At 40.5% G+C, this 288,358-nt stretch overlaps 4 protein-coding genes and 1 pseudogene across 15 annotated transcripts; 1 reads left to right on the forward strand and 4 right to left on the reverse strand.

Moving 5' to 3' along the window:
• Positions 1-20,601: 20,601 nt before the first annotated feature.
• On the reverse strand, positions 20,602-34,128 carry CFAP298 (cilia and flagella associated protein 298). Of its 2 annotated transcripts, XM_036851690.1 has the most exons (7): positions 33,461-34,128; positions 31,026-31,193; positions 29,136-29,203; positions 23,894-24,052; positions 22,045-22,176; positions 21,216-21,311; positions 20,602-20,916 (listed from the first exon to the last, which is right to left on the reverse strand). In XM_036851690.1, exons 1-7 carry the CDS (start codon positions 33,597-33,599, stop codon positions 20,806-20,808), a joined length of 873 nt encoding a protein of 290 aa, XP_036707585.1. In that variant the 5' UTR covers positions 33,600-34,128; the 3' UTR covers positions 20,602-20,805. The 2 variants fall into 2 exon arrangements, with proteins under 2 accessions (XP_036707585.1, XP_036707586.1); XM_036851691.1 differs by lacking the exons at positions 29,136-29,203; positions 33,461-34,128 and having other exon boundaries at positions 31,026-31,103.
• Positions 34,129-38,640: 4,512 nt separating this feature from the next.
• Positions 38,641-124,573, reverse strand: SYNJ1 (synaptojanin 1). Of its 8 annotated transcripts, none has more exons than XM_036850112.1 (33): positions 124,326-124,443; positions 123,270-123,415; positions 101,851-101,937; positions 99,335-99,602; positions 96,047-96,272; positions 95,199-95,282; positions 90,333-90,394; positions 88,750-88,846; positions 87,431-87,600; positions 86,577-86,658; positions 83,651-83,803; positions 80,913-81,069; positions 78,606-78,629; positions 75,925-76,116; positions 73,908-73,992; positions 69,626-69,766; positions 67,948-68,140; positions 67,539-67,697; positions 66,499-66,655; positions 65,767-65,884; positions 65,452-65,667; positions 62,495-62,573; positions 58,950-59,112; positions 55,170-55,379; positions 53,681-53,824; positions 53,089-53,127; positions 51,305-51,352; positions 49,983-50,021; positions 49,781-49,851; positions 48,020-48,128; positions 47,538-47,755; positions 44,121-44,144; positions 41,566-41,648 (listed from the first exon to the last, which is right to left on the reverse strand). In XM_036850112.1, exons 2-32 carry the CDS (start codon positions 123,391-123,393, stop codon positions 44,124-44,126), a joined length of 3,936 nt encoding a protein of 1,311 aa, XP_036706007.1. In that variant the 5' UTR covers positions 123,394-123,415; positions 124,326-124,443; the 3' UTR covers positions 41,566-41,648; positions 44,121-44,123. The 8 variants fall into 8 exon arrangements, with proteins under 8 accessions (XP_036706001.1, XP_036706002.1, XP_036706007.1 ...); XM_036850111.1 differs by having other exon boundaries at positions 44,121-44,141; positions 80,913-81,078; XM_036850108.1 differs by having other exon boundaries at positions 80,913-81,078.
• An 8,239-nt stretch (positions 124,574-132,812) lies between these two features.
• Positions 132,813-166,577, reverse strand: PAXBP1 (PAX3 and PAX7 binding protein 1). Of its 2 annotated transcripts, none has more exons than XM_036850186.1 (18): positions 166,090-166,577; positions 164,517-164,645; positions 159,802-159,954; positions 158,034-158,255; positions 157,404-157,507; positions 156,276-156,493; positions 155,578-155,767; positions 151,869-151,992; positions 148,351-148,450; positions 148,148-148,263; positions 146,071-146,270; positions 144,446-144,590; positions 143,635-143,756; positions 142,728-142,804; positions 142,287-142,353; positions 138,639-138,785; positions 136,830-136,984; positions 132,813-134,007 (listed from the first exon to the last, which is right to left on the reverse strand). In XM_036850186.1, the coding sequence occupies exons 1-18, from the start codon at positions 166,430-166,432 to the stop codon at positions 133,890-133,892; spliced, it is 2,730 nt and encodes a 909-aa protein (XP_036706081.1). In that variant the 5' UTR covers positions 166,433-166,577; the 3' UTR covers positions 132,813-133,889. The 2 variants fall into 2 exon arrangements, with proteins under 2 accessions (XP_036706081.1, XP_036706080.1); XM_036850185.1 differs by having other exon boundaries at positions 159,802-159,978.
• A 12,737-nt stretch (positions 166,578-179,314) lies between these two features.
• On the reverse strand, positions 179,315-201,516 carry C4H21orf62 (chromosome 4 C21orf62 homolog). Of its 3 annotated transcripts, none has more exons than XM_036849566.1 (2): positions 201,441-201,516; positions 179,315-182,785 (listed from the first exon to the last, which is right to left on the reverse strand). In XM_036849566.1, the coding sequence occupies exon 2, from the start codon at positions 182,724-182,726 to the stop codon at positions 182,067-182,069; it is 660 nt and encodes a 219-aa protein (XP_036705461.1). In that variant the 5' UTR covers positions 182,727-182,785; positions 201,441-201,516; the 3' UTR covers positions 179,315-182,066. The 3 variants fall into 3 exon arrangements, with proteins under 3 accessions (XP_036705461.1, XP_036705463.1, XP_036705460.1); XM_036849568.1 differs by lacking the exon at positions 201,441-201,516 and adding an exon at positions 183,079-183,141; XM_036849565.1 differs by lacking the exon at positions 201,441-201,516 and adding an exon at positions 182,989-183,135.
• A 51,101-nt stretch (positions 201,517-252,617) lies between these two features.
• On the forward strand, positions 252,618-253,579 carry LOC118894754 (annotated as a pseudogene).
• The last annotated feature ends 34,779 nt before the right edge of the window (positions 253,580-288,358 follow it).

Raw genomic sequence — 288,358 nt, forward strand, 5'->3', positions numbered from 1 at the left:
AGTGGTACCACCAAGCTCCTTCCCTAGGAACTCCACTCAGCATCTCGGCACCAAGCCGCCAGAGCTTTGAACTGTCTGAGCATCTGTGCTCAATTTACTTTGTGCATTCATTAACAAGATGTGTCCTAAGGTAATTGCTTCTTTACTTTATGCCAGTTCGGCTTACGGAAGATTTCATAGCAATGCTCTACTTTTGGATAGTGGGGGGAAACCTGTATCTGAGCGAAATCTTATATGTGTCCTTAGAGAGGCAGAGGGAGATTTGGTACAGACAGAAGAGAAGAAGGCACACACAGAAAGAAGGTGATGTGAAGACAGAAGAAGAAACTGGGATGCTGGCAGCCACGAGAAGCCAGAAGAGGCAAGGAAGGACTTGTCTTCAGAGAGTGTGGACCAGCTGACACCTTGATTTTGGCTCAGTGACACCAGTTTTGGACTTTATCTCCTAAATGTGAGATAATAAATTTCTGTTGTTTAAGCCACCAAGTTTGTGGTAATTTATAGCAGCCACAAGAAACAAATACAATAAATATATCCTCAAAACGTAAATCTACACACATTTGTGACTCTATCTGTAGGAAAATTGCTAGAAGTGGAATTACGAGGTAAAAGGATAAGTATACTTTAAAATTTGATAGATATTTACCAAAATGCCCTTCAGCAGGGTGGTCCTAATTTCAGCTCCTGCCAGCTATAAACAAGAATGCCTATCCCCCACTTGGGGCGACTCCCCATCCCCCACCTGGTCTCACGCATGCACATTTCACCAACAGGTGAAGCCTGTAAATCTAGCTCTGGCTGTCGGAATGTGAACAGAAGTGATGTGTGCATCCAGGGGAAGTGAGAAGAGGGTGTGCATTCTCCACTTTCTCTTTTCCTCTCCACCAGCTAGAAGTCAATTTCAAGGCCCTGGGAAATGGTAGAGCCCACATGGTGGAAGGAATCCATCAATGAGTCACTGAACCACCAAGTGGAAAAATACTGTCCACCAACTAGAAACATCCACACGGGACTATTACAGAAGCAAAAAATGCCTTTCTATTGTATTAAGACTCTGAAATGTTGGCTTTTGTCACATTACCCTAATACGCCATGATACTATTTTTTTTTCTTTTTTTTTTTTTTTTATTTAATTAATTAATTTTTTTATTTTTGGCTGTGTTGGGTCTTCGTTTCTGTGTGAGGGCTTTCTCTAGTTGCGGCAAGCGGGGGCCACTCTTCATCACGGTGCGCGGGCCTCTCACTATCGCGGCCTCTTTTGTTGCGGAGAACAGGCTCCAGACGCGCAGGCTCAGTAATTGTGGCTCACGGGCCTAGTTGCTCCGCGGCATGTGGGATCTTCCCACACCAGGGCTCGAACCCGTGTCCCCTGCATTGGCAGGCAGATTCTCAACCACTGCACCACCAGGGAAGCCCCATGATACTATTTTTTAAATAAAAACACCAGATCCCCTTTTCTGAGGACTCACTTGGGAAGTGTTGGTCACATATGTCAAGGTTAAGAATGACATTAGCTGCTGGGACTTCTCTGGTGGCATAGTGGTTAAGAATCCTCCTGCCAATGCAGGGGACACGGGTTCGATCCTTGGTCCAAGAAGATGCCACATGCCGCGGAGCAACTAAGCCCGTGTGCCACGACTGCTGAGCCTACACTCTGGAGCCCGCGAGCCACAACTACTGAGCCTGTGTGCCACACTACTGAAGCCTGTGTGCCACAACAAGAGAAGCCACTGCAATGAGAAGCCTGCACACCCCAACGAAGAGTAGCCCCCGCTCGCCTCAACTAGAGAAAGCCCGTGCGCAGCGACGAAGACCCAACACAGCCATAAATAAATAAATAAATGACATTAGCTGCTCTTTATTCTTTATCATGATGAGAAAGTATCCTTCATTTCATGGATTACCAATTGCCTTCCAATTCGGGGGACGCGGTTTCAATCCCTGGTCGGGGAACTAAGATCCCACATGCGGCAGGGCAACTAAGCCCACACGCCACAACTAGAGAGAAGCCCATGCGCTATGACAAAAGACCCTGAGTGCCGCAACTAAGACCCAATGCAGCCAAATAAATAAATATTAAAAAAAAAAAAGTAAACAGAAAATGCAAATTAAAACATTTCGGTAGATGAAAATTCTTCCCCTAAAACCAACTACAAAGCACAAGACTCATTCGGACAAATAACAAAAAGAAAACCTAGAATCAGATAGTCAAAAAATAAAAACAGAAATGGAAGGAAAAATTTAAAAAAAATTTTTTTTTCATTTGAGGAAGCAAAAAAGAGAAGAGATGCTTCCGACACCAAATTCGTTGTGCGGACAGAGAGGATTTGTTTTAAGATGGGGACCATTACGTAATTATAGATTAATGGGATGGACGATGCTGTAGGGAGTATGGTGATGTGGAGGAGAGAGGGGCGTCGGCCAGAGCTGTGTCCTGGGCGGGGGACAAGGCCCTGGCCTTGGCGGGAGCCCGGACAGTTTGTCCACGGAAATGGGGACAGATGCCAGGTGGAGGCGAAGGGGTGGCAGGAGCGTGTGGACCGTCTCTCTGATAGGGGCTTCTGTCTTCTCTGTGAATTAGGAGGCAAGAGAGGATGGGAGGAGGGCAGAGATCTGGCGAGAGAGGAGACGTGACATGGGTGCCTAAGGGGAGAATCTAAGGACCAGGGGTGCCCTCCCTATGACCATGACCGTGGTGTTCTCTCCATCACGCTGTGCTGGAATGTTGTTTTTAACAGCGGTTGGGGTTTTGCCAAACAAAGTTCCCAAGGGAGAGGGCCGAGTGTGGGAGCTGACTGGGCCTGCTGGGGGGGTTTAAAGGCGCCCTGAGGTCTGTGAGGGGGGGTTCAGATGCAGGGGCGGTGAAGGGGCAGCAAACAGAGCTGTACAAATACCCCGAGGGGCTGAAGAAGTGTCAGAGGCAGGGTTTTGAGGGAGGAGAGAGGATTATGATCTAGAACAGCCAGGAGGACATCGACCCACACCCATCTGGGAATCGGGGGATTGGGGAGAAACTGGTCCCCACTTCACAGGGTGCACAGAGAGCGGTCCTCAGGGGAGAGTCAGGCTTTCGATGCGACAGAGAGAAGGAGACACTGAAGGGGAGGTTGCGCATAGGAGGGATTTTCGTGGATGTACCACAGGCTCTCCAGAGCCAAATGGTAGGGGTCGGGATGAGAGACCCAGGAGTCTTGGGCTTCTTGGGACCATCAAAAACGGGAATAAAGGGCATGATGGGACCAGCCAGAATGGTCCCCAAGCAGATCACAGGGGCCTGGGACCCTCTACATTCCAGTGAAGTTCCTCACTCAACAACTTCCTATTAAAATTTGCCCTGTGGCGGACACCATGAGAGAACCCCAGCTGGACCAAAACTTGACAGACTTCTTTCCTGGGGAGGCTATGTCCGAAGATTGAGGCCGTGATATGCTGGGTCCGTCACCTCCCTCGATCCAGGAGAACTCAATTATCACTTGGTTCTGGAGGGTTTGACTGTCCTCAAATCGCATCTCCTGAAACTATGAACAGTAACTGAAAATTCTGGGACTCTTTCTCTGTGCCATGTTAAGTGTTTTTACAGGGAGTATTTCATTTAGTCTTCATAACAGCCCTATGAACTTAGGTGTATCATTACTCCCATTTTACAGGTGACGACACTGAGGCAGACAAAGGTAAAGTAACTTGTTTAGATTTCAGAGCCAGCAAGAGGTGGTGTCAGGATTTGAACATGAGCCTGTGATCTTCACCCAAGCTGCTCTGCCTGCTACCAGCACAGGCAAGCACCAAAAAAGCCTAAACTGACACATGTCTGCAGAAGAGGGGCGATGCTCAATTGCCCCAACTCTGGAGATGAAAAGATTTTTCTTTCAATTCAGAAGTTACTCCCCATCCTCCCCCCATAGTCACCCACTCAGTGATCAGCTCTCATTGTTTCTACCTCTCTCAGTTAAATGGCCAAATGGTGCTTGCAATGGTGACTTACCATTTCAAAACTGCCGGCAGAAAATGCTCAGTAGAGGAAAAAGAGAAGTTGCCAGATTAGATGTTGATTCAGGAGCAATGAGCGATTCCCACGTTTGTCTGTCTGACAGTCGGGCGCTGAACCATCTGGCTCGGGTCTTCTTTTGAGTGTGGAACTAGGGAAGACTCTTTGAAGTGTTCCTCTGTTTTCCTCTGGCAGGCATGTGCCCTTCAGTCTTTCAACACTCCAGCACAAAGCATTGGCTCAGTGCATCTCGATTTTCCACAGCCTGAGGCAACTTCATCAATTCTGGCTCTGGTTTCTCTTTTTTTTTTTTTTTAATTTATTTATTTAATTTATGTATTATTTTTGGCTGTCTTGGATCTTCGTTGCTGTGCGTGGGCCCTCTCTAGATGCAGCAAGCGGCGCTTCTCTTGTTGCGGAGCATGGGGTCTAGACGCACAGGCTTCAGCAGTTGTGGCACGCGTGCTCAGTAGTTGTGGCGCACAGGCTCAGTTGCTGCGAGGCATGTGGGATCTTCCCGGACCAGGGCTTGAACCCGTGTCCCCTGCATTGGCAGGCGGATTCTTAACCACTGCGCCACCAGGGAAGCCCCTCTGGTTTCTCTTGTTTACATTGTTAAGCACTGCAGGAATGGGGCCACCATGAGGTAAGAGGAAGATGGAGATGGGTTGTGTAGCTATACCAATTAGATTGGGTTCATCTGCAAGTAACCTAATCCTGAAAACAGTGACTTAACCTGTAGAGAAGAACACACATAGACCTTCCTGCGTGGTACGGTGGCCCATGGTGTTACAGATCCAGGCTCCTTCTACCTCGTTGCTCTGCCACACGTGGCTTTCTTTTCCAAGGTCATCTCATAGTCGAATATGATTGCTGGAGCTCCAGCCATTACCACTGCATTCCAGGTGACAGAAAAGAGAAGAAGAGGAAGAAATCACTTTTAAAGAGATGTTCCACTATTACCTCCACCCCTTCGCTTTAATTTCTCTCTCCAAAGTTTTCTTCTATGGCTACCTCTAGATGTGAAGAATATTGGGGGATGTAGTGTTTTAGCTGGCAGCACTGTGTCCAGCTTTAAAAAAAAAAAAGTGTTCTTTTGCTAAGAGAAAAGGAAAGAATTGCAACTGGGAGGCAAATGTCTGGCTTTGTTATAGTTACTCTGCTGTATTATAAGGAAGAAGATCAAGGCCATGGGTTCAGGAAGAACTAGGAGACATACATGTGTCTGGTGCTGGGATCTGTGGACAAGCTATGCTGGGTAAGCATATGCAAGCAAAGTGCCCAGAGGTGGTGGGTCTAAGGGTGATTTCTGCCTCCCCCAGAGCAGCCGGAAGGTGGGAGGCACAGGGAGGTGCTATTTAAACGGTAAAAAGAAGATGTTAAATTTGTCTCCTGGCCAATTCAACAGGGGTCCACTCTAGTTCATTGTGCCAGGGATGGGGGCCCAGCACTATGGGATCCCTGTCTGTCTCTCTTTATTCTGACACCCAGCTAATCACTGCAGGATCCTTGACAATGTCACAGAAAGTCGAGTTCAGGACTCGGCCCATCTCTCATGAGTTCAGACCAGTTATTACAAGTGTCCATGCATAGCCCAGCTTCCCCAGGCTCAGTAAGCCACCCATGTAGGAGGAGTCTCAGCTGGGTCAGGTTCAGGGCCCCTACTGGCCCAGATGTTGCCTCTGTGACAATTAAAAAAAATAAGAAAAAGGTGCTCTCTCTGGGGAGATGCAGCTCCATGCTCAATCTCAGCACCCACACAGCCAGGACCATTTGTGCTGTGTACCACCTGAACAGCTGTGAACGGCAGCCCTGATAAAGAGGATATAAACTAGGGGCTGGCATCACGTTTTCTGGTCACCCAAACAACCATTACTGATTATTTCCCAAGTGTGAGGAGTACCTTGTACTCCTGCCCCATTGATGTGGGCCCTCCCTCCGCCCTGCCAAGCTGGAGAGGATAGAGCAAAGCAGTGAAGAACATAGGTTCAGATTTAGATAAACCTGCAGTCAAATCCTGGCTTCCCACTTATGAGTTGGGCGATCTTGGGCAGCATGACGACCCTCTTGAGACTCAGTTTCCTTGTCTCTAAAGAGAATCATAACACCTATCTCAGAATTCTTATGAAAGTTCAGGGAGAGATAACCTATGCGGTTTAGTTAGAATTAGGCTCAGCTTTGAGAAGCAGAAAAACCCAAGAGAGTAATGGCTTAAAAAAATACCAGTTTCTTTTCTCCCCCTACTCAAGACGGCAGGTACATCCATCTCCAAGATGTGACTCCCTTCTCAAGGTCAGGTTATGGTCCATGGTGTTGGAGTTCCAGGGACAAATAACCTGCACATTCCAGCTCGCTGGAAAGAGAGGGGTGGGCAGGTGAGAAGGTACATGTCTCAGAAGTCACACACAGAGTTTCTGTTTGTAACCCAGAAATCACAAGGTTATGCTTCAGTGGGAAGCTGGGAAATGTAGATTTTATTTGGGAGGGTCCTGCTACCAGCTGAATATTGGGGTTTCAATTATTAAAGAAGTAGAGGAGATAGTGGGGGACCGCTACAGCCTCTGCTGTGGTGCGTGAAGCACTTAGCGCAGAATCTCGAACATTCTTTGGACAGATCTCCATCTCATACCCAATAATCAGAATAGTGAGGATTTCTTGAGCTCCATCGCAGAAGAGTGAGACTGGCACGACCAGGGCGTCTGCTCTTGTCTCGTCTCATTATACATGAAGGGAGGCTTCATGGAGGAGGGGGTCATTGAGCGGGTCCCTGAAGTATAGGTAGAAGTTGCTCAGGTAGAAGTGTGTCGGGAAGAGGGTCTTCTGGGGGTGAGGGAGCAACTGGAGTTGAGGGGCGGACACCAGAGATGCGAGCCTCTTAGGGGAATGTGTTAGGTCAGGATCCCTAGAAGCAGAACCTGAGATGGGGATTCCTGTTCAAGAGATTCATTAAGGGCGGGCTGTCGGAGGGGAGGGGGGGAAGGGGAATGGAGCAGAGGAAGAGAGCCCAGCAGGGCTGTGGATTCAGCCTGCCCCACTGGAGCCCTGCAGCGAAGCGCGTTCACAGGAGTGGTCCACAGTCGGTCGTGGGCGTGGGGAACTTGGTGGGGAGAGAGGCCAACTTCCCCATCAAGGTGGCTCCTGATTGGCAGAGAGCAGGTCCCCAGGGAATGGGGTGGTGGTGGGAATTTAGCAGCCAAACTCACAGCAATGGGGGGATGGGCGCATCAACCCAGTTAAGCAAATGGTGGGGGAGGGAGGTGTGCTCAGCAGTGACCATCACAGGGAAGGATGGGCAGTTCCATTCAGCTGGAATGTGGGGACCCAGAAGGGAATGATGGTGATCCCTGTGTCACCGGGGGTGGGGAAACACGAACGGCCAACTGGGCCCAGATCGTGACGCCAGCCAGTCGCGGGATGGGTTTTAAGCACCAACAGTGACCCATTCTAGCGGTTTTTCCTGCTTGAATGAGGAGTTTGAACTGAACTGTGAAGTCAAAGGGGAGCCTTAGAGGGGTGACCCCAACGAGTGAGGGGCTTGTGGTGGGATTCAGACAAAATCAGAGCAGAGAGAAATTAGAGGCGGTGGTCCAATTCAGAGACCATAAAACACTATATGCCCCCAGTCACCTTCTTGATCACCCCAAACCAAATCATATTTAGTATAGTTTCCAGTGATTGATGTGCTTTATTTTAATTCTTTAAACATTGGTATCTTAATGACTGTAGATCTATAGTGAGCATAATATTTGATTAAAAAGAGTATCCTGAGACTTCTGCTACTGGCCAAAATGGAGAACAGAGACTAGATTTACCCTCCCACCTGCAACAATCAAACACTTTAAAAAGTATGTGAAACAACGTTGTCAAGACACTGGACATGAGGCAAGGAGGGGCAGTTCTCGCCCCACTCACTGCCTTGGGGGCAGCGTAGGGCGGGGCAGCCCCGGGGGCAGGGGGGTGGGCAGTGGCTCACCTGAGCTGAAGGCATGGAGCTGAGCATGCAGGGACACCAAGGTGGCCAGGGTCCCCGGGACAGAGTGTCGGGGAGGAGAGGGGTGCACAGGGAGACAGAACCCAGGGGTGAGCAGAGGCCCCTCGAGAAGGCGGCTGAGAGCTCATCACATGTGCTTGTGAGGGAACCACTCGAGGCTGGGGTAGGGGGGTGGGTAAAACAGGCAAGGCCTAGCAGAAGCTGCACCCCGAGCCCTCCAAGGAGCAGAGATGCCTGTTCCACCAGCGAGACCGGAAAACCTCGCAATTCTCGGGACAGCTGGCCAGGCACTCAGAGAGTCTCGCTTCAGAGGTGACTTTTGGAGATTCTGCCCCACGTGTGACGTGCCTGTCCCGGTTACCCCCGTGGGCCTGCTTTATGATGACCTCCCCGCACCCAGCCAAGCTCCAGCACTCTGGGAAGCACTTGGTTCCCCAAAGCCGAGGACCCGGGGCCGCTGAGAACCAGCCCATTCCTCTGACTTCACTTGGCCACCACACGTTCCTGTTGGGAGTCTGCTTGGTCTCCAGCTATTGAAACTCTTTCTCACGATGGCAAAATCTTGAGCTCACATGTAACTGGGCTGTGTCTGTATCCAAGGAAGTGCTATATTTCCCACAGCTTTATATAAACTTCCTTTTACTGAAACAGCCCGAACGCATCTGGGTTCACAAGCTGTGAACCTTTCTTTGAGATTCTAAACTTAGCAGCCTTTTTTCCCCCTCTGCTCCCCAAATATGGGTTCAGATAGAGCATACACTCTGGGAATCCAAAGGTCCAGTCGCTGCACCCCACAGCCTCGTGACCGGGGTGGGGTGCGTGGGGACCGGGCAGTGGGGCAGGGGTCAGATAGTGATGTGGGGAAGAACTGCCAAGAAGGGCCACGCCCGGAGGCAGGGGCCGGCGTCCGCGTGCTTCCTGTGCATCCTGTATCGAGGGGAGAAGCGGCGCCTTCAGAGCTGGGCAGAGGCAGGTAGCCCACCTGAGGCCGAGTTGCACACCAGGATCTCAGCCACGCCCCCAGGCATGAGCAGTTCTCTAAACTGCCTGTACTTGCCTATATTTTTGTGTTATCCTCTGACTGTTAAAACATCGGTTGCATTATTATTTGGGGGTAGTGAAGGCAGAAGATCAGGAGACAACTGCTGCTGAAAAGACAGCTTGTTACTCACAGTTCCTAAGAGGAGGGGGCACACCGCCCCGTGCAGGGCCACACGGGGAAGCACGAGGGTCGGTCAGGAGATGGAGGGAGTGCAGGGGAAACGTGAACAGAGCCTTTACTGTGGTTTAACTGGAAGGAATGGGCTAGGCAGGGTAAGCAGGCTTGAGACTGGCTAGTTTGAATAATTCCAGCACGCTCTGGAGGGTAGGGCTGTCTGGTACCTAGCCCTGGGTGATTAGGGCAGGGAGATAAGTGGCCTTGAGTGTGAGCGTCCTGTGAGAGCTCAGTAAAGGAGGTCACTGGGGTGGGCTCTGGATGGATTGGTTTGTATACAAGACGTGTGCTCCCAGGTGAGCTGTTTGCTGTCTCTAGGAATCAGCTAACCCTGGGAGGGGCAGTCCCTCCAGGGCCAGCAAAGGCCCAAAGTCAAAGCATCAGAAACACATGGAGATGCCAGATCTCAATTTTGACCAGGACAGACTTGGATCAAGTAGTTGGACCCTGAGATGCTCAGCCAGTTGGCTGCCCAGCCTTGTCATTTTCCTTTCCTTGGTCTTGCAGTAATGCAATCCTACATTTTACACATTTGATGTTTTTGGACCTCACATGTTGAATTCATGGCTAAGTTTTATATCATCACCACTATTCATTTGTCTTGCTTCAAACAAATTATCTCAATTAATCCTTCAACAACCCTGAGGTTAGGTACGGCAGATATGAGTAGTTAACTATCTAATATTCACTTTCCCTTTCTTCCTTACTAGCAGAACTCCAATTTTGTTCAAGGTAGCAATGACCCTGGCTAAAACACTGACCACTTCATACTCCTTAATAGCTAACATTGTTGAAACAACCAGTTCTAGCCAATGTGATATAAAGGAAAGAGGCCCTAGGAACCTCTTCAGGAGGGAGCAGACACAAGTGGCATCCACATTGCAGCTTCTTGCCTCTTGCCCCTCCCCTGTCCTCCTGCCTAATATAAAAGTTGGGTGCTTAGAGGCATGAGAGCCAGCTTCCAAGCATGAAGAAGAAAGCTTCAAGCCATGGATAATGGAGCAGGAAGCCAGAAGGAGCCTGGGTCTTCAGCTGCCCCAACCCTGAACTGTCTGCCTCTGGATTGGTTGGTTTGTATACAAGAGGTGTGCTCCCAGGTGAGCTGTTTGCTGTCTCTAGAAATCAGCTAACCCTGGGAGGGGCAGTCCCTCCAGGGCCAGCAAAGGCCCAAAGTCAAAGCATCAGAAACACATGGAGATGCCAGATCTCAATTTTGACCAGGACAGACTTGGATCAAGTAGTTGTATCCTGAGAAAAATGTAACCTCTATTTGGCTAAGTTACTGTGATTATGTCTCTGGTACACGCAGCCAACTGTAGTCCTAATGGATGAAATAGGCAATGTTATTATTCCCTTTTATAGAGGAGGAGACTGAAGCATATAATGTTAATAAAATTATCCAAAGCCTGGTGGCTCTGAAATGACAGAGTCTCTATGGACTGAACTGTGTCCTCCCAGAACTCATATGGTGAAGCCCTAACCCTCAGCGTCTTAGAATGTGACTGCATTTGGAGACAAGGTTAAATGAGGTCATTGTTGTGTGCCAGTCTCAGCCTGCTAATAACCAATGTTGTGGCTGGACAAGCTCTTGTGGTTATTATGATTGCAAGACACAATCATAATCTTTTTTTTTTTTTTCCTCCAAACATATTTTCTTTATTTCCTCCAGAGAACAGGCTTCAGTCCTCCGGTCCTTGTAAACATTTAACACAATCAGTGTGAGATCAAACTGCAATAACCATCAGGAAACTCTGAAAAAAAATATGTATTACTTACAGGACCCGGAAATTACATGGCACACCTGGGGTCACACCACGAGATTCTGGGTAGAGAGTGCGTGAGCACAGGCCCGGGGTTCTCCTTTTATAGGGGTGAGGGTGGGGGCCTAGGGTTTCATGGGCTCACTACTGCCGAGTTCAAAACATAAGAGCAGGAATTTAAAGGAAGGGAAAAGAAAAAACAAGTGGCCCAAAGTCGTCAGTTATTGAAGTCAATCAAGATCTCTAAAACAAAGGAGCCTTAGTGGGGGAAGGTGGCCTGGCTCTTTAACTAGTCCTGTGGCTGGCAATGTGTTTATTCAATCAAAGCTTAAATCTGGCACTTGCATTACAAAAAAGAGAAAACCTAGTTTTCAGGGCTTACACCACAGTCATAAGGGTGAGGCCCTAATCCAATAGCACTCGTGTCCTTATAGGAAGAGGAAGAGACGTGAGGGGTGTGCACACACAGCGGAAAGACCATGAGGACACAGAGAGAAGGTGGCCACGTGCAAGCCCAGCACAGAGGCCTCGGAAGACACCAAACCTGCCAGCTTGATATTGGACTGTGGGTCTTTGTTTCCTCCTCAACTGCTTGCACATTTGCGGTCAACCCTGCTTCCTTGTCTGACCTGAGCTCCTCCACCTCACCCTCCATACTCAGCCTCCCCAGAGAGAGGGGCCTCCAGAGCACCCCCGTGGAACCTCGTCCTTGTCATGTTTTGGAAGAATGTCTAAGAGCATGATGAAGTGTGGCAGGATGCAAATCATCTGTACAGTGTGGTTTGTGGTTTACAGCCAGAGTCAACTGGGAGTTGAATTTTGTCAAATGCCTTGTAGGCATCTATGGACATGATCATATGATTTTCGTCCTCGCTCCGTTAATATGATAGATTTCCTAATATTAAACCATCCTTGCAATTCTGGAATAAATCGCACTGGGTTGTGAAACATCATATTGAATGCATTTTTGGATTCAATTTCTTTATATTTTTATTTTAAAAATTTGCCTTGGGACTTCCCTGGTGGTCCAGTGGTTAAGAATCCACTTGCAATGCAGGGGATGCCGGTTCAATCCCTGGTTGGGGAACTAAGATCCCACATACCATGGGGCAACTAAGCCCACGTGCCGCAACTACTGAACCCGCGAGCCACAGCTACAGAGCCCATGCGCTCTGGAGTCTGCGTGCCACCACCAGAAAGAAGCCAATGCACCGCAACAAAAAGCCCACACCCCGCAATGAAAGATCCCGCATGCCACAACTTAGACCTGATGCAGCCAATAAATAAATAAATAAATAAAATTTGCCTTAATATTTATTATTGATATAGGACTGTCTTTGTCAGTTGTGATAGTAATATTATATTAGCTTCATAAAAGTAACTTAGAAGCTTACATTCTTTTTCTATGCTCTGTAAAGGTTTATGCAAATTTGCAATTAATTGGTCTTTAAAGTTTTCATACCTTGGTGATTCTGTATGTGTGAATTTAGAGTTTTCTGTTTTCTATAGAAGTTGTCTGTGTACATATTCTATCTCTACTTGGGTTGATTTTGGTGCATTTAATTTTCCTAAAAATTTATCCATTTCATCTGTTTTCAAATTTATTTGCCTAAACAAGTACAAAATATTATCTTAATTTAAAAAATTCTTCTGTTCGGTTATTTTTGCCATTTCTTTTTTCTTTTTTCTTTGCTGCACCGCACAGTATGCAGGATCCTAGTTCCCGGACGAGGGATCAAACCTGTGCCCACCCCCCGCCTCACGCCCACGCCCCTCCCCCGCAGCGGAAGCGAGGAATCTTAACTGCTGGACCGACAGGGAAGTCCCTCTTGTCATTCTTACATTGTGTGTTTGTGGTTTTCCTTTTCTAAATTATGCCAGCTAATGGTGTTCCAATTTTGTTGATTTTTCAAACTACCACTTTTTTGACTTATTAGCTACACTCTTTTACAACTCATTAAATTTCTGGTTTGAACTTCATTAATTCCTTCCTTCTGGTTTCTTTTGTTTACTCTGTTGCTCCTTTACTAGTTCCTTACTTAGATGTGTAATTGATTTATTTTCATTTTTATGGTTTCTGGTATTTAATTCTGTATATTTTTCTAGATTCTGTTTTAGTAGAATCCCATAAATTCTGTAATGTTCTTCTTTCATTATAATTACTTTCTACGAATTATGCAACTTTGTTTTGAAAAATCTTCTTTCTCCCAAGAGTAGCTTAATAGTATGCGTTTAATTTACAGGATGAGGGCCTTTCGGTGGTTTTGATGTTAATTTCTAGTTGTTTTTGTTTTTGTTTTTTGCACTGTGATCAGACAATGCTCTTTGTATTTGTATATTTCAGGAAATTTAAAATTTTTCTTTGTGAGTCTTCTATGTGCAAATCTGTTAGATGCAGTGAAAGTTACAGATGAAGTGAAATGACGTCTGGAAGTTTCTTTGAAGGACCTGAGTAGGGGGGCATTGGGAGGATGGAGGAAACAAGATTAGCAAAACATTGATCACTTATGAAGTTGAGTGGTTGTGTACTTGGGGGGTTAGCTTAATTTTTATTTTTTGTACTTTCATGATAAATTTCAATTTTCATGATAAAAAAAGTAAACACCCTCTCCCTGGAGGGCGGTATTAGAATTATTTTAATTTTCCTTCTTTACTCTTTCCCTCTTTTTCCCCCAAATTTTAAAAACTAAGCACATATTATTTTTAGAGTTAAACAGGCATTATAAAAAGTAAAGAAAACCTGATAATTGGGTTCTGATTGGAAGCCACTCTGGGTTCCCTGGGCCTTGGCTGGTAGGGCTTCCCCTCACCAGGAGCTATGACAGGTAACCGGAAGTGGCCACTTGACCTCAGAGAGGGACAGTGCAGAGATGTGAGGTGGGTGAGGTGGCCTTAGGAAGACAGGACCAGATTTCAGCCAGAGTGAGGAAAGCTCTAAAGGAACAATTGTCCTGCAGCATATCTGACACTGTTGGGTCAAAGGAGGGTCCAGGCCCCCAAACTGTCTCCAGGGGAAGGGTGCCTCATCCCCCTTTTGGAAGATACATCCCTGGGTTGAGGGTAGGGTGGGTGTCTACACACCTCAGCTCCACATACGCAGCAGGAAGCTTCCCAGAGACATTTCTCTTCTATCTGAAAATGTTCTACGAATATTTGGTGAATTTTTTATTTGGTAGCAGTTCTACAGCCCTTTGGAGAAACACAGGCCTGGGGGAGGCCTCCAGGAACAAAAAGAACCTGTGTGCCCCATTGCAAGCGGTGCTGGGTGGAACAGATCCATTATAAATGTTTGTCCCTAAAATGTTTTCACTAAAAAAATGTAGATGATCGATTACATACGGTGCGCTCTGTGTGATGACCGAACTTCCCGCGCTCTGCCGAAGACCCCTCTCCGAAAGTGAAAGTCTGATCCTGTCATTGCTTCCCCAGTCACAAAAGCTGTAAGGCTGACTTTCACGGAGGACTTTCCCCAGGCCGAAAATTGGGTGGTGACAGAGGCACACACGGTAGGTTGTAAACAGAGCGCTATCCCCAAACTGCATCCTGTACCAGGAAAGTCCACATCCAGCCACAGCGTGTGGGAGCAGGAGCGTCTTCCAGCCAAAACCAGAGCGCCCGGCGGAGGGTGGTGACTGTGGAACCTTACCACTGACGCCGAGGCGCAGACTGGCAAAGAATTAACCTCCCCCCTCCCCCGCCTTGCCCGACTCTGGCCCCATCGCCCCTTTCGATAATCAATGAGCAAAAAGGCAAAGCAGCTCTTGAATTAAGATGGGAGTGCTGTCTGTTCACTCCACATCTGCCTCACCTTCTTTAGAAAGGTCGGGGGAAGTGTCAGAATACTTGCTTTTTCGGGGAAAGAGTCAAAATCTAGTAAAACAGCGTCTCTGCCGCCAAGAGCTCACAGTCCGTTCAGGGGACAGACATGAAAATAAAGACTGAGTTACACAGCTTAAATCCATTCTCTAGCAGGTCTGTGTCTTTATTCCCGTCTTACCACTAGGTTCTTCATGACCTTTTTTTTTTTTTTTTTTCCTTAGATTCCATATATATGTGTTAGCATACTGTATTTGTTTTTCTCTTTCTGACTTACTTGGCATGGACATATATACACTACCAAACGTAAAATAGATAGCTAGTGGGAAGCAACCGCATAGCACAGGGAGATCAGCTGGGTGCTTTGTGACCACCTAGAGGGGTGGGATAGGGAGGGTGGGAGGGAGGGAGATGCAAGAGGGAAGAGATATGGGAACATATGTATATGTATAACTGATTCACTTTGTTATAAAGTAGAAACTAACACACCATTGTAAAGCAATTATACTCCAATAAAGATGTTAAAAAAAAAATACTGAGTTACAAGTCGCTCAGAGGGATAGATTCTAACCATGGTAGTCCGTTCTGAAGCATTATAGGAAACGTATTGCTTTGAGAAAAAGAAAAATGCCCAATTCCTCGGTCTTAATTGTTTCAACAAGCATGGGATGTCCACACACTCCGAAATTCTCTCTCTCTCCCTTTCTTTCTCTGTTTTTAACAAATTGCTATTTTAGGCCAGGTAATGTTTCCTTTTTCCTCCATCTCAGCTCAGGGTGAATTTTCTAATACAGACAGCTTCAGTTGAACTTTATTAGATTAAATTATACTTGCTAACAGTCAATTTGTGACATTTATTTTCTAGACATGTGCACCAATTTTTGACTTCCTTTAGTGTAAAGCTACTAAAATCCTATATTCAATAACTTAAATCAGATTTACCTCCCAGGGAAAAATCAACAGCTGTGCCACTGGAAAACTCTCTCCTCAGTTCAATGCTAAGTTACCTCTAGAAATGCCAAGCGTTTTCAGACCTGAAAATAGTTGCAAGAAAATGTGGACACCTGTTCACATGAGCTGAGCTCCTTTTGTGAAGGTCTAAGAGTTAAACTCAGAGCAGCTCTCAGTTTGGGGGTTCTGATTTGCATATTAATGCCCTTAGTCGTTTTATCTCCATCTCTTTTATTTTACAATAAGTGATTTAGTTACAACACAGGATTCTGATAGCAGGAGCCACTCCCCACCTCCACAAGGCTTGTGGGATCCTAGTTCCCCGACCAGGGGAGTCCTAACCACTGGACCACCAGGGAATTCCCAGTAGGAGCTTTGAGTGCATCTTGTATTTTGCTGACTTACCAGTGAAACATACAGTTGCTCTGAGCTTATGGGACCTGGTCCAGCGCAATGCAAACAGAGAGGCGAAATGAGAAATGAGAACGGAAGGATAATGCTGCTATTATACCTGCCTACTTTGTCTGGGGGTGGGGCTGGGGGAGGCGAGAGTAAGCAGGCAGGGAGGAGGGGACAGAGGAGACCCGTGGGCATTTATTGCCCTGTAGTCCCGTCACCCACTCGTAGGCGGGGTTTGTCTTGTTTCAAAACGATGCGACAGGGACTTCCCTGGCGGCGCAGTGGAGAAGACTCCGCGCTCCCAGTGCAGGAGGCCCAGGTTTGATCCCCGGTCAGGGAACTAGATCCCACCTGCATGCCGCAACTAAGAGTTTGCATGCCACAACCGAGGAGCCTGAGTGCCGCAACTAAGGAGCTGGTGAGCCGCAACTAAGGAGCCCGCCTGCTGCAACTAAGACCTGGCACAACCAAATAAATAAATAAATATTAAACAACAACAAAAACAACAACAAAAAATGATGTGACAGGTGAAGGGGCAGAATGAAGGCGCAGGTACCATCCTCACCTTCATTAGCCCTGTGCTGAGGCCACCAGGGCACCTGCAGTACGATGGCCTCTCTCAACAAGCCGAGGAAAAGCAACAGAACACGTTGGGTACCTTGGGCGGATGTACCAAGCGCACTGGGGTGGGGTCAGGGGAACGGCAGGGACACAGCTGTGGTCTTGGGGCTGCCGAGCAGGGCTGCCACCCAACACAGACGGTTGTAGGATCAGGGATTTAGGTGACAAAACTGCAAACAGAGTTGCTGGCACTTCCCATTCTGCATTTCATGACGATGCTGGAATCCTGTCCCATGGCTGGAACAGCAAGACAGCTGTGGCTGTCGTTTTCTTGGTCTGAATGCTGCGAGTTCAATCTATTCAAAGTAATGATAGCCTGGGACTTGGCCTGTGGGAATCTGTTCAGCCAATAACCTCTGAATCCATGCTAGTGTGGCCCAGAATCCTACGGCAAAGTGTCCTACGACCCGCGTGTGCTGGGCCTGAGAGCAGGTTGGGGTCCCTTCTCCAGCTGGGACACAACCCCAGACTCTTTTCATCGCTCTGGGCAGTGCTTTCAGAGTCAAGCCAAGTGTCTATTTGCTTAAAGCATCTCATGGGTGGGCTCACACAGCTTTCCCCCTTTTCAGCGGTTGGTGAACCGAAGCAGTCTTAGGACCCGTAATCCCATCACTATCGGCCTCAGACTAAGTAAAATAATCAAAGGCTGCCGTGTGCCCACCCTGGAGAGAGCACTCCTGCTTGGGGTCCTTCACAGGGGTGTGCTCCGTGGACGCTCCCTCCCCGATGTTCCCTAGCACGTGGTTTAGCATCTACACGAGGTATACATGGAAACTTACCGTACAGTTCGTGGCAGATTCTGGGGCAAGCAGGTGGGCTTTTAGATGCTTCACCTTGGGCAAAAGAACCTTTCTGGGCTTTGGCTTCCTTATTGGTGAAATGATAACACTAGCTTCTTCCTGATTTGGCTGTCGAGAGGTTGTAAATGAGAAAATACACGTAAAGCACCTGGCACGTTGGTAGCTGGGAAACAGCTCCGTACTCTGACATCCAGTATTGAACTTTTCTTGGGAACCAATGACATCTCTCCTGGCACTCTCTCTGGGGCCAGTGGACTTGGAGGAACAGAGTGATGACCCCTGGGATCTTGTGACGAAGGGTGGGCAGTGGAGGTGGTTTCCTGAGGCTTCATGGAGAACTGCTCAAGGCCACCATGCCCTCAGCTTGTGGCGGCTGATTTCAAGCCTGACGGCACAGTCTTCGCAGAGCGGTTGCCAAGGAACAAAGTAATCCTGTGACAGAAATACTGCCCGGGGTTTCGGTTTGCCGGTGGAAAGGGTTTCGGGTGGTGACAAGTTTTATTACGAGCATTCCTGGTCTCCCTGAAACAACCGTGTGAGAAGACAAGTTATGCAGGACAAAACCGCAGACCCAGCCTGCCAACAGACGACATGCACTGCGTTTCCTTGATGTTGATCCACAGATGTATGGGATTAAAAAAAAAAAAGTCACACCAAGCCCAAGCCTGCAAACGTAAGCTGATCCATTGCCTGCCATTTGGCAAGATGACTCTTGCTGGTAAGTTGATTTCTCGGGAAGTCCTGGGAGTGGCCCTTGGCTCTACCCTCACTAGCCAGGCGACCACGGATGAGCCAGGCCACCCATCTGAGGTCACCACCACCTTCCTCAGGGGGTGGATGCGAAGTGAATCAACCCACATTAGCACAGAGTCGCCCGGGGACTGCCTGCCCCCCTTCCTTATAGACAGACGGCCGTGAAGGGGCAGCTCCCGTACTGCCCTTCTAAGGAGCCGCTATGTCCGAACGGATAGAGCTCAGGGGTTATGAGGATAGGACTGTGCGTTTTACTTGATTATTCAATAAAGGGCTGTAGTGTGATGTTAGTAACGTAGTGATTTCTGTACTCAAAAGCCGGTGGCCCTGGGCTTCCCTGGTGGCGCAGTGGTTGAGAATCTGTCTGCTAATGCAGGGGACACGGGTTCGAACCCTGGTCTGGGAAGATCCCACATGCCGCGGAGCAACTCGGCCCGTGAGCCACAACTACTGAGCCTGCGCGTCTGGAGCCTGTGCTCCGCAACAAGAGAGGCTGCGATAATGAGAGGCCCGCGCACCGCGATGAAGAGTGGCCCCCGCTTGCCGCAACTAGAGAAAGCCCTTGCACAGAAACGAAGACCCAACATAGCAATCAATCAATAAATCTAAAAAAAAAAAAAAGCCAGTGGCCCTTTGGTTAACAATTTCCGGTGATTATGCGAAGCAACAGAGTAACCGTCATGGCCACAGAAAGCATTGAAATCCCACTGAGTCAAGAAGAATTCCTAATGATACGGAAATAGTGATTCTTAAGCAGATCTACTGCGATCATGCGGCTTACCGTCTTCTGCAAGTCCAGTATGGCCGTCATGCAGGCACATAAACTATGCACTGACAAGAGCAGGTGCTCCTCACATAAAATCACAGGGTCTCATTGCAAACTTTGTACCATCCAAGGACAGAAGCTTTCCACAGAGACATTTAAAATTATAACGAAAAAAAATAAAATCACAATGAAAGTTACACCTGAAACTAATATAATAACTCTACTTCGCTAAAAATAAGAATGAAAGTCAAAAAGAAAACAGATGCAAACTTGATTTTACAAAATTTGACAATCAAAAGAGTAAGGCACAATCAAGACGTATAGTCGGTTACAAGCCACTTTAGAAAAATGCCGTTTTGAGGACAGCAGAAATGTTAGTAGGTAGTCAGTGCAGGGGCCCTAAGTAACTTGGAGATTGCGGGGCGATGAGGACAGGCTGCAGAAGGTTCTGGGAGAAGAACCTGTGCAGGATGCTCTCCAGGGGGACTAGTTTCTGCCAGGAGCCAAGGCCTCTGGCTTGAGGTGAGGGCACTCTGAGGGGGTCTCGCTGATGTGTGAAGGGCTGGGGGAGACGTGGACGGTCCTCACCCTCCACAGTGGAATCGGGTCTGGGAACCCAGGGTCCCGGCCCCGCCCCCAGCCCCATCCCTGGTGGGTGAGGAGAAGTGGGCACAGGGGGACCAGGGCAGGGAGCGTCCTTGTCACTTCACTTTTCCTCAGAGTGAGCGTGATGCGTTTCCTCCAACTAGGGGAAGAGTCTTCTACAGACCAAATGTAGCTGGACGAGACGTCTAGGCCACTTCTGGCTGCACAATCTGAGATGTACTTGAGCTGCTGAAACGTCAGCATTTGCAGAGATGATGAGTTGGAGAATTTAAAATCAAAGATGTCCTAGAAAACCAGTCAGGACGACAGGTGAGCCAGTGTGTCCTGTGGCCAGATGGCCACCGAGCCAACAACGTTTGCACCTGTCAGCCTCGGTACCGACCTCAGCAGGACAAGAGCTGCAGGCTCTTGTGAGCCCACGGGGAGAACCATCGGTTACCAGGATCTGCATTCGTTTTCAGGAAAAGCCCAGAAACTACACAAGAATTTGTCCAGTTTCAAGGTTAGTCTAGTTTGGCCACCCAAGTTCCATCACAGGTGCAGCCTTTACACCTGGAAGACAAGACCAGCCAGGTCTCAGCCAGGGGGTGAACTTCACCTTTGAAGCTGGGAGACACAAGGCTACAGTTAGACCCCCTGTCAGTCTCTGAAACAAGATTGAGAATTGGGCCTCTGACAGTTCCACAGGGAGGGCCCAGGAAAAATGCGGGTAAGGAAGTGACGGGCGGCCTCTAGTGGCCACGGACGGCCAACTTGCACAGCAGATCCCTGGGAGAAAAGGTACTTTCAACCTCCTGCAATACAACAGCTGTTATGAGAATATAAAATAAAGCAATCAGGAAGAAAAAAATGTTTGTAACTATATCTTCCGTATTTTGCCAAAGAAAAACCTCAGATTAGTAGATAGTCGTCCTGAAATAAAAATAGTTTAGGCGGATTCTTTTGAGGATGTATTTATTAAGCTCTACAACCTTGAATAACTTTTATTTTAAAAATTCAAACTGAAAAAACAACTAGGAAAACCAGAAATTTCAACAACTTTCAAAGAGAGCTGTGGGTGTCCTTTTTACTTATTATTATGATTATTTTGCCAAAAGAAAGGTGAGCTAATATTTTAGAAAGCTTCATCAACTGGTGAACTTCATCTTGGTCTCCACTTTATGTCTTTTACTCCATGAAAATGTCTTTTCAAAGCAGTGTTATCTGCCCACGGAGAATTTAAACAGGAATCGTCGTCATTTTCTTCCAATTTCTGGACATAAACGTGTTTTGCTCAGGAAGGCATTTCAGGAAAGCGTTCTGCAGAACCCACGACCGACCTCCTCGCTCCCCACCTCCCCAGAAGCAGGACGCCTCCAGACTCTAAGGCAGGGGGACACTGGGCAGGGTGCCCGCAGCCCTGGCGAGGCTGAAGCTCAGGAGGTGCCCTCACCACATCCTGCAGAACCCACCGCCCCCCGAGCTGCCCCCGTGCCCAGAGTGAGGCATGGGGGTGAGCGGGTGAACGCCCCAGGCGCCAGCTCTGCTGAGAAGCCGTCAGTCACTCGGTACCTTGAGCTCCTCTTGTCTTCTGTGATAATAGAGCATCAGCTGTTTCTGCTCCTCACTGCTAATGATGGGTTCTCGCGCTGGAGCTCCCTGCCCCCTCTGAAAAGACGGGGGGGGGGGGGGACGGCAAATTGCGGATTAAGGCGTTCTTATAAGGACAACCCGGGAAGTTACAGCTCACGTCTTACAACTGCCTTTGCCGACTGCTAAAGATAAACAGGTCATGCATTCCTGATCATCCACAGCGAATCACGAGGGCAGTCTCGCTCTGGCCCTGGGCCCTCCCAGTGGAGGCTGGGTGGTGCCGTGTTGGTCACAGCCATTCCCAAGTCAGCCACTGCAGGTCCAGTGAGGGAGGGGTAGGGATAATCGTGGGGGGGACCCTGTTGCCCCAAAACTATGGAGAGATGATTTAGGAGAGAGCACAGAACAAAGCAGCCTGCAGGTATACGGCTCCACACGAAGTCCTTACAGGTCTCCAGCCCTCCGCCTCATTCACAGACTATCAGCACTCAGAAAAACTTGAGATCAGTGCTCTGGGCTGTATTTTTCATTTCAAGAAACATTTTTAGTTACTTGTAAGCCCCATTTTTAAAGTTGAAATGAACGCAGCATACTCTCCTTTCCCCCCCAGTTAAAACAAACTCCAGATACTGTCAATCGATCCATATTTCCTTCATGTTTTTGTTGCTCCATAAAGAGGACAGTTTGACTTTAAGCCCGGACCGGCAGGATTAAAGTGTCTGCACAAGAGTTTAAATCTTTCAGCTTTAATGTAAACTTTTATCAGTTTGCCAGTAAGTAAAAAATAGTGACATGTTACAGTACTTACCCGCTGAATCTTGACGATAATTTTGGTTTTTTCATTCTTCCCCACGTAGTCCGAAAGCTTCTTTGTTCGTCTTAGCTCCTTCGCTGCCCACCACAATTGTGCCTCTGATTCTGTGATGACACTGAGTGCTGCCTGGGGTCACGGTAAGAACCAGCTTTAAGGGAGTCAGGACACGGCCAAGGGTGTGGCCCGGCCCTGGGGGCACGGAGGCTGGCCAATGCCCCTCCCAGCATCGGAAGTGGGACAGGCTTCCCGCACCCTGCCCTCCCCTGCCCTCCCCCACGGGCAGCACTAACCCCCCCTACTCAAAGCCCTCACTCATTTCAGCACCTTCCCTGTTAGTTTCAACTCATGCCCTGACTCAGGTAACTTCTGGGAAGTGGCGGGCATCCTATCTCATTTGCACCCTCATCCATGATATAAGGTCCGTCTTAGATGGATTTTTAGGTTACTGCCAGGGAAGAATACGGGGATCCTGCTGGGTGTTTAAATACAAAAGCCTCTGACTTACGATGGTTCGATCAATGACTTTTTGACTATATGATGGTGTGAAAGTGATACGCATTCAGTAGAAACCACACTTTAAATTTTGAATTTTGATCTCTTCTCGGCCTTGTGATGTAGAGTATGAGACTTTCTCGTGATGCTGGGCAGCGGCAGTAACTTGTGATCGCCACAGTAATCAACCAATACAACTGTCTGTACCAGAAAACAGTTCTGTTTTTCACTTTCAGTACAGTATTCAATAAATCACACTATTATAAAATAGGCTTTGTGTTAGATGATTTTGCCCAACTGTTGGCTAATGTAAGTGTTCTGAGCACGTTTCAGGTGGGCTCGGCTAAGCTATGATACTCGGTAGGTTAAATGTATTAAATGCATTTTCAACTTATAATATTTTCAACTTACGCTGGGTTTGTTGGGACATAACCCCATCATAAATTGAGGAAGAGCTGTATAGGTATAATGGGGCTGTTCGTTTGCTTCTGCATATCCTGCCTATTTAAGATGGCTCAGAGAAAAAGATACTGTCCCATAGGATAAGGAATGAAAAAATGAGAAATGAGAAAATGAGAAAAACAAAGGAAAGTGGAACATAAAGCTAAGAAAATAATAAGGAGCAAGAGGTAAGGCTAGGGACTTACCTGGTGGCGCAGTGGTTAAGAATCCGCCTGCCAATGCAGGGGACATGGGTTCGAGCCCTGGTCCGGGAAGCTCCCACGTGCCGCGGAGCAACTAGCCCGTGTGCCACAACTACTAAGCCTGCGCTCTAGAGCCTGCAAGCCACAACTACTGAAGCCCGCGTGCCTAGAGCCTGTGCTCCACAACAAGAGAAGCCACTGCAGTGAGAAGCCCGCGCACCGCGACAAAGAGTAGCCCCTGCTCGACACAACTAGAGAAAGCCCATGCGCAGCAATGAACACCCAACGCAGCCAAGAATGAATGAATGAATAAATAAATAAATAAATAAATGTATTGGGGCGGGGGGGGAAGAGATAAAGCTAGAACACAAAATTCCATGCAAAGGGACCAATATGTTTGGGTAGAAACAGGCACAAATTAGGGTTTTGGCTTCCCAGTGGTCAAAGAAAATGGGAATGTTTTCAGTGCCTCCCTTGTCTCTTGCCACCCCTGTGCGTGTGGGCCAAGCCCTCAACCAGGAGCACGTCCTCGGGGTCCTCCCCTGAATTCACAACTCTGCTCTGAAGCCTAGTCTAGCAAGACGGAAAGCTGTGTACGAAGCAACAAACTATATCAGCAGAGAAAGGTCAAATCTGAGGGGCTTCTGCTGTTTGGGGGCTGGGGGAGGGAATGAACTCACCTGGAAGAAACCCCAAGAGCCACATACCTGACTCCCCGACAGATCTTCTTTATTTTCAAATTCCATCCGGATAGGATCGTATGGCGGCAACCCCATGGGATAAACAATCATCACTGCACCTCGAAGCTGGTCCAAGGCGTCTTTCACCATCTCCATGGTAACGCAGACATTGGCTTCCACGTGTTTCTGAAAATGATCACAGGCACTGTTGTCTACGATGCGGCTAATCAATTCAACAAATATCAATCACGTTCTTGTACAAGACCCGTGCCAGATACTGCCAGAGCAACGGAAAGAATCAGATGGTGCTCGCTACCAAAGTGACTACAGTCTATTTCTGGGGCTGAGCCATGGCCACCACGACCTAGGTTATAAAGCAGGATATGAGCGGCACCAAGAGGGGTGAAGTGCAGAGGACACTCTGGGGGGAGGAATCCCGGTCCAGCGGTACAGATGCGAGAGGGCATCAGGAAACAGGGCAGAGGGGACGGCATCTCAGGGAACAGAGTGCTTCAGGACAAGCAGCAGCAAAGAAAAGCAGGTAACAGCTCGCAGCCCACGCAGCTCGGGGAAGGGAAGACACTGCTGGCCGGCCAGGCTGGAGCCTGCTTTGGGATGGCCGTGAACGCCGGGCTGAGGAGTTAGCAGTGACAGCGAGTGGCTTCTCTGGGAAGAAGCGGTGACGCTGCGAGACTCATCCTGCAGTGGCTGTAGAACGGACCCAGGCGGGGGGAGACTGGTAGCAGGCTCTGGAGAGTGCAGAGAAAGGTGTGACGTAATCAAGAGTGTATCTGGTCTTTGTCCCCTGTTCCTGGTGCAGAGCTTCAAAAACCCTTGGCATTTCCTGAGTGACAGGGTTGTCATTATTCGTAACCAGCACCCTTTGACCAGACCTGGGTTCATGCTGACAAGGTGATCCCTGTGAACCCTTGGATAGTTTGGGGAGGGGTGGCCTCCCCAGGAAGCCCAAGCTGGGACTAGCAGGTTGGAGCTTTCAGATGCATCCCCCCGCCCCCGCATCCCCACCATCACCACCTCTGGAGAAGGAAGGGGACTGGAGAGGAGCTCAGTCACGTGGCCAATGATTTAACCAATCAGGTCCACACAATGAAACCCTGATAAAAATTCTGGACGTTGAAGCTCAGCGGAGCTCCTGGGTGGAGACCACACTGAAGGTGTGTACCCGGGAAAGTGAGTGCCCGGGGTCCATGGAGGAGGGGAGGTCGCGGAGGTTCTGCACCCCCTGCCCCTGGCCCTAACTTTGCTCTATGGGTCTCTCCCACCCGGCGGTTTCTGAGTTGTATGCTTTATAACAAAACAGGAAACACAGCACTTGCAGCGTGTTCAGTGCATCATTCAAGCAAATTACTGAACCTGAAGGGGGGTGGTGGGAACCTCCAAATCTGCAGCCAAGTCAGACAGAGTGCAGGTCACCTGGTGCCTGAAGCCGGGCAAGCCTGGCTGGGGACCTCATCCTTTAGCTTGCGGGGTCCGTGCCAGCTCTGGGTAGTTAGGGTCAGAGCTGAGGTGCAGGCCCCCCAGCTGGTGTCTGAACACAAAGGCTATCAGGGGAGCCTTAAATAAAGTGGTGACCATGGAAATGAAGAGAGGGGTTGGATTTAAGATGCATCTTAAATCCAGGGGAGTGGACGGTACAGGACCAGACTTAAGGCATACGGGTGACAGAGAGGAAGTGACGAAGGTGACACTGAGCCTGGATAACCGAGACAGCAGTGGCTCTTAGTAGAAATGGAAAGTCTGCAGGAAGTGCTTCCTCTTGGGTAAAGAACACAGGGCAGAGGAATCAATGAGCTCGGGTCTAGAAAACTTGAGTTTGAAGTGCTGGTTGGACTTTCAGGTAGAACCTTCTAGAAAGCAGCTGGAAACTCAGGTTGCAAGTAAAGGAAGATGCTGGGGTAGAGGACAGAGATTTGAGAGTTATCTGTGGAGAGTGGAATCTGTATTTGGCAGAGAAGATAAAATGCCAAGGAAGAAAGAGCAGAAAGAAAAGAGAAGCGAGTCAGGATAAAGTACTTTGAGAAACACCAAATTTCAGAGGCAAGAGCCAGAGAAAACAGCAGCCAGGAACCAGGAGGGAACCAGGACGGAGGAGGCTCATGGATGTGGTTGAAAGACAGAGAGGGGTCCAGCAGTCCGACAGGAGAAGCCCCTGGATTTGCAGGAGGGGCGTCACTGGGGGCCCTGAGGTGGCCATTTCTGTGGCGGAAGAAAACAGAGGCCAGGTTCTGAGAAACCCAGGAGGGTCTGGCCTGAGGATCTGGGGGGCCTCTCCTTCGGGAAAGCTGCTGGGGGTGGGAAGATGGGGGAGGCGAGTGTCGGGGGCGCAGGTGGAAGGTTAAGCTGCAGAGGATTGATTTCAGGCCAAGGAAGGAGGCCCGAGTGTGCTTACATAGTAGATGCTGCCACGGGACGGGAGAGACTAAAGGCATTATTCCTCCTGGGTCTCTAGAAGCGGGGATGTAGCCAAGCTGGAGTGGGAGAGCCCAGGGGCAAGAGACACTGGTCAGAGTTTCGAGGGAAGAACGAGAGAGATGCAGGAAGAGACAGTTTGCAGGGCGGACAGAAAACCGAGGGCTTGTGCCAGACGGCCTCGACCTCACTGCCAAAGCAGGAGGCAAAGCTGCCCACGGAGACGGTGAGAGGGCAGGAGCCCAAAGAGAGGAAGAGTCTGAGACAGGCTCGGGGGAGGGCCAGCGGGCCCACAGTCCCCATGAGGTCAGAGCTTGCTCAGCACAGGAGCACAGGCCACGCAGAGACCCAGAGCCGGGAAGAGGCCGCATCGGGCCCCGCTGGGCTGGGCGGCAAGGTAGGGGAGAGGGCTATCGGGAACCCTCGGCACGCTGACAAGGGGCTGGGGGGCAAGGGAGGGGGCAGGGAAGGATGGATGATCCTGCACCACGAGGGCAACATGAGGGCCCACATCTGAGACGGAGCCGCTCTGAGTAACTGTGAGTTATAACCTGACCGAGCTGTAGGCAAGTGACACGGAAGGGAGGTGAAAATCCTTGCTTCCGAGGAAATGCAGGCGTCCTGTGACCTGGTACAACACGGACCATCAGCGTGGATGCCCAAGTCCCGGGGGGCCAGGGGGCCAGGCAGCACCCGTGGCCTGAAGCTGATGCACCCCAGGGAGGAAGGCAGAATGCCCTGGAGGCCCAGATTTAAACTCTCTAAACCTACGTTCTCATCTGTAAGATGGAGGTAATATTCCTGCCTTACCTACTCCCAGGGCGGCTTATGAAATTGTTTCCAAGTCATAAATCCGCATAAAATAAATCAGGCCTTCCCATGAGGGGCACATGCCGTAGATACAGTGTGAAGATCTACCGGATCCGGGGTCACCGGAGGGAAGCTGTCCCACTCAGAGGGCTCCACCCCCCACTACCAATATACGCAGAAAGGGGGCGCCACGGGGTCATTTTCTACAAAAACTCCACCAATGTCAAGGGCGGGGATTCCCCACCAGATGCCACGGTTGGGTGACAGAACCTCACGGTGCGGCCTCAGGACGACAGAGATTCCCCGCTGTCCGGGTCTCCCACTCACAGCAGAGGGTGGGTCCCAGGAAGAGGGGCAGCATGGACACCATCATCCCACCCCAAGGAGCCCCAGTTTCCATATTCCACCGTCTTCCACTCTCCCCCTGAGGAACCTGAGCGATGGAGGCGGAGTCCCAGGCCCAGGGCCAAGGGACTGGTCACAGTGGGGCTGCTGGGACCTGAACCCTTCCTTCCCTGCTTGCCCAGTGGGTTCTGACCCACAGGGCTAAGTGCCCCCCGCAGGGCAGGGTCTAGGGAGGCGAGAGCGACGCCAGCTGCATTTTGGAAGCAGCGTGGAAGGGCCCCGGGTGAGAAGTGAGGCCTGGCCACCCAAGAGCTCTGCAATTTTGGGCAAATCGCTGCAGCAAAGCGACTGGAGCCCCTGGGAAACCCCTCTCTCTCAACTATGACATGACTATATAAAAATACACACAGGCAAAGGGAAGAAGTGATACAGATGAATAGGAAGGATATCCACAGAAGCAAGAGCGGGGTCCAGGCCACTGTTCTCCTAACGTGCTCCGAGACGTGCCCGTTTGACTAGACGTTACTAGCTATTATCTATCCTTCTAAAAAAAGGTTCTGCAGTCAAATGCGTTTTGCAAACATTGGATCGAACCGAAGCCTTCCTTGTAGGCTTTCCCAGAGCCTTTCCTATATTAACAGGCAGAAGGGCAGCCTTTCCTGAAGCACTTAAAGGAGTAGTTAAGAGCTTGAAGAATTTGGGAGATGTTGGTTTAGAAATGACAGTTACGCCCAGTGCATTGAGAGGAACGGAAGAAAAAGCAATTATCAAGTGAGAAGGCCTGCAGTGGCGGGCAGGAGCAACTAGTATCAGCAACGCATAAATAACAGCGACTGAAAAAAACTTTCAATTCTTGAAAAATCCTTAAATCATTCTCCTCCAGACTCACAGTATATGCATGTCAATGGTATGTTTCTCCTTCAATGAAATACTTTTTGTGTTAATACTTAAGACAATTACAAAAAGCTAATTCGTAATAAACACATGCTGTGTCAGTCAGGTATCTGTAGATCCAGCGTGTGGTTACAATGTTCGCATCTCCCCATTCCACTTTCATTAGTTCTTAAGGGATACAAACTACAGCACATAAAATAGACAAGCAATAAGGATTTACTGTATAGCACAGGAACTTATATTTAATATCTTGTAATAACCTCAAATAGAATATAATCAGAAAAAACCACAACTGAATCACTATGCGGTGCACCTGACACTAACACAATATTGTAAATCAACTATACTTCAACTAAAAAAAAAAAGTTAAGGAAACAAAATCATATATGCATCAATTCATATTTGAACCACAATTACACAAGCCAATAACCATTTCTGTCAGACCTGAAAGAACTGGGAGGATTGAGGACAACTGTCACAATTATGAAAAGGAAAAGCTAGGGCCCACCCCAAACATGCTTGTTTCCCTTGCCTCTGGAAGGCGGAAGGAACGAAGGAGGGAGGGAGGGAGGGAGAGAGAAAGAGAGAGAGAGAAAGCTCAATGAGAGAGAGAGAGAAGAAAAGAAAAGAAAGAAAGAAAGAAAGAAAGAAAGAAAGAAAGAAAGAAAGAAAGAAAGAAAGAAAGAAAGAAAGAAAGAAAGAGAAAGAAGGAAAGAGAGAAAAGGAAAGAGAGAGAGGGAGAGGGAGGGGGGAAAGGAAAGGAACGAAAGGCTTCATTTAAAAAGCTAACCTTAGATATTATTGCTTTGGCTTCTTCTATAGTCTTCTTTAAAACTTGCTTCATCTTTTCATTTGGAGCTATAAAAATAAAAAAGGGAAGGGGGAGAGAGACAGCCATCTTTAAAACTCTTCTTAAACATCTTAATCCCTTCTGTCTGAGTCAGGGAGGAAGTGAGATGAGAGAAAGTACAAGAATGGAATTCAGCTGAGGGATACAGGAAAGCTGGCTGTAAGAAATTAGGTAGAAATCTTTCAAACTTCATATTCTTAATAAATAACATAGCCATTGAAAATACTAGAAATATAAAACTGTATTAAAATAAAAGTGATTAAGACTATCTTGGTTTAAAGATGAATAATGAACTGGTAAAAATAAACTGTTAACTGTTCTTACAAGTACCATTATTTTTTTCATTGATGCAATTCCTCCTAAAAAGCAAAAGATCTCTCCAAATTGAGAATGGCTTTAGGTATGAAAAGATGTGGAAGACAACCAACTATTTTCTAGGTTAAAATTCAAAAGAAATAATACTAGGGCTTCCCTGGTGGCGCAGTGGTTGAGAATCTGCCTGCCAGTGCAGGGGACACGGGTTCGAGCCCTGGTCTGGGAGGATCCCACATGCCGCGGAGCAACTGGGCCTGTGAGCCACAATTACTGAGCCTGCGCGTCTGGAGCCTGTGCTCCGCAACGAGAGGCCACGATAGTGAGAGGCCCGCGCACCACGATGAAGAGTGGCCCCCGCTTGCTGCAACTAGAGAAAGCCCTCGCACAGAAAGGAAGACCCAACACAGCCATAAATAAATAAACAAATAAAAAAAAAAAATTAAAAAAAAAAAAAAAGAAATAATACTAGAAATTCCTATTATCTTCAATGCTAAAAAAAAAATTTCTGAGCATGCAAAGGCCTTAATAGGGACACTTTATTTCTTTTGCTCCTAATAGTGTTTTAAGGGCATAGTAAATACTTAGGTGTTTGTTAACTGATCAATTATAGTCTTTTATCTTATTTTTTTTTAAAGAATCCATGATAAACTTTATTTATTTATTTATTTATTTATTTATTTATTTATTTGGCTGCATTGGGTCTTCGTTGCTGCGCATGGGCTTTCTCTAGTTGCAGCGAGTTCGGTCTTCTCTTCGTTGTGGCTCGCGGGCTCTAGAGCACAGGCTCAGTAGTTGTGGCGCACGGGCTTAGTTGCTCCGTGGCATGTGGGATCTTCCCGGACCAGGACTCGAACTTGTGTCCCCTGCATTGGCAGGCGGACTGGTAACCACTGTGTCACCAGGGAAGTCCCAATTATAGTCTTTTAAATGGAGTTTTTTATGCAGGTTAAAAGGGATAAGAAGCTATCAAATGGGTTATCATCCCTTTTTCCTTCCAATTCCACACAAACAACCATATACTAAAACAAGAGGAATTTCTTCAGTGTTCTCGCATGTCCTAAGCTGCTTTGTACAAAAGAGAGGCATGTCCTCAATTCGAGTGGAGACTGTTGGGCTGACATTTATTTCCTCCTTCCACACAGAATCTCTAAATAAACCCTGATCTGCAAACTGTAACAAAACACACCCTTCAATACATTATCAATGATTATCCCCTCAAACTATTAGGTCGAACCACATGAAAATGCTGATTTTCAATCACTTGTTGCCTACAAAAATGGTAATTTCTTATGGTTCATCTATCACATTTAAAAGCTAGCTGCAACTTAGAGCAAGAAGACAGATGCCTTCTTTTCCACCTAATTCATTCTGGATTAGTGTTTTACAAGTAGTTATATGGTGCAGTATTTTATAAGTTTGTATATAAATACTGAGGTCAATTTTTTAACTTAAAGAACTGCTTTCGTACTTATTGCTATACTCAGGCATGCAGAGAGAAGAAAAATGCTGCATTACCTTGTCCATTCCTTCGTCCAATATCATCCTTTTTAAATACTGAACCCGCACTGGGGACACACTTTTCACCCCATTCATCCTTTAATTTCAAATCTTCAATCTGGTCATCAGTCAGTCCTTGCATATTGGGAGGGAGAAATACGCCATGTTCTGCTAATTCTTCCATTTCTTAAAAACAAGAGAAAGTTAGACAATACGTACGGTGGTCATCATCGTAACACCTTACACCTCATTGGAATGTGAGCTCCCTAGTGGTCGGGCGTCTTGCCCATTGGCTATTTTATTTAACAAACCCTTTGATGCCACTTGCTATGTGCCCGACCTGTCCTTGACCTCTGACAAATGCTCACCAATCTGTCCTAGGTCAACCGGAGCAGACAGTCTGGGTGCTTACCCACCGTTCACAGGCTACAGGTTCTGTGCTCTAACCCTCTGTGCTATGTTATACTTCCCGGCACTCAGGAGGCACAAATTCAAATTCACTGACGGTCTGAATACACATCCACATAGGGCGTTATGGTTTTCCAAGCACGTTCACATAACTTATCTCATTTAATTTAACCTTGAGAGGTAGGCCAGACCGTTATCAACATCCCCATCTTCCCTAATTTGCAGCTGTATCACCTGAGGCTTGCTCTGGTCACACTTCAACTACTGTATGTATATAAAACTTTATATAAATACTTTATAAAGGATTTATGTACATCTGATCATTGGGGAGGATATAAGGCAGCTCATGCCCTTCCACAGTGGCAGAGACAAGACCTTGATTTTCTAGTATCATGTTCACTATTCAAATGTATGCTTTATATTTTTCCTATTCCATATACATTCATCCCAAAACGAATCCACATTTCAGCCTTGCAAAACTGTCTTTCTTTCTTTCTTCTCTTTCCTTCTCTCTCTCTCTCTCCCTTCTTTCTTTCACATGAAAGAGGTACGTGGAGCTAAGTCTTCCCATAGCACTGTGTGAAGACACCAGGTGGCCTATAATAATACAATACTATGGAACAAATGGTGGAACTTAATGGACTATTTATGGGATACTTATTGTCTCTCTCCCCAGCAGACTGTAAGTATCTGGGGGTCAAGGAGCTGGTCTCATTCATCCCTGTCTTCGGTGGGTATAGCACTGGGGCCTGCCTGAACCACGGCTGATAACAAGGACTGTAGATTAAATGAATGGGTTTTTTTTTTTTTTTTTGGCCACGCCGCATGGCATATAGGATCTTAGTTCCCCCACCAGGGATCAAACCCTCACCCATTTCATTGGAAGCGCAGAATCTTAACCACTGGACCACCATGGAAGTCCCAAATGAATGGGTTTTAAGTTCACTAACATGCCTGAACAATCAGCACCACATTTCAATGGATAATTTCATAGAAAAAGAAGTTGAGGCCCTTTTCTCCCCAAATGCTTTCATTTTAAAATAACACTTAATCGAGCTTGTTTTGGAGTCAGTAAATTTTACTAAGAAACTATACGTATGACCCATAAAGGTAGAAACCATGACCCTTAAGGAGTTCTCCATGGTACAAAAATCACGCGGTATAATTATAGACACAATCACACCCTAGACCACACCTGGAGTAGCATCCTGTCAAGTACTACGCTGCCTAATGTGGCAGTGACTAGCTGCACGTGGCTACTTGGATTTAAGTTGAAATGAAATAAAAAACGCAGTTTCTTGGTGGTGCTCAACGGCCCCCTGTGCTTAGTGGATACCTTACTGGACAGCACAACCTGGGAACATTTTCCATCGCGGTGGAAAGCTCCCTTGGACGGCACTGCTCCAGAGTGTCGAGAGGACGGTGACCAAAACACTGTAACAAGAGAATCAGGCTTTGCTTCCTGGAGAAGGGAGCACCAAGAGAGGCAAGAACACCGAGGCTCTCTCACTGTTTCTCACCTCTGAAGGCCATCCCAAAGGTGGGGGGCCCACCACCGGAAACTGCTCTACCTCCAAAGTCTCAAAATAGGAAATTCACTTTGAAAAAACGGCCCAGTTGTCGTGCCACCTCTCACACTTGTTGAAATCCACTACACCTGCTCTTGGGCCCAAGCTTCCGGCTCCCTTCTGTGCCTCTTGCGTCCTCTGTACAGGGTCTATTTCGGTTTGCTCACAGCGTCCCAATCCCGGCTCCCAGACCCTGGGGTGCGCCCTCCCCGCCGGCTCCGGGAGCCTCTCCTCGCGGTCCGCCAGCTCTTGAAGCATCTCTGGCGAACCCCGCTGTCCCACTTCAAGCCCGGCTGCCGCATATCTTTGCAAATCTTCGCAAACTTGACCCTCGGCCCCGGCCTGCCCGAGAAAGCCTCGTGGGTCCCGCCCAACTTCGTCCCAGATGGCCCGGTTTCTTCTTCCCTTCCGGGGCCCTCGCGGTCCGGGCCCCCACCCCAACCCAGCCGGCAAACTCGCCGCGCCGCCGGGCCGCACCTGAGCAGACGCGCTGCACCTTGAGCCGCGCATTGTAGACCCGGGCCACCTGCACCGTGAGCTCCTCCAGCTCCGTGCTCCCCGGCGCCTGCAGCAGGAACTGGCTCTCGTCGCCCCGCTTCACGTGCAGCAGAACCATGGTGGCTCCGGAGGTCCCGCCGAGGCGGCGAGAAGGTTCGGGATGAACGGCGAACAGCGACGACCGACCGACTAACTGCCGCTGGGAGGCGGAAACCCGGGCCTCCGGGCCTCGCGTTGCTGGGGGAACTGCACTCGCTCCCGGAAGTGGCTGTTGCCAGGAGCAACAAAGAAACAGTCTGAGGGCCGCCGCTCAAGGTCAGACCCCGAGGCTGGGGAAGCTATGGTGCGCGGAGACCCCGCCCTCCACTCCCGGGAGCAGGTGCTGCCGAGCAACGATCCACACAGTCCGGGGGGCCTCCGGGGCCCGCCCGCACCCGCCGAGCCGGATTCGCCGAGCCCTGCTCCCGGAAGTGGCTGTCGTCGGGGCAACCCTCAAACAGACCAGCCGGCGGAGTGGAGCGCTGGCCGCCCAGTCGGCTCGCCTGGGGCCCAAGATTCCACCCAGGGAGATGGGTGGGTGGGAAAGAGGTTGCTAGGTCGGGAATGGGTGGGGTGGTGGGAACCCCCAGGTGCCCAGCCCCGCAGCAGTCCCCCCACCGCAGCTCCGAGCCTCCGTAGCCTTTCCACCGCCCCCAGTCTCCACTTCCGGAAACTCCTCCCGCTGCTTCGGGTCTGGAGCGCTCAGAAGAGGCTGTCTCGGATCGCTGATCCCCGGTGTCTGCTGTCTCTGCTCCGGTTTTCAGCACTGAGGGGTCAGGGAAAGTGTCCGTCCTCCTTCGTGGGGGCTGATTCGAATTCGCCTCTCTAGAGTGGCTCGAGCGGCTGCTGCCGTAGCGACCCTCCCCAAACTATCCAGCAACTCACTGCCCAACAAATTCTTATTAAAGGCAATCGGGTTCGGCGCTTTCTTCCGGGCGGCGGTGACATGGAGGCAGATTCAGGGTCACTGCTCTCATGGAGCTTATATTCAGTGTAAGTGACAAAGAAAAAACAAAAATACACGGATAAGGCAAATTCAAATAGATATAAAAACAGAACAGGGTGACTGGCTTTTTAGATTGGATGGTCAAGGAATGCCTTAAGCCTTCAGGCATTCCTTGGGTAACATTTGTACTGAGGCCTTGATAACGAGGCGCTAGCAAAGCTAAAATAGCGCAAGGCCCCTACCCCTGGTTATCTCCTTGGAAGGGCCGTTGCCGAATGCAAATTGAATATTACAAGCACCTGCCACTCTGTGTACCTGAAACTTTGCCTCCCTCCACTGAAACCGTATCCTGAAGTTCCGGGGCAGAGTGGAGAAAGTGTGTGACTGTAGGCCTTGGAAATGCCCAAAGCCAATCCAGAGCCTCATGTGAAGACCGTTAGACTGACACTGGATAGAAGCAGATGGCGCCCAGGGAGAGATGTGTTTTCATCTCTAGTACTGTTGCGGCAGGGTTCACCCAAGCCCTGGAACATGCAGTACTGGTCAGATTGGCAAATGTCTCTCTTCCTCAGAGGAAGAAAGTGGCCTATTGTGGTCACTTAGTTCCTGACTGCTGGCTGTAAGATCATCCCCCTGTTTCTCCTGAATCCAACTGCGTATCCATCAAGCCAACTCCTGCTTAAAAACTTGGTTTATAGTATAGCCTTCTAGGTAGAGAGAACCATTTATCCACACACTCATGTACTACAGGGTTTCTGGGTATAATTTTTAATAATATAAAATGAATGAAAAGTATAGAAAACCCATGTTTGTACTGGCCACTCAGTTTTGCTTAAATATGTAGTTATTAACTACATATCTGTTGGAAAATCTGCCAGATTGTCACAGATCGAGCCCTTACACCATCTTTAATCTTTGTCACCACTGATATTTGCCTTTGTAGTCCTCTTAACTTTACTCTTTCGTTGCATTCCTTTCAGTGTTCTCTTTAGGTCTTTTTCTTCTCATACAGGCCATGTCTTACAAATTCTGTGTGTAGCTTTTTCTCAGTGTGGTGTTTTTTGTTTTTTTTTAAATAAATTTACTTACTTATTTTTGGCTGCGTTGGGTCTTCGTTGCTGCGCACAGGCTTTCTCTAGTTGTGGCAAGCGGGGGCTACTCTTCATTGCGGTGCTCGGGCTTCTCATTGCAGTGGCTTCTCTTGCTGTGGAGCACGGGCTCTAGGTGCGTGGGCTTTGGTAGTTGTGACACGCGGGCTCAGTAGTTGTGGTGAGCGGGCTCTAGAGCACAGGCTCAGTAGTTGTGGCGCACGGGCTTTGCTGCTCTGCGGCATGTGGGATCTTCCCGGACCAGGGCTCGAACCCATGTCCCCTGCATTGGCAGGTGGATTCTTAACCACCGTGCCACCAGGAAAGCCCTCTCAGTGTGGTTTAAGTGATCGTAAATCATGCCAAAGCCTGTTGTCTTGTCACCACCCAAGTGGGTTCTGAATTTGAAGACAAAGATGACATCTGGGTGGTCTTGTGTACTTTAGCTTATTGTCTCAATATTTTAGGTACTGTTGCCTTTCTAGGGTAAAGGGCATCTTATGACCATTTGTATCTGCTGAAGCACTGCATTAGTGATGAACACTCTGGTACAGATAACTAATGGGCCATTCATGATGGCTGCTAGATATCAGGCAGCCAGGGAGGAAAAGAGCACATTTTTACTGTATTGAAAAAAAAACATGTTTTGCACGTTTTAAATTTTATGTAACTAATGTCATACTGTATTATTTTGTACCTTGCTTTATGGCTCCATAATGAGATTTACTAATATTTCATTCACTTCACTGCTGTATAGTATTCCACTATGAATATGTCACTCTATTCCCCTCTTGATGGTTAGTTTCTTTCTAGTTTTCACCATTACAAACAATGCACATCCTGTTCCACATGTCCTAGAGTTTCTCTCCAAGTCTAATTGGTTGTGATAGAATATATGAACTTTGCTGGATGTTGCTAAATTGCTCTCTAGAACTGATGTGCCAGTTTGCCCTCTCGCCAACAGTGTATGAGTTCCCATATTTCCACATGTTCGCTAAATCTTGATGTGGTCAGACTTACTTTTCTAACATTAATAAATTGGCATTTTGATTTATACATGAGTTTGTGAGTTTGGTTTTCCTGTGTCAATCACTCATGCTGTAAATGTGGACCTGCGGGGCTCAGGATCTGGCTATGGATTATGTGGAGAGGCTGAAAAGATAAGCTACAGACAGGGAGATATATTTGCAAACCACATATCCAACAGAGGTGGAGTATCTAGCGTACAAAAAGAACCCTCAAAACACGATAGTAAAAAAGCAATCTATTTAGAAAATGCACAAAAGACACAAATAGATATTTCACTAAAGAAGATGTTAGATGGCAAATATCACATGAAAATATGTTCACTACCATTAGCTATTAGGGAAACACAAAGCCACAATGAAATATTTACTACCAAAATGGCTAAAGTAAAAAATAGTAACAACAGCAAATGCAGGCACGGATGTGGAAAAACTGGATCACTCATAAATTGCTGATGGGAATGTTAAATGGTACAGTCATTCTGGAAGACAATTTGGCAGTTAAAAAAAATCCAAGCATGCAACCACCCTACGACCCAGCAATTGCACTCCTGGGCATTTATCCCAGAGAAATGAAAACTTCTGTGCACATAAAAACCTGAGATGAAGGTTCACAGCAGCTTCATTTATAATAGCCCCAAACTGGAACAACCCAGATGTCCTTCAGTGGGTGGGGAAATGGTTAACCCAACTGTGGTACATCCATAACATGGAATACTATTGATACACAGCAATAAAAAGGAACAAACTATTGATACATGCAATCCAGATGAATCTCCAGAGAATTATGCTGAGTAAAAAAGTCAATCCCGGGGCTTCCCTGGTGGCGCAGTGGTTGAGAATCTGCCTGCTAATGCAGGGGACACGGGTTCGAGCCCTGGTCTGGGAAGATCCCACATGCCGTGGAGCAACTAAGCCCGTGCAGCACAACTACTGAGCCTGCGCGTCTGGAGCCTGTGCTCCGCAACAAGAGAGGCCGCGATAGTGAGAGGCCCGCGCACCGCGATGAAGAATGGCCCTCGCTTGCCGCAACTAGAGGAAGCCCTCGCACAGAAAGACCCAACACAGCCAAAAATAAATAAATAAATAAATAGAAATTAAAAAAAAAAAAAAAAAAACAAAGCAATGAGCAAGCATCCTTGAGTATATGTATTTATTAAAAAAAAAAAAAAGTCAATCCCAAACGGTTCCACATGATTCCATTTCCCTAACACTCTTGAAGTAGCAAAACTGTAGAAATGGAGAATAGGTTCGTGGTTGCCAGAAGTTAAGGACACAGGAGAGGGGCATGGGATGGGAGGGAAGCGGGAAAAGGGCAACATGAAGGATCTTTGTGGTGATGGGAAGGTCTTGTGTCAATGTGAATGTCCTGGTTGTAGTATTGTACTATAGTTTTGCAAAATGTTGCCACTGAAGGAAACTGGGTAAAAGGTAGTTTCCCAGTTTTGGGAAACTGGGATCTCTCTGTATTATTTCTTATAACTGCATACAAATTTACCTTAAAATAAAAAGTTTTTACAAAGCCTATTATTCTGTATCTGTAACTTCTTAGTCAGAGGTTAATGAACATAACTGAACTATTTAAGAATCAAGGTTATTGTTTTAAATGGCAATCTGAAAAAAGGCAATACTCACAGGAACTACTGGCCTCGGTCTCTTACTTTGGGTCTTTTAAGGCAGTCTCTTCTTTTGCCTGGCTCCTCGTGCACCTGTTTCCCTTCTGCGCCTCCCCCTGACCCCCCAGGCTGTTTCTCTCGCTCTGGGTTAGAAAAATCATCATTCAGGCTTCACGTGTTACTTTCGAGCCAACAAGATTTTGCATGAGGGCCTCTCTTGCAGAATAAGTGCATGGCTTCTTAATGATGATTAGTAATCTCAGAATAGCATTCTTCTTACTTTTAGCCGAAATATTACATAGAGAAGTGAAATGGATGAAAATAAGATCTTGAATCAAAATACCCAATTATACAACGAGAATTAATCCCCAAATGTCACCAAACCCGTATATATAAAGTTCAAGGAAAATGGCTGAGAAAAATTCCTCCCTTTTGAGCAAAGTAGTCAATATGGTAAAGACAGGTATATTTATTTCATATGAGAGCACATTTCACAGGATATGTACAGAGTGTTTACATACCACTGACTTTAATACTGTACTTCTATAAAGTATATAGTTATAAATACTGTATGCCACATAAGCAATAAAATTCTTACATATAAACAGCAATCTACTATAGAGAACGAAGAATTCACAAAGAGATCCTTAGTGTCTAGTTTCTGCTCTGCTTTTAACAGAACTGGTAAATATTTTAATAATACACAGAATAGTGGCTAGTTATTTGCAGCATACCTTTAACTTTCATAACTTTGTGCACTTTTTCAGCAACTTGCCAAGTAGAATTTCCTGATAAAGGCTGAGCTGCTAGATGATATGTATATTTTAGACAGTAGTTTATATTCAATAGGAAACATTGCTCACAGAACTGCAATCTGCACTAGTGAAGTTCATAATGAATTATTTTGCTAATGGAGAGCAAATATTGAATACTATATATATTAATCACATAGATGTTAAAGCCACAGATTCAACAAGTTAATTCACATTTTGAAGCACACTGCTTATAGTAATACTGCTGTTTAAAATATACTATTGCTGAAATGATTAGAACCCCCCCCCAAAAAGCGCAATATAAAACTCACGAGTTATTTCTAACAGCAAATCCTGGCTGTTAGTAGAGACAGGGTTACTTTTATAAACATAGTATTCTGATAACATTTGAGTATTTAGAAAAGTGCTTTTTTCCTAACAGATTTGCTTTATGCGGTTAAGTGCGATGCAGTTTGCTGTGCTTTTACATTTTACGTATTCTTAGCCAGGAACTCTTTTTTTTTCTGATATTCCGCTAATGCACATCTTTAAAGGTTAAATGCGGACAACGGAATTTAGGTCGATATATACAACTCTTTGTATAAAAGGAACGTTAATATAATGGGTAAAAGTAATCTTAAACTGACAACAAAACAACTATTGCTCAAGTTTTCTGATTAGGATTACTCAATGGTATCAAAATACTACATTCTGTATACATTCTGTGTACGTCTTCATAAAATTAAAGCAGGATCAGCTGCATATTGGCAGTGCAGGAGACGAAATCCACAGCTAATTTGAGGTGTAGCCTCTACACACGTAAAGCAGCATCACAGATGTGTCGTGTAGTTCGTGAGAGGGAGAGAACACACAAGGAGTAGATCCCAGTTCCCCCCCCGGGCGGCACCTGCGGCCGCTCACCACTTCCAGAGCGGAGGCGGCAAGAGAAGCGCGCGAGGGCCGTGGGCAGCGGACGCCTTCGTGTACGTTGAGCTCTAACGCTTCTCACTGAGCTCAGTGGCACGTGCTTTCCCGACTTCCTGGGCCAGTGTGCTTTTTTGAAAGGGCCGGGGGTGTCTGCCCACGTGACCGACTGTAACCACACACTACGCCGCTTCCGGCTGCAAGAAGCTCCTCCCCCGGAAAAGCCGGCGGACCTGCTAGAGTGGCAAGTAACAAGGGTGTGCGCGGTGTGCGTGTCAGACGGGGGTGGGTGTGGAACGGTGGTCGATAGTGGTTCCCTAGTGAGATCATTCTAGTTTTAGAAAGAAAAGTAATGAAATGTCCAGATTTCATTTTCAGCCATCCTTTAGATAATGAAATATTGAAAGAAGAACTATGTTCTAATTTTTAGGTAAAAATGTGGTCTGATTTAGAATTTAAATTATGTGTTTTACAAATATGTAAGTGTATATATTTGTGTGTGTGTGTATACACATTTTTTTTTTCTTTAAGCAATGTCTTTCTAAATTCTGTTTCAGTATAAGTTTGACAGATCTTTGGTAAATACTTATAAATACCAATTTTTAACAAGTACAAAAGGGGCTGGCAGTAGCGTCAGCTAGAAGTTGTCTGGGCTTTTTGAGGTTCTGTAAAGGAGACTGACAAAGAATTTCTGAATGAGGACTATTTTCTAAAGTAGTTTCGAGCACTTTTTATGGCTTCTACTCTCTCGTATTTATCCAAACAGAAACACACCAAAATTCCAGTTAATAATGGGAAAGATTTTTCCTTATTTCCAATACACACATATTCCAACTTTGTACACATTAAATAGTGGTATTTCATGACAACATCAGTGCACTTAACAATTACTTATTGCACATAATGAATAACGAATGCCCAATTCTTTTGGCTCTACCCTGCCAAAATTAAAAAAACAACTGCTTTCTACTGTAGAACATTATCTTTCTGTGAAGTCTAGCGTGGGTGATGCCTTAGAGGCCAAGGCTGTGAAAGGGTCTGCTGGAGGGGTGGTGCCAGGTGGGAGCAGAGGGGCAGGAGGCGGAGGTGGTCTTCTTGCTGGCAACACACAGAAAGAGACACTGGTACCTCTATTCCAGTCATCACTAAAGGTCACCTTGGAGCCAGAAGACGAACTCGGCTGATCACCCAGTAGGTCTGGACAAGTGGACCTTGACTTTCCTGTCACACCAAAGTCCTCTTCTTCCTCGAAGGTTACCCATCCTTTTGGGTTGCTGCTTTTTAATGTAGGTGGGCCCTGTGGATCAAAACTGTCCTCAAAGCCACCCAGTGAAGATGAAGGCTTGCTGCTGTTCTGTCCAGGAGGCTTCGGAGAAGGGAAAGGACTCTGAGCAACGGGCTCTTCTTTGGAGAACCACGAAGTGGCCTCTGATGCTTGAGATTCAGCTCTAAAGGGGTTTCTGGGAGCGGCAGTCCTGTCGGTGAAAGGATTTGTGCTGCTCGAGCTCTCAATGAACGGGTTTGGAGAACATCGCGTGTTTTCCTGGGATTTACTCCGGGCTGGAATTGGAGGCATTGTCGGCATGCAGCTTACAGAACTCAAAGTATTCATGTTACTTGGGGTTGCAGAAGGCAATGAAATCAACCCCTTTGGGTCTGGGGTTTGAACAGACGGCTGAGCCTTTGATACAGCAAGCAGGTTCAATGACAGGTCTTCAAATGGGTCAGTCTTTAATGGCGAGTCCAGACTGATGGCGGAGACTCCGTTTGTTTTTACCTGGAGAAGAGAGAGAGCACTGAATAATCAACCAAAAAGCAATATATTTACTTTGAATACCCCCTATTCTTCCTGTCTCAATTATTCTTCGTTTTGGGGGTGGGGGTGGGGGTGGGGAAGTATACAAATTTAGAAAATAAAGAGCAGCTTTGTGTGGCTTGTTACTCCGGTGGTTTCAGTAAGATAACACAGCTAAAATATTATTTTTTAAAAACTCCCTACTAAATAAATAAGTCCCTTTATTAAACAGAGCTTATCTTATCCATGCAAGTATTGATATGGTAAGATGGAGAACTGTAGAGAATTAGCAGATGAGTTTTGCTCATGCCCAGTTCTATCAGATGTTCACACAAACTGAAGAAATCCATCTTTAGAACTTATGCGAAATCTCTATAAATAAACTTCCCGCACCCATCTATGATGATGATGTGGTTTCACTGTTCTTTTAAATATATTTTCATTGAGATTTAGATATGGAAATTCAACTTTATGGATGAAAATTAATTTTATTAGTATATTTGTATTCCTCAGCTGAAGACAACACATCTTTTCCTTTTCTACTTGGATAAATAAATTTCCAAGGCATTCTTTGCTTTTTAATGTAAGTTCTCCTTTGCAGGATAAACTCTGTGAATAACGTGACAATATTCCTTAACTGACCTTCCTTCATCTTGTAAAAATGTTCCAAAACAGATACGTTTGTTAACAATCAAATGCAATGATTGTTTAAAACGGGGTGGAGGGGGGAGTCCCATTTTCTATTTGGTGTATTCATTCTTAAACTAAAATGAACCTGTGCCCAGGGGGTGCACAGTCCTCTCTACGTGACACAGTTGGCTGTGAACTGTTACTGGCAGGAGGAGGGGTTGGAATTACTTCACAGTCATGAAAAATCTGCCCTGTGTGCCTACTTCACAAAGAAGCCGGCTGGAGCGGAGCACGGCTGTGGGACTGAGCACGGCCAACTTTCCCTACGGGAAACAGAACTGGGGGGGCCTGGCCTTATGAGAAAGTTGGCTCATCAGGAACTTCATTCTAATAATTTTTAAAAACCTACATAATTATTAAAACTAGGTAGATGGCTTGGATACTTATGCCAAATTAAAGGTGAGAAAACAAACCTTTGGGTTGAAAAGGACAGGGGAGGGAGACTTTTAGCTCAAGACTTGCAATGTAACAAAACAGAGCACGACCCAAAATGAATTTAGATCGTTGTTAAAGCAAGTAACTAAACATTCATGAAATATGTTGAAAAAAAAGAGCAGCAGTCCCAATAAAATGTAACTGCATCTTATGAAACAGTAACTTGGTGCTTAAGAATAGGGAAGGCTGTTCATTTGCAAAAGGAAACAGTGTGGATAACTTCATAAATGAATCACTCTCTAGTATCTGTTTTATTCAGCTGATCTAGAACATACTTTATAATTTAGTAAACGAATATGTTTTTCTTTAAACTTAATGTGGCAATAAATTTGTACAGAATTGAAGAGTAAACATGTCACGGATTCTAAACTGTATTCTAAGTGTATTAAAGTACTTGAGAGACAAATTTATCACAGACATCATAAAATTACAATTAGCTCTACATTACCAATAATGTCTGGATTATTTATGGTTCATATAACAAAACAGAAGTATTTGATTGGGCCTGGGCCCCAATTCTCCCATGGTAGATAAAAGAGTCCACGACATAGACATTATAGGTAAGAAGTTTATGCTTTGCACAGCTTAGAATAGCAGGCCCTTGCCAAATAAATTCTATACATTTAAATATCTTTATTTTCATATATTAAAATTTTTTCTTTCAAAATAAGTTAAAGGGTAATTTGATAGGAACAGGATCATTTTGCCCAATCAGACTTGAAATTATAATGAGAGCCACACCATCATTCATTACATTAGAATTAATTTATATATATCTAAGCAGGATTTGTGATGACTTGACATTAATGATGATGGTATTTTTACAGAGAAGGGTGTTGGAAAGGCCCTTAAACAATCCTGCTATGTTAACTTTCATCTTTGTAAATCATCAATTCTTCCTTACGAAAAAGAATCGTGCTACTAAAATTATTTTTTTTAATTTCCCAAAAGAAATCTAAGAAAAAAAATTGAATTTTGTATTTATGTAATTATGCCATTGTTAAAACCAAGAACCAATTTGGTTTTGCCAAATACACTTCTATATACCTAAAGCTTACCTTCTTGAAGTTAAACTTCTTAGTCTTGTTAATTTTTGTAAAAAAAAAAGCAAAAAAAATGGGAAAGCATTAGCAAGAACTAAAATGGTTCCTAAAAATTCAAAATACTAAGAAAAAAAGCAGGTTTTATGGTATGATAATAGAATTTATTAATGTGGACAGGTGGTTTTTAAAATGAGTGAAAATTTAGATGTATGAAGCAAAAGATTCATACATCTAATGTGCTAAGACAGATGAAAAGCACATATAAGATTGAGAAATAATCCAATACCTGTTACCCTGATGGTTGCTCCTGCTTTGAGAAAGGGAACACAGACATCAAAGGAAAGAGTTAGGAGGACAATCGGAGACCAACCAACAACCCTAACAATTCAGCCTTCAAAATTCTTTTATTTCTATATTATATACAAAATCCAAGAGCAGTGCTATTTGCAGGTCATAGCATAAGATCAAGAGACAATCCCAATTTCTTCTGTCATTTTGAATGAAAAATGTATTGTTGAATTAGCGTTCAAACTTTAATTTTGTCTGAGGTTGATTACTAACTAGTTCAAAGTGGCTATTCCAAAAATAATATTCCAAATAGGGTTTGGAAGCTCTAAAATATTTTCAGCAGCCTGTTATGGATGAAATGTTTGTGTCACCCCCCCACCCCAAATTCATATGTTGAAAGCCCTAACCCGCAAAGTGATGGTCTTTGGAGATGGGGCCTTTGGGAGGTAACTGGCGTTAGATGAGGTCATGGGAGTGGGGCCCTCACGATGGAATTAGCACCCTTAGGCGGAGACACACCAGAGGGCTTGCTCTTTTTCTCCTCGTGCAAGCACCGAGGAAAGGCCACGTGAGCACACAGCAAGAAGGCAGCTGTCTGCAAGCTAGGAAAACAGCCCAGAACCCAAACCACGGTGGCATCTTGATCTCGGACTTCCAGCCTCCAGAACTGTGAGAAAACAGATTTCTACTGTCTGAGCCACCCAGTTTATGGTATTTTGTTATGGCAGCCCAAGAAGAGTAGGACACAGCCTTAAGATAGTCTGTGGGTTTATCATCATTAGAGAAAATGTACAAAATGGCATCACTTGGCAAAAAAGTGAAAAATGGTATTTAACAAATGGTCAGGATCCAGGCTTGTTCTATATTACTCAGGTTTTCTGAAGGGTGATACTAGCGTTAATTCACTTCATAATTTATGAGCTGGAAGGTACAACAAGGTAAGAAACTGGATCCTCTTTTTGTTGTTTAAAAATGAAATCATAATCTTTTCATAATATAGAAGTACTTTTAAAAATTACAGTATTCTCAAGGAACAGTTTGAGCAAATCTTCCCCAATATTTAAAGCTCACCTTATTTTAAAATACCAAAACTCACTTTGACAATTTAGAGAGACACCATTCTAAAATATATTAAGTATTACTACAGTTTCCTGCCTACGAAACATGAGACTCCTGAATTTAATGCTTTCCTGATGATCTTGATGTATCAGCTTTGGCACAGGATAGGAAATAGGAATGGGTTTATACTAAGATACACAGGGATGGTATTCAATTGATCCAGAATGCTGAGATCTTCTACTTGGTCTCTTCCCTCACTGTCAGCTATCACGTTAATAGTATAGCCATGATGCTATTATTTTACTTCTCACTGGATTCCTGACTTCTGGTTTTTAGCTGATAATCAGATGACTAGGATGTTGGAAGTCAGATAGGTGAGGCATTTTCACATTTTGTAAAGGATATATAACGTGTTGTATAATCATATGAATTAGAAGAATCTTTTCTATATGGAATTATAGAATCAAAGGACACTTAAATAGTAATAAAAAGTAAAGCTGGGTCATGTGTGTTTTTATGTTTTAAATACCTTGTAGATTTTTGGCAGAACTGATAAAGACTTGTAAAAATTACTAAGTGTTCAATTCTAAGACTATTTCATATTATTACCAAAATATCAAATGTCATATTTTACTATCTCATCCTTTTCAACTTATAGCCACTGCAGAAGATTTTTAAAATTTTAAATGTCTGTTATTTTTTGAATAGGTATTATTCTTATGGTTCAAAGTTCAAAAGGCACAAAAGGTAAAATACTTCCCTTTCTTTCCAGCCCCTCAGCGTTCTAAGCTCCAAGGAGGAAACTAACCACTTTGTGATCCTTCACAAAGACAGTCTACACATGAACAAGACCCCACTCCCCCAAAAGAAAAGTGTGTCTGTGTATATAATGTGCAGAGGAATTTGGTATCAGTGACTGAGGCAAAAAGAAGGTTTAAAACAAACATCTTTCATAGTTTTGATGAACAGAATACAAGAGTCAAGAACACAATCTACTGAGCCACACACAAACCATGGGCTTGCTGTCTGTCACCAAATTACCACACCCATTCCAATGAAAATCAGAAAGCAAAACAAGTTGAAAAATGACCTAAGAAAATGATATATGGCAGTCTTTGGAATATTCATCCTGTAGTATTTCTGTGTCATAAGATGACTTTCTACTGAGAACTGCAATCTTACTTGAAGTGTGTTCTTTCTGAAGTTGTTCAGAGTACCATACCTACTTTCAATACTGAAAACATTTATAGAGTTTTAGGAATCAGGGTTCACTTTTACTATGAAATTCATGATCACTTTCTGTCCTAAAACAGTAATACAAAGCTCTAAGATACAGCTACTTTGAAAGTTTCTTGCCCTCCAATTACATTAAAAAAAAAAAATACAATAGTACACCTCACAAGGAAATGAGAAGAAAAATTCATGATGCACTAAAAGCCGATTGGCAGAGAGAAAATAATGGATATTTATTGTTGGAAGGATTTCTACAATTATTATACATCTTCAGCATCCTCAACAGTGCAATGGCACTGTTTTCTGTGTGACAGTCATGAGATAACATTATTTTGATGGTTTTTACTTTGGTGAATAAGTCTGCTGCTGCACGCCCAAAACTTCTAAACTGATCCAGTAGTGTCTGAAACTGTTAGAGATCCCTGAGGAAGCCCAGTGCCGGCTCCACCACAGAAAAGAGCTAGCTGTGTGGCATCAGGAGGAATAAGAGGATTACGGGAAATTAACTCTACTGCCAATGGTCAGGACTGATCTGACTGCCTCTCTCTCCAGGAAGTAAAAGCCAAAACTAATTTATTAACTGTGAGCAATAATAAAATAAATTATTATTGTCCATCCTAATTCATTAACTATCCAAAGTAAATTATGCATAAAAAAACCAGAAAGTCACCAACACTTTAAACATTAACAAGATAAAACAGCCTGGGAGCTGCTTGGAATTCCTTAAAGATCCCTAATCTAGGGTCACTCTCTGAGAACCCTTGATCCAGGCCACAGGTTAGACAAACAGACAGAAACCCCAAACCTCAAACAGCCAAACACCCCAAACCTCAAACAGCCAAACCATGCATCTGTTGTGTGACTGGTTTGAGATATCCAATGACATTCGCCTGCTGAAGTCATATCTGAACATGCGATTACTACCAAAAGACAAACATTTTTTAAAAGTGAATCTCATATTTGTTTATCTCTTAAGCTAATAATGAAAATAAGTATGTTCAAAGACTATACCAAAGGCATCAAATATACCTCAATAAAAAAAGAAAAACAAAACAAAACAGAAAATAAGCCAAAACCCTCACAGAAGCGTCCAGATGATCTTCCGCCGGCTGGCAGGACTTACCTGCGGCTGCACTGAAGGTTCAGAAGGCAAGCTGTGGGACGACCTGCTCCGAGGCGGCGGCTGCGGGACGGCTTCGAGGCTGGGCTGCGGGGCAGACTGAGGCATAGGTGTGGCCACCGGGACACGAGGCTCCCGCGTCTGCTGAACCGGCGGGGCCAGAGAAGGCTGCACAGGAGGGGCGGCCTGAGGCTTCAGTGGTTCAGGAAGAAGAGCTGGCCCTAAAAAAAGTCACTTCCAGATGTTAGGTGTTTTCTAGAAAACCACTTTTTATCCTTCCTTTAGTGAAGTGAACGAGATTCTAGTCCCTGTCCCGCCCAGCCCTGGCCCCAAGCAGCCTCATTTCTTGTGGCATGAGGAAAGACAGGAGGCTATCCCAATGTGAGTAAGCTGTAAAAAGCGAGACGCTGCAGAAAGGGAAAAAAAAGAGAAGGAAAAAGGGAAAGAATACAGAATGGCACTGCTGTTTCTAATACAGGGCCTACCTTTCAGTACTTCTGACGGTTTGCTTTGGCTTTCAGGAGTCAGTCTCCCAGCAGACACCCGAGCATGGCTCTGGGGGGCGCTGATCACTCCGGCACGGGGTGGAATAATCTAAAAATGGGAAACGTAACCGTTGAGATATTTACTTATTTTCAACAGATAAGATTTGGTGAAAATATTTGCTTTTGCATCTCATCTCATTTCCTCAGCCTCTTGTCATTTTAATGGCTCTCTATTTATAGCCACATCGTCATAAGTTTTAAAGATCTTCCTTTTTATTTTCCACTATTTACTATGTGCCAGGCGCTGTGTTAATTAAGCACTGTGTAGGCATTTCCATTTCGTTGTCCACATGGCCCTCAGAGGTAGGTATTCTTTTATCATCTCTATTATAAATGAAGATGAAGAAATGTATACAACTTTCCCAAAGCCACAGAGCTAGAAAGTAGAGCCAGGAGCCAGACTCAGGTCTGACCGGCTGCAGGGCCGTGCTCTTCATCCCGTGCAATGCTGCCTTCATGGGCGACGGGGATGGTCTTACAGGTCATGAGGACGTGGAGAGGGACATACACTGTGTAACTAAGCGGCTTATGAAAAACCATGCCGAGGTCTTTTTTTTTAAACACAGATGTAAAACCTCTTGAGTGGCTTACTCGATATGCTAAAATAAATACACTGGAAGACACACTGGTGAAAAATGTCTTTTCTATTTTCACACGTTTGCTGAAGACTTTAAGCCCCCAATACTCCTTATTGTAAGCAAAAGTTATGAATGTTATCTCACAAAATTCTGCCTTTCCTTCCCTATTCTTACAGTATTAAATAGAGAAAGTACTTTGTGGGAAGTGGTAGAATCGATGGATAGCAATTTCCCCTTCTTTGGAAAAAAGGAGAGTGGGTAATGGCTATCTTTAGGTATATTCCACAGACATTTTACTTTGGAGTGTGATATTATATATAGAAAAAGGCCTTTAGGTTGGATGTTAAATAGAAAGCTACAAGAGAAAGAATGAAGTATTTCTATCTTATAAATCTTCTGAGGATTTCTTAGAAATTACAAGTAGTTTCATTAGCGGAAGTTTCTCAATTTCCAGTTACAGTAACAGTTCCCACTTCTTACTCTTCAGCTGGAGGCCTCGCAACAGCCTCCACTAGACTGATCCTGGTTTCTGTTTTCTTTCTTTCTTTCTTTCTTTTTTCCTTTAAGTTACTTGTTCTATCCCAGAGAAAATTTTCACTTGGGTGAATAAGAGGATAATTCTGTGTATAAGAGAACACTGATAAACACGCAGAAAACCACAGATTCACAACACAGGGAAAGGCACTGCAATGCCATCTGCTCTCCTGCCTTTAACACCTTTAGAACCAGTTTTAGTTGACCGACTCTCATAAATGGGTTTTCTGAAATCTAGTTTTAAAATCCTTCTGATTGAAGAATTACTCAGATAATATAAAAAGTTGTCCCCAAACATCACTTCCTCATATACAGATTCTAAGATATTTATGTAGCGACTGTAATTACTTAATTGTATCACTTTTATTCAAATAAGGAAGTATGTTTAGTTACTTTTGAAGAGGATGTTAAAATACTCTTAGTGTTGAAAGGTACCTTGGAGAGCGTCAAGTGCAATTTCCCCATTTTAGAGTTGAGGAAACTGGGGCCTTAACGGGCCCCATGATTTCTTCAAGGTAACACATTTCATTAGCAGCAAATTGGGACCTAGAACCTAGACCTCCTGGCTCCCAGGCGAGGTGCTGCCTACCGGTCTGGCTGTACCGTATCCAGCAGGTCCTGGGCCTGTGAGTCCTGTTTGAGGTGAAGGCTGGCTGCGTCCTGGAGCAAAGACATCGCACCATGTATTTCAGTTTTTTTAAAAAAGAAAGAAACAAGAAACCATGTACTTATACCCCAAGTGTCTATTCACGGTCCAGTTTTAAGGTTAAGCTGAATTCAAGTGTTTTTACCTATATTATCTTTCCGTGTCGCTCCAGGGCTTTTGGGTGCTTTGAAGCAGGAAGGAAAAAAAAAATTAGTCATGAGTAAACAATCAAGCCATATTGCATAACACTGGCTGGCTGTTCTGTTTCATTACCAGCAGAAATGGGGGCATGAGATGGAAACAAAAGTACTTTGCTTTAGATAATGATGAAGGGTATTATCAGCTCTGAAGGAAATATCCCCAAAAAGAGAAAAATTAGGATACTGAGAGTGACATTCATGGGAGCCAGCTTAGCACTTGGTCTGATACCTCATTCAAAAGGTCACTTTTAAGGTGACTTTCCCAACAGAGCTCTCTCCTGTGAACCTTGAAAACACATGGTCAGCTTAGGGGGATGGTCACAAGATGCAGCCCCACTGTTTCCCAGAGCTTGGTGGACAGACAGCTCCGGAGCAAACAGACAGCACTACATTTTCCGGGTCACGCAAGAGGCGCCTAATGGCACTGTTTCAGGGCTTCACGCTGTAGATGTCATTATGGATAAAGGAATCCCACGATGGGATCTTTGGGATTTCTATAGCAAAATCCTATGATGAAGGTAGAAGACTGGCACATCTTATTACCAAATATCTGCCTCATGCAAGACAATATTAAACCACGGCTCAAACTCATTAGAAAGGTAGCAAAAGGATGAAATGAAATAAACTACTTTTGGGGCAAAAGGAGTAGGGGACACTATTGAGGCCTGCATCTCATATTTATTCTTTTTGAAAGGAAATTCAAGTGTGATTGTTGTATGTAATCCATCAGCTTTTTAAGAACTATAATCTTAATGAATGGCTTCTAGTTTTTATAGCCTTTTAAGCAAATTTAGTTCAGCATCATTATACATTAAAACATTTCTGTTATCTGAAACCATCCAAAAAATACTATATTCTTGGACCTGAATTAATAAGGTTTAATTACAATTATTAATTTTTAAAACTCCAGAGTTAGTATAGTACATTTCTAAACATTTGACTTATTCTGAAGAGAATTTTGAAGGCATTCTTCTTAAAATAACGTTGTACAATAATTTCACATCCAAAGGATATATGAAATATATACAAAACAGAGTTCAAAACAACATGAGAATTGTGGGGAAATTAAATGGACATCCATTAGAAACTATATACAACACAGAATGGAAAGAGAAAAAAAATACAAAATTACAAGGTATACAAAAGGATGGGAGGGGGAGTTTACAGTTGGACCAAGAAAAGATTTGGTATGCCTTTAAACACTGGAGGGGCTGACATTTAGAAATAAGACGAGAGATCCATTTCTATGATGCAAAAGTCTTGTTACCTTCCATCTCTCGCCTAGCTACCCCAGGACTGGGAGGGGCTCCAGTACCTTTTTAGAGAAAGAACAGAAGCTGTATATTGTTCAGGGCCCGTAGCACAGAATGAAAGGCAGGCAAACAAAACAATTTCTGAGCTAAGCTTACTTTTACAAAAAAGTTCTTTCACTGTTTTAAATTTCTTCAAAGATATCAATACAAACCAAAGTGACTTTAGATGCCTGGCCCAAACCTGAGTCTGGCCCTTTCCACAGTTAGAATGAAAGAGAAGGACAGTTTGCTTTTTATATCTGACATTACTAGCAGTAGGGAATTGAAAAATATGTGTAATGAAAGCCTTTGCTTTATGATCATCTCATTCTTTATATTCAGTGTTAAATCACTAATAAAAGCTCCAATATTTGCCAGTCAAAAAGGAAAAAAAATCTTAAGGTTCCAATTTCATATGAAATCTCTATGAGACTATATTAGTCTCTGATAAGTTAGTTTTTGATAAATTATTTAAAAAAAAAAACCTAAAAGTACTGTAATTACTTTCTCTCAGCTTATTGCCTTCAAGCAGTTATTGGTTTATAGGGTTAAAAAAATACACTGCAAACATTGTCTACAAAAGAATTGTGAAGAGAAGCGATTTTTAAAAATTAAACCAGATTTCTAAGTAAGCCACTGAGTTGCTAACGTGTATAACTTTTCACAAATTTATTTAACTTATTTTCTACAGATTGTTTTCCTAATTAAAGGAGAAAATAAATAAAAGTCTATTATGAAACTATAAATAAAAGCACAAGTTTGAAACCGGAAAAATTAATGTTTTCTGTAAGTCAATGGAAAAGTTATACTCCAGCAGTATCTTGCAGAAGCCGCAGTGCTGAAATAACTTTGCTACCCTTATTATACAAAGTCATTAAAATCTACACACAGCAAAGTCAATCTGTAACAACACACGAGTCGGTCCGCAATGTCCTTAGGCAGCTAGAGTAGAAAGAGACCAACTGCATGTGTATAGTGAGCCTTAATGATATTAAAACCGGATTTGTAAAAGCTCTTCTGTGGGACTGAAATATCTTGCCTCAGCCTTTCCTGAGAATTAGATTAAATAAGCTTGTCAAATGTATACCTCCAACTACGCTCTGTGAGTTTTCATGTAAACCAAGTAAACTACACTTTTAACAAAAAGTGACCCATGTGTTAGTAAGAATTTCTTTATTGAAATATATAAAAGAAAATTGTTCTTACATTTTAAAAATGAGGCATGAATGTTATGACAAGTTATGATAAAGCCATGCAAAATGAAAGCTATATTTCAGATAATTATTTTAACTTTAAATTGCATTTCTAGGACACTTTGCTAATCCACAGGCTACTGGCAAGGGAATGTACTAGAGCTCTAATACAATCTAATATAAAATCAAATACTTGGGAAACATTCTATATTCATTGTGCCTGAATCACTCTTCAAAGTAGTATGATTTGGGGGAATTAAATCTTTGTAACCAAATTGACTGTATTTATTAAGAAAAAGTATATCAGGCCTTGATGAGTAATTCACCTCTGACTATCTGGAAAATGGAAGCTCTTGTTAATTCTATTCACTAATAAAACCAAGCTCTAATCTTTTACTTAACAGGAATATAATGGAAGTTTGGAGCTATTTTTAACTTGGCATATAAATGTCATTCATTTTGACTTTTATCAAACAAACCTAAAATGTCTTTCAGTTATAGGAATCAAACTCCAAAAAAAATTAATGAACCAAGATCCATACATTACAACAAATATAAATGGTTACCTCCAAATTCTTTTCTAGCAGGTGCAGGACTCCTAGCCCCTTATGGTTCATAAGAGAATGTGCAGCAGAAAGGAAACGACATTAAATAAAGAATTGAAATGTCAAAGATTTACTGTAGTATTCCTGATGTCAAATATCATGTAGAAACCACATATTCATGTCTTGGTGCTATAAAAAAGCTATTATGTAATGCAAATGCTTCTAAATAGAAACATTATACTTATTTTAAAAGAACATTTAAACAAATATATAAAACTTTATAGTAAATAAGTATATGTATGTTCTTCAGTTCTAATCATGCATTTTATAGAAATCAGTACAACCCCATTAGCAAAAACAAAACAAACCCTTCTTTCACACTTGTAAAAGGTCAGCTCTGAAAACATGATACAGGAATCTAGTTGAGAAACAATAATTTTCCCTGTTCTGTCACACCCACCACGGTTTTTTAGAGAAAAACTGAGGAAATAGCACCAGTGATAGAAAAACAGTAAAATCTAGAAGTTAGAAGTTCGAAACATGCAAAACATTTTTAAACAGAGTGGAGGGAGATTTTAAATCGAGCAAAAATGGAAATAAAATGGTTTGTTACCTGCAGGTGGAGGCGGTCTTTGTGGGGGGGCTGGACGCGCAGGAGGAGCAACCGGGCGGGGAGGGGGAGGTCGCTTGGGTTCCAGGGGCTGGGAAGAATCTTTCTGCTGCAGTTGTGTTGCTAGCAGAGTGTCAACAGGAGAACCTACCGAAAAAGTACCTGAGGTAAGAGGATCACGTTCCAAGTGGATGTGAGCACAAAGGTACTTTCTATATGCGTATGATAAATTATTTTGCTAATTTTCTAAATCTGGACTACAGTGTAATGACACACATTTCTGGTATCAATAACATAAGCAGTTCTGCTACTACATTACCCTCTGGTACCATGAGAGCAATCAGGCTAGCTCTCTGTGGACTTCTTACCCAGGCCCCAGGTGCTGAAGGAGATTTATCGAGCGGCCCTATTAAGACAGCACAAAGGGGGCTTCCCTGGTGGCGCAGTGGTTAAGAATCCGCCTGCCAATGCAGGGGACACGGGTTCGAGCCCTGGTCCAGGAAGATCCCATGTGCTGCAGAGCAACTAAGCCCGTGTGCCACAACTACTGAGCCTGTGCTCTAGGGCCCACGAGCCACAACTACCGAGCCCACGAGCCGCAACTACCAAGCCCACGTGCCACAAATACCGAAGCCCGCGTGTCTAGAGCCTGTGCTCCACAACAAAAGAAGCCACCGCAATGAAAAGCCCGCGCACCGCCAAGAAGAATAGCCCCTGCTCGCTGCAACTAGAGTAAGCCCGTGTGCAACAACGAAGACCCAATGCAGCCAAAAAAAAATAAAAAAGAGAGAAAGTGGTTATATTATTTTAAAAAAAAAGATGGCATGAAGTATTGTGTGAGTTAAGTCATTTGCAGTCTGCTGGCCAATAGAGAGAAGAAAAAGAAAAGGGTGTCTCTTCTCTCTGTACCCTGGCTTATCTTGAATTTACTGAATAAAGCCAGTCCTCTAAGAGTAGCATGGGCGAGTTAGAGAAGTTTATGAAATGGAAGGTATTTTCTGAAGACATTGGTTAGCATGGAACAGTGACTAAACCATGTAACGTAACAACCTCCAGAGACAAATCTTCCAACTTTGGAGGAGTCATGACTATTAAGTTGAATTCAGAAAATCTGTCTTGTCTCTTTCTGCCTCATATTATAATTTAGGTAATGTACAGATAGATAGTTAAGCCTGAATAGTTATGGGCTTTGACTATAACGATAAAAAACCATCAATGATAAGACACGGACAAGCCTGGCCACAAAGAAAAAGAACTAAGAAAAATTCTCGTCTAGTGCCAGTGATGAGTGTCCTTTCCATCTAGGGCTTACCATCTGCGAAGTCTCCTCTTTTGCATGCACAGAAAACATGCTACACTTTAGCCTATGGATATGAAAGTTAAAACAAAAATGGGTCTCCAAAGGAGAGGTAAAGGCATCAGAGGTTTAACCATCTAAAATCAAATGCATCAGCCAGGGAAAGTCATACAAAACTTTAGGTAAGATACACACTTTGTGAAGCTGGGTGCCCAGGTGTTCTTGATGGAGCTCGACTTGGTCTCACGGGAAGGGAAGGCACAGGCCCCTCCGATATGGTGGGTGACTGGCAGGGACTGGTCCGGGGTGAGGAACTCGGGGAAGCGCCAAGGCCAGAACTGGAAGATGGCTGGAGATGCTGAGGAAGGATTTCCTCTACCTCAGCACTGTAGTCATCAACATCACCTGAGAAAGTGCAAGGTCAGCCAAGTTACCACCATGTTACCTTTCTCAGAGATTTTTTTTTTCACCAATCTAGGCTTTAAGGGGTTATATACATAAAATAAACACGTTTAACATTATGACACTGCAAACATATATAGGTTAAGCATGTGGGCATATATAAAAATTTTATACGTATAAAGGTAGAATTAGCGCAAACGCTCTTATAGGAAATGTAATTGAAGACAGTCTTCTGTTTCAGAGCAACAGGAGGCCAGTGGTGACTTCACACCTGGAGCTGGGTTGACTCCATAGCTTTCAATATTCCACTGAGCAGCTGTCTCAGTGCTGGCTGACTTGGAAGCTTAATGCTCTCCCTCCAAACCTTCCTTCTCGCCAATGGAACTGCCCGCTCCCCAGTGCCCTCAACTCAGGTCCTGCCCTTGCAGTAGACAGGCTCTCACGCAGTCACACACCTTCCCCAGAAGTCTCCTCACTACTCTGTCCCCTGTACTCCCCCAACCTGACATACACACAACAGGGGGAAGTTGGTTCTCCCCTGAGATCTCCTCACCTCCTCCTTCCTTAGGGTTGGAAAGTGGGGTCAGGGTGCCCCTTGCAACCCAATTCCAACTGCAGAACTTCAATCTTCCAACCCTGAACAAAAAGGCCTATTTCTTTGAGGCTGTGCTGTCAGGAATTTATGTAGCACCCTCAAGCCCCGCTTGCTGCCATAATCTCCAACCTCCATCCTTCTGGTCTCTTGAACCCCATTCATCGAGGACTAAGGAGAGAGCAAGCTGGTAAGTTGGGTCCTACCATCCTTCTGGGCGACATGGAAGTCCATGTGGTCAGCCCATCAACAACCTGATGTCTTGTCCCTGCTGACGCTCTCCTCCACTCCTGACGCATATGCCCCTTGGAACTGCAGTACCTCTGCAGCAGGGAACTCAGAACACTGCACTCTGACCACCACTCCCCAGACTTTCACCCTCGCCCTCAGTTACTCTGTCCTCTTTTGACTTCACCAGGATCCAGGCCTTTGATTTTGCGTCTCTGCAACTGTCTTCACATCCTCCGGTTCCTCACCTCGGCCGTTCCCCTCCTGCACTGCTCTTCCATCGCGCCTGCATCAAGTCCGCCGTCCAACCTCTCCATAACTGCGCGCCTGGGCTGCTGGGGGCTGCGGCCAGGGACAACCACGTGGCCCCGAGGACTGAAGCCATGTGGACTCTGTGGTTTTCAGCCTCATCTGGGCTCCCGGGGCTGCCTGGTAATTCCACAATTTCCTGGCTGGCTCTCCCTCTGACCCCTTCTCAGGAGCTTTATCTTGAACCTTCTCGATTCTCCTGAAACCATGAGTTGCCCCACTCCTTAAACTTCACAGAGAAAAGGGAAGTCTTAAGATGGGACCCCGTCTCTTCAACAACCTGGCCCCCAGCTGGAGCCTAACCACGTGGTTGGCACTCAGGTATCTGTGGATGGAAACAGTGGGGTTCTGCCCAGCCCCGTCTTCCCAGGGACCGTGCTCTGCCGCTCATTCTGCCCTGCCCCTCCCCAGTGGCGTCAGCCCTTTCCATCAGCACTAAGTGTTCCCAAGCGTCCCCATTTCCAAATAACACTCCCTGGAGCAGCTGCCTTCCCCTCTCTTTCCCCCGCCTTAGCCAAACGTCTGTAAAGAGTTGCCTACAGACACTCTCTGCACGTCTTCGCCTTGCATCCACACCCCGATTTACCACCATCTGGCTTCTTCACTCGACTGAAATCACTCTCCTGAATGTCACCGACAGCTTCCTCCCCTGGGACTAAACCCAAAGGGCAGGCTGCGGTGCTCACTTCTCCTTCTTGCCACAGACCACTCTCCCTTGTTATCTTTTCTTTCCTTGATTTTTAAGCTGCTATATTCTCCTGGCTCTTTGACATTTCTGGTTCTTTCTTCTCATTTTCCTTTTATGGGCAGCCTTCTTCTGCCTGTCCTTGAAGTCTGCATTTCTGTTTGATCCCAGGACCAGTCCTCTCCCGTCTCTATCTCATCCTCCTGGCCAAGCTAATAAAAACGCATGGCCTTAGACTGTCATCAGAGCTGCCTGGTGGGCCCAGAGCTCTCTGCTGAGCGCCAGGCCCACACACCCACAGCCTACATCTGGGCCTGATGGACCCTACAGACACCTCAGACTCAACATATTCAAAACCAAATCCACCTCCCATCCCCACCCACTCCTCCTGCACAAGCATACTTGCATCGTCTACTTAGATCCTTTTTGTCCCCTGAGGTCTCTGCACATTCCTTCTTCCTGGTTCACGCCTTTCTATCCTCTTTAATCTATAGACTCTTAATTTCAGTTTCTCTGGGAGAACTCTCCCGACTTCCCAACTCTAGGTCAGGCAGCTGCCCCATGAACTACTGCAGCATCGTTCACTAGTGCATTGGTGTCACGTGATTACAATTGCCTGCTTACTTGTTTGTAACACCAACTGAGCTGCGAGTATGGGGAGAGCAAGGATGACATCTGTTGAATTTCCAACACCTAGCATGTACCTGGCACATGAAAGGTACTACATAAACGTGTGGACCAAGTAAACAAATGAACAGTGAAATGTGAAAATGAGATGATCTTCTGAGGTGTTCAACTCTTAAATGCATTATCTAGACATACAGGGTATCACAATATGATGCACTGTCATTTTATAAACTAAGGTATGCATTTTAATGGAAAATATGCTAAAATAATATAGCAGATATATAGCATTAAAAAGCAAATGCATTTCTTAATCACATTTAAGGAAATTACTATATCGAGATAATCTGTCCCGAACTCCAAACTTGAAATGATTACATTTATATGGCTGGGTTCAGTTACAAATGCATGTGTTCCTAGCCACTTTGAGAATCTTTTAAAATCACTTTGAAATATATCCTCTTTTGAACAGACTTGTGGTTGCCAAGGGGGAGGGGGGTGGAGGAGGGATGGATTGGGAGTTTGGGATTAGCAGATGCAAACTATTATATGTCGAATGGATAAACAACAAGGTCCTACTGTAAAGCACAGGGAACTATATTCAATATCGTGATAAACCATAATGGAAAAGAATATGAAAAAGAATGTATGTATGTATATATATGTGTGTGTGTGTGTGTGTGTGTGTGTGTATAACTGAATCATTGCTGTACAGTAGAAATTAATACAACACTGTAAGTCAACTATACTTCAATAAATTTTAAAAAAAGAAAGCAATATATCTTCTTTTGTAGTAATTATTTTGAACTCATTTCGGCACATTGAGCTTCTACTCTTCTACCTTAACTACAATTAGTGGGACCAAACCACACACCAAAAATACCACTTTGTGCTCTTACGACACAAGGACATAAACTAACATTTGTAAAGGTCTTGACCTTTGCATGGCAGAATGGCAAATACATTTAAGTCTGGGTACAAGCAAAAGACACACGATACGATGCAAAACAAAATCTCATTAATATTGCTCTCAGTGTTACAAGAAGGAAGAGAAGGATAAACTTGGAGACTGAGACTTTACTGATGGGAAGGAAACATCCTGAAGGACAGCAGTAAATGTGTTCAACAAGCAGACCTTCCATGTCGAAGTCGGCCGCGACCTCCGCGTCTTCACCCAGCAGGGTGGAGCTTGTTGAGGACGGCAAGGGGACGCTGATTTTCTCTAAACTCATTTCTTCTTCCAAAGTTTTGATCCAGTCTGGACTCTTTAAAGTAATAGTTATAGTCCGACCCAATAACTAGTTGAGTAAAAGAGATATAAAATAAAAATTCATTGCATGAAAATTCACTATCTCGGAATAAAGTGCCTGCCTCAGTCATACTACAGCAACAGTATAGGCTTAATTCAGCTAGACTCGATTCAACATAATCATTTCACACAGACTGTATTTTTAACTGATTTTTTGTTTTGTTTTGTTTTGGTTTGGGTTTTGGTTTGGTTTGGGTTTCGGTTTTGAGTTTTGGGGGGTTTTTTTTGGCCGCTCCACACGGCTGGCGGGATCTTAGTTCCCTGACCAGGGATGGAACCCGGACCCCCTGCAGTGGAAGCGCGGAGTCCTAACCTGGGAATTCCCTTAACTAGTTTCAAATGTCCCCAATCCTCCCTTTAAAAGCCTGTGTTGCTAAATCTCAGGTCTTCTTTCTTAGGATGCACACAGATTTAAGTTTCCTTTGCTGCAGTTAAGTATCTTTCCCTGGCCAGATATAAATTCACTGACAACTCCACTACATAATTTTATACTTCCTATGATTTTGATTCACAGATTAAATAATTGTTCCTACATGAGACAACTAAAGAAAGGACAGTAGAAAATCCTTAAAATACTTTCCCTGTTCATTTGGACCTTCCTAACTTGGTATAATGGTCTTGAAAGGTGCTATACTGTCAAAGTAGTTTCAGCATTTCAAATGTCAGAAGAATATTGAGAGAATTGAAGACCATTTTAAATCTTCAACAAAAGTTAATCATTCTGAAAACACAAAGACTGGTATCTGTGAAACTGGCACCCTGCCTTTCCTATAAATCTGAGAAGCTTTTAGACAAAAGTGTAATCTAAAACAACCAACATATTATAATCAAGTTCCACTGTCCTGTGGATGTATTAAAAAAAATACTTTCCTTACGTGCTACTGACATTAGAGTTCTTTGAAGGCACAGGCTGGGGAGGTTGAAAGCTGCTGGCCTCAACAGCACAGCCGTGTTTAATAGGAATTTAGTGTCCACCCTGAGCTTTGAAGTCAGAGTCCTAAGAATTAATAATTCGTTACGCACTTATTAGACCAAATCAATTAAATTTCAGAACTTGGCAACAGGCTTCATATGCCATTTGTTACTTTTTAAAGTCAACAGCATTCTTTATATATTCACCAAAGAATACCAACAAGTATTCTTAAGCCTCAGTCACTATAATGGCCATTTAAGAGGCACTTCATCAAGAATATCCACTTGGCAGAGATCAGAGCCAAATGAAAAGAAAGAAATTTAGACGACAGAAAAGAAAACGCTCAAGAAGGTCATCCTTTAGGTTTGCCCTGCTTACGCTATATACTTTTTCCAGATTCTCCTCTGGATTGGAAGTGTTCCTATTGATCTACTTGCGTCTAGAAGATTTCGGGCTGAAACAGTGGTACTAACAAAGATAGACTAGAGGTTTGGAAATGTCTAACCTTCAAAAGGATAAATCAAACATTATTATGCACTTTCCAAAAACATTATTTTTTCAGAATTTTGAAAACCTTTTAAGGGAGCTAAGGGCGGGTCCTTTCTAAGAGAGCGTAACATACATGACTAGACTTGAGGGTGAGGAACAGAGCTGAAAAGAAGGGAGGAAAACACCAAACAAGGCGAATTATCAGGGGAAAGACAAAAGAAATATTCAGAAAGGGAATAAGAGCTGACAAAGAATGCCAAATTGAGAGCCGCTCTTAAATATTTACAGCACCATGGGAGAAGGAAGGACTTTTTAAGATATCAAAGGTAGAACTAAATTTAAAGAGCAGTAATTTCCATATGGTGAAGACACAACAAAGTCATAAGGCAAACTGGGAAGAATATCTGCAGCATATTATGAAAAGGGATTAACATCAAGGGAGCTTCAAAAGATGAATGAATACCCCAGGGGAAAAATGAGCTAAGGTCACAGACAGCTCGCCAGAGAAGTACAAAATGACCAATAAATGAAAAGAGCTAGCAATCAAAATCTTAACACAGAAGTGACATACTACTTCTAGTTTTTCAGACTGTCAAAGTTAAGAAACATCCAACACTGATTAGAATGTTGGATATTAGGTAATCGGAGGCATAATACAACTAGATACATTCCTTCTGAAGAGCAGTTAGCCAACAAGTATCAACATTTAATATGTTAGTATCTTTGTCGTAGCAAATTTACATTTAAGAATTTATCCTAAGGAATAATAGGATAAGCATGCAAAGTTAGAGTGTACACAGGGGTTCCCTGGAATGTTGGTTTTAGTAATTAAAAGTTGGAAATAACCTAGATGTCTATTAATAGGAGTTTGGTTAAATAAATTTATGTATTTATCCACATAATAAAATTAATGCAGTCATTAAAAATGACATATTCGTTCATATAGAAAGATGTCCATGATATCTATATCTCATTTTTGTTAATATATATGTACATGTATATGTAATCCCATTTGTTTTAATATATATATATGCGTATGTGAAGGTTTAGGACCACAAGTGGTCTTTATTATTTCTTCATACTTTTCTGTGTTTCTTAATTTACTTTTGCATGAGTGTATTACTAATGCATTTGGGAAAAACAAGCAAAACCCTACAAAATCTATTTCAAAAGCAATATACACATGGAAATCTTTTTCTCCAAGGAAGTGGAAGTTATGTAACAGAAGAGGAAGCTCAGGTAAATCTTTACCGCATTGCCTGCTGTTGGAGAAATTAGGCCTGGATTTTAGTCCATCCTATCTAGTGACCATATACTTAGATATATAGGATTTGTCTAAAAGCATTCAGAAAAAACTAATAGACAGAGCACTTTACAGGAGTAAAACTATTCCAGGACATTGATGTAAGTTTCCCCCAATCAATGACATTTCAAATTGCAGGTTAGGAATATCTCCACTAATTACAAATTTCTAAAATGCCTCAATGGGATGGATTTGTTATCTATGGGAATTATTTTACCTACGCTTGAAAAAGGGACCTGGGTACCACACTCCAAGCCAATAAAACAAGTTCCTTGGAATAATGAGCACATTCCTCCTTTGTTTTCTTGTAAACAAAGCATTTCCTTCCATTTGCTAGAAATCTTTTCTACTATATAGATGAGCCAGAATATCTATTCCAATTAAAAATTTTAAAGTTTTATATAAGAAAATATAGTAAAATAAAATTTGGTAGTAAACATGTTTTCTTCTTAGTCTATATCAATGATTAACATCTCTAGGGAGGGACCAAAATTATCCTAAATTAGTCTGAAATCTAGTCTAAATGATAAATATTAAAGCACAACACTAGGTCTTTTATCCTCCTGAACTGGAAATCCATTTAGATAATTTGCTGCATGTCTCTAAAAATAAAATCTTCAGACACTTAATTACAGAATGGTTTAGACTCAACAAATGCTACCTTACCTCTTTACCATTCAGGCTCAGAACACTCAAGGCAGAGCTTCCCTCCAAAAATGTAACCCACATTTTATCTTCTACAAATCTTTAAGGAAGGGAAAAACAAACAATAAAAAAAACATAATTAATACCTAAGGTATAACTAGCCCCATGACTAGTCCAATGATTATTGATTAACAAGGGCTTATAGAGGCCAGGAAGTAAAAATGTAAGAGCGAGAGCAGCAGGGCCAGCGGTGACCTGGAGAGGGCACTCTTTCCCTAAAAGCATTCAAATTCAAATTTCTTTCAAATACTCTGTTAATAAAACAGCCTGCCAGAAGAAATGGACCGTTGGACCTCCAATTGTGACCCCTGATAATCCAATCCTTCATCTCATGGACAAGGAGAAAAAGGGCCAGAGGTGAAGTGGCTTGTTCAAAGTGACCCTATGAGAATAAAATACAGGGCTAGGACCCAAGTCTCCTGACCCTGTAGTCCAGTATTATGTATTTTCACTGTCTCAGTGACTTTCCTGAAGCAAATTCCCTTTGACCAAGAAAGAAGACAGGGAGTTGTCACAAAAAAAAAAAAAAAAAAAAAAAAAAAAAAATTGGTATCAGTCAATCAATCAGACTGGCCCCAAGGAGCCTTAGATTATGGTCCTTGTTTTTATTCAATGACAGCCATTTAACTCTCTTGAGACTTCAAAGGCCTGTGCTATAATTCTAAGTTTATAGTTTTGAAATAAGAAATCCCCAAAAGGAAAAATAAAAAGGACACTGGAACAAGCTCTGAAGGAGATGGTCACTGATACGTAATAATGTTATCATGAAAAAAAAAAACAAATTATAACATTATCAGTCTTATTTACAGAAACAATTTTACCAGTTGAACTACTCCCAACTGTATAAATCAAGTTCAGAAATCCTTGCAGATTTTTCAGATGAGAGACAGTAAAACATGTACATGCGTACATACCCACATACACACAAAACATAGGTAAGAGACTCAATTTCTTTGGCATAAAGTTACTAAATTGCAGGATGCTGTCATTTGAAAGACACAGGGACATCATTCCTACCTAAAGACTATGAAGGGGATCTTTTTCAAATCGTTGGCAATGGACCAGATCCGTCCTCCAAAGGTTTTAATCACTATCAAAAGGCTGCATTTACGCTGCACCACTCTCCCCCACGCCAAACCCTATTTGTTCTCTGACAGTGGTACCAAAGTGTTTGTGGCCATGTGGCAGGGCTAATTTCTTGGTCCTATCCTTACCTGGCAATGTGCCCCCTATACATTTTGAACTTTAACAAGAGATTCTGGTTCTGATATCCATGGATTTATGTAGGACCTTTTAGAAGCTATATTTTCTTCCTTTTTTTCACTCACGAGGATAAAAGCTTCTAGACTTTTCCCCCAATTGATATAAGTATCTAAATTTGCCCCATCTACATTTCCAGGGGCTCTCGTACTTACATATAAAGACTTCACTCATTCCCTAATGGTTGCCTCATTCCAGAGCAAAAGGTGATGATCCGTTTAGCCTACCAGTGACAGTAGTCCTGTCCTTGTTTGCTTTCATCGTCTGCTTTTTCTACTCTAACTTGGTTGTCTAAGGTGTAACAACCAGAATATTCCAGGTGAGGAGGCACGGCACGGGTTTATAATGCTAGGATAATGCCTTGTTTTGTTACCAATGCTTTTTCCAATGATAAGAAGCATTTTGGGGAAAGTTTTCAGCTCTAATTTAACACCAAGTTCTTTAGAGACCAGGATAAAGGCAGACAGGTCCTTTTCCTGCATCAGTCTTCCGTCCCTTATGCACACTCTGGGTTCTGTCCAGCCCAGTGCAGTATTTGAACTTGCTCAAGAGGACACTTATCTGCCACTGTGCTGCCCACTCACGCAGTCCGTGTGACGCTCCCGGTGGTTTGGCATTTCTGCGCTTGGCAAAGCTTCCTGTCATCTGGAGATTTCACCATGTACTTGCTAGAGTCTTAAGATCTCTAGACACTTTTTGTTTCATTTTAAACCTCTGGGGTAGATCTTTGTCAAACGATTTCAGGTTAAGTCTAAACACAATTTCCTCTTATTTGCCCATTTACTCTCAGAAAGGAGAGTAAGGTTTCCCAGGCATGCTTCTCACTCCGGAAGAAACTATCCCATCTTCATTCTGTGGAGTATTCTGTTTAGCATCTAGGAAAGCCATTACACACATGCTGATCTTGACTAGATTCCAAACAGGAATTGGGTCTTCCATTTGTCCTCTGCTCTGCCACAGCACCTAATATAGAGATTTGCCCACTAAATAGCTATAAAACATCCCTAAATAAACAGATGAACACCACAGAAAGGAATTTGATAGTACCTCTTCCCTATGGAATTCAATACATGTTATTCAGTCTCTCAAGATTGCTGGGCATTTGGAATAGACCGTTTTTTTAAACCACACAAGAGGCATCTGGTTCTGCAAAAGGCAGATGGTTAAGTCAGTGATGGAAACCAAGACGGGAAAGAATGACTCCTGACTATTCACCTGGCAGGGCTGCTCCTCCACCAGATGGAAATTAAACGACTTAAAATTACAGAAAACATCAAATTTCTTAAACTGAGGGCAGAAAAGTCACTCCGCTTTACTCCTATCACTCCTTAAAAAAATGAAATAGCAATCACATGTTCATTCTTCCGTAGGGCTTACATGTTATAGCGTATAGGAATCTTGACAGAACACATCTAAACATGTACCTATTCTTGTCAATTGTTCATATAAATTTTTACTACTCAACTTTAAACTTTCTAAGTAGCAAGTCCAGTTTCAAAACCTATGAGCTCTTTGAATAATATTTCTATAGTATGATTCGCCTTTAGTTCGGAAATACAAATACTCATATGCTATTCAAATACTAAATAAAGTGATTTCTAACACAGAAAATATTTACAAATCATGAGCTGCTTTTGGACAATAAATATTTTACTTACCTTATGAGTATAACTTCACCAAAATTTGTAAACTGTTGCAGAAGTTCATCAATCAAAGCATCATCGAAAAAATTATTTTCTGGTAGAGAACTTTTGATTGAGACCAACACCGTACCATCTGGTGGACCCTGAACGGCAATTACTTCTTTATAAATGCTTTGCCTCTCTTCAGCTTCCACTTCAAATATATCGATATCAATCAGGGCAACGACAGGCCTTAGGCATAAAGGAAGGAAGATGTGTTAGGAACGTTTAAGGAAGGATGCATTTCAAATAAATTTCAAGCACGATTAGGAATACAGAGACTGTTTAAACCTATGGTCAGAAGTCTTCAGCTCGGCCCTTCCGTAGTGCAGCAAAGTGCCAGGAGTCCACGTGTAGAGGATTTTGCTTCCATCTTGAAAACTAGCATTTAGGAGATCTAAATCTTCAGCTGCAGTCAGAATAAAACAAAACATAAGAGAAGCCACCTGAGCACGACCGATCATGTGGAGCTCCTTCATTTCACTGGCTTCAGTTGTCTGAGGCTGCGAAGCCAGACACACTTGCTAACAGGCAGGAAGCCTAGACACCGTTAAGTTAAAAAGGTTTCTTGGTGAGGTTATCATGTTATGCTTTACTTAGTTAAAATTAAGATGAGCCTTTACTCTGAGGCTACTTAAAGGCCTGTGACCAGATAGTGTTTCAAAAATAATCGAACAGACAAGTAGCAGTTCAAAATATCTGCAAACCACTTGAGTTATTCAAATTAGAAATCTTAATTAGCATTCAGTTGACAATTCCGTAAAAATGTTTCCCTGCTTCTCTTTGTATGACACTACATCACTGAAAGAAAATAGATTGAAAAATTAAAGTATTACAAGCAGGTCTGAGAATTTTTTTTAAGTTTTATATTTAAATTGAATTTATTTTATTCTAGATAACCTGTGTTGAAAAAAAAAAAGTAGTCCTCCTCGCCTTATTTGATATTTATATCATCCCCTTCTTCCTTGTAAAATTTGCACTAGCTCATTTAAATGAAGAAGTCCATTTCCCAACTTTCCCAACCTGATCTATCAAAAGGCCATTTCCTTCTTCTCCAGAGGACACGGTCTGTCCATGCAGGGGTGCGGCACTTTTCACTGGTGTCGTAGTCATCAGAAAACAAATCATATTTATATGTTGGAGCAAAGGTTACTTTTCCTTCTAAAAATCCTCTAAAAATCTAAAATAAACATACATAAAGTAAGTTATTCGAAAAGGCAAAAACGTTCTGTTTTCATTCAGGCAGCCATGCATTAAATGTCTATTATGCGCTGGAGACTCATGAAATCTATGTGCCTCTGATGAACACTTCTAACTGAATGGAACAGAGCTTAAGAAAAAATAACCCAAGACGTGGGCTTTATCATGCCACTTGCTTGACATTTGATTAAGCAAAGTACAAAAACGTGAACAATGGAATTCCACCAGACTTTTGAGCTACATGACACATTTAGAACTGTATGGGATTTTGGAAATCAAATAGTTTGATGTCTTATTCTCAAATGAGGAATTGGGGCCTAAGAAGGTTACATGGTATCCATCAGAATTTAAGTCTGATGACCAGAAAGATACCATATCAAGTGCCTTCAATCACCTCTTCTTAAAAAAATTTTTTCTAAATAAATTCTTCCAACTTTTGTGGTCACAAGTTTTTAGAATTAAGTCTCAAAAAGGCAGATGATATGAGAAACAACAACATCAAAATAAAGCAATCTTAAAGCCATAGGATCTTAAAGCCAAAAAGCTCTAGCCCTGACAAGTAAGATTCTAAATTCAGTATTACTGAAAGAAAAAATGCATATTCTTCTACTTGAAAGTGAATCTATGGAGACACAATGTATTTTTCCTCCTGTAAATTATTATGAGTTTTCATTTCCTTTTCTTTTTTTAAAAGAGAAGGCAATTTTCTATCTGTTAAACTACAGATATATATTTACTAAGTATAAAGAGACTCCAAGAGGTTAAAAAAAAAAAAAAAAAAAAAGTAACACTTTAAGGAGAGTATGTTTTCATAATCAAAGGTCCCCTTCTTCCCAATGCAAGTATCTTAAGTATGTATCTACCTGTCCAGCATTTTTCTGGTTGATAAGCTGATCTCCTGCTATAAGAGAATCCCAATTTTGCTGTCTTATGAGCTCTTTCACTTCTTCATTAGGAAGATCGATTCGGTAGTTGAAATCACCACACCAAAATACGTAGTCATGGGAGAACAGCATCCTTCCCTGGAAGCAAAGAGAGAGAATTTTGAACAATCAATTAAAAAAATGTTTTACAACTTTTTCTTTGCCTCACCCCTGCCATGCCCAATTTATTTAACCCCACAGTAATTACACATGAAGTACCTAATATTTAGGTGAACACTGCTGACATTTCTAGGAACTATCTTAAATTTTCAAAAACTGATATAGAATTTGGGGTAAACTGAAACACATTTCAAAGCTTCCTCTTCAAAAACAAGCAGCAAGAATTTACCATTGGAAAACTCAACTTCCGTGCTATTTCCACAAAATCTTCATTTCGTTCTTTGACTTGCGATTGTCCTGCAGCAAAGTGGCTGCAGACGAAGCAGAGGCTTGTGGTGTGGAACAGCATTCGTATTGCGACCGCTCCCTTATTTCCAGTTGCACCTCCCATTCCAGTCTTCACAGTATCAACTGCAACATCCCTTTAAAAGGAAGAATTCTAAATCAAAGATCAGAAATTCCAATAGTTCCATGTGCATAAGAAAATAGGAATGCCTGTTACATAATTATAACATTACACATTGTGGGGCACTTAGAGGGCAAGCCTGTGAAAGAGTACAGTGAAACTATTAGTGATTCTTTACTCAAGAACACATTTAAATAGAGTTACCATATGATCCAGGGATCCCACTCCTGGGCATATATTGGGAGAAAACTATAATTCTAAAAGACACATGCACCCCAATGTTCATTGCAGCACTATTTACAATAGTCAAGATATGGAAGCAACCTAAATGTCCATCCACAGATGAATGGATAAAGAAGATGTGGTACAGGGACTTCCCTGGTGGCGCAGTGGTTAAGAATCCGCCTGCCAATGCAGGGGACACGGGTTCGAGACCTGGTCCAGGAAGATCTCACATGCCGCAGAGCAACTAAGCCTGTATGCCACAACTACTGAGCCTGCGTGCCACAACTACTGAAGCCCATGCACCTGTGCTCCGCAACAAGAGAAGCCACCACAATGAGAAGCCCGTGCACCGCAACAAAGACCCAATGCAGCCATAAATAAATAAATAAATAAATAAATAAATTTTAAATAAATAAATTTAAATCTTCAGAAAAGTTTTAAAAAAAAGAGTAAGTACTACTTTATAAACAAAAAAAAAAAAAGAAAAGAAGATGTGGTATATATGTATACAATGGAATACTACTCAGCCACAAAAAAGAATGAAATAATGCCATTTGCGGCAACATGAATAGACCTAGAGATTGTCATACTAAGTGAAAGAAGTCAGAGAAAGACAAATACCATATCACTTATAAGCAAATGAACTTATTTACAAAACAGAAATAGACCCACAGACACAGAACACAAATTTATGGTCACCAAAGGAGAAGGGGGGTAGTGGGAGGGATAAATTAAGAGTCTGGGATTAACATATACACACTACTATATATAAAATAAATAACTAATAAGGGCCTAGTGTATAGCACAGGGAGCTCTACTCAATACTCTGTAATGGCCTATATGGGAAAAGAAGCTAAAAAAGAGTGGATATATGTATATATGTATAACTGATTCACTTTTCTGTACACCTGAAACTAACACAACATTGCAAATTATACCCCAATAAAAATTTTTTTTAATAATAAAATAAAATAAAACATAACCAACAAGGACCTACTGTATAGTACAGGAGACTATACTCAATATTTTATAACAACCTATTAGGGAAAAGAATCTGTAAAAGAATAGATATATATACAAATGTATAACTGAATCACTTTACTGTACACCTGAAACTAACACAACATTGTAAATCAACTATATTTCAATTAAAAAAAAAAAGCACATTTAAAAACAAGAACCATGAACAAGTGTTTCTCTGAAGCCACAAACACGCCAGGCCTTTTTATTATCTGATGTTAGGAAGTAGCCTTAGGAGAGAGATCTGTTTACTGACCTGATGAACGGAGCATGCTGTGGTCTGATAAAAACAAATAGACAGACGCCCACCAACTGCTCGGAGGCTAGCAGCACATACTTGTTGTCTCTGGAGATGGTCTTCTGAAGTTCCACGGCCCAGAGCTTCTGATTTGTTGTGCTACCAGAAAATATTAAAAAGGGAATCTTCAAAAAGATGGTGACAGTAATATAGCCTGTTTTATAAGACAGTTGTCAATTATACCTTTATATGCCCACATTTAATAAAACTATGACATCACGAAATCCACACCAACAGTGAAGTCTTTATGCAGGCTGGGCTTTTTTGTTTGTTTCCTTTAAAAAGGAAAACCCAAAATTTAGCCAAAAGAACGCCCACACTTCAAAGTCTATCCTATTACTCCCTTACAAAGAAAATATGAGCTTACTGATTAAATGAGTGCTCACCATGTGAGTAATCTCAAGCTTGTACACTTTATTTTTTCCTTAGTATTCACTGGGATAACAGAGAAGAACATGCTTCCAGATACATTCCCCGCCACCTTTTCTTATTTTTATGGGTTATAATATCTTTAAAAAAACTTATTATGGAAAATTTTAAACATCCACAAAAAAGAGATAATCATAAAATAAACCACCATATACCCATTATCCAGCTTCAACAATTATCAACATTTTGCCAATCATTCTTCTTCCATACCCCCTCCCCTTTTTTTAAACCTGGAATATTTTAACCCAAATCTGAGACATAGGCCATTTCACCCAGAAACACTTTGGTATGCACCTCTAATGCAACAGGACATTTTCATTTTTGCGTAGTCACAATGCTGTTATCACACTCAAATATTAACGATTCCTTAATATCATCTAATACTCAGTTCATATTTAAATTTCCCTAATTATCTAAAAAAAACTCTTCTTACAGTTGGTTTCTTTAAAACAGGGTCCAAATAAGGTCCACACATTGCATTTGCTTGTCTCTTAATCTCTATTAATCTTTAGCAGTCTCTCAGCTCACCCGACCCTCTTTTTAACGCTATTGATTTTTTAAGAAGCTGGGCTATTTGTCTGTAAAATGTTTAACAGTCTGGATTTGTCTGATGTGTCTTCATGGTACCTTGTCCCTCTGTCAGGTTTGTTTTAAACTGGTTACTCTAGAAGCTTGATTGAGAAACATTCAATTTTATTGATTTGTTTTGGCAAAAATAACCTCACAGGTGGTATAGTCACCCTTGCATCATAGCAGGAACTAATCTCTGTGATATTACACCTGATAGGCTGTTAGGACCGTGACAATTGACTCGTTGTAATAAAAAGTTCCTCCACTGATCCTTCTTCTAAGGTTTTAACATCGACTGATGATCATTGCCTAGATCCATTATTTCATTAGGGGTTACAACATGTTGGCTTCATAATTTCAGCATTGCATGGGCATTTGTAATAAGTTGGAATTCTTCTATAAACAACTTCTCTCTTATCAACTATTCAGTTACTCTGAAACACAGTTTGTATAAAGAAGGTAGCAAAAATGCTGGAGTCTTTCTCTTTATACATTTTCAGAGTATTGAGTTTGTGCCCAAGAACCTCCAATGGCGAGCAAAAACAGTCTTCTCGTAGTTCCAGGTCATACAAACGATAAACGGTAAGCCAGAATACGACCTCACATCCACACATCTAATCTATCTAACACTATGCCATACTGCCTCCAAAATACAAATTCAGAGCACGGATTCCCTACTAACCCCACCACTAAGACTTGGATTCTGAAAACAGAACGACAGCTTTCATCCCTTTCTTCAGCTCTCTCAATGAACCCTGATCACTCCATTCCAAACCACACACACCTCCCCACCTCCACATGCCCGATCCCCTGACCTCTATCTATCTACTTTCGGTTGCCCTTACCGTCTTCTAACATGCTATATAACTTACTTATTCGAGTTGTTTATTGTCTGTCTCCTCCACTAGAAAAGAAGGTCCACACAGGTAGGGATATTTGTCTGTTTTATTCATTGATGTATCTTTAGCACTTAGGGTAGGTGCTCTGTAGATATTGGTTAAATATATGAATGAATAATCACCATTTTCATTAAAGAATAATTTGATTAATCTCTACTTAGACCAACAACTGAACAATGTGTTTGGTACTGGGAGCCCTAAGAATATGTTCTAAGACCTGAATCTGTATTTTCAGGGAAGAGTCAAACAGCAAAATGAATGAAGTCGGAATTCTTCTCTACTTCCCTGTATAAACTGTTGTTCACTTTAGCTAAGAAGAAAGTTGTCATTTTCAAGACTGATGACTATACCATACTATTTCAGCCCATAATTTTATTCTGAAAATCTTTTTTAAAAAGTCACAAAAGAGGACTTTCCTGGGGGCACAGTGGGTTAAGAATCCGCCTGCCAATGCAGGGGACACGGGTTCGAGCCCTGGTCTGGGAAGATCCCACATGCCGTGGAGCAACTAGGCCCGTGCACCACAACTACTGAGACTGCGCTCTATAGCCCGCGAGCCACAACTACTGAAGCCTGCACGCCTAGAGCCCGTGCTCCGCAACAAGAGAAGCCACCGTGATGAGAAGCCCACGCACCGCAACAAAGAGTAGCCCCCGCTCGCCGCAACTAGAGGAAAGCCCGTGCTCAGCAACAAAGACCCAACGCAGCCAAAAATAAAATAAATAAATAAAGTTAAAAAAAGAAAAAGATTCTTTAAAAAAAAAAAAAAGTCACAAAAGATGGGCAACTACTCAACTTTTAAAGCAAGCATCATTTCTTAAAATACAACACTTAAGCTTTCAATTTCACTAAAATAATCTGTATTTGTAATAACACTTCAGAACATCAGTTCTCTGCTTGGTCGGGGAACATCCCTGGGGATCCCTAAAACCCATGAGGTCGAAACTGTCTCCCTACTATCGCTAAGAGATTGTCTTTTTCACTGTATTGACATTTGCATGATGGTGCAAAAACAATAAGTAGAAGTGCTGATGTCTTAGCAGGAATCCAGGCACCAAACTGTACTAGTATTCCTTATAATCTTTACCCCCATGAGCTCACAGTTTAAAAAAATGCCATTTCACCTAAGAATATCCTGATGAAGCAGTAAACATTATTAATTCTGTCAAAGCTCAATCCTTGAGTCCCATCTTTATAGTATTCTGTGTGATGAATGGGCAATACACATCAAGCACTTCTGCTGCATACTGAATGCATACACCATGGTTGTTTCAGAGAAAAGCACCTGATAGTTTCAGTTCAGAGTTGAAATGCCCCTTTTTTCATAGAATATAAGAAAGAACGAGTGACAGACTATGGTTATTCAGATTTAGATTATTTGGCAAACAGTTTTTCAGCCAAGTCTGTGTTTTCAAGGGAAAAAAAACGAGCATCTCTTTCCAATGATAAAATTTATGTTTTCAAGCAAAAATGAGAATCTTGATAAACCTGTATCTGCTACTCTGATCTTGACAGCTTCCACATACTTGAAGAATTTGCTGATGAGTGATGAAATTAACCAATATAATGTTTAATATTGTATAATGAAATGTGTCAAAATTTGGAAGATCTACATAACTCAGTGAACTAATATGTTCCAAATGACCAACACATGATGTTTCAAAATCATGCAAGGGTAAAAGATAGACCAATGTTTTAATATAATTGAGCACAAAAAGGTCATCGCTATGGTTTCAGATTCCACACTGCAACTAACCTTAGGGAAACTATTTGTTAAGTGGTATCAGAGAAGAAATGATCTGAAAAGGCTATTAAGATATTTTGGTTTCCAGCTACATATTTATGTGATGTTCTTCATATAATTCAACCAAAACAACATATTGCAACAGACTAATGCAGAAGTAGATGTGAGAATACAGCCGTCTTAAGCCAGATTCTAAAGACATTTGCAAAACTATCAATGCCATCCTTCTCAGTAAATTTTTGTTTTGGAAAATAGCTACTTTTCAGGAAGAAAATGTGTTATTTATGTTAACACATAATGAGTTTATTATCATTCTTATTTTAAAATGAATTAAATGTTTTAAATTTTTCATTTTTAATTTCTAATGTGATACAAAGCAAGAGATAAAACTCACATAAATAAAAGTTCTTTAAGATTTTCAATATATTTAAGAGTGTAGAAAGACCTGAAACCAAAAAGTTTGAGAACTGCTATTTTATAGTTTAAAAAGCATCTTCACATATATTCTCTCAATCTATCCTTGTAACAAGTACTTAGTTATCTGCTCCCCATGTCCATCAACTAGAAAGTTTCCCTGTGTGTTACCTGGCTGGCTTACCTTGCATTCACAATGTTTCCAGCATTCAACTCTACCATTTCCTCAAAACCAATGGCAAATATATCAGTTGGTTTACTTCTTTTATCTACAATGAAGCATCCAGGAGAGACTTTTATGAGATGGCCTTAGTTAGATGGCAACTCCCCTTACCCCCTCAACACAAATAAGATCAACGTCAGACCTCATAAAAGTCCATTTTTGTGTTTCAAGTTTAACCAAATTCAAATTAAAGGCAAAACCCCCTGAGGGGGACAAAATTACATTCCATTTAGTTTCTATTTAGGTGATCTAAGTTTGCCTATCTAAGACTGTTATTCTTGAAGATCCTTAAGTCCTTTCAGAAATCATTTTGAAAGAATTCTTGCTAAAGTTTGTACCATGGAGAGCAGAGAAACAAGCCGCTTCTCAAAGGCTAAAGTGACTCAAAATGGAGAGGGAAAGAAATTTTTCAGAAAGGGTACAAATAATAAAGTGGTTGAGTAACAGTCTCAAATTAGAGGGAACAGTTGAGAGGGATTTTTTACACTTAAATTTGAAGATTCCTAAGTGGAAGCAGTCTAGGAAAATGAGAAGAGTCAGGGGCTCAGACTAACCCCTCTGTTCTAGCCATTAGCTCTCTCATAGCTGACAAGACCAAAAGAGAACAGAGCTGCTTTAGATAAGCAACCCCAGGGTACTTTGGGTGTCCCAAGCATTCAGAAATGAGGATAAATAGCTAGAGAAAGAACTTATAAATACTATGAACAAATACTGAGAAAAAAAAAATTTATTGACTGCTATTATGTGCAAGCCTTATAGACAAATCTTCTCATTAACTACACAAACACCTTATGAGACAGATTATATTTGCCTTTTATTTAAAGACAGGAAACTGAAGCTTTGGAGAACCTAAGCAACTTGCCCAAGTTCACAAATAAAATGCAGTGGCCCAACTGTGGAACCAAACTGCCTGAGTTCAAATCCTGGCTGTGTCACTACTAGCTGAATGACCTTGGGCAGGTCACTTCTCTTACTGTGTCTCAGTTTCTCATCTGTGAAATTGGAATAATAATAGTGACGGTGTATTAGGTCTGTTATAAGGATTAAATGAATAGATGTAAAGTAGTTAGAATTGTAGTATTAGCTGTTATTTTATTATTGTTATTATTACTACTACAACAACAGTTTCAAGTTAGGTTCAATGTAAATGAAAAGGGGCACTTTAATAAAAGTTTACGAAAAAAAAAAAAAGTTTAGGGAAATTCCCAGGGTTTAAGGTGTGCCTGATTAAAGACAACTAAAAAAGGAAAATCTGCATCTCACAGTATTTCCTATGTACATCACCTTCATAAATAACACTTGGTAAATGTGTACCATTTGAAAAAGGAATTAAAGTTGACTAGAACAAAGAAGGCCTCAAATCCATGATTCTAGTTAAAATCTTAATACAAGCATCCTCAGCTTAATGTTTGGTTCTGGCTATTAAGAGCTTGGTGGCAGAGTACCCAACTGGATGACAAGTCTTTACAAGGATGAAATCAGTGCTGGTTAGTATAAAGGGCCAACGAACGTCAAAACAAGTCTTGTAAAACTGCTCATGATCCACCCTATTTCTTATCTTGGCAAATAAAGGACTGTATTTGAAAAATAGAACATATTAAATTTGAAAAATTATCAATCATAAAATAAGCTTGCTTTGTATCAGTCTAAAGAATAAAAACGGAACTAGTTTTTCTTATACGTGTAGTTACCTTAAAGATATCAATTTATGTATGGATCCAATTTCCTGAGACTCAAATAACAAAGAAAAGGATTTTTTATTTTACCATGTTTTCTTATGAAGTAGTAGATAAAGGTCTAGGAATACAAAAGACCTAAGATTTGAACAGATTTGATCTATAAGAATGTTGGTCTTCAAATGTATAAATCCCAGTTTCTTTTAAAAGGTAACGCATACTGTGAAGTGCCACATTTGTTTTCTGGATTAATAAATCACAGTCAGGGTTAATTAATTAAATCTGTATTATAAAAAGCCAACCTTGAAACTCCTGGATGCCAGCTAACTTGGGTGCATCGAGAAGCCAGTCAGTGAGGGTCTGATTCTTAAAAGCTATGCTGCGAAACTGCTTCCCGCCATTCACGTTCCAGGTGCCCACACATACTCGAATTTTCTTGGGCTTTGAATACTTGTAGAAATTCTCACACATGCTCTTTAAAACTTTAGAAGATGCTAATCGAGAACAAAACACAACAGAATTTTGGCTGCATTTAACCATTTACAAAAAAAAAAAATTGATTTTCATGACTGAGAAATGATGGCTGGAAAGTACAATTACCATCGTCAGCACAAAGAAGCATCAGATACATGCATAAGCACAAAAAAGACAGCCTTGAACACAGAGCCCAGCACAATACAATTAACCAACACAACTTTTAAAAAATCATACATTAAGTACAATAGCCCAAGTAAAAAAACTATTACAAAATTAATGCAGCAACAAAAAACATGCAGAACAAACAGTTCTGTTTCACTGAAATGGTACACTATTTTATGAAATACAAAAGCAGAGACTGCACATTTTTAGGAATATAGCAACTGACTTTCATACAGCTTTCATTCGGAGGCTAGTAAAAATATGTTATTTCTCCCCAAACAAAAACATTCAAGAACCATTACATTTAGGATTCTAGATACTGACAGGTGGTTTGATGAATAATGGCTCCCTGACAAAAACACAAATCATGGACACTAATGAGAGGATGGAGATGAAGCCATGACTAAACGCCCCCCAGCTCAGAGGAGACACCAAGTCCTTACAAACATTCTGCAAGGCCCCAAACAACCTGCCCCGCCTTTCTGCCCTCACCTGCCACCCCATCCCTGTTCTCTCACTGCTCAGCCACTGGACCCTCGCAAGAACGGAAGCTCCACGAGGGCAGAAATGTTGGTCTAATATCCCTAGTGACTAGAAGAGCGCCTGGTACATAGTAAGTGCTCAGTAAGTAATGGTTAAATGAATAAATGTTCAATATATTTTGAATCCTCAATCCTTTCCCCGCCTATTTTTTTGACTTCCGCCTATCCTTCTTCCTCCTAAACCATGCTTCATTTAGGTTAAGTCAAATCCTTGGCACTTAAATTAACAGAGCCTTAACAGGACTTCAGTCTAAAGACAGAGAATATGCCCTTAATGGGCGGTTAACTGGCAAGAGGAAAGGGAAATCACAATGGTGCTCACCTTTCACCACAGGATCTTATTTTATTATGATATTAATTATTATTGTTGTATTCCAAGGTACATACAGCAAGCAGTCTTGTGAGAGAACGAGTGAAAGAGGCAAATAACTTTTTCGGATTAGAGTGAAAATAGTTTGACCTGTGAATCCCATGAAAGGACTGCTGATTTAGATGACAAGCACGTCCCCACTGTTCCCAGGGGTAGACGTGCACATTGCTAGCCCTCTTGCTATTTGATTTGATTACTCATATAGAGGTGTCCGGTGATAATGAAAGCAGATTGTTTGTTCTGGCCTGTTGGTATGGTTAACTGAAAGCCTGCTGAACCTGGATAAAGAATAATTCTCTATTACTACAGATTATCACTGGTCTAATTGAAGTCATTGCCATTGTTACTGCTATGAAAACAGCTTCTACAATCCTTTCTACATCAAAACCCAAGTTCTATAATGATTTAACAGCTTAAAATATCCAGCAAGACAAATAATGAATTGTGTGAACAAAAACATGTTGCCACGTTGGGTGAGCTACTAAAGTCTGTTTACAAATGGAATAAAAAGTTTACAAAAAATTCCTAGTTTATTCTTAACTGGTTGGCACCTTAATGTGCAGAAAGAAATGAGTCTATGTTCAAACAGATGTCCATCCCTAAATACCATACCATTTCAGAAAATGGATATCATGACATAACTCAAAAATATATCCAAGTGCTCTCTTCCTCCATCCTTCTCAAAAAAATTGCCAATAGTTTCTCAAAACACTCAGAACAATAACTAAGTGAAACAAATCTTAAGGGATATCAAATCTTAAGTGAAAGTCTTTTTCAGCTAAATTTCTGGCAAGAGTTTAGCTTTTGCTCATTTCGCCACAGATTCAAGTTTAAAGACAAGATCATAAACCTTGTCCACAGAATGAAGGCGTGAGATTCCTAAGAATAGGAAAGGCAAGAAAAATAACGACCTTTAGGTCTCACACACTTAACTCTTCTAAGTTTGTTAGCAATCTTAATGCTTTTTAAAAGATTTCAGATCATATTTTAGTACACTAAATGCCTTTTAAAATATTATGTGTGAGAAGCACCGTTGAGTAGTCATAAATATCACAGTACTCGGGCATTAATCCAAAAGAGTCACACCTGGGTTTTGTCCAGTAGCCTATAAAGAGTAAGATATAACACTAATAATGTTTGTTCAATGAAATATAAAAGTAAAATTAAAACTAGATGACCTCTATTTAATTGGAATTAAGCATTTGCTACAGGAATACAAAGAGCAGTGCATATTTCCTTCTAAATGAAATACTTAGTTTTCTCAAACTTAAAATTTTTTTCTCAGATTAAAACAAGGTATCAATTTATCATGTTAGATTCAGAGGGCAAAATAAAGTTTCCATTTATTTGCGGCTTTATTTATATACAACATCAACTTTTTAAAAAAATAGAGAAGTTGCTTTTATTTACAGATTGATTTTCTATACTGTACCTGACTGTAATGTCTGTTCAGAAACTATGGATGCATCAAGAAGAAAACAAAGAATCATTAGTAAAACAGCAAGTTACAGCTGAAGTCTAGAATGTTATGACAAAACATTCTCAGACGGCCTCATTTCTTTCTTTTGATTTAGTTTGATGAGTCAATTTTTTTCTGATGGCTGTAGGACACCAAAGATAAAAATAAATGACAATGACTGATGCAAACCTTCTGCATCTAAGAAAAATCCTATGGGGACTCAGTGATGTCCAGAGTTTCACAATCAGAAGGTTGTAGCTTTCCAGGCTACTCCCATACGTAAGTCTATGTGTGTCCACGTGCATATGCTTGTGAGGGAGAATATGAACCTGAAAACCTAAGAGGCTGGAGGACTTTGAAATACTGAAGATACTGCCCTAACATACACCTTGTAGTATTCCTTCTGGGACTCACCAGTTGATAAGTACAATCAGTTCAGTTATAACAAAACATGTACATTCCAGCAAAATCACCATGCTAGGCAAAATGGTGCAAATTCCCACAGGCACAGGGCTTATGGCAAAAATGGGGTTCGGGCACAACATTCAAACACTTCGTCAATGACGTGCCAAGAAAGATAGGAACCTAATATAAAAACGGTAGCAGAACTTTACGCATGTTAAATGGTTAAGGAATGTACGAATACGTCTAAAATATGGCACTTCATTTTGACAAAGACCTGAGGTTTCCTCATAGAAATGCGCAGCAGGAGGCCTGTGCTTGTGAGTAATTGTGAATCCTGGGAGGAGGGGTCTCTGCAATTGGACGGTAAGTTGTAACACCAGATATGGATGGATCTGGCTCATCATACGTCTGGTGAACGGAGGGAGAGAGATGTCTCAGGTGTACGCACATGTGTATGTGTGTTGTGTATATTTCTACCCAACTCAGTTCTGCTGGGTGCAGCTTTCTGCATTTCCCTAGCATTACTACCAGTGAAATCATGCATAAACTACTGCAGAATTGGCATTATACTCAAAATGTCCCCTGATATAGCATCCATGTTGGAACAAAATTCCCATTCTCAGAATAAGCATTAGAGCAGAACTGACTGTACTTTTTTTAAGGGTATATTTTTCATATAGTAAAATGTGCAGGAAACCAAAAAAACTGATGATCAAGTCTGGGAATTACTCAGGTCCCTCACTTCTCTTTCCTTCAATGGCTTACTTTCAGTTGTTGCTGATAAATGCCTCCGTATCAAAGTAGGCACAGGTGGAAAGAGGTGATAAGACGCAAATCAGTCAGCGCCTACTGCTGGAAGCCAGGAAGAAAGCCTGACGTTAAAAGCAGTAGCTAAGATCAGATTCTGGTTTTCAGAGCTTTAGTAGACTTCAGTCCCCAGCCTACTCACAGATCCCTGAGGAGCTGACTGTAATTAACTACCTTCAGCACCATGCAGAATTCTGAAAGAATCCATGATAACGTACTTGACCAAGTAATGATCCAAGAGTACATTATTTGATGAAGAACAATTTCTCCTACTTGAACAGGGAAAATTGAAAGATTTGGTTTGGGGGGGGGTGGGTAACAGAAGAAATAAAAATGTTCAGAGTGCTACAGTGTTAAAATAGAAAAAAATATGAAATTAAGGAAGTCTATTAAGTTCTACAATGTATATTGAGTTTTCCCACGATACTGCTTAATATACGCTCACTGATATGAGCTCAAATTCTTTTGATTTTAATGAAAGACACAGTGAAAGATAAACAGCCATTCTGAAAGCCATATATTTATGTCAAATATTAAAATTGGGAATGATAGTGTCCAATAATAAGCAACGTTTTAAAATTATTAATATGATTTAATGCTCATTCAAACAATAGCATTTCAAAGGTAGGACCAAGTTATAGAAACTTTTGGGGTGGTGATTAGCAAAATAACTAACAAAGGTATTGTTTTTTTCAATAAAGCAATGTTTTCTACTTAACTATTGAATACTCTACTGAAAGTACTAGCTGAATATTTTATGAATTCCTGCCTTATATAAAGTTAGCAATACTTAAACCATTTCCCTCCTCAATCATAATCTATAAAAGAAAACATGCATGGGCCTCAGTTTTAGCTTAATAATTCCACTAATGATATAGACATTTTAGGAGAGATAAACTTCCTTTGGAGAATGCAATTTTAGAAAATTACATGGATAGAAATTCCTTCCAAAACTATTTTAATCAACTCAAGCTAAAAAGTATTTATGTAAATAAGTTTACATTCACCTCTTGGACTTTTAGAAGGAATATAAACAATATAAGTAAAATATAAAGTAAGTACGCATACCACGCAAACTTCCAGTAGTTAAAAGGGCTCGAGCTTTGTCAGCTAAATCACTATTTAAAGTATTTCCCAGTAGCAAAACATCAATGGCCTCTTGCTTGGAGCTGTCAAAGAAGTTATTCTGAATTGTTCTACTAACAGAACGAGCACCATCTTTTAACTTTCCAGCCTGTTGGGGAAAAAAGCATGGACTTTTCATTCTAAATTGTTTTTATTCAATAGGTATTCTTAAACTTTAAATAAGTTTTATATGACTTTACTGTAATAAAAAGGACCTAATTATTCTATTTGAATATCAAACCATCACATTAAAATGCCTCAAGATGTCACTGTTTCTTTTCCTCTTTTGGATAACAGCTCTGCACAAAGAGACAGAAGAAGCTCTGTGCCACAACTGCATCCACTAATGATATCTAGAGCCTTAAAAGTTTAAAATTGTTTACTATAAAGGAAATAAACTGAAATGTACTTATTCAAGACAAGGAAATTACTTCTTACATAGTAACTTTTAGACTTGGGGATGGATGGGATAGGTGGGGAGAAGCAGGGGAGATAAAGGAGGATACACTGCACTTGCATGTTCTCAGAAAAACTTCGAAGTACTCTAATAGTAGAAAAATAAAATTGAAATTGCTCCCAATAACTTATATTAGTTAAAACTAAAATTGAATATGAGAACGAAGGTCTAGTCTGTAACATGTAAACTACAGTTTGTATATTTTAGGTCACTTTGCCTATGTAAATATAAGTAATAAAAATAAATATATGCCAATTCCTACAGTGAGAGAGCCGATTATAACTTCTAATGAACATATATTTTACTTAGGTGTGTTAGCTACCATAAAGATATTTTAATCTTACAGATTTTGATGATTGTTTAAAAAAAAAAACAAACTCTTGCCTTTTAGAAAAAGAACTTTAGTTTGCAATATGTAATTTTTATTCCTTAAATAACAGGAATTTGAGGCTTAAAATGTTATTTCCTTCCATAAAACATATGCAAATGACATTATTTGAAAAGAGACTCACCATTCACATTATCAGGCAATTAATCAAAAGGAACCCAGAGAAAGGAAAAGAAAGAGCAGTTCAGATGTTAGATTTCAGTTAAATTTAGACTAGAATATTTAATACATAAAATTTCATATCTATTTTGTTAGAGATAAAAGACCGTTGAAAATATATGTAACCTCTGTACATAGATAGTCAACTACAGAAACAAAAAGGCAGAACATAAAAGAATATTTTAAGCAATAGTTGTAGAGAATCAGGTTTAAAAGCAAGAATTATGTTCTTTATTCAAAAGGAATACATGAAAGTTTAAGAGTCTCAGGTTTTCAAAAATAGGGACCATTTAAGAAGTAAATATTTGTAAATGTCAATACAAATTACTTCTGTGAGTTGAACAAAAGGAACTTTTGCAAGTAAGGCCAATACCTCTGAACAGAGGCATGACACTTTATGAGACACAGAAAAGGAGGAAGATTTGGAAATTAAAAGACTTTGTGATGATGAACTTCAGCTGCTATATTGAAGCGGCTAAATAAGAAACTATAAAAGTGGTTAATGTCCCTGTTTCTATTTCTGGGATAATTTGAGAAATTGTAGGGATTTAGAATATTAATAAATTCAATGGAGGCCAGGAGCCATAAAAGGTCAATATTTAAGTATATAAAATAATGAAAAATGTCTCAAGTATGCACCCAAAGTCCCTCAGTAAGGCCCAAACACTAAAGGAGAAAGTAGTCTGTAGATAAAAGTAATGATGAGGCACAGACTTATAATTACGTCCATATTTCACACTTCCTTTGCACATTTTGATAGCCTCCTTTTCAAGGTAAGAAAAGAAAAAGAATAAAAACTTAAGCCCTAATAGCATTCGGTTCACAGTGGGTGTGGCATAAATTGCCCATTGATTTATTGGTCCATCCACCATTTATCACACATCTATCCAACAGAATGCACTGTGTCAAGTGCTGGGGAAACAAAGTCAAATGAGACAAGACTCTTTATTGGGAAGACTGTGATTTGGGGGGGGAGGGGAGATTTTGTTTTGTTGTTTTACTTTTTTAAATTTTTTATAAAAAATTTTTTGGCCGCGCCACACAGCAAGCATGTGGGATCTTAGCTCCCCAACCAGGGATCAAACCCATGCCCCCGGCACTGGAAGTGTGGAATCTTAACCACTGGGCCGCCAGGGAAGTCTCTGATTTTTTTTTTAAAGAAAAACATATTTGGGGGAATTCCCTAGCGGTCCAGTGGTTAGGACTCCGTGCTTCCACTGCAGGGGCCTGGGTTCAATCCCTAGACCAGGAAACCAAGATCCTGCATGCCGTGCTGCGCGGCCACATACACACACACACACACACACACACAACCAAAGGTTTAAAAAAAACATATTTTTAATCAAAATAATATGAAAAGTAAAATAGATATTATGCAGGTGAAAAATCATTTAAAAAAAGGTGAGGAACACATATCTAAGCCTAGTGGATTATCACTAAACAACCGAGTATGTCATATGTACATGTCCCTCAAACCTAGGGGAATAACTATCCGTTCAGTCATTAGTATCCACTATAGAAGGAAGTGTTAAAGAGGCCATAAAAGCATGACAAAGCAGAATTCTAAAACAGATATCTTATAAAAACCAAACTATTAATTTAAAAAAGAGTCCATTTAAAGCTTTACTAAAGAAGGAAAAAGGATCTTTTATAATGTTACGATAGATCTAGATCTACCTTAGCCTTTCCTTCAAGAGCTCCAGTTCCTGCATAAATCTTACTGATTGAATCACCATTCACAGACCACATTGATCGAAAAACTTCTTGAAAGCGAGTCACCAGCTGAGGCTTTTCAGCTAAGCCGAGAGCTTCCAATTGTTTAGTTAGCATCTAAAATAGCAAAAGAGAAACTTTTGTAAGTATATTAATACATTCATTATGATGTGACTTTTTAAGAACTACCAGAATCAAACCAAAAATTTACGGATACAGGACTTTGTGGGTCTGGATTCTGAAAACACAGGTTTACTATTTCCCATCATGTCAATTTCTAAAGTAAATATCACGTCAATGAAACCTACAAGTAACTCAGTATTCCCTTGCAGTAATAAGAACTTCTTTCTGGTTAAATGATATTAAGCTTATCAAAATGTCCCTATGGGGAATTCCCTGGCGGTCCAGTGATTAGGACTCCCCGCTTTCACTGCCGAGGGCCCAGGTTCAACCCCTGGTTGGGGAACTAAGTTCCCACAAGCTGCGCAGCCAAAAAAAAGGAAAAAAATGTCCCTATAAATCAGACTAGTTTATCTTGTTCACCTAAAAGAACAATACACAACAGCACGCATTGGAGCAGAGAAATATATCAATATTTACCTAGTTTATTTAAATATATGTAGAAATAACTAAGTTTCTTTAAATTTTGGATTTGGTTCTACACATTTGGGTAATTAAGGTCAGGAGATTGTGAGAAAAGTTGAGCTGCTCTTGAATTGTTATCAAAATTTTAAAAGTAAGTCATATCTCTGAATAAAGTCACGACAGCTTCTAATGTATAAAATTCTTATCAGTAAAGCATATAAGGGAGAACTAGGGGGAACACAGCATGCAAGGAATGCAAGGATCTTTGGGCTCCCACGGTTCCTTCATCACAGTGGAAGTGTTTAGAGAAGTTATTGGTCTTTACTATGAATGACTCTTAGCCTTGAAGTCTGGCAAAGGCAAAGCAACGTATAATCCTTATCCAGTCTCTTTCTCTTATTTGGAATCTAGTCGATGCCTTGCATTTTCACTTAACTCCTTCCCATTTGTGTTTTCTTTTATCTTGTCTATAAGTGGACATTATCCATAACTATAGAGGGATCAAACATTAAAATAATATACAGGGCTTCCCTGGTGGTGCAGGGGTTGAGAATCTGCCTGCCAATGCAGGGGATATGGGTTCGAGCCCTGGTCTGGGAAGATCCCACATGCCGCGGAGCAACTAGGCCCGTGAGCCACAACTACTGAGCCTGCACGTCTGGAGCCTGTGCTCCGCAACAAGAGAGGCTGCGATAGTGAGAGGCCCGCGCACCGCGATGAAGAGTGGCCCCCACTTGCCACAACTAGAGAAAGCCCTCACACAGAAACGAAAACCCAACACAGCAATAAATAAATAAATAAATAATTCCCATTTAAAAAACAAAAACAAAAACAAACAAAAAAACCACATAGTTTCCTTTAAAAAAAAAAAATAATAATAATATACAAAACCCTATACTGGGTTTATCTGATTGCCTAGAGACCTACACCAGGGCTATTCTTTGCTGGCATGGAGTATTAACAAAATCAGCCTCCGGCATCTCCTTTATCATTTATACCTCCTTCTTCAAGGAACTGGGCAAAAGTGGTCTTCACTACAAGTAGTTTGGTTTTGCCTACATTAGCAGTATATTTTGTAACCAGTCAACCAACTGCTATACTAGGGAGTATTCTCACACCTAACAACAAACGGTGGGTAGTCAGCTAAGTCAGATTCTAACACTTGTTCTACTTTTAATGAAGATGTTCAAGTATTTCACTAACCTTACTCTCAGAATCTAACTAAATGTTTTTAGCCACTTCAGAACAGAACTTAAAACAAACCTGAGCCGTGTGATAAACTCCATCCCTATGACCAAATGCCTGCTTTTACTTATTTCTGTTGTTATTTTCTAAGTAAACCTCAAGGACAGATTTCAAAAAAGGCAAAGCAGTAAAATTTATTTAGTTACATGAAAAATACATTTTTGTAGTAGACAATTCTATACACTGTACTTTCATTTCGAGATAGAAAGACCCTCAGTTGCAGAGTAACTAATTAACCAATATTCTGGCCAAATGTAAGATCATTTGTTAGAGGAAATAAGAACCTGTTACTTCCTATTCCTGTTTTTCATAGTATTTGAGAACTATGCTAAGTTCCTATGGAACTAAATGAAGACCCACAATAGCCATATGAACCTAAGTGCTGCATAATAGGCAAGACTTAGAAATCTCAGCATTGCTACACAGTTTGTCAAATAGTTGAGATTATGCCTAAATTAGACTGAATTTGATAGATAAATAGTAAAGGAAAAAACTTGTAAACAGAGACTTTGTTACAGAAGTTGGCTCTCATTCACTTTCCTTCTAACAATGACATTTTCATCTGATCCTGTTTTTTGTAACTACTGATTTGAAAATGCCATGTAAATGGCACTGGATCAGACTCTGTCAAAAATATAATCCTATAGGGTTGTACATGTGAAAACAGATCCTCCCCCATTCCAAAAAGACTTTTAAAAGACAACACAGAGAATAAAGGCCAAATATATACATGTATCTCTTTTCTTTATCCAAAAGACAGGCAGAAGAGGCAATTACTGGAATAGTATAAATAGCAGGGTTTTTTTTTTAAGGGAAAGTTAAGGAACAATAGAGGGAAACAGACGCTATCTAAAGAAAGTATTTAGAACAGATAAAGGAAACATTTAAATGAAAAGGGATGTTGCCCCCTCCCCCAAAGAAAAAGACTAGAAGACAAGTAAAGAATGCCTTTAGCATAACTTCATTTTGTGAGAAGTAATTAATGAGAAACATAAATATTACAAAAGCACTGGAAAAGGCATTTGATACAAGTTGCATAGACGTATTTTATTCTTTTTACCTCTAAGCCAAGGAATGCCTGCACACTATTTGTTCTATCAAGACAATCCAAGCAGTTTGTTCGAACTGTACCACTCTGGCATCTGTAACAAATTCAGTGAAATTAAACAGATAGTTTAAAACAAAAATAACAAACCTAAAACAAACTGAGAAAAATTAAGCTGATTAAAGTGAAGCATCTACTTTCTCCCCCCAACTTTCTAGTGTAACAGTTCTCAAACATACAAAAAAGATGAAAGAATTTTACAGTGAACATCCATATACCCACCATCCAGGTTCTACAACTGTTAACATTCTGCCATACATTCTTTTTTTTTTAGATTTGCAAGATAGATTTTATTATCTCCATTCAATTTGTTGAAAATGCAAAAGACTTTAGAAAGTCACAAGGAATTACATTGAATTGTTTTCTTGTCACCTGACTTTTGGGAACATAGAGAAAGGGAAAAGTTGAGTACTCTATTCAGATGCCCCTGAGGCCAAGAAATATTAAGACATTAATTTTAAGAGAGAAATGGAATAGCCTCAGAGATAGCAGCATGAGATCTGGAGCCAGATAAATCAAGCTCTACCATTTCCTAGTTATGTGACCTGGGGCAGATGATAGCTTTATGCCTCCACTTCCTCAAATGTGAATGGAGATAATAATAGAACTGATCTCTACGATCGTTATTATACTTGTAAAGACTAAGTGTACTGCTTGACCCATGGTATGTGCCCAGTAATGTAAGCTATTACTAGAAAGAAAGCAAAACAAGCTTAAAATCAAGTATAATAAAGGAAGGTATTTTATTTAATTAAATAAAATTATAGCAAAGTCCCAATTTAAAGAAAAGAGAAACAGAGCAGTCAAACCTTTGAACTTCACTTCCATTGAAATAAAAAAATCCATAATCCAGAAACTTCTGGACTTGAGGTTTAAGAACACTATGTAATTTTTCTGCCTTTCCTCCTTTAACCATTTGATGATAGTCAAAATTCACCATCTGGATATCAGTTGCATGTTCAGAAGCTTTCAAATGACTCTGAAAATAAAGGGCAAATATTCATTTAAATGTTAACTAAATATGATCTTATCAATATACTGTTATAAATGGAACTTTACATTTTAAATGAAAATCTCAGCAGGTCCTTGAAATCTTACTAATCTCACAAAGCTTTCATTGCCACTGGCAGTAAAATGGAAAATTACTTGCTGATATCTTATGGCATCTTTTTCCTAAAACCTCATATACTATCCCAGAGAGATTGGGTATGACATGATTAATATCAGGGAACTTAAATAACATTCCCATCTGGTTTAGAAAATGAAAAATGATTTCCAACCACCAGCGTTTCATTTTTTACCATAAAAATATAATGACTGTTTATATCTATTACAGAATCTCAAAATAAAACAGCTTATTTTTTAAGACAAAGCCCATCAAAAATTGAAAAATTCATTTTTTTATACCTTCATTCAATATATACAAACGTTTCAAAAGTTTACCATAAAAAGTCATTCTCTAAAGTATAAGTTGTTTATTAACAATATTAAAACAAAATAGCCAAATAATTAATTTTGGACTTCATTAGCTTAAACTTTAGAAAATGTTTTCTAACCATTTTGTTTAAGTTTATAATCTTATGTAACACTATAATTTATATCAATTCAAACTCAATAAACATTTATGAAAAATATTTTTCCTTAGAAGTCAGACATTTCTTTAGGTTCTTATTTAATGAAAATTCTCAAATTTTCTCTCATCAGTACAAGAAGTCTTTTGTGTACACAAATGCATTATTCAACATTTCATAGGTTTAAAACAGTAACTATGGTTTCTAGGAAATAGGCAAGACGATGTACAGATGAAGGAAGAAACTGCCTGTTATCTTTATGCCAGTGACAGACGAGCATTTTTTAGGGGGAGGGTATCCTTCTGCTTCTCTACAACATAAATAAGCAGATTAGAAAACAGGGTCAATTGCCTTGAAAGCTTTCCATAATCCCAATTTCAGCAAGATTACCCTAAACTGTTGCCTAATTTCCCCAAAGAATGAATGGTTCCAACAAGTACCCAATCTTTTTCTAGGAAGTAATTTACTTCCTGGAAGAATTTGATTATTATATTATTTAAAAATACCATTCTAGGTGTCCATGGGCCAGAACAGAAGAAAAACATGATCGTACTTACCTGGAAAGCCTTACTTAGCATATGTTCCCCTTCCTTAGATCCAAGCAAATTTACTATTATTTGTTTACCATATAAATTCTTAAGTGTTCTAAAATGCCTATTAAAGAAAGAAAGGAAATAAACATATGTCAAATGACAAGCCAAAAACTTTTTTCAATCAACAGGAACCCATTATTAAACAGGACCCACACGGCAGTATTTTATTCTTTCTTTTTTTTTTTTTTTGTCTGTGCCTTGTGGCATGTGGGATCTTAGTTCCCCCACCAGGGATCGAATCCAAGCCCCCTGCAGTGGAAGCGCAGAGTCTTAACCACTGGACCACCAGGGAAGCCCCTAAACTCACAGAATTGGCAAAACTGGATACAAATCCATTCCACATGGTCTCAAGACTCTGAATTTATAAAAACTCAGTTAATGCAATTTCCTCTCTGACTTAAGCTCCCACCTATGCTAGAGCTGTTGGAATCATCCAGATCCCTCTCCACCCTGAGGCTGAAGCTAGACAGGCATGGAAAACACGAGCCACCCAGCTTGGCTGGGAAGGCAGCAAGGGCAGAGGGCCTAGGGCTGCACCTCACACATGAGGACATCACACGCTCTGTGAGTATTCAGAGAGGCCTCCTTAATAGCTCTAGCCTTAAGAAAAAGAGACCCCAAATATAAGCCTTTATTTGCTCCAGCTTCTAACCATTCCAGAAGCTAGAGAGCAATGCTGTCCAAAGGAAATGTAATATGAGCCACAGATAGAATTTAAAATTTACTAGAAGGCATATTAAAAAAGTAAAACTCAAAAGAGGAAATTAATTTACATACATTTTATTTAACCCAGTACAGCTAAAATATCATTTCTACATGTAATTGATATATAAAACAAATATCAATAAAGTATTTTGCATTTTTTTTGCACTAAGTCTCAAATCCAGTATATATTATATACCTACAGCACATCTCAATCTGGACTAGTCAATTTCAAACGCTCAAGAGTTACATGTGGCTAGTAGCTACCGTACTGGACAGCGCACTGGTAAGAGGTAGTTTTAAGGCCCAGACAACAAGACCCACACACCTAGTGCTACCACCCCTAGAATTCATAACAGTAAGTGTCACTGTTCTCCAGTTAAATTAGGAGTCAAGAAGAAATTTTCCTTAGAGCCAAAAAAGCTGAAATGAATCAGTAAATACAATTACAACTAGTCTCACTGCTTAGCAACATCAAAACCTACAGCACTGGGGCTTCCCTGGTGGCGCAGTGGTTGAGAATCTGCCTGCCAATGCAGGGGACACGGGTTCGAGCCCTGGTCTGGGAAGATCCCACATGCCACGGAGCAACTGGGCCCGTGAGCCACAATTACTGAGCCTGCGCGTCTGGAGCCTGTGCTCCGCAACAAGAGAGGCCGCGATGGTGAGAGGCCCGCGCACCGCAATGAAGAGTGGTCCCCACTTGCCACAACTAGAGAAAGCCCTCGCACAGAAACGAAGACTCAACACAGTCATAAATAAATAAATAAATAAATAAATAAAGGAACGTGAATTTCTTAAAAAAAAAAAAACCTACAGCACTATGTAAAAATAATCAGTCTTACCTGTCAAAAGCAGGTGCATTGGCTTCAAACCCCCTTGACATACGAACACGATGAGATCCCACCTAAGATAAGAAAAATATGTTTAATCATACCAAAAGCCAACATGTAGACAAAAGAAATATTGTTTACAGTATGTAACAATGCATTTGCTAAACACCCAGTAGTGAGCTGAGTGATTGCCATTCATGATATTCTTTAAAAAACAAGTTCTAGGAGGTTCTCATCCCTTTTATTTTTTAAAACACAACCTCACAAAAAAAGAACTAGAAGTTAGACCACTATGAAAACACTTGTAAACTAACAAGAATTTTTATTTATGTAAGATATTTTTAAGAGTGCTTTCACATACATTACCTTGTTTTAAGCTCAAACTACGTGCCATTTATATGTCAACCGATATTGCCATTTGGGCAATAAAAAACCAAATACAGCCAAGTGAATAAACTTGTCCTCTCAGGGCAACAGCATTCATTTCAAAAAATATTCGCATGACAATTCAGGCCTCCTTACCAAAATTCCTACTCTTCCGGGCTGCCGACAAGTGCAATGTCTACATATTCTTTTCTTCTCTGTTATGCTGAATACTCTATTCACTCCTCCCTCACCCAAAGATCCTACAAATTAAAAATATTGTTCCTGGAAAAACAGACTTTCCAAGTCAATCTCTCAGGCACACAACTATAGTAACAGCACATTCTGCAGAATCAGAAAATCTGGGTTAAGAGAATTAAACAAGATGGAAAATAACTACCGATTGTGTTTTGTTAAAGTTTTTCTTTTCTCCTATAGGAAAGCGACAGAGAGATGAGGCAGAACTGAGAAAGGTATAACAGATGCCAAGAAGATATACAGCAGTGAGACCAGATTCTTTCCCTGAATTTCACTTTTAAACATTTCCCTGAGACTTTGGGATCAAAGTTCCCCAGAATTCGTTCTTGCTAATCTGTGAACAAAGTGACTTTAAAGGCGGCATGGGAGAAGGGTTGCCAAATCAGTCATGCAGCTGGACAAATAAAACTAGAAAATAAGCACTAATATGCCCATCCAAGTTCAAAACTGAATTAACAGTATTATCATTCACTCAGCATTACCCCTCCTGATCTGATGAGACAACTGAATGACTGTCCTGAGAAATCAGTGGATTCTCTCTTTAGTGCTTTTTATTCTTAGTAAGAAATTGATTAGCCAAATGTCACATCTATATTCCATTTCATTTTCTAGTGCTTAATAGACTGTATAAAATCTTAAATTTTGAAAGATGTGTGCTCCAGGACTTTAAGCATTTTAGGCAGCAGAAAACTTTCTCTTTGGAGTCCTCTCCGGTAATTGCCTATAACTCTATAAAAGTTCAAGACTTGGCATTTTGTTTATTCATTAACATTTATCTTGCACAGTACTCTCAACTGTTAAGAAGGTGTAAAAAATACAAGTTTTCTCATGTTTTTTAGGTAACGGCTGTCGTTGTTCCCTGCTGTCTGCTCCCCAACACATATACACAATTAGCTACACATCATAACACTTACAGCAATCTGTTGGGTTAGACTAGACTAGGTTTTATTACTCAATGTTAAAAAAAATTCTATAATAAAAAAGTTATGTCAATGGTGATAAAAGTTTTAAGGCTTTAAATAACCATAAATTTACCCAATTAAAAAAAAAAGTTACATCAAAGATATTTTTAGAAAACCATTTCATTGGGCGGTATGGAACATCATCTTCTGACAATAGTATTGCTTCGTGTTCACATACTTCTGAAACTTCAATTCAACCAAAAATTCAATGTGCCACACCACGCCAGGCATAGATCTCATGATGCTGACCATCTTTTAAGACTAATATAGGCTATAATATAATGTAATGATATAGTATCAGAGGAACACTACAAATTATAAATGCTAAATACCTTCAAAAAAAGGAAATCATAAGTGAAATGAGTGAGTTGCCAGCACTTGAAATATCACCCTCACCTGAGCAGCACCTTATGACAACTCTTATGATGCCTCAAACTAACTGATACTGATATTTATCTTTTCCATAAAAGGCGTCTCCCCAGATTGCAAGCTCTCTCTGAAGCATCACTACAGTCTTTGAATTTCTCATAGGATACAAGGCTATATACACCTAATGTGTACAGAATAATACACGTTTAGAAGAACTCAAGGATTTCATGAAGAGATCAGTGTGGAGGAGTGACTGGAATCCATTCCACGAGATCTGAGTCGGCTACTGAAGGACAACAAACCTTCGTTTGGGGAGCAGAGGATTCTTGCTGGAAGTAGCCAGGCATGAAGCCGGATAAGTCGAGGAAGGCAGAACGTGAAGAAACGGGTGCCTAGATCTGATGAGTGTAGTAGATCAAAAGTGGTACGAATGGCCAGAAAGCTGGGAGGAGACCAGTTAGAAAACTGTGAGAATCTTCCAGGCAAGAAGGAATTATGAAGACCTTAACTGAGAGGACAGGAGTGGGAATGAAAAGAAAGAGAAAGTCCCAAGACCTAGGAGAAAGCTGGGGCTAAGCGTCACGGGGCTGCCTTACTGGCTCAGGACTGGCCGCTGGAGCAGGCAGGGCTGGATACGCCGCAAGGGCAGCACGAAAGGATCCAGTACAACACGAGTTCTCTAATTTGAGTGGTTAAACTAACCACTCAAATTAAAAGGCAGATTCCTGGCCCCACTCCAAAAGATTCTATTTTTGAATCTTTTCAAAAAGATTCAAGTTGATTCAAGTTGAATCTTTCGAAAAGATTCAAGTGAAGTTGAGGCCATGAATCTGCATTTTAAAATCACTTCCAAAGATTCCTTTAAAATATTTTAAGAACCTGAGAGGAATTATTCATGGAGGAAAAGAGGTAGAACAAGGGACAACGGCCTGAGGATTCTCTGTCCGTGACTTGTGAAGTGCGACATCTCACTAGGCAACACTAACTTCAAGGATCCCCCAAAATAAATCCCAGTCCCGAGAACACACAGGACACCTAACGACCATTTACAGCCACCCTAAGTCAAAAGTCCTTATTTGTCTTCTATGAGAAGATGAACTTGGGGTCTTGATATTTTTATTTTTTTAAATCAATATCTATTATTTTCATTCCTCTATTACCTACTCTTTTAGAATGGTGGGGAAATGATAAAAGATACTCATGAAACGAATCCATCCCTGTTGAAAGAAAGGCTGGCTTTAAAAACTACTAAGCTAAATAACTGGGAACTACTGACCCAATCCTCAATCCAACCTGAGACAACAGGCCAGCTCAGTGACGATTTGGCAGAATTGCTGGACTGCCTTGATGTCTCAGAAATTACTATCTCTATCAAGAAAGGCACGATTTAAAAATCTGTAGTTTTCAGTCCATAATCAAATGACATTATCCAGCCAGACTACCTGTGTGGACAGGCCACAGAACACAGAAGGAAGTCGGAAGGAAGTCCCACCCAAGGAGGATCCCTCAATGTAACTACTCAGGATCCAACCTTACTGAATAACCAAACACTGTAATTCTGAACTTCTTAATAACACAGAAAGCAGTAAAACAGAGGGCCTATAAATAGGCTATTACAATCTCTTATACTAGCCTGTCTCTAAAGCAAAAGCATTTACCTTGCATCAAAGCAAGGTTTTAGAAATTTCTTAAAGCAAATATTCCAAACACCCTTCTCCGGTCACAAAAAGTTAGGAGAAGTGGGGTAGGGTTGGTATTCTTTCCCAAGAGAGACTTGGGGAACAACGTATCTATTTAAGTTACGCCTATATGCCAAAGATAAAACCCACATGAGTTAAACTGGTCTTAACGAGAACTCAGGAATTTTAGCAAAGCAGTACAAGTATTAATCCTTGTTAATTCTTAGCCTGTCTTGAATAAACTGCCTTATTGAAAAGGTTCAAGTGGTCTGCAATTTTTCTCCACAATAACCATCCTAGAATGTAAGAGAGATCCAACTGTGAACTAAATGGAGGCAAGATTTTTTTTTTCTGTCCGTTTTCTCAATACTGTAGACTGAGGCACAAAATTTACTACACATTATATACCAGAAGCCTAAAATGAATATAATTTAACACTTTAAGAACTAAACATGTTTGAATAAAAATAAAATGCAAAATCACAGTACTATGGGCAATCCAGTATTATGATCTTAGGTGAAAAAAAATCTTACATTTTAAAGGTTAGACATTTAATCAGCAAAGGAAAGTTTAGGAAAAAATGATCAGAAAGCAAAACAGAGAACATATTCAAGATGACAAGTCACTACAAATTACAAAGTAAAATTTCAGTAGCAGATATATTCTTATTAACAACAATAGCTAACCCTTACCTAGTGCTGATGGTGTGTGTCAGTTACTATTCTAAGCACTTTTCATTTCATCCTCATAAGAACCCTAAGACCTAAGAAGTAGGAACTACTAATATTAGTCCCAGGTTACAGATAAGAAACCTGAGACACAAAGGGGTTAAATCACTTGCCCAAGATCACAAAACTAGTAGTGGTGAGTAAGGGTTCAAACTGAGAAGTCTGGTTTCAGAAGCTTTGTTTTAACTACTACATTTTTCTACCTACAGAGACTCAATTGTTATATGCTAAGATACTGAGATAGTAAGCACAGAAACACTTTGAAAATCAATGTGCCATGAAAACATCAAAATTTTAATATTAAATATGGGAGCTGAATTTCTATGGATATTTAAAAGAACATTAAAGGAAAAAATAACTAGAACAATTCCAGGACCTCTATACTTGGATCCTCATTTATGAATCTAGCTAATATTATTAGACTGAGTAATAGAACTATCCAATGAACTGATAAACTATCCTGAAACTTTAGAAAATATGGAAAGTCCTCAAGAGAAAAAAAACTGTCAAAACACATACCTGCAACCCTGGTTGCTCCCAGAACAATGGGACAGACCCCCGGATTTGTATGAAGGAAGAAACACAGTCATCTAAGTACACAACCTACAGAGAAAAATAATGGGTAAAATATTTCCACAGATGAAGTTGTTACCTCTACATCAAAAGACAAATTTACTAACTTCTAGTGCACGCTAGTTATATCTTATGACCAATCTCTCATATACAAATGATCCTAACAAAATATCCAAAATAGGCCACTAAATAAGTTGGATTCTTTTTTCAACTAGTGATAGTTCTTCTATATACATTAACCAAGAAAAGAGTGACTATAGAAGCATAAGAATTACAACTTTTAAAAAGGAATTCCTTTTGAATTTCAATATTTTATACATATACCTTCAGAGTTCATTTTTTTTCTTTACCTTTTTCTATTTTTCAAAAACTAATTTGAAGATCTGAAATGGACTGGGGGCATGGCCTGAATTTACAATTACATAGTTTCATAGTCAAAAATATTATAACTTTTCATTTTAATGGTACTATATACTTAGCTTTAAGAGTTGGGTTTGACTTAATTTCATCAAAACACACTTTTCTTAAGTTGTCTAGCTCTATAATTGAGGATTTTAAATTCAATACTAAAACGTATGACACTGGCAATGCAAAAAGTTTTGTTACTTACTTGAAGAGCCATGGCTAAGTAAGTTTGTTTTGGGGAATCCTTTCTTAAGGCTAATAAGTAGCCAAGAACAACCATAAAATGACATTACAGTGTCGAAATGAGTTCTGAATCAATAAAAATCTGTTATTCTATTATTCTCTGTGCCCCTCCCCTAATACATGAATTAAGCAATATAAACATATACCTGTTCTGTTTCTACAAAATTGGCGACGTGACCGTCATCATTTGTTCCCCTTACGTTGAACCTGGTCCCAGCTCGTTCACAGCTTAGCCTGGAAACGAGGCAAGCCTTTGCCTGTTTATGAGCAGCATAAATTGTTCTGACTTCTACTCCCCCACACATGAGGCGTAATAACCAGTCATCGCAATTCACACCATAGTGCTTGAGATGCAAGTGCAGAGACTGATTCCTAACAAAAAAAGAAGTAACTGCATTAGCGTAATGAGCACTGGACAACACACAGCGTACGTTTCAAAATGGTGCTCCTGGAACGTGCACATTAAAAAGCACCAAAAATAAATCAATTCATTTACATTCACTATGCCAGGGATTGGAAGATAGGGCTGTAAAATGAGATCCTTGGACATGTGATCTATGGTCCATAGAAAAGAAGCATACATTCTATGATTTTAGAATCTGGGCCCCATTTCTGTTATGCCTTTATTCATAATGTATTTATCACTTGTTCCAAAAAAGGGTTTCATACACATATCCCCACCCTACTTTAGAAGGCTCTACTTAAGGCTTGACTTTTATAAGGCTCCATTTTAATTAAGTTTAAATAGCCAGATGGGCTAGTGGTTACCGTATTAACGCATGTCTAGAGTTTTCCACTGCTCCAAATACTTTTACATTCTAGATAATGGATGGGGCCTGGTTGCCAAACTTTTTTGGGGCAAAGAGTTTTGTTCAAACGAACACGCAGAAGGCTGGTGACTAGGAAACAGAAAAGCAGAGTTGCTACGTCTAAAGCAGGGATGAGGGGCTGGGGTCCTGCCACGCCGGCCATCTTCTCATCCTGCTGACCGCCTCAGGGGCTCCGTCCGAACCTTATTCCTCCAAAAGCAAACATGTGAAGCTCCTCACCAACCTACCACCAAAGCAAATATACTGTTATGCAGAAAAACTTTCTATCTGGTACTTTCAGATAAAAAGGTGCCTTAAAAAAGTGAAGTTTCTAGAATACTGAAGCTTGGTTCTCTGAGTTTTAAAACTACCAATTTAAGCGGAAATCTTTCTTAAGTGCTTTGCACTATCTTGTTGTCTTAAGAGGTAGAAAAACAATGTCACAGCATTCTCTTGATGCCTTAGGGCCATTAATACCAAGAATACACAGCAACGCGGCTGGAGCAGTTGTCCCCAACACCCTCCTCCTCAGGCGACAGCTGTAGGAGAGAGAAAACAGGTGGTGGCCCCATGCAGTCCTGGAAAACCAGCTACAACCCCAGCCCTTCTCATCCACTCAGGAAAGCATACTGGAACGGCGATGAGTAGTAGGATTACTCCTGCGATAACATTTAATCCGATGACCATCATTAATTTCAAAATAGGACTTAAGCTTCCACGCTTTACTATTATCTACACTGACCTGAGGCAAAGCTCAAACTGTGGCCCAGTCTGTCCAGACACCACAGCTGAGGCCCCTGTCCTAGCAGAGGTCCCCCATTTAGAGAGAAGCGGGATCCATACATTTGCTCAGGTAGAGTTTCTCCCTCTGCTGTCAGTTTTCATTTTTCTTTGCAGTCAATGCCTTGCTGTTATGATTCTGTTTAAATTTACACCTGACTCTCGACTGGCAGCAGCCTCAAATCTCCAATGGAGTAAAGCTACCTGGGTTTTTGTGATAGGAAGTTGCTACTCTCTGGCTACAAAACTTACTTGGCTGTATCCTGGAAAATACTCCTACTGTTAAGCTGCAAGGGTATGCACAATGAGTTCTAAGAGCTTTCGTTTTTCTATGCAAAGTGAAGCTCCAGAATCCAATCCTTAGCAAAACTGTAGAAACTGTAAAATGAGCAAAACTCACCTTTGGCATTTCAGCCTCCCCTTCGCTCAGCCTCTCTCCTGCTGGATAAACCCTTCAATCTGTTATCTAAATTTGCCCCACCTCTAGCCATAATTGAATGAAAAGGTACATGAATTATTCCCACTGATTAAACTTAGTGATGTTCTGGACTGCTGACCATTTAGCCAATGCATCTGCAGCTGCCTGGACTTCTAATTAGGGCAGGAAAACTTTTCTCTCTCAATCAAAGAAACTTTGGGTAAAAATGAGCAGGGGGGAAAACAGTAAGGATAGCTGCCCTAAGTCCAGCTGCAACACCGTTACCTTTTGCAGAATCTTCAACGTCTCTTCCGTCAGAAAAGTGTAGGGCTGACACAAGCAGACAGGACTCCGTCCACTCATCTGTCCCACGGCCCTCCCCACCGCCCCCCACCCCCATCGGCTCCTCCTCCGCTAGGCTCCAAGTCTCTGACTACAGTGCTCCAAAGCCCTTTTTCACTCTGCCCTCTCTGTTCCCCCATGCCACTCCTCTGGGCCAAGACACTTCCATGTGAGCTACAAGGTGACCAAGCTATTGCTCTGAAGTTAGCTTCCTGTCCTAACGTTGTTGACTTTAAGCCCTCTGACACCCAGGGCCTTCTCCAGGACCATAAAGGCAGATAGTGAAAGTGGGAGGGAAAGCATACAGGAGGAAACACCTTGAATCTGAACTACTGAGGGAGACCGAGAGCAGAGAGTCCCGGACTTTGGCCTTATAACATAAGTAAACAAATGAAATAAAATTTGTCCGTTGTGTTAAGGAAAAAAGTCAACATCGATGCTGACTGTGGACAAGAGAACAGCTATACTAGAAATCTGGTCTGCTCCAATAAAGCGATACTAATTACAGTCATGTGGGCCCTGCCCCCATTAGTGCTTACTTACAATACAGCGCACTTATGCATAATCGTGAAATATGGCACAGTTACATACTTTATTATGATAAGTTTTATTAAGTCTTATTTTATTACAGTGCTAAACTTTATCCCAGAGTACTACTTCCTCGTAGTCGGTTGCTCTTGAATCAAGATCATCTACTTACAACCTTAAAATTAAAAATAATAAGGGAAGGTGGGCCTAGAAAGGCAATGCTGCCAGAGACAAGACCTCGAAACTAAGAACAGTGGACGTGAGTAACACAATTGTATTACAATTAATTCGTTCCTAATTTTAAAATAAGTATTTAAAATATATGTCTGAAATGGAAGGTCAGTCTAGATCAGGGAGAGTAAATGGGTTTCACATCACATGACGACTTTAAAAAAATGACAGTGGATGCCTGCTATGCTCTGCTGAGGATCCTGCAGCGGGAAAGAGTGGTGTGCTCAATGGGCAATGCCCACTGCTGCTATCTCTGGAAATAACTGCTCAACCTTCTATGTTGCACAGCACGTGATTACAAAGGGAAAAATGTAATATGAACTCACCAGAAAAATCTATTATCAGTTGTATGTTCTTGCATGCTACGATGGGCATTAAGACTCAGATCCAAACTGACTCCAGATGCGGACCATGCAAAATAGAAATTTCCTGAATTCAACACTTTTCGCACTTCTGAAACGCGATCCTCCTCTGAAGAATCGATTCGTAGTGATATAAATTCAGTGGAAGTAACTCGGAAAACTTCAGATTCTTGAATTTTTCCAACAGACATGCATCCAGTGACGAGGACCAGATAATGTAACATAATATCACCTGCAAAAACCAAAGACTTTAATTGGATGAAAAGTCCCAATGTTTTTCAAGCTATTCAAAGTTTCTTCTGCCTTCCTTCTCATGTCTCCATGTTTGAAAATCTCTGGCCTTGTGGTTATTTTAAGTTTATCATAGACATGTTTAAGTTCACAACTAGATTTTGGCAAAAGTTAGGGGAAAAAAATCCTTGTTTAAATACATTCAGTATAATGAAGCATTTAAACATTAACAGGATAATCTCACATTTATGAAACTGTTCCTCTACTTAATTGAAGGGTATGCAAGATTTATCAAATTTAAAAAAATATATGCGTTATCTTCCCTACCTTTCCTTTAAGATTGTTAGGAAGTTCAGACAAGACAATGCATGTGAGAGTTCTGTGTGAATAGTAAGGCTGAAAAAATGGCACATAACTGTGAGCTGCTGCTGCTGCTATGTGGAAAAAGTCCTTGGAAACAATTTATAAAGCAATTTGGCTTATAAGAAACTCATAGGGATTTTTTCATCTAGTTTTGACAAAAATTCTGTGCAATGGGTATGAAGGTGGAATTCAGCAGTGGTGTACTTTGTTTTTTTTGTTTGTTTTAATTCATTAATTAATCTTATTTTTGGCTGCATTGGGTCTTCGTTGCTGCACGCGGGCTTTCTCTAGTTGCGGTGAGCAGGGGCTGCTCTTGGTTGCGGTGCACGGGCTTCTCATTGCGGTGGCTTCTCGTGTTGCGGAGCAAGGGCTCCAGGCACATGGGCTTCAGTAGTTGTGGCTTGCAGGCTCCAGAGCACAGGCTCAGTAGTTGTGGCGCACGGGCTTAGTTGCTCCACGGCATGTGGGATCTTCCCGGACCAGGGATCGAACCCGTGTCCCCTGCGTTGGCAGGCGGATTCTTAACCACCAGCAGTGGTGTACTTTGAACGTGGGCTTTAATGTAGGCAGAAGCACCCTGCGCCTTGGCTCCTCCACTACTTATTATCCAGACCAACTTCACTGTGTTAACATAACCAACCTGAGATATCCACCCTTAGAAAATAAGATTAAAACAAATCTCACTGGACTGCGAGGATGACCCAAGACAGTATCAGTTAAGCGCCAGGCACAGTACTTTACATGTGATAGATTCATAACATACGGCAAGTCTCCATTTGATAGACCAGAGCTCCTCAAAGTATGCCCCATGAACCAGTTCACAGTTACCAGTTCATGGTGAGAAAAGGTGCTTCTTCCAGAACAGAAAACGACATCACTAAGTTCACCATTTGGTTTCGCTGACTTCTTTTTTTCTCCATAGTAAGACTTTATCAATGAAGGAAGCCATGTGTTGATTTGCACGATGGTGCTGGCTTCTTATCTCATCCAGACCAATAACAAAACAGTTTATGGAATGTAAACTCACCCAGTTTATGGAACGTGGCCCAGTCCTTGGGCCACGCTCCGAGTCACACCGTTATAGAATCATAAAGGTTACTTTGCAGCCCATGGTGACACTAAGTAGCAGACACAGGCTCAACTGAGACCTTTTGAATACAAAGCAGATGCCTTTCCCACTATAACCCAGGGAAATCAGTGTGTGGGTCCCACTAAGACATCTTTTCCTAAAGGCACTGAAACAAAGAAAAAGGGCAATGCCCTGATTTTCTCTTTTGACAACTGATACCAGTCTCTTAAAGTGTTCAAATAGGACGCTGTCTCTGGAACTTAAAAATCACAAGAGGGGCTTCCCTGGTGGCGCAGTGGTTGAGAATCTGCCTGCCAATGCAGGGGACACGGGTTCGAGCCCTGGTCTGGGAAGATCCCACATGCCGCGGAGCGACTAAGCCCGTGAGCCACAACTACTGAGCCTGCGCATCTGGAGCCTGTGCTCCGCAACAAGAGAGGCCGCGATAGTGAGAGGCCCGCGCACCGTGATGAAGAGTGGCCCCCGCCTGCCGCAACTAGAGAAAGCCCTCGCACAGAAACGAAGACCCAACACAACTAAAAATAAAAATAAATAAATAAAAACATTTAAAAAAAAAAAAGGATTATACTAGCCTCATAAAATGAGCTGGCAAAAAAAAAAAAATCACAAGAGCATGAGCGTGTAGCATGCCTTTTTGGGCAACAAGCATTATCTCAAGATTAGCTTAATTAAGGTTTAAAAGCTGTTACCACACTTATAGCTCAGATATAGAGTCTGAAATAGATAGTCTCTCTCAAATGTTTAGAATGACAAAAACAGAAATGAAAAAAATAGATCAATTATATTGACTACTTACCAAGATTTAATCGTAAAACACCTAAAAGTCCATAAGCATCTAGAACTTTGGAGTATGTACTCTTGATTGCTTCTTTTTCTGCTGATGCTATAAAAATAAATAAATAAATATAGTTTTAGGATGAGAAAAAGGACCTGAAACATCAGATTCTATTTAGCTATAAAGCCAGAGTTTCAAGCAAAAATGTCCAAATCTAAATCTGATATTCTTAACATAAATGCATCGCATAAAATATTTTTTCAAACCAGTAACTTAACAGTTTTTCCCAAATAATTAACAAGTTACTCCAGGCCCATCTATTCACTAATCCATCCTCTCCTAAAGATCTGAAGTACTACCTTTAACAATATTCATATGTTTTTGAGGTTGCTTTTGAATTTTCTTCTGTGTCCCACTGATCTGTTCACCTACTCTAATACCAGGAACACTCTCTGTTATGGTATCCCCTATAGGACAACACCCAACTCCTTAACAAAGAATCTTCCAGAATCTGGCCTCAACATACCCTTTCTGCTTCATTTTTCATAACTCTCCTCTCCTTCCCACCCCCTGCATCTTAGGCTCCAATCAGATTAAACTCTCACTATGGCCCAAGCATGGTCTTTTACATTTCTGTACCTTTGCACAGCGATCTGGCTTTCTGCCTGAAAGACTCTACCCAACCTTTGCCTCTTGGCAAAATTCTATTCACCCTATAAAAACACAGGCACAAAGTCACTTTCTGGAAACCTTTCTTTACTCCTCCAGGCACAGGCCTTTCACAGAGCTCCCTCTTGACATTGCCCAAACATTTAAAATATACTCAACACTTGTCCTTCTCATTAGCCAGCCTGCTCCTTGAAGGCAGGAATTCTGTCCTATTCATCCTTTCATCCCTGACACTTAGTGCTTGACGCACAGAAGGCTACTAACGTTTAAATAATGAAAGCTAATAGCAATACTTGACCACAGAGTCTAGCAGAGGGGAAATTGTCAGTCTGGTCTTTGTCTGGATTGATTTCTTCTGCTATGAAGTTAATGTTATCTGCCAACGAATATAACCCACAGAATAATTTCCCTAGGACAGGCTATTGTGGTTATTCTATTCAGGAAAAACAAAACAAAACAAAACAAAAAAACAAATCCTGAAGCTTTAAAGGAAAATGCCTAGTTCTTAGCAAATACACTTATTAAAAATTGAACACAGAACCAAAGAAACATAAACCACAGCTAGTAACTCAATGGACGAGTACAAATACTACATTCTAAGGTCTACAAATCTGGAAAGGTATGAGCCTCTTTCTCATTCTATCCTTTCCCTTCCAGTTCTTTTCTTCTTTACTGCCTTCCCTTATCCACTCCCTACCCATACCCCACCAACTCACCTCTTAGCTGACTGGTTCACTCCTTATTTACCTCTTATCTCTTGCACTTACCCCTTTCCCCTTTCCTCATTCCTCTATGATCTGTACATGAATGATAGTATGTTATAAATTCTAATAAACTACATTCTGATACAGAATTATAGTACATTAAAAAAATTTATTCATTTATTTATTTATTTATGGCCGCGTTGGGTCTTCATTGCTGTGCACGGGCTTTCCTCTAGTTGAAGCAAGCGGGGTCTACTTTTCATTGCGGTGCGTGGGCTTCTCATTGCGGTGGCTTCTCTTGTTGCGAAGCACAGGCTCTAGGCACACGGGCTTCAGTAGCTGTGGTCTGCAGGCTCAGCAGTTGTGGCTCGCGGGCTCTAGAGCGCAGGCTCAGTCGTTGTGGCGCACGGGCTTAGTTGCTCTGTGGCATGTGGGATCTTCCCGGACCAGGGCTCGAACCCGTGTGCCCTGCATTGGCAGGCGGATTCTTAACCACTGCGCCACCAGGGAAGTCCCTCTCTGTCAATCTTTATTGCCAACAAAATGGCTATCTTCTCAGTCTACTGCTTTCCTAATATCCCATAGTACCCTGCATTAGAGCCCTTTTCCTTTGTTTTGAAGCTCTTCTCCAGGGTTCTACAGACCAGCTCACTTTCCCCGCCTGTCTCACCTCTTTTCAGACCATCTACTCTTATACTTCTTCCTAGTTATCCCACTTCTGCCTTTGAATGAGCTGTGCTCTGCTAGCTGGCAGCACAGGCTAAGACTGAAGGTCTCAGTCACTCAATTAGCTGGTACTGTCACAATTTTCTAGTATGTTCATTATTAGGGGTAGGTCTTTATCTTTATCAAACCACCCAGTATGAAGTTAGGGAGTGAGGAAGATTTCACCAAGCCACTAAAGTTATGGGGATTTGAATTTCATTCTGCATTCCTAGAGTTCCTATTATTATTACTGTACTATATATTTAGAGGACAGTTACTCCTAACACTCAGTGACAAGGAACACAGCTAGAAAACATCACAACATAAATTTTAATATTTTATAAAGTAAAATAGGAACTCCTTCCCCTAAATACTGCCTTGTTAAGAGTACCACATGTACAAAAGCAAACCTTAGAGAGGCTTGCTATATCTCTGATGATAGAAGGCATGGCTTCCAGGGCAAATACTATTCCAGAGTTTTACAGGTTACATGCTATATGCATTTCAAATACTATCACTAGTAGAGTAATACAGACGTTACTAGACGTATCTATCAGTTTTAGCAGCAGCCAGTTGGGTTCCAATACCAGCAGCTAGTAAGGGTTAAAAAGAAAATATATTTTTAATATTAAGTCATCGCCTTCCCTTAGAAAAGAGAAAGTCATTTTATAACAAATTACCCTGCAACAAAATGTTCTCTCTCTAATAATGCATAATAATTACCTTTTCATTAACTGTGCTCCAGACATGTGAATCTACCACGTCTTTCAGGCCCAAAGAAGACCCATCTATTAGACTGTCACCTGATTCAAACATGCAAACAAATGTCATGCTGCTTAGTTATTTGTGCTTTTGTATTATATTCTGAGACTCAAGAAACAGGACACACACACACAATTTAAACTAAAGTGCATATTCTTAGATAAAAGTATGCTAAAAGAAAAAAAAATGATTCAAAGAATAGATGAGATTTCGTTTTCCCTGCCAGGAATTTTTTTGGTTTCCCCTCAAAATATTAAATGAAAATTTTAAATGATTTTTTAGAGTGATGAATATTGTTTTAGCTGAGGTACTTGTATATTGTTTCTGTGATGATTAAGACAGTAGCTAACTAGTTACTGGGCTAGGTATTTTTCACGTGTTATTCAATTTTCACAAGCACGCCATGAGCAGAATTGCGACTATTTCCACTTGACATGAGGAAACAGGCTTAGAGAGATTACTAATTTGCTACTAACCTGTTTAAGCTTAAACAGAGTCAGAGAATGCAGCTTCATGAGGGAAGGGGCTTTGTCTAGCTCACCGTCCTATCCCCGGTGACCTAGCTCAGTGCCTGGCACCCAGGAGGGGTTCAGTAATTTATGTTCAATGAACTGGTGAATGCAATTTCAGAGCCATACGAACGTTTAACTCTAGACACTTCCAATTTCATAAAAGAAAACCACGTGTTTTCTTCTTAAATATTTCTAATCTGAAGGACTGCAGATGATTACCTATTTTTCCATTTACGCTTCAAAGGTTTGGGGTGAAGGGAAGGAGGTTCTTTGCAGGCTGTGAGAGTCTAGGTAGAGTAAGAAGGGTGGCCCTGTTCATGGAGTTGAAGTCAGAGGTGGGGAAAGAAAGCATCCACTTGGCGGGAGGAGCAGCCGGGAGGAGATGCTGAAGTCTGAGTGAGGAGGGTGGTGTCCATCCAGAGACAGTAGGAGTGGCCTGGCACGGGATGCTGGAGCTTGAGAGGGGTGGAGAAGGCAGGGTGCAGTGGAGGGAGCCCCAGGCAGGGTGCTGGAGCCCCACTGGGGTGAAGAAGGCAGCCACGCAGTGAAGGAGGCTGCAGGGGCAACAGGAGAGTGGTTATGCACAGGGGAATGATCAAAGACCACAGGAGTAGGCTTCTCACTGTCAGAGAAGGGAATTGCAAACATGGAAAGAGAGAAAACTAGAAAGGACACTGCAGCGATGATCAGAATTGGAGTTACCAGTATGAACTCACGGTTTTCTAGAGAGACAGACTGACAGAGATACAAATGGGTGGGTATAACTCTGTATGCATATACATATACATTTGTATGTTCTCCTTAGCTCTAGCCATTGACAGGACCATGACCAGCAATACCCCAATAACAAACAGCACACCTAGCACCCAGATCTTGCCTTCTAATACCATTCTCCACTAAAAGGAACTAGGACTCCTTGGAGAAACAGCAAATTCCAGGGGAAGGGCAGGGACAAGATGAGCCTATAACATGTTTCTGCACCAGAAAGTAAGGGAGTGTTCAAAGAATGATGGTGGCATGTTACAAAAATGCGGAAGCCGGCTTAAAGGGGCTTCTTCTACTGGTGAAATCTGGGACAATTTGAGCATCAAAATAAATTATAAGAGTAACAGATTACAACCCACTGAATAAACCCATAAACTGAAAGTTTGAAGAGCAATGGGACCATACATAGTCTCAAAGTACCTCACCTCCAAACACTTATTAATTATGAAGGAAAAAAGAGCCAGCCAGAGACACCTGGCAGACACCACCTTAACCCAAGTAATCCAAGTGAACACCAACAGTAATGGGACAAGTCAAGATTGTGTCAACTGACAGGATACAATGAAAAGAACACAACAGCACTTCTGTAATATTCCTGCCAAGATAACCTCAATCTGAGCATGAGGAACCATCAGACAAACCCAGAGTGAGGGACATTCTATAAAACAACTGGCCTTCATCTTCAAAAGTTTTATGGTCATAAACGTCAAAGACTGAGAAACTTTTCCGCATTTAAGGAGACTAAAGAGACATGATAACTAAATAAAATGTACAAAATTCAACTGGATCTTTTTTGCTACGAAAGACATTGTTGGGACAACTGATGAACTTAAATGGAGTCTGAGGATTAGACAGCAGTAAGGTACCAATGTTAATTTTTTGATGGTTATATTGTAGTTATGTAGGTGAATACCTTTCTAGGAAATATGTAATAAAGTATTTGGGGGTGACAGGGTACCTTGTTGGCAACTTAGTAGTCTTAAATAGTTCAGAAAAAAAAAAGTTCTTTTGTACTGAACTTCAACTTTTCCATATATTTGAAATTTAAAAATTTCAAAAAAATTTCTTAATGTAGCCAGCAAAAATAACTTTCAAAATACATGTGCATATTCCTAAGTTATGAAGCTTTTTTCTCTAAATGGCATGAAGATAAACTCTTATAATACCATTTTATTCCTTCCCCATATATATTTTTTTAAATTGGGGGAAAAAGATTCCCTTCTTTTATGAAACTCCATGAAATACAGAGAAATATATGATTAGGAGGGATCTAATTAAATTATTGTCCCACTTCTCTGGTAATTTAATTCTAAAAAATAATTTGAGATTCCTCCACTACAAAGAGATTACTTAAAATAAGAAAGCCATGGGACTTCCCTGGTGGCACAGTGGTTAAGAATCCACCTGCCAATGCAGGGACACAGGTTCGAGCCCTGGTCTGGGAAGATCCCACATGCCGTGGAGCAACTAAGCCCGTGCGCCACAACGACTGAGCCTGCGCTCTAGAGCCCGCAAGCCACAACTACTGAGCCCGCGAGCCACAACTACTGAAGCCCACGCGCCTAGAGCCTGTGCTCCACAACAAAGACAAGCCACCGCAATGAGAAGCCTGTGCACCACAATGAAGAGTAGCCCCTGCTCGCCGCAACTAGAGAAAGTCCGCGCGCAGCAACAAAGACCCAACGCAGCCAAAAATAAATTAATTTTAAAAAAGAAAGAAAGCCATAACACTTTAAAATAACGTGTATAACCTTTAGATAAAACACAGCATTTGTAACGACTTTACTCAATCCATCCCCATCTTTCTTTTTCCCTTAATACTCTCCCCTTGCATCCCAGGCTTTAGCCAAAATGAGTAACTTGTTCCCCTCCTACAGGCTCCATGTTCTTTCCCCTCCCTCCCCTCTCTTTTGTTGTTCACCACGTTCTCTCCATCCCGAATACTTGTTAGCCAACTTTGTGTTTCCAAATATTACCCACCTTTCAATACCTAACAAAAAATGCTGCTTTCTTCCTGAAGTTTCCTCTGATTACTCTGGCTGGAAGGAAATCTCTTTCTTCTCTTTACTTTATACCACAGACACTTGTCTACTAGTAGCAATAGAAACTAAGTCTTATTTCTTTATATCTCAACACGATGCCCACCTAACACAGAGACTCTAAACACTGCAGCTATTGATTAAGTATTCATCTAATAGACAAAAATAAATTGAGAGGTTTTGGCACAAAAGGGAATGTTTTGTAAGTTTTAAAATAATACATAAGGGGAATTCCCTGGCAATCCAGTGGTTAGGACTCTGCGCTTTCACTGCAGGGGGCCTGGGTTCAATCCCTGGTCCAGGAACTAAGATCCTACAAGCCACACAGCACAGTCAAAAATAGTAATAATAATAATTTTTTTTTAAATAAAAAAATTTAAAAATTTTTTTTAAAAACTTAAAAATAAATAAATAAAATAATACACAAAAAGATAAACATTTTATCTTACCACTGATAGCATTTGAATGCCTTCATTATTGAAGTTTAACAGCTCCTCATAGTGATGTCTGGAAATTTTCAAATGTGACGTCTGTGGTGGGGTGTGAAGGTGAGGATGGGAAAATGGGCACTGTTAAATGACTGTTAACCAGGGTGTAAGCTGTGGAGTGTATAAAATGGCAGGGGGTGCAGAGAGCTCAGAGGAAACAATGAGCAGAAATGAAAGTTCAGGAAACATGGTGATACGGAAGTTCAGGCTACTCACTCTCCTGTTAGTGCTGTCTTTCAAGGTTATCTACTGCGCTTCCCATGAGGGCAACAGCCTGCTTTTTGAAAGAGAAGTGGTTTGTTTTTCCTCCTTTTCATGTTGTTATTAAACAAACGAAACGCTAGGAAAAACAAACCTTTCTTTTTACAAGTGACTGATTTCTAACCACGGGTAGGTAGGAATAGCCAAGAAGCCCATTGTTTTAGGAGTCATTCTGAGCCTATCAAGATCTTGAGCAGTTCAGCTGAGGTAAGGAGGGCAACATGTCTTCAGCTCATTTGTTAAGCCCGGAAGGTAAGACAGAGCCTGGCTTCTGAAGTTACTGCTATGACACCTCAGGCATCAACAGTAACTAACCCCCTCCTTATTTTCCTTATTTTAACTGGAAAAACTTTTCTTCTCATGTCACGTTCAACACTATCTTTCATTCATCCTTTAAATCTTAGTCATCAATCTAGTGCAAATGTGCATTTCCTGAGAACACAGAGCTATCTTAAGCGTAAATTTATAATTATAGCTCTATTTTTAAACATATCCTCACGTCATTAGAACTGATCATCTGAAGGCCCTCTGAATCTACTCCTAGTGAATATATGAATATGAATCAGGTCATAGAAAAGAATTTAAAGCAAAATAAAATATGTGCCATAAACATTTATTCTCATAAAAATATTTATGGATGAAATTAAATGATGTCCACTGTTTACTTCAAAATAAACAGTGGTGGTGGAGGGGGGGAGATAGCAGATAAGGGATATAGATAAACACAAGCGTCTGTGATTGGACTTCCCTGGTGGCACAGTGGTTAAGAATCCGCCTGCCAATGCAGGGGACACGGGTTCGAGCCCTGGTCCGGGAAGATCCCACATGCCGAGGAGCAACTAAGCCCGTGTGCTACAACTACTGAGCCTGCGCTCTAGAGCCTGCGAGCCACAACTACTGAGCCCGCACACCACAACTACTGAAGCCCGCGCACGTAGAGCCCGTGCTCTTCAGCAAGAGAAGCCACCGCAATGAGAAGCCTGCGCACCGCAACGAAGGGTAGCCCCTGCTCACCGCAACTAGAGAAAGCCTGCGCGCAGCAACAAAGACCCAACGCTGCCAAAAATAAATAAATAAATAAATATATTTTTTAAAGTGTCTGTGATAATCGCTGAGGTTGGCTGGCAGATACATGGGAATCAACGACACTATCCTCTCTTCTTTGATGTATGTTTGATACTTCCCCAGATAAAATTTACTCTGACAACATTCTTTGGTATCCTGGATAAACTGAGAGAGGAGACAAGACAAGATAACCTGGCCAGTCAGTGGGAGAGGACAGGCTGCTCGGATTCTAAGTGATCTGAGAGGTATTTTCCTCCAAGTAGGCAAAAGTTCAATGGGCACTAGGACTTTTATAAACTTGAAAGGGAGCAATAAGTTCTACAGCATTGAGAATGGCCCCATGGCCTGCTCTTCCCAAGGCTATCATATATTCATCAAATAATAGATATATAACAAATCGGGAAAGAAGCAGACTCGGCAATTATAGAATGGAGAGCCCAAGAAGGGTAAATATTGCTAATACTCTGTCACAAATGTTTTCCTTACATTCATCCGAAATAAATTAGCTTTCATATCCTCCTCTGTCAAACTTGTAGCTGGAAAATCATAAGCTTACCTTTACCTGTCATCACAGAAGGAGTTAAGAAGTCTTTAAAACTACGTAAAGCCACGAGCTAGTGATATCCCACAACTTAATACAGATAACTTATTCATTATTTTAGCTCTGTGCCTGTTTCAGAGTTTTTTAACTGAACAAATTCATGACTGAAGGCAGGCCTAATCTACGTCTCCTATTTAAACTACAGGAAAGTAATGAAAATAGAAGCTATAGAGATTATCTATTTATAGACTACAGAAAACACTCAGAGTATAAATATATCGATTGTTCTCTATCAAAATTTAACACACCTATTGTTCTCTATCACATTACTCAACACCTTTTTTTGCTGGATTGGCTTATTTTATAGCACTCTGTCATATGACATAGCTGGCATTACTCAGCATTTTTGGTGTTACACCCGCCCTTCTCAAATGAGAAGTTAAGGCAACTAAGATAAGAAACAAAAGATCAGGCTACAGAAATTCAGATGAAAACATAATCATATGCCTATTTCTTGATTTTCATGAGTTGTGACTCTAAAATACAGGCTTATTAAACATAGGATAATTGCAACACGATGGTCACGCCTGCCTTGCTAACTCTACCATCTGAATGGAAAGAAATAAAATTAACTTATTATCTAAGACATTCAGATAAATAAAAAGTCATTTCTTTAAAAACTTAAATGGTATTTTGAGGATTAAATTTAAATGTAGATTTCTCTAACTTCTGATGAATTAATATTTCAAACTAAATAATTACGCTACCCACTGAAGGTCCTGCCATCCAAGGTCAACATTCTGCTGTGGCTCAAACCTTCCAGGTGGGAACAGACTGTCTTTCCTTAGCTGATGATACAGAAGACCAAGCTGAAGAAAGCCAGTAAGAATATGAAAACAGGATTACAAATTAGCACGACCTTCCTAGAAACACAATTTGCCTGTGGTTCCATGCACCGCAGTTTGTGGCCGGCTTATTTGCATGCAGGTACAACTCTGGTGTAGAAGCAGAGATCCTCTAGTCAGAGGATCCTTGAGATCGTGCAGTCCAAGCTACTCATTTTCAGAAGAAAAAGACTAGAGGTTAGGTGATTCGTCCAAGATCATATAACCAGCTGGTGGTAAAGACTCTTTCCATTTCATTACACATAAAGAGAAAATTATTTTAAAGGAAAAAGGTTTTCTTTGTATTAGTAAATAACTAAAATTCCAGCTGAAACATACTCAGCTATCCAAATTAGTGTTCTATTTAAACTGCACATCCCAATCTTGGCAACATTTCAAAATAAAAATAACCTTTCACCCATTTGTGCAACAAGTATTTACTGAATGCCTACCATATACCAGGATCCTGGCAAAGTTCTAGGAATTAAAAAAGTCAGTGCCCCAATACCTTCCACTGGGAAGACAGGCATTATAAAATCATACACCTGCAAAATTATAAATTATACTAAGTAGAGTGATGGAATTCCAACAGACTGCAACAGGAGGACCTAATCTCAAATTGTTTGTGGGGGAAGGCGTTGGTTAGAATAGGCCGGCCTGCCTGCAGAAGTGACCTTTAAGTTGAAACCTGAAAAATAAACAGGAAGTTAGCCAAATTAAGAGTGCAGGTAAAAGTGTTCCAGACAACATCCACATACCCTACGACCAGAAATTCCATTCCTAAGAAAATATCCAACAGAAATATGTATGTATGTGCACCAAAAAACATGTAAAAGGATATTCATACTAGTATCATTTATAATAGGAAAAATTGGAAATAAAGCAAATGTCAACAGAATAGTGGAATATTCATACAATGGAATACTACATAGCAATGAAAATGAATAAACTACTGCTATATGCTACAACATGCATGATCTCCCATATTTAACACTGAATGAAAGAATCTGGGCACAACAGAATACATACTGAATGATTCCATTTATGTTAAGTTGAAAACCAGATGAAACTAACCTATGAGGTAAGAAGTCAGGACAGTGATTATCTTTGCAGATCATGATGGAGATAATAATTGGAAAGGAACATGACAGAATCTTCTGGAGAGCCAGCAATAATGTTCTGTTCTCGACCTGGTAGTGGTAACATGAATATGTTCACTCTGTAATAAGCCACCAAGTCGAACATTTATCATTTATGTACTTTTCCACGTGTGCGAACAAGTTTATCTTTAAAAATAAAATCCTGAGCAGAAGGAACAGCTTTTGTGAAGACCCTGAGACCAGAAAGAAGTTGATACATTCAGAACTAAAAAAAAAAAAAGGGCCAATGTGGCTGGAACACAGAAACCAACAGACAGTACAGTGTAAGACTGAAGAGGGAGACGGACTCGATTTTATTGCAGGTCATTTTAAAGAGTTTGGATTTTAAGTTCAGTGACCAACCACTGAAGGGTATTAAGCAGGGGAATAATAAAATCTAAACTGTGTATTTAAGAACACTGGAGAGTGGGTAGGGGGAGTGGAAGCAGGGAGACCATTTAAGGAGGCTATTATAAAGGTCCATGAAAGAGACTGCAGTGGCTTGAGTGGTGTAGAACCAGCTGAAACGGTGAACTGCGTGGATTCTCAATGAAATTAGGAGGTTGAGTTGACGGTACGCGGTAATGGAGTGAATGTGTGAAATGAGAGAGAAGGAGGTGTAGAGGGTGATTCTTAAGTTCTGGTTTAAGCAGCTAGGTGGATAGAGAGCAATCCCCTGAGATAAGGAAGACTGAAGGAGAGCAGATTTGAAGGAATGCAGTGGTCAAGGTGACCATCGACCCAGTACCTGTGCCCACCCTCCCTTACTATGTAGCCATGGTACAGGTGGGGTTTTATGGGAACTCAAACAATCACAGAAATTTCTACCTTCTTTTGCCAATCATCTGCCCAACCCAAGTAGCACCTGATATCCCTGTAGCCACAGTAGTTGGTTCAGGAATGGACACAAAACTCAAACAAGGGGGACTGCATTTTCATTTTGTAGGTTCTAACCCATTTTCTCAGTTTGAAAAAAATTGGATCTCAACTGTGCCATCCAAAATAAAAAATTATTCTACCCAGCTCTGCATCAGTCCCACACAGCTTTGCAACATCTACAAATCTGATAACGACCTTTCTACCCCATTCTCCAAGAAAATAATCAAATTGTGAAACAAGATAGGCCAAAGTCATATCCCCAGCGTTGACCAAGACAGACCACTAACGAGCACTAATGTACAACCAGTTAGGAATTTACTTAATAATAAGATTCAGGACTTCTCTGATGGCCCAGTGGTTAAGACTCCGCGCCCCCAATGCAGGGATCCTGGGTTCAATCCCTGATCAGGGAACTAGATCCCACATGCATGCCGCAACTGAAAGATCCGCGTGCTGCAACGAAGAGCCTGTGTGCCGCAACTAAGACCCGGCACAGCCAAATACATAAATAAATGAATAAAATATATATTTTTTAATTTAAAAAATAAATAATAAGATTCATCCTGCCTATACTTTGAACATGGTCCACAGGATATTAAAAGGCTGTTTATCTACCTTTCAGTAAGGTATTCAACAGACGACAGCAATCCTATGGTCGGCTAGTGAACAAAATGAAACATAACCCATAATAAATATTTATTGCAAAGACCTAGTTTATATAAGCATACACACTTTATAAAGTTATGTAAGAAGACTATAATAAAAGGGAAGAAGAGAGAATTTTAATAACATTCAGTATGTTTTAGCCAATAATTTAATAAGAAGTATTTTGTTTTTTATTTTTTCTTTTAACTAAGTTATCTTAAAATCATCCAGGAGTGTAAAGAGTACATAAATTCTTCCAGCCTGAACTGAGGGAGTAATTAAATAGGTGTCCAGTTGACCACTAAGAGTTAATGCACCTCTCCAAATGCCAAATGTACTCACAGTAATTTGATTAGTTCATTAGCTATGAAATGCACTCCAATGTGAATGCATTGCTCATATCGTGTAACATTACAGAGGAATAACAATGGCTTTCACTTGCAAAATCTATTTTAGTGGAAAAAGATAAAACACAAATTCTTATTAACAACCATTTAAAAACTCAAGCAAATTTAAACTGTCACCAGTAAAAACATGATATGCAATTTTTAAAGATATACCTCCTTTTGGCACTCTGCTTACAAGACTAACCCCAATTGCACTAATCCATTCCACTCTTTCTGCCTCTTTCAAGCTTAGAGTTAAAACATAACTAAGTAACAAAATGTAACGATTCAGACTTTACAACCTCAAAATTTCTGAATGTATTGGCACTAGATGCAAAGAAAAGCAATACTATTTAAATTGCTACTCATATAATTGGCTCATTTTTTTAATCATCTGAACATCTAAAAGTCTTTACATCATCTTTGTTTGTGACTGGGTACAGAATTCTAGGTGGACAGTTTCAGGGTGGTTGTTGTTTTTTCCATTTCAGTACATTAAAGATCTAGCTCTTTCTCATCTGGCTTGGACTGTTTCTGAAGTCTATCATGATTTGTATCTTCCTTCTTCTACATTTATATCTTTTTTTTTTTCTTTCCTGGGCTGTTTTTAGGATTTTTCTCTACGTCACCAGTTTTAAGCAATTTGATCACATATTTGGGTGTAGTTCTTTCTCTTCATGGTTCTTCTGCTTGGGGTTCATTTAGCTTCTTGGATCCGTGAATTTATAGTTTTCATCAATTTTGGAAACTTGTCAGCCATTATTTCTTCAAATATTTTCCTGCTCCACCCCCTTCCTTCTAGGATTCCAACTGCACATACATATTGGGCCACTTGAAGTTGTCCCACAGCCCTCTGATGCTCTGTTTATCTATTTTAGTCTGCTTTTCTGTGCTTCATTTTGGGTTGTTTCTATTATTTTGTCTTCAAATTCGCCACTCATTTATCCTGCACAGTCTAATCTATTAATCCCCATCAGTGTATTTTTTTCATTTCAGACATTGTTTTTTTCAATTCTGGAAGTTTGATTTGGGCCTTTACATTTTTCATGTCTCTCCTTAACATGTTCATTCTTTCCTGTGTTCCTGAACATATGGACTATATTTATAATAGCTATTTTAATGTTCTTATTAATTTAAGCATCTGTTTCTACAGATTGACTTTTCTCCTCATTACAGGGTATATTTTCCTGCTTCTTTTCATGCATGGTAATTTTTAATTGAATGCCAGACATTGTGAAATTGACAGGGTTGAATGCTGGATATATGTATATATATTTTGTATTCCTATAAACATTCCTATAATCTTTATTCTGGGATACAGTTGAGTTATTTGGAAATTATTTGGAAACAGTTTGACCCCTTTGGGTCTTGCTTTGAAGCTCTGTCAGGCAGGACCAGAGCAGCATGTGGTCTAGAGCTACTTGGCTCCACTACTGAAGTAATACACCCTTCTCTGAGTGTTCAACCCAATCCCCCGAGTATTACCAGGTTTCTCTATTCTGGCTGTTTGGAGCATGAACTATGCCCATCCCTGAGCTCCAGGAATTTTTCTGCCTGCTCCTCTTTGGTGGTTCTTTCCTGCCTTGATAGCTTCCTCATACACTGGCACCAATCAGAAGTCAGCTGATGTCTCAAGTGGAATCCACTACAATCTCAAGAGCTCTGTGCAGTTATACCTTTTCTGGTACTTAGTCCTGAGAATTCTAGATGCTCGCGTTTCGCCGAAGTTCCTACTCTATCTCCTCAACGCAGGGAGACTGCCAGGCTTTGTCTGGGTTCATCCTGCTGCGGCTGTAGCCTGGAAGCTCTCAAGGCAGCGATCGCAAGGCTCCCCTCATTTGTTTCCCTTCTCTTAGGGATCAGTGTCTTGTGCTGCCTATTGTTCAAGGGCTGAAAATTGTTTCACATTTTTTTGTTCATTTTTGTTGTTGTTGTTATTTAAGGTGGAAGGGCAAATACAGATCCTGTTACAACATCATGCTCAGAAGCAAGTATCCTGTTACATTCCTGGCCTAGTTATATTTTAAGGACATTTTAGAACATCTGAGAGACCTGAAATCATATAATAAGAAGTCACATAACAAGGCTTTACTGTTCAGTGAGAGAGAAATTTTTTGCCTTCACCTTTTACTTCCTCATAGCACACTTAAGTGGTAAAGAAAAGAAGGCACTTAGGAACTACTACTGGCCCTATGTTAGCAGGCTAATCCTGCTGCCCAGGATAGAGGAGTAAGGTTGATTTTTTTTTTTAAGTGTTGATATTAAGTTGCTATTTATTTTCTTTTCTATTAAATACGAACATTCCAAAAACTGTTTACAAAAAGAAAATGAATTTTTGCAACCCTAACATAAAGTGATATATAACCAGTCTAAATTTCATTTTTCTGCACAGAAATAGTCAACTATAAAAAAGGAACTTCTTTCCTCAACTTGAAATTTTTTCTTAAAAAGAGATAAGATACTGCAGCTTACCTAAAGGGCAATCGTGCTGACTAGCAGCATTTGGCAATTAAAAAAACAAACAAAAAACTATGCACACTGCTTGTCATCGCCACCTACTACACTCCTCATCCAAAATTCTAAAACCTGACATTGAACTTGGCCCGGCAAAGTTAAAACATAAAGTTTCTAATTACCTAATGCTAAATCAAACCATGTTTCCCTCTTAGATATTAACAGTTTGTAGGTAAAAACACAGCAAGTTTAACACTTCCCTCATTAGAAAATGCTTACCATTTCACTCAACTTTAAAGTCTACTGGCATTCCTTTCTTTTTGCTCTTCATTTCTCAACCCCACCAAATAATAACCACCACCCTAACAAAAGCATAAATAATAATTACAGTGAAAAAGCAAATGGTAAGACTATGTCATTGGAGAAGTTATTTAATCTCTCCAAGCCTCAGTTTCCACATCTGCGAAATGCGGATAAAAGTACAACCCACAGAATTAAATGAAATAAAGCATGTCTAATGCCAGTCTAAACTGTATGCTGAGATGCTCTGGGACACTCCAGCAAACTCTCAGGAGAGACGAGGGATATTTTAAATGGAAAGAAACACAGAGATATTCAACACATGCTGGACACTGCCCAAACTATTAGCCTGGGGTAGCTCAGAGTTTTAACATTTGATTGCAGTACATTCCTTTATGACATCAGACATCAGATCTTAGTGAAACTGGGTTTTCAGTGGTTGCTGCGATTAAAAAAAAAAACAAAAAAAACAAGTACTGCTCCAAAATCAACGTGGAACAGGCAATGAGGGCGGTGCTTTTCAATCTGGTGCCAAGGTCTGAAAAGCTGTTCAGTGCTCAACAGGCATTGCCATACCGTAAGTAAAGAACTGTGGCTATTTATGAAGGAAATAAATTATTTTCAATTTCTTTGCAATATTTTTCCCAAACAGCTACTAAAGGCTGTTAGGACATAAATATTTATTGTTTGAAAAAATATATATATTTATTGTTTGGACCTAACTATTTAATGAACAGAACGGTGGCTTAGGGGTGCTGTTAAAAACTTAATGAGACCCCAAGGATGCCATGAAACGAGAAAGCTTAGGCCCCTCTGGCTTAATGTTGTGACTAGCAGAGTAACTTCCAGTAAATGGCAAGTATGACTCCTTTACCGTGTGCAGTTTCATAGAAAAGGCAAGACACTTCACATTCTGTGACAAAGAGCTCCAGAATATTATCCCTCAGTTTTACAGCTCAGGTTTCCATGACAAAAGAAAACAAATAAGGTAGACAAAAGACACTTAGACGGACAATGTGGGGTAAAACCAGGTCCAGAGTTAAAGCCTGAAGATAATCTTACCACTAGACAGATAAAAGCAATTAATCCTTCCTACCATACCAGCATGTGACACCCAAAAGAACAAAAGCTCTCATTTTAAGAGTTAGGAATTTACATCAACACCTTACATCCTCGTCTTTTAAACAGGTGATCCATAACTTCACAATATTTAATTTACACACTACTGTAACTCTATGCAACTTCTGAAGACAGGTTAAGGGGTACAAGAAACTGTTTAGAGCAAGTAAGTCATTTGGTCCAATATTATCTTAATGTAATGGTTATTTGCTCCCTCCCTTTTATGTGACGACACACTATGACATACAACACATGCACAATCATTCACTCATGAACAAATGAGTAAGACGCCACTCAGACTAACATTTGTATACCCAGAGGGTCAACCAAGCACACACAACTAGTAAGGCTATGAGACAGCTGTGCAGCATAAATGGTCAACACTGCTGATCCTAAAAGTGAGCACCATATATACATTTGAATATAAAAAACCATTGAAAACCAAACACATATGGGTTAGTTAAACGGTGCCATTCCAAGGTTATGCATAATCACAGGAAAAAGTATTTACATTACTTGGAAAACAGCTGCAACAAAGAGTTTACTGCCAATGCCCTTTATAAACTTCTCTCCTACGTTTAAGACAGATGTCACGTTCACTGTCTATGTGAATCATCCTCCATTTCCGACGTGCTGACCTTCTCTTTACTCCATCTTCTATTTAGGATACAATTATAAAGCAAATTATTTACCTTTACTAAAGCATGAGATGGCTTGTAAAAAAATGAGATAGCCTGTGAATTTAAAGCATGTATCTGTCTGACTGGCTACTTGTCCGTCCCTTGTGATGGTCTTTTCACGTGTCTAACTGTAAAAAAGTGGTGGAAAACTGAACTCAACACAAAACTGATAGATGTCTTCCTTTATCTCTTAAAAAATTAGTTTCCAAGAAGAAGGGTGTAGTGTTCCAACTTGCTGACAATCACACTTGTGCTTATGCTGGTTCAGACGCAGTATACCGGCCACAGACGGTCCACTTGCTACACTGAGTCACTGCTCCACAGACATCAAATTTTTGGTTCAACTGAACATTTTTCTGGACTAGTAGTTTTCAAAAATGAGTAACATTAAAAATGGGCATGTGACTAAAAAACATATTAACTATTATCTAAGAACGCTTCAGAAGGTTTTTTTAATTTTTATTTTATTATTATTATTTTTATTTATTATTATTAAATAATAAATATTTTTATTTTATTTTTATTTTATTTTTATTTATTTTTATTTATTATTTTATTTTTATTATTTTATTTTTATTTTATTATTATTATTTTATTATTATTATTTTTTCATTTTTGGCCGTGCCTCGAGGCATGTGGGATCTTAGTTCCCCAACCAGGGATCAAACCCGTGCGCCATGCAGTGGAAGCGTGGAGTCTTAACCACTGGACCACCAGGGAAGTCCAAAGGTTTTTTTAAATAAATAAATGCAATGAAAGAAATCGATAAAATTATTTTCCATCTAAAGAAAAGTAATTTTAAAACAAATTGTTAACAGTACTTATGGTAGTTATGAAGAACATTCATCACACACATTTTAATTGGCATTTCAGAAAAACCTTAACGATGTGGTTAATAGTTATTTCCAAGAGAATTTTTCAGTAACAAATCCAAACAATGTGTAACGTATGTGTTTCATATCAGCAGTTTGGTCAAACAGCAATTCTTTAAAAGATAGAAAATAAATTTTATATGAAAAGGTACCACACTTTCAAACACAGAATACTGCACTACAAACACAGAATACTATAATCTACATTAGGTTAGTCTTCCCCCCATGCCACTTATTTAATAATCATTTATTCTGCAATATGAGTAAGACACTGAACTAAGCACCAGGGATACAAAGATTACTGAGACCTGGGCCTTTTCCTCAAGGAGTGAAGCACCCAGACGCAGAACCCTGAACACAGTTCCACGTTCTGTGAAAAGCACTAGACCAAAAGTGCTATGGGAACATCAGCACTTGGTTCAGGCTGAGGGTTTCAAGGAAACTCATTACGGACCTCACAGTAGGCAGTAACAGCACTGAAATTCTGGAAACATGGTTATTTTGGATAGCGTCTGTGAGCCAAAAAAGTTATGCCATAATCTATCACAGAAAGGCCTATATAAACCATGCTCAGAAATGGTCATCCCAATCTAATTATATCAGAATCTCTGGGGGGCTGGAGCCCAGGCATCAGTATTTGTAAAAACCTTCCCAGGTAATTATAATGTGCACACAGGGCTGAAAATCACTGATTCATCGATTGATTAAGTCATAGCATCATGACTGATTGAACATCTTTATCAACATTAAGACAGAATTCTAAGGCTTGATTGATTAGTGGATACTTCGGTCCTAAGAGGATCCATGAGCTGAGTTTATTTTCACTTGCACCCTATTTTTTAATATGTGCTAATAATAGGAAAAATGACATTTCATATTGGTTATCTCATGGCACTTCTGGCCTAAGCCAAGAAAATTAAGTGATTGTCAATTCTTAACGATATGTATTGCCTAAGATGTCTAATTGTTTAAACTTTAAACCCGGGCAACTGAAGCCTGTAGAAGTCACAAACTTTGGGTACATGAAACTGAGTCCTGCTAGGGTCACTCTCACCATGTACGTTCAAGAAAAACACCTGCATACAAGCATGTAGAGAACAACAAAAGCAGCATATAAAAAGCATTCATCTTGTGATACAGACTAAGTTCCACAAAATGAAGGGAAGGAAGAGACAAGAGTGAGCTGGAGGGGCAGATTCTCATGAAGGAAGAAGACTCAAACTGGAACTGACAGGCTTCGACTGGAAAGGCAGAAAAGAGCATTCTAGCAGTCTTGGAGGAAGAGGGACTGCAAGATGACGGTTGGAAAAAGCACGCTACTTTGGGAGAGCACTGAGGAAACACCAGTCTCCCTTAAAGGAGATCAACACTGAACCAACAGGGTGGCACCAAATGATGGCAGGCCTTGATTGACAGGCTGAGGAGTCTGAACTTAATCTTATTGAAAAATAGGGTTACATTTGGGTTTAATATCAAAAATGATTTTAGGAGATTCTTCTGGTAGATTAATATGCAAGATGCATTGAAATTCAAAGGGCTGAGATTGGTGAAGATAAACAGAACACCACAGTATTTTCCAAGCACAGCTCCCTGAATACAACAGGCACTGAAAAAATGTGAAGGTTTTAAAAATGAACATTCTACAGCACAATACACATCTTGGTATCATTGACCTGAATGTCAAATTAATTTTACAAGTCAAATGATTTATAAAAAGGTCTGTTAGCTCTTAAATATTAATATTTTAAATATTAAAGTTTACAGTAGAAAAGCTACTGACATAGAAAAGCTAATTAGTAGAAAAGCTAATGACATACCCAAAAGATTATATATCCATTTATGCTAGCTTTACAGAGAGAGGCAACATTCACAGTTTTATTCTCCTGAAAAGAATTACTTATATAGTCTAAATCTAATGAAAATAAAAAGAGTTAATAGTTAAGACAATGTTTTTAAGATTCTTTTTCTTAAAATGAATGTGAATGCCAAAATGGATGGTTTGGGGAGTTTTTTTGTTTTGTTTTGTTTTTTTAAACCATTATTTGGCATAAAAGAGAGGACTGCTGGAGGTTTGGAAGTAGGATTATCCTTAGGCTTCCTGACCTTGGAGTAAAGTACAGCAATAACCCTAATAACTCTAGGTAATACATACTTTGTAGCTGAAAATTTGACTTCCCATTATTACCAGTAATCACAATTAGAGAAACATTTAGAATTTAGACAAATTAGGAAATCACTAAAAAACACAAGCAGTTGAAAAGGGTTTCACATACTAAAACAAACCTTTTTCCCCACAGATAGTTTTATCTGGATAGAATTCATCAGTATAAGAATAATATTTGTAGTACGAAGAAACATGCTTTGCAAAATTAATATTGTAGCAAGTGATATTTTAGTTGATTTAAGCATAAATAACAATGTATCAGTAAATGAATTAAGTCTGACTGAATATAACCCATATTACTAACACTTGTTTCTTAGAACACATATAGCCTCTTCCTGTTCACTCAAATCATGTTACCATATGTACCAAAAAATACATATTTCTTATACATTGTTCTCTGCTTAAGACTTTTCATTATGTCACTATCCTTTTCCCCAGTCAGGATAAAATTTTGCTATTTCAGAGTATTAAGATCAATCAGGTTTAACTGATATTAATATTCTGTATGTTAGTATTCTGTATGCAGAGATTAGGGTCTTCTGCCCTTCACTACTGAATATGGAGAAAGTTTAACAGTTTAAAATACTTAGGGGCTTACAGTTGTAAGTATGCCTTTCAAATGGTATTTTTAATTTTAAAAAATATGACCAATAACTAAACTGATCCTACATAGCAAAAGCATAATATAGAACAAGTCGTTACCACTAGAGAGCCTCTGACAACACAGTCACATTTGAAATAATCCCAAATTGAGGTTACCAGACAAACTCTTATATTACCAAGTGTAATATTCAAATTAATCTTTTTAGTTTTAATCTTATCCATCTGCCCACAAAATCACCCAAGCCTTACTAATCTACTATTTTTCTTGTGCTGCAGTAGTCCTTTTCTTTAAAATAAACTATCAGGGTAGTTTCTTAAACAATATGAAATCAATCACCTACCTTACATGAAATTTTGAAGGTTGTTTACAATCCTCTTAATGAAAATGTAAGCGCCTCACCATAAAATCCTCCAACAATATTAAATAAATACTCTTATAGTCCATTACTACAACTGACCTATAAGAAATGCTGTTCATTACAGCAAAAATGTCAAGCAAGCCATTTTACAGGTTTATGTGATATGCTATACATTGCAACCGTTAATTTTTTGGAAAGAAAGATTTACTTTGAGAAGCAGCAGAAGAACCCAAGAAAGCAAAAATCTGTACCAAAACCTGCATCTTCCCCACCTCCAACAAAAACCTGCAGTGGGGGGAAGAAAAGAAAATAAAAGTTTGAAAGAAAATAAGGTCTGATTAAAAGGAAATAAAAGCATATCAGAGTCTTCTTTAAAAAATGGTTGCATCTGAATTATTTCAAGCAAAACAGACCCTGATCAGCTGGGATGTGAGAGATGACTTACAGAGCACAGCTACAGCCCCAGACTCGAACATGAGACATTCTTCCTTATGCCTAGTTTCCACTATGAGGCTGAAAGGTGGAGGATCCAATTTGTGATAGATCCGAAATCCTTTGCTGAACGCCATTCTCCTTTCTTCCGAGGCAGCCCTGTGAAAACCAAGCAAAGCAAAGCAAATGAAGCTAATGTTTCCTTCTGCAGCAAGGACTGCAAGGCATCCAGAAGTCCCTCCCTGCCAGGTTTTGATGGGGGGTGGGGTGGTAAAAAAAAAAGGTGGGGGGGAGCTTGGGGAGAGAATGGTTGATACCAAAAGATAAGTCGTCACTTAATTTTACCGAAAAGCAAGAGGAAAAGCTACCAATTCTCACAGCAAGGCAAGACAGGGTTTTATCACTCCAAGTCCATGAACGGTTTGGTGAAGATGAGTTTCCCCTTTACTTAATGTTTACCAAAAGGAACATTTTGAGCGTATTTCGCTCGGAGTTGTTTATCAGCTTCCTGCTTCAGAATTTGTCGACTACGTTGAAAGGGAAACGATTCGAAAACTTCAAGCCGATCCTCTACGGGGCAAGAAGAGGTAGGTGCGAAGGAAGGTTAACAAGGCTGATTCAAAGCGCCTTAGGGGGCGAGAGAAGGGAAAGGATTATCCGACACAACGGGCTCTCCCGGGGGCGGCGGTGAAGGGCAAGAGCAGCGGTACAGGTTACCGCCGCCTCCAGCCCAGCGCCAGGGCACCGGCGGCTGAGGGGTCCGCAGGCAGCACCCCGTGGATATGAATGGCCACCCGGGAAGAGTCACGAGTCGGGACACGGACCGGACCGAGGCTCCTCGGGGGTTCCCGGCAGTCAACCTCCGGGAAAGCGGCTCCTTCCCAGGGGGACAGAAGCGCGGAGCAGCCCGATCCCTCCATTATACGCCAGAAGAGATGACCAGGCGCCCAAACCGACTCGGTGCCTTTCCCGCGGGCAGTCTGACAGCCGCTGTCACCTCTGCCCCCCGCCCGACGCGGCGCCCCGCACAACCGGTGGTCTCCCAACCACCCCGCCTGCCCTCCCGTACCTGGCTGCCCGCGGTCGCCGCTCACCGCTCCCGCCCAGGCTGCGGAGGTGGAGACTGCTTCAGGAAGCGCCGGCCCGCGCGCCCCGCAGCCGGTGCGCCTGGCCGCTGCCGCTCCCCGCCCCCCCCCCCACCAGCCGGCAGGCTCACCTCTTCCTCCGGCTCCTCCTCCTCCTTCTTCCGCAGCCGCCGCCGCCGCCACAGCCGCCCGAAGCGTCACTTCCGCTCCAGCAGGCCCATCTCTTCCGCATGGCGCCGCGGCCGGGGGCGGAAGGCCCGCCCCTCGCGGGGAAGGGCGGGGCGTCGGGGGAGGTCCCGCCCCCTCTGGGCTGCCCTGCTGGCCAGGTAGCCGTGAGCTGCCCGCCGCCTCCACGCGCAGTGACCTTCTCCTCGGGCGGCGCGTTCCCCAAGCTGCAGCTGCAGGTCCCACCGCTGAGGATGCCGGGAGAGGGAGGTTGCGGCCTCCCCGGCCCCCTCGCGTGGGCTTTTCAGAGCTTACCAACCACGGGGAGGGACTCAGGGGAAAAGCTTTGGGGGCTGGGTATTGATAGGTGCCCAAGAAGGGTGTCGGGACCACCCTCTACCTCCCCCACCGGCCTGACTGGCTGGGGGGAGGCTTCGGGACAGTCAGCACGCTGGGCAACAGGGCAGCGCCTGAAGAGCTGTCCATGGTGTCTCACCGCGAACAGCGCCGAGTTCTTATTCTGAGCGTCTGGGTAGGTAGCAGGAAGAAAAACTCATGTCTGCTTTGGAACAACTCTGTTCGCTGCCTTTTCTTCTGGTGTGCTCTGCAGCTCTCAAGAGCACTATTAAAAAAGAGTGCTCGTAAAATGTATATCTCAGAAATAACTAAATTTCCTTGTCAATTGCATTGTTAGGAACTTTCATCAAATCTTTAACCGTGGTCATTTTTAAGTCTTTTGTCATTTACAGACAGTTCTGGGTGTACTCTGATGCTTTTGCAAATATGTTCCTATAAAAGGGTTTCATCTTCAAGGAATTCATGGAAAAGACTCTGACAAGTACAGGTTTCTGGTAACTGACTATACTGCTGAACTGAATGAATAAGCATTTTCAGAACTCTAATGGAAAACTGATGAATTCATAAAAGTTTTAACAAAAGATCAAGATGAAAAAAAATTAATTAATTACATGGGACTGAGTGAACTGATGAGGATGATTATAATTCTTGTGACTTTCTGTTGGAATAAAAAAATAAAAATCCCACAAGGACTCAGAGGCAAAAAATATACAAATCAATTTTCACTGCAAAGTAAAGGAGCTGTTACAGTGGAGGATTACTGGACTGAATGTCAATATTATGACATAGTATGAGTGTGTTTCGTGTTTGGTAATTGCAATCCTTGTTGCTTTTGTGGTCATCCATTTACAATGCTTGGTGTCAGTTTATTTATCTCTTGTAAAAATAAAATACAGTGTGTGTGTGTAAAAAAAAAAAAAGAGAGAGTGCTCAGCTGTACGTACAGTGGAGTGGAAAGTCCCAAGTCAGGATCTCCAGACTCCAACACGGCTGTACTGAGGCCGAGGCAGCTATGGTCGGCACTGAATGGCGAGTAGCTCCTGCCAACTGTGTTATCTCATAACTAAAGACATCTTATCCTTTCATCCTATCCTCATTTTTCAACAAATCATGCTTCCTGGTTAACATCAGTGTGTCCCACGGACTTCTCATTCCGTTTCCACTTAATAGGCCTAAATGTGGGAATGAAGTCAAAACCCAGAGAGTCAAAAGGAATTGAAAACCTGAAGAACTCAGCACCCCGGGAAACTGTTTCCTCTTGCCTTTGCTCTTTCTTTGCCTCTTCCCCTTCTTGCTTTTATTAACAGCAAAAGCAGAATTTAAATTTAGCATATTGCACAAGATCATTTCCCCCTCCAGGCCCTGTCATGTGGCTTGATATAACATTTCTTCATCCATTTTAGAGAAGCTGGACCCACCCTGGTTTCAGGATACTAAAGTAGCTATAGTTCATTAGAAAAGGAACCACTTCTTTTATAGAAGGAGATATGCAGAAACACAGGTTTAGTTCTGAGAACTAGAGGGGATTTCTCTCATTTAATATGTACTATCTCCTTAGAAAAACTGTTTTGCTCTTGATAGTGGTTACTAACAGCAGCCTCAGAATTAAGCTCATTAAGATACTCTACTGGTCCATGCTTGCTTTTCCCCCCGCCACCTCTCCAGAAGAACCCATTTCAATTGGAGGTTGCACTGGACAGAGAAAAATGAAATGCGAGTGGGTGAGAATGGATTTTTTCTTAGTTGCCTTTTCAGGTATAATACTTGTATAGCCCCGAAGGAATACCAGACAGATATGCACCAGAAAAACACATGTAAGGTTATGGCTCCAGAAGATGTGTTGATGTTATTGAGTATGTTGCTCGGAAGTTGCTTTTTATGACAACTGAGACACAGAAAAGTTAACTTGTTAAAAATTACTCAGTTTGAAGTGAAGTTGGGACCACAAACCAAACTTGCCCACAGCAAAACTTCCAGTGCAACTCTGTCTGCGTGCGGCTGCTCTAGGAACCTCTCCTTTCTCAGAGTGGGAAATATCTGTGCTAGGCCCTTTTAGAAGTAGATGTTCTGCCTATTCCTGGTTTCTTTGGATTTTGAACTAAGGAAATTTAGGTCAACATTTCTTGGTTCTTGGTCTGAATTGCTGCTTTTCTTCAAGTTAAACTGAACTCTTATTAGTAGAGCTGTCAGTAGAAGACCACAGCTTTACCAAACCCTTTCTTTTTTTTTTTTTTGGTAATGGTTGGATTTTATTTTATTTTTTTTATACAGAAGGTTCTTATTAGTTATCTATTTTATACATATTAGTGTATATGTATCAATCCCAATCTCCCAATTCATACCACCACCATCACCCACCCCCGCTTTCGCCCCTTGGTGTCCATACGTTTGTTCTCTACATCTGTGTCTCTATTTCTGCCTTGCAGACCGGTTCATCTGTACCGTTTTTCTAGATTACACATATATGCGTTAATATACGATATTTGTTTTTCTCTTTCTGACTTACTTCACTCTGTATGACAGTCTCTAGGTCCATCCACGTTTCTGCAAATGACCCAGTTTCATTCCTTTTTATGGCTGAGTAATATTCCATTGTATATATGTACATCTTCTTTATCCATTCATCTGTCGATGGACACTTAGGCTGCTTCCATGACCTGGCTATTGTAAATAGTGCTGCAATGAACATTGGGGTGCATGTGTCTTTTTGAATTATGTTTTTCTCTGGCCAAACCCTTTCAAAATAGATCACTGTAGTCATGAAATAAGCACATGCTCAGGGTTTAAAAACATAAGGGCCATTTTATTAGTGACTTTTAAAAACTTTATTTCTTCTTTTTCTTGTCTCTCTTATTTATACTTCTTTATTATAGCACTTGAAAATAGCTGGACAAATTGTCACCAAATTTGAAGAGTGTCTTTGGGGTTGGCTGACTTAAAATACAAGTTAGGTGGTATACACAAACTTCTTAGTGAGGTCCTAAGGGCCTACAGAGATGGGCTGACACCATCTTGAACCTTGAAAATGAGCAGTGAGGCCTGTGGTAGGATGAAAAATACCACCTCCAAAAGATATCCACATCCTAATCCCTAGAACATGTGAATATTAATTTACAGGGAAAACAAGTCTGTAGATACGATTGAGTTAAGAATTTTGAAATTATTTTGGATTATCTGGGTAGGCCCTAAATGCAATCACAAATGTACTTATAAGGAGACAACAGAGGGAGATTACACACACACACACACACACACACACACACACACACACACAGAGGCAGTGTGAAGACAGAGGTAGAGACTGCAACAACGTGGCCACTAGCCAAGTGATGTCAGCAGCTACCAAAAGCTGGAAGAGGGCAGGAAGGATTCTTCCCTAGAGCCTTAGAAGGGAGCATAGCTCTGCCAATACCTTCATTTCGAACCTCTGGACCCCAGAAGTGTGAGGAAATGAATTTCTGCTGTTTTCAACTACCCAGTTTGTGGTAATTTGTTACAGCATCCACAGACAATCAGTAAAACAGCCCGATAGGTGTTTCAGATAACAGCTCCAATCACTTCGATTAATTGAAGGCAAACATCATGATTTTTAAGGACTTCCCTGGCGGTCCAGTGGTTAAGACTCTGTGCTTCCACCGCACGGGGCACGGGTTTGATCACTGGTGGGGGAACTAAGAACCCGCATGCTCCAAAAAAAACAAACAAAAACATGATTTTTAAATGTTGGGTTTAGACCAAATTATTTCTCCTACGGACAATTCCCTGTATCAGGTTGAAACATGTATTTGCCGTTTCTTTAGGTCAAAAACACTTATGTACCCGGTAAATGATGGGATTTATTAATTTAGAAATGAATATCCCAATGACAAAAAATATACCATATGTTACAAGGCTATGAATTTTGACAGATTCACCATGTAAATTAGTAATAGGGCCTACTTTTCCTGGATTTCCTTATCAAAAATACTAGAAAGCATTTGGCAAATTTGGGGAATGTTTACAGCCTGATTCAGTTATCTTTAATAGCTTTTTTTCAGGTTACACAGACTAGAGCTAACCTTCATATCGGGATCGGCAGAGATCTATTATACAGGCAGGGATGACTCCTTGTTAAAGAGAAAATGGTGGTCTTGAGAGGCAACACAACAGTAGGTTACAAATAGCGTTAGCTGTTTGCTTTGAATAAGTTCATAGTAAAGGACAAGATTTTAAACTGGAAAAATAGAAATTTTGTCAGTCAAAAATATAGTAAGTTTGAGAGCAGAATCATTGTGAGAATAAAACAAAAACTTCAAAGAGTGAAAAATTGCTCACACATACCAGGGTTAAGAAAATTGCAACTGGAGCAAACAAGGAACTTGTATGTGACAAAAATAGTTTTCATTTGGAAAAAGAAACCAAGTCAAGAGAGCTAAGATGGTTTGTTTTAATGACACACAAGGATTCTTGTGGAAATCAAAGGACCAGAGCCATAACAGGGCTTGGCCTTCCTGAGATCAGGGCTGTAGGATGTTCACTCTTCAACATGGCTATTAGTCCCTAAGCAGCAGGCACCTCTGGAATTTCAACATCTAAAGGTATGTGTAAAAGGTAAGCTTTCATGGTCAAAGTGCTTTTGTAAAGTAGCTTAAAATGGTTTCTACAGGATTTGTCAAACTTTTTATCATTTACCATGTATTTTGAATTATCAAGCATGGGGTATAAGGTACATTTTCCTAAAGATCTTTCTTTTTAAAACTTATTTTATTGAAGTATAGTTGATTTACAATGTTGTGTTAATTTCTGCTGTACAGCAAAGTGATTCAGTTATACACATATATACATTCTTTTTCATATTTTTTCCATTATGGTTTATCACAGGATATTGGGTATAGTTCCCTGTGCTACATAGTAGGACCTTGTTGTTTATCCATTCTATATAAATAATGGTTTACATCTGCTAAACCCTAACTTCCAATCCACTCCATCCCCCCGAACTTGGCAACTACAAGTCTATGTTCTCCATGTCTGTGAGTCTATTTCTGTTTCATAGATATGTTCATTTGTGTTGTATTTTAGATTCCACATATGTGATATCATATGGTATTTGTCTTTCTCTTTCTGACTTACTTCACTGCTATGAACATTGGGGTGCATGTATCTTTTTCAATTATAGTTTCGTCCAGATATATGCCCAGGAGTGGGATTGCTGGATCACATGGCAACTCTATTTTTAGTTTTTTGAGGAACCTCCATACTGTTTTCCATAATGGCTGCACCAATTTACATTCCCACCAACAGTGTAGATGGGTTCCCTTCCCTCTACACTTTCTCCAGCACTTGTTATGTGTCAATTTTTTTTAATGATGGCCATTCTGACCAGTTTGAGGTAGTACCTCATTGTAGTTTTGATTTGCATTTCTCTAATAATTAGCGATGTTAAGCATCTATTCATGTGCCCGTTGGCCATTTGTATGTCTTTTTTGGAGAAATGTCTATTTAGGCCTTCTGCCCATTTTTCAATTGGGTTGTTATTTTTGTTAAGTTGTATGAGCTGTTTATATATTTTGGAAATTAAGCCCTTGTCAGGTCGCATCATTTGAAAATATTTTCTCCCAGTTCGTAGGTTGTCTTTTCATTTTATGGTTTCCTTTGCTGTACAAAAACTTGTAAGTTTGATTAGGTTTCATTTGTTTATTTTTGCTTTTATTTCTATTGCCTTGGGAGATTAACCTAAGAAAACATTGGTATGATTTATGTCAGAGAATGTTTTGTCTACGTTCTCTGTTAGGAGTTTGATGGTGTCATGTCTTATATCTAAGTCTCATTTTCCTAAAGATCTTTTAAAGTAAGAGCCCGTGAACTGGTGGACCACAGTATACATTCTGAGAAACCCTGTGCTAGGCATTCTCATTGTACAGGATGATTCTAACCTCTGAGCCTCTGCTAGAGTTAGCACTGACAGGGCTGGGAGGAAGCCAGTACAAATTACCGGGGCCCGGAGGTCCAGAAGCAGACCATGGGCCAGTCAACACTGCCTATCAATACCAATTCCATATAACAATTTTTAGCCTGTCCGCCTTTGCTGGGCAATCTGCAGTCTCTCAGCAGCTGTGAACCTAACACCCATAGATAGTTTAATTGTTCTCATTTTCATTTACTTGACACCACAGACCAAAGTGTTCTTTGCCATAATCAGGGAATGGCAACACTCCCTTTACTATATGGATATTACAATGTTAGAAATTAGAAGAGTTATTGTAACCGTAAAGAACCACTACAATGTAGCAACTGACGTTTTCATATTGTATTTTGCAGCTCTAAAACGTCTGACCATTTTTAGGAGGATTTCATGATTTCAAGGGAAATTAGCATTTAAAACAGAATTAGGCATTCGTCCACACTCATTGAACTATACATGTTTACAGAGGGTAAACTTTACAGTTTATAACTCATACCTCAATAAACCTGTCTTTAAAACAATTAGGGAACTCTACATTTTAGTACATTCTCATGAGGAAGGTACTTGCTTGAAGACTTGGGAGATTCTTGGCCAGTTCTGGGTGATGAGGTTATCACTGCAGACAACCATGGTTCACATGAAATGAAGCCCTCTGGGAGATGATGTGAAACCTAACTGTTTTCCTATGAGATTAGGAAGCTGGTGTGGTAGACGTGAAATCGTGCCTTAGATTTTCTACGAGAATCTGGTTGTACAGGCCATGCTCCCCAAGAACTGCTCTCCACCAATTACTGAGCATGATGGAATACAAAGGCAGGCCAGCTCCTGGAGACATGAAACTCCTCAGAATCGTAACTTTGTATTGAGGACTCTGTCAGCCTTGCTGAAACTTTCTTAGAACTGCACTGATGTCTGACACCTTCTTTAATTCCTTCCCTGCCTCACGACCTCTCAGCACTAAGGCTCTCCCAGCCTCCTCCCACTCCCTCTTGGCCCCTCATTGTCATTCCCTGCCCCAAATCTCTTGTATCAATATATGTAATGCCATCTCAGAGACTGCTCCCCAGATGACCTGAACTAACGCACTGGGGGATTTATTGTTCCCCCTCCTTACTTTGGCTGAGGGTTGCTCCCAGGGACATTAGGCAGTGGACACTCCAGCCTGTAGCACAGGCCAAGAGAAAGCCCTCGGGCAGAGCTGCAGGTCTATGCAGGACACCATGGCATCAGTAAGGATATGGGCCACCATCCTCACCTGGTAGAACAGCAGTTAACAGTTCCTTATGCCTATGGTTTATGTTGTCTCAATAAAATAACTTTCCTTTTCAAAAACCTTCCTCATCTATTTTGGAAGACTGCGCCAAAAGAAAAAACTGCAAAGACAAAACCTCAGCTTTATTAAAATGTCACCCTCTGAATTTCTCTTTTGACAATTTCCTTCCTAAGAAAGAACGTCCTTTAGCTATTTCAGGAATAAAAAACTTCGGGTTGTGAAACGAAAACCACTTGTTTTATGCACAGTTCTATGCTAAATTCACCTGACATCAAGGTCCTAGTGTGGTGTTCAAACTCATTCCTGAAAGTAAAACAGCCTGATGGATTTCACATGATGAAAAATCTGAGTTTACTTCAAGAGTCCTTAAAAGCAGATACAGGAAAAGTAATCGGTTCAATGCGTTTGGAAACACAAATTTAAGGCGCAAATGATGTGCACGTCATATATATATGCGAGTTTGTATGTTTTAGTCCATTTAAGTTGAGAATAAGTGTTCTATTTTAATTCTATTTAGTAGGCCACTGAGTTGTAACAAAAAATTCATCCAGAATGAATCTGTAGGGATAAGCAATGATCCTACAATAAAGATAAAATTGACAGAGCAATTAGAGTGCATGACACTGTTCTAAATATTATTTGACTTGACCAAGGGTACACATGCTAATAGTCTCACTATATTAGTCATTTGAAATGCTCCAACTAAAATTAGTCGCCAGCCAAATACAACAAAGGTTCTATTTAAAAATTAATTTAATGCTTGGCTAAAGCTTAATTACATATATAATTATCAAACAATAGTCCTTAATTTCCAAAAAGTTCCTCTTTTGAAAATCACAGAATCAAGAAAGCATAAACTTTAAAACAAGTTCTCTGAATATTTACAACATGGTATAAACATTACAGAAGACCATGGATATTAAACTGCTTGGGTGTAGCTAATCAGCAAGGCGTGTTCTTTATTGCATATCATAACTCACATATGTGAGATTTAAAATATAATGCTAGATTACTAAAATTCAAATGCATGTATTTTTTTAAGCTGGTCAGGGAGTAAAATCATGAATGAGACAGGACAGTCAGCCCCAAACCATGCATTAGGTTGTGGGTCTATTATTTCCAAAAATGAAACTTCTACGTTCTTTTCAAAAACCTACGTTGCATATATTTATTTAGAGCTCACATTAAACGTACAGTTGACTGTAATGCTAATTCAAGGAAGAAAAGTTCACCATTCACCAATGACTAAGTCCACACTCAACTCTCAATTTTAAGGCAGCACAGCTACAGTGATAGCAACTGCTAACCAAAAGGTGACGAATACTTAGTCACTTGCCAGCCCTTTTGTTGCAACAGTGTAGTAATTTCCCTAAGACAATTTGCTATTGAATAATTTTCTGCTGTTAAAAGGCTTACTCTGTAGAAAAACACCACAAATTTCCAGTGTGAAAGTAACTCCATGGTGGTATAAATATATATATATATATATGCATAATTATACATTATACACTGCACACATTGTTTACAGAGAACAATTAGCTGAGAGGGTTAATTTAAATGACCATATAAAATACTTCTGTAAACAAAGTATGACAGGCAGTAAGGAAACCATTCACAGACTTCCTAGAAATGATCTGAATTCCTTTCATTCCGAAGAAATCGCATTTAAGGACACAGTATTGAATATTAATAATGTTCTTTGTATTAAAACAAGAGTCAATATTTTACAGTTTAAGAAACTTTACATATATACAAAGTTTTTACATTGGGAATGGTATTAGAACAAATAGGCTTCTTTTCAATCTCATAGATCTATTTTCCTTCGATCAAAGACTTAAATTCTTTCACATTGTGGTCACTCGCAATAGATATAGCGTGATCCAGAGCTCGAACACTTGCAAGGAGTTTTACTATCTGTTTTATGTTTTCCCTAAAAGAGAAAAAAGGAAACACAGATCAGCAGGTTACAGCATGTGGAAAAAAAAAACTGTCCATATTAAAAAAAAAAAAACCTGCCCATGTTTAAATGCCCAGAAACAGAGGACCCATTTTCAAAAATAAAAACACCCCCAAATCTCATTCAGATCCATGATTTTCATTAATATCGAGAAAGGAGAGAAAGCACTCTATTGCCTAACTTAACTACTTCAGAGCCCCGCCCCCCACTCCTTCCCGAACCAGAGCCCTGGCTCTCCTAGAACACACCTGGGACGCAAGTCATACTCGTGGGTATTCACGACCAACCCATCAAGATCCAGAGTAATTTCCACTCCTCCAAAATTCACTAATGAAGTGTGACCTGGCTTCTTTTATCACCCAGCTAGAAGTCATTCTCAGTAATCCTCAAATTTTAGCATACATCAGGATTACCCAGAAGTGTTCTAAAACACAGATCACCAGGCCCCACCTTCAGAATTCTGTTCAGTAGGTCTGGAGCGGGGCCTGAGGATCTGCATTTCTAACACAGCTCCCAGGTGATGCTGCCAGGAACTACTTTTAACATTTACAATAGTTTGAACCACTTGTGAGAAACAACACACAATGTGACATTATTAGCCGTCTCTTCTCTACAAAATTGTAGTGGGGCTTCCCTGGTGGCGCAGTGGTTGAGAGTCTGCCTGCCAATGCAGGGGACACGGGTTCGAGCCCTGGACTGGGAAGATCCCACATGCCACGGAGCAACTGGGCCCGTGAGCCACAATTGCTGAGCCTGCGCGTCTGGAGCCTGTGCTCCACAACAAGAGAGGCCGCGATGGTGAGAGGCCCGCGCACCGCGATGAAGAGTGGTCCCCACTTGCCACAACTAGAGAAAGCCCTCGCACAGAAACGAAGACTCAACACGGTCATAAATAAATAAATAAATAAATAAAAGAACGTGAATTTCTTTAAAAAAAAAAAAAATTGTAGTAAGCACCTTTTAGGGAAGGATTATAATTTTTAAGATTTTGTGACTCACGTGGAACCTACTTTATGTGCACTGCAGACAGCAGGTGCTTAAACAGCTGCTGAAATTCTTTTCCATAGAAAAGTAAATACTGTTTGTTGATATTTACTCCCAAACAAAAACACTGTTACATATATAAATCAAAATTTAAAAAAAAGTGAAGTGAATAGGATTTATCTAGTAAAAAACAACACATTGAGAAGAAATATTAGTGCCAATAAATAACAACCAACACCAAAATGACATGTTAAGGATGAAATAAAAATATAAACCAGGGAATTCCCTGGTGGTCCAGAGGTTAGCACTCTGAGCTCTCACTGCCAAGGGCCTGGGTTCGATCACTGGTCGGGGAACTAAAACCCCACAAGCCACACAGTGTGGCCAAAAAAAACCCCCAAAATCACCTGGCAAAGATTTTTTTTAACCACTGAAGTATTTACTATCTACTTTGCTTTTAATTTTATTATAAAAGATAGCAAATTTTCTCTCACGAAAATAAGGTTCTTTTTCCTGGAAGGGGAACAGGGGAAAAGAAAAAGATTTTGTTATGGGGTATGACTAATGGTGTGATCAAAATGAAAATGAAACTCTGACATTAGGAAGAATATATGAAATGAAACTTTAAAAAATAAAATTCGTCTTTGGGAATTCCCTGGTGGTCCAGTGGTTAGGACTCGGCACTTTCACTGCGGTGGGCCTGGGTTCAATCCCTGGTCTGGGAACTAAGATCCCACAAGCCATGCAGCGTGCCCAAAAAAACAAATAACAAAAAACAAAACAAAAATAAAAATTCTTCCAAATGGTACTAGTTGTTATTATTACTATTACTTACTTTTTATGCTAGAGATCTACCCCCAAATTCCATGAACACCCAAGACAATGTACCAAAAAAGGGTTAATGGTTTGTTTGTTCATTCCTTCCTTGAAACCTTGATAAAAAATATGTGTAAGCTGCTCCCCATAAATCATGAGTGATGACTTAGTCCATGAGACGGATACAGAAAAACTCAACACAGAGCACAAACATCTCAAAACTGAGATATAACCTTCAATATACTTTGGGTTTCAGTGGCTATCTTTTCTAGGGTTTGTATCTGTAAAATGAACCTCCAAAGACCAAGATCCATGACATTCTAAGAGCCTGAGATTTCCCCAATTATTTAAGGGAGGAGACAGAAAAAGCAATGATTCACTTACTGAAATCTTCCCTTAATATTTTCATAAATAACATATTGAAAAAAGATTAGGTAAAAGTTGCAAAAATGAAAAATATAATGTGTATTTTTGGTAGGTTTATCAATACTAAGTCAATGTTTACAATTTAAAGTAAAATATAGGGCTTCCCCGGTGGCACAGTGATTAAGAGTCTGCCTGCCAACGCAGGGGACATGGGTTCAAGCCCTGGACTGGGAAGATCCCACATGCCGCAGAGCAACTAAGCCTCTGCGTGCACCGCAACTACTGAGCCTGCGCTCTACAGCCTGCGAGCCACAACTACTGAAGCCCATGTGCCTTGAGCCCGTGCTCTGCAACAAGGGAAGCCACCACAATGAGAAGCCTGCGCACCGCAACGAAGAGTAGCTGCCGCTCTCTGCAACTAGAGAAAGGCCGCACGCAGCAACAAAGACCCAGAGCAGCCAAAAATAAATAAATAAATTAATTTAAAAAAAAAGAAAGAAAAGAATCAAAATAAAATAAAAATTAAAGTAAAATATAAACATGTCTCTACTGAAAACATTTTAATAATACTAAACCTAACAACTAAAGACTCTAGATCACTGTTTCATTCAATAATTACAAATAATTACCTTGCATTTCTTTTTTCCACATCAGAGCACCCGATACTGTTTCTGTAAATTGTATCTGCTAAGTGTACAAGGTATCGACAGAAGTTTTCTAACTGAGAAATAGTTCTTTCTCCTTTCAGATTCATGAACCACTGCTTGGGGAAACAACTGATTACCTATGAAGAAGAAGGATGTAAACAGTTAAAACAAAAATAAATTAAAGCATCTAAAAGCTGAGTCTAGATAATGCGTATCATGTATTTAACTAGAAGACTTGCTATTGAGCAACATATAACTAATTATTTAGAAGGGATATTCTTTTAAACCTGATTTTCTACATAAACTATACAAATACACCTAGATATACCCTAATTTTAAACTTCAATATATAGACACTCAAAGCAAAAGATAAATAATTTCTCCAATATTTAAGTAAATTAGGGACATAAAATTGATAACCAATTGCTTCATTTTCCAGTCTTCCAGAAAGCCCTAAATGAACTCAACTGTCCTTTGATCAGCAGCTTTTGATGTAAAAACATGTATAGCATAAGTACCAAACTGCAGCCTCTCCCCATGCTGAACAGTTCAGTAAGTAGGCATCCTTGCTGGCAGTAGGAGCCGTGCTGGCCCAGAATGGAGTGAAGAGAGCATCACATCGGAGGGGCAGCCTAGGGCAAGAGCCCGAGCAGGACATGAACAGGGCATGGTGGCAACCTGGCATGGGGTACCAAAACCCGAGCAAGGGGAGGCTGTTTCCCACCCGGGAGAAAGCAGCCAGTGGGTAGAGATAGCTCCCCACCAAAGAACCCAGGGATGCTTGGAGAAACAACTGATGCCACAGCTGGGCCAAGCAGGTACAAGATAAGCCTGGAACATCGTGTGCCAGAAAGCAAGAAAGTGCTCCCCCCAAATTAGAGGACATGCCACAAGGTCGCAGAGGTCAACTTGAAGGGACTCACACTAATGAAGTCTAGGACAATTCCTGACAAAGATGCAAAATCTGAATCTATTCATGAGAGAATACCAGACATACCCAAATTGAGGGACATTCTACAAAATAACTGGCTTATCATCTTCAGAAGTGTCAAGGTATGAAGGTCAAGGAATGAAGCACTCTTCCAGATTAAAGAAGGCTAAAGAGACATGACAATTAAATGCAAAGGATGATCTGGGAATTTCTTTTGTCAGCTCCTTTGGATATTACTGAGATAGCTGATAAAATGTGAAAAGGGGCCTAAGGATTAGGTGACAGTAATATATAAACGTTAATTTCCTGATGTTGATGGTCATATTGTAATCATGTACAAGAAAATCCATGTTTATAGGAAACAGACACAAAACTATTTGAGGGTGAGGGAGTATCATGTCAGAGAATTACTCTGATGTGGTTAGGTTGAAAAACTGTACTGTACTTGCACATTTTCTTTAATCATATGACTGTTTAAAAAATTATCAAAACTGTGTAACTCACGTATATGAAGTAAAAAAAATTAACTAAAATTATTTCTTAAATGAGAAAAGAGACCATTTCGTTAGTAACACTTAAAATAGCATTCATTCAATTGTTAAAAAATTATCCCCAAATTAAAACTTTTATTAATACCTATAAAAATATTGATATAGATAGACTGATAGAAGGACAAATATACACATATATAACAGTACAACTTTTTATGTAAAAAATGCTAAGGGGAGATTGTCAACATTACACCAACTTCGATAATCAAAGGGGTTTTCATGAAATTCTCAAATCTCTTCAAACAAAGAAAACTTAATCCATCTTAACTCGTATGCTTTAAAAACTACAATATGTGTCATTTAACTCACATTTTGGGCTTTTTTGATGCTGTCATCGCCATATTCTGAATTCTGAAAAGCCATGAGAATGTATCTATTTAATAAACCGTCTATTGATAATTCCTGAAGAGTTTTGTTTGAGAAAATGCCATACCATTGAAGAAAATTCCCTAAGAGCTAGAAAGAAGAAAAAAATTATTTTTTCCCCAGTTTTACTGAGATATAATTGACATGTAACATTGCGTAAGTTTAAGGCATACAACATAATGATTTAAATATATATTGTGAAATAATCACCATAAGTTAACATCCTTCCCCTCACAGTTACAAATCTTTTTTCTATTCTCTTAGCAACTTTCAAATATACAATACACTATTGTTAATTACAGTCATCATGTTGTACATTACACCCCCAGAACTTATCTTATCTTACAACTGGAAGTTTGTACTTTTTGATCCCCTTTATCCAATCTCCCCACAACTCCCCACAACTCCCCACCTGTGGCAACCACAAATCAGATTTCTGTTACTAAAAGTTTGGTTTTTTGAGAAGGAAAAAAAATTGAGAGGCAATGTAAAGCAATTAAATTAAGTACAAAGTAAATTACTTACACAATAAAACACCTTATGAAATACCCTGGACCATGTCTTGCCAAAGCACTAATAAGCAGTTTTGAAGAGTCTGAATATTTTTGATAATGACTGAGGTTAACTAAAATTTAAATAGCCACATGGAGCTAGTGGTTACTATAGTGTCCAATGCAGATACAGAACATTGTCCATCATAACAGAAAGTTCTGGTGGGCAAATGATGATTCTTAGATAAATGTCCTCCCTTGAAAATCATGCCTAAACCAGTCCTATGACCCTGCAAAAAGATGGAAATTCTCTTTTTGACTACCACATTGCATGTTCACCAGACTTCATGAACCTGGACATTGGAACTACTTAAGCTCAATACATATAAAATGGAAGCCCTCGCCCATTCCACCATAAAATTCTAAGTTCCCAGTATTTCTCATCTTAGGAAATGGCAACACTATCCAACAAGTCAATCAAGCCAGAGCCTACATGAGCCTTATCATTCTTGACCTCTCCCTCAAGTTGTCGAACCCCACCTCTTCCCATCCTGTACCCTTCTCTCAGTCCTTGCTGCCATGCCCCTGATCGAAGCTGCCGTCATCTCTTTGTGGACCCTGCAGTTATTCAACTGACTACGAGCAACAGCTCTGGTATAGTTTTTCTCAAGCAGGGCTCTGTGAGAAAACTAAAACCTACAGAAAATGATTTGAGTGACTCCTTACATAATTTTCCCAAGGATGGTACAAGCTAGTACCATTCTAGTTGCATACGCAATGGAGGCCTTAGGGCATCAGGTATTAATTCTTCCACAGAAACCCAGTTGAGAAGAGCCACTCAGGAGTTTGAGTGGCTGAGTTAGACTCCCATCTCTACCACTTAACAAAGGGATGAGCCTGGGCAGGTTATTCTGTGCCTCCCTGTCCCACCAGCAGAGTCAAGCTCCTAGGGCTGCTGTGAGGATTCAATGAGATAATCTATGTAAGAGGGTGTGCTACAGTGCTTGGCACACAGTAAATATGTAATAAGTACTAATTTCCGTTTTCATTGTTACTATCTTCACCTACTTCATTTCACTATCCCCACACAGAAGCCAGAATATGTTAAAAAGGGCAATATTTTCATGTCACTTCCCTACTAAAAACCCTTCCACAACCCATATAAGAGCAAATGATTCTCAGCAAAGGTACAAAAGCAATTTAATTTTAAAAAGGATAGTCTTTTCAACAAACTGTGCTGGGACAAAGGAACTTCAAGGCCTCATGCCCTATATAAAAATTAACTCAAAATGGATCACAGACTTAAATGTAAAACCTAAAACTATGACATGTCTAGGAGAAAGGATAGGAAAAAAACTCTGTGGCCTTGTATTAGGCAAAGATTTCTTAGATGCGACACCTAAAGCACAACTCATAACCGGAAAAAATAATAAGTTGGACTTCTTCAAAATGAAGAACTTCTGCACTCTGAAAGACTGTTAAGACACAGACTAGGGGGGGAAAACTCTTTGCAGATCACGTATCTGATAAAGTACTTGTATCAAGAATACAGAACTCAAAGCTCAATAATAAGAAAACCCAATTTTTAAAAATGGGCAAAAGATTTGAACAGATACTTCATCGAAGAACATATACAAATGGCAAGTAAGCACATGAAAACATGCTTGGGCTTCCCTGGTGGCGCAGTGGTTAAGAATCCGCCTGTCAGTGCAGGGGACATGTGTTCAAGCCCTGGGCCGGGAAGATCTCACATGCCGCGGAGCAACTAAGCCCGTGCGCCACAACTACTGAGCCCGCGCGCCTAGAGCCCATGCTCCGCAACAAGAGAAGCCACCGCAATGAGAAGCCCGCGTACCGCAACGAAGAGTAGCCCCCGCTAGCCGCAAGCAGCAACGAAGACCCAACGCAGCCAAAAATAAATAAATAAAATAAATAAATTTATTAAAAAAAAAAAGGGGAAAAAAAAGAAAACATGCTCAACATCATCAGCTGTTACGAAAATGCAAATTAAAACGATAACAAGACACAACCATACACCTAGGAGAATGACTTAAAAAAAATAAAAACCCTGAAGATACCAAGTGTGGTGAGTGGTGAGAAAGAATAACTAGAACGCTAATATATTGTTGGTTTAGAAAACAGCTTTGCCTAGGTATTTACCCAAGTGATGAAAACTTATATACCCAGAAAGACCTGTGTGCAAACAGGTTTATTCATAATTACTCCAAACTGGAAACAATCCAGTGTCCCTCAACTGGGGAATGGATAAAAAACCAAACAAAAACACCTGTGGTATATCCACCATACGATGGAATACTACTTGGCAATAAAAAGGAGTGAACACAAGACAACACTGATAAATCACGAATGCATTCTGTTAAGTGAATGAAGCCAGACTCAAAAGGCTAGTTAGTATATAATTCCATTCCTAAGACATTCTTACAAAGAAAACTACAGGACGATAAAAAGGGGTGGCCAGGCTGTAGGGGTGGGCTTGACTACAAATGGGCATGGGGAATTTGGGGGAGATGATGGAAGCGCTATACATCTTGATTTAGGGAGTGATTACATGTCTGCGTGTAAATGAGAGCTCCCATATCATCTGAACTGCTCATCTCTTCCCTAACTCTAGCCATCCTGGCCTTTTCTCCATTCTAGTGTACCCTGCTCTCCCTTACCTCAGGGCCAACTAATAACGTAAATATCACTTCCTCAGGGTGGAAGGGAATCTTCTGTGACTCATCCATCAAGGTATCTGTGCCCCTTGTCATACGCTCCCATACAACTTTGAATTTTTTTCAAAATTCATCACACCTGAGATTACTTATTTGCTACTGTCAATTGAGCTTGGTTATAAACACCATGAAGGGTCTACTTCTACCTTAATTCAGTGCTATATTTCCGCAACTTAGAAGAGTGTCTGGTACTCTATTTGCTGTGGCTTAGTAAGGCATTTTGTTGGCTAGTTTGGACCTTACTGGAACTCAGAATACATTTTCACCTCTGCAAACATCAAACCTGAATAAACTTTTGGAATAAAATTAGTTTGTATGAAGTCAAACAAAATCTGAAGTCTTTTAGACAGCCTACAGACACATACCTTAACTGAAGACCAAAACTGTCGTTGAAAAAACAAGTAAGGCCCAGAATTTTTATTTTCCAAGACACTAAGAAAAAAAGAGAAACACATCATGATCAAAGTTGTGTGTTAAATGCCATCTGATTCCTAGAAGATTTCTGTAAGTAAAAGAGGTGAACATAAGAAGTTAACTAATTTTTCAAATTTTCAAACAACTGTATTCCAGAAGATAATTTTAAAAGGTAATGGCAATTTATTGTGAGATACTAAGGGAGGACTATTTGCGTTATGCTGCTTAAGGGAGCAATTTCCCCACTGAGCCACTCTCTTCGGGCTACAGGTTTACACTATGTAGGTAAAGCTTGTATTTCAAGCTATGCTTAGTTTTCCGGAGTTTAAGAAGTCTTCTCTGAAAGATAACGGAGAATATTACCATCTTTAATGTTCTCAGGAGTTACTTACTTTTTGGGATACAAGGGCATGAATACATCATCATCTAAAGTTCTCCTCATTCTCAATAGAAGCGCTTTTAGGTAAACCTAAAGAGTTAAAAATAGATCATGCATTTTAATAAGGGCTATGATAAAAGTTAAATTTTAGTAAATAAAAATAAGCAATATTCCAAATCATATAGAGTATTCAATTTTGAGCGAACAGCATCTCAAATTTTTTAACTTTCCCCACTGAAGGTCCTAAGGTCTTTAATATTTACTACTTACTCTTCGTTCACCCCTCATCAGTTACCAAGCAATAAAGCCATTTAGAAATCTTCCAACCTCTTAATCTACTATATAAAGATTTAAGATCAGACCTATAATCTGGTTCCTCTCAAAATGAGGTCAGTGAAAATAAAACAATGATAAGGAGTACTTTCTCATACCTAAATAGCTCATAAGAATGTTCAGTGCGGGCAGTGGCAATCTGAAGTTTTGAAACTTTATAAAACAATACCTAGTTATTTTACATGCTATTTAAATGTTTCAGCATTTAAATTATCAATTGTTATCCATTCCAGTAGTTTTTCTTTTCCCGAAAAAAATACAGTTCTTCAAGGGATGTCTGATTAGTCCGATTGAGAATGGGGGTGGGTGGTGAGGAGGGTGAAAACAGTACAAATGAGAGGCTATCTAGACTAATTACATCATCCTTCCCAATCGATATTTTGAAACTAAAAACTACTATCTCATATTTTATATATTTCAGGCTATGAAGGACAGATGCCTCAAGTGGGAGAATCAGATTTTCTCGTTGGCTCAGAATATAACCACTCATTCTCTCAACTCTTGCTCATTTTCAAAGGGAAAGGAGAAGATAAAATAATACATTTTAAAAAATTTAAAAAACCTTTCATAGATAATAATTAAATTACCTGTGTATTTTTGTTTTCTGCATTCACTACTGAAGGATATCCATTTACTAATTTTAGGGTAACTCCAACCATTCTTGAAGTCTGTGTTGTAGAAAAGGGGTCCCACATATTTTCAGCTATCACTATTAAGAAAATAAAAAGTAGAATGTACTGAGATACAGAAGTAAACTGCTGCTGACTTAAATCTGATGTCAAGCAGTCCCCAACTTAGAAATGCCAATCATGATTTTTTTCTTCCTCTAGTGTAAGCTTCAGTCTTCTTTGTCCTCTTAACCGTGGGAATGTTGAGAAGATTAGGCACATGTGGCGAGGGGACAGATTCCTATTATCTTCTGCTGCTTGGTGAAAATAAAGATTGGGGAAAGCAGGATTTCTATATCCTAGGAGATGTTGTCCCAGCATCAAGAATTTCTAACTGAACTTGAGCTTTATTTTTAATATCAATATTTTAAATAGGTCCCTATGTCAATGATTCCTAATTTTTTTGTGAGAAATTGATGAAAGTAATGAAACTGCTCCCCAGAAAAATGCATATTCCCCCTGAAACTATGTATTCAGTTTTGCTTCAGGCAGTTCTTAAGAGCCTGAAATTTGCCTGTGGATCAATTACTGCCCCCAACTCCAGGCCCTCCCCAAGGTGGTCTTTAAGTCCCAAGTTAAGAGATAGGTACTCTTTAGCCATCTCTGGGTCTGGTGGTAGCTTTATTATTAATAATGTAATTTCTATGAGAAAATATGCTCTGATTAAAAACTCCTAAAAATAGATGTGAAAAACCCAATGTGTTTGAATGTTCAATTCAGTAATCTCTACCTGTTAGTTTAGGGAGAATCACCTTTTCCACAATGGTCGGCAACAGTGCAACATCTACATCATCTTTTTCTTGCTCTCGCTCTTCACAACCGTAAAACAGCAAAGATTCAAACCACAGCATATTCTCAAAGTCACGACATTTTGCCTAGAAAATATTTAAAAGGTTACCCAAACATTTAAAATAGTGGCTATTTCTGCTTCTAGCCATGAAAAGAGTAACAGGAACTGGATTTAGCCTTCAGTCATAAACTAAAAACTGGACAAAAATATGAAACATCTATTTTCAGACAATGGACCACAGGCAGTACAGGACCATGACCCTGAAAGAACTGAATCAAATGAGGTGAGCTCCTGGCCAGAAGAGGAGATGAGGGTAGGCAACTGCAAGCAAAGCAGTCCTGCTGAGTTAGGAGACAATCTAAGTTCAGGAAGGCTGGAACGCAAGAAGCTGTGGGGCAGAGGAAGGAGCTACACAGAAGGAGAGCTCCCAGATGCACACAAGTGTCCCCGAGCCTCTGCTGGACACTAAGAAACACATGCCCAGGGCAGGACTCCACAAGGTCTGGCAAAGAGCAATCCGGAGCTGGGAGCTGAATGGTTCCCGGAGCTTAGATTTTTTTCCTCTTGTTTTCAGGGCTTCAACCGCAGCCTTCTTTTTGTTACAGTTTACATATTCAACCCAGCCCATCTCATTCATGCCCACGGCTCCATCCATATGTTGGTAACTTCCAAAACCATATCTTAAACATGACCACTACATGTGTACAGACAATTTGAGTTTCCTCCCTTATGTAACAGGCAACGAGGTCCTATTGATTCCACCTCTTAAATCTATCAGTTTATCTCATCCTCCTGATTTCCATCACCACTGACTTAGTTCAGGGTCCCATTTCACATCTTCCTCATTGAGCTTTCCCATGATGTTCTGTTTTTCTGGAATCAAAGAACCAAGTTCTTATTCATTCATGTTCATATCTCAGCATCACTACATGTAATTTTAGTTGACTGAGAAAGTGTATAAAAATCGAAAAGCAAGAGACAGTTCTCTTGAGAAGGGACAGAACATAAAAGGAAATATCATAAGATTATACCCAGTGATAATGTGTCAATTATAGCCCTGTGGGTGACCTATCTCCCCTGAAAAACACTCTGCTGAGGCTTACATCTCTAGCTTTGAGATTAAAATTGCCCAAGGCATCATGGTATATTGCTTTTTTTTTTTTTAGAAGAAAGTGTTTTTTGTTTTTTTTTAATTAATTAATTAAATTTATGGCTGCGTTGGGTCTTGCTGTGCGTGGGCTTTCTCTCGTTGCAGCGAGCGCGGGCTACTCTTCATTGTGGTGCGTGGGTTTCTCATTGTGGTGGCTTCTCTTGTTGCGGAGCACGGGCTCTAGGCACACGGGCTTCAGTAGTTGCGGCACGCGGGCTCAGTAGTTGTAGCTCGTGGGCTCTAGAGCGCAGGCTCAGCAGTTGTGGCGCATGGGCTTAGTAGCTCCGTGGCATGTGGGATCTTCCCGGACCAGGGCTCGAACCCATGTCCCCCACATTGGCAGGTGGATTCTTAACCACTGCGCCACCAGGGAAGTCCAGTGTATTGCTTTTCAACAGTGATAGAAGCCACTCACCTCAAGAGGAGTCCAAGTGAGAAGCTGCAGCCTTATGAGGGGATTGAACAACTTTGGCAAGCAAAGGCCGATGTAAGCATCCTTGTAGGATGTGTAGTATTTTGAACGCCATGCTTCAAACTGGGATTTAATACAATCGATTGAACAGAAACTTTCAAGGACATCTTCAAAAACCTTGCTGGACTCTTTTGAAATGCGATCTAAAAACAGCAACAACAACAAAAAAACCCCACAGAGAATCAAAACTTAGTATGCAGTAGAAAAAACACAGTTCAAATATTTTCAGTGTTTTCTTTGTAGCTTGAGTATCAATAAGATAGGCTCATTAGCAAAGGAATAATTGTTAACTGCAACTTAAAAGAAAAGAACCAGAGATAAGTTCAGGTTCCAAACGTCTATCATGCAAACCATAGTGCAGGTAGTCTCCGCTTTGCATAGTTCCAATATGTACTATTATCTGTCACCACAGTCTAAATAACACCTGTCCCCAAAAACTCAGTTCAAATTTCAAGCACCATGGAATAGTAACTGTGAGTAATTGCATAAAGTACAAACTCTGTATCTAGCTCTTCAGCCCACAAATCACCACGTAAATAACAGATGTGTATCATGATCAGTGACCAATCATTTCTCTTCTTTCAAAGTCTGTTGGTGATTGCAATAACTGACATAGACAAGAATCAGCAATGGATGCTAGGATCTTTAAGTAAAAGGTTATTTAATGCTCCATATGACTTGGAACAGCAGACTCTTTATAATGAAGAGACCTAGTCATGACAACCTACTTCTCAAGATCCATCTTAACACCACTAATAGTGGGTAACCTAACATTTGCCATCTGGTATCATGCTGGTAACAGCATCTTGTGTGAAGTATTCTTGCCAAAAAAGCTTTAACCTGAATCTAATCAAGACTTAACTTCCAGTTTACAAGAAATATAGTGACTGGAAGAACAAGTTAAAACCATGAGGAAACAGACAAATTTAGAATGTAGGACGTTTTACAAGATAAGTGGCCTGGCCTCTTCAGAAAGTTAATGCCTTAAACAAATAAAGAATACGGGTGTGTGTATGTGTATAAGGTATCATGATATTCACTAATTCTACATAAAAAGATGTAACAACCAAGTGCAATGCAGGAACCTTGTGTGGATCCAGGTTTAGAAAATACAGAGTAACAGAAACAGTCCCAAGAATTCTGGGCGGGGTGGCGGGGGGCTGTTACGGAGGAAAACTGAATGCAGACATGATACTGAAAGTTCTAGGTAATTTTCACAGGTGTGAAAATAGTGTGGCAGTTAGGTAGAAAAGCATCCTTTTTTTTTTTTTTTAAAGAAGACATTAAAGATGTTAAAGTTTTTAGAGGGAAGTGCCATGATGTCTGTAAGTTAATTTCAAATGTTTCAGCAAAACACACACATATCCAAAGCAAACTTGGCTAAATGATGGTTAGAATTGCTGAATTTGGGTGACAGGTGTATATGGGTGGTCACTGTGCTATTCTTTCCAATTTTCCGTACGTTTGGAAATGTTCACTGTAAAAAGAGTGGGAGAAAAAAATAAGCTTATCCAAATAAGTTCCAAAGGGCTCGCAGTCAATATAATTCCAAATAATCACAGCCAGTGGTGGGGAATAAAGACTTTTACTTGGGGATCCTTCTGGAAATGTCTTCATGTAACAGAACTAACTATTCCTTTTGATTGAATTATTCGGGGCTCCCCAAATCAGGAATTTCCTTTAGGGCTGAATGCCCTACTGCCAACCTTTACCTTTCTAGACCAGACAGGCTGCCTTACGGCTGCCCCTGGGATCTGAAACATTTTCTTGTCACTTTTAAAATTCTGTGATTCAAAGAGTAATATCATTTATAATGCAAGTACTAGATGAACCCCACAACAAAGTGTTACCACTAATTTTGAGAACTCATCAATAAAAACGGGTGCAAGTTTTTATAATTAAACCAAAGTGCCTAGTTCTAAAGCAGAGGCCACAAAACTTCAAATTATTTCATGGTAGAAACCACAGCCAAGGAGAAAGCACGTTGACAATGAATCTTATTTCGAAATAAATGTCTAACCTTTTTCCAGACTGAAATTTGTAATATCTGTAGACGTTTCTTCATCATCACTGGAAAGGCCTTCAAGGTGATCGGCCATCTTACCGGCTTGCTCTCTGGCTTGTCTACGACGAGTCCTAAATAACAAATATCAAGTTCCCAAACCAGATAAAAGAGACTCCTCCCTTCACAAACAAACCAACAGCAAGCATCTGTAGAATTACCTTCTCGCCTCCCGTTCTGCAATCCGACGTTTTGCATGCTCTTGATACAGTGCCCGATCTCGTCCAAAGGAATCAAGATTTGGTGCCATCAGAGCTTTATCTGTAAAACAACAATGGTTAAAATTAAAAGCCTTCCTTCAACAATCTTGAGGAAAGAGTTTGCACAGAATAAGCCATAATGATAGACTGCTTTCTAATCTCAACAGCAGGATTCTGCAGTAACCGATAAACCAGCCAGTTTTCTAGTTTAGAGCAAATCTCAGTATTAATCTGTGTTCCCACAAAAAGGAAGAGAAAAATAAATGGAGAGTTCAACAACACTACACAAATGCAAATGGGCTTAATCCCTGTTCTTATGTCTAAGTAACAGAACTAGTTTATGCTATCATGATGACCAAATAAATTAAAAATCTAAATTACTTGTGTAAAGGGAAAAATAATACATTACTTTTTTAAGGACGAACTTAGGCATCACATGTTAAATGATAGGACAGCAGAGACATAAGTAGGAAGGATGAAAAAACAGCTTTGTTGCAGGAGTTTAATCATTTATTCTATTTCATTCTAATTTTTCTTTGTAGAAATTTACTCTCTATTACTATTTTAAGAACAAGGGCAGAATCAACATATAGACTGAAAATCATACCTGATAGGACCAAGTTGTGCTTTCTCAAACTTTCAAAGCACAATTCCCTTATTTCTTTTTTCCCCTATTTTCCATCTCTCTTTTTTTAATTTCTAGGGCAATTTTCTAGCTTTAGCTTTCAACCTTCCTATTTAAATTTATATCTCAGTTACCGTATTTTTAGTTTCTGAGATATGGCTTTTCTTCTTAGAACATTCCTTTTCTATAGCATCCTCTACTTGTGCTACGCCGTAGGATCTCTTTCAACATCTCCCTGAGGACAGCAATTATGTTTTAAATTTTCTACTGTCACCTGCATTGTCTTTGTTTCCTCAGTCCCTTTGGTTCTATTGCTTGTATTGTTCACCACGATCATTAACTACCTCCTATGTAAGAATGAGGTTGGAAATTTCGTGGATGTAGGTGGGAGCTGTCTAACAGAGGCATCTCCATCAGATCCCTGGGTACAAGTCAACTTTCTGTTGGGGCCCCCAGACGTTATAGTGTCTCATGGTCTTTTCGTTGGACCCACTCTCTTTCTCCAGAGAAGAATCTTCGAATCTCTTGCCTAGGGTAGAAGGAAGAGTGGGGGAAACATCTGTCTGTGATGCTTCCTCATGTCTACATTTAAGTTCTACACTATGGAGATATTCTGTATTACATGGGATAGTAACGAGAAGCACAAAACCCAAAGGGTGGTGGTGGGGGAGGGGGAGATCACGTGCAAAACGAAAGACATCAATTTAAGGCTTTTCCACAGTTTTTTTCCTGATATCAAAGATGTGTCACCGATAGCAGCAACAGGAAAAATAAAACCAAAACTGAGCTGGTATCCACTTCAGTGTATCCTAACTATCCTAGATCCTACTACTTTTAAAAGTTGACTCTTTTACTGAATTTTTCATTCATATTTCAAAATAGCTTGGATATTAGGAAGTATGTTCCCGAGTTCAAATTACAAAAAAAGATCAGTAGAGTAAACAAGATGCCCCAGCTCTACCTCAACTGGAACTCCACTACACACCATAGATGAATTGGCTAAAAAGTCCTAAACTACAGAAATGATTCCTGCCTCTTTAAGAGCTACCCTTCATTAAAGAAATATTTTAAAGAAAATTCTCTACTATAATAAATACTTAAAATGTTATTATATTTACAGATTTTGTAAAATATATATTGAGGGAGATATAAGAGAGTAGATGACTCAAGAGATAGCCTCCTTCATCTCGGTAAGAATTATATGCAGTAACTCTGATAAGTGTTTACAAATCTAAACAAATGAATTTCTGGCTGTATTTTTGTTTCTTTAAAAAAAAGATCAGAAAAAGAATTGATACTTCAGTACCCCATGCAATTTTTCTCAAATGTTCGGCAATTAATGAATACTCCCTCTAGGACAATACTTTTCACTTTCTCATTACCTTTCACTTCTTGCCAGCTATCAATCTAATTAACATCCATCATTCAATCCTTACTTCAAATTCCATATACGTAAATACCTCCAAATTATAAAGAACAGATTATAGGCAGGAAAAAGTATTTGATGAAATGCATAGCTCACCCAACCATTTAACTTAAAAGGAAATTACTTCTCGTCATAGGTATAATGATTACCTGTAATTTGCCCCAGAAATCTGGTTCTGTCTGGACCAAAAGTGATTTGGGCGGGATGCATTAGTTATTTAGGTGCCCAAAATGGCACTAATCCAATTTAAACGTGTATGGCAAAAACAGAAGGTCAAAGCCATTCACGTGGCTTACATCTGAGTCTGACTCATCTGATGGCTATGTTACCACCTCTTTATGATGCTCCAAAACCCATCCAGCACACAGCAGAATGCTTTCTCAGGGATTCAATGTCTCTCTCATTTAGAGGACACACTATATGACAAAGCATGGTTTTCAGAAAGAATAACAGGGCCCTTTGCACTTGGAACACCTGGGGTGGTTGTTTAATATGCAGATTACTGGACACCATCCAAGACCTGGCAAGAATCTCTGGGGACAGGACCAAGAAATCCGCATTTTAAATTAATATCATGGGTAATTCTGATGTACACTTCCACTTAAGAACTGCTGACATAGGGCCCAAAGAGATGACAAAAGAAGCCACGAGAAATCCAACGTAGGAAAATTCCTATTACAGCACCCAAGAATATAGAGGGCAATGAAAAAGTGGAATTAAAATGTTTAAAATGTCTGGTTAAAGAATTTCAGCTCAACTATTTAGTAAGATGTTTCCAATTAATTTTGGTTTTCCATAACACACATGATAATGAAAGGAATATAAATTCAATTTCCAAATTTTTACACTACAATTTCAAGAAGTGTAGGCACCAAATGACTTACTAAAAAAAAAACCCTCTATATGAGGCAAACTAGAAAATACAAAAAAATTTTAAATACAGAAAATTTTGCTTTATCTAAGGGGTGAAGCTCAAAACTCCCCTAATCTTGGAGTTGTATCATTTGTTATGTAATAAAGCCCCCTCTCCCATACAAAACTTCCCAGCCCCTAACTCAAAACCTTTGTTGTGATCAACAACAGCATTTGTATTGGTGTTAAAATGGGGGGAAAATCAATTAAGGCCAAATAGATATGGTTTTAAGATAAAATACTGATGATGTCTTTACTATAAAGAATGAAAGAATATGCCCAAAGAAGAATAAGATCGATAGAATATTATTAGTACATGATTTGAGTTCCTTTGCAAAGCTATATTTTCTTAAACACAATCCAAGCACATGCTAATTTTAGATCTACCTGACACAAGAGCAAGGAAATTTGTTTCTTTAAAAAAAAAAATGCTCTGAGACGTCTAATTTTCAATTAGGATGCACTAAGTAAACAAGGTTGTTTAATGAATAATAAAAACCTTCAAGATGGACTGACTTGAATGGCTTGAAAACTCCGAAGATTCATCTTTAATATCATCTTGTCGTCTTTGGACAAGGCGGGAAGCTCGCTGTTTGTACAGCTGATGTATTGCTGATTCAAGTTCATTAATCAGTGGCACCTGTAAAAATACAACACACTCCGTAACACCAAACTCCTCAGCTGCTTATATATTTGAGGGTTCCATATTATTTCCGGATTTCTGAAAAAGTACCCTCTGGACAGAATAATCATGAATTCTCAATGAAACACAAATAGTAATTCAGTTTTATGATTTCTGGGAAACACCACTTCTTCTTTTATTCCATATATGGAGCTATAATGTCCAGTGCCTAGTTAATTGGAGCAAAAGTTTGGTTAGGTTAAACACTTTAACATTAGTAAAGAGAGCGAGTAAAGAATTGTCAGAAATTTCAGTGCTTCTTTTAGAATAAAGTACTTGAAAGTCCTTTTTAAAAGTCCATTTTTAACTTTCTAGCAGCATGATCTCCCTTGCCAATTTTTGTAGTTTAAAATAAACCATTATTGCTGTGTAATACCAAAAGATGCAATGGCATCTCTGTGGCTTTATTACACATTTAAAACGTGAACTGCATTCATTTACATTAATACAGTGAATAAAATTTCTAGCTATCACTAACCTGTCTAAAATCAATCATCTAAAACTCAGAAAGTTCTTCTCTTCCTATCAAATGTTTAAATTTTTCCATATTTGTAAGTAAAATAATAAAATTCTTTGTATAAATTGTCAGTTTACAAAGTCAACAAATTTTTCCAGGTTAATAGCCACAGCTAAGCATTCACTTGGTTCATATGGAATACAAAAAGCTTACGGAATGAGACCTAACTTAAAAGGAAAAACCAGAAAACGTTCTCTTTATAAATACCTATGCTATAACCAAATGCTATGAAACTTTCACAAAACGCTAACAACCACTACACGTACCTGAGGAAACCAGAAATTCTAGTTTCCTGATGGTTAGTGCAAATGAAAAAACACATTATTGAGAGTTTGGGAACACTGGCACCAAGTGTTATAGCAGCATCCTGAACTGAACAGACTGTAAATGGAAAATAGAAAAAGGCAGGTGGAATACAAAGGTGTCTGTAATAAAAGCAATTTTACACACTTGCATGATCCCATTGCAAAAGCAGCAAATGTTCACAGAAAGGTCAAACTGATGGAGTTATTTTATTTTTTAATATGCCACACCATGGGCAACAATGTCCCCAAATCTGCACTGATTATCTTGGTGATATGAGCTGAGCCCACAGACTCTAAAATTAACTAGAATCGATTTTTAAAGCAATTACTGTCATATTATTGTGACTTACACTTACCTACCCCCTCATTTTTTCAAACTGTGCAGGACTAAAGACAAATGTACCTATGCATTCCTTTAGTCCTGGAGATTATTAACACTCCTCTACTGTAAGAGCTACACGCCTGAGGTTGCATCAGACAGAACCTTAATTATTCAATTTATAGTTAAAATTCCGATAACGTAATTTTCCTGTTTAGGTAATTAAAATGCCTTTTAACAAAGCCCAGAGAAAATTCTACTGAGAATAAAAGCCCTAAAACACATTTTCAGCTCTCATTCATGTTTCTTAACAATACTGATTTATCTCAAGAGTGCACAAGAGCGCACCATGACAATTTCTTTACCCTCTCCAAACTGGAAACTGTTATTGACTATCATTATTTCAAGGCCAAATTTAAGACAAAGAACACAAGAAGGAAGATGACTGCAGGAAAACAAAACAATGTAAAGTTAAAATAATCTGCAAAATAATTAAAAATCTAAGTTCAAAACCACTTAAACTTTTATAACAAAAGAGAAAAAAAACAAAAGAATGTTTATATTTTGATGGTCTTACCCTGAAACAATATTTTTATAGTATAACTGGAATGAATATTCAAATCTATCCAATTATTCCTCAGTATTTCCAAAATGACAACTTATGACATTATTAACTCAGCAGCAGACTCAATAAAATCAAATGCATATGAAAATGTCAAAATAAAATACTCATATTTAAAAGGGAATTATCTACTTCTCTTTTAATTAAAATGTAGTCACTATATAATAGATACAGTTTAAGATCTGCTCCATAAACATTTATCTAAGTGACTCTGTAAAAACGTATTAGCACAGTCTGAGGGATACCTCCCTAGGAACCGGGTAATCAAGGAGAGAGAAAGTACACTACTAAGTGTTTTTAAAATAGTAAGCAATTGAAAACTTTATGAACTAGATATTCTACTAGTCTCTTTAACTCAAGAATGGTACAATCTAGTTGATCATATTACTGTCAATATTTTTTAAGAGTTCAGTTTGCAATTACAAGCGTGTAAGTTTACTCAGTAAGTTCCAAAGCAAAGACCCAGATACTTCAAGAAAAAGCTCCATAGGGACAAATCTCACAAAGTATGGTTTAAGACAGAGATCCTTTCTCTAGTCACAAAAGGTTATTAGACCTGCTCCCAGCACCATGTCCCCTGGGCTCATAAGGGCTTTATTAGTAGGAAGGACACAACTGCCAGCTCCGACATTTATGTCCACTTCCCCTCTTGACTCTAGCCCCTCTGCAGAGTCAAACTTATGTTTCTTTCTCACCCCTGTACTTGTCACCCTAAGCCACAGATCTGCCACAAGGGATATCATAGCTTAGAATGTAGCTGCTTCTCCACAAATCAGGTGATAAGGACAAGAACATGAATCCTTCAGAGAAGACTTGGTGGATCTGACCAGACTGGCTGGAACCATTAAGATCCATTTGGGAGACACAGTTTGGCACTGTTCTTTAGCCAGCCTTTGGCCTTAAGATACTGAAGTAATCAACGGAGATAATAAAAAGTTAAAATACTGTATGCTTACTGATTCTATGCTAACTCATATGGCCAAGAATAACAGAAAATGTGCCTTCTAATCCTGTATCAGTTGAAAGTTTATGGAGACAGGATATTCAAAAGCACCATGATTTTACTTTTTTTTAAAGAAAAGGCTGTGAAGTCCACAAATGCCTATAAACCAATGCATCAAACAATAACATTTATCTTCAAGAAAAATCAATTAAAAGGCTGTTTCAGAAAAGGATTCTGTGTGCAGCTAACAAAAAACGCAAACAAATGGTACAATAGGATGCAAATAATTGTGCCAGCTGACTGTCATACTAAAAAAAATGAACTTGGAAGAAATGAGACCTTAACAGAAATTATGGCCAATGAATGGTTTCTGAAATGGATAAAGCACAGGCTTATTTAGATGAAAACTATTAGCAGCAATGGCAATCAACTTTATCTAGGGTAAAAAAAAAGCTAATAAAATATTGCAACTTTATATGCATATTTGGAATTACTTGTAGAAACAGTTTAAAGATAAGTTTAGATCTGAACCATAAAAAAGAAAATTTCATGAGTCCCTTATATTTTAATAATTCAGGACAGGCCAATAATCCACCATTAAATTAAGGCAGGATTTGCCAAAGTCTTATTTAAATATGCTTTGAATTATCTTTTTTTGTTTTCTACAAGGCACTAGATTACCCCAAGATAGAAGGTTGTTAATGAAGTGGAGAAAATGAAGCATGACTTTTCATCACTTCTAAAGTTGAATTCAGTGGATATTTTCTGAGAAATATAGAAATCTAGACCTCCTTAATTTTGCCTTATTCAAAGAGATTAATATTTTTGCATTCTTACCTTTTCACTGAAACACTCAAGCAAGTCTTGGACATACCCTCGCATTTCTTGCAAAAATTTATACCGTTCACCAATACCCCCAGAAGACCCTTCTAATCTTTCAATAGCCCTGGTGGAGTCCACTCGGCTTTGCAGATGTTTCTCATGCTGCTGTCGATTTGTTTTGTGCAGTTCTTTCATGGAGTCCAACCTTAAGAACAGAAAAGGATAAATATAACACATTTACATCTGGAAGTCTATGCTGTCAGGACTCTTGCAATATTTATAATAATGCATTTAGTTCCACTATTAGAATATAAAAATGCTTGGAGTGGATCTTTTCATCTGTACTGCTTTTTTCCTCAAAAAACGGCAGTTTACAGACTTCATATAAAGTTATTTGGTGGGCTAACCAAAATCTCACTGTTTTGTTTCTCCCCCCATATCTTGACTACACTTTTTCAGAGTCCAAGAGGTGCAAATTCAGAACTGTCTTCAACAAGATCATGGAGCGGTATTTTTAAAAACTTTTCGAGGCTTCCACAGAAGTAATCCAAGAAGGTAGCAGAACAAAGTATGAAGTCATCTTCTGTTTAGCTTTTGAAGATAGGCCAGTGAATCTTCTTTGCCGATATTCTGCATCTGCTACCCCAGACTACATGTTGCCTGAGGGAACGGAAAGCTAGAGGACAGGTCTTTAAGAAGTTGATCTGCCCTACCTGTCTTTAAGCTGTTTCTTTACCAAATCAATAGTAACGGGAGTCATCTCATTACTGGGAGTTTTGAAAGGGACTGTATTATCTGTTTTTTGAGATTTGGCATCGGATGATCCGTAGGCTGTGTAACTATAAGGAATGCCGTAGGATGAACCGTAAGGCATTGTCTGGTAAGTGTTCTGGTAGTACATGTTCACTTCAGTGGGCTGACTTGCTTGAACCTAGAAAAGAAATGGGATGTATATTAAAACTAGTAGCTGAAACTATGAAAAGAAAAATCCCATGCCTTTAGTGTTAAACAAACAAACAAAAAAACCACTAACAATAAACATTATACTCATTTTCCAAATAGTATGTAATTAAAATAAGTAATTGCAGAGCTCCTCAAAATCAGGTAACAGTAGGGCTGGATTCATTTCTAATTCTTATGGGATTACTGGATTCATTTCTAGTAACTTTCGGGAAAACAATAACAAAGAAGTTTAGAGTTAGAAGGGACATTAAATTGTGTCAAAACACTAGCAACCAAAAAAATTTTATGTGTTATTTCCACTGTACTACTTACTTCTATAAAATAAATTGTTATAACTATTTAGGAAGATATTTTTCATCTACAATAAGATCTTTGCATTACTGAGAAATCCATCTTCTACAAAATAATTTTTAAAGTCAGAAAAAAATAAGCTCTATAGGAAAGAAACACCTTATCTATACAGTGGTTCCCAAACTTTAAGAGCAACAGAATCACCCAGAGGACTTGTTAAACAGATGGCAGGGCCCCACCCCCAGGGTTTCTCATGCACTAGGTCTCACTCAGGAGGGTGAGAATTTGCATTTCTAACAAGCTCCCATATGATGCTGTTGCTGCTGGCTGAAGGACCACTTTGAGAAACACTTACCTAGGAAACCAGAAAGTCTCCCATCATTTGGATGGTAAAAAGCAAAATTTAATATAGTTTCCTCTAACAGCTTACTGGATACATAACTTTATATAATTTTCCTCATTATATTACTTGAATGAATGACAAAGGATCAATTCAATGTGCAGTACGTTTTTACTTCAACAAGATAGGCTAAAAATGTTTTTAATTTCTTTTTTTAATTTTTGAAGTTTAATTCTTTGGTTCTTACCTGAGGGATATTAATTCCTTTTCTTATCTGCTCCTGTTCCCATCGGCTGAGCTCTTCATCTTGTTCTCCAGTTACTAAAGCATCATCATCACTCCCCTCAATACCTACAGCCATAAGCAGCAAAGTAAATAATTCCAAAAAAACAGCGAGGGAAGAGATGCTACCCTGATATTTCACAAAAATCAAGCAAAACTATTGGCATTAACTCAATCGTACTAAAGTTAAAACGTCTACTATGATCTCTCTCGCATTTGATACTTCTGCTTTTGCTTGTCTTAACACACAGCATACCTTAAGCAAAAGGCAGTATCAATGTAACGATTAAAACCTTAGATAGGTTTCCTAACCTCTGGAAACCTAATGCCTCCTAAGAATGAAGAGCCAATTACATATATTTATGTACGTTAGGTGCTTAGCACAATACTGGTCACACAGTGCTCAATAAACACTAGCTGCCAAAATCATGCTACACTTTTCAAAAAGTTCCAATAAGACACTTACACCCAAGCAAGAACAGTTCTCTAACATTAAACACAGTTAAATAAGTATAGGTACTTTTTATTTGATTGTAGTATCAAATTATATTTAATAGCAATGAAACAGGCTCACTGTCCCATTAAATCAAGTTACCTATTTCCTCCGCGATTTTCTGTCTTTGTGATTTTTCTTTCACAGAAAAGACTATACGGCGTTTCTCATCGTCATCTTCATCATCACTGGCATCATTCTCATCTTCTCTAACAAGGCGGCCTTTACCAGGCTCACTATCATGAGGAGTGAAATCTCCCAATTCCCGGGCCATCTGACGCTTTTTCCTTGCAGCATGTATAAAAGCTGCATCTGGAATTTCTCCTGGAAGCAAATGCAATAGTAGGGAATAAAGTTTCTATTTTCTTGAAAATATGAAAGGTAAGTGAATCTCGTCAAGATAACCTTGTCACAGTGATGTTCTAATGTTATCTGCTGGCATCCCCGCCCCCCTTCCCAAACCGTGCCTGCAAAACAACTGATTTATTTTCAATTTAGTTTAAATGAAAGTAAAAGTCGCTAGGGAAACTAAAAAATATGTATAATAGCAATATGTACAGGAAGGGGGGGAAGGGAAAATCCACCAAAGCAGTTTTATTTTAATGGTATATTTTTTCATTTTTAAGAAATAAACAAAAGCAATAAAATCACAATTATTACTAAACCAGAAAACAAATAAAAACAAAAAAGGAATCTACAATCTTACAACCTTAAAAAACACTATGAGATTTATAGTATATTTCTCTTGCAAATAGTTTTCAGTTGACGTGTAAGCACACTGAATATATAATTCTGTATCTAATTTTTTCTTCATATTAAAACATAAGCTTTTCCCCATGCTGTTTTGCATAAACATAATTTTTAGTGGTTTACAACATTCACTCAATAAAGCATAATCTACTACATAATCAAATTAATTGACATTTTCACCTGCAGTAAAAATTAATGCCTTGCTACTTTTCTAATTGTTGTTTAAATAGCTATGTAATATCCCATCGTGTAAATGCACCTTAACTTACTAAGCCATTTCTCTCCTGCTAGACATTTTCTAAATGTTGCTCATTACAAATAACATTGCAATAAAAACATTATTTCCTTGGATAAACTTCTAGCTGTGGAATTACAGGGTCAAAGACTAAGAACTTTTGAAATCTACTGATTCATATTGTCCAACTGCTTCCCATAAAGACTGTACCAATTAGAATGCTACTAGATCTATGTACATAACTTTTCACAACTTTACAAACCCAGAGTAAGCATTTTTATTTTTTTTAAATTTATTATTATTATTTTTTGGCCACCCTGAGCAGCCTGCGGGATCTTAGTTCCCCGACCAGGGATTGAACCGCGGCCCACAGTAGTGAAAGCGCTAGGGAATTCCCATTGAGTAAGTATTTTTAGATTTTATAATGAGTTAAATGGTTTCTCTTCATAATTTAAATTTGGCTACTAAGCATTTATTTATTCAAAAGCTGATTAGCCAGTGAATAGATCTACAAATAATTTCCATAAAAAAGTTAAAGAAAAAAAAAGTGTGAATATAAAACTAGCAGCAATTTTGCTTTTGGTAGCAGTTCTTAAAAAAGTTAAAATCTTAATCTGAAATACATAAAAAAAGGCCTTTAGTACCACTTACTTGAAGCCCTACGTTTGCTTTCATAATAAAACTGCCTGTCTGAGAATGAACTTGGAAAGTTGGGAAGTTTCTAGTTTTCTTACTTTCTGTATTTGCAAAACGAAACAACCTGGCTTCAAACAGGGATGTCATAAGAAACACCACTTAGCTAACTCCTTCCTTAATGACCATCTTTACAGACGGCTCATCCTTGAGGGCTTACTTCAGTTCTAAGGAGAATTTGCAAGTACACACCTGGACGGAGAACATTCAAAGAAGATAAAGCATTTGAAAAGGCTCCGGCAGCCTTTGGCTTTTCTTCCTCCTTCTCGCTTTCCATATCCATTTCATCTTCCCCGTGTTCACTGATGATAACTCCATCTTCTTGACTGGTGTCCTTAACATGACCTGTTTTGTCCAAAGGAGGTTCGTCTAATTTTTGAAAAAAGTAATAAAACAAGATCCATAAATTAAGGAGTCACTTCTAATGCAATTATGGGCTCAATTCATAAAAGCTTGAACTATTTTAATTGTTTATAAAAAACTAAAACACTGATGTGTGAAAATGAATAATCACAATAAACACAATTGGGAGGTAACAACAATACAGGGGACGCAGGGATGCATGAGGCCCTGCCCAATCGCTATCTTTAATTTTATCAAAATTTTACTAGCTTATCAAAACAGTTTCTCCCTCTAAACTCTCATAGGTAACTGTTCAAACCTCTTGGAAGCATTATTTCACTTTACACGTCAGTGTTTCGTTAAACTCTAAGCCCATTTGAGGCAGCTTTCTATCAAGAACAAAGATTATAGACCAGATATACCTCTCTGTAATGAACACTTTATGCAACATCGTCTTAGTTCACAGCCATTTGTCACCCATCATCTGAGGGGTTGAGACCCAGAAGTCACATTTACACTGTGTAAGCCCCTGACCCCATTGCCATTACTGAACGTTTAAGAGTGGATGTGTGACTAAACTTGATTTTTCTGGCCATCTGGAATCGGGACACAGAGACAAGTCAGAGACTAGGTGGCACTAAAAACCACATGCAAACTAGGAAGGGAGTTGTGGAGTAGCCGTACTTGGCCACGTGGACAGAGAAGAGAGCTCTCTAGTTCTCAGGCCATTCCCGAGGCCAGTTTCAAGACTACTTTCCTGCCACAGGGTTCCAGGAGGCACCACTGTTACAGTGGTTTACTTTGCACCAAACGGTTTACTTTACTTACAACTAAATAGTCCTATTACACCTTCCATCCCAGGCAAAACTCAGAAAATCAGTGTTTTCACCTTGAAGCACTGAACCTGGCAATGCACACAAGAGGCACCATGAATATAATGGAAGAGTAAAACAAAAGTTCATTCTAAATATGAAAGGTAAACTTCCGTTGTTTCCCTAGCATGTTCCCCTCCCTCCCCAAAACTGCTTCAAAAGTTCTTAATTCTTCTCAAACCATATTCTACTTCCCTAAAGAAGAGTGCTGGGGATAATGACTCCCCACCCCCCCAGCTTTACTGAGAAGATTTAGGTCATTCTGCTTTAAGGCTCTTTAATTTTTTAAATTTACCATCCTACCTCGTTAGCCACAGACTCCCTCTGAAGTGACTTCTGAGGCTATGAGATTTTAAAACTCAGTTTAATCAGATGTATAAAGATAGATGTAGTCAAGAACTACCCATTTCCTTCTGCTCTCAATCTATACTACATCAATGGCTTTTTATACACAAAACAGAACTACAAGAAGGTTTACTAGATCAGATATGCCCAGATAAAGATTTCTGCAGACTTCAAAAGATTCAGAGTTGCAATAAGTTGTTAAGTATTTTGCTTGTGATTGAGCAAATACAAGTACAAAACATGGTTGACAGGTGAATTTTTGTTACTTGGTCATATATTATCCTTCCAGACAGCTTTATAAAAAGAGATGCTAAATAACCTTTTCTAGGCTCCTCTTGTGCCTCAACTTCTTTGACTACTACTTTAAGAAACTTGCTGTCACAAATATTCTCTCTACTTTGAATGTTTTTTTTTAGATTTGCCGCTATTTTATTTATAAGTATACATTTAACACAAGGAAATAAACACTGATATATGGAAGTCTAGTTAATAGTAGTGTAACTATGTATCATTTGGATGATTACATGATTTTAAACAACAAACTACACTGAAAAATTAATGCGATAAAATTCTTGGTCATAATATTATTAAGAATATATAAACTGAAATTATGATTGCTCCAAATTTGAAAATGGAAGTGAACTCATTTGGACAGAGTCAGAGTTTAACATAATCTGAAAGGAGGAGGTGGGGGTCAGGCTCTCCCTCTCCTCTGTCTACAAGACACACAGGCTTCTCTTTAGCAGAAGAACTTCTACTTGATCCCAATTGTTTCTCTACTGTCCTTTCCTTCTCTCTCTGCCAAACTTCCCAAAGCAGCAGTGCAGACCTGCTACCCCCCGCTTCCTCACCAATTTGCGTGCCTCAACCCTGGCAAACAGCCTTTGATCCCTCCCATTCCAGGCTCCCCAACTAACCCAAAGGCTGCAGCCACAGCTAATTCATACAGTATCACTGAGCAATTTAGTAAAAGATGTTCCTTCCTCCAAACAGGCACAGAGCTTGGCAAGTAAACTAGTTTCTTTTGCCAGCTGCCCTCCTCCGGAAAAAAACACAGCAACCCTGTCAATAGCCCTTCCTCAGCCCTTACTTTTCCTGACCCTTCTGATACTATTTCACACAACTGACAATCATCATCTTGAAACTTTCCTATCTTTTCTCCTTTGGACTTTATGATTCTTTTTATCTCTTCAGTAAACCCTCTTCTCTATGTGTATGCTTATTACAGGTAGAAGTCTTTGGTCCTCAGGAATTTTTCCTTTATGCTACTCCCTCATCAATTCCATTTACTCTTGGTTTTAATTATCACCTCAATGAGCACCATATCTAAATCTACATCTCCAACTCTTCACTGGCCATTTCCACTCAAATTCAAGTTTAAAGGTAAACTCATTATTTTAGGAATATCACAAAAGTAGATTGATACTACCCTTGTTTTCAAGTTAATGCACCTCTGCCTGTCTAAGGAGGGCTGGGGTAGGAAAAGTCTGGGATTGTGATTTGATGAATGAAAAGAGCTACAGAGCACCATCACTTCAGGGATGACGACCTATGTAACACAGAGGCTCCACCTTTGGGGAGGACATTAATTGAGTTATTGGGTGAGTAGGAAATCCGTTATATGAAAGTAGAAGATAGAAGAGGTCACAGAAGGTGGCTTCAAAAACCTTGTACTTGCTTCAATTTCTTAACCCAACAGTAAATGGTCCTTTCTCAGTTCTCACTTTTCCTGACCTTCCTTGTTCGATTTCATCGTACACAGTTGGTTCTCAAGAGATCTGGAAAAAATGAAGCAGCTTCCTAGAGTCCAAAATAATCAGTTCCCCTAAAAACCCTCCTCCTCCCACCTGCATTCCCTATTTCTGTATATCATACATAATTATTCTCTCAGTCACCTGGCACAAAAGCTCAAATCTGACTATTTCTTTTAAATCCAATAGCTGACTCATACATTAGGTCTACCAATTCTTCCCTTGCAATACTTCTCAAATAATCTTTTTCTATTTCTTTTCCCACACCCACAGCAAACATTGTTAACTCATCCACAGTTTCCCACCGAGTCAGGAAAAGCCTCAGTCTTGCTCAACTGAGACCTTTTTAAACCCACTATTAATGGATCAAGGCTGGCCCTTGTATTTAAACTGCTTTAGGCCTCCAATCTCTCCCTGTGCCAATCCATGCTGCATGCTAATACCAGGTTAAGATTTCAAAAGGCATTCATCATGTTGGCATCTTGCAGGCCACTGAAACAGCTACCCTAAATCCCTTACTAGATACTAAACATCCTTCACAATCTGTCAGCAAGGTACCTTTCACCCTAAACCTCCGCTTCCTCCACAAATCGTCTACTTTGGCCCATCAGGCATACTTGCTCTTTTTGAAAACAGCCTAGGCCACATTAATCTTTAATATCCCCATACCTCCCTTAGCCTTTGGTATTTAAATTATCAAAAAGCTGGCTTCAAATTCCACTTTATCTATGAAGTATTCCTTCACCCACCTCTAAAAAAAAATGTAGTTAACCTTCATCGGACACTTTGCCAAATACTGGGTCCAGTTATACATTTAAGTCATGCTGTCTCCAAAATAAGATTGCAAATTTGAGATATAAGGACATACTTTTCCACATTAAGCCTATAGTGGAGAACTGGGAAATAATAATTCTATCTTTAATTCCATAAAATAAAAAGATTTCCCTAAAGCACTTGCATGAGAATAACTCATATTAGCATATTATAATGGAACCACTTTCCTAACGACAAATAACTGCTTAAAAATTTTAACTTAGATTGTGAGAGGACATGAGAGATGTCTGTACAATGCAGGCAGGGGCCACACACTGAGGAGTCTTCATCTGTGTAGCTGACAAGGCTGCTGAATGGGAGTATTATCAACATTAGACTTAGGGCATTCCTAAAAGTTCTCTAAGAATTAAACTAACTGTGTAAATAACACCAAAGGAATCAAAAACTTGTCTCTGCAAAATACAAGTACGGGAATTTGCACAGTACTCCTTCAAATAGGAATAAACCCGTATCTCAGGTTTAAGTCGGAAACCTCCCTTCTCTGTTCAACAGCAATTGGAAAACTAGTAGGAAAACTGGGAGACAATTTAGTCACTGCAGCAGAAACATTCCAGTGGCAATGGTTCTGTCTTTTTAAAAAATGCATTTACAATGCAACTGTGTTATAATTAAACAAAAGAACTGTATCGGTACTCAATTTGTACCCTTGACAACGACAAAGTCAACTGAACAAGTTCACTATATATACCAAATCCATTCAATCCCTGTGAGAAAAGAGTTTCATTTTGTCATTTCAAAAGAATCGTATTCGTTTGGTACTTACTGTCAGCTGATGAGTTGATTTCTGTCTTAATCTTCGATTTTTCAAGATCTTCTTTATATTCTTTCTTAAGCAATTTTACTATCTTTTTGCTATAACTTGATTTCTTCACTTTGAAAACTTCTTCATTTTCTTAAAAAAAGAAATTAAACCAAGTCTGTAGTAACCATTTTCAGACAGTATTTTCCATTCTAACTTTCAAATTCTTCCAAATATATACTCATACACGCCAAATCATTACATAACTTGAAATTATTTCAAATCTGTAATAGGTTCTCAAAAACTGAGTCAACTTCATAAATTAATCTGGAATAAGGCCAATTTGAGACTTTTTAAAAGGCAAAACCCATGTAACTACAAAAAATTTTCCTGTGTCCTACTGTCTTCCTTGAATCATCTATTTCAGGAGTAAAAAAAAGTCATTGAAAAAAGCACCTGATTATCATATTATTAAGGTATCTGAAACAAAATACCCAAAATCAAAAGGTGCTAGTTTACAGAGCTGTCAAATCTGAGTAACTCTATATCCATCACAAACTGACATACTGTTATTTCAAGACTAAGCTGAGAGCTAATCACTTTTCAAAAATAAGTTTTGATGACGTATCCATCATCCTTGATTTGAAAACTTTAAAAGTCAAACGCAAACACTTTACCAAGTTGTCCCTGTATCATTAAAAACAAAAATGTGGCTGTACTCCTCGCAAACGTAAGATAAAAAACAACAGGAAAGCCAAAGAGAAACTGCTTATTACTGGAAACAAGAAAGCATCCCGCGTCGAGATGCCTCATAACATGGACTTAATTGGGTTATATAAACACACAGTCAACAATTCGGGAGGTAAAATGGTTTAAGATTTAAGGCTCACTTACGATCAGAAATCTAAATCCACTGCAGCCTGGCCCCTCACACCAGATTGGATAAACTGCCCTGAAATACCATTACATTGTCTCTCTTCATTGTCCAAATGTCAATGCGAGGAAGGCCGCACATCTGTACCCCTGTTTACTTTTATGGGTAAACTGAGGCTCCGCGATCACAAGGGACTGGCCCAAGGTGACTCAGAACCAGAGCTTCAACTCCGGGCGTCTGTTCCCAGACCGAGTACTCCTCCTTACACACCCGGCCTTCCTGGTCAAGGATGTCTAACCAGGACGAGGATGGCAAAAGGCGTGGGCACGGTGACCTACAGAGGGCTCAGAGAACGTGCCAAGAGCAGTCTGGGGACCTGACTCGAGTTCTCCCTAAAACACACCCGCCAGTTAAAAGAGGCAGGACAGGGAACACTGAATTTTCACTTGAAAAACTCAGAATGACTGATCTGAGATCCAGGAATAGAAGATGCACGGGAGAACGATGAAGAGGAGGCGGTAGTTAAGAAAAGGCTGGTGGCGGCGCGGGAACACGTCCCCAGCCAGAGCAGAAGGCCGGAGGCGGGGACAGTGTGCAGCGGGTCGGGCGGGAAGGGGCTCCGTTCCCGGGGGCTGAGGCTGGGAGTCCAGGGAATGCGGGGACTCGAGGTGGATGCGCGGGGTAGGAATGTCGGGATCTGGGAGGTCGAAGCGCGGCGGTTACCTTCGTCCTCATCCTGGAAGCTGAGCAGGCTGGCCCGGGGCACCTCTTTGTTCTCTCGTGGCCTCTTGCGCGGCTTCAGCCCGTTACCGGGCTCCGCGCCTCCCGGGAAGCAGCCCCCGGCTTCAACCCCGGGGCCCGAGGTCAGCGCGGCAGGAGGCGGCAGCCCCGGGCCCAGCAGCGACTCCCCCCCGGGGGCCCTGTCGCCGCCGCCGGGGCCCGGCTCTTCGCCGGTGCCCGGCGGCGGCAGCAACGGCGGCGGCTCCTGCTCCTCATCGCGCTCTCGCTCCTCCTCCTCCGAGTCATTCCGCTTACGCACGTTCACTCGCCGGGCCTTTCGGAACATTCCCGCGGCCCGCACGTCGGTCTGACACCGGCTCTCACACGGCGGCCCCTGCAGCGCAGAACTGGCGAAGGCGCACGCGCGCTCCCCCAAGCTTCAGCCGCGTCGCGTCTTCCCTCCAGAGACAGCGCACCCCCTGAGCCCTCTTGCGCTCACGCTCTCAGTACTTGGAGAGAACTCCGCGCCTCTCGCGAGAACGTCAGCTGTTTGCACTGTCCTCTGTCGGCGTGGAGGACTATCGGCATGGAACTCTGGGGACTCCGGTGCTATCCGACCGGTCACAAAGAGGATCATAGAGATGAGAGGACAGAGTAAACCCTGCCGTCCCTCCGCGCAGGGAGCTGCAGTGCGCCTTCCGCACTTACGTAGTCACGCGAGGAAACCTCCCGCCAAGCGCTGGGAGGGGCAAATAGAGAAGGAGGAGGAGGGGAAGGAGGAGGAGGGGAAGGAGGAGGGGAGGGAGGAGGGGAGGGAGGAGGGGAGGGAGGAGGGGAGGGAGGAGGGAGGGAGGAGGGGCGGAGCCAGAAGGGGAAGCCAGGTTTGGCGAGGGAAAGTGCAATCCGGAGGGTGAGATGTTACTCTCGAGACTGAATTGAGGTGTGGTATGATAATTATGACTAATTCTACTGAGTAATACTTCGTATGTCTACAGCTTTATGGCTACCGAGCACTTTCAAAAACACTGAATCTCATTTAGGATGAAATGTTCCTTGGCCTGATATTTTAGCCACCTTCCCTCTGTTACAACGAAAGCAAAAGTGTTTTTGGTGTTTTCGAAAGAATGCCAGGTTTGCTAGCAGTTCCGAAACCTGGCTGATTTCAGAAACAAACGGAAGGAAAAATCGACTTGAGGGTTGGAGATGGTTGTGACACATTTCAGACTTGTGTCACAGAGTAACAATCTTAACTGCCAAGGGCGGAACCGGGTATTTGACTTTGAAGTGGAACTCACCTGCTTTCTCATTGTGCCACCAAACGTAGGGCCTTTTCCTTCACCTGTGTGCATATATGCGAATTTTCTTGTCTCAAAATTAAAAAGGTAACAAGGGGCATTCATTCATATAGTGAAAAAAAGCCACCCATCCTTAGAAACCTTCCAGTTTGCCGGCAATGTTAAAAGTTTCTTATGATCCTCCAGAGATATTCTATGAACATAAAAGCAAAGATGTATATTTTATGAATTACCCTTTTTACACAATGTGCAAACAGTGCATTTTTAGTCTAACATAAATTGGAGATCAGTTCATATCTGTTCTTAAAACGTTGTCTCTTCTAATACCCACCTGCATAGTGATCCATTGTTAGATTGTACCATAATCTATTTAACCAGTCCCATTAAAAAATTGGTATTAATGTTATTTCCAGTCTTGCTGTAATAATCAATGCTGCAATGAGAAGCTTCGAAAAATGGTCACTAGTAGGATGAACTAGTAGTGGAATTGCTAGATCCAAAGGTGTGCGTTTGTAATTTGGCTAATTCTAAGTTGTTCTTTATAGCAGCTGTGCCAGTCTGTACTCCTACCAAAGTGCCTACTTGCCTACACCATCCTGTCAAAATTTCACTTGAGATTTAAGTTCCAAGTTGAAAAAGATCCCAAGCTCAAGAATTTCTATGTCATACACATCTGCCTCTGGTTTTCTTTGATTGGATTTGAGATCTGTCCACCCATGACTCACTTTTGGAAACTGGCAAGATGATCTAGGCTGAGAGCGTCCTCTGTAACATTTTCTTCCAGTTAATAGGGAAATTTAATAACATCTAGCTTCCATTCTACTCAAATTACTCTAAGTTCTTATATTCTGGCTATTCAGCATTGATTTAAGTTCTGATTCCAACAGTGTTTCGTTGGTGAAATTGAACTCCAATTCCTATCACAAAAGATTCAAATTGTGCCTGGTCAGCCTCTAGACACCAACTCCAGAGCCAAGAGACAGATTTGCAGTAACTTGATTAGGGTAGAGGTAACAAAGACAAGGTCCAGAGGACTTAAGGACTATTTAATATTTTGGCCTAAAACCTCAAAAAGATCTTCCACTGTACAAGTGGTGATTGAATATGGGTAGAGAGGAGAACACTGGTCGTTTTAAAGCAAGCTAACAAATTAAAAGACAACATGTATTTATAACTTTGACAATCTACCTATTCAGGTAATTGAAGGGCAAAGTTAAACTGTTAGAAGTTACCTTGCTGCCAAAGCAAGCCAAAGGTCCTTCTAGAGGTTATAGACCCTGTGGAAATTATATTCCTGAAACTGAGTAGCTGCTTTAATTGTCTGTCATCCAGTATATTACCTGAAACTAATTATTTTATAAAATGCTCTGTGCTTTGAGTATTAAACTGACTAATTTGTTTATTGAATACAGTATGTCATCACTATGTTTTTTTTTTTTTTGGCCATGCTACATGGCACGTGGGATCTTAGTTCCTGCACCAGGGATCGAACCCGAGGCCCCTGCGGTGGAAGCTTGGAGTCTTAACCACTGGACCTCTAGGGAAGTCCCAAGTGTGTCATCACTGTTTAATGTTGGAGTGCTTTTAGTATATGGGAAGACAAAGACTGCTTCCTTAGAACTCTTACATCCATCATTTTGTTTGAATCAATCAGTTCAGTGCTTTTTTAAAGTTATCTTTCCAAGCAATAATTCTGATTAGTTGGTGTTTTTTTTCCCACCAAATTATGACTTAACATGGATTAACTGGCCCATAAATTCAGACAAAAAAGGCAAACCACTTTTGTTTTATTTGCCGACTCCGACTCTGTAGTCTGGAACGATAGTTACCAAATTCAGGTCTATGAACCTGTGAAGTTTTCCCTAGGCAGCTGCCAGATGAGAAGAGTAAGAACAGTCTGTTCATGTAGAGTAGCCAGATGTCCTTTCTTGGGGGGAAAAAATGGTCCTTTATTCAGAGATTGTCTTTCTCTTTCCATGTTAAGATACTGAAATCTCTTTCCTTATATGAAATAATGATGATAGTATATGGTAGTGTGTTTGTTTGTTTTTATACCCTTATTTGGCAAACTAAAAAGTAGTGAAAGCTATGAGTCCTCCCAAATTGTTTATTTTATCTAAAAATTTTATTTGGCAGGCAAATAAATAGTCTAAATAATAGTCTAATCTAATAGTCTATGAATCTCTGATCTACAAAGTTTTCTTTTCTTCCTAAAACTATAACTCAATAATTCTGTTCTGGAAAAAAAAAAAAAAGCTGAAGAAATCATTTAATTATTTAATTAAATTATGTTAGCCCTTGCCTTGGCAAAGACAGCTCTGCATTAACTTAAAGTAAAATGTAAGCTTCATGGGGGAGGAGATTTTATGTTTTGTTCACTGCTAGCTTCAGAGTACCTACCATAGTGCCTGGCACACAGTAGGCAATAAATATTTGTTGACTGAATGGTACTAGACATTATCTGTGTATTTGATTAGTGGTAAATGTTTTATCCTATGTTGGTATAAATCAATATTTTCAACAGTTTACATTTCTTTATTCTCAAAACAAGATCACAAGACATTTGTTATAAGTTACTGGGTAGATTAGTTCTTAAAGTAGTTATAGATACCTCCCCCTCTGCCTTTGGGAACTGCCTTCTCTGGGAGAAAGGCACCCCACCCAGCGAAGGCTGGAAGCCTGGTTACATTGTACTGACTAAGCAAAGGATGGGGACCTGATCCAAGGTAGGCCAATCACGTTCTCCCAAGATTTTGCACTTGAAACAGAGAAAGTGAGTCCCTGCTTGTGGCTGGACTTGCAGTGAACTCAGAAGCTGCAGGAAAGCCATAAATTACCATGTCAATTCAGGAGCTGAGAAAGCTAGTCTGTGTATCAGGAGAGAAGGATGAAGCAGATGTGCTAGAAAGCAGAAGAGGACAAAAAGGATAGCATATGGGATTCTCGTGCCTTTCCCGGTTCCTATTCTCAACTCTTCTTAAAGCAGGACTGCACTCCTGTCTGTGGGTTCCCTTAGATACCCCCAGAATCCTTAGAATAAATGTCTTTTTGTTTTGTTTTGTCGTTGATGATGTTTTGTTTGTGTGCGTGTTTGCTTAAAGTAGTTCAAGTTTATTTCCATTAATTAAAAGCTAAGAACACTAGGACCAAAGAGTTCTAACGAAATAAACAAGAGTTATTTTAATTTTGTAGTAATGGTAATTTTATCCAACTTAATAACTCTTCAGTTATAGCTTTTGTTCAGAGAGGAGCTTTTCTTTCTTCCTTTTTTTCTTTTTTTAAGATATTCATAGAGGTATGCTCACTGACATTTAAGCAGTGGGTTAAAGTGAGGAAAGCTCTTTACCTTGCAAGTATATAGTTATTGTAAGTAAAGAGAGACAAGTATCTCCATCCAGAGCAGGTAAATGGTCCTCTTAAAAATGTTAGAAAATTTCTATATTCTCTGTCTCAAACTGCATTTAGCCATTGTATCTAATTCAGTAAGATTATCTTTTCAGTCAAACCATGATTATTGATGGGATCCAGATTTAAAAGAGTCAGACTTTTAAAAGTTTAAAAAAATTGTTTTTTGCCATATTAGTATCCCCAGTGGAAAGCCGCTCAACTTTTATAAATGTATTGGCAATTCAACTGTAATGGCTATTCCTTACATTTTCTGAAATGACAGTTTCTTCAACAAAAAGAAAGTTGGTGAAATTTCTCTTCATCCAAATTTAGAGTAACATAAAAGTAAACGATGTTTTATTTCCTTGCATGGAAATACTGAGCTTATTCAGTATTTTAAAAATACATCTTCTACTTAGACTGGGTAATTCTGTTATCATCCATTCATTCAACAGTACTTATTGAGCAGCTGCTATGGTCTGGGTACTATGCTAGGCAATAGGAATCAATATGAACAAGGCAGATGTGTTGTTATAATGAACAGGAAAGGTGTGTTCTTTCACCTTCTGGATCTTTAGTCAGGTGCTAAAGACAGATAAAACATGTAAAAAGCCAAAAATTTATTACAATTGCAGTTAATATTATGAAGAAGTCAATAGGATATTATTATGCAAAAACCACAGATATAAAATCATAAATTTCAATTTGATTCATTTTTTTCCTTTGTGCCAATGGCCATTTATTTATTTATTTAAAAAGATTTATTTATTTATTATTTATTTATTTTTGGCTGAATCAGGTCTTAGTTGCGGCATGCGGGATCTTCGTTGAGGTGCGTGGGGTCTTCGATGTAGTGCTCGGGTTTCTCTCTAGTTGTGGTGCACGGGTTCCAAAGCGCATGGGCTCTGCAGTTTGCGGCACCCGGGCTCTAGTTGAGGCTCGCGAGCTTAGTTGCCCCGCAGCATGTAGGATCTTATTTCCCCAACCAGGGATCGAACCCTCATCCCTGCATTGGAAGGCGGATTCTTTACCACTGGACCACCAGGGAAGTCCCTGGCCGTTTAAATATCTTCACCATTAGTAAATGTGGAAAGATTTCTGGGATTGTGTAGAGCATTTTCCTTCAAGATGATTACAGTTAGTAGCTCCAGGATGTCTCTTTTAGTAAACTTTTCTTTGAATATTTCATGCAAAATGAGGAGCAGCTGAAATCATTTTATCTGTTTAGTATTTTATATCTTCTAGTGTTAAAATGTAAAAGAGTATATAATTCATAATCATAGTACCTATATGATATTTATATTACATTCACAATGGACACTTTATGAATACATCTAAGAACTATACAACCAATGCAAAAGCAAAACTAGTGATGCATCCTTTCTGAGAGGACTCACTTATCTCTGTTAGCGCAATATCATTTGTACATTACTGTCTTTCCTTCTTGGGGAAAAAGTCAAAAGCAGATACGTTATTAAAGACAACAGAGTTGGGGACTTTCCTGACGCTCCAGTGGGTAAGACTCCGCGCTCCCAATGCAGGGGGCCCGGGTTTGATCCCTGGTCAGGGAACTAGATCCCACATGCATGCCACAACTAAGAGTCCACATGTTGCAACTAAGAAGCCTGCATGCTACAACTAAAAACAAAAACAAAAACAATAAAAAAGATCCTGCATGCCACAGTGAAAATCCCGTGTTCCACAACTAAGACCTGGTGCAGCCAAAATATGTAAATTTTAAAAAAAGACAACAGAGTTATAAGTATCTCTTCTGGGTATAAAGACAAAAGAATGTTTCTTTTTTCTGTGTTATTTAGTTTTACTCTAGGGCAGCAAAACTATACAATAAATACACAGTAACATTATAGTATGATTACAGAGGGAAACATCAAATCAAGCTTTGAATTTTATTCTTAGTATTTATTTATTTATCTTTGGCTGCGTTGGGTCTTCGTTGCTGCGCACGGGCTTTCTCTAGTTGCGGCGAGCAGGGGCTACTCTTCGTTGCGGCGCGTGGGCTTCTCACTGCGGTGGCTTCTCTTGTTGCGGAGCATGGGCTCTAGGCGCGCGGGCTTCAGTAGTTGTGGCTCGCGGGCTCTAGAGCGCAGGCTCAGCAGTTGTGGCGCCCAGGCTTAGTTGCTCCGCAGTATGTGGGATCTTCCTGGACCAGGGCTCGAACCTGTGTTCCCTGCATTGGCAGGCGGATTCTTAACCACTGCACCACCAGGGAAGCCCGAGCTTTGAATTTTTGAAAAAACTATTGAAAAAACTAAGTTGACTTTAAAAACTAACCTTTGTCTGACTTTAAGAGTACTACCTGCATTACTACATTTTAGAAATTTAGAAAATGTAGAACAATACAAAGAAGAAAATAAGAATCACTTATAACCTTAACAGTTAATCTTTGGTGAATTTCTCTCCAGAATTGTTTTATGAAAATTCACTCATTCATTCTTAGTGGCTTCAACATTCCAGTGCAATATCTACTTGGAGTTAGTTCTCTAACCTCCTGACTCTAATCCTCCTATCATAATCATTGCATCTTGGACCTCCTCCAAGTTACTAGGGAGTTACTGGGAGTCTTCCCCAGTGAAAGCGTCACTTCCATCCTTCTAGTTTGCTTACTCTACCTCCGGTCCAATGAACCCATCACTTTTCACTGCCCATCCTCTTGCTCCTGCCCTTGTTTCCCTCCTTATCCAGATTGGATTTCATGGGGACAAGATTATAGTCACTCCCTTGCAACAACTTCAATTCCCTTTCCCCCTCCTGCTTTGTTGTACTCACCCAGCAAAACCCTAGTCATAGTTGAGCCAGACTGTGGCCTTCTCGTTATCTGTCCCTGAGTGGCTAATTTTCCTTATTTTCTCTTAAATTAACTACAGACTTCAAATGGACACTAAATACATTATTTTTCTTTGTAATATATTATTTGAATATGCTTCTCAGTCTCAGTCAGGCAGATGAAGTAGTCAAATAATGTGTAAGTTTATATGGGATTTTAATAATATAATCAGTGAGCTCAAATATATAGATAGATAAAATTTTGTACTCTCCAAACAGAGTCTATTTAATCACCTACGTCATCTGTGAGACATTTATAAATATCAGTCATTAACCTGGCTACCAAAAAAAAAACAAACAAACCTGAACAAATTCCTCAAAATAGAGATTTTTATAGGGCACGTTTTCCAACCAGAGAAAAAGTTAAATGACAAACCAAATTCAAGAAGTTGAACGACACTTCCTAATTAAAAAAAAAAAAAAAAAAAAAAAAGCCTTCACTACGTTGGAATTAATAAACTGTCATCTAAATCTCTGAATCAAAGAGGAAATAAAATATACATTATCTAAAAACTCTAGAAATTAATAAAAATGTTATTTCCATATAAACATATATAGTACATAGCTAAAGGGGTACACAGAGAATAATGTATAACTTTAAGTTTATAATTACCAAAGTGAAAGCAGAAATAAAGTATTCAGCCTCAGAAATGACAAAGGAAAGAAAAACCCAGCAAAATAATTCAAAGAATGTGTGGAGTAGGAATAGTCAAAGATAAAACAGTAATTAATAAATTAGAAAATAATAAAATAAATCCCAAAACATAGGAATTATAAGAAAAACCCAAGCTTAATTAAGGAAGAATACAGAACACACGTACATATCCCCACAACTTTACATATAACCAGACACGAGGAAGAGCCAAATTAATTATGAGAAAATGTGATACGGAACCCAGTGACAATACGTTTGAAATTCTACAGAAAATGTGTGTTCTAGCAAAATACAAATTTCACAACTGACTTAGGAAGAGCCTAATAGCTCTTAGCAAACCAATAAGCAAAGAAGAAGCAGGAAAGACTTTAAGTAAGAGGTAAATCGACTTTGAGTTAAGGATGTGGGAATAACCGTAGGTTTTTATCATTTCCTTCTCCCATCACTCCAGTGAAACAACGGCAAAGGCTTAAAATGTGTAAACATATGGCAATGAAGAGATCATGAGAGAGTCATCTGCACCTTAGGGATTTCAACAAATTTATCTATCTCGTGTTTTTAATGTTCCCGTGGTAAGTTTGCTTTCCCATACCAGGAGATTATTATGTACCTCTTCTCAAACCCTTCATGCTATCCCCAACTAATAACTACATAATTATTTACTGAAAAGAGAGAACCATCAGAGGGAACCACATCTACAAACCAGCTTGCATCTGTACTCCTCTTCCTTGCCTCCACTCATGAAAATGAAAAAAGTGGCCTTCTCCCTATCAAAGATGAATTCATCAACTTGTGCTCAGAATTCTATCCCCTTAAAGGCTTCACTCTTTTGGCCTTCCTATCTTCTGCCTCATCAACACTTTGTACTGTGTCATTCCCATCAGCATGCACACCTACATTAGTAGGTTCATCCTAAAATTTCTTTTGACCACTCTTTCCAGCCACTGCTCTGTTTCTCTGGTCTCCTTCACAGCCAGACTTCTCCATACATTTGTCTTCACTAACTCCAGCCCTTTCTCATGTCCCATTCATTCCTTAAACCTCTCCAATCTGACTTCTGTCCTTACAACTTTACTAACACTTCCATTATTGAGGTCACCAATGCCTTACCTCTCGAAAAGCCAGAGGACCCTCCTATGTTTACCTTATTTGACCCATCAACAGCCTTCAACGGAACTGACCCCACTCTCCTACTGAAAACACGGTCCTCTCTAAGGTGTGCTGGGGCTGGCTCGTCTAGATTACAGAGCTGATTCTGCACATCTCCTCCCAACTTCAAGTTCAGTGATGCCACATTGTAGCTTGAAATTGGCCATGGTAGGAGTATTTACACCATGGAAATCAGCAAATGCCTCAAATTGGACTCCTTTTTCCTTGAGAGCTGATTATTAAACGTTTACCAGAACACCATTCCTTCAAAAACATCCCAGGCTCATGTTATTTCCTTCCTCACTAACCTTGTCAACCCTTTATTGGCTCTCCTCTAAGTGATCCCTAAGTATTCAGGTGCTTTATTTTTTGATCCTGGGCCCTCTTTTTCACTCTCTTGTTAGGTGACCAAATTAAGTCCTGTGGCTTTAAATACTCTTATAGTAAGGAGAATCTTAGGCCTGTGACCAATATGGATCAGGTAGTAAGCTGAAGTTGAATTCAATTAAATGACAAATAAATATTCTCCTTTTGAGAAATTGCTCCTGGCTTGATGTGAGCCCTAATAGAGACTGAATATTTAACCATGGGACACCAAGTGACCGTATGATCTTAGCTGCCCCAAATAAACTGAAGTTATCTGATCTACTAAAAATATAATGATGGGCATGCAGAACAGCCCTCTATAAATGAGTGGAAGTCGTATATATGTGACTGGATGCTAGCGATCTTGAAGACACAAGCAAGTTGAAAGAGTACTTACCTGTTCCCTGTGCTTTGTTGCTCTTACTCTTGATGCATTGCTACGTGTCCCTTGAGCCATACCTATGACCAATTGATTAAGGAAGAAACAATTCAAGTCTAGAACACATATGGTTCCACATGATGTGCTGGCATCATCTGAAGTGGGCTCAGTAGCATTATAGCCCCAATCAGGCATAGGCATGAGGGAAGCAGTGAAGGGAAACCTTCCCAGCAGCAGAACACCAAGCAGTTCATCTGGTTGTCTGCTTTGCCTGCAAAGAACACGGGGTAGAACTACAGATCTATTCTGACTCATTGGTAGTAACTAATGGCTTGGCTGGATCACCACTTCTCAACTGGGGTTCCTAGAGGCAATTAGCCATAATGCCCTAAGGTAACCATTTTACGTAATAAATGAACTTACCTTGTATGCATCTAGGTGTGTTCCATCTTGGGAGAATTGAGAGAATAGTCATTCAAATCATTTTCTATATGGTTTACTTCTCTCACAAAACCCAGAGGAAGAAAGGCTGGGGTGAATGTTACAGGACTTGGAAGGAATAAGACAAGGAGATGTGGGGAAGAGTTATAGGGACAGACTCAGAATAGGCACAGGTAAGAGGATGTTTGGGTCTGTGTGAATACTCCAAAATGCCCCCAGCAAAAAGAGCGCTCCCAATAATAAGGTGGATGAGATGACTCATTCTATAGATACCAGTCTACCTCTTTCCCTAGCTATTCCTGTGCTTACCCAATGGGCTCATGAACAAAGTAGCCATGGTGTCAGGGATGAAGGCTCTGTATGGATTCAACATGGACCTCTGATCTGTTTAGCATCCAACCTGTCATCAGCAGAGACCAATCTTGATCTCCCAATATGGAACACTCCCTGGGAGGACCAGCCAGTTTCATTATACCAGACCCTTTCCATCATGAAGGGGACAGCAGTTTGTTCTCACTAGATAAAATGGATCCTTATTCTATGGAGTTGCCTTTTCCTGTTTGTACCAGTTAATTTTATGTGTCAACTTGACTGGGCCAAGTGATGCTCAGACAGCTGATAAAACATTATTTCTGGGTGTGTCTGTGAGGGTGTCTGGTAGAGATAAGATCACCCTCACCAATGCAGATGGGTATCATCCAATCCTTTGAGGGCCTGAATATAACCGAAAGTCAGAGAAAGAGAAATTTACTCTCTTTGCTTGAGACATCTATCTTCTCCTGCCCCTTTCTTTTTGTCCATGCCGCACAGCATGCAGGATCTTAGTTCCCCAACCAGGAATCAAACCCACACCCCATGCAGTGGAAGCACAGGAGTCTTAACCACTGGACTGCCAGGGAAGTCCCATTCTCCTGTCTTTTATAGCTGTTGGGTTTTCCCCAATTCAGGACCCAGTGAAGATTGCACATTATATTTAGTTGTCACGACTGGTTCGTCTCCTTCATTCTAGGACACCTCATCCCTTTTTCTAAACTTTCATGACACTGATATTTTTGCAAAGTCCAGGCCAGTTTTTTTGGTTTGCTTATTTGTTGTTTTTGCAGAATGTCCCTCAATTTGGATTTGGATTAGATGCAGGTTTAACGTTTTAGGCAAGAATACTACATAGGTAATGTGTCCTTCTCAGTGTATCACATCAGGCAGCCCATGATGCCCATTTGTCCCATTAAGTTCAGTCCCTAAATAAGGACCTTTCTCCATCATAAAGGTACCATTTGTGGTTAATAACTAATCTGCAGGATGATAATACTTTTAGACAGTATTTCATCCAATCCTTTTAGCATCCATTAATGATTCTTTTCAGAATTAATTATTATTGTGGTGTTTGCAAAATGGTGATTTTGTATTTCTATTATTCCTTCTATATATATTAGTTGCCATTCTTCTGTAAAGTAGTACTTTCCCTTCCCCATTCCCACTTCTTTCTTTTTCTCCCTCCCTTCCTTCCTCCCTCCCTTCCTTCCTTCCTTCCTTTGTTTTGACAGTACTAACTCATGGAATTTTTTTCAAGTCAATATGCTAAAATCCACTCTGGTAATTGATCATATATTTAAAAAAAAAATAAATCTGTTGGTTTTTTATTTTTTTTTAAGTTATACAATTTTTATTTATTTATGGCTGTGTTGGGTCTTCGTTTCTGTGCGAGGGCTTTCTCTAGTTGCGACAAGTGGGGGCCACTCTTCATCACGGTGCGCGGGCCTCTCCTTATCGCGGCCTCTCTTGTTGCGGAGCACAGGCTCCAGACGCGCAGGCTCAGTAATTGTGGCTCACGGGCCCAGCTGCTCCGCGGCATGTGGGATCTTCCCAGGCCAGGGCTCGAACCCGTGTCCCCTGCATTGGCAGGCAGATTCTCAACCACTGCGCCACCAGGGAAGCCCCGGTAATTAATCATATTGATGCTCAGATGGTCCCTTTGTGATCAGTGGAATTCTTTAAGCTGACTCCTATATTTTTTTATATGTCCCCATCAATTTATTGAGCTTTTCTTACTTTCTGTCACATTAAGATGTTCCAGGCTCACCCTTAAATATTTGCTGCCCTAGCCCTGTGGAATCAGTTATTTCTTCAAGGCCCTATTTTCTTTTTAAAAATTATTTATTTATTTATTTATTTATTTATTTATTTATTTAGGCTGCACCATGTCTTAGTTGCGGCCTGTGGGATCTTTTAGTTGCAGCGTGCAGACTTAGTTGCAGCATGCGGACTCTTAGTGGCGGCATGCAGGATCTAGTTCTCCGACCAGGGATCGAACCCGGGCTCCCTGTGTTGAAGTCCCGGGGTCCTATTTTCTTTGTTGTTGTTTTTTTGTTTGTTTTAATGGGGAATGGTTTTGAGGAACCAAAATGTAGGTATCGGTGTGCTTTTTGCTACAGGAGTGTCATTGCTTCTTGGCCCTCTCAGTGGATAAAGCTAAGAAATAGGTCTTTAAAATGTCTTTTAAAACACTACATATCAGGGTTTTATTTATTTTGTTGAGTGTGATGGGAAAAATGTTAACAGTGCAGACTAAACTTAAAAACGTATCATGTCTGTAGCCCTTACATTGTGACTAGTCCCCTAAATTGAGGAAAATTTCCTCCAGTATTTGAAACCTATTATTTGATTCAGCAAAGAAGTTGCTTACATCATTGACTAACAAGTGACATTCCCACATACATCTTTATTGTTTAACTTTCCTCTTACTCCTAAAATAAATGAAAATATCAACGAACACATATGCCAGAATTATACTTGCTCATCAATTGCCACCCTAGGTTGGCTTTGGATACAAGATTTTGGCAAAAATCAACTAAAGCATTCTTTGAGAGTTAATTGCGTACAGAGTTTATAATAAAGAGCATTACACATTTTATTATCATTTGTAAATTGTGTGCTGCACATCCTTTCTATCAATAAAATTTATAATAAACTTATGCACATTTATATCTACACACAGACTTTCGGGGGGAGAGCTGGCGGTTAAACTTTTACTAGCACACCACTGATCAGAGGTGACAAGTGGCTAGTCCCAGACACCATGGGGACCACTGACATAGTTTGACCCACACAGTGGTATTTAAAGCAACAAACAAAAAACAGAATAATGTGCCAACATTTACAAATCACCTGGAGTTCCTAATTCCCTTGAAGGATCAGATCTGGCCCTGCTGTATTCTCCCATGGCAGTGACACTCAACCAGCTTGCACTGCTGTGGACCCTTCAGCTGAATGTGCATGCTCAGCTTGCCACAATCCCCACCACTCCCTATTGTCCTCCCAACCTTGTGATTGAGCACCAAATGCCATGTTTCCCCATGTATATGCTTATTTGTCCTCTGTCAGCACAAAACCTGAACCGCATTTCAGTCTAGAAACCTGGCAACCTCAGGCTTGATTTATAACTTAATTAGCTTTCCTCCTCTATTGATTTAAGTCCCATTGACCCACAATTATTTCTTATAAGAATCACTTAAAACACATGTGAAATGGCTCTGAAACTATTAAAAGCCACCAAATGGAAGATATGCACATTAAGATGCTCATAATGTCTAACATGAGTTAATGTTATACTTTATTAATAAAAATCTATTAAAATTCAATTTGTTACATTTTCAGTAACTAATTACAGTAAATATATTTATTATTAATCTTTTCACTTGTATCCTTCTTGCCATTCTTTCTCGCTCTTTTTTTCTTCTTTGTCTTTTTCCATCACTTTAATCTTACCTCTCAAATACAATGTCAGTAATAAGGTCATTACATTTTTCTATTAGAATTCATATTTTGGTCTTAGTTTTGGCCTAATTTAAACACTGACATTATAGATGCATGCTAATTAGCCCGAATGGCCAAATCCCCCACCAATTAAGCTAATGTAGACATTTCAGTTTATTTCAGTTACCCTGTGTTAAGGTTAAGAGAAAAATGTGATGAATGTGATATAAAGTCATCAATTCCAAGACAGCCTGTCATTTCATAATAAAACTATTTCTTATTATGATATCATAAATTCAGTAATGTTTCAAATCCTTTGCACTCTGAATTTAGACATTTATACCATAATTGCCACAGATTCTTTATATTCCACTTTAATGGTTAGTTGGGTCTCTGGGAGAGAAGATTTTCCTCGTACAATGATGAGTCAGTTTAATTAATTAACTAATTAATTTTAAAATGTATTTATTTTTTATTTTTTTGGCTGTGCCACATGGCTTGCAGGATCCTACTTCCCCAACCAGGGATTGAACCCGGGCCCTCAGGTGTGAGACTGCGGCATCCTAACCTGGACCACCAGGGAATCCCCAGGTCAATTTAATTAAAAAAGAAATATGTTGTGTTAGTTCCTTGTATCAATGCACATAAAACCATTTTGTGTTAACCCCATCATACAAAGTGTCTTGACTTTCCAGTCTTAAACTTCCAAATGGACCGAGTGCTAAAAGTTCTTTCGTTAATTATCTATTAGTAATCTGGGCATATTTACCCATGGGAGTAATGTTATAAGGGACTATTACATTCCCAGGCTAGTCCCTCATGTAGTCAAACATAGTTCTACTGGTATTAATCTAAGTTCTGATTTCTGCAGCAGGAGAAGGAGGAGGAGGGAGATGAAGACAATGAGAGGAAAAATGGGGAAGTGGTACAGCGGGGCCGAAGATAGGAGGCAAGACAAGAGAAGGACATGAAGGGCTAGAAGAGGAAAACTTTCCCTGGGTTTAGGCCTTGCTCTAAGGAAAGAACCCAATGCACTTGGTTTTTGTGACTTCCAATTTTTATTTCTGTATCCCTTCCTCAGGATCCTAGTGCCCTCATTTGGTCCTAAAGTCCCACTCTATCCTCCAAGCTTCAAACCTCCTTCACTAAACACACTCACAAGACTCCCCTTTCTCAATGTGAATATTCTTAACAAGATATTTGGAAAATACCAGTCTAAGAGAACCTAATCATTTTGTGGCGCTCACAGTCTCAGAACGCTGAAGTCTATCATTCTCTACTTAGGGGAATTCCAACCTATCTAACAAAATGAAGCAAAAAAAAAAAAAAAAAAAAAAATTAAGGCAATGTTTTGAAGGAAGACGCTTTTCTTGGGGGTCATCCCCTCTGCTGAGCTCCACTAAGTGGTTCCTGGGGTGCACTGCTCTCTCCATTTCTGATCTGACATTTCTCCATCTGCCCCCAGTAGCAAGGACCTAGCCTCTAGCTGGCCCTCAAGGCACGTTTCTGGACTGAATCAAGTAGGTTTTTTGGCTCTTTTTATTTTGTTTTCCCATGGATGGGCATGGGCAGAGCATAGAGGGCCGGCAGAATGGGGGCTGAGGGTGAAGTGAAGTTGAGGATAGGAAAACCCATGACCTTGTTCACAGATTCCTCGCTGAAATGATCCATAATGTGCCAAAGGTCCCTAAGGTTGGACACAGCTACAATGTTAGTAAATGAATGTGACAACATAGCTTTTGTTGCTTAGAATTGGGAAGGTTTTAAAGTAGGAAAAGTAGGGGAAGTTGCCGGCCATGCCGGCAGAGTTTGCAATACTATATGATTTTAAGGATGACTCCCTGTTGAAAAGTGCCATATCTAAGAAGGAGATATACATACAGGTTTGCCAGCCTTGGTGTAACCACATGGGCTTCTCTCTGGATTCTCTCTCCCCACCATCGTGGATGAGTAAACTCTGCTCTGGGGAGGGATGCTTGGCCTCGGTGCTGATGCGAAGCCTCTTCAGGCCACAAATAGCCAGGTACTCAGTGGGGAGAATGTTGGTACTGCACAGAGAAAGCTTCAGGTCCCGGACCAGCGTGAAGTTCAATAGGAGTCCCAGTGCAGACGTGTCTGTGAACCAGATGGTCAGATGGTCATTGTAGCTGCTTTGCTCGACTGCGAGAGGCAGGACGGTTTTACAGCTGCACATCAGGTTGGCCAAACTGTAATCACAATCCCGGATGTCCGCAGAGCAGCTGCACTTCCGAATGGTGTTTTCCTTCGTGAAAATCAGCGTGCTGTTCTGCTGAGCTCTCGCGAGGCAGTCAAGTGCAAAGACGCCCAGTGCACCAATGACAAGGAGGCTGCACCCAGAGGGTGGTGCCATTCTTCTCTCAGGGTGGGCCAGCGAGTTTCCCCTTCACGAGCTGATTCATTGGAACTCACCTGAAAGAAGATGTGCAGCTTTATCACAGCCTCTCATTAGAAATGTGCAGCTTCCGGAAAAGGAGCCCCCTAAATAACCCGTCTTAAACTTTCTCTCTTGCAGTTCTAGCAAAGGCAGGCAATGCTAGGAGCCCAAGTGCAGGCCATGCTCTTTTCTCAGAACCTCCTGGGAGGCCTCAGCCAATCCCATGAACTCTGCTCACCTGAGCTGTAAAACTCCCCGTGATGTCTGTTGGTAGTGAGACTAACATGCCAACAAGTAAGCAAGAGCAGATGCCGGACAGGAGACCTACCGCAGCCTCTCTGCGGGCAGGGATTTGGAGTGATCTGAGTGCGCACATCCTCCAAACTTCCCGTTGCCAGTACTGAATGCCTGTCTACTCTCTAAACAGGCACATATCCGTCCCCCTGCCCCCAGTATCTGACTTCCTGGAATTCAGGAGACAAACAGTTCCTTGTCGGAATCAACTACCCACGTGCTACCTGTTCACACAGCATGAATACCGGTGAAACACTTAGTTAATGGTAAACTTCAATTTCTAACTAGACAAACATGCTCCCCTCAATCGTATTAATCTGTTTGTAGGACCATTCATACTTCTCCTGGTCTCCTAGTCCAGTATTAGAATCCACTTTAACTGTGTTACTCGACAATGAAAAGATTAATCACACACCAGTTAATCACAATGACCCTGATTTACCTACTCCTTTCCCAGAACAAATATTATAAATTGACTTTATTAAATAACTTACTATAGGGCTCCAAAAGGAAGCAATATATAAGCACGGTTAAATGACCTAAATAAGGTAGGAATGCATGTTTAATTTAAAGAGCAACCCTGATGTCCAATTTGGGGGAAAACGCCCTACAGTGCCTGGCACGTAATAGACGTGTGGTCTTCTTTTATGGTGTGATTGGAATAAGACTCACATTATGAAATAGGGCACCAGGTTTCAGTTTTGCAAAACTAAGGAAATTTCTCCTGAGTTAGCTGATGACTGAACAGACAGACCAAACAATACAGTTCAGTGCATCTGTACATATGGTGGTAGGCATGGCAGGATACTGGGGATAAGACCTCTGAATAGGAGAGTCCAGAGCTAGTGATGGCCCCCTGCAGGAAGTGTGGTAAGGAAGGATTGATGGAAGGTCACTCCAGGGAGTTAAACATGTGTCCAAAGAGGATGGTGACAGCAGGAAAGAAGCTAGGCAGACCTGCACCCCTCAGGGAGCAAGATGAGGCTACAGGATGGCAGAGTAAGTCAATGTGCAATCTAAGGTGGGGGGCAGAGCTAAAAACACTGGGGTCAGGTACACAGGCAGGCAGCACAAGTCCATCGTCAGGTTGGTGGAGTGAGTGCTGGGAGATTAAAAATCAGCTCAGCCAAGTAAACTTGAATGGAAGGTAAGACATTGGTTCACAGCAATCATAATACATTCATTCATTCAACAAATGCCCATTGGGAGTTTACTAGGTGGCAGGCACTTCGCTAGCCCAGGGGATACAGCCCAGAATAAGACAACGAGCTTATGTTCTAAGGGACTTGATTCTGCTTCCAGAGCCCAAGGTGGGTCAGGCCTGTGTGTGTGAGGACCAGAGGCTATGGAAGTAGGGAAGGGGAAGGAGGCAAAGGCAGGAGTCAGGTAAGGCCAAGCAGAAGAAACAAAAATGAACAAGCCCCGGACCCTGCCCCAAGGGCTCATGTGCAAAAGAGGAAGACAAGGAAGGCTGAACCGAGAAAGCTCTCCTGAATGTACACACAAATATAGGATCATAGGAGAGAGGTAGGCTAAAATCCATTCAGGAGACTGGATAAGGCGTTTGATAGTGTTTGTGTTTATTTTGAAGTTGGCACAGGGCTTTCTTCTTTTTTTTTTTTTTTAAGTATAAGTAGTGTTTTTATTCTTTCTAAAAATGGATTTTTCAAATGGTTTTTTAAATTAATTTTTATTGGAGTATAGTTGATTTACAATGTTGTGTTAGTTTCAGGTGTACAGCAAAGTGAATCAGTTATACATATACATATATCCACTCTTTTTTAGATTCTGTTCCCATATAGGTCATTACAGAGTACTGAGTAGAGTTCCCTGCGCTATGCAGTAGGTTCTTATTAGTTATCTATTTTACATATAGTAGTGTGTATCTGTCAATCCCAATCTCCCAATTTATCCCTCCCCCACCTTTCCCCTTGGTAACTGTAAGTTTGTTTTCTACATCTGTAACTCTATTTCTGTTTTGTAAATAGGTTCATTTGTACCATTTTTTTAGATTCCACATATAAACGATATCATATGATATTTGTCTTTCTGTGTCTGACTTACTTCACTCAGTATGACAATCTCTAGGTCCATGGCACAGGGTTTTCTTAAAGGATTTATTCATTAGTTCATTTTGTAGTAGAAGAAAGGGCTTTGAGAAACATGTAGATCCAGAATTCTCCCTGAATGAGAGCCTTAAGAGTTTTAAATTGTGTTAGAATGTGGTGGCAAGTACCCCACTTAGTAAGGAACAGTGCATAATTTATTAAATACAGATAATTTTAGATGATCACCTGTCCCAGATTCCACAGGAGGTTTCTAGGACTTCATGTCCCAGTAACCCCATCATCCCAGAACTAGGAATGCTGTCATCAGTATCAATGGCCTGCTCTGACCCCAGCCTTAGAGGGAAAGAGAGGGATGGGCATCTATACATCAGCTGGAACCTGGTGACAAAAGTGTCTACCTCATTCTTTTAGGTGCTGTTACCATTCAGAGGCGTGCATGGAAGAAGACAAGGGGTAAGAAGGGAAAAAGATATGGATTTCCTGGAGCTCTCCAGTGGAGCTGGAGATCCCCAAAGGGATTTGTGAACAACTTCCTAGCAGTCAAGGTCCTGGCTGGGCCTCAGCAGCGGGGGCGCTGCCTTCTGGACATCAGGGAACTTGAAGGCCAGAACAAGGAGGTCAGACGCCTGAAGCCTCATGAAGGGTTAGAGAAGGGGACAAGTATCCCTGGTAACCAACTGATGGGGTTTCCACAGAGATGCTAGTTGGACATTTTTCTCCTTCAGTTTTTAAAAAAAATTTTTATTGGAATATAGTTGATTTACAATGTCGTATTAGTTTCAGGTATACAGCAAACTGAATCAGCTATAGATATACATATATCCACTCTTTTTTTAGATTCTTTTCCCGTATAGACCATTACAGAGTATTGAGTAGAGTTCCCTGTGCTATACAGTAGGTTCTTATTAGTTATCTATTTTATATATAGTAGTGTGTTTATGTCAATCCCAAACTCCCAATTTATTTCCCCCACCCCTTATCCCCTGGTAACCGTAAGTTTGTTTTCTATATCTGTGACTCTACTTCTGTTTTGTAAATAAGTTCATTTGTACCCTTTTTTTTAGATTCCACATATAAATGATATCATATGATATTTGTCTTTGTCTGACTTATTCACTCAGTATGACAATCTCTAGATCCATCCATGTTCCTGCAAGTGGCATTATTTTGTTCTTTTTTATGGCTGAGTAATATTCCATTGTATATATGTACCACATCTTCTTTATCCATTTCTTTGTTGATGGACATTTAGGTTGCTCTCATGTCTTGGCTATTGAGAATAGTGCTGCAATGAACACTGGGGTGCATGTATCTTTTCGAATTATGGTTTTCTCCAGATATATGCCTAGGAGTGGGATTGCTGGATCATACGGTAGCTCTATTTTTAGTTTTTTAAGGATCTCCTTCAGCTTTACCATGGATTTCTTTCTTTAGGTTTGTTGAACGTGGATTATGAACACCCTACTTTCACTATGTATCTATTCATCTGTGGGCAAATTCCAGCCTGGCATAAGCAGAATGGGCACAGATACATCACATTGCCCCTGCCCCTTGACCTGCTTCTGCCCACAGTAGGAGGGGCACTGTTGGGAAAGACACTTTTTTCTCTGGGGGTTGCTCAGCTTGTAGATGGGAAATACAAATCTATTGGTAACTGCCTTGTGTCCAGAATGGGTAAGCTTGAGAATGAAGCCAACACAGAGGAAAACAGAGACAAGAAGTAGAGAGACATTCTTAACAATCTTTTTTTCAGCACCCAGATCAAGCCACACCTGACATTCTTCCTTGATTTTTTAAAAATATATGAGCCAAGTTTTTTTTCCCTACTCAAGCCAATCTGAACTGGGATATCTATAAGAAGCAATTAAAAGTGTCTTGGTACACTGACATTTGGTAAACTATGCTTTTTTCAGTCACTCGGTAAACATTTGTTGAGCGCTTGCTTTGTGCTAGGCACTGTGCTAGAAAATAAAGCTAGTAGGAGCTTCGTCAAGGGGTTATACCCCAGTCAAAGACACACTGGAACCAATGATCACAGAGTAATGTGATAATAATTATAACAACAATTTGTATGGGATATTAAGTCTGCACCTAGGACTGCCTGGGAGTGGCTAAGTTCATAATATCTGATTAGAGAAATATTTCTTGAGTGGGAAACCTAAAAGTAAAATTACCTATGTAATTAGCATAGAGTAACCAGAATTTTTTAAATCAAAAGTAGGATAGAGAGATTGACAGGATAGGAGGTTGGCAGGGGTGGCAGTGGGAAGGGGCAGTCGAGGGGTCCTGTGGGGCTGGAATCCTCTGACTTCGTCTGACAGATCATTTTCTCAGTATCCCAGCTTTTTGTGGGCTCCATCATTGAGATTTGCAGACTGTGTCCTAATATAAGCCCGCTCCACACCCCTAGGGTTGGGGCATAGTGAGGGCCTGAGGCATAGGGAGGGGCAGAGGGGCGTGGGTTTTATCTGTGGCCATTCTGCTTATGCCGTGCTGCAGTCTGCCCGCTAATGGACAAATGCACAGTGAAACTAGGGTAAAGGTTCATTCCTCCCTTACATGCAGTCTAATGCCATTAAAGGGGTGGGGGGGTGGAGGTAGGGAGTGTGTGCTCCACTCCACACAGTCATTCAGCGACCCAGGCTTTATTTATTTATTTATTTATTTAGGCCAGCTTCTAGGGCCCTCAGGTCCTCCACAGTATTTTTTTTTCTTTTTTCTTTTGGCCGCACTGCGCGGCAGGCGGGATCTTAGTTTCCTGACCAGGGATCGAACCCGCGCACCCGGCAGGGGAAGCGGGGAGTCTTAACCACTGGACCAGCAGGGGAGTCCCCTCCACAGTATTTTCTGCCCACGTTTCATGGGCCAGAGCTCAGCCACATGGAGCCACGTGACTGCAGGCAGTGTGGAAATGAAGCCCAGCACTTTGCCAGGAGAGGAGAGGAGAATGTGGGTACTGGTGGGCACTAGAAGTTTCTGACATACCTAGGTTGTGAGATACAATGAACAGCTTTATGCAACCATGACAAAAGAAGCTCAGGTGGTATCAGTCCACCTAAACTTTTCAGGCAAGATGCTGAAAACAATGTATGGCCGCTAAATCTTTGATCATTGAATCACTGAACATGTTTAGAAACCGGAGCTCCTATTCAGACTCATTTGAAATATTATTTTTATATCTCAGTTGGAGAAATCCTGAGAGCAATTAATAGTAGCAGCTAGCTGCATGAAAGCAAAGACTCCTGAACTGAGCAGATACAGACATCAGTTACTTCAAAACAAATTCCACACAGATTCCTTCTCAATCTAGGATTACACCCAAAATGTAGATAATGTTTATACTTGGCTCCAAAAGGAATGTTTCAAACTGGACTAGTTTTGTTTATAAGAAGGTATTACTAGTAAGGAGATATTGTGTCAGCAGGAGGATAGCCTTTGGACCATTTGCCTGAAACAGATTTGAAATGTCATGAAGAATGATGCTTTGAATTCTATAGTCTTAACACAAAAGACAAGACATCCGATTATGGGAAAATAGAGTGACACTCTCCAAATCCTTACAGCAATCAAAACTCAAGTGATTTCAAATTTTAATTCAGATGTAAGTTTAATTTGAAATTAGAAGTGATTTTTTTAAAGTGCAAAGACAATTAAGGGAAAGACTCAATTGAAGAAACTGGAGAAGTAAGAGAAGCAGACACTGATGAGATGCTCCAGCAAGAAGCAGACAGTCTGAAATATAAATCTGAACGCAGCACGGGGAAGAAAGGGAGAAGAAATCCAGCATCTGGGCATCCCAAGAAACCCACTTTGAAGCAGGACTTGCAGAGCTAAGTGAGGATGTCTCTCCCAAATGTAATCCCCAGAGTGTGTCCCTGCAAAAATCCTTGAAGATTTGGAGGTGGTGAAAATGAGAGGAATTCCTGAAAAGGAGACAATTTGGAATCTTAGGTGTATCCCACAAAGTGAGACGTGTATGCATACTCTTGGAGTGTATTTTATCAAAAGGGCGCACACTGGAGGATTACTGGACTGAGTGTCAATATTATGACATAGTATGAGTGTGTTTCGTGTTTGGTAATTGAAATCATTGTTGCTTTTGTTGTGGTCATCCATTTACAATGCTTGGTGTCAGTCTATTTATCTCCTGTAAAAATAAAATACAGTGTGTGTGTGTGAAAAAAAAATGTAAACAATGCTTGATAGGATAATGAGATTAGAGATGGTCTTTTAAATTTTTCATTGTTATGCTAATACAATACCTTTATAAAACGTAAAAATCTTGAAACAACACATTTTAAAAAAATTGTGGTAAAATACACAAAACAGAAGATTTATCATTTCAACCATTTTAAAGTGGACAGTTCAGTGATATTATGTCAACAGATTTTTAAAACTTTCAGATGGCACCTGAATAAACTATGTGTTGTCCATTGGTGATTTTAATATATCTGGTATATAACTAAAGTCACCACAAAACTTTTTCTGGGAAATTGGCAGATCATAAACATAAAAAAATTATTTTGCTTTATATTAAACCTTATTGTTTTACTGTTTCAAAATTCAAATTTACTCACAAGAAAGAGTCAGTTTCATATTAGATTTGGTTTAACAAATGCTGCTCCTGCTATTCATTCTTATCACCAAAAAATAAAAAGGCTATTTGTGACTTAACGATAACATGTTCCAGAAAATTAAAAGTTAAGGTCTCTTAGAAACAATACAAACGTTATCAGTAGAAGTGAAGTATACCAAATTTATATATTCAGGAGAACGTGAAACTTATACCATTGATTGTTAAAGGGTTTTAAAAGCTTTTTATTACATTTGGTAACAAAATTCTAGGCTTGGTTGTAAAATCCTGGGTTAACTATCATTTGGAAATTTAAATATACATTACAGTAAACATTTAGAAAATGTTTTTCTAAAATGTTCCATCTAGGTCAATAAACTTGTCTGTAGAAGTCTTTTATAAGGATAAAAAAAAAAAAAAAAAAGGGCGCACACTGCCTGCTGACATGGACAGCAGTTAACATGGCCTCGCTCACTGCTGGAGTCTAATGGGTTGCTCAAGGAACATCGCATGTACTCTGGGAACAAACAACTGGGCAACTAACTATAAGGTGATGTGCATGGTGAGTACTTATTAAAGACACAGACCAAGTGTTGGGCAGGAGGAAATGGGAAAGACTCCCAGAGATGGTGCTGTGTGGACTGAGAAGAGAGTGGATGGGGTGAGGAAAGCTGAGGTGCTGCATATAGAGGAGTTGCTTGAGCAAAATCTCAGACTAGAGTACTTGGCGTGTCTTGGGGCCATGAGGCCGGGACTGTGCCAGCCAAGCTAAGGGGTTTGATCTCCAAATGCTTCTGATCTTCACCCCACCAATATAACCCCTCCCCAGTAGATATAATTTTTAATTTCTAAAGGTATTAGAAATACCATAATTATACTATCTACATTGTAAACAATACACGAAGAGTAGAATTTTAAATACTTGAGACGAAAAATAAAAATGGAAGTTTGAACAGCCTCTTCAATAAGTGGTGCTGGGAAAACTGGACAGGTACATGTAAAAGTATGAAATTAGAACACTCCCTGACACCATACACAAAAATAAACTCAAAATGGATTAAAGACCTAAGTGTAAGGCCAGACACTATCAAACTCTTAGAGGAAAACATAGGCAGAACACTCTATGACATAAATCACAGCAAGATCCTTTTTGACCCAGCTCCTAGAGAAATGGAAATAAGAACACAAATAAACAAATGGGACCTAATGAAACTTAAAAGCTTTTGCACAGCAAAGGAAATCATAAACAAGACCAAAAGACAACCCTCAGAATGGGAGAAAATATTTGCAAATGAAGCAACTGACAAAGGATTAATCTCCAAGATTTACAAGCAGCTCATGCAGCTCAATAACAAAAAAACAAACAACCCAATCCAAAAATGGGCAGAAGACCTAATAGACATTTCTCCAAAGAAGATATACAGATGGCCAACAGACACATGAAAGAATGCTCAACATCATTAATCATTAGAGAAATGCAAATCAAAACTACAATGAGGTATCATCTCACACCAGTCAGAATGGCCATCATCAAAAAATCTACAAACAATAAATGCTGGAGAGGGTGTGGAGAAAAGGGAACACTCTTGCACTGTTGGTGGGAATGTAAATTGATACAGCCACTATGGAGAACAGTATGGACGTTCCTTAAAAAACTAAAATTAGAACTACCATACGACCCAGCAATCCCACTACTGGGCATATACCCTGAGAAAACCATAATTCAAAAAGAGTCATGTACCAAAATGTTCATTGCAGCTCTATTTACAATAGCCAGGACATGGAAGCAACCTAAGTGTCCATCATCGGATGAATGGATAAAGAAGATGTGGCACATATATACAATGGAATATTACTCAGCCATAAAAAGAAATGAAATGGAGGTATTTGTAATGAGGTGGATGGAGTTAGAGTCTGTCATACAGAGTGAAGTAAGTCAGAAAGAGAAAAACAAATACAGTATGCTAACACATATATATGGAATCTAAGGAAAAAAAAAAAAAAAGATCATGAAGAACCTAGTGGCAAGATGGGAATAAAGACACAGACCTACTAAAGAATGGACTTGAGGATATGGGGAGGGGGAGGGGTGAGATGTGACAGGATGAGAGAGTGTCATGGACATATATACACTACCAAATGTAAAATAGATAGCTAGTGGGAAGCAGCCGCATAGCACAGGGAGATCAGCTCGGTGCTTTGTGACCGCCTGGGGGGGTGGGATGGGGAGGGTGGGAGGGAGGGAGATGCGGGAGGGAGGAGATATGGGAACGTGTGTATATCTGTAGCTGATTCACTTTGTTATAAAGCAGAAACTAACACACCATTGTGAAGCAATTATACTTCAATAAAGATGTTTTAAAAAAAAAAAAAAATGGAAGTTTGAGTATTGTCAGCTCTACCCCACTGGCTCATGTACTCCCTTTGATATACACACCCCCTTTGGAGGCCCCTGCAAGAGTCAAAAGTGAGGCGCTGAAGGTTTGTGAGCAGGGGAGACCCGTGTAGATCTGTGCTTAAGGAAGTTCATGGAGGTGCCAGGTGGAGATTGAATTAGAGGGGCAGAGACCAGAAAACAATGAGTTCTAAGTGAGAAAACGCTTTTCTTTTGTATTTTCTTTGAAGGTTTATCTCTCTTCATTTGCTGACTCCTTCTAACTCCAGGCTCTCCAGATAAATTTATTTCACTATCTGGAATCCTTGAGGGGGTAGAGGGCACAAGAGAGTGGGATTGAGGAGGTGGGAATGAGGTCGAGGCTCCTGCCCTGCTGTCCCCTTGCTGTGCCTTCCTCTTAGTTCCTTGGTCATCCCCTCATCCACTCTTTACAGGTGCCTGGTGCTGAAACCCCACTCATACAGGGGTCTAATATCACTTGGTTAAGCCTTAATACAGACTTAAGTAAACACATTCTTGCCCAAGGGGATTGCGCTTTAAGCCTTATCCCTACCTTGCCCCTTGTTAGAGGGATAGTGAGGGTTAAATAGAAATACAGGAGAAGTGTGGGGTGAGACTCCTTTCTAGGACCCAGAATTGTGTGGCCACCTGTTCTCAGGCCCAGTTCCCACTCGTTTGTGGTTGTGCAATCACCCTTCCCATGGAGGCCAGGGAGGAAATGTTGGCTACTCTGTGTTCTGTGGGTGAGAAGCTCGCAGAGATGCTGGATGAAGGCTTTAGGTGGAGGACCTTGAGAATGATTTTTTGAAAAAAAAAAGATTTTTAGCATTTTCCTTTTCCTTGGCTCTGCTCCACAAGTGCACTGCAGGAGACAGTTTAGAGAGAAGCACTACGTAAGATGGTATTGGAAACAGGAATAATGTTCTTATTGCTTAATATTTCAAAGCTTATAATGTTGAAAGCTAATTTGGGTTTCTCCCCCATGTTTTCTTACTAGGATAAGTGTTGTCTTTTCTTTCTTCTTCACATTCCACAACGGCACACTCCCGTCCCTGGTACGAGCCACTGAATTTTCACACACCCTTCCAAGTGATTCTGAAGTCACCGCCTTGTAAAGTCTCTGTTGACAAAAATCACTTCCCCTTCATCGAAGTTCACATGGTTCATCGTGAGAGGCAGGAAACGGGGTTCGCTGTGATTCTGATGGGGTCAATTTCTCATTTGATTTATACAGTAAGACCTACACTCTTTGCTATATCATCTGATAGATTTCCTCATCTAGAAAAAGAGGAAATACAAGTTCATGTCTCCATAAGTTGGAATTCAGGCCAAATTAGCTTCAAGCATGCAATTCGGGTCTTCAGGGGACACAATTTAAAGCATTTTTGTGATTGTTAAACTCACTGAATATTTTTGGGCCAAAGAGCTCTTCTGAGTCATTTTTCTCAATATGGCATGGGAATGATAATACCTACCACACAAGGCTATAATACGAGTAAAGCAAGGTGCATGTCATAATATATAGTCTATTAGTGCTGTTCATAAGTACTATTACTACTACTCATAAGCAACTATAATACACAGAGTACTATAGTACTATTCATAAACTATGGTATTTTGTAATGTCAGAATTATAGTGATAATAGGAATATATATATATTGGGGATATTAGGACATCCCAAAAGCCACCTTCCCCAAAATCTAAAGTAATGGTTAAATTTTTTTTTTTTTTAAAGATATTCACCATGTATTTCTTCTTTAGGTCTTTTTTTTTTTTTAAATTTATTTTTATATTTATTTTTGGCTGTGTTGGGTCTTCGTTTCTGTGCGAGGGCTTTCTCTAGTTGCGGCGAGCGGGGGCCACTCTTCATCGCGGTGCGCAGGCCTCTCACTATCGCGGCCTCTCTTGTTGCGGAGCACAGGCTCCAGACGCGCAGGCTCAGTAATTGTGGCTCACGGGCCTAGTTGCTCCGCGGCATGTGGGATCTTCCCACACCAGGGCTCGAACCCGTGTCCCCTGCATTGGCAGGCAGATTCTCAACCACTGCGCCACCAGGGAAGCCCTAGTACTGGTTAATTGAATGCACTGCTTGCACTGAAAATTGGAACAGAGAACAAGCTCAGCATAAAACAAAAAGATCTTTCTGTATCATTTTTTCTTGAACCTAATTTACAAATGTCCTCCTGTAAATTCTGGGGAATGCGAGGCCTTGAAATTATGAGTGAGCAAGTCTGGTAAATGGCAATAACTGTCCAATTCCCATTTCTACTAATTTAAATGTGTATAAAATGTTTACAGAGACAGCAAGAGTATGGGATATGATCAAAACACTTTCTTTCTGATCTTCTCCTGTGCTTGCTGGATATTGTGGTGGGCTGAATAACGGCCCCTAAAGATATCCATATCCTTATCCTTAGAACCTATGAATATTACCTTACAAAGCAAGGAGGATTTTACATACGTGATTAAGTTAAAGATCTTGAGATGGGGAAATTATCCCGGATTATCTGGGTAGGCCCAACGTAATCACGAAGGTCCTTCTAAGAGGGATGCAGGAAGAGAGAGAGAAGAAAAAGTGACAACAGAAGCAGAGATTGGAGCTATGTGGCCATAAGCCAAGGAATGCCAGCAGCCTCTAGAAGCTGGAAGAGGCAAGAAATGGATTCTCCCTTGGAGTCTCCAGAAGGATTAGTCCTGCCAATACCTTGAATTTAGCCCAGTCAGACTGATTTTGGACTTCTGCCCTCCAGAAATGTGAAAGAATAAATGTGTGTTGTTTTAAGCCACTAAGTTTGTGGGAATTTGTTAGAATGGTGATAGGAAAGGAATACAGAAATTATGGGGAAACAAAACCACCCAATCAAACCACTTTTGGATCAAACACACTAGCTCGTCTTTATTCACAGCCCTGCAGTATTCACTAGTTGTGTCATGTGTCTTATTACTCTCACTAGACTGGATCATAAGCTCTTAGGGTAACAATGTCCTAAACTCCTTTCCCTTCTTCTGTAGTACCAAGCTCAGAGCTGTCATAGAGTAGCCACTCTGTACTGGACCCAGCCCAGTCTGAACAGATGCATCTGGACACGTCTCACGAGTTCAGGGGCTGACCGTATCCAGGTGGTTTTTTGCATATATGGAATTGTTGAGAAAAAAGAAGGAAGAGTAAAGGTGATGTGTGAGGGTCTGGGGCAGGAATGAGTGGAGGGACGGGACAGCACTTGCCTCTTCTTAACCCAGACTAATTAAAGCCTTGGGCTGGGTCCAGTGGAGTTGTAGGCAGATACTGCATGGACGGCTCTCAAGAACTTGGAGATGCGGGGCACAGTGGCCCCTGCCCAGGTGAGAAAGTGTGACACTGAGCAGGGGACAGAGTCATTCTCCCCACTTCTACACTGAGGGCAGCCCAGCTCTGGCACAGCGAGGGATGAGGGGCAGATAGCATCATTTGGTCTCTCCTGGAGGACAGACTGGGATGTCTCCAGACACTGCTCTCCAGGCAACAAGTTAACAAGGAGCCCCATGGCAGCGGCATGTGGGGGGCAGTCAACATCCAATGGCAGCTGGGGACAGAGGCACATGAGAAGACCGTTTGTGAATACAGGTGAGGCACTCCTGGGGACCCCAAGAAATAATTAGAGGAGACTCTATTGTGTAGACACGGGGGTGGGAAGGAAGCAAGGACCTGTATCAGGTAGATGGGAGCACAAACCAACCAGATACAAGCGATTGGTGTTAATTAAACCTTATTTGTGCCCACTGGTTGGTGAAGCCAGGATCTCTTCAAGTATCAATTGGATTACTGCTTTCAGATTAAACATAGTTAATGATAGAAATGAACTAAAGTGCTCAAAAGCATCTCGACTAAGATAATTAAGAACTAACTGGGGACTCCCCTGGTGGTCCAGTGGTAAAGAATCCGCCTTCCAATTCAGGGGACGCAGGTTTGATCCCTGGTCGGGGAACTAAGATACCACACGCTGCAGGGCACCTAAGCCCTTGCGCCACAACTACTGAGTTCGTGTGCCACAACTAGAGAGAAACCCGAGCACCGCAACAAAGATCCCACGTGCCACAACTCAGACCTGATGCAGCCAAGAAAATAAATAAATAAAACTAAATAAATATTTTTTAAAAATAGCTTTATTTTTATATATATGTGTGTGTGTGTATATATATATATATATATAAAGCTACTTTTTAAAACATCTTTATTGGAGTATAATTGCTTTACAATGGTGTGTTAGTTTCTGCTTTATAACAAAGTAAATCAGTTATACATATACATATGTTCCCATATCTCTAAAGCTGTTTTTTAAAAGAACTAACTGAAAAGCAGACGTTTTATGTTTTGAAAGCATTCAGCTTAATTGAATGTTGATTTCCCCCACTAGTTTGTCTATTGGATGCTGGAACAATTGCTGCTGGTATGTTGTGTCAGTCAGATTTCTGATGTGACACAGCCCTGGTCTTCACGTTGACCATGGTTTCCCCAGTCCTTAGCGCCTGACTCATAGAGGCACTCCGTAAATATTTATATTATCCAAATAAATCCCTATATTAGCTAAGTCAGAGAGGCATGTTATTGATCCTTTACTTCCTCTTTTACCTTTTACCTCCTGGAATTGTGGAGTGTATCATATCAAATTAGCAAGCAAAATCCATCTTCTTTAGCAGGAATTTCAGCATGTGGCTCAGCCATGACAGAGGAAGTATAAGGAGATTTTGTGTACTGGTGAGAGGGTGGCAATTTAAGCTCAATATCTTATGCCTTGCCTGTGAATCTCCTTGAAGGTCATCGAATGACATCTGGCAAAAGACCCATGAGGCATCCCCAACCTCTTGTGACTTTACCAGTGAGCATCGTCTAAGTTTGCAGTTGCCTTGGAGCTTTTCTGTGAAACTGATGGGGACAAAGGGTGAAACACACTCACCTAGGATAGGGACCATGAGCCCCGAGTCAGGACCCCAGATCACCATCCTTCTACCTCACTCCACATGGCTTCCCCAGGCTTAAGGGAAGCATGAGCTGAGTTAGTATATATTGATCTCACAGATATTTGTGGGCATCAGAAGCCATTGCCTTAATTGCTCTCCGTTGAGGGATTATAATAACCCGTGCTGCAAACTTCCCCACAATCTAACATTTAAGCATCCAGTCTTGTGGAACTAATTCAGGGAGAGCTTTGCTCAAATTACTGGGCCTGTATTATATGAGTGTGAGGTTGCCAAGGAAAATAAGTCAGAGTAATCCCTTTGCTAGGAGATGAGAAACAAAAAATGCTGGCAGACCTTTAATATTTTAATTACCTGCTTCCAGGACAATAAAAAGGGAATTAGGTCCTCCACTTACAGTTGTACATTATTACAGCCCATAAAATACCTTAAACTATTTCCTTAAGATGTAAGCCTTAAGCTTTTTCCTTTCATCTGTATTCAACCATTAGATTTTAGACAAGTAAGAGTTAAATTTTTCCTTTAGTGGTTTTAGTTACAAATATTGGAACCAAAGGTAATTTGAACCTTGTTGCTTTCTTGGAAGATTTTTTAGGGTTTTACGTGCCTACAACTAAAGGTAATATGGGATCCTGGAACAGAAAAAGGACATTAGGTATCTAAGAAAATCTGAATAAAATATAGATATCAGTTAAAATAATAATAATGTATCAATATTGGTTCATTAATTGTGACACATGTATAATTCAGTAATGTAAGATGTTAATAATAGGGGACACTGGGTGCAGGGTATATGGGAACTCTCTGTGCTATCTTCACAATTTTTCTGTAAGTCTATAACTATTCTAACATAAGAATTTTATTTGAAAAGAAGCCCTCCTGACCTCATCGATGACTCATTGAAGGTATTTTGTGACAAGAGCAGACACTCTAGGGATAATATGGGCAACACAGTTTGGGCTAAACTGAATACCATGAAATGGTGACTAGGCATGACTCCAAAGGAATCCTGTAAAGCTCCTGGACACAGAGAAGATCCTGGCTTCCTAATGACCTTGGAGCCCAGGCAGTTCAGAAATGCAAATGAGAAGTGATCATTCTATGGGAAATGGATCAAAACTGGAATGGAAAGGCATCAGGGAATATTGTTAGAACAAGTCCTGATGGATGTGTGTGTGTGTGTGTGTGTATTGTCTTCTTGTATGTGTGTGTGTGTGTGTGTGTGTGTGTGTGTGTGATGCCTCCCTCGTGCTGCTTATGTTGCCCCCTGTGTCAGGAGTGTTTTCTATTTCTCATCTGCTAAGAAACCACCCTCATCTCTTAAACTGTCTTCACATCTTTCATGAATCTTTAGTAGGCTAGATTCATGGATGACAGTTCTTGCCTACCTCAGACCTCTTATAGGTCCACATCAGTTAACCATAAAAGAAATTAAAAACCAAGCTTTTGCAAGCAAATCTATAAGTATACAGAGAGCCCAGTGCCTGTTTTATGTTAGATTTTTTAAGCCCCTCTAAACCGGCCGTTCTTAGGGTCATTCCACTGGAATGATTGTTATCAGATTCCCAGTGACTCCCACCCCCCAAAATGCACCAAAATCAATGGTTAATGTCTCATCTCATTTTGCTTGACTTCTCACCAGCATTCAGCATGGTTGCCAGCTCCCTCCTTCCTGAGCAAAGACCTTTCTGTTCTTCCTTGACACCACATGCTCCTGTTTTTCTTGCTACCTCAACGCCGACTCATTCTTAGTATCTGGCTGACATCTTCTCGTCTTCCCTGAGTGCTGCATGCCCCTGGCTTGGCGCCTGGCTCTCTTCTCTCTGTATGTCCACTCCCTTGGCGATTGCATGCTGACCCCTGGATTTCAGTATTATCTATATGCTGATGACTAACCAGCTTCCAAACCCTTCCCTGAGCTTCATGCTCGTGTATCCAGCATCTCACTTGAATAGCTCTACCTGAATAGCTAACAGACACCTCAGACTTAACTTGTCAAATATACAACTCTTGACTCCCAAGAGAGTTCAGACTACTAGATAGAGAACAGATGTTATTGTATTCACATTTTACTACACACACCTTTATTGCCCCTCAGCCCTGTGTTCCCAGGGCTAAACTAGCTAACTATAGAAAATGGTCATCGATAAGAGGCAATGTACTTTCAAATAAGAAATGTGGGAGTTCCATGTGTGTTGAAAAATGACTGAAATTAGGAACTACACATGTTTTTCAATGATTAATAATATTTAATAAGTGCTTCTTTTGTACCAGGTACTGTTTGAAGTATTTTACGTGTTTTATTTCATTTAATCCTTACAATAATCGTAAAGGTAGATACTATGGCCCCATTTTCTTATCAGAAAATGAAGACACAGAGAGGTTAAATAGCTTGGTCAAAGTCAGAGCCAGAAGGAAACAACTGAGACTTGAACCCAGACAGCCAAATATACTCTAAGGAGTCATGGTGGAAATTACAGTTTCATTTCCCACCCCAGGGTCAAGTTCCTACTCACATGACGTTCCATGCCTCGGATTCTATTACTAGACTCCGTGGCCTCTAACCTCAAGTGTGTATAGAAACCTCACACTAGATGAACAGGAAACAAAAGGAACGAAGTGAGTTCTATTATGCACAAGCATCAGAACACTTTTTTTTTTTTTAAAAAAGAAATGGCTTATAAATTAGATTTTAAAATAAGGACAACATTGGTTGAATGCTGCTGCTGTTAACATAGTCATGGAATGTGGGACAAAGACTCTCAGAGAGCAAGCCAGTGGGAAGTCTTAACTAAAATATGTAACTACTGCACCTTTCTACTCAACACAGGTTCTTGTGAGAGTTTATTAACCAATGGTTGCAAACCCTTCAAGCATTTCCTGTGAATGGCTTGCTATACGTTTAGCTAATTAGATCATTGGTGCTCCAACCCCCATCTCTGCAGGTCTGGCCCCCTTAATCACACACCCATGGAACTGTGTGGTTTGTCTCTTCTCTCCATTGACACAGAGACACGAGCCACTGGACCCTGAATTTTTTTTTTTTTCTTTTTTTTTGGCTGCGTTGCACGGCTTATGGGATCTTAGTTCCCTGACCAGGGATCGAACCCGGGCCCCTGGCAGTGAGCGTGCCAAGTCCTAACCACTGGACTGCCAGGGAATTCCATAGACCCTGAATTTTAAAAGTGGATCATATACTAGGTTCAAGTGATAAAAATATGGATGCGAAAAAGAAAATTGGGAGTGCTATGTCAACTGTTGAAAAGTATTCATTTCCATAGACACTGTATTGAATCTGTTATTTTCAGAAAATGCCCAATTTCTCTCAAAAACATGATGAGAAATCCTTTTTTTCCTTTCAAACATTATTTTTAAATGATGCATTACATTGAATTGTTTGGTATAAAATAAAAGTAAAAACTTGCGAAATATCACCCTTTTCATTAAAAAACATTTCAAGCAAGCGAGGTCTGATATTTTTGGTAGTTTTTAAGGACAGGTTTTTATAAATATTATGCACAATTCTTTTGAAACATTTCCTTTCCTCAATATACACCAACACACTTATTGCTAAAAAACTGCCCCAAAACATATTTATTAAACAATGAATATATGCAGAACTGTGTAAGGATTACTGGTTTTGATTAAAACATCCCCATTACTGTTTTACTACAGTATTTATCGTGTTTGTTTCACTTTTGAAAACAAGAACCAGTTTTTTAAAAAGTTAACCAATCCAAATGTTGATGCTCATCTAAATTTGGTTTCTTCTTGTCTTCCTATGTTTTCTAATGACTAGTGTGTAAATAAACAGTAAATATAATACCATTAGATAAAATCAGAGCGAAGAAACAATAAAAGCCAATGTTTTGAGAGTTCCTAGTTTTACTGGTGATCACGGTAAGGAAAAGAGATATGACACAAATCTCTTTCATTTAATTGTTATTTAGCATTAAAGACCAACAGGAAAATATAGCCGGATTCTTTTGTTTTTCTTTTTTTTATTTTATTTTAGCCAGATTTAAAAATAGAAACAGGAAGCTCAGATTCCACGGCGATATTTGTTATATAATATTAACCTAAGTGAGTTTATCTATTTAGGGACTGAGAAGACCATTTCATTCTTTGCTTAATGTACTGAAAACATTTCCTTTTAAAGGCAGAATCTCAGTAAAGAGCAATTCATACGCCTGGAAGCTTCAAGGAGTGTTTCACGGTGAAAGTGACTTATAAGTTATGCGTTATATTCAGGAAATGCAAACACGACAAGAAGAAGGTGGCGCCGATGGTGTTTCTTCAAACCATCACAGAACTTTCCTGCCATGCAGCAGAAATTGTGAAGCTATTAAAAACTGTTAAGCTAGACATGCTTTTCAAAAAAAAGAACAGAGAAATTACTTACATCTCAAGCTCCACTGCAAGGCTGGCTCCGCCACTCCCAGACCTCTGCCTGATCCTTCACTCTGGCTTGACAGCTGGTCTAATCTGCAAGGCAGGACGGACGGAATGCCTGTTCTTGCACTTGCTGTTCTTTTCCGTTTTCAGAGGGCCAGTGGCCCTGGTCATTTCCATGGCAACCAGAAGGAAGCTGCCCACCTACCGATTTCATGAACCACGCAGTGGGAGACAACCCACCTTGGTGACTGCTGGCTACTCTTCTGGGGGTTCCAAAGTGGAAAGTTTCCAGAAGAAATGAAGGAGACTGCTGCTCTGTGCTGACCTGAAGGGCTAACAGTAATGCAAGAAATTCTACTTTAGCAGGAAATTGAATGAATTAAGTGTAGAGCGTGGAGACTCCTTGATGCTTTCACTATCATGATTTGTTCCACTCATTTTGGCCCAATGAATTGTTACTTATGGCAAATGCCTGAACTAGTATAAAAATTGACCTATTGTGGTTGTTCCAGAGAGAAAGTGAACTCATTTCAACTCCAAAGATGTAGTCCTAGAGTTTATTACACTATGTGGAGTAAGTCAGACAGAGAAAGACAAAGATCATATGATATCACTTATCTGTGGAATCTAAAATATGATACAATTTTAATATATGTGCTGCCAAAGCCAGCACTAAAATATGATACAAATGAACTTATTTGCAAAACAGAAACTGACTCACGCACACAGAAAATAAACTTATGGTTACCAGGGATTTCCCTGGTGGTCCAGTGATTAAGACTCCACGCTTCCAATGCAGGGGGCGTGGGTTCGATCCTTGGTTGGGAAACTAAGATCCCGCAACCCCCCCCCCAACAAATAGCATCATACAACTATGGTTACCAAAGGGGAAAGGGGAGGAGGAGGGATAAATTAGGAGTTTGTGATTATCAGATACAAACTACTATATGTAAAACAGATGCAGAACAAGGTCCTACTGTATAACACAGGGAGCTGTACCCAATATCTTGTAATAACATATAATTGAAAAGAATATGAAAAAGAACATATGTGTGTATGTGTGTGTGTGTGTGTGTGTGTATAATTGAATCACTTTGCTCTACACCAGAAACTAATACAACATTGTAAATCAACTATACTTCAACAAAAACAAAAAACAAAGATGTTGTCCTGTTCTCTCTTTTTTAGTTCCTTTTATAAAAATGTTAAAATCAAATAAATATGTAAAAAACATTCTGTTACATTAATTGATGAGGGCTCACTATGGAAGAAATCAGGTGGATGATGGTGATGGAGAAAAGTTTTTCTACTTAAAAACATTAGAAAACTAGAGCAATTGATTTATAATTACCCGGATACAGATTATCCAATACATTAAAGAAGAGAGCACCTCCCTAGGGAAATTTATTCATTTCTTTATTTTTCATCTAGTGAACCCTTTCTACACTCCGCATTGTGCCAGAAGCTTTAAAGGACAATAGAGATAAATGTCATCATTCTTGTCTTCAAGGAAGTTATAATGTGAAAAGGGTGATTATATATGTTGAATGTGGGAAGTGTATGAAGGGAGGTACAAAGAAAATATGTAGGAGATTCGGAAAATGCAGGACTACATTTTGGCAGGGAGACTGGAGAAGTCTCTGTGGAAAGGTGCTTGATCTGGGCCTGAAAGGATGGCTGGATATGAGTAGTCGGATATGGGAGAAAAAGGGCAATAATGCCTCATGGGATGATTCTTTGGCCAATGGAGGATGTGAGTTGATGGATGTTTCCTCCTTTCTCACCTCATACAGTCCTGACACATACATCATCAAGCTTCTCAGGTGGTCCATGGGATCAAGCAACACAGGCAATTAAGAAAATTGCTGGAGCAAAGGTTTCGAGATTGGAGAGCACCTACGAGTGTTCTTTGAAAGCCAGTGATTCATATTTAGAAGCAAGGGAATTAAGAATAGAGAGAGTCCATTATTGTTGGTGTTTAGTTTCAGCAAAGCAAACATATTAACTTTACCACATGAGGATAGTGGAACATGGACTTTAGTTCAAATCTCGATTCTGCTACCTTCTAGAACATTATTACCTTTTAATTTTTTATTTATTGCAGTTAGTTGATTTACAGTATTGCATTAGTTTCAGGGGTATAACATAGTGATCCAGTTATTATTTTTTGCAGATTATATTCCGCTGTAGGTTATGAAAGGATATTGAACATTATTATTTAAACTTTATAAGCCTCAGTTTCCTCATCTATAAAGTGGGGATAACAATATGTCATTGAGAGGTTGAGGTGAGGATTAAATGAGATGATATGTGTGGCCGGGATGCCTAGGATGGAAGAAAGGAAGGATAACTGTCCATACACCAGCGTTCCCAACTTTCCAGAACAATTGTGGCTAATACAATGGCTTGGTGTACTCAAACTCTGTGCCAACGCTTTTCTCTCTCGCTTGCCTCTGCTACAGAGATTGGAAAACCAAAACAGTCAATTTGCAGAGTCCTCAACTGCCATGGCAGCTGGGGCTCCACACATGATTTAAGTTTTATTGATCCTTTATCCTTGAGTTGGAACTGAGTCACAAGGAGAGAGGACCATGAGCGTTTGTTTGGGAACTGAGTTCAGTGGGGGGCAAGAGAAGGGTTATGAGCACCTCTGTTGCTGGCCTGGGTCTCGGCAGAACTGGCCTAGCCTGGGAGCTAGTGCTGTGGGGGGTGTTTTCTGATTGACTTGCTTCCAGGTTGTGGCAGATGCCTTGGAGCCGATGACTGTGGCGCTGGCTTCCTGTAGGAGAAGATGGCCTCTTAATTCAGCAACTGCCTGATTATGGAAGAGGCAGCAGCTCCCTTGATGACCCAATTCTATGGTGACATTCTGAGTTCAACTAAAATCTTTTCAGCCCTCCCCAATGATTTAAGAACTCTCTGTATATCTTAAGGAACTCCTTGTGTTTAAACCAGCTAAAGTGGACTCTGTTGTCTCTAATCGACGTGATCCCTGAATGAAACACTAGTTCTGGCCAATACAAGGTAAGTTTGCTGGTACTGCCTCTTCCGCTGCTTCTTCCTGCTTGAACACAGACACAGATTGGGGGAGTAATTCCTATCACTGAGGGCAGAGCAGGAACGTGAAGGAGCCTGGTACCCTGAGGACATTGCTGAATCCCTACAGCAGCTCTGTACCACCCAGTCTTCAAGATAGAGTTAATATTATCTGCTCACAGTTATTTTAATGACTAACTGGGATAAACTACATAGAGTATTTAGCCTAAACTGTGCACAGAGGAGGCATTCAATCATGGTAGCTATTATAATCATTACTCTTTGTCACCATCTCTCTTTATGACATGGATGCTTTCCAGGACCTCTTGCCGAGTCAGGGGCTGGAATGAAGGCACAGAGGGCGTAGGGGTGGGTTCCTCCCTGGAAACTTGAAGTTTAAAAAAAAAAAAAAAAAAAGACAGCTGCCGATGAAATATGGCTGGATCTCTGTGTGTGGCATGTTAAACATTTACCACAGGTTATATATCTCTCCATCTTTCTGAAACACTCACTTCCATTTGCTCTTTGTGTTAATGGGGTCACATTGTTTAAGTTGATTTAGCAAAGATAAGTGTTTGGAAGACTAAAGAAACCATTCCACTGCCTGTTCTGTTCAGCTGCAGAGTCAAGGGGGTGGTGGAAAAGTGTTTGTTCCCTGTGGGCTTGAATCCTACTTTTGTCCTTGACTAATTTTGTTTCTTTCATTTTTTATCATCACAAGAGCAATGCAGGCTCCTGCTAGCACATTCAAATGATTCCCAGTGCATTAAGTAAGAGTGAAAATCTACACTTACCTCTCTAACACGTCCTGGAGAAATAGTGCTCGTGTAAGTCTTCATTGAGGCAAATCTTGCTTTGTCTTTAAACTTCAGCAGCTGCTTTGATTGTTCATTAACATGCTGGCTCCTTAAACTCTTTTATGATGAGGTCATACCCCATCGCTTCCAACAGGCTTTCTTCTATGTTTTATCATCTAGGTCTCTACTACCACTGGCTTAGCCACCTCCAAATCATCACCAGTATCATCTAATACTGTTTATTCTGTCCTGGACAACTTCGGGAACCATGTCAGTTTCCTTCTTTCCTTCTCAACTCCTTCTTGGCGATGTCAACAACCATATTACTTGATTCACTGCAGGATGAAGTGACACTCATGTCTTCACCTGGTAGCACTGAGTGTGCTGTAGACTTTGTCAACAGTGTACGGCTCTGTTCCACCTTCAAGATGCCACGTCTTCCTTTTTTATTCTTTCTCCCATGCTCCTGCTCTGCTCCTATTGTCACAGAAACCTCTATACATTGGGGCCTTGGTGTTACTTTGTCTGTTGTACCTACTCTTGATTCTCTGATCAGCTGCTTCCATGCTGCCCTCCCCACCACTCTGATGACCTTCCCCCCCAACCATTGCTAGACGCCCCATACCACTCCACCCGACCCACAGAGTCTGCTTTCTCAGTTCCTACTCTTAGGGTGAAGGCACTCATGGAGAAAATGCAAAGAATTAGAAGTTCATAATGCTTGGCATCAGATGGACCCCTACCACTATCCCATCATCCTTTCAGTCTGCTTTTCCCAGTGGTTTTGACAACTCTTCCCTACTTATATCGAATACTCATTCCTAACACAGCATCCTCATTTCTGTAAGAGCGCCCGGCATCTTTTTGCCCTGAGAGGAGCCAGGACCTGGTCTGAGTTTTCTTATCATCCTGCTCACACCAACACACGTCTTCTTAAACCACAAACATCTTGGATCAGGCACCTCTCATGTACCACTTCAGATCCTTTCAGCCACACTTATCTTTTGTTCCAGCCACCCAACCAACTGCACATGGAGGCATTCTGCCAGCACCTCCTGCCTCCCATCCTAGGACTTATCTGTTTTCACTGTGGCTTGGGACCCTGCAGGCACCCCTTGGCATCCTCATAAGTACAACCCAGAAGTGCTGGAGAGCTAATGCTTCCTGGAGTGTTCTTTGACTAGAGAGGGATGCGAGCTGCTGGATAAATGCTTCCTCCCTTCTCATCCCAGACTGGCAGTCCTGAGACGATGTCATATGGCTTCTCAAGAGGTCCATGGGATCAAGCAACTTAGTAACATATCTTGTGTAGCTTCTCACTGCTTCACTCTCTTATACTCCTTCTTGAGATCACATGCAGATACAATAAAGGACATGCAGATACAATTTTTCTGATGTCTGCTCTCTGGGGAAATAGTCTGAGACACATCCTTTATTCTTCTTTCCAAATTCTTCCTTCTCTGAGCTAAAAAACAGCCCTTCCCATTTCCTGAGAGAGCGTTCTTCTACAGTGATGGCCTCACCTCTTCCAGTAAGTAGAATCTTAATAATTTTAAGAAATGTGTCTTGAGAGCTTCAAAAATCGCACTGTTTTGAGTATCTCTCATGTATGATTACCTCCAGAAAATGGAGAGAATATCCAAAACATCATGGTGATGTCTTCAGGCACTTCGGTGGCTTTGTAAAGTACAGTTGATCCTTAAACAGCATGGTTTGAACTGCGTGGGTCCACTTACATGCGGATTCTTTTTCATCAGTAAATACTATAGCACTACACGATCCATGGTTGGTTGAATCTATGGGCGGAACTGTGGAGGAGGAACTGTGGATGCAGGATATGGAGGAGCTGTGGATGCCAAGGGTCCACTTAAATTATATTAGGATTTTCTACTTCGAGGAGGGTCGGTGCCCCTAAACCCCACATTGTTCAAGCGTCACCTGGACTAAAGTAATTTGTCATAGTACATCACCGTAATAGCAACATTATCCATGAGCTTGTCTGGATCTATGAAGAAGTAGAGTTCCTACCACTTCATGACAGTTACAGCATATTCAGAGATTAGTAGAGAATAACAAAGCCATGATATGATACAGATGTTGGGCAGCTGGCTAGGCTTGCTCTCCAAAAAAGTGACTCACTCCTGCACAGCACTTTCACAGCAGACATGATTCCAGTGTGTGCTTTGGCAACATTTAAAAATTACTACTTGCCTTGGATCATGGGGTCATTGACAAACAATAAGAACCATGAGTATCAAAGTTACAAATGCCAGGGTCTATTGTACTTTCTATCTCTAAATCTGTATTGTCTGGACTTTGAACTTCGGATGTGCACAACCTCTTCAACAGGAAAAAATAAACCTTCACTTGACTTTACAGTGTCACTCAACTATGACTCTATTGTCAAATAGATCTACTGGACCTTCACTCGCCAGGTTGTCCTATGACTTTATTTTTGAATCTAGTGACTCTTTCTAAGCTTTACTAGAAAGTAAAGCTTACTATTTTACTTTCTAAGCCTCTCTGTTGTATTTGACTATTAGCCGGCCTTTCCTTGGTCCTCCATTATCATCCGTGGGTCTGTGATTTTTCTCTAGTGTTTACTTCATTGTTCGAATCATCTCTTTCTCTTCTTTTGTCTCTTCTTTCTCCTTCCTTTGAGCACTACTCAAAGCCCATCCTTGACTCTGATCTTCTTTTACGTTTCTTCTTCATAAATTCCAGTTCCTTGTTTCAATTATACTAAGGCCATTTGGAGAACAAGTAGTCAGCACAGACTATTAGAAATAGGAGGGCTGTCATCTTGATACTTGGTAATCCATCCTCATTTGAATGCCTCTGGAAATGAAGGGTTTACCTTCTCCCTTCTCACACAGCAGCTTTTTTTTTTTTTCATTTTTGGAGAGCTCTACTATGTAAAATGGTTTAGCATGTTTGGCCAAATCTATCTCCTCATAATTTTGAGACATTGACTGTTTTTCTGTCCTCCAAAGTAACACTGAAAAAATTTCCCTCTTCTTTTTGATAGTCCTTAGCAATACTCTGTCGGCTTATATTAAGCTTCTCTTAGTCACTCAGACCCTGAATCTCAGAAACATTTTTGATTCTTCCTTTTCCTTTAGTTCATAGAGGAAACAAGTCACTAAGTACTCAAGACTTGTTCTGAAGTTTCTCCTGCAGAAATTGCATGTTTCAAGGTAGAAGACTTAAATATTGTAAAAATAATAACACCTCAAATTAACTTATAGAGCTAATGCAATAGTGATAAAATCCCATTGGATTTTTTTTTCAAAGGAGTAAATACAAATTTTCTGAAGTTCGAACGACATAATAAACAAAGAATATTCCAAAAATGTAGGGTGATAAGGAGCGATTAGTAACATGCATTATTAAAACAAAGTTACAGTCTTTAAAATAATGTGGTATTGACTTGGACTGATCAATGGAACAGCATAAACAACTCAGAATTATCATTTATTAAATATAAAAATGTGATATATAAACAAAGAGAACACATATCAAAGAGGAGATTAAAGATTACTCAGCAATGATTCTGGAATCACTGGCGAGGAATTTGGAGGAAAATCCAAACTTCAAATTTACTGAATGAAGTCCATATGCGATTAGTGAATTTAAAATATAGAATCATAGAAAAATAAGGAGAAAATTAATTGGATAGTGTGATTAAATCTCTGGAACACTGAGAAACTTTTTAGATACGAAGTAATTGATGGTGCAGCCACCTTGGAAAACCGTCTGAAAGTTCCTTGAAAGATTAAATGCAGAGTTACCATATGACCCAACAATTTCACTGTTTGGTATGTACCAAAGAAAAATGAAAATACACATTCACACAAAAACTTGTACACAAAGGTTCATAGCAGCATTATTCATAATACCCCCAAAGTGAAGACAACCCACGTTGTCTTCATCCATCAACTGACAAATGGATAAATAAAATGTGGTGTATTTATACCATGGAGTATTAATTGGCAATAAAAGGAATGAAGTACTGACACATGCTGCAATATGGATAAACCTTAAAACCATTACCTAAGTGAAAGAAGCCAGTCTGAAAATATTACATATGGTATAATTCCATTTATATAAAATACCCAGAGTAGGCAAATCTATAGAGACATAAAGTAGATTGGTGGTTGCCTGGGGCTGGGGGCTTGGGCTTAAATAGGGATGAATGCTAATGCGTGTGGGTTTCTTTTTGGGGTGATGAAAAGTTTCTAAAATTGACTATGGTGATGGATGCACAGTTCTGTGAATACACTAAAACCATTGAATTTTGCACTTTAAACAAGGGTATTGTATAGCATATGAATTATATTTCAATAAACCTGTTAAAAAAGTAATTGAAAAAGTAAGAAAATATCAACCTATTATGATACATTCCAAAAATATTAACCTTATCCTAAATCTTTTCTCAAATGAGATAGGAATATATGGTGTTCAAAAGGGCAGAGAGGTTAAATGAGGTAAGAGCTGAAAATTTTTCATTGGATTTCTTTTTTCCCTCTTATTAACTGCGGTAAAAGTCATTAAAATGTTCTGTAACCAGATTTCACTGTAGCTTATTTCAATTCAGTCTTTAGTTTTCTCTATGAAGTCTCCACCTCATAACACATCCTCCCCAGAAATCATCCTTTACCAGGAGCACAAAGGAGAGCTCCCAAGATCAACCTCTTCATTTCTGAGGTGAATCCACTAGATGTTAATACTGTGCTGTAAGGAAAAATGATCCCAACTCAAACTAATTGGAAAAGAAATAACACTGCTGCAAAGGGCACTTTAAGAAGTGCTTTTTGCTTATGGAAAGAAACCAGCAAGTCCTCTAAGTATAATAAAGGAGAGTGTTTTACAGTTAAGCACGATTTGGAGTGAAGCATTCAGATGTTGCTGCTTTGCTGGTCCAGACTGTTAATGCTCTGCTGGTCCTTCCCATGGGGCCCCTTCCTTAGGAATCACAAAGCTTCATCTGTGGCACGAAGACGCCACACTCCCAATACAGGGCAATCTTCTTCCTCATTCTCCTGGCAATCAGTTAAGTTCCTTAACTTTCCAAAGTAGAAATCCTTTGCTTCTCCTATTTGTCAGCTGTTTCAATACATTGACCTGCAGCATTAATCTCACTGCTTCATAATACTCATTGCCTAAGCCAAGATCTTTTCTCCCAGCCAGAACCTGTATTAGTATTTGAGTCTAACTGGCCTCCAAGGAGCTGCACTGCTGGTTTGTTCAAACTCTAACAACAAGGGAAGATGCTCCTGATATATCTTGACCTTGTCCAGCAGCTACAGTAGGGTCATAGTCTTTTCCATCGCACTCGCATAAAAGATTTCTTGAACCACTGAGCAAATTAAAAAAGACTTGAAACTTTCCTTTCAATGATTTGTCCACAAGAATTATTTTGTCAACATCCATTCTCTTAAAACCTGCTTGTAGTATTTTAAAATTCTGGATATATTCATGATTTGGCTTAGTTTGGAATCTCCCTTTCTTCAAGGCAGTATAACCAGGGAACAGCATATCCATTAATTGACAGTCAGCAGCCCCCATGCATAACTGTTCCATCTTTTTTGGGGCCGATTGCAGAGAATCATTCATTAAAACCAGTACCACCTCTTTTTACTGGAAGCGGACTTAAAATTGGAATATGATAATGGAAGGACACCCTTTATACTGTGAACATAGAGATATTTTAGAGATGCCACAGAAGTGGATGGCTGGTCATTTAGAAGGTGATCATGGTTCAGGATCTAGTCTAATTTTGAGGCAACAGAAATTCCATTTTTTTCAGTGAACTTGGAAGTGATCATGCTCTGAGGAACTGTCTCAAGCTACCTAAAGTCTTAGGAGACTGAAGTATAAACCTGGTGGGCATTTGACTGCCTGGGGCAGGGTACAGCTAATGAAGGGCAGGGGAAGGAAGGGGAAGGGAATGGACACCTATTAGCTTTTTTATTAACTTTGTACAGAGAGCCCAGCTAGCAAAATCTACATCCATGAGGGAGGGGACTCTTAGGAGACCTGGGAGACGAATTGCCCAGGTATTTAAACAACCAGTGTAATGGTATCTGTAGGTTCATGTATCCCAGATGCGGGAACTTGCTGGGCCTAGTTCCTGAATCCCCACCAAGCCTGTGCCTTCAGCTACGCTGGGGATCTGCTGGTTGCCTGTTGAAGGGCAGGTGGCTGGAATCCACCGACAGCTAGACGGAGAGAGCGCTGGCCCAGAGGACCAGAGACTGGGGCTCCATCGCCCAAGAGAGAGCGCCTGTAGCACTCAAAGTGGAGGGCTGCTCCAGTTTAGTGGGGCCATCCTTCACTTACATCCTACGTTTTCAGTTAGTATTGTGCCTCACTTATTAAATACCCACTTCCTGATCTTTGCTAATCTATCTGGACCATGAGCATCTCTTCACTTTCTGCTTCCAACGTTTGTAGCTGTCTGTAACCTCCATACATCCCCACAGCCTATGGATTTCTGACCAGGTACGCCACCTATTGGTGACACTGGATTCTCACAGAATCAGCCCTTAAACCCTGCTGTCCCAAAGGTTTACTAGCAACACTTAACCTTAACAAACTCTCTGTTAGAGAAGGTGCTCGCACTCGCTGGATCTCATTTCTTCTAGAACTTTCGAACTATTGACAAAAAGTTAATGTCTGTTAGAGATGCTATCCATGAAGCAATAAGAGATTAATTTTGATATAATAGACACTGATATGATGAAACCAGAAACAAAAAATCAGCTTCTTGTTTTGATGGGAGGGGGGCCCAGCTAGTCAAGGGGATGGGAAGAAAGGCCTATTGCACTAGTTATTCAACCTTGTACTAATTCTGATTGATTTCTCCTAATATGTAGCTCTCAAATGGTGATTTGGGTGCCTATTATAAACCCTTAAAGCTTATTGGGGAGGAATTAGCAAACACTGGATATTTCAGATCATAGAACTATCATTTGTGTGACTTGCCCAAAATAATGTTTTTATAAACTCAAGGAATCTGACTGGCTTTAGGTGACAAAGCAATGTTACTATTTGGTCAGTTAGAAATGAAATTTAGGGTTATGGTTCACAGAATTTTAAAAAAATCAGTTTTTCAGTATTTTAAATGTCACTTGCAAAAGCAGGAAATGCTGTGTTCAACTGGCTGATAAAATTAGGATGACAGTAATAAATCTTTTAATAAAAAGCATGGTATAACAGTAAAATTACTGCAGAAAAAACACACCCTTATAGTGGCAAAATCACAAAATGTTGTATCTGCGTAATGTCATTTGTTTGGGCAGGTGAGTCATAATTTTGTACATTGCAGTTTTTCTATGTTTTATGAACATGTAGTAAAAATACTGTGAAATTAAAGAACAATTTAAAACACTCTAGGTAGTCATAAATATTTACTTGTTATAACAGATGAGCATAAAAGACTTACTGCAAAGTCTACTGGACCTCCAAGAAGATTCTGTTTTGCTATGTTTCTGATTTCTGCAGCATCTTACCAGAAAATGTGCCTCCAAATAGACAAAGAACACATTGTCCGGTTCATGTTTGCACCATCAAGGTTGGAGATTCTGTCCCTTTGATCAAATGATTTTTATTGGATTTCCACGATGCACTGTGCATTTCAGAATGTGGAAGTAGACAGAGAGAAGACAAAAATACACCCCCATGGAGCTTATTCTTGGTGGGGGCAGTTTGGGGGTAAGTAGCAGGGATGCATACAGATAAAGATTAAATGAAATGATGAATAGAGTAATTCAACTCATTTACATATGTTTGCCTTTTGATAGGAGTGGATCATGAATTCTTAATTTGTCCTTTCTTTATTATGTTTTTCTGTTGCTTTTTCGTCTTCTTTGCTACCCTCCACTATTGAATATCCTTTTCTTCCCTTAGTTACTAAAATTTCTGAACTTTGTTAGGCATAGATCTGCCAAGTTGAGAATGCCTGTCCCTGAGTGTAACTACTTCTACAGCAACAACAAATAATAATAATGACAAAAGCAAGAACCTATATACCACTTAATAAGTGTCGGGCAGTGTTTTCAACACTTTTTGCATATTCCTCATGGAAACCTCTCAGCAACTCTATGTGGTGGGTGCTACAAGTATCCTTACTTTTCAGATGTGGAAACTAAAGAACAGGGAGTAACTTGCCCAGAATCTCACAGCTAGTGAATCCTAGGGCTGGGATCCTTAGGAGCCCTTCCTTAACCTGAAAGATATTTCTTAATATTTTCTTCTGAACATTTTAAAGTTTTGCTTTTCACATTTGACTTATTAATCTATCTATAACGAATTTTGAGCATGATATGATGTAGGTATCCATTTTTATGTGAATAACTCATTTTCCCAGTTCCATTTATTGGTACGCAAACATAAAATTTCTATCTATGTCTGAGATTGTTTCTGCTTTCTATACTATTCTCCTGGCAAATTTGTGTATCCCTGTGCCAATATCAAATTGCCTTAATTGATTTAAATCTCAATAAATTCTTTATACCACTTTATTCCTCTTCTCCAGGAGTGTACTGGTTACCCTAGACCCATGCTCCTCTCTAAAAATTTTAGATCCAGCTTTTCTCATTTCCCAGAAAACCCCCTAAGGATTTTTAGAAATCAGGCTTGCAATAAAGCTGTAGATAAATTTGGAGAGAATTTGAATTTTGTGATAGTGACTTTCCCTATCTGTGAATATGACATACACTTCCATTATTTGAATATTCTTTGATGTCTTTTAATAGAGTTTGAGACATTTCCATAGAGATCTTGCACTTCGTTCGTTAGACTGATTAAGCAAATTTTTATTGGAATAAAGCCTCTTTGCAACAGAGTTCACAGGTCTTAATTGTGTATAAGCTCCATGAATTCTCACAAATTGAATACGCTTTTGTCACCAGCACTCAGATCAAGGAAGAGACCTTTACCAGACTCAGAAGTCCCCTTCCAGTCTTTCCCCCTCCCCCAGATAACCACTACTCTGACTTATAACACCCTAGATTGATTTTATACCAGTTTTTGGACTTTATATATATGGAAATATTATTTTTGTATTTTATCTGTTTCTTGCACTCCGCGTGATGGTTATAAGATCTATTCATTTGAATAGTTATGAATGACTCATTCCCACTGACTGCTTTATATTATTCCACTGTGTGAATATAACACAATATATTTATCCATTCTCTCTATTGATGGGCATTTGGCTTATACTATGATTTCGGCTATTACAAATAATGAGGCCATGAATATTCTTATGAATGTCTTTTGGTGACCATTTGTATACATCGCTGTTGAATACATGCCTAGGGGTGGAATTGCTGGGTCATAGAGTACACAAGTGTTTCAGCTTTAGTACATATTGTGAAGCAGTTTCCAAAGATGGTTGGACCATTTTACACTTCCACGAGGAGTATATGAAGGTTCCAGGTTTTCCTTATCCTATCCATACTTGGTAGTGTCTTATTTATTTTTGTCATTCTAGTGGGTATATAGCAGTATAGAATTGTGGGCTTAGTTGACCTTTTTTCTTTTAAATTTTTAAAAAAACTTTTTATTTTATATTGGAGCATAGCCGATTAACAATGTTGTGATAGTTTCAGATGCACAGCAAAACAACTCAGCCATACATATACATGTAGCCATTCTCCCCCAAACTGCCCCCCATCCAGGTTGCCACATGTTAGTTGACCTTTTCTTGATAACTATTTGATGGATATCTTCTTTGTGAAATGAATAATTGTCCATAATTTTGCCCATTGGGTTTTCTAGCTTCTAAAAAATCACTTTATAGGAGGTCTTTACTAATCTACATATAAGTCCTTTGTTGAGTACATGTATTTTAAATATATTTTCCCACCCTGTGGCTTACCTCTTCACACTAAATGGTGTCTTTTTTTTTATTATTAAGTGTTTTGGACTAGCATTCAATGATCTTATTTATTTATTATTTTTTAAAAATTAATTTATTTTTGGCTGTGTTAGGTCTTTGTTGCTGCGTGTGCATGGGCTTTCTCTAGTTGCAGCGAGCAGGGGCTACTCTTTGTTGCAGTGTGCGGGCTTCTCATTGCGGTGGCTTCTGTTGCGGAGCACGGGCTCTAGGTGCGCAGGCTTCAGTAGTTGTGGCACGCGGGCTCAGTAGTTGTGGCTCATGGGCTCTAGAGCACAGGCTCAGTAGTTGTGGCACACGGGCTTAGTTGCTCCGCGGCATGTGGGATATTCCTGGACCAGGGCTCGAACCCGCATCCCCTGCATTGGCAGGCGGGTTCTTAACCACTGTGCCACCAGGGAAGTCCCTAAATGGTGTCTTTCAAGTAACAAATTTCTTAGCTAAAAGGTTTTCTAATTCACTTATTTTATTTCTTTACTATTATCACATTTTATGTGTCAGTTTAATAAATCTCTGCTTACTTCAATACACGAAAATATCCTGCTATGTTCTATTTCAAAAGCTTTATTGTTTTACTGGGTTGCATTATATGAAATTACCAATAGTCAACCTACAAAACTGTCAGTTTCATGTGGTTCAGCCAAACATATTCAACCTGCAATCGATCTGGAATTGATATTCATATTTGATGTGAGGTAGGGATCAAGACTTTTTTTTATTCAACTGTCCCAGTGTTAACTTTTCATAAATTAGATGACTGTATATAGGTGGGTCTCTTTATTGATTCATTATTCTGTTCCATCGGTTTATTTGTTTATTCTTGTGCCAGTACCATACTGTCTTAGTTACTATAGCCTTACAATAGGTCCTTTATAAATATGTCCCAGTTTGCTCTTCTTCAAGATTGCTTGGCTCCCCTTAGCCTTTTGCGGTCCCATTTAATTTTAGAATCTCCTGTTTTCCAATGATTGCTTTATATATTTTGATGCTATTTTATGTGATGCCTTCAAGTTTAGAATTATGTTTTCTTAGTAAATTGAATTTTATATCAAAATGTTAGTTACCCTCTATATTGTTATTTTGTCTATAATTAATATGACTATCTTAGATTTTTTTGGTCTGGCATATCTTTATTCATATCACTATTCTCTTATCCATATGTTTTGGGTTTATCTTTTGTCAACAGAATATAGCTAAATTTTTAATCTAAACTGTTTTAACGTGATAATTTGAACCATTAATATTATTACTGTTATATTTAGAATTTGTTTTTATTATTTTTCTCCATAAAGGATTTATTTATTTTTTTATCCCCATCACATCCTCTATTTTTATTCTAAACTTTCCAAGGTTTGCTTTGCCAAGGCCTACAGGTCACACCTGATAATGCTTATCATTCCCAATTTGGCTGTGATAAATCTTAAGTCTTTACTCTGAGTTTTGGATCATCAGTTCATCTCTATTTTTTAAATTAATTTTTATTGGAGTATAGTTGCTTTACAATGTTGTGTTAGTTCATCTCTATTTTGAAAGTCATTTCTTAATAGCATATTCCCAAAACGAGATTACCAAAGCAGACTATCACATCAAGAAGTTTTGCTGACATGAACACATGTAATCTTGAGTCCATGGGACTCGGTTAGGTGAAGCTTTCGACAAAGAATCAAAATATGTACACAAACAAGGGAAAGTAGCAGTAATAATGAGGGAAACGGCAAATTAATCATGAACTAAAGATACCTTTATTCTCTCCTCATTCCCTTTCCTGTCTAGCTCAGGTTTCTGGTGATTTCTATAGGAAAGAAGTACCCAATTTCGTGTTTTCTCTTTCTTTTTTTTCTTTTTAAATAAATGTATTTATTTAATTTTTGGCTGTGTTGGATCTTCGTTGCTGCTACTCTTTGTTGCAGTGCGCCGACTTCTCATTGCGGTGGCTTTTCTTTGTTGTGGAGCACAGGCTCTAGGCACGTGGTCTGCAGTAGCTGTGGCACGTGGACTCAGTAGTTGTTGCTCGCGGGGTCTAGAGCACAAGCTCAGTAGTTGTGGCGCAGGGGCTTAGTTGCTCCGCCGCATGTGGGATCTTCCCAGACCAGGGCTCGAACCATTGTCTCCTGCATTGGCAGGCAGATTCTCAACCACTGCGCCACCAGGGAAGCCCCACGTGCTTTTTCAATTCACTGAAATATACGTTTTAAGGTAGAAAGAGGTACAGACATTTTCCTGGGAAAGCTTAAATGTGATTCAGCTTAAAAGTGAGATTGTGCTATAAATATTTTATCCACCATTAGCTCAAGAAAATGAATGGAAACGTTGCTTTTTCTTGCACTAGATGGCAGTGTTTCTCTGCAAACCAAACCAGATTGACAGGCTAGCCAGCTTCCTCTAGGAGGTGCCCAAGCTCTCTCAGTAGCTTTCCTGACTCAGGAAGTCAATTTAGAAGTGGTACAAGCTTCTATTTACTGAGGAAGGAGTGATACTGACAGTCCCCTGAGGACTAAGACTGAGTTAGAAGTAGGGAAGGGAAGAGAATGAGTGAAAGAGAAGAGAGGGTATACTTAATTACAGCAAACACTTCAGTGAAAACACAGCAGGAAGCAGATACTTTTCTGAGGAAGTGTCTTTGGACCTAACTTTGGATTTGAGAATGAATCTTGCTTTCCTTCTTTCTGATGTTCTATATTCACAAGCTTTCTTTATCCGATTGTCTTGGAAAGAATCTGAATAATAGGCAGTGCAGCTTTAGGTCTTAATACGACTCAGCTAGGAATCAATTCACCTTATAAGATGCTTTATGTTACTGTGCCTCTTAATTAAAAAAATTTTTTTTCCCAGAACATTTCTTTTAGTATTGCCACTTTTCATCAATAGACATTTATGGAGATAATTCTATGTTCAAAATATTGTGCTAGTCAGGGATCTATAGTCAATATCCTGTAACAAACTGTAATGGAAAAGAATATGAAAAAGTATATATATATATCTGAATCACTTTGCTGTACACCAGAAACTAACATAATATTTTACATCAACTATACTTCAATAAAAAATAAATTTACAAAATTTAAAAAAAGAGAGATAAGGGAAAGTAATAAAAAATAATTGCGATAGCACTTTGGTATACACAAAGAAGTACTTGGTAGGTACTGAAAAAGTGCTATTATCTTTCTGTATAAGCATATTGGGTTGTCAAAAATGGCACAGCCAGCCACCTCTCTATGAAGGGCCTGTATTTTCAAATTTTTTGGAACTCAAAATATACTTTCTAATTAAAATGTTCCTACTACATGGCTGTCAGTTTTCTGAATTAACTCATAATATTAATACTTCATATTTTTTATCATTTTCCTTTATCATCAGAGTAATCTATGATTATTTTTTAAAATATAAATATAAATAAAAATATTGTAATCATCCCAAATTCCATCCCCAGAGATAACCACTGCTAACATTTTGATGTCAACATTTTTCTCTGTTCATTACAAAAAAATTGTCATAATTTTTAATTATCAGGAGCATTTGGCTTCATCAATTAAAATTCTTCACACATGTGCACTCTGGAGAGAGACTGCCTGATTTGATTTCTGGAGCTAACATTGAGCTTGATCTCTTTATCTGTAAAGTGGGAGTAATGAGAATCCCTCCAACACAGGATTATCTATAAATGAGATAATACAGGTAATGTGCCTGGTGTGTAAGAAATGCCCAATAAACGTTAGCTTTTATGTTGTTATTACCATTATTACATAAAATTTTCTCCTATTACAAAATAGATTAAAAGTTTAGAAAAGTCAAAGGAGTATAAATAAGAACATAAAAATCACATATAGTCTCACTACACAGAGATGATCATTGTTAATCTTCAAATTCTTTTTTAACAGTTTTCTTAAAAAAATCCAAATAGGGATCCTACTGTATGGTTTTGTTTGCTGCTATTTGACTTATTATTATCTCACCAAAAAAAAAAAAAAAAATCCTGATTTTATTGGCTGCAAGATAGTCTATTGTACGGAAGTATTGTAATTAACTATTTCCCTATTACTGGATGTTTGAGTGCCTTCCAGTTTTTTGCTATTATAAACAATGATGTGATGAATAGTTTAGATATAAAGCTTTGTTTGCATTTGGCTTATTTATCTAGATTAATGTCATAGAACTGGAATTATTAAGTTGATGTATATGAACTGTTTTTGTTGGTTTGTTTGTTTTTTTATTCTTTGGCTGCGTTGGGTCTTCGTTGCTGCGCGCGGGCTTTCTCTAGTTGCGGCAACTGGGGGCAACTCTTCGTTGCGGTGCGTGGGCTTCTCACTGCGGTGGCTTCTCTTGTTGCGGAGCACGGGCTCTAGGCGTGCAGGCTTCAGTAGTTGTGGCACATGGGCTCAATAGTTGTGGCGCATGGGCTTAGTTGCTCCGCAGCATGTGGGATCTTCCCAGACCAGGGCTCGAACCCATGTCCCCTGCATTGGCAGGCAGATTCTTAACCACTGCACCACCAGGGAAACCCTATGAACTGTTTTTCAATTCTTGATGTACACTGGCTAAATTCTTTTTAGAGCATTTCAACTGATTTATATTTCCTCCAGCCTCAGTGAGAGTGCCTGTTACTTTAAGTAGTCTCCCATTTCAAATTTTGGCTAATTTGAAAAGTAAAAAGTGCAATCTCGTTTCACTTGGCATGATTTTGATGAATGATGTGGCAATATTTTTTTTTCCTATTATCATATGTTCTGTGAAATATCTTTTTCTTTTGTCCATTTTCCTATTGTGATCTTATTTTTTAAAAGTCAATTTGTGTCAGTTTTTAATATAATACATATACTAACTCATTACCATATTCATAGTAGTTATTTTTTGAAATTTGAAGATTACTTTTTCTTAGGCTTACAGTGGAATTTTCTTGAGGGAAAGAAATTTTTTTTTTTTTAATTTTGTTTATTTATTTATTTTTGGCAACGTTGAGTCTTTGTTGCTGTGTGCGGGCTTTCTCTAGTTGCGGCGAGTGGGGGCTACTCTTCATTGCGGTGTGCAGGCTTCTCATTGCGGTGGCTTCACTTGTTACGAAGCATGGGCTCTAGGCAGGCGGGCTTCAGTAGTTGTGGAACACGGGCTCAGTAGTTGTGGCTCGCGGGCTCTAGAGCGCAGGCTCAGTGGTTGTGGTGCACGGACTTAGTTGCTCCGCGGCATGTGGGATCCCCCCGGACCAGGGCTCGAACCCGTGTACCCTGCATTGGCAGGCGGATTCTTAACCACTGCGCCACCAGGGAAGCCCGAGGGAAAGAAAATTTGAATTTGTGTGCAATCAGACCTGTTTAATTTGTATGTGTGTTGGTGGGGGGAGTGGATTTTGTCTTTTGTTTCTATGCTTGAAAACATCCTTCCTCACCCAAAGATCAGGTTAAATTTTCTTCCACATTTAAAAAGTAATCTGTGGAGTGAAGCTTTGAGACTGTGTGACTCTCTTGTTCTCCCCCAAAACTCTCACTACTCGCTTTTTAAATCCATTGATAGCTCTTGCTTGAATCAATTATTTCATTGATGATTGCAATATATAATTAATTCTTAAAAATGTAACAATTTTAATCCATCTGGACTTTGGTTTGAATACAGTATGAGAGGAAAAGTTAAATTGACTTTATTCTTTCCAAGTGTGGTTATTTACTTTTTATTAATTAATTTTTTTTAACTGAAAAAGTAACACTGTGTGATAAAAATGCAAACAGTAAAAAAGGAAATACAATAAAAGTAAGTTCTCCTCTTACAGTCTTGGTGGGAATGTAAATTGGTGGAACCTCTATGGAGAACAGTATAGAAGTTCCTTAAAAAACTTAAAATAGAGTTACCATATGATCCAGCAGTCCTACTCCTGGGCATATATCTGGAGAAAACCGTAATTCAAAAAGATATATACATCCAGTGTTCATTGCAGCACTATTTACAATAGCCAAGACATGGAAGCAACCTAAATGTCCATCAACAGATAAATGGATAAAGAAGATGAGGTGTATATATATATATATATATATATATATATATATATATATATATTACTCAGCCATAATAAAGAAAGAAATAATGCCATTTGCAGCAACATGGATGGACCTAAAGATTATCATACTAAGTGAAGTAAGTCAGACAGAGAAAGACAAATATCATATGATAATCACGTATATGGAACTAAAGTATGATACAAATGAACTTATTTGCAAAATGGAAACAAACTCACAGACATAGAGAACAAACTTATGGTTACCAAAGGGGATAGCTGGGGTGGGGGGATAAATTAGGGGTTTGGGATTAGCAGATCCAGACTCTTATATATAAAATAAATAAACAACAAGGTCCTACTGAATAGCACAGGGAACTATATTCAATATCTTGTAATAAACTATAATGGAAAAGAGTAGACATATACATATAACTGAATCACTTTGCTGTACACCTGAAACTAACACAACATTGTAAGTCAACTACACTCCAATTAAAAAAAAAGTTAAGTTCTCTTCTCACCCTGGTCCTTCAGTTCCCCTCTTCAGAGTCAATCAGTGTTGTCTGTTTCTTGTATAACTTTCCAGAATTATTCTAATACACAAGTTCATGTGTGTGTAAGTCCAAGTGTGTGTGTATGTTCGCCCATTTTTACATAATGGAAGCATACTATACATACTGTTGTGTCCCTGGAGTCTTTCTTAACATTTCTGAAATTCATTTCTTATCAGTACATAAAGGGCTACCTTAGTGGTTTTTTTTTTTTTTTTTTTTTTTTTTGATGACTGCAAGAGAGCTGTGTTTGAAAGACGTATGGTTTATTTGACCCATTTCTAACTTCAAAATAGACTTTCGTGAGCTGGACTGGGAAAGTGCCATGCCTTATTTTTACTTTTCTGTGGGAATAGATGTACTGTCCCCAGTGGCCCCTGGAGCATCTCCAACCCCTACTAGTAGGTAAGCTCACTGAGGGCATTGGTTTGCTTCTTCTCTGTTGTATCCCCAGTGTCTATCACTGGGGTAGGTATAAGTTAGCCCCCTGTGCTCCCCTAATCTTCTGTTTTTCAGCCTTCATCCTCAACTTGCAGCCCTGAATCGACAAGCCCTTTGACCAATCTCCTTTCCCTTGTGCCGCTGGAGGCTACTAACTACTGAATAGTGAATGTGGTAACTTGGAGGTGCCCAAACAAGTGGGACAATTCGAGAATTGTTAATAACTAGCCTCTGAGGGATTGATCATAAGTGCAACTTAATAAGTGCCAGTTGAAGAGCAAACCACTGGATGTGACCTCTTGTCATGACTGCCATTCCTGTGCATTCCAATCTCCAACTATGACCACTTATCTTTGGAACACCAAACTCTCACAATTTTTGACCCAACTTGGACCTGTAATCCATTGTTGCTATCGATTTGACACTACATTTTTTTTTTTTTTTTTGGGCTGTGCTGTGCAGCATGTGGGATCTTAGTTCCCCAACCAGGGATCAAACCCACATCCCCTGCGGTGGAAGCAAGCTTGGAGTCCTAACCACTGGACTGCCAGTGAAGTCCCTGTCACTACTTCTTATCACTATCACATCCTCATGTCTTTCCTTGCCCAGCTGAACTCTCAATAGTTCCATCATGATATTCAGAGAAAGGGGAGAACAGGATAGACAAGAGCAGTCAGAAAATGTGGGACTCAGACGGATCCTTTGGTGAGTGGGTGATACTGATGTGTGAGTTCCGGGGCTGTGTAACAAAGTACCAGAGACTGGTGGGCATCGTCAACAGATATTATTTCCTCACAGTTCTGGAGACTAGGTCTTGGAACTCCAAGATCAAGGTATCAGCAAAATGGATGTCTTCTGAGGCCTCTCTCCTTGGCTTGTAGGTGGCTGTCTTCTCCTCACATCCTCACATGCTCTCCCCTCCGTGCATGTCTGTGTCCTCCTGTCCTCTTCTTATGAAGACACCAGTCATATTGGATTAGCCCCACCCATATGACCTCATTTTAACTTAATTATTCCTTTAAAACACAATCTCCAAGTAGGGTCAGATTCTGAGGTTCTGGGGTTAGGACTTGGGCATATGAATTTCGAGGGAACAGTTAAGCCCATAACACTTGGAAAGGTTGGAGAAGGGGAACGATTTCTCAGGAAAAGAAACAGTGTGAACAAAGAGCTGATCAAGAGCGAGCAGGGTGTAGTGAGCTAGAGAGTGGGGTCCTGGAGGAGAGGGTTGATTGACATCAGGGAGGCGATAAGGAGTACAAGTGGGCAGGGGTGTAGGCCAGAACATGGGGAGGGGCGGTGCGCTGTGGAGCAGAGCAGTGACGTGATGGAGGTGACATTTTAGGCAGGCAAAGCTCGTCTCATATTAAGTACCTAAGAGTGGCCCTGACGTGTGGGGGAGGTGATAGGATGTGTGTGCAATAATATAACTGGAAGGAGAAGCTAAAGACTTGAGAAACAATTTGAAGGAGGAAATAATAAGACTTGGAGACAAGGGGCATAAGGGATGGAGGTGGGGATGGGGGACGGGGGTGGGGAAGCAGAGAATTTTCTAGCTAAGAAATTGGAATGTAGGTGGTGCCAGGGAGCAGGAAGCTAGATGGTGTTCTCGATTTAATAGCAGGAAAAGACAACCCTCAGAATGGGAGAAAATATTTGCAAATGAAGCAACTGACAAAGGATTAATCTCCAAAACATACAAGCAGCTCATGCAGCTCAATATCCAAAAAACAAACAACCCAATCCAAAAATGGGCAGAAGACCTAAATAGACATTTCTCCAAAGAAGCTATACAGATTGCCAACGAACACATGAAAGAATGCTCAACATCATTAATCATTAGAGAAATGCACATCAAAACTACAATGAGATATCATCTCACACCAGTCAGAATGGCCATCATCAAAAAATCTACAAACAATAAATGCTGGAGAGGGTGTGGAAAAAAGGGAACCCTCTTGCAGAGTTGGTGGGAATGTAAATTGATACAGCCACTATGGAGAACAGTATGGAGGTTCCTTAAAAAACTAAAAATAGAACTACCATATGACCCAGCAATCCCACTACTGGGCATATACCCTGAGAAAACCATAATTCAAAAAGAGTCATGTACCAAAATGTTCATTGCAGCTCTATTTACAATAGCCAGGACATGGAAGCAACCTAAGTGTCCATCATCGGATGAATGGATAAAGAAGATGTGGCACATGTATACAATGGAATATTACTCAGCCATAAAAAGGAACGAAACTGGGTTATTTGTAGTGAGGTGGATGGACCTAGAGACTGTCATACAGAGCGAAGGAAGTCAGAAAGAGAAAAACAAATACCGTATGCTAACACATATATATGGAATCTAAAAAAGAAAATAAAATGGTCAGAAGAACCTAGGGGTAAGACGGGAATAAAGATGCAGACCTACTAGAGAATGGACTTGAGGATACGGGGAGGGGGAAGGGTAAGCTGGGACAAAGTGAGAGAGTGGCATGGACATATACACACTACCAAACGTAAAATAGATAGCTAGTGGGAGGCAGCCGCATAGCACAGGGAGATCAGCTCGGTGCTTTGTGACCACCTAGAGGGGTGGGATAGGGAGGGTGGAAGGGAGGGAGATGCAAGAGGGAAGAGATATGGGGACATATGTATATGTATAACTGATTCACTTTGTTATAAAGCAGAAACTAACACACCATTGTAAAGCAATTATACTCCAATAAAGATGTTAAAAAAATAAAAAAAATAAAAGCAGTCTTTGCCATAGAGAACAGACTTGGGGTTGCCAAGGCGGTGGGGGTGGGCAGGGAGAGGGATGGACTGGGAGTTTGGGGTTAGCAGATGCAAACTATCGCATATAGGATGGATAAACAACAAGGTCCTACTGTAGAGCACAGGGAACTATATTCAACATCCTGTGATAAACCATAATGGAAAAGAATATTAAAAAAAAGGATGTCTACATGTGTATAACTGAGTCACTTTGCTGTACAGCAGAGACTGGCACAACATTGTAAATCAACTATACTTTAATAAAAATTTTAAAAAAGCAGTCTTTGCCCTAATTGTTATGAGTCTCAGAACTGGGGGCTCAGAGGACCTGAGAAGTCATTTCATCCATGCTCTTCATTTTGTCTACACGGACCTGGCCTGTTTGATTACAGCCTGTATGTAATCACCTGCTATTTTACTGTTTCCTCTCAGTGCCGCCACGGAAGTTCTAGTCTTCACGAAACCCACGGAAAGTAAGTGCTGTGTAGCTCATTACAGGGAGGAGCTTACTCCAGCAGGGGGTGGGGCCGGTGTCGGGGGGCTGGCATTGCCCCGGTGCTACTCCCCCAGTGGTCCTCCCCCGGTGGACTGACAAACCTAGGCAGTCACCAGGCCCATCACCTTACCTGCCTCAAGGCTGAAAGCTGAAGGCCCAACCAGATGGCCCCTGGGGGCCTTTGCAGCTTTGAGACCTGGGACGTTAGCAGGCCTGGTCACCAGGGCCCGTGGCTCTGCTACCCCATCTGTGTTCTCATAGTTTCATGAGTGAACTATAGCTTCAACCCCTTCCATCTATTTAAGAGAGAAGTTTTCAGATTTAAATAGAAGAAGCAACCCCACTACTTAAAATGACAGGAGGGCATAAATGTGGATATCAGATCTTTAACCAAGAGCTGGGACTAAGAAGGGGTGCAAAGGATGAGAAAAGAGGACACGGGCATTCAAGATAAACAGGAGAACTCACCCATGTTTGCCTGTTGCACGTGGTCTTTCAGCCCTGTGTTCCCAGCTCTGGAGCTGAACCAGGAAAGGTGGGCAAAGCCAAGTCCCCCTTGGCAGATGGGTGAAGGGCTCCAGGCTGAGGTGTCCTAATGAACCTGGCAGAGCTGGGGCCTGGCGCTGGGAGATTACCCTTCCTTGGGCTCAGATTTCTCCCCAGAGGGTTGCATAACTCTCTTGTATTTTACTTATGTCACCAGCATTATGCTCTAATGCTGTCAATGTGGTTACAGGTAGCAAACAATCACAAATCATTATTCACTTTATTTTTCCTTCAGACATAGTCATCAGTCATACACGCGCACCGTAAACTGAGCCCAGCCAGTTAAATCTGACTGTAAGATTTTTAAAAACTGTGTTCATACAAAAACCACACTTCTTTGCAGAATATTGTTATTATTCTCTTTGTAATTTCATGGCTGTTGAAATATGGGAAAAATATTTTGAAACTCAAGAAATCAATTGTTTCAAAAATCTAAAATATTTCTGTGCTTGTTCAATGGATTTGCAAGGGTGCTAAATAAAACTTACAAAGGGCCACAGTTTGCAGCTCCAGAGACCACAGTCCTATCCTCTGTGATTCATAAAAATCCTCTCCTGCTTGTAGTTGAAAATGCAGGAAATCTGTTTTAAAATTGTGCCATTAACATGTTTTTCCCAGGGCAAACTTAATTCTGTAAACTGTTCTCCACCACGTTCAACATACGCTAATCATCCACAGCTCAAGGTCAAACTGTGTTTTGTAACTTGCTCTATGAATGAAACAGCGAAACAAATTTTTGTTTCAATTTATTTCAAAATCATCTCTGGTTTTAACAGACTTTTTTTTTTTTTTGCATAAGATTCAACTAATGATAGACATGGAGAAATGGCATAATTAAAAAAAATTTCATTAAAGTATAGTTGATTCACCATGTGTTAGTTTCAGGTGTACAGCAATGGCATAATTTTTTTTTAAAACATCTTTATTGGAGTATAATTGCTTTACAATGGTGTGTTAGTTTCTGCTTTATAACAAAGTGAATCAGTTATACATATATATATATGTTCCCATATCTCTTCCCTCTTGCATCTCTCTCCCTCCCACCCTCCCTATCCCACCCCTCTAGGTGGTCACAAAGCACCGAGCTGATCTCCCTGTGCTATGCGGCTGCTTCCCACTAGCTATCTATTTTACGTTTGGTAGTGTATATATGTCCATGCCACTCTCTCACTTTGTCCCAGCTTACCCTTCCCCCTCCCCGTATCCTCAAGTCCATTCTCTAGTAGGTCTGCATCTTTATTCCTGTCTTACCCCTAGGTTCTTCATGACAATTTTTTTTTTTTTTAGATTCCATATATATGTGTTAGCATACAGTATTTGTTTTTCTCTTTCTGACTTCCTTCACTCTGTATGACAGTCTCTAAGGCCATCCACCTCACTACAAATAACTCAGTTTCATTCCTTTTTATGGCTAAGTAATATTCCATTGTATATATGTGCCACATCTTCTTTATCCATTCATCTGTTGATGGACACTTAGGTTGCTTCCATGTCCTGGCTATTGTAAACAGAGCTGCAATGAACATTTTGGTACATGACTCTTTTTGAATTATGGTTTTCTCAGGGTATATGCCCAGTAGTGGGATTGCTGGGTCATGTGGTAGTTCTAGTTTTAGTTTTTTAAGGAACGTCCATACTGTTCTCCATAGTGGCTGTATCAATTTACATTCCCATCAACAGTGCAAGAGGGTTCCCTTTTTTCCACACCCTCTCCAGCATTTATTGTTTGTAGATTTTTTTGGTGATGGCCATTCTGACTGGTGTGAGATGATATCTCATTGTAGTTTTGATTTGCATTTGTCTAATGATTAGTGATGTCGAGCGTTCTTTCATGTGTCTGTTGGCAGCATAATTTTTTAAAGCCATCAAATTGTAAATAAAATGAAAACTGATAATGTAAATAGATTTCAAGTTAATTTGCTATAATATGATATTAATTTAATATGACTTCCATTTCCCTTGTAACTAACAATTATATTTTAACAGCATCTGTTTCAATATGGGAGGACTAACAGTTTAATTGTATTTTTTTTAAAAAGAAACCTTATGAAAAGATTTTGTTTTTAAAATATTAAATGTTTACCTACAGTCATTTGCAATGATCATAACTCAAGCATGGCCTTTCTAATATTTGTACTGGATGCTAAGGAAATGAAAATGAAAATGGAAATGAAAATCAATAACAAAGCATACTATATTTAATTCATATGATTAATACAATCACAATGTTGTTACATCTCCTGAAAAAGGAAGGAATGCAAATTAACATGGAATTTTGTGAGAATAATACAAAAATCCTTCTTAATAAACCACACGTTTTATTTTTTTATTTAAAAAAATTGTTTTTAAAATAAAGTTATTTATTTATTTTTTGGCTGAGTTGGGTCTTTGTTGCTGCGCGTGGGCTTTCTCTAGTTGCGGCAAGTGGGGCTAACGTTCATTGCGGTGCACGGGCTTCTCACTGCTGTGGCTCCTCTTGTTGCGGAGCATGGGCTCTAGGTGCGCAGGCTTCAGTAGTTGTGGCATGCAGGCTCAGTAGTTGTGGCATGCGGGCTCAGTAGTTGTGGCGCATTGGCTTAGTTGCTCAGCGGCATGTGGGATCTTCCCTGACCAGGGATCGAACCTGTGTCCCCTGCATTAGGCAGGTGGATTCTTAACCACTGCGCCACCAGGGAAGTCAGAAACCACACACTTTAAAAAGCAGAACCCTAAACCTGAAGAATAAACTTTCTCTATTTAAATGAGGTGAGAGGAACATTTTCATTTTTACTCGAAAATTTTTACTCCGTTAATTGTTACTTTACTTTGTTAGAGGTTTACAAAGTACACCGTAATCAGAAGACAAAAACCAAAGAAATAGAAACTTGCATTAAACCTATTTATCAACAAGCTAATAATGATAGTGCATTGTTTATTTGTGTGTGTTTTAAGGTTTAGGAAAAGAAAGAGATTCGTTACCTTGAGCAAGCAAACAATCTGTTTTCAGTGATTAGCTCAAATGGCAAAGAATTTTTTGCTCACGTTTCACCTTCGTTGCCCGCCCCAAACGAAATAATAAGTGGTGGGATTTTGGCTTCGTTTTCAATGATGTGCTGTGAAGATGGGAGCACACATTTCAGAACCAACCTGTTGCTTGGTCGAACTAGAGCTAAAAGCTGTTGGCCTCTGTGGTCCCCAGCCCACTCAGCGTTTCTGCAGAAAGTCACAGTGCCCCTGCCTCATGTGGGCCCAGCAGCCTCCTGACCCTCTCCCCCAACCAAGAGCCATCATCTTCTGGGGAGGCTGGTTGTGCCGTGGAATAAGCACAGCCTTTGGAGTCTCATGCTGCTCTGCCATCAACTGCCTGGGCGATTACATCTCCCTGAGCCTCAGTGTCACTCTATGAACCACGGCTAAGTAGGACTGACCACTCATCTGGAGAGGCTGGAGGGTTGCACGAGACAACGTAAGTAAATATAAGCCTGCCACATACTTAGGAGATACAAAATAAAATACCATTTGATGTAGACTTCCAGGCCTGGGTTTAATCTGGCTCCTGTAACCTTAGGAAATTCACATGACTCCTCTGAACCTCCGTGTTTTCATCTGTAAAATGAGTCCATAAGGCTCAATCAAGACCGGGGTCATGAGAGTGCTTTGTAAATGGTAAAGCATTAAATAATATGACAAATGCATCTTTCAACACACATTTTTCTCATGTTACCTTGAGAAAAAAATATCTTCCCACAGATGAGGAAATGGAGGCTCAAGTACATTAACGTGAAGTCCTCCAGCTAGGATACAGCCCAAATATTATAATTATAATGCTATTCTTAAACGTTATACTCAAATGTTATAATATTAATATTACACTCAAATACTAATACTCAAATGTTATAAGATTAATACCATACTCAAAGAATATACTATAGGACTAGTATTCACATATTATAATGGCATACTCAGATATTATTCTAATATACTAATACTAAAATATTGTAATTATAACACCATACTCAAATATTATACCATTATATTTACACTCACATATTGTGATTATAATACTATCATTTGAGTTTTCTTATAGTTATCTCTTTGTTTTGTGTTTTGCCATTTATTTCCAAGTTTTGACTCTGTGAACACCCATATCATGGATGGAACAGAAGTTCCTCATAGACAGGACAGCTGAGCACTAAATGCTTTGGGTGGACCAGCTTCTCACATCTGTGTTCTGCTGTCGTTGATCCGAGGCAGGGCAATTTTGCCTCCTCTCTCAAGATTTTCCCGCTTGTTCCTTAAAAAACTAAAAATAGAATTACCATATGACCCAGCAACCTCACTACTGGGCATATACCCTGAGAAAACCATAATTCAAAAAGAATCATGTGCCACAATGTTCATTGCAGCTCTATTTACAATAGCCAGGACATGGAAGCAACCTAAGTGTCCATCGACAGATAAATGGATAAAGATGTGGCACATATATACAATGGAATATTACTCAGCTGTAAAAAGTAACGAAATTGAATTATTTGTAGTGAGGCGGATGGACCTAGAGACTGTCATACAGAGTGAAGGAAGTCAGAAAGAGAAAAACAAATACTGTATGCAAACACATATATATGGATTCTAAAAAAAAAAAAAGGTTCTGAAGAACCTAGGGACAGGACAGGAATAAAGACGTAGATGTAGAGAATGGACTTGAGTACACGGGGAGGGGGAAGGGTAAGCTGGGATGAAGTGAGACAGTGACATGGACATATATACACTACCAAATGTAAAATAGATAGTTAGTGGGGAGCAGCTGTATGACACAAGGAAATCAGCTCGGTGCTTTGTGACCACCTAGAGGGGTGGGATAGGGAGGGTGAGAGGGAGATGCAAGAGGGAGGAGATATGGGGTTATATGTATATGTATAGCTGATTCACTTTGTTATAAAGCAGAAACTAACACACCAGTGGAAAGCAATTATACTCCAATAAAGATGTTAAAAAAAAAAAAAAAAGACTTTCCCACTCAATTCAGGCTACATGGTCTCCCAGTTTCCTGATCTCCTGGGATGCATAGAGGCAACACCATCGGATTACACCACACTACAGGAAAGGACGAAAGATTCAGGGTCAGGCATCAGATGTGGATAAACCATAGTGGAGGGAGGTATTTCAAGAAAAAAGTTGAGACTTAGGTTCTTGGTTTTTGAGAGCTCATTGACTACAGAATCCTGCAAATGTGTTTGTACGTAAGTGATGTTTTAAAGCTCATGTTGGTTTCTCTACATGCTGTAGTCTCTTTCTTGCTACCTTGGGGAATTTGTGTTCTTTTAAAAATGGTCTTAATACTGTATAAAAGCTTACTTAGTGACAAATAGATAAGCAATCACACACAAAAGGAATTATTTTTCATAAAGGAAGACATGAAAAATATTCAGACTTCACCAGTAGTCCAGCAACGGAAATGGCAGCAACTTATGTGATTAGCCAACATGTTTTAGGATGAAAATTTGCTGTGTCCCTGAGGCCTTGGCAAAAGGCTACATAGCCAGTTACAATGTAAATTGGTTCAAAGCATTTGAAAATCAGGCAGCAATTCGGATTTAAGATCTAATAACATGAAATAAACGTTCGTAATTTTTGATCCAGTAATCAGACTTCTTGGAATTTGTCTTAGGCAAAGAATTCAAAAGAAGTTGAATACTATGTGTTTGAAAATGTTCACTATAACCTTTACTGTTAAGGTTGAACATTTGGAAACAAGCTAATAATAACTACCACTTGTATGGGTTCTGCAGCTCAGAAACAGCTCTCATGCACATCATCTCTGATTTTATGGTGGCCCTGGGAGGTACAGCGCTGTTACCCTCACTTCATAGGCGAAGAAACGCATGTTCAGAGTGGTTAAGGTACACAGATCACACTGTTGGAAAAAGGCAGCCCAGGGCTGAAGCTGTCTCGCCTATAGTATAACATCCCTTTATATATAAATATAAATATAAATATAATATATATAATATATATATATAATATATAATATATATATGTTATATATAATATATATAATATAAATATAAATATAATATATATAATATATATAAATATATATATATTTATATATATTTATATTATATATATATTATATATATATTATATATATATTATATATTATATAAATATATATATTTATATATATTTATATATAAATATAATATATATATATAAGTATATATTATATATATAATATATATAATATAAATATATATATATATATCCAGCAGTAGGGTACAGGTTAACTATATGAGCTTGATGAAATAAATATCTAGGCACTAAAACAATCGTTACGAAAGCAGCATAGCAATATTCAACAACACATGGCTGAAAAAACGCAAAATACAAAAATCCCATCTTTGCTGCGATTATTATATAGAATTAGATAGCCATAGCAGATAAGGACTTAGAAGGAAAAGGAAGAGATTAAAATCACTGAGAAGTTTCCTTTTATTTTAGTGCCACTGGGTTTATAATTTCATATTGCTATGAAACCACCTGGCACCCTTAACTCTTCGGTGGAATCATAATTTTCTTAGGAAAATTAATATATGTCGAAAATAACTCCACTGGGTCGTACCTGCTTTGAGAACTTTAAATATAAAGGTGCCTGGAAATTGAAATAAAGCTTTTCAGGGAAATATGGATCTATAGAGTAACAAAGGCCTGTGAAGGATGGGCTGGGGCTGGTCGCAAAGGCTGGGCCCCGCAGTCCTAAGTCCCAGGGACTGGCTGTTTCATCTCAATGACACTTGTGAAGCGAATCTTGCGCGAAGCATGGGGAGGTGGGGCCTCCTTGGGAGGCTGACGAAAGAGGGTTGGTCTTGCCAAACGGAATTGGGCTCTGGGAGGCTGGAGGAGCCTCCATTGTCCTCAGCTCCAGTGATTAAATGCCGGATTAAAGAGGAAGCACTCCTTCCAACCCTCCCTGCCCCCCAACCTCGGCTCATCAGGCCCATTCACAAGGCTCCTTCCAAAAAATATTGACAGGGGTGCCTTCTATTCATCGCCCTCACAGCTGACACTGCCACCCAGACAAAGGGGCTTCAGGAGGTTAATTAAAACCAGGTAATAGAAGGTATCAAGGACCAACACTTCAAAAATGCCACAGGGGCTCTGGGGCAGGGGAAAAGACATATGGTGTGAAAGCCACCTCCTGGCCACGGCTCCACTCTCAAGCTTTGTTTGGAGCTTGCACTCAGTGATTTTCTTGTGCTGATGGATGTGAGGAAGTACTTTCTCCCCGTTTTTTACCCTTCTCCCGACCAAGCACGCTGTGTCTTATGGCACATCTTAGCCTAGCTAGTTTTCTACCTTTTCCAGATAATACATGTTGTGTGGCAGCATCACCTGCAGCCTCTTTATCAAACTGATATTTGATGACATTTGGTATTTAGTTCTCCCTTGTCACCATGGGTACCCACACAGGATCTGCCAGGATGCCATCAGACTAAGCTAGTATCTTGGGCTAAACTTAATATTCCCTCAGTCTGCATACTGGGTCTCAGTAGGCAGGACAGAAATATTAAAAGGTTGGGGAGAAGGATTTATGGAAATACTGCCTGGACTAAAGGGATATAAATATTAGATTCATTACATAGGCCTAAATATTCATTTGCTTATTTAAAGGCAAATGTATTGTGCAGTGCCTTCAAAATAGTAGGCACTCAGTAAGTACATGTTACAGTTGAATAAATGAGTGACTTAGGGAATAAAAGCATAAACTTTCATGGCAAATTGCCTGGACTTTGTCACTTACTACCTGTGTGACATTGAACATGTTACTTAAGCTCAGTTTCCTCATCTGAAAAACAAAGATGATGATGATGATGACGATGATAGTACTTTCTTTACAGGCTGCTCTGAGGATTGAAGGTATTAATACATGCAAAGCTGTTAGATTAGCATCTGTCACAGAATACATGCTATATAAGTGTAAACTACAATTATTATTATTATTTGCTTTCAGCAAAAATTTCTAGAGGTGTATTAACAGCATCCCCCTTTCTACAGTGCCAAAGAGAATAGAAACAGCAGTGTGGAGAGGGATAATACTATTTCTTTATATTGTATATCCTTAGGTACAGTTCTAAAAGAAAATATTAGCATATAGGATTCAGGAGTTTATTAAAATGCAAAAGTCATAGGAATGCAAGGATAGTTTGACAGTATGAAATCTGATATCAAAATTCACTATATTAATAGGTCACAGGGCAAAAACCCCATAAGTATATTTTTGGTGGCCAAAAGAACTTTTTATCAAAATTTAACAGCCATTTTTTATTTAAAAAGTTTTAATTAGGAATAGATCCTAGACACAATGGGAAAAAACATTTTCCTATTATCAAAAATAAGACAATATTGACCACTATGGAAACTATTATTTAATATTATTCTGGAAGTACTAGCCAATGCAACAAGAAAAGAGAAGACAAAAGAGAAGAGAAACAAACAAACAAAAAACCCCTATACATATGGGGTTAGGAATTATTTGCAGATGATATTATTATATATTAATAAAATTCATAAAGGTCAATTGCAAAGCTGTTAGAAACAAGATAACTAACTAAAGGGCCTGGTTACAAAGTTAGTTATACAAAAGTTAATAGGTTTTTCTATAAGTAGGCACAGTGGGATGAAATTGAACACTTCCAAGTCTGATAGGCTATATTATTTTTTGCCTCAGCAAACCAGGCTTCATTCTGCCTCTGAGCAGTGGGCTGTGACATGATGAATTTCTGTTGGATAAACTGAAGTGGTGCCTTGGACAACAAGGCAATTCCTCATCAAGAGACACTTTTTGTTGCCTCTGATTACCTGCTGGCAGGAACTAAGTTTGTCTGTTATATGTGTGCCATGTGTTTTAAATCAGAGTCTTTGAAGTTGTTCAAATAAAGAGGATTAGTCATAGTTCTAGGGAGATATAAAGACTAAGCCAGAAGAAGCAGAGTTCATATGGCTTCATGCATCTGTTAACCTGGCTTTGACACATTTCCTTGTTGTAGTATGGGTATTTCATGCACTGTTTGCCTTGAAATGGTCACAGATTTAATCAATTCTTTATGGTACTAGACCTCTTGTATCCACAAAGAAAGAAGATGTTCCATCAGTATCTTAATAGCACATCTAAAACAGAGTGGCAGTGCAATCCAATCAGAAAGTTATTTCTCAGACCATTACATTTGTACAGAAACTCCAAACACCATATATTGCTTTTAAGCTTACTTTCTGATCTCCTGCCATCAAACCTGACTTATTGCTTTATTATGATTAACTCTGTATAAGAGTTTACTTTTTCCTCTAAAATGTGTTTTAAGGGCTGAGGCTATTTTAATAACATTTTTGAAGTTATGTGATTTATTCTTATTTACTTGACACTGTCAAATATACATTTCAAAGATGTGTTATCATTTTCAAATGCTAACTAGTTAGGGAACATAAAACTTGGTAAGTGATATAAAGCTTCATTCATAAATCCCAAACCCTAATTTTGCATACCCACTTCATCCACAGTATCAGAGGAAACCTATATATAACATATATGCTGAAAAAACAGAGGTGCTTGTATATATTTGTAGAAATTTTTAATTTTAAAAATGTTAATCATTTAGAAAAGATCCAAAGATTTACTTTAAAAATCAGCTTGAAAAATTCGGTTTATTTATTATTGTTTTGACAGTAGATACTTGATAAATATGCAAAAGGCAAAAATAATTATAAAATATCACACCATTCAGTTTTGTGCTCCCTATGTATATATCACTGTATAAACAAAGGGAAGTGAGACTTAACTTTACCATAAAATTTCATTTCTTTGTTTCATTATATGATCCCCACACACATAAAAAAATTGATTCATTTAAATAGCAATCTCCTTTAGTATAACTAAAATAGTTAATTTACAAAAATTAAAAATACACACATTTATTTAAGAGCCCATCCAATAATTTTTTGAGTAAAATTTTTCTGGCAGATACATCTTTGCTTCCCTAATTTCTACTTCCTCCTCTATTGAGCTTGTAATCAACTTTGAATACACTATAAAATAAAAATGTATAGCAAAAGTATTTAACTTTTCTATATGTCTAATTTTGAATTTCTTTCATTCATTCAACAAAGATGTACTGAAAACCTACTATGTGCCAGGTATATATGTTATAGCAGTGAACAAAATTCTTGTCCTCATTGAGTTTATATTCTGACTCTAGTAGAGATAAGAAACTGATGACATAAAAAATTTTTAAAGTCTATCAGATACTGAGTTTCTCAGAAAAGAAAAGAAGAGAAAAGAAATGAAAGCTCAGGTCAATAAGTGTATCTTGCTAAGCTAAATCCTTCTTGGAAGTAGCAAGGTACTTATCCCTCAGTTATCAACCATTTGGGCGTTCTGTGATGATTGGGTTACCTCTCTGATTGCAGTGCACAAGCAGAAAAAAATTCTTTTCCAACAGTCGTTCCTATTTGATGAGTCGTTTGGTGGGAGCAATGGGCTCTTGGAATTTGCCTGCAGTTTCATACCAGTTAAGTGTCATTCTGGGAAGGATATTTACTTTGATGTCAAAACAGTCCACCTTCAAATCTCCCCTCTTACTATGACATTAGGCCAATTACTTGATTTCTCTGAATCCAATTTTTCATCTGGTAAATGGATAGATTAATCCTCCCTCAAAGAACTATCATTCAGATTCTGAAATAAACTGTGGAGAGTGCTTGGCAGGTGGGAATTATCTTATCCAAGGTCCCCATTTAGTGACAGAACTGGGATTAGAACCCACCTTCCTTTGAGCCTGTCCTTTGTCTTGTGCCATACTTGCATTTAGTAATCTCTGGTGATTTTACCCACGTGACAAGACAGTAGATCTATTCATCCTTTATTAAGAAGACCTGAGCCCCATGCTGTGCTGCTCATGGACCCCATTGGGCCTCAGTTTCCCTTTATATAAGATGAAGGAGTTGGATGAGATGGTCTTTGGGGTCTCTGTCCACTATGCACTTCTGTGACTCCAGGAAGGTGACCAATTGTCCTGGTCCGGGACTGAGAGGTTTCCCTGGGCACTGGACTTCTAGTGCTGAAACTGGCAGAGTTTCAGCTGAAACTGACAAACAGGGATGAGTTCACCCCAAATTCAGGCTTCCTCTCTCCTTGGTTTCCACCATCACCCTTCCCCATATTCCACTGCACACTTAAAATTGAACCTAATCCTATAAAAGAATTCAAGCATAAAGTTAGCAAGCCAACCATGCTGCAGCCATGCGGCCTCTCCACCTCCTCACTCATCCTTTCTTCTCCCTTAGCTGTTTCCTAGCTGAAAGCTGGTTTGCAAACCTGTTTTTCATCATCTTCAGCTGTGGTTTTAGTTTTGGTAGCTAGTAGCTCTAAAGCGGCTGACTGGTTATCTCAGCTGACTAAGGAACAGTCCAAGAGACTTTCTTCTCTGCCAGGCTGATGTCCCCATTTACCTTGGGGGCAAGAAACCAGTATTTCCAAAATCCCACCACCCGGCCTCATCAGAAATGTTCGCTAGTGAGTGTAAAGGCAAGTTTTGTCTCCTGCGCCTCCCCTTCTTCTTTATTTTTATTCTCCTCAGTATTACTATCATTACTACCAAAAGGCAGTCACCTCTATGGGAACCACACCAGAAAGGGAGCGCTCAGAGCACGATGTTTTGATTCTGCACAGAGGCTGCACACCTTTCCGTTATTCCCTGGGGGTGACACTGGCTCTGCCAGCCCCAGCTGAGATATCACTTAACAGTGAGAGCCTTCAGGGGCAGGGTCCACTCAACATGTTTACAAGATGTGTAGCTATTAGCAACATCTTAGAGCTCACGCTAATTAATGGGGAGAGCGGCTGATGCAGCCTGGCTCTAAAGAGGGCCAAATTGCATCAGTGTTTGGGCTTTAAACTGATACCAAAAAATAACTCATCACAGGTGTGTTCTGAGTAGCACCTTCCCCCAGCAGGTTGGTTGTTTGCTACGCTTCAGCTACAGCAGATCCCAAAGTGGCCAAAACACCAGGGTTACGAGTTTATTAAAGTCATTTAAACTGGTTAAGACTATCTATTATTTCAGCTGAGTGACAAAGGCTCTACATGCACACCAACCCCCATGAATCCCACACTAGGAGCAACCTGGTCGTTAGGTCCTGCCCCTGTCGTGGTTGAGGGCATAGATTTGTGTTATGTTCTGAGCCTTGTAATGGAGGGGCCATGCTCCATTCTAAGACACACACGCCTCTGTTAATTCCAGCAGGAACACAATGTTTCGCTCACATTTATAATGATATCTCTTCACGCTGCATTTTCTTAATAGACCAGTAGATGAGTTTTATTTCTTATTAAAATCATCCTTTTACTTTACGAATAGCTTCTTTGGCAGATAACGACCTTAACGACTGTTTATTCAACTTCTGCCTATTTAAATTTTTAAAGCTTTCATTGGGTTAAGGAAAACAACTTGGAATTTTGAGGTCACTAAAATTGCCACTGTCCTGGATTTTATTATCCTGGATACCTAGTTATTTATTGCTTCTTGCCCTGTGGTAAGTAGGGGGTGAGTTTTATCATGTCCATTTTATGAAGAGTAAAATAGTATCCCTATGATCCTACCAGAGTTTAAAAAAATCAATCAATCAAGATAAAAATCAGTATCTCCCAACTTCCAGTGTAAAAGGCTATGTTATTTGTGAGATATTCTCACCAGGGTGAAGTTACAGGGATATTTTAGCTCATTCTCAGCATCATAAAGGAGATTCCAATAACCACTGGGAAATTGATGAGGCACCATCTAAGATCCCTTTCAGAATACCTAACGTACCCAGTAACAGTGGTGTCCTTAGGCAGAAGGGAGAAGGATGATCAGAGGGGATGGTCAGTTGACAAAACTTTCACTTTTTATTTTATCCTCTACAGTATATTTAAAAAATTTAGAAAACAATCATATCTTCTTTTTCAATAATACAAAAAAAAAAAAAGATTTATTTTTTCAGGCTGTGATTCAAAGATTCCCTACCTGCTTGGTCGTGTTTGCCTCTGCATAGACACAGAAGGGGCTATGGACCTAGGGCTGCCCCCTACGGGTGGTGGCAACTGTTCCATAGCATTTGACAAAGTGTTACACACAAACCAGAAGGTAGGCGGTACCTCATGGCAAAATCTTTTTTCTTCCCCAGTTTTATTAAAATATAATTGACATACAGCTCCGTATAAATTTAAGGTGTGCCGCAGAATGACTTGACATACCCTGTGGCAATCTAAATCCCACACCCAGTTTGGTCAAGCCCTCTTATTTTGGGAGTGCTTTGAGGGGAGAGTGGGAAAAAGAGTTGCAACAAGAAGAAAGGAAGATGGCTTTGATGCCATCCCACTCTGGGCTCACAGGGGCTCTGTGAGGATTGCTGTTTGGTAATTATACTTTGGTGAGTGCTCATGCTACTTGGAGGAAAGGTCAGACACATAAATGCAAAATAACAACCAAACATTACTCCTAATATTGCCTAATGACTTTTCTCTTGAAATTCAGTCTTGGGCTGGTCTCACCTTTCAATGGCGTATAAACTGCCTCTAATAAACTCCGAAGGTTCCACTGGACCCAGCAGAGGCTGAAGAAGCTGCCTTGAGCCTGGCTCTTCCACAAGACACTGTCCTCTCTCTCTCCTGATCATTAAAGAAAATCTTCTCCCTTTCAGCAAGTCTTTTAATTGCATGTAATTATTCATATCTTGATTCTAAAACCTACGCCCTGTCTGCTATGCCTAATAGAGAGGGCAAAAAATAGACTTCTGAGAGCTCCACATCCATCCAAGTGGCAGTTCTGAGAACAGACGTCTTTTCTCCTATGATTGCTGCCACCGTGATGGTCTCCCAGGAAAAGATGAATCCCTCCTAACCTGGTTCCGTCTGCTCTCCTTCGCATCTCATATCCTGGCCGTGCTTCCGACAACAGCAACCCTGCAATTAGAAGCAACTACTTTTATGAGACATTGTTTTGCAAAAGCAAATACCCTCAATGCATTGATTTAGAAGGTTTCAGGGAAGCCACGATGAGGCCACTTGTGCAATGTCAGGCTAACTACTTTTGAAAGAGGACCATATGTTGCCTTTACAACATCCCTCTGGTGTTTAATTTGATGAAACAATGTGCCATAATCAGCCGTGAGGACAGCAGTGGTGAGTGACGGAGAGAGACTCACGTGGTACAGCTCTGATTTCAGTATCGCCATGCTAATCCCATTAATCGCTTGAGTTGGCTTGTTTTGGGCTACCTTAAAAAAAGTTATTTCTTTAATGGTCAAATTGCCTTGATGTCTGGAAAATTCAATGTATCATAAAACTCATTAAATAACCAGCCTGGCAACCCCTACTGGTAGTGTTCTGGTGTATGGGGGATCCTAGTAGAAAACTCTAGCCTTCATTTATACACCACCCAGCCAAAACCTCAAGGGATAAGTTGAGAGTGTAGAGGAAAGTGTATTCTAAGCCGGCGTTTCTCAAACTTTAACATGTGTGTGAATCATAGGAGTGTCTTATTAAAAAAGATTCTGATTCCGCAGGTGGAACGGGGCCTGAGATTCTGCATTGCTAAAAAGGTCGTGTGGATACTGCTGGTCCAAGGACCTCAGTTAGAAGAGCAGGGCACTGGAGGAGCTTGAGAATATCCAACGTCACCCCCACCTTATAGATGAAGAAACCATGCACAACCTAGTTAAATAACTTAAACAAGGTGCAGCCACTGAGGAAAACAGCATGGAGTTTCCTCAAAAAAATAAAAATAGAACTACCGTATGATCCAGCAATTCCACTCCTCGGCATATAGCCAGAAAAAAACAAAAACACTAATTTGAAAAGATTCACACACCCCAATGTTCATAGCAGGGCTCTTTACAATAGACATGACAGGGAAGCAACCCAAGTGCCCATCAATAGGTGATTGGATTAAGAAGATGTGTTACATATACACAATGGAACATTACTCAGCCATAAAAAATAAAATAAAATTTTGCCATTTGCAGCAACGTGGATGGACCTAAAGAGTATTATGCTTAGTGAAATCAGACAAAGACAAATGTATGGTATCACTTATATGTGGAATCTAAAAAATAATACAAATGAATGTATAGGCAAAAGAGAAACAGACTCACAGACATAGAAGACAAACTTGTGGTTACCAAAGGGGGAGGGAGGGGCAAATTAGGGGTATGGGATTAATAAGATATACAATGTACTAAGTACAAAATAGATAAGCAATAAGGATATACTATATTGCACAGGGAATTATAGTCATTATCTTGTAATGACCGATAATGGAGTATTATCTGCAAAAATACTGAATCACTATGCTGTATACCTGAAATTAATACAGTATTGTAAATCAACTACACTTCAACAAAAAATTAACTAAAAAAAAGTCTATACATGCAGAAAAAAATAACCAAGGTCAGATAGCTTTTGAGTAGTTGAAATAAAATTCAAAGGCTTGTCCTCTGACTGCACAGCCTATTTGTTTTTTATTTTGCTTTTCAACCTCCTACACCATATTCCTTCTCACATGGGATTGAATATCCAGGTCCCATCTTTAGTTAAACAGTGGTGGCTCTCGTATGCATCTTCCGTGAGCTGGTACTGGGAGAATTGATGAAATTCATCTTGGGGGATCTAGCTTTCTCTTTCTGTACCCCTTTCTCTAAAAGATAATCTCTGCCGAACTGGTGTGCTGATAATACTTGAATTTTACAAGGAGTCTGTTGAATCAATGCAATATGTAGTCCAAGCGATCAGCTGCTAATAGTCTAACCTGAGCCCTGAGGGGTAGTTGTTCTAGCTTCTGTCCCTTCTTGTTGAGTTGGTGCTTGTGGCGAAGTTGGTCTGGCAGCCACCCCAGAAGGGGAATGGAAAGGAGAAAACAAAAACCTTTTAGAGGTTTCTAGGGGAACTGAGGGCATCTTAGAAAACCTGTGTAAGGTGAAACAAGCACATTTCTCATAAAACCTGTTTTAATTGGCATTCCTGTTTGCCATTCATTTTTCCCTTGGGCCCAGGTTTAGGTACAGTTTTCTCAAATCAATAATTCTTTTATATGAAAAATGTATTTTCAATGTTAAATTTTTAAAAGATGTTAAGAAAAAAGAATAGATGTGTTTAGTTTGGTTTATTTGACTTCACAAGTAACAAGACAATAACCACCACCTCAGCATTTACCTGGAAAAATTAGACACTGTAATTAACTTCTAAAAATAGCTCTTACAGATCTGCACACACACTCAGAAGGCAAAAAGTGGCCAGTGTCAATTAGAAAATGCACTGAGCTCACCCAAATGTCCCTTTTTATACAAATAAAATTAGAATTACGTACCCAAAAGATAAACCAGCTTACAGCATTTACAGTATTTCCTTTAAAATGAATGTGCTGAAGACATTATTAGACTGGGGGTTAGAGGACCTGAGTTTTAACCCCATGTGAATTTGAACCTCGGTTTCCTCATCTGTGAAATGAGGGAGGCAGACATCCAGACCTGACATTTGATGAATTAAGTCTTACCTGGTAGTCTAGCACCTACCAGTGGGGTTTACCAGTCAGGTTAGCTTATTAGGCTACAACCATGGCCCTGTGTTTTCCACTGGGTTTTTTGGATGCCTCAGAAGACACTAGTACTTTTCTGCTTTAGCCTGTTGAGATTGCTCAAAAACCTCATAAGGATAGATACAGATCTAGATGTAGATACTGACCTTATATATATTTTTAATTGCTGGACCAGGCGACCAGGCATAGTGTTACACATAAATTGTTCATCACAACAACAGTAGGAAATACTATTCTTCCCATATTGCAGGGGCAAGGTAGCTCTTAGAGGGGTCATTTTGCCACCCTGGAAGACTGTACATGTAGGTCAATGGCACTTCCTTCCACAGAGGCCTGCATACAATGCCCATCCCCCACTCTGCTAATTATGCCATTTTCTTTAGCACCAGGTCTCCTTTTTTGAGCAGAAAAGCTTTGTATTTTAGTCTACCACTTGCTATTAAAAATGGCTTCCACCAGCAACTTTAGTATCACATCAGTACTAAGGCAAATAGGCAACTCTAAGTATTTATTCATTTTTCTTCAGTCTTTGCATAGAACTTGGATCAGCTTTGGTCTTACTCATCCCTGGGTTCTTTTTAATCCTAATGGATTGTAAAGAGAAGCCTACCCCAAACAGGTGACCGATTACTGAAGCCTTTGACTTTTCCAACAGCTTTCCACGATAAACGAGTCATTCCATGGCAAAATTCATGGGGAAATGCCATTTTTCTAAGCATAATTCTCTAAAAAGATTTCACTAAACATACGCGTTTCCTCAGCCCAAAGTTCTTCACAAGTCATGACGTCTGTCTTTGAAATGCCTTAAAATGTCATGATGAAGTAGGAAAAAATCTTAGGTTTGCTGAAAAAAGAATGGCCATTACAGGGAAATACTGGCAAAGTTTTAGAGGAGAGATGGAAAATGGAAAGAGACCCCCCGGGGGTGGTTTTTGTGCAGCCCTAGTGTAGAGTTTGTTGTTGAGTTGTTTGAAACTTTCTTTCCTACTCCTGCCCCCAGATTTAAAGGACCAATGTTGACATCAGGGTTCACGTGTGCAGTATATACTTGGACAACATCATAGAAAATGATTTGACCACATCAGGGATGAAGGCTGTCCCTCCTACCCTCTAGCAGCCTAATGTTTTTGCTCTATTCAGATTTCCAACAGCCAAATATCATTGACCTTGCACATTTATGAGTTAAGATTATACTTATTGTTTGGAACTCTAAATGCTGCAAAATAACAGTACAGGATTTAGACACTGATAAGGGTAAAGGTTTTAAGGGATGTTTGAACTAATTCATAATGGCTGCTTGCAAAGTTGCCAAAAGATCTGGTTTTTTAAAATTGTCTTTAGGGTACACAGAAACGTAATAACGAACTTACTAAAATATGAAGTGCTAACTCCTAGTATTACAGGGAATTTGGCCTTCCTGGGGCTGTATCTGATCAAGAAGGAAAGAGTGCTTAAGTCAAAAATGTTAGGTAGATCGAGCTTGAATTTGAAAAAAATCTTAGTTTGTTACCTTTGTTTGTTTCTCCTATAAAGTGATAGAAATACATGATATTACTTTTGTCTGCTATTCTCCTGCATTTTTAATAAATCAAAGAGTTATACTTAAGCCAATCTAGACTAAAAATTATCACCAAACTGATGATAAATCACATGGTAAAAATATTCACCTTATTACCTGTAAAGCATTCTGCCTCAATAAATTAGTTTAATGTAGTCACAAAACAGTTGAAACGCCATAGAAAAATAAAATGGGTTTTATCTAATTTACACATAATTGCCTATGGGAAAGGTTCAGAAATCTAAATGACTCATTTTAAACGACCAATGCAATTAAAAGGAAGGGAAGTATTGTGACTACTTTTAAGCAACAGGTACTAAAATGAATAGAAATGAAAGTTTTTGATCTCCTCCCCGCCATCTTTTAAAATCACACATCTTAAATTAATTCCATTAGATTTTCAGCTGCTTTCTGGGAAGCAGGGTGCCTGAACAGAACAAAATGTTTCCTGCCAAACAATGGTCCTGCTTAATTTGATGTCTTAAGCAAAAACCCAACAATATTCCATGAGACCATTACACACTATTTTATCCTTTTCTTTTTTTTTAATGTTTCACTTGCAGGAGCGGGGAGGTTGGGGAAAGGCTAACACAAACTAATTTTTGGTCATTTTATTCCTTTTGCAAACAGTTTGAAGCCTAACCAATTTGTACTTACAAATCTGGGGCATTAGCAGGCGGGGACCCTAAATCCGCATGCATACAAGCAGTAACTGTTTGTATGCCAAGCTGTTTGTAAGCCTGATTTGACAGGAGAGAGCTATTCATTCTTTTGTCAACTGTCAGTCTAAAAACCTTAACCTGCCCGGGGCCCGGGGTATGGGAGCGCTAAATCTTCCGTCCTACAACTGTATAATGAACAGACTGTTTCATTAGTGGGACAATTCCCTCGACAAATCCAGCCCAAACAACTTATTTCACAATTTGTGAGCAGAATTAAATTTAGGGGGAGCCGCGAGAGGGGGGAGGCAGGGGAGGCGGGGGAGTAGGTGAGCGGCACACAATGTACCCAGGGAGCTGTATGTTGGGACAAGTGTTGCAGGCAGTTTGGCCGGCAGTTGGGGGCTGAGGCCTGCGAAGCCACGGCATGCAGATCAGCGGATTAGGGGGGCCAAAGCATTAGGTCAAGTGTCTCGAGGGGGGCTGATAAACACCCCAAACCTAACAACAGATTTTCCTTTCTTCCCGCACCACTTGTTAAGTGTCAGAGCAAATCTTTTGAATGGCAGTCGAGTTTACTTAGAGGCCCTTTCTTTAAGAAGACACTCTATCCATTTTCTGAAGCCCATTCCAGGCTGCCTCGGGAATAAATTTGCCCCGCATCTCGCACACAAAAAAAACGTCTTTTTCACATCTTGACTATGAGCCTTTGTCTCAAGGTGTGTGAACCAGAACAAAAATCCACATGGAGAGCCCCGAAGGTTTCAGAGCCTCTGGATTTAGCTTTAATACAAATTAAACACTTTGAAGATTATACAATCAAATACTTTTTTTTTTCTTTTTTGGTCTCACAGAAAAACTCATTTTTAACATTAGCCATGTATGGATTCTGCTAAATGGGAAAAATTTTAAGCGGTGAACAGACAGAGAATAAGTTGATCTCAGTAATATCCTATAAATACATTGCTATTAATTCAAACCAAGTAAATAGGCAGCATGCTATATTTCTTATATCTTAAGAATTCCCAGTGGGAGAAGCCATGCTTCTTGTATTAGGTCGCATCTCTGTGTTAACTCAAAGTGCATGATAGAAAATCTGTGTTGTAACATCAAATATTTTCTAACTAGGTTTGAGCAGAGACGTTTTTCACTTTGAGATGTTCTAAAATGTTTAAAGAGGCTCAAATGTTTGAAGATTCTTTGTTGCAGCTTGGTTTTACTTTATGGTTTTATCTTTTATTTCTTTTGGCAGTTAAGTTTGAAAAGGATCAAATAGGAAAGCCCTCTGAAAATTAGGATGTCATTTTCCCAGACATTTAAATTGGAACTCTTTGGGGTAATAATTTTGGAGATATTTTCCTTTTAAATAAGTATTTTGCATATATCTTTATGACACCTTCGTGAATTTAGGTAATGGAAAATGTGTTATTGAAGTATTGAAGATCCTTTGAAAAGTGAATACTTTTAATTTCTGTTGCTAGCTCTACCCACTCTATAAGAAATCTCCAATCAGGCAAACTAGTAACCAGGATCAAAATGCTTCTCATTTACCCATCCAGAAAATTTTACCCATTAGAGCTCTTACACTTCTAGTAGATAACTACACACATCTTTGGTTTATGAGGATTTCAAAGCTAAATATAATAGTTACAGGATATTCCATAATCACTGCTGGATTCCTGTCATAGTAAGAAATATACCCTTTGATCTCTTTTTTCATCCTTTTTTAGGAAAGAAAAACTTAGTATATCTCATAGTGCTGAATGCAACTGCCATTCAAGATAGTTTTGAGCCTACCCGTGGACGTTGATGATTTAGTATATTCCCTGGAACAATTTCTCCTCCACCTCGAAAGACGGTGGTATTTCTTGAGAAAGTTAACTTGGTATTTGTTTTTCCTGCACAGGCCCTAAGCTAACCCGGGAAATCTCGGTTAGCCAGGCTGTTGCAGTGGCCCACTGAGTCCTCTGATGGCAGGAATTCTATGAATAATAATGGGGACACGCAATCCCATGCAGACTTGAAGAGAATTCAGTCTAATCACCCGGAAATTCTGCTTCGTCACAGTCCTTCCTCTTGCCATAAACTGCCTTGGCTCTCTCTATGCTTCCACATCATTTAAGCCTTTCTGCCTACCCTCCAATCCAGCCACGGGGCCTCCCACTGACCGGTATCCCAGGGTTTCCCGGGACTTTCCAAGAGGCTCCAGCGGTGGTCCTTTCCCAGTCCTTCCAGGACTAGATGATGAAATCCACACGCACTCTTTTAGAAGGTTGGAACAACACAGGACAGAATAAGAAACAAAGTAAAGGTTTTCCTAAATTCTCCGCCTAGAGATATCCACTGCCAATTGACTGGAGACCATTCTTCCAGATGTCTCGTACATCTCATTGAATAAAAATGACACTATACCATGCATGTCATTTTATAAACTGCTTGTTTTTGCTCAACAGTATGTCATGGAGATATTTTTCATATCACTGACTTTATGTCTGTGTATTTCCTTTTAAAGGCAGCGTGAGTCCCTCATATAGCCCTTTTGTGGGACATTGAGGGCACGTCCATTTTTTTCATGTTATAAAGAATGCTGAAATGAGCATCTTCTATGCAGACATTTTTGTGTACTTCTCTGATTAGCTCTTAAAGACTTAAAAGAGGAATTATTGGGTTGAAGGATATACATGTTTTTATATATGTAGTCAAGCTGTCCTCTGGGAATTTATTATATGGTACAAGTCCTGCCAGCTGACTTTTGCGGGCCAGAGCACACGGTGGCTGGGAAGCCATATTTGCCCCTATTGATTCAGCCTCATCATGTGGCCTGCAGCTCGGAACTGTGGCTTGTCCTGTGTCCTCTCTAGGTTCTCATCAGAGTGATTTATAATGCACCTCGACTGCCTTCCCCCTCTTTCTTTTTCTTACCTTAATAGCATATGACATTTTAGGGACCAATTTCCTAATGCTTACAAAAGTGTCTTGAATTATTTGAATGAATAGGTGATGTAAGAGAAAAAACTTAATCCTTGTATATCCCATGTTCTATGACTTGGTTGACCTGTGGATAATCTCTCCATTGCTTTCTATGGCTTCGTCACCTTCCTTTGTCACTTTATGTGAAAGGGGGAACCTTAGCGCATGCCTCTTCTAGCCCTAGTGGAGATTCACTCTATTTTATTTTTAGTAAACATTTATTGAAATTGTAAAACTAACATGGTCAAATTCCACAAAGATTGAAAAACAGAGAAACAAAGCATATCACCATTTCTCCAAATTGTGAAACTGTCACCTAGAAGGTTGCATAGTCTTTGCCCCATTAGTGAATTTAGCCGCTCCTTTGTGCCTGGAATGTGGTATTTTCACTTAAACCAAAGAACTACAGGGTTGTATGAACTTGCAGAGTATCAGCTTCTCAAAATAAAAAATTTTTTTCTTTATAAGATAGGATCAACATTTGGCTTTTAAGAATAACGATTTCTTTTGGGGCAGTAAATATGAGATTTCTTTAAAAAAGAAAAAAAAACACAAAAAGAAAAAAGGGAGCTCTGCCTAAGTTTTCCTGATGTCATCATTGAGTAAATAAATGCACCTTGTACAGAATGAAGTAACAGCCACAGGCCTTGTATCCTATTAAAATGGATTTCCGAATGTCTGGGATAGTTTTCCATGACGGTACAGGAGACATGAACACAGGCCAGGTTCTGGTTGTGACATCAAGATTGGTTGGTCTTCTACATGGTCCAGGACCTCTCATTCCTGCGTCTCCTCATGAGCTCCATCTATCGTCCACTTCGACGCTGGGTGCGCCCAGGAGATTTGCTTCTTTGATGTGTGTGCATGGATTCTTACTTTTGCGTATTTTGACATCCTTCATTTCCAACAGCTGTGGGATAAACACTTGCAGGCAGTGAGTGGTTTCATCCTGCAAGCTGCCAGGATGCTTGCCAAAAGTTTCATGTTTTCTTACCCTACATGGAAAGCCTTTAAAAATGCTTAGTTTTCTTTTCTCTTATTTCTAACAGTCTTGCCCTCTGTTTTAGGAGATATGGCTGGTGAATCTGGATGTCATATTGGAACATTGTTTTTTCATGGGGTTTAATTTCTCCTTTAAAAAATTGAACGTGCACTGCTTTCTTGTCTCTTTGTAATCAATAGAGTTGACTCATTTTTGTAATTCCTACACTCATCAAATTATGTCAGTAGAGCATTTTGTTCAACATCTTTGATTCTAATCAGGTGGTTCCTGAGAATTGTTAAAACAGCAACCTTAGAATAGAAAATAGAATCAGGAATTTTATTGAATCCCTGGAATGTGAACTCCATGAAAATGTGCAGTTTTTTGTCTGTTTTGTTCACTGCTATATCCTCAGCAGTGCCAGGCATGTACTCAGTAAATATTTGTGGAATGAATGAATGAGGGGATCCAATAAAAAAGAATTATATACGTTGAACAATTCAAAGAAGTGGTGATTCAAATCCCTTTTCTCATGCTCTCATTGATTTTTAGTATTTATTTATTTATTTATTTTTGGCTGTGTTGGGTCTTTGTTTCTGTGCGAGGGCTTTCTCTAGTTGTGGCAAGCGGGGGCCACTCTTCATCACGGTGCGCGGGCCTCTCACTATCGCGGCCTCTCTTGTTGCGGAGCACAGGCTCCAGACGCGCAGGCTCAGTAATTGTGGTTCACGGGCCCAGCTGCTCCGCGGCATGTGGGATCTTCCCAGACCAGGGCTCGAACCCGTGTCCCCGCCATTGACAGGCAGATTCTCAACCACTGCGTCACCAGGGAAGCCCCCTCTCATTGATTTTTAAGTGAATGAAAGCTCTGTGACTTTGTCAACTGTCTTAAATTTTCTGGATCTCAGTTTTCTCATCCATAAAATAAAGACTTGATAAACTGTAGAGTCCCTTCCAAGCCTAAACCTTTATCATGGCAGGTGATACACATATATCAGTGATGAGCTAACTTGTACACCTCCTGCCAAGCAGAACCGCCACAGAAAAGATAGTTCCAAATGGAAATTTTCCCAAAATAATTGCGGATGGAGTTACTGAAGAATAAATGCATAATCTCCAGGGAACACCCTTGAATGATAATACTAATTTGAATGCATAGATTCCCTCCTTCCTTGCTTTCATCAGTCTCATTGCTACATCAGGCTCTTAACTGATGGGTACTCTGAATAAAATGAATGTGAAAATGACCCAAACAAAGAAAGAAGGCATTTCCCGTTTTTCCATACTTCAAGCACAATCCTTTGTGCTTTCATACCCAGGAAAACAATGTATGGCGTCAGTGGTGTAGAGTTTTGTTGGTCAATACCATTTTACTTATATTATTAATGAAGTGCTCTGAAAAATAAATTTTAAGGCAGTATATTGAATATAATCACATTTCATAGGTAGCTGGGTATGTTCTAGAATGAATTTATTTTGTCTGTTTTAAATCGACTTAAAGTGCTAGAAATTGTATTCCTTTTCTCAGGTTACTCTCTATTTTAACAGTTCTCAACTTTAAATGTTTTCTGTTTGCTTGGATATTTCCATGTCATTATATTTTTCTCACTAGTTCTTTCTTAATTCATTAAAGGAAAATGTTTAAGCAGTAAATCTCTTGACCCCATGATACAATTTCTTTACAGTCACTTAATCCTATATGTGAAAGATCCAGCTATTTGTCTAGTTGCCTTTCTTAGTTATATGCCTAGTTCCAGTATATTAGCTTGGTTGGTATTATTGCACCGAAATGTAGGGGAGATTGTAAGACCCATCTACATAATATAAATGGATACGTCCTTGAGAAGGAAAGGAAGGTGGAAGGAGGAAAATCCCTGTGACTCTCTGTAAAAAATGGTAAAAATGTCTTGTGTGACCAACACAGATGTTTCACTTTCAAATTTAAGGATAATTTAATGTTTTGATGCTGGTTCTATTTAATAATTTACTTTTGTTTTATGGAGATTTAAAAAAAGGAATAAGGAAATAAGAGGGTAGACATACAAAGAGAAAGGAAGGAAGGAAGGGAGGGAGGAAAGAGGGAAGAAAAAGAGGGAGGGAGGGAGGGAGGAAGGAAGGAAACAAGCTAGCCATTGCTAAGGCCAAAGCCCTTGCTTATTTGAGTGGAGAATGTTACAGTGATGAAAGTGGCAACTCAGAGGAGTCCCACAATCCCTTCCTTCCTTCCAATCTTCTCCCAGTTTCACCTGCCTTCCTTCCATCCAACTTTTTCTTCCCTTCTCAACTTCCTTTCTCCCCCTTTTCCCTGAATATTTCCCCACCATTGCCGATGATACGCCTGTCTGTCGCTGGGGACACCTTAGTGACAACACAGACGTGGAGCTGAGCCTCTCCTTGGGGAGGACAGAGACATAGCAGCAAGTCATACCGACTGATGGGATTATCCATTCTGATAAAGGCTGTGACAAAGGTGACAGGGGAGAGGATGATGGTGGGACAAACTTAGACTAACGGGTCAGCAAAGAACTCTGAGAAAGTAAAATGTTTATACTGAGACTTGAAGGATGAGCTGAAGTTATCTAGGAGTAAGGGTGTGTGTGTGTGTGTGTGTGTGTGTGTGTGTGTGTGTGTATCTGTCTGTCTGAGGGGAGAGGGGAAGGTGTGAGCCCAGGCAGAATGAAAAGCAGGTGCAAAGGCCTTGAGATGAAAAAGACTGAATGTTAGAGGAGCTGGAAGGTGGTCAGAGTGGCCAGAGTGGTCAGTAGGATGGGGGCAGGGCTGGAAATGACTGTGGGTAACATAGGCAGAGCCTTGTGGGCTGTGTCAGTTATCTTGGATGCTCTCTAGAACATCCACAGGAATCCACTGAAGGGCACTGAGTGGAGGTTAATATGATTTGAGTCTTAAGGAGATTTTAATAGTTTAAAGATTTTTCTGACCACCCTCTAGGGAATGGATTGCAGTTATCTGAACTAAGGAGTGCCACAGTGCACCTAGCCAAAGTGTACCTACACAGCATAATGTAGGAGCCAACTGTTCAGGTTCAAATCCCAGTTGCTAGCCTTGGGCAAGGGAATTAAATTTTCTGTGCCTCTGTTTCTTTATTTGTAAAAGGCGGGTGATAACGGTATCAAGCTGAGGGCTGTTGTGTAGATGACAACAGCGTAATAATGTCTGGCATATAATAAGTGCTCAATAAACATCTGCCATTGTGATGACCTATTCCTGAACTTTGCTCTGTAACACACAGGCTGTCAAAAGGTAAAATTAAAAGACATTTAAAATGTTTTCTAGGAAAAGTAGCCCATGAAGAATCCTTTAATAAAACAAGCAAGCAAACAAACAAAAAGATCCTGTATCTTTCTAGCTGGAAAAATCTTTTCGTGTATGAGGTTGCTTAGCATGGGGGACAGTCATGCTGCCTAAGGAGTCCTCTGCGGGCAGTGAACCAGCCCCGTCTTCCTACTTTAATTCATCCAACAAATTGCAGAGTATCTCCTGTCTGCAAGGTACTGGTGTTGGTTAAGGTGGTTTTGGAGGCAAGAGACAGAAAACTCCTACTCAGCCAGCTTAAACCATGAAGCACTCTATTATTTTATATGGTGAGGGATCCAAAGGCAGCGTGGCTCTGGCTCTTTCTCTGTCTTTCGGGATTCCTTTGCCTCTGCCCCTTTCTGGTGCTGGCTTAACCCTCAGACTGGTGTCAAGAGAGCGGCTTTCATCCCCTGTGTCTCATTCGGGCGGACCACATCCCTCCTAAGCAGAGGAACAATCTCTTCCTTGCGTCTTCTTTTAAAAGCAAGGAAATCGAGATATGTTCGGTAGGTGGGCTTTCTGCCCGTGGATGCTGCTGAGTAAGTATCGTTGACATCTCGCCCCTCCACTGCCGTCATGTCCGAGTCAGAGTGTCCCAAAGAGCCCGAACAGCTGTGGAAGCTCTTCATCGGAGGTTTGAGCTTTGAAACAACCAATGAGAGTCTGAGGAGCCATTCTGAGCAAAGGGGAACGCTCACAGATTGTGTGGTAATGAGGGATCCAAGCACCAAGCGCTGCAGAGGCTTCGGGTTTGTCACGTATGCCACTGTGGAGGAGGTGGAGGAGGCCATGAATGCAAGGCCACACAAGGTGGATGGGAGAATTGTGGAGCCAAAGAGGGCCGTCTCAAGAGAAGATTCTCAAAGACCTGGTGCCCATGTACCTGTGAAAAAGACTTTTGGTGGTGACGTTAAAGAAGACACTGAAGAACATCACCTAAGAGATTATTTTGAACAGTATGGGAAAATCGAAGTGACTGAATTCATGACTGACGGAGGCAGTGGCAAAAGGAGAGGCTCTGCTTTCCTAACTTTTGATGACCGTGACTCTGTAGACAAGATTGTCATTCAGAAATACCACACTGCAAATTGCCTCAACTGTGAAGAAAGGAAAGCCCTACCTAAGCAAGAGATGATAGTGCTTCATCCGGCCAAAGAGGTCGAAGTGGTTCTGGAAACTTTGGTGGTGGTCTTGGAGGTGGTTTTGGTGGGAATGACAGCTTTGGTCGCAGAGGAAACTTCAGTGGCTGAGGTGGCTTTGGTGGCAGCCGCGGTGGTGGGGGATATGGTGGCAGTGGGGACGGCTATAATGGATTCGGTAATGATGGAAGCCATTTTGGAGGTGGCGGAAGCTACAATGATTTTGGCAGTTACAACAATCAATCTTCAAATTTTGGACCCATGAAAGGAGGAAACTTTGGAGGCAGAAGTGCTGGCCCCTGTGGTGGTGGAGGCCAATACTTTGCCAAACCACGAAAACAAGGTGGCTGTGGTGGTTCCAGCAGCAGCAGGAGCTATGGCGGGGGCAGAAGATTTTAATTACTGCCGGGAAACAAAGCTTAGCAGGAGAGGAGACCCAGAGAAGTAACAGGGAAGCTCCAGGCTACAACAGATTTGTGAACTCAGCCAAGCACAGTGGTGGCAGGGCCTAGCTGCTACAAAGAAGACATGTTTTAGACAAAACTCATGTGTATGGGCAAAAAATACTGGAGGACTGTATTTGTGACCAATTTTTTGTTTTTTTTTTAAAAATTAATTAATTAATTAATTTATTTTTGGCTGTGTTGGGTCTTCGTTTCTGTGCGAGGGCTTTCTCTAGTTGGGGCGAGCGGGGGCCACTCTTCATCGCGGTGCGCGGGCCTCTCATTATCGCGGCCTCTCTTGTTGCGGAGCACAGGCTCCAGACGCGCAGGCTCAGTAGTTGTGGCTCACGGGCCGAGTTGCTCCGCGGCATGTGGGATCTTCCCAGACCAGGGCTCAAACCTGTGTCCCCTGCATTGGCAGGCGGATTCTCAACCACTGCACCACCAGGGAAGCCCTGTGACCAATTGTATAACAGATTATTTTAGTTTCTGTTCTGTGGAAAGTATAAAGCATTCCAACAAAGGGTTTTAATGTAGATTTTTTTTTTTTGCACCCATGCTGCTGACTGCTAAATGTAATAGTCTGAACATGAAGCTGAATAAATGTGTCTTTTTAAAAAAAAAAAAAAAAGCAAGGAAATCTTTTCCTGAAGCTCCTCAGCAGAACCCCCTCCTATCTCATTGACCACAAAATTGGCCCATGACTATGTTGGAACCAGTCATTGACAAGGGGAATGGCGCCATCATGATTGACTTGGACTTCTCATGGCCCACGCGCTAGGGGCCCAGCCTCCTCGGAAGCATGTGGACAGATTGGAGAAGGGGAGACACCGGAGTAAAATGGGGATTGTGTCAGGAAGGAGGAGAGAAGAAGTGCCTGAGGATTCAGCCTCCAGCAGCATCTACCAAATAGCTGTAGGGCAAACCATCGCCTTCAAAACCTCACATTCGAGAGAGTGAGGTGGAGACACACAGAATTTGAACATTGATCAGAATGCAATAATTACTGAAACAGAGTTTTGATCAGAGGACATGGGAGTGTGGAAGAAAAATTGATTAATTCTTTTTTGGCTGGTATCAGGACTGGTGACAGCTGACCAGCCCATTGAAGAATTGAATAAGAGCTGAAATATGGCTTTCTTGGTAGAAAAAGAATTTTTTTTTACAATGTTTCTAAAACCAAGATTTTTTTTCCAATTTCTTAAAAACATTAAAAAAAATTGTGGTAAAATGCACATAACATAAAATTTACCACCTTAACCATATTTAAGTGCGTAGTTCAGTATTGTCGAGCCTACTCACATTGTCATGCAGCCAATCCCCAGAACTTTTTCATTTTGCAAAACCGAAACTCTGTATCCATTAAACAACTCCCCATTTCCTCTTCCCTCCAGCCCCTGGCAACCACCATTCTTTCTGTTTCTATGAGTTTGACTATTCTAGATACTTCATCTAAGTGGAATCATACAATATGTGTTCTTTGGTGTCTGGCTTATTTCACTTAGCATAATGTCCTCAAGGTTCTTTCATGTTGCAGCCTGTCCCAGAATTTCCTTCCTTTTTAAGACTGAATAACATTCCATTACATTTATATATCACATTCTATTTATCAGGTCATCCAGGGATGGACACTTGGGTTGCTTCCATGTCTTGGCTATTGCGAAATAATGCTACTGTGAACATGGGTGTACGTATATTTCTTCAAGACTCTGTTTTCAATTCTTTTGGTTATACCAGAGTGGAATTGTCAAGCTTGGTCCTTAAATCTCCTAATGTGTGTTCTTATTGTAAGGATAATAGTTGAAGGTGGATGTATGATTTATGTTTTAGAGCCTTGCTGCCCGCTGTGGTACCTGGTCTTGTAGGTGCATCAGTAGCACCTGGGAGATGGTTAGGTGTCTTGCCCCAGCTCTACTTACTGAACCAGCTCTGCAAGTCCTAGGGAATCCCCAGGTGCCTCCAAGGCACATTAAAGTTTGAGCAGCCCTGCTCTGAGTATACACTGTTTCCCTTCCAAGAGTTTACGGTCAAGTGTATCTTTTCTCTTAGGTTTTACCTTCATTCAAAAATTTGCTCTTCCCTCCCCTTTGTGCTACATACAAATCATTTGCTTTCAAAGACTTGATATTTAACATTGCAGCAGCAGAGATCTTTTTTTTTTTCTTTTTCCCGTTTAGTGTTTCATCTGCCTCTAAAAGAGGCAGGAATTAGATCAGCTGGAATTAGAAAAGAAGACCCACTGCAGAGGTGACTGCTAATTAAGTCCCATCTTGAAGATTATTAGTTTAATACAGCAACAAAGCAAACAAACAAAAAGAGAGCATATTTTAGTTTTGGTTGAGAAGGGTAGGACCCAGGAAAACAGAAGTATGTGAAAAGAATTGCTAAGTGACTGATAAATAGGCTTAAGTTATTTAAACTGGCACCGAGCACGGCTTAAAGAGTATGTTTTGCATCATCTAAATTTCTAAATACCTGGAGTATATTTGTAAACATGGCAATCTAACATGTTATTGAACGGCACATTCACATTCAAATGAGCATAAATGAGGATTTAACAGCTGATTGCACAGTGTGAATGATAGTAACTAATTGTCAAGTCGGAAAGTTGCGCAGATAATAGTACTAATGCGATCGGCACGCAGCCGCAGTGATATGACTTACAGTAGCAAATCCGTGAATTTTCAGCTGGCTGCCCAAGTCCCCGTACATAAAAGAACGAGTCTGGATTAGGGCAACCTGGGCCAAATGGGCAGTCAGAAGGGAAAAGAAGGGCGAGGAGGAAGAATCGGAGCTAGGTTTGAGGGGCGGTGTGAAACTTTTCTTTCCCCCGACGCGGGCCTTTACCTCTTTCATAACAGTCGTCAATGGGGCTCCCTGGCCATTCAGCGCTGTCCCTCTTCTAGGAAGCAATTGTTCAGAGGTGTGGCTCATTTCAGGCATTAATCTTCACTGAATGGCGGCTGTGTTACACATTCTGTCTCTACCCAGAGCCTGCAGGCAGCTGGTCAGTGGAAAGTAACAATGACCACAGGAGGAGAATGGGGCAAATGCTTTGCTGCAGATGCTGCGTCGCCAACCTTGACCTTGGTCATTTCCCTCCCAGGGTGGCTTGGCCCTTCGCAGCGGGAGCCTGGCTTTGCGAGGCTGCCACGGCGGGCAAGGTGGCCGCTACCTGCGGATTTGTCCCCTCCTAATAACCCTTAGACCCGACAGGCAGTCACCGTGAGGACTGGAGACGGAGGCCAATGTGGAGACGGCTGCTAAGTCCAAACACGAAAACAAACCCCCTAAGTTTTCAGGCAGGGGCTTTTCCAGCAGGGCTGAGTTCCAGTTCCCAGCGGCTCCAGTCGGTGATCCAAGCCTGGGTGTTGGGCATTGGTCAGGGGAAGTGGCTGCTCTTTCAGGCCAGCGCTTGCCTCCTGCATCCTCTGTCGCCCGGTCTCCAGCCTGTGCAGAGCGCTGGGAGTGGGAGAAATGTAGCAAAAAATCCTGTCTTCTGTCCACCCCTAGTGCCTTCTATACCTCCACCCCCCAGGGGGAAAGCACATCCCTAGTCTCTTCCTTATCCCACCTTCAGCCCATCTCCATTCTCATCCAGTCTCCTTCTGCATCTTCCTCTACCTCCGCCTTTCTCTCTCTCATCTATCATCTATCTATTATCTATCAATCGATCGATCATCTATGTATCTATTTATGTATCTATCTATTATCTATCATCTATCAATTATCAATCAATCAATCATCTGGGTATCTCTCTAAGTACCTATCAATCAGTCATCTAGGTATCTATTATCTATCTCTATCTATCTATCATCTAATACAGAAAAGCAGATTCGGTCGAGTACTGCTTATCACTTCCTTGATTAAACCATTAATGACCGCCCATTGACAACAAAAAGTGCACACTTTTTACTAGAACCCTGCAAGTCTTTCATAACCTGAACCACCTTGGTTTTTCAACTTCTTCTTCCCCTTCCCTTCCTCCCTCCTCACTTCCTCTCTCCTTTCCTTGCTCTGAGGTCACAGACATGGTGCCAGGCACAGGATATCCTGACACTCCCTCCCACCCGCTTCCTGACGACTGCCTTTCATCACATCCTGCCTCTCCCCCCGTCTCCATCACCTCCAGGGTTTGGTCTCAGAGCCACGCTGGACCTCTTGTCTTCCCCCCAGGCTCCCTGCTCCTTCCCTTCTCTCAGCCTCTGTCTTTGAGGTTTCCTCTCTAGCATGCTTGTTCCTGAACCCACATTCTGGCCATAAATGGTTCCTTCTTTAGAGCTCTCTTTGTCAAGAACAAGCACAGCTGTATCTCTTACCAGACTGAGGGTTCCTTTCTCATTTTATCCCAGTGCCTGGAAGGGTTTCCAGCTTAATAATATGTGCATGTGAGGGAGAAGGGGGAAGAAGCCTTGATTGCCACTTCTACCTGGATGGAAGTCAAGAACTCGGACCCTGGAGTCAGGCTTCCCGCTCAGACCTACTTCGGCCATTCACCGGCTGTGCATCCTTGGGTTGGTTTCCTCATCTCTCTAAGCCTCGTTTCGTCAAGTGTACAGTGCAGCTTGTTACAGTACCTACCTCATAGGGTTGCTCTGAGGATTGAATGAACGAGTGCATGTGAAGTGCTTAGCCGACTGTAGATGCTCAGTAAACAGAATTCAAACTCCCTGAGGACTGGGACCCTTGTTTGATTGACTGATATGTTTTCAGCACCTAGGACTCTGCCTGGCATGAGAATGAATGGAGGGAGCTAGAGTAATAATCATATGTGAAAGCTGCAGTTGGTGGGTCCTGCTGGCAGTTGCATCCATGTGGGTTGGAATAAGCTTTGGGTGACCCTCAAACCTCTCTTTACTCTGCATTTGGAAGGACTGTGCTTAGGACTTCGTTATTTGGTTACTGTTGCCCCAATTCACCTGGAAACACATATCTTTCATGCTGCCCTTCAGGTGTCATTCAGGGGACCGGCACTCTCCAGCCACACTGCAAGGTTTGAAGCTGTGTTTTCAAGGGCGCCCTCCGCCAGCTCTCCACTCTGAAGATGTCTCCCCCGCCCCTGCACCACTGGTTAGGTCACCTTGGCCATGAGATCCTGATTTGCCATCCCATTCTAATTTGGTAAGTCCTCCTGCTTTGCTGTGCCCTGTTTCATGCAGGGCTCTTGTGACACTTCCATTTCCGCCACATGTTGGCGTCCCCTGACCCAGTCAAGGTTATTTTGGTTGCAAGCACCCAAAACCAACTCAAGGACTGTAAGGAAGACCAAAGGGGCATGTGTGGTGGAGGTGGTTTATTGGAAGGAATCAGGGATATCTCAGAACTGATGGTCAGGAAAGGCTGTTGGAACCAGCAGTGGGGACAGCTCAGCCACAGAGGCCGCCCTCTCCACCCACAGAACCCGTGGGCAAGAATGCCAGAGGGCTTGGCTGTAAGGGTATGGGGCAATGGGCTTTGGACATAGGTTACCTGAGAGCAGGTGCCACTCCAAGCCAAGCCGGAGGAGAGGAGAGGTTTTGGTTGCAGAACCAAAGCATCCTGTCCCAGCATCTCCTGCTCAGACAGTCCGTTTGGAAAAGTTAGTTTCCTGAGGCAGGTTACTTTGGGACTGAGTGAGAAGGAACCTTTACCTAATTCTCCTCCTGATGTAAACCTAGGGGAAGGGCATGCTGGGAAAAGAGACTCTAAGGGGATGGTTGTTAGGGTCTGGTGTATCTGGGATCCCCTGACGTGGGATATGGGACATGGGACCCCACTTTAGCTCAGAAAAAAGGCCTGAGCTGAGTCCACCTTTGCACACAGCAGGTCACTGTGTTAACTCAGAGACCAAAGGACTTGGGTGGGGCTGGAAATGGGATGGGAATTAGGGGTGATGAGATGCCAGTGATGTGAGACAGGGATTCTTCTTTCCTCTTTTCCTCAAATTCATGTCACACATTTCATAGATAATTTTGGTTCCCAGGTTATAAAAGGACAATTCTTAATCCCAGGATTAAAAATGTTCATTTTAGGATTTATGTATTGATAATAAATTGATGAAGACAAGCATCATTGCAAGGAATAGAGAGCCAGGCTCCTTAATATTCACTCAGTTACAGTGATTACAGGATTTGGTTTTGCTCTTACTTTTCTATATCAAATAGAATTGTTTTTCTGTTTGTTTTTGACATTTCTATTTTTTTCTTAACCTTTATTTTTTTAGAGCATTCTTACATTCACAGAAATAGAACTGGTTTTTGTTATAGCTTTTATATGATTCTGATTTCATAGAAAGTTTCTACAATCTACACATTTGTATTTGTGCCATGGTAAATTTCATTCAGTTTTACTTTTTAACTTTTCATACAGAAGGATAAAAATAAGAAATTCTTAAAAATCACTGATTCATGAAACACTTGTTTGGTAACAGTACAGCTATTGAGTCGGGACTGTGGCGACCTTCATTTTGACAGAATGAGGACAGATTATTGTTCAGATTAGAGTAGTTTATGAAATTAACCAAAATCACAAACAAAATATTAGCAAATAGAATACAACAATGTATTAAAAGAAGAATATATCTTGACAAAGTGAGATTTATCCAAAGTGTGAACATTTGTTGAACATTAAAAAATCAATGTCATAAAGAATAAAAACCTTGTGACCGTACTAATAAATGCTGAGGACCCATTTGATAAAATTCAACACCCATTCTGTATTAAAAAAACAAACAGGGGCTTCCCTGGTGGCACAGTGGTTGAGAATCTGCCTGCCAATGCAGGGGACACGGGTTCGAGCCCTGGTCTGGGAAGATCACACATGCCGCGGAGCAACTAGGCCCATGAGCACAATTGCTGAACCTGCGCGTCTGAAACCTGTGCTCTGCAACAAGAGAGGCCGCGATAGTGAGAGGCCCATGCACCGTGATGAAGAGTGGCCCCCACTTGCCGCAACTAGAGAAAGCCCTCGCACAGAAACAAAGACCCAACACAGCCAAAAATAAATAAATAAATAAATAAATAAATAAATAAATAAATAAATAAATAAATAAGAAGAACACACCCTCTTCTGGATCAGAAGAGTGTTAAAAAAAAAAAAAAGAGTCTGGTCATGATATGTTAAAAAACAAAAACAAAAACAAACAAACAACAACAAAAACAAAAAGCTGTCAGCAAAGTTGAAAATCAAGGAAAGAAACCTCCTCTCTAATAAGGGGTATCTATTGAACACTTAGAACTAACATCACACTTAATGGTAAAATATTAGATGCTTTTCCTCTACAGTCAAGGCAAAGATATTCACTCTTATCACTTCTATTCTACAATTCAGTAAAGGGCCTAGCCAGTGCAATAAGTCAAGGACAGAAATAAAAGGCATAAAGGTGAGAAAGAAAGAAGGAAAACTATCTTTATTTGCAGTTGACATCACTGTGTACATGAAACATCTAAAGGAATCTACAAACTACTAGAATTTTTTAGTGAATTTAGTAAAGTTGCAGGGTAAGAGACCAAATGTGTAAAGATTAAATTGTATGTCTCTATACAGGCAACAAATGATGGGAAAATAAAATTTAAATACACTACTGAAAGTAACCTAAGAATCAAATACTAAGAATAAATTTAAGTTTAATGAAAGATATGCAAGGTCTCTACACAGAAATTTATAAAATATTGCTGAGACAAATTAGAGAAGTCTTAAATAAATGCAGAGATATGCCATGTTCATGAATTGGAAGATTTAGTATGTTAAGATGTCAGCTTTCCTCAAATTTATCTATCCAGTTAATGCAATCCCAACCTAAATCCCAGCAGAGAGTTTTGTAGAAATGAATAAGCTGATTCTAAAATATTTATGCAAAGGATCTTAAATAGTCAGAACAATCATGAAAAAGAAGAACAAAGTTGGAGGAGTTATGCTAGCTGATTTCAAGACTTACTAAAAAGCTATAGTAATCAAGATAGTGTACTATTGGTATAAGGTAAAAAATAGATCAATAGAACAGGATAAAGAGTCCAGAAATAGATCTACAGTGGTTATTGGGCAACATATAGATGCATGTTCAATTGCTTTCTGTCAAAAATGTCAAAGCAATTCAATGTAGAAAGGCAAATAAGTCACATGACAGTAAATATCAGGAAAAAATGGTGGAAAAACTAGATATTGGCACAGGAAAAAAATTAAGCTTGACTCCTACCTCACACTATACATATAAATTAATTTGAAGTGGAAAACATACGTAAATATCTTCACTATTTGGGGCAGGGAAAGATTTCTTAGAAAGTCATAAAAGACACTACCAATAAAAGCAAACATTCATACATTGGACTTTATCAAAATTAAATACTTCTCATCAAAAGAAACATCATTAAGAAAGTGAAAAGTCAAGTTACAGATTGGGATGAAATATTCAAGAAGCGTATATTTGAAAAAGACTTCATCTAGAATATATAAAGAATTCCTACAAATCAATAATAAAAAACCCAATTAATAAAAAATGGACAAAAATCTTTAACAAGCACTTTCAAAGGAAGATACCTGAAAAGCCAAGAAATATCAATACATGAAAAGGTGTTCAACATCATAAGGCAACAGGGGAATGCAAATTAAAACCACAATGAAATACTGCAACACACGCATCAGAATGTCTAAAATTACAAGACTGACAATACCAAGTGTTGGCAACCATCCATTGTTGGTGAAAACATAAAATAGTAAAATTTTAGTTCAACATGTTATCTAACTTATGAGCAGAAAATCCACTTCTAGGTACATACCCAAGTGAAATGAAAACATATTCCTCAAAAAGATGTGTCCAAAACTTTCATGATAGCTTTACTCATAATAACTGCGAACATCAGCAAGAGAATAGATAAACAAATTATGGTATATTTTTACAATGGAATACTACTCATCAATCAAAAGAAACAAACTCCTGATGCAGGCAACATCATGGATGAATCAAAAACATTATGTTGAGCACAAGAAGCCAAACACAAAAGAATACATACTTTATGATTCTATTAATATGAAGTTGAAGAACAGGCAAAACTAACTTATGGTGATAGAAATTCAACAGTGCTGGGTGACTGGAAAGAGGCACAGAGGAATTTTCTGGAATGATGGGAAGCTTCTCTATCTTGTATTGCGGGTAGTTATATGTGTGCCCATTTGTCAAAATTCAAAGAGCAGTAGACTCAAGATGTGGGCATTTGACATTATCAAGGAGTACTGTCAGTATAGAAGAAAGAGAGAGAGGCCAAGAGAGAAAGAGAGAGAAGTGTATATTCCAGGAGGATAGCCTCTTACATTAGTCAAGTCATAGAAAATGAAAACAGTCCTCTCCTGCCCTTAGGTTATAAGCATTAAAAATAAACTGTGAAGCCTCTATCCTATGACTTTTGGTTCCTGGATGGCTTAAACTTTCTTTTAAAAAGTAAACCAGGGACTAATGATTCTCATTGGGGTAGAAACTCATTGAACTTATTTCTAAATTCAAGTCAAGGCAAGAGTTTCCAGCCTTTGGGACGGCCTCCCCATGTTCCGGGTCCCTAGTGGATCTCTAAATAAGTTGGCAGTTCTGCAAGGAGACATTTGCTACAATCAGCTTCCTTCACTTGAAAGCCCCAGTGGCTGAAGTTAATTGTGTCTGGCCTTGGCCCCCTTGGCCTCTCCCCCTTTTGATGGGTTTCTCTACTGTTCCAGCTATGCCACAGGAAGCATTTTACTAGGCCCTTCCCAGCAAGGAATAAAATTACAAACATATTGGAGGTATCCTTTTGTTTTGTTTTGTTTCTAAGGAAGGACTGCTTATGGCTGAACCCTGTGATAACCACGAGTATTAAATTGCAGTTGCTGATGTGGATACAGGGGGAAGCAAGTGGGTTGGGTAATCTCTTCAGAGAAACTGACATCAGATTTGGGTAAAATGTTGGGTGACTCCAGGCAATGTGTAAATCAACAGTTCTTATTATTAATCCTGGAAGCCTGGTATTTCTTTGCAAAAGAGGAAAAAAGGAAAACTGCAATCCTCAGCAGCTCTTTGTACCCACCAAGGTAGAGACCAAGTCCATATTAATCCATGTAAACAAAATCAATACTTCTGAAAAATTCAAGGTTTGGGGGGCGGCATACACATACCTGCAGGGCCTCAGGCATCTTGTGACTTAAGGATGAAGGCCACATGCTGAGGATGGTTGGTCAGGGTGACAGAAGAGCCTCCCTCTTTGATGACATTGTTGGTCTACCTGCCTCTGGTCTTCTTGTTCCATTAGAAAAATTAACATTTTACTTTTTAGGTCATAGTCAAGATTTCTGTCACTCAATGCAAAACCCATTTCTTATTGAAAAAGATTCTTTCATAAATAGATAATAGAGAGGTAGATATTGCATGTTAATTATTTTTTAAAAAGTGTCAGAGGTGGAAGATGGCAATCTTATTTGCAATTCTACCCCCCTCCACATACCCGTGCCCTTTGCCATGCCACCTGGCCATTCCTCTCACTTGTGGCAGCACCAAGTATTATAGTTTCCCAAGTTATTGGTACAAGGCTTGGCCGTGGACTTGCTGCGGTCATGGAATGCTGGTGGATGTAAATGAGCAGAGGCTTTAAATTTGGTTATGGGTGGGGCTTGTTCCACTCTGAGAATGTGCCCCTGGGAGCTGCTGTCCTGGAGGGATGAGAGACAACGAAAATAGGCCTGACCCCACCGGCAGCTGGGAGCCCATTCCGCTGCCCCAGCCTGAAGAAGAGCCACCCAGCAGAGCCCAGCCCAGATCAGCCTAACCTCAGACAACCTGCCCAATGTGAGCATGAGAGTAACTGTCTGTGGTAAGCCACTGAGTTCTGGGATATTTTGTTTTGCATTAATATTGTGGCTAATGAAGTAATACTAAACCTGCAGTTTTGTAGCTTAGTTTTTCAGTTAGCAATATACCATAAACACAAATGTGCTTCTACAACTTGAGTTTTAAAGGATGCATAATATTCCATGGTATAGAATATCCTAATTCTTTTCTTCAGTTACCTATAATTGGACACTTGGGTCCAATTATTTTATTAGGGTTTTGCTAATAAAGCTGCCACAAAATCCTTGTATAAGTCTCTATGCATGTTCTTAGGTTCCCTAAAATAAATCTTTAAAGAACATATTTCTAGAAGTGGAATTGCTAAGTCAGAGCAGATACACATTTTAAGGCTTTTCATACATATTACCACATGGCCGTTCAGAAAGACTGGAATAATTCAAGTTTCTACCAGCAAGGAATGAAAGTACTCATTTCCCCAGATCTTTTCAGGATTAAATATCATCATGCTTATCATTTTTGTACAAAATCTTGATGGTTGGATGATAGTGACTATTTTTTAGTGTTATGTGTGTTTTTTCTTATTATAAAAGAAATGCAGGTTAAATATGGAAATATAAGTATGTGAAAAGAATAAAATACATATCACCCAAAACGCCATTTCCAAATGATACCCAATGCTAACATTTTGTATAAATCCTCAAGTGGCTTATATTTGAACTGTATACACTTAGATATTTACATGTTTTTGCAGGTCACACATGTAGATGTGAACAGAGGAACTTAGTTCACCTCTCTATAAAGGAAATAAACTTGATCTTGAGCCCCTTATCCAACTGGGTAGAAAAAAGCACTTAAATTTGCTACCTGTTATGGACTGACTGTTTGTGTCCCTCCCCACCCACCCTCCATCCCCCCTCAACCCAACCCCCGGCCCAGCCCAGTTCATATGTCAAAGCCTTGACCTCCAGGGTGACTGTATTTGGACTAAGAAAGTATTAAGGTTAAGTGAAGTCATAAGGATGGCGCCTTGATCTGATTGGACTGATGTCTTTATAGGAAGAGACACCAGACAGCTTCTCTGTCCCCTCAAACGCACAAAGAGGTCATGTGAGCACATAGCAAGATGGCGCCATCCATATGCGAAGAGAAGAGGCCTCAGAATGAAACCTACCTTTCCAGCACTTTGATCTTGGATTTCCCAGCCTCCAGAACTGTGAGACAATAAATTTCTGTTGTTTAAGCCACCCAGTCTCTGGTTATTTGTTACGGCAGCTCGAGCTAATACAATAACTTAAATTATCATTTGATAATTTCAGGTTTAAATAGCTTCTTTTGACTACTCAGTGTCTTTCAGGTAAATAATCAGTTTTTTCAGGATTTCTCCCTACTTCCCTTTTCCCCCTCCTTTCCCAAAGGGGTAACTGATGGTCAGAGATGGCTTCCTGTCTCACGGCAGAGGACTGGTGGCATCTGCTCTTTGGCCCTTCTCTAAGCTCCAGATCATCCCTCCTGCTCATGGGCATTTCCGCTGAGTCTGCAGGGCTGTGTCTATTACCATCTTGGGTGCCTGCTGGCTGGCTCTTGCTGCTAAAGTCTGTGGTCCGTGGGAAAGTTCCTGCTTCAAAGATTCCTACAATCCAAAGCCTCCCTGTCCTTGTCTCAACTCTCTTTTTTCCCACAGATACTCTTGGCACTTCCGCACGCCCAAAGGGGTATGTGCGGCTTCTGAATGTCTTCCCCACGTGCCATGCTCAGGGGTGGGTGTGAAGGATTAGCTCAGGTCCTCGCTTTTGCACCTCCTTCCTCAAACCCTGCTAATCTCCTGCCCGGGAATCATGTTGCCCCCAGACTCTCCTTTCTCCCAAGGTACCCAGGTTCCACTGGGTCTGTCCAGGTGCTCCTGCCATTGTCTGTCTCTTGGCTGCCCAGGACTCAGCAGGATATGGGTGCCAAGTGCTTCTTGAGGCTCCTTCTCTCATCCCCTCGGAATTCTTTCCAGGTTCCTCCCCAGGGCCCTGGAAGGGCCTGTCTTCTTCCTATGGGCTGCGAGCTCCCCTCATGTCATAGCCTACACACTGTGACCTACTCTGTGGCCTTTCCTCAAAGCTTTAGTTCTTTTTTTTTAACTTGGCTGTTTTTCTTTTCTGCAGCTTTATTTTTTATTTTTAATTTTTTTTTGCTGCACCAAGCAGCATGTGGGATCTTAGTTCCCTGACCAGGGATCGAACCCATGCCCCCCGCATTGGAAGTGCAGAGTCTTAACCACTGGACAGCCAGGGAAGTCCTCAAAGCTTTAGTTCTTGATATATAAAATGCAGCTTTGGAAATTCTAAGAAATCCTTTTTCTTTCTCTTTCGAAAACTTGGCTTTCAAGTCTACTGCCTTCCTTTTCCCCCAACTACTCACCAAGGACCTTGAAAAATTTAGTTTGAAGCATCCAACAAATTGATGAATTCTCTCCTGAGCAGTATCCATTCTCTTCGCAAAGCAGTGAATCTTTCAGCTTCAATAAGCTGATAGTCACCCAGTAAGTAGGAACAGATCGTGTCTTAATATTTTAAAAAATATAATCCCTGCTACCTATGATATATACATATGTACAACACTGACCTCTTTAAAGGCTGCATCTTCTTCAGGATGTTCAATATTCCATAATGAATTCAAACAAGCTTGTTTCTCTGTGTTGCTTTTCTCTGACTGTAATTCTGAGTCCATGTCCTGCTATGCATGGGTAAGGGACTACTCCCCAAACTGGGAGATCTTAGGTCAGGGTTGATTCAGGGGTGTTGTACCCAATATTGTCTAGGAAGCAGAGTATGAGTTGAAAGTGGTGGGTTAGTGTACCAGAATCAAGGAATAACATAAAGTGAAAAGGTGGCTTTCAGTGACAGATGAGGCATGAGAGTGGGGCAGGATACAAGGTGAAGTGGAGGTGGCAGAAATGGTTAATCCGCCTTCTCTTTTTCTGGAGCAGTGATTCTTAACTGGGGGTGATTTTGGCCCCTAGGGGACCTTAGGCAATGGCTGGGGACATTTTTGTTCATCACACATAGGGGGCTGCTGCTAGCATCTAGAAGGTAGAGGCCGGGGATGCTGCTAAATGCTCTACAGTGCCCAGGGTAGCTTCTGCACCTAAGACTCATCAGGCTCAGCAGTTGTGCCAAGGTTGAACAGCCCTGTCCTGTCTTACTGGAATCACTGATTTTTAGGTCACATGGCTGCCAACACTGAGGACTATATTTCCCAGCCTGTTTTGTAGTTTGGTGTGACCATGTGACTAAGTTCTGGCTAATGAGACCTAGGCCAATGTAGCAACTTCTGGGAACTGTCCTTGAAGAAAGAAAGCATGCTCTTCTCCTTCCCTTTTGTCCTTCCTCGTGGCTGGAATGCGATTGTGTTGGCTGGAGCTCTGGCAGCCATCTTAGAACAATAGGATGACTTTGAGGCCATCTGAAGTGGAGCAAGAAGGAAAAAAGGGTCCCTGACACTGTGAAGCATCTTTCTACTCTCAAATGTCCTCTCCTAAACTCCTTCAAACTAAACAGAAACACTCTATCTTGTTTAGTCTTCTGTTATTTCATGGGTTTTTTTCCTGTTACTTACAGCTGAACTTAATTCTAATTAGTACAGTGTACTATTTGCTCCTACCTTCTGCACTCTGGAATGTTCTGGTTATTGAGATCTGCCATGCCATGATGGGTTAGGGCTACATTCTGGAAGGAGCTGAACTTGGCAAGGAGCAGAGCAGGTCTGGGTGGATTGTGGGCAACAGCACAAGAAGTCAATGTGGAAATGGGCTAAGAAAAAGAAGCGGTTGGACTTAAGCTTCATCTTTTTCTGCAGGCTTGCTTAGGTTTGTCCTGGAGTTGGACCAGTGTCCACAACCAGACTCTTCATATGTTTTACACACCAGCACTCTGTTGCAAAGATGTCCCCAGCATCCTGGTGGCTAAGGTTGGATCCATCTACCTGACCAGGCCTGGCAGCCCTGATAAGCTCAGCCTTGTGAACAAGCCATAGAGGTAACAGGAAATGTGGGCGTGGCTCTTGTTCATGGTTAATGGTCGTGGGTGAAGGGAGCTAAGATAATCTGGTAGATTGTGCTACTAGGTATAATCAATTTTGAAACCCCATAATTAACTCCAAATTCAAATATGGATAAAACCACAGTTAGCCTCAGCAAACTGTGATGTAGGGAGAGCTTATCTTCAACACCTTCCTGACCTTCAGTTTAGAATCTGTCCTCAACTCGCTAAGGTTTCTGGTGCTCTTAGGTTAGCCCTTGGGTTTCCATAGCTGTCGTGGCAACGCGGCCTCTGATATGCCCTTTGCTTGCACCACCCTCTCCTCTGGATCTTCCAAGCTTTCCCACTTTGACACATTTTCTATTCCTTTAAAATGCTGTTCTTTGCCAGGTGATAGTAGCTAAGGCACTCATACTTTCTACTCAGTTGAAGTGTTGGTGTATTCGTTTCCTGGGGCTGACATAACAAAGTATCACAAATGGGGTGACTTAAACAACAAATTTATTCTCTCATATTTCTGGAGGCTGGAAGTGTGAGATCAAGGTGTCTGTGGGGTTGGTTCCTTCTGAAGACTATGAGAGAAGGATGTGCTCCAGTCTGCTCTCCCAGATTCTGATGGTTTGCCATCAATCTTTGGTGTTCTTAGACTTGTAGACTCATCACTCCAATCCTCCACCTTCACACACATTCTCCCTGTGTCTCTTTCCTCTGTGTGTGTCTGTGTGTGTTTGTGTGTGTGCGTATGTGTGTCTGAATTCCCCTTTTTTATAAGGGCATCAGTCATATTGGATGAAGGCCCACCTTAATGACTCCATTTTAACTTGATTACCTTTATAAAGATGCTGTTTCCAAGTAAGGTCACATCCTAAGTCCTGGGGGTTAAGATGTCAACATTCTTTTTGGAGGCACACAATTCAACCCATAACAGTTGGTCAGCTGAGTGGCACAGTTACATTTTAACAGAGGCTTCTGCATCTCCACTTGTAGGAGTATCTGAGCTATTTAATAAGGAGGGAGTCCATTCTCCCCTCCCCATCCTGAGCCCAGGGTGCATACCCCTCAGTCACCTGTCATGGGAGCTGTTTTCTCGGTGTATCACAGGACAAGGCCAGACCTCAAAGCTCCACTGACATTCAGAGATCCATACTCCCTCGTCTCTACAGAGACCTCATGGGAACAGTGTTGAATTATTGCTTTTTACGAAGTATAGTCTGAAGCAGGACGAGTATGTCTAAGGAGAAGGCTGTGGACCTGAAACCAGTGGGCAGTGATGGTTGTTTTCAACCAGAAAAGAAGCTGGTGATAAATATTAACAACATAGAAAATGTTCCAGCAATCAGGCCAGCAAAACTTAGGCAGGAGTGTCAGGTACAGCTTCTTATAAATGCTTCTTGTTGTCATTAATCCCAGTTTTAATTTCTAACCTTATTAAAGACTTAAGGCTTTATCTCCATGTCTTCCCCCTGGAAAACCAGATGCATGTAATGATCTTTATTTCTGTAATTTTCCCAGTGGCCACAGTGTCTGTGTTGCTTAATCTTTTCCATGTGGATTAATGAGAGCTGGGAAACTCCATCTTTGTCCCCCTGATGAGTCCCAGAGACAAGATCTGTGGATTCAGCATCGTTTCTCGGAGCTAGATTTTTACCATGAAGACAAATATTGCAGGGGAGGGGGCCAAATACCCATTTGCTGGCCTGGGTCACAACAGAATCCAGTGTCACCACTTCTATGTCTCCTTATGAATGTGTTTACATTCCACCCACGGACCTTGTCTGGACACCTGTCCCAATTACAAATATCCACAATATCCACAGTATCACAGAATAACAGGGAAAGGACCATGATCATAGAAGTAGAGTCTTAAAGCCAAAATTGACCTCAGAGATGATTTAATCCAGCCTGCCTCAAATAAAACAAAACAGAACAGAACAAAACACCAGAGAAGTTGTGTGATTTTCCAAAGGACACACAAGGAGTTTCTGAAAGAGATGATTCAGCCTTAATCTAATACCCCATTGACTGTAGCCTAATGACCTATTTGCAACCAAGGGTGAATATTTGTTTTGCATCTGCTTTAAGAACTTGTGAAAAATTAGGGGATTAAAATGTCAGATATCTGCCAGGGACATGTTCTTATGTTATGAGAAGAGCAGAAATCTTGATAAATATGTACTTTAATATATACTTTGCAGGGAGGAAGGCTTAACATCAATATTATTCTTCTCCCCTAATGCAATATTGTATATCAACTATACTTGAATGAAAAAAAAGAAAAAAATATTATTGTTCTTCCCCATCAAAAAAAAAATCTATTTGAGGACATTCCAAAGAATGTAAATAATAGGTGACCTATTTTTTAGAGAGGATGTCATGCATTTGTACAGGGAAGTAGCAAAAAAATAACTTTTAAAGTACACCATTACACTACTATATATAAAATAGATAACTAATAAGGACCTACTGTATAGCATAGGGAACTCTACTCAGTACTCTGTAATGGCCTATATGGGAAAAGACTCTGAAAAAGAGTGGATATATGTATACGTATAACTGACTCACTTTGCTGTACGCCTGAAACTAACAAAACATTGTAAATCAACTATGCTCGAATAAAAATTAAAAAAAATAAAGTACATGATTAGTAAAAGGCAGGGTATAGGCATGCTTTTGGAATTAAAAGAAATAAGAATGTTTTAAGAGCTTTATTCTGGTTATTCATGATGCATTGGCCACAATTAAAAGTATCTGGGATTTAGATGAAGCCCCTACCTTTCTTGCTCTCCTAAGCTACTGAGGGTTGGGGGTATTGTCACCGGTACTACGAAGTTTCTAGAAGAAAGTTGGTTCTCACCTGTGCATGGAGCTAATGATATCTACAGGGAATTTCTCTAAGGACAAAAAGGATGGTGGTGATCAGGCAGTTGGAATTTTATCAATAGGAAAAGAACGTGTTACAGAAAGTACAAATTAGGATGTAGGATTACGAATAGTGCATTTTATAAATAGGAAAGAGTTTGGTTCAAAGAGGACAACTTGGAGGCGAGGCTTTCATTGGTTGGTTTGTCTTTCTTGAGTCAGAGTAAGAAGGCTGAACATTGGGGTGAAAAGGAGTGGCAGAAATGAGTGGATGGGACCTTGGTTTGGAGGGCTGTAGAAGCAGCAGTGCTGAAGGCTTAAGTAGAGTTGTGTGTTTGAAGGCGTGACGACTTTGGCCTCCCCAGTCTTCATTTTGAGTTGACTGCTTTATACAACTGCAGCCTGGTGGCCAAAAACATGAGCCTCACCTTCAGATAAACCTGGTTCAAATCATGCCCCACTCTATTCACATGTGGCGTTGGATGAGTCACTTAACTTCTCTAAGCCTCAGTTTTCTCAGCTATAAAATGGGGCTAATCATATGCACCTCATGGAGTTGTAAGAGTTCATGGGATAATGGATGTGAAGCCCTTTGTACTGCGCCTGGCACATAGTAATTGCCCAGTAATTGATGACAATTATGACTATTATTATTAATAAGAAAAATATGTTCTTTAAAATTCTTTAAAGCGAATGGAATAATTATCACAATATTTGTTTGTTTCAAAAATTGTCATTATGTATTTTATTGGTTGGCTATTTGCCCTGCTTAGGGAATCAGGGGCATTTCCTGCCTCTTTTAGCAGATAAAATAAGACTTGCCCCCCAAGTTGCCATGGGGCACTGCATCCCCGGTCTTTTGTTCTCCCTACCTACCCAAGGGACTTCCATTCCAGGGTCCTTCTCCCTAAATGACAGATTCACAGATACAGCAATCCATTTCTTGGAACTATTTGGAAGCTTACCATCATACTTTTCCTATACAGAGCAGGCTGTTGTGATTCCTTAAGTTAAATATCATGTGACTCAAAGGAAACAATGGAAGTCAACAAACAATATCCAGAAAAAGGGCAGCAATAGCCCTACTCTCATCTGTGTAGCCAGATAGTGACTGCGGCATGACATCCAACTCTGAGGCACCCACGTGAAAGGGGAAGCAAAAGACATGGAACATGTGCAAAGGAGAAGAGCTGGTGTGCTCAGGGGGAGCAGAAGCTGTGCTGTAAGAGATACATTTTTTTGGTTAAAATGGTAAATTTTATGTTGTGTATATTTCACCACACACACACACACACACACACACAAACAAACAATGACAGCCTGGCTGATATGGGAAACATCAAAAACTGCTGCTGTGAATAGGTCTCCTTGACTTTAAGTGCCTGGAGATCAAGGGTCCAGGAGTTAGACTTCAGTAACTCACTGTAACTCAGTAACTCAGCTGAAAGGAACGGGATGGAAAATTGAGGGAAGAAAAGACACAAGGACACACAACAGTATCTCCTAGTAGTTGAAAGGCTGTCATGGGAAAGGTAGATTGGATAAGGACGACCTCAAGAGGAGCATATTCAGTCAGTAGGTGTAAGCTCTAAAGAGAGAGATTTTGGGTTTGTTCCAAAAAGGAATTGTCCAAAGATGGAATCCGTTGCTTCAGAAGAGTGGATATATGTATATGTATAACTGATTCACTTTGTTGTACACCTGAAACTAACACAACATTGTAAACCAACTACGCTCCAATAAAAATTTTTAAAAATATATGTACTCGAAAAAAAAAGAAATGTAATAGTTAGGGTTCTCCAGAGAAACAGAAACAATAGGCTCTTTCTGTATCATCTATATCTACCTGTATAATGAGATTTATTATAAGCAGTTAGCTTATGCAATTATGGAGGCTGAGAAATCCCACAACTGTCATCTGCAAGTTGGAGACCTAGGGGAGCTGGTGGTGTAAATTCCAGTCACATGCTAAGGCCTGAGAACCAGGAAGGCTGATGGTGTAAGTTCCAGACCCAGGGCAGGCAGAGAGAGAGAATTCAACCTTCCTCAGTCTTTTTGTTCTACTTGGGCCCTCAAAGGGTTGGATGATGCCCACCCACAATGCGAGGGCAATCAGCTTTACTCGGTCCATCAACTCCAAAGCTAATCTCTTCTGGGAACACCCTCACAGGCACACTCAGAAATAGTGTGTAACCAGATATCTGAGCATCCCATTGTCCAAGCAAGATGACACATCGAATTAATCATCACAAGAGGGCTGTGGAGTGATTTTCCTGTTCCTGGAAGTATGTAAGTCTCGATGACATGGTTTCTTGACTGGACCGAGAGGGAGGGGATAAAGGCATTAGATGGGAGGTCTAGATGGTCCAAGAGGCCTTTTCTATCCTGTGTGGATAACTTACCTAACCCACCACCATATTCTCCACTCTGTATGGAAACCCAAGCCCCCTCTGTATGAGTTTTGTGAGGCTGCCAAAAAGAAGGACTAAAAGCAACAGAAATGTATTGCCCTACAGTTCCGGAGACCAGAAGTCTGAGATCAGTTGTTGGCAGGGCCCCATCCTCTGAAGGCTCTGGGGGAATCCTTCCCCTCCTCTTTCAGCTCCTGGGCGCCCCTGACATCCCTTGGCTTGTGGCTGCATCACTCCAACCTCTGCCTCCATCTTGACAAGACCACCTTCTCTGTGTCCTCTCCTCTTCCTATAAAGACACAGTCACTGCATTTAGGGACCATCCTAAATCCAATATGATATCTTGAGATCCTTAACTGTATCCTGAGGTTCTGGATGCACATGAATTTTGGGAGGATGCTATTCAACCCACTCCACCCTCATGTTGGATTCTTGCCTTTGTCCTCTAGTCAGAATATCTGATAAAGGATGTTGCTGCTATTTCTTTTCCTGGTAATTTGTCTGGGACATTTTGCCGAACGTAAACAACCTCTACCTTAAAGATTCAGTTTGAATTAGAATCCGCTTTCAGGAGATGTTTGGAGGAAATTAGGTCTTTTTTGAACTCACCTTAGGAAGGATGAAACCGTGAGAGGATCAGATGGGCTTGCTCGTGATAGGCCAGGTGTGTACGATGCCTAAGGGTCCTGAGCACACCATTACACAGGGGGCGGGGTGGTCAGCTTCTTCCAAATGGCAGGGCTCAGGAATTAAGCAGTGGGAGCTTCCGCTTAGAGACAATGCATTTCTTCATTCGTTTTATATGTATAGATGACCGAGGACCCCTTATGTGTATAAAGACGGAAGGTGGCTTCTTTTTCTTTTCCTTCCTTTTCTTTTTTTTTATTTTGTTTTGTTCCTAGAAGATCATGGTTGCAGTTGAAACCTCTCTCCAAATATACAGCTGCTAGAGCTTTTGCAGCAATGAGTGACATTTAGAAATTGTTTTTCCTCCAGCTTTATTAAGATATAATTGACATGAAACATTGTTTTAGTTTCAGGTGTACAACAATGATTTGCTACCTGTATCAAATAACCACAGTACTTTTAGTTCACATCCATTATCTCACATGGTCACAATTTTTTTTTTTTTTTTGTGATGAGAACTTTTAAGAGCTACTCTCCTAGCGACTTTCAAATATACACCAGCCACCCCTCCAAGTCAAAAATCCACGTATAACTTGATAGTCATGCCTCCGTATCCACATCTGTGGATTCAGTCAACCAGGGATCGTGTAGTACTGTACACATTTATTGATAAAAATCTTCATATAAATAGACCCGTACAGTTCAAACCCGTGTTGTTCCAGGGACAACTGTACAATACAGTATTGTTAACCATAGTCACCATGCTGTTCATTACAGTCCCAGAATTTATTTATCTTATATCAGTAACTATAACTTTGTACCTTTTGACCCCCTTCACCCGTTTCCCCACCCCCCATCTCTGGCAACTATATCTGTATCTATATCCATCTATATCTATACCTCTATCTATCTCCACATCTTCTTTATCCATTTAGCTGTCAATGGACACTTAGGTTGTCTTCATTGGCTGTTGTAACTAATGCCACAATAAACAGAGGGCAGGGGGATGCAGATATCGCTTCAAGACAGTTATTTCATTTTCTTTGGATATATATCCAGAAGTGGAATTGCTGGATCCTATGGTAGTTCTCTTTTTAACTTTCTGAGGGACTTCTATGCTGTTTTCCATAGTGACTGAACCATGAGCAACATTTTTTAAAATTGATTTAATTTCATGGGTTTTTAAAGGATGCTCCATTGTTTCTGACTTTAGGATAGACTCATTTTTTTCTATAAAGAGCCAGATAGTAAATATTTTACAGTTTTGGGCTCTGTCACAACTACTCAATTCTGTCTTTGTAGCACGAAAGCAGCTGTAGCAATTTGTACACAAAGGAGTATGTCTGTGTCCCAATAAAACTTTATTTGGATTTCATACAACTCCCACTTGTCGCAAAATATTTTATTCATTTGACTTTTTTCAACCATTAAAAAGATGTAAATTCTTACCTTGTGGACCATGCAGAACTAGGCAGCAGGCCCTGGAAGGGCTTATAGAATCTACAGAATCATTGCCCAGCCAAGATGCAGAAAGGAAGGACAGAGCTCGGCTTCAGGAGCAACTACCACCTCCAGGGACCCTGCAAGTCCCAAGAACTTCCCTCTGCTTCTTGTCTCTGCTTCTTTCTTCTCTCGTGTAGGAAACTCGATCACTGATGGCTTCTGAGCCTCACGTCTCATAGCTGTGGCTGTGGAGACTTGCTGAGCTGTATCTATACATTTGTATATCCCAGATCTATACATTTTGGAGCAGGGAGGCACTGGTCTACTTGGGTCAAGAGCCAGTCGAGAACAGATATCTGAGGCTGGTGGGTAGGGGGGTGGTAGGAACATGGTAGATCCCATGCGACTCCTAGAGGTGTGAAGGGCAGTTCCCAGGGAGTTTGGGGTGGACTAAGCAATTGTTGACTTGCCCAATGGCTCATAAAATAGGGTGTGTGTGTGTGTGTGTGTGTGTGTGTGTGTGTGGTGGGTGAGATAAAACATCCATACATTATTACAGATTCCCAGAGTGTGTTCTAATAGGGTCTCTAGAACATGTGCCGGCTCAGTAATTGCATACACCAGCTTTTAAGCACTTGTAACTGAGCAGGACCCTATGGAGCCTTCCAAGAACGGGACCCCCACCCCCACTGTCCTCCACCTGCCTCTTGTCTGTAGAAAAACTTTAGCCTCCCAGGCCTCCTCTAAGTTCCAAAGAGCAAATTTAATCAGAGAAGTGAGAAAATGCAGAAAGAAAGGAAAACAGTCAAGCAAGAAAAAATAATAATAGCTTGGCCATTAAACAAAGTCAAGTCCCTTTAGTTCCTCCTCAAGGGCCAAAGATAATATCCTGAGCCATATCTTTGAGCTGTTTTGCAGATACTGAAACCCCTGCCAGGTGGAAGAAGTTAACTGTATGCTGCCCACAAGCACATAGACCCCAGACCGGTTGGAACCAGAAGGCTGATGATGTTGACTCCTGATTACCTCACCACCAACCAATCAGAAGAATGTCCACGAGCTGATCACGCACCCCACACCCCTCTCCTTCACACTGTCTTTAAAAACCTTTCCCTGAAAGCCATCAGGGAGTTCAGGTCTTTTGGGCATGAGTTGCCCATACTCCCTGCTTGGCCTTGCAATAAGCCTGCACCTTCCTTCACCACGACCTGGTGTCAGTAGATTGACTTTACTACATGCGGGCAGCTGGACCCATGTTTGGTTCGGTAACAGAGGACTGATTAACAACACTCCCAGAAAAATAGGCTGCTGGAGCCATGCTGGGAAGATTTGTTGACACCAGGTATTTTTCATTTGCAAGTTTAAATATTCCTCCTTGTTTGGGCCCAGCATTTGATAGGCATCTTTCATAGAAAATCTTTTTCTGTCTCTGTACCCAACATTTGTTCTCATTTCAGAGAGAAAATTTTAACGACTCCTGCTCTTCTCACAGGGAAGTGGCTGCTCTTTTTGCAGAAGTTTAACTAATGGCTTCTCAGCCAGATCAGAGCAGACAGGTCACTACAACCGTCCAGAGGTCTTGCTCTCAGATATAAGCCAAAGGGGTGACAACACAGGGGAGGACGAGTGCGGTCAGGCGGCCAGCTGGCTGTGTGCCTGTTACCAGCCTGTTTGCTTGTTAGTCCCTGGAAAAGCGTGGGGTTTCAAAATCTGATCAGAGGAACAAACCCACATGTACCAAACACTCTGCGACAAAAAGGCCAAGGGTGGGTTGTGAGGCAGTTTGTGCTAATCAGACTTTCTAAATTTACAGTTTTCCTCTTCATCCTTGACAGTAAAAGTGGAATGTGGCCTCAGTTTTTGGTTGAACAGTATGCAGGAAGCAAGAACATCAAGCACGCATGGGCCCATCACAGCGTGGTCTGTCTCTACAGAAATTATCTGCAGCCCCTTGGGAGTAGGAATTGTGGTAAAGGGGAAAACTAAAATATTAACCAGACCAATCCATTCCAAAGCTATTAGGTGCCAATGGAAGAGAGTTGAGGCCCACGTGAAGAGGGAGCAAAGTGCCTTTATGGCCACGTAACACCAAGGCAAATGCAAAGCACAATACACATAGGATCCTCATTCACTCACCAGACGTTAATTGAGGACCTAATATATGCCAAAGACTGTTGGAGGGGGAGCTGGGGTGGGTAGAAAGGATAAAATGATTAAATGAAGTTCCCACCCTCAGGAGATAATCACACACGTGAGCCAATAATTAGGATACGGTAGGATAAATAGTAAAAGAAGGGAAACCAATAAGGATGGGATTCAGAGAGGAGGTGGCATTTGACAGAGGTCCTGAGGGATGAATGCACTTTGCCAGGTGCAGAAGAAGAAAGGCTATTTCAGGCACCGCGTGTAGCAAGAGGTGAGAAAGGATCATGAGTTTTAACGGGTGGAGAATTGGTGAGTAATTCAGTGAAATGAGACTTGATGGTACCTGACATGTACCTGAAGATACATGAGGGAAGTCTGGATGGTTGGATTGGAGTCAGGCTGTACAGGGCCCTGGGCACATACTAGGCATTCAATTAATATTTGCTCAAAGTTGAAAGATAGAAGAATAGCAAGCATGCAATAGTAAAAGTGATAATGACAATAAAAGTAATAGCTATTTACTGAGGGCCTACCCATTGTTTTACAGATTTACAAGGTATCGGGAGAGAAATAAAGAATTACAGAAATTCAACTACTTATTACATTGCACTACATCGTATCTATCTAGCTATCTATCATCTCTCTATCTATCATCTATCTATCTATCTATTATCTATCTATCTATCAATTATCTATCTATTATCTATCTATCTACCTATGAATGAAAGAGATAGTAAAAGAGAAAAAGACAGTAGAAGAGAACTGTGGGCTTCTCTGATCTTGAGTCCTGTGATGGGATGACAGTGGGTAAGAGGGCAATGTCAGACCATCTGCCCTTCCTGTCCCAGCATCTGTTCTGGGCAGTGGTCCCTCTGAAGATGGGACCAGGCCTCTGTGCGATGCTGAGGCCAGTATCTTAGGGGAAAGCTTCCCTCCCAGGGGTCTGGATCATACCCATTCATGGAAGCCTTCCTGCAGGGTAAGGGCATGACCTCAGACAGAGTTCACCGAGCTGGCCAAGTCTGAACCTTGACCCTTGGGTAAAGAAGGCATCAAGTTACCTGGCAAGGCATAGTTCCTTTTTCAGAACAAAGGCTGAGTTAAGAGTACATATGTTAACATGGAGCCTGGCAAAGTTTTTCGGGGACGAACAGCAGAAGCAGGCATCTATATGGATTTTCTGAGATGATCTTTTCACCTGTTCTGAGGGTCAGGTCACCGCTCAGGGCACCGTCATCTGGCAGGTCAGTGGGAGGGAGCTGCTCTTGGCAGTGCAAGGGAAAGCGTGTAATGGATCCTCCATGTCTCAGAAACTCTACCTCTGGGGTAACCGGAGAGGATACACACGGGCTCAGCACTCAGGAAGGAGGTGTCACTCACATGCTTCGTGTAGGAGGTGGTTAGCATGCATGAGAGTAAAGCACAAACCTGCCTGGTCCTTCTCAATATAAAAACTCCTGTCCGCCATCATCCTGGGAAGCTCAACATGCATCTACTCCACTGGCACTGCCACTGTGCAAGCCTTTTTTGGAGCTCCCCAAACTTCAGAGCCTGTTTATGCGTCATAAAAGAAATTTGTCTCATTGAATCATGTCTCATTTTGGACCCAAATTAATATGGCGCAGATTGATCCCTACCTTATTTCCCAGACAAGTTCAACCACCACAATGTAATAGCTGACATCTATGAAGCTCTTATACATGCCAGGCACTGTGCTAAGTGCTTTGCATCATTTAATGCTCTCGGGAATGCCGAGAAGTATAAATGATTGTTATCTCCATTTGACAGATGAGGGAACTGAAGTACAGATTTGTAACCACTGATTATAAACTAAAGAATGTGCCTCTGGAAAAAAAAAAAAAAATGTGCCTCTGGCTCTGAAGAGAATTCAGAAATAGGAGCTCCGTTTTAAGTCCTTTTGCTGGCCGCCTGTTGAAATAAGCATATGAAAAGCCTCTCCTGTTTATCACTTTGGAACAGCACCCATTCTGAACTTTAATTTGCACGCGGCAAGTGCGTATACCTGGATTAAGTGCTCTGAGTCTGCATTTGATGATGGAATATTGTGATGAGAAAGAGAGAGGCTCATGACAACTCATGCCCCGGTCATTCAGCCAATATATCATTCATCTTTCAGCATTCATCGGGGCCCTGGAGCTCTCAATATTGCAGTCTTTTCTTTTCTGTTCTTAGGTGAGAAGATCAGCGTCTACAATCATAGGTATAAGCAGCAGACATTTTCCAAGACACTAGAAGCAGAGTCAGAAGGAAGTGGATTCGAGTTACGGCCCTGCATTCACTAGCTGTGTTTAAGGAGAGTTGTCACATTTTCTAGCTTCCCAGCACCCTTTAATACGTCTCTTGTTATGACTTGGGACTTTCTTCTCCCTGAGGTAGAAGGCAACCTTCACAGCCTTCTTGTTGGTAGGGCTTAGGCTGGGCTTGTGGGTGCACCTGTGGGAGGCCCCAGTTTGGAGGAAAGCAGCATGAGGAAACAGTTCTCACCGCAGAGAACTCTGTCTCCGGCGAGTGTGGTGGCGAAGGCATCCGGCTGTGCACTGACAGCCATCCTGGGTCCAGTCCCCCTGTGGCAAGCGCCGTGTCCGTGCACAGTGGGCCAGGGGTGAGATCTTTGTTCTGGGATGTGGTTGGGTTTCCCAGCTCTGGGACTGATCTTCCGGCCCTCGTAGAGACTCTGAACTACCTAAGGAACACTTTGAAGAGCAACTTCTCTCCTTAAGCTGCCCAGAGCGGGCTCTGCTGTTTGCTGCTAAGAACCCAGCGGAACCTCTGTGATCCTGCTTTCCTGCCTACCCCTGACCTCCTCACGTGCAAAACGGGGACGGAAGTAACACTCACCTCGTGGCATTTTCATTCGGATTTTACGAGATTTTTAAAGGAAAGATTACTTTGAAAATTCTAAGTAATTGTATCAACATCAGCTATTTGAATTTAAAAAGAAGAAATATGGCACAGTCACGGTGGAAAGCAGTTTGGCAAGTCCTCCAAAAGTTAAACATAGAATGACCTTAAGATACAGAAATTCCACTTCAAAAGAATTGAAAGCAGGGACTTAAATAGATATGTGCACACCCATGTTCATAGCAGCATCATTCACAACAGCCAAAAGGTGGAAGCAACCCAAGTGTCCATCAGTGAATGAATGGATGAACAAAACGTGGTCTATTCGTACAGTGGAATATTATTCAGCCTTAATAACGAATGAAATTGTGCTACATGCTATGATATGGATGAAACTTGAACACATACTAAGTGAAAGAAGCCAAACACAAAAGGACAAATACTGTAGGATTCCACTTATGTGAGGTACCTAGAATAGACAAATACATAGACACAGAAATTAGAATGGTGGTTGCCAGGTGCTGGAGCAGACAGAGGAATGGGACTTACTGTTTAATGGGTACAATTTCAGTTTGAGATGATGAAAAAATTCTGGAGATGGATGGTGGTGATGATTGTACAATAATGTGAAGGTATTTAATGTTACTGAACTGTATCCTTAAAAATGGTTACCATGGTAAATTTTATGTTATGTGTATTTTAGCATAGTAAAAAAAATCCAGAAGAAGAAGAAGGAGGGGAGGGATCGGAGAGAGGAGAAGAGGAAGGGGAAGGAGAGAGAGGGGAGAGGGAGAAAGGGAAGAGGAATTATCCCAGTGACACACTTGATTTTCAGAAACTTTGGTATCAGCCCTTCTTCATTTAGCAGACTGGAAAAAAAAATCCATGAATTTGGTAATTCTCTGCTAAGCAGACTGGGAGGAGACAAGGCACTCTTAAATAAGTCTGAGAATGTGAATGGGTACAACCCTAACAGAAGGCAGTTGGGCAATACTATTAAAATAGCAAATGTATATACATATCCTTTGGCCCAGCAGCTTGTGTAACTTAGCCTGACTAATACCATCCCTGCCTGCTCATAGCTGGTCTCTGGTCTCTCCATCCTCAGTGCTACCTCTGGATTTTAGCAGAAAAGAAATTTCAAAGAGTGGGAATGACCGTGTGCACTTGGCCCTCCATATCCACGAGTTCTGCATCCATGGAAGTTGAATCTGTGGATGCGGGGTGGGAGGTGCAGGGAAACAACTGTACTATGACTTTTTATAAAGGGACTTGAGCATCTGTGGATTTGGGTATCTGCTAGAGGTCCTGGGACAAATGCCCCACAGATACTGAGGGATGACTGCATGTGAAAGTTGACATTTCTTCTTCAGGAATAGCTGAATGAGAGGAGATGTTTGTTTAGAAAAGTTTTCACAAATCCTTCATCAGGAAGATTTTCAGGAAAGGTGATGGTGAACATTGTTAAGGTGACTTTTTACACACCAATTAAATGTCTTGATTCAAGAACTTCAGGGCATGAAGGGAGCTGGCAGCCGCCTCGGGTGTTCTGATCTGAGCCGCTCATCAGCACCTAATAGCCCCTTTGCTACATGTGGATACAAATGACCAAACTCAGGCTTTTTCACCCCCCTCTCGCCTAGATTTTCTTTCCCTAAGGAAATATGAAAATGTCACCGGTTGCTGCCTCTACGTCCTATAAGTTTATGTCTCTATTTTATGTTCCAGAGGGAGAAAAAGCTCACAGTCAGAGAGAAAAGTAATTTTTCTTGTTGCTAATAAGCTAGGTATGTGCAAAAGGTTAGTTTCTGAATTCATTTCAAAGATTCTCTGATTCAAAGGAAGAGATTTGGTAAACTATAATGGATAATTGTGAGAAATGAGAAATTAAAGGGAGTTTGAAGTCTTCTACGTATTTCTAGTTTAAAAACAATTTGGTCTATGCATCATTAAAACTAAACTTTCACCGGCTGCAAATTTCCTTCTTTGTTCCAAAAGCTATTGTTTGTTTGAACAGAGAGGAAAGGAAGCTGGTGGAGGCCTTTTACACAGTGCAAATGAGAGCAAAAATCAGCCGGGCCACAAATGTTAATGAAAGAATGGCTGCTGATCAAGAGGGTGGATTGGGACACAGAAACTTTATCTTGGATCTAAGAAGTTTTTCAGTTGGTGATTGCGGGTCACAGTAAAATGAATTACTTTTCGAAAATAAATATTCAGTGATTCAAGATATTTGAAATTATTATGACCACACTTTGTAGATCTTGTGTTATGACTTATACCTCACATTTAAGCAATCAACCTACACTCAGAATTTTTAGATCTTATGTATTACTGCACATATATTTTAGAAATATATACATAAATATATAGCATTTAAGTCGGTACATATAAAAATACATTTCTTTCAAAAGACAGGTGAATACTATAGTTTCTTTCCCTATGGATTCACCAAAGTATGCTTTTTAATCCTCTTTTTATGGATTTAACGTTTCATATATCAATCTCTCAAATTTTTTTCCAACCAATAATGTCTCGTTTTACCTTCAGAACAACTCTGTAGGTCAGGGATTATTATCCCTATTTTATAGATGAGGAAACTGAGGCTCAGAGAATGACACTGACTCACTGCTGAGACAAATGTTCAAACCAGGCAGACACACAGGAAGATGAAGAGTCTCTGAGGAGGGCAAATAAATTAAAATGAACAGGTGAATTCTTGTGAATACTGTGAACTAATTTTAGAAGATGAGAAGTCTCTCTCCCACTGGAATGGGGATGCAATATCAGTGCAAGATACTGCCATGCAGAAAAGCATTTAATCTAGGGAATTATGCTTACATAAGTGTTAGAAGGTCCAGAGTAGCAGAGGCAGAAGGCATTCGCTGGGCTTCGAGGTCACATCATAACAACTGTGTCCAAAGAGGAGGAACTCTCCATCGTCATCATCAGAACACCCTGGTTGGCAAAGCCAGGTGCCAGAGGAGAGCAGGAAATCTGGCTGGTGTGATGCTAGCGTCTATTGGAGCCTACCCATCAGACACCTCTCTCGCTGGAAGAACAGCTCTGCCTTACCACTGACTTCCAAATGGTGCACAAGTGCATCTGATTGGCAGAACCTAAATTGTGTCCAGAACCCTTGTGGGAGAGAGTGTGGGGGATGGAGTTTAAGGCTTCCAATTTCTGAATACAGGAGGGGACAGAAAAAGGGGATAGGAGTCAGGGTAGTCTGAACTATGGTAACAAATAGACTCCACACATTCAGTATCTTTAAGAATAAAAAGTTTATTACTCAGTTAATAGTCCAAGGCAGGGGTCAGGGCAATGGCAACCCTGTTCCACGCAGTCATTCAGGGACTCAGGTTGATGATGGCTTTGCTATTTTCAACATGGGGCTTCCAAGGCTGTCCTGGGTGTTCATCCTCTCAGTCAGCTAGAGGAGGGACAGAGCACGGAGGAACATGTGTGAGAAGCTTTTGTAGGCGGTCCTGAAAGTGGCAGCATCATTTCTGTCTGTATTCCATTATAAAGAATATGGTCTTGTGGCCACATTTACCTGCAAGAGAGGCTGGAAAACATCCATTTGTAGCTGGACAAATATATGTCTGGTGCCTCCAATAAAATGGAACAATAAAAATATGGATTTAAGACAGCCGGCAGTCTCTTATAATGGATGGAAAGAGTACCAGTATCCAATAGATGATATCCAGCACAGGGAAAGAGAGTCTCTCTTGCCAATCTTCATTTCTATAATTTGCAGGTATAATTTGGAGTGAAGTTAGCCCAGAAAATCTACATGTCTCATTTTAAGGGGACCTGTGTATTTTCTCTCTTGTTCCTCACAAAGTTAAAATGCACTTTCTGTAATTGAGAATTAATATTGGTTGGCCAATAAGTTCATTTGGATTTTTCATAAGAGGTTACGGAAAACTCAAACAAACTTTTTGGCCAACCCAATACATTCTACTCAAGCTGTGTTTCCACTTGCGGTCAGTTGTGATAATATTGCAATTAATTTCTCTTGTCAGAATAAAAATCCCCTGTGCTGATCTATGTTGTTATATGTTTTGGTTTGTAAATTCACTACTGGAATATATCTCTTCACCCTTCACACACCCTCCAACACAGATAGACACACTTTATTTTGTTTTGCCTGCAATTAGAGGTGCTACCAGCAGGTGGTAGTAGTACACTACTCAGGCAGATGTTCTGAACTGAGAGCACAGGGTCTTAGAAATAAAACATGGATTTTAAACTGATTTTTAGAAAATAAGAAATAAGAAAAAAGAATTTTGTTAAAATTCCTTAACAAAATAGTCATCTTTAAAGAGTATTACTCAGCCCTATACTTTAAAACCTACCCTCCTCAGATATATATATACACACCCTTGAAGTCAGATTAAACTTACTAAAGCACAGGTCAGATCTCCTGGGACTCTGTTAAATTCATGATCTCCTCTCTAGTTTAATCCCCAATTATTCCTATTCACTTACTGTGTTCTCTGGTCAAACTCCACAGCTTTCAGTTTCCTAAATCCTAGCCTTTGCTCAAGACATGACTCCTGCCTGAGAATCCTTCCCCCTTCTCATTTTCCAAGGACCAGTTCAAATATTGCCTCTTCCACGATGCTTCCCACCACACCATGGTATAAGGGAGCTCCCTTTTTCTAGCCTTTTACCTCTCTCAGGTACGAAGACCATTACTCTCCCCATTGTGGTCAAGTTATTTGTCAAAGTCTGATATTTTCCATTAGATTATAAGTTCCCTGAGGCAAGAGCCATATCTTGCTTATCTTTGGGCTACCAGACAACCCATCTCCCCTTTCTATTTTTCTAACAACTAAAATCAGAGTTGTTAACAAATGAATAAAAGGGTAAATCCAAACAATGCCTAAGGTACAAAATTTGATACCTTTACCTTTGGGACTCAATTCTTTTTTTTCCCCCATAGCTTTTTACTTATTTATTTATTTGTTTATTTATTTATTGGCTGCACCCTGTGGCATGCGGGATCTTAGTTCCCCAACCAGGGATCGAACCCACGCCCTCTGTATTGGAAGTGCAAAGTCTTAACCACTGGACCACCAGGGAAGTTCAGGACTCAATTCTTATCAGCCATCAGCCATGACTCAGTCTCACCCCTATCCCTAGAATTAGTTTACAATGATTCTGATTGCTGCTATCAGCAACTGTCTTTGGTTAGAGAAATTTTGGTGATCTTTAATTTTTGGCTTACCTTATTTCTACATTTTTTTCCTTTTTTTGTGGTAAACTATGCATAACAAAAACTGCCATTTTAACCATTTTTAAATGTACAGTTCAATGACATTAAATACATTCACACTGTCATGAAAGAATCATCACCATCCATCTTCTAAACTAAAAACTCTGTACCCATCAAACACTAATTCTCCATTCCCACCTACCCCCAGACTCTGTTAACCTCTCTTCTACTTCCTGTCTCTATGAATTTGACTATTTTAGATACCTAATATAAGGGGAATCATACAATATTTGTCCTTTTGGGTCTGATTTATTTCATTTAACAAGGTTTTCAAGGTTCATCCATGTTGTAGCATGTGTCAGAATTTCCTCCTTTTTAAGGCTGCATAATATTCTATTTATGCAATATCTATCTATATGTATGTATGTGTACATATATATACAGATAAAATGTATATACTACATTTTGTTTATCCATTCATCTGTTGATAGACACTTGGGTTGCTTCCATCTTTTGGTTATTGTGAATAATGCTGCTGTGAACACTGGTGAATAAATATCTGTTCAAGTCCCTGCTTTCAGTTTTTCTGGGTATATACCTAGAAGTGCAATTGCTGGATCATATGGTGATTCTTCCTTTAATTTTTTGAGGACCCACCATACTGTTTTCCACAGCAGCTGCACCATTTTACATTCCTACTAGCAAGGCGGAAGCCTTCCAATTTCTCCACATTCTTGCCACCACTGGTCATTTTCTGGTTTTTGACAATAGCCATCCCAATGGGTATAAGGCTATATCTTATTGTGATTATTTTATATTTTAAATAATGAAAACACACTATTTTAGTTTTTTGAAAAATTAAAGGGAGAAATGTTCCTATTGCTGTCTCATCACCAGTTAATTGGCAGGCAAACTCTTCTCAGGGCTTGTGGAAGCTTCTGTAGCTTCATGCTGAGCGAGCTATACCATACCAAACTATACTATACTGTACTGTACTATACTATGCTAACTATATTATAGCTTGCACCTAACTCATCACACACTCATTCTCACTCTTCTGTGAAATGAAATGATGTGATTAATGGGGAGAGTTTCACCTTGAATTGTTTGATCAATCGAGGGACATGAAAGTGTGAGCAGGGGGACTTCCCTGGTGGCGCAGTGGTTAAGAATCCGCCTGCCAATGCAGGGGACACGGGTTTGAGCCCTGGTCCAAGAAGATCCCACATGTCGTGGAGCAACTAAGCCCGTGCGCCACAACTACTGAGCCTGAGCTCTAGAGCCCGCGAGCCACAACTACTGAGCCTGTGTGCCACAACTACTGAAACCTGCGCACCTAGAGCCCATGCCGCAGCAAGAGAAGCCACGGCAATGAGATGCCCGCGCACCGCAATGAAGAGTAGCCCCCCGCTCACTACAACTAGAGAAAGCCCGCGTGCAGCAACAAAGACCCAACACAGCCAAAAATAAATAAATTTATTTTAAAAAAAAAGTGTGAGCAGGAAGTGCTTTAAGACAGCCTCTCCAGGGACCCATGTGGGCTATGATAACCAATAATGGTTGCACTGTATTTGAGAATGTGACTGAGGGGCTGTGCTTGTGTGTTTCTTTTTTTTTTTTAAATAGCTTTATTGATGTATAATTCACATACTGTATAATTCACACATTTAAAGTGTATAATACAAATGGGACCTAATGAAACTTAAAAGCTTTTGCACAGCAAAGGAAACCATAAACAAGACAAAACGACAACTCCCAGAATAGGAGAAAATATTTGCAAATGAAACAACTGACAAAGGATTAATCTCCAAAATTTACAAGCAGCTCATGCAGCTCAATATCAAAAAAGCAAACAACCCAATCCAAAAATGGGCAGAAGACCTAAACAGACATTTCTTCAAAGAAGATATACAGATTGCTAACAAACACATGAAAGGATGCTCAACATCACTAATCATTAGAGAAATGCAAATCAAAACTACAATGAGGTATCACCTCACACCAGTCAGAATGGCCATCATCAAAAAAATCTACAAACGATAAATGCTGGAGAGGGTGTGGAGAAAAGCGAACCCTCTTGCACTGTTGGTGGGAATGTAAATTGATACAGCCACCATGGAGAACAGTATGGAGTTTCCTTAAAAAGCTAAAAATAGAATTACCATATGATCCAGTAATCCCACTACTGGGCATATACCCAGAGAAAACCATAATTCAAAAAGACGCATGCACCCCAATGTTCATTGCAGCTCTATTTATAATAGCCAGGACATGGAAGCAACCTAAGCGTCCATCGACAGATGACTGAATAAAGAAGATGTGGCACATATATACAATGGAATATTACTCAGCC

This window comes from Balaenoptera musculus, chromosome 4, assembly GCF_009873245.2.
Source record: "Balaenoptera musculus isolate JJ_BM4_2016_0621 chromosome 4, mBalMus1.pri.v3, whole genome shotgun sequence".
Lineage (NCBI taxonomy): Eukaryota > Metazoa > Chordata > Mammalia > Artiodactyla > Balaenopteridae > Balaenoptera > Balaenoptera musculus.

What these genes read in the sequence shown, in the direction of transcription:
- CFAP298 (XM_036851690.1), bottom strand. Translation starts at nt 33,599, where the DNA reads ATGGTTCTGCTGCACGTGAAGCGGGGCGACGAGAGCCAGTTCCTGCTG. An exon ending in TGGACGAAGGAATGGACAAG is followed by an intron (nt 29,204 to 31,025) that starts GTAATGCAGCAT and finishes TTATTTTTATAG; the next exon opens with CTCCAAATGAAAAGATGAAG. An exon ending in GAAGACAAGAGGAGCTCAAG is followed by an intron (nt 20,917 to 21,215) that starts GTACCGAGTGAC and finishes GTTTATGTCCAG; the next exon opens with AAATTGGAAGAAAATGACGA.
- SYNJ1 (XM_036850106.1), bottom strand. Translation starts at nt 124,573, where the DNA reads ATGCGGAAGAGATGGGCCTGCTGGAGCGGAAGTGACGCTTCGGGCGGC. An exon ending in TGAACAGACATTACAGTCAG is followed by an intron (nt 76,117 to 78,605) that starts GTACAGTATAGA and finishes GTTCTCGATTAG; the next exon opens with CATCTTCTAAAGTTTTAAAG. An exon ending in AAGACCGCCTCCACCTGCAG is followed by an intron (nt 53,128 to 53,680) that starts GTAACAAACCAT and finishes ATGAACCATAAG; the next exon opens with GGGCTAGGAGTCCTGCACCT.
- PAXBP1 (XM_036850185.1), bottom strand. Translation starts at nt 166,432, where the DNA reads ATGTTCCGAAAGGCCCGGCGAGTGAACGTGCGTAAGCGGAATGACTCG. An exon ending in GAAAATCGCGGAGGAAATAG is followed by an intron (nt 157,508 to 158,033) that starts GTAACTTGATTT and finishes TTATGGCTGTAG; the next exon opens with GTATTGAGGGGAGTGATGAT. An exon ending in GCATCAAAAAAGCCCAAAAT is followed by an intron (nt 136,985 to 138,638) that starts GTGAGTTAAATG and finishes TCTTCTTCATAG; the next exon opens with GTAATCAGTTGTTTCCCCAA.
- C4H21orf62 (XM_036849566.1), bottom strand. Translation starts at nt 182,726, where the DNA reads ATGGCACCACCCTCTGGGTGCAGCCTCCTTGTCATTGGTGCACTGGGC.